The sequence below is a fragment of the Salmo trutta genome, chromosome 7 (genome assembly GCF_901001165.1).
Source record: "Salmo trutta chromosome 7, fSalTru1.1, whole genome shotgun sequence".
Taxonomy (NCBI): domain Eukaryota; kingdom Metazoa; phylum Chordata; class Actinopteri; order Salmoniformes; family Salmonidae; genus Salmo; species Salmo trutta.
The window spans coordinates 18,371,174-18,579,270 of NC_042963.1; the positions used below are offsets into that span (position 1 = coordinate 18,371,174).

At 44.2% G+C, this 208,097-nt stretch overlaps 3 protein-coding genes and 1 long non-coding RNA gene across 14 annotated transcripts in view; 2 read left to right on the plus strand and 2 right to left on the minus strand.

The window, feature by feature from the left end:
* Positions 1–59,346, plus strand: part of LOC115197048 (MOB kinase activator 2) — an 80,227-nt gene extending 20,881 nt beyond the window's left edge. The window contains exons 1-5 of one of the 5 annotated variants that reach the window (XM_029758188.1): positions 7,796–7,946; positions 49,619–49,779; positions 51,172–51,265; positions 57,064–57,188; positions 57,470–59,346. In XM_029758188.1, coding sequence (XP_029614048.1) covers positions 7,909–7,946; positions 49,619–49,779; positions 51,172–51,265; positions 57,064–57,188; positions 57,470–57,783 — 732 coding nt within the window. In that variant the 5' untranslated portion in view covers positions 7,796–7,908 and the 3' untranslated portion in view covers positions 57,784–59,346. Of the gene's footprint in view, positions 1–7,795; positions 7,947–12,039; positions 12,431–39,795; positions 40,247–45,955; positions 46,533–49,618; positions 49,780–51,171; positions 51,266–57,063; positions 57,189–57,469 lie in introns of those variants that run through there. The other 4 variants (XM_029758187.1, XM_029758185.1, XM_029758186.1 and 1 more) reach the window with 4 other exon arrangements.
* Positions 19,577–20,449, plus strand: LOC115197049 (uncharacterized). Its single transcript, XR_003878955.1, has 2 exons — positions 19,577–19,673; positions 19,780–20,449. It is a non-coding gene; the product is annotated as an uncharacterized LOC115197049 (long non-coding RNA).
* A 157-nt stretch (positions 59,347–59,503) lies between the features above and the next one.
* LOC115197050 (ATP-sensitive inward rectifier potassium channel 11) lies at positions 59,504–61,759 on the minus strand. The gene has a single exon (XM_029758191.1). It carries the CDS (start codon positions 61,410–61,412, stop codon positions 60,246–60,248), a length of 1,167 nt encoding a protein of 388 aa, XP_029614051.1. The 5' UTR covers positions 61,413–61,759; the 3' UTR covers positions 59,504–60,245.
* A 6,211-nt stretch (positions 61,760–67,970) lies between these two features.
* On the minus strand, positions 67,971–193,990 carry LOC115197051 (ATP-binding cassette sub-family C member 8-like). Of its 7 annotated transcripts, none has more exons than XM_029758192.1 (40): positions 192,026–192,101; positions 180,074–180,236; positions 173,203–173,344; positions 172,339–172,460; positions 165,860–166,026; positions 158,051–158,293; positions 147,807–147,995; positions 143,437–143,601; positions 142,366–142,521; positions 133,844–133,978; positions 132,613–132,775; positions 129,777–129,817; positions 128,887–129,032; positions 123,403–123,514; positions 122,990–123,157; positions 122,754–122,826; positions 122,512–122,617; positions 102,617–102,673; positions 98,806–98,847; positions 98,395–98,493; positions 88,798–88,882; positions 87,971–88,051; positions 87,605–87,742; positions 87,365–87,490; positions 86,065–86,161; positions 84,000–84,247; positions 80,204–80,370; positions 79,115–79,184; positions 78,775–78,932; positions 78,460–78,552; positions 78,259–78,361; positions 77,683–77,796; positions 77,326–77,446; positions 76,852–76,982; positions 76,676–76,754; positions 76,467–76,575; positions 71,935–72,038; positions 70,942–71,075; positions 70,061–70,123; positions 67,971–68,247 (listed from the first exon to the last, which is right to left on the minus strand). In XM_029758192.1, the coding sequence occupies exons 1-40, from the start codon at positions 192,047–192,049 to the stop codon at positions 68,110–68,112; spliced, it is 4,872 nt and encodes a 1,623-aa protein (XP_029614052.1). In that variant the 5' UTR covers positions 192,050–192,101; the 3' UTR covers positions 67,971–68,109. The 7 variants fall into 7 exon arrangements, with proteins under 7 accessions (XP_029614052.1, XP_029614053.1, XP_029614055.1 ...); XM_029758193.1 differs by lacking the exon at positions 192,026–192,101 and adding an exon at positions 193,620–193,990 and having other exon boundaries at positions 68,110–68,247; XM_029758195.1 differs by lacking the exon at positions 192,026–192,101 and adding an exon at positions 193,620–193,990 and having other exon boundaries at positions 68,110–68,247; positions 180,074–180,424.
* Positions 193,991–208,097: the final 14,107 nt, after the last annotated feature.

A 208,097-nucleotide genomic window follows, 5' to 3' on the forward strand; every position in this document is an offset into this window, starting at 1 on the left:
AAACACTGAGACGCACAAACACAGGAAGTGATGTTATTATTTTTTGTGTGTGTGTTTCTCATGTGCGGGTATCAGCATGAAGCAGCAGGCGTCAGCGTAACCACACGTCTCTCTCTCTCTGTCGGTCTGTCTCTCTGTCTATCTGGGGAACACCGCTTAACCACTTTCCACTGTTACACTCAGAAACAGAAGTGGAACTAAAGCGGAGGAAGGTAGATAAATTAGTCAAAGCTCAATACACTTAGAGGAGAGACACACACACAAATATGATATTGAAAGTTCGACTCCCACCAGGGAAGTAACGTTACAGTCAGCCATGAACTCTGAATATTTTATACCAGCTAATTAAACAGATCTACTGCAGAGGCTGCTAGCTGAAATCTTTCTCTGTCTCATTGGCCAGGGGGAAAGACGGAGGATTGAGGAACTTGATCAGTAGGTTCCGGTGTGTTTTGAGCAGGGCTTGAGCAAAAGCCTGCATGCCCAGCAGCGGTCTCCAGCACGTTGTCCTCCCCTGATCCAGCCAGATAATCAACAGCTGTATTTCATATGTCTGTGAACTCATTGGAGGTCACTGGACCGCACGGCGCCCAGACCGCTCCAGAAACGGCGTCAAACACGCCGACCTTCCGACAGTTACGTAAGCACAGGCAGCTACGAGTCCAGTCCAGCGGCGGCCGTGCATGTGCAGTCAATGCAGTGACCGATGTGGTCTGGCGATGAGGGCTGCCTTCCTGTGCTGTAGCTAGGCAGATTAGGAGTTATCGGAGGGGAAACATAGCACTCGCTACTTTGACAGGTTGTATAGGAATTCAGTTAGGTTTAGTTCAGGGATGGGCAACTTTGATGGCGGTGGGGGCCACAGAAAATCGGAACTCATCACAGGGTGCCACAGTGGCTTGCGGGTCCACGTACCCACAGCCGTAACCATGCATTCCATCAGAGCCGGCCCTAGCCTTTTGGGGGCCCTAAGTGGATTGTTGTTGCGAGCAAAACATTTTAGCTGCCCCCCTCTTGACAGCGGAAAGAAAAAACGTAATTTAAATTTAAACTGAAACTTAGGTTAATTTCCTGCACTTCTACACATTTTGCCATGGGGCGAAGAGAAAAGGTTTCAGTTTAAAGCAAGTTTGCTGCAATTCTACTCAATTTTGCATGTGGCAGAGAGAAAAATGTGTCGTTTCACAGGTAATTTCCTGCTATTCTACAAATTTTGCCGTAGGGTGGAGAGACATGTTTGGAGTTTTGAATATGATATCTGAGTGAGAGTGACTAACAAAATCGATGGGTGCCCCCCGTCCCCATTGTATCTGCGGGCCTACAAAAGGATGGCAGGCCACCAGTTGCCCATCCCTGCACTAGAGACGTCTTGTGACATGCCCTGTCTCTGACATTTTAGTGTTGAATTCTGGAAGGGTATCGTGCGGGACAAAACACGTGTACACACACACACCCCTCCTTGTCATGTCTCGACACATCCTGTGACCATAATGTGTTCACAAAACATGCCATCCTTCTGTGTGTGTGTTTGCGTGTGTTTGCGTGTGTGTGTGTGTGTTTGCGTGCGTCTGTGTTGTGGAGTTCCCTAGCCACTCGGGTCCTACCCGTTCAGTGTGTTGGGATCTTGGTGTCTTTGCGGTTGTTAGTGCTGTCTTAGAACACATGCCTCACAAGGTTCCGGGAAAAGTTCACTTTTGTTACCACAAAGTACACCGCCGAGAGCATCGACTTTCATTAGATTTTCTGTGTTAATGGTCCGTTAGTCAGCCCTTCATCAAAAGGGTGTATGTTCTAGTCGTGCTTCATAGCACAAAGTCTTGAATGCAGTGTCTGTCTGTCTGTCTGTCTGTCTGTCTGTCTGTCTGTCTGTCTGTCTGTCTGTCTGTCTGTCTGTCTGTCTGTCTGTCTGTCTGTCTGTCTGTCTGTCTGTCTGTCTGTCTGTCTGTCTGTCTGTCTGTCTGTCGGCCTTTTTGGTAAGTAGCTGATCGGTCGTAGCCAATTTAAGTTGATTGCAAGGGTGTATTATTGTCATTATCCCTGACTTTGCCACTAGGGGGTAGTAACACCCGGGAGACTGAGGGAAGAAGAGAGGTGGAAAGGGCTGGAGGGAGAGAGAGAGGGAGGGAGGGGGAAATGGAGAGATCCGTTGGGCGCGAAATCTGATCTCGCTGTTGCGTAGTCTTTTGCTCCCGGGCCTTCGCCCAGAGTGCACTGGTTCTCTCAGTGTTCTCCAGTGTCACGTGACTTAACTCCAGCCATCAAAACCAGTGATATCAGACAGAATACCAGCGTCATTCAGCTTCTCTTATTGCCCCTCGTTCCCTTTCCTCGTCTCCTTTCCTTCATCACTTGACTTCAATTCCAGCGCATACCAGCAATACCAGGCAGCATACTAGACAGCACGTCAGCCGGTCAATACATAGAGATCCTTTCTCTGTCTGTCTGTCTGTATTCATGTCTCTCTCTGAGCAGCCAGGCCATACCAAACAAACAGACATAAATAGCTTTTGCTCTCCTCCTCTCCTCTTCTCTACTCAGTCTCCCTCCCTGCCGTGTCATCTCCTTTCCTAACCTCATTTTCATTCCTCGTGTCCTTTCCTTGATCCCATGATAACTCCAGTACAGAACATAGCCTACAAGCCATCACAGATGCAGTACCGCTTGGAACCAATGAGTGGCGCCAGAGCACAGCGCTACCATGTCCTGCTGCAGTCTAGACCAGGGTTTCCCAAACTCTGTCCTGCCCCCCCCCCCCCCCCCCCCGGGTGCACTTTAGTTTTTTTTGCCATAGCATAACACAGCTGATTCAAATAACCAACTCACCACCGGCTTTGATTAATTTTAATCAGGTTTGCAGTGCTAGGTCCTCAGGCGACCTGCTCAATTGTCCCTCGAAGGGATTTTCCTCCAAAAGATTTGAATTGCGTTCAATTTCCTGAGCGCCTGACAGGGAATCAACATGCAAATTGACCTAAAGTCCATAGTCGTTAAAGACTATTTGAATTACATGGCTGCCCGAGGCTGATGCCCGTAACAAATCAGAACCCTCCCAAAAAAGGGTTACTGAAGGTATTGATATGGGCAGGCACCCTCTGAAAATATGACCCTCAAATATGACCTTCGGTTCTCCAGACAACCAGCACCGCTTAGTCAATTTGTTTGTCCCAAATGGCAACCTATTCCCTTTTTAGTGCACTACTTTTGACCCGAGCCCTATGGGCCCTGCGCTATATAGGGAATTAGGGTTCCGTTAGGGGACGTGCCCAAATATGTAACGTGAACCCTGGTCGGAGGCAGAAAATACAATAAAGACAGACTTGTCCAATCCGTCCCCGGGCCCAGATTGTCATATTTTTCCCCTAGACAGCGACTCAACCAACGTGAGTCGAGGTGCAGAGCGGCAGACTGGGCCTATACGAATCTATAGGTCCTTCCGTTTGCTACCCCTGTTCTGGTCTCTACTGCGCTATTTGTGTGTGTGTTTTCAGTCAGTACCACCAGGCTATCAGACTGAGTACTGTGCTGATCAACATACCTGGCACATAGTGTGCATGGTGAGACTGGGCTCTGCTCTGTGTATTCCTGGAAAGCCTGTGTGGGGGGGGGGGGGACTGGGGCTTGCGGTGTTCGAGGCTTCTCTGGGTCTTGGCTTGTCTTTCTGCTTGTAAACCTCACAGCCCAGGAACTGTCACTGAGGGAAGGAGAGAAAGAGCTGCTTTTTCTTCTGACTTCGGGGGGCCAAACTAACAGAAAGCAGGGGGCGAGCGGAGACGTGTCTGGCTAGGAATGAGGATGGATGATGGTAGTGGGAATGACGATGACGACGGTCGAAGATGTTAACCGGGGAAGAGAGCACCAACTGACTGCTTGGGTCATTAGCATGCAACCACAAGAGCACACTGTGCAGCTCTTCCAAAACACACAGCAGGAAGGAGGGAGGGATAGACGGCCGTGATGAAAAGGATGAATGACGCAAGCTGGGGATGAATGGCAAAAGAGGGAAGGCATGAAGCGAGGGATGGGGAACGTCAGGATGATTGAAGAGATGGACAGATGAATGGAGGGAGGCCTGAACAACATCAAAGACTGGAGGAATGGAGGAATGGGAGGATGGATGGAAGCAGGGAGAGGTTTGTGTTTTAGAGTTGCACAATAACGGACTGGCTAATGGTTTCTGTGGTCTGCAGTTCCTCCTTCCCCTAGTCCCAGTATTGTGTAACTCTGCAATGTGTGTGTGATTGAGCAGCAGTGTCGGTGCCAGCCAGCTCTTATGGTAATAAATGACCCACTGCAGCCAGCACTAAGAGGTCTGCAGGAGAGAAAGAGCACACACTCACACCGTACGGAGACATGCACGCGCACACACACTCTTATACATACTGACTTGCCCTGGTACACACTGCTCCACAGGAGGTGCCATTTATTACTTACACACACAATTTAATACACACACACAGTAATTTTTTACATTTTACCGTTATTTAACTAGGCAAGTCAGTTAAGAACAAAAAAGGTTAACTGCCTTGTTCAGGGGCAGAACGACAGATTTTTACCTTGTCAGCTCGGGGATTCGATTTTGCGACCTTTCAGTTACTGGCCCAACGCGCTAACCACTAGGCTACCTGCCTCCCCTATATATATATATATATATATATATATATATATATATATATATATATATATATATATATATATATATATATATATATATATATATATATATATATATATACCACACGCACGCACTTTAATACACACACACACACTGTAAAACACATACACTCTTCCACATACTGTCCCTAGTACACACTGCTCCACATGAGGTGCAATTTATTACTTACACACACACAAACAAAGTGTAATACTCACACACTACACACACGTAACGGCAGGGCCTTTGAGAGATGTGGTGAGCAGCAGAGAGCCAAAAAGATGACATCATCAACCTCAGTCTTAATGCACACCTCCATCTTTCCATTCACCAATACATTGTTCCAAACCTCTCTTCCATCCTTCCTTCTCTCTTAGCATCCTTCTCTCCATCCAGCTCAGAGAGATTCTCAGAATGAACCGGTACCAGTTCAAATACTTTACAAATACTTCCTTCCCTCTTAGCATCCTTCTCTCCATCCAGCTCAGAGAGATTCTCAGAATGAACAGGTACCAGTTCAAATACTTTACTTCCTTCCCTCTTAGCATCCTTCTCTCCATCCAGCTCAGAGAGATTCTCAGAAAGAACAGGTACCATTTCAAATACTTTACAAATACTTCCTTCCCACTGGACACATGTCTATTCCACTTTAGTTCCATGTCATTTCTTTGAAACTATGTGGGAAAAAATGTAGCTTCAGCCACTGGGAGGTTAACCCACTGGGGTTCCTTCTTTCCTTATTCTCCTTCCTTCTTTCCTTATTCTCCTTCCTTCTTTCTTCACTGATTGTACATGATTTGGGGAACATATCTAGCATAGCCTATATTCTCTGTGTTAGAACCCCACTTGTACCAATGCCAAATGTATGACATGGCAAGGCTTTAGTTGCGTTAAATACAAACCCCCCACATGATAGTCACCACTAGCCGGCCACCGCCCAGTACCCTACCTTGAACTTTAGTCACGGTCACTAGCCGGCTACCACCCGGTGGCTGCTGCCTTAGTACATAGACATGGAATCACTGATCACTTTTTAATAGTGTTTACATACTGTTTTACCCATTTTTATACACACATATTGTATTCTAGTAAATTCCTATCGTATTTAACTGTTGCTGTGCATGTACTATTCTATCCTACATATTCTTCAGATACACGACATATTCTACATTCTATCCATATGCTGTCTACATGTGGGAGAGTCATTTTTGTTCTACATAAGGCTATTTTTAGCTGAACGTTCCAAAACGTTGTGTCCTGCTGAACACGCCCGTGCTCATGAAAGGGACATGCATATCTTACACACGCACACAGTTGATGAGGAGCTGTGGGTTTAGCAGGCATTACGGGATCCTCAGCCTATTCTTGGCTCCAATCAGGCGCTGACAAGTGTTCGCTCGGAGTCTGTGCTCTGCCCTCTCAATATAGCATACAAGAGGAGAATATAGCCTGCGAGATAGGAAACGCACTTGAAACATGAGAGGGATGCTTGCGCTCCGTGTCCGTCGATGGGGAAACAGCCACGGCACTATGGATACTTTTTCATGACTGGAAAGTGGATGATGTGTTTTTGTGGGTGCATTGATTTACAAAGGAATCTATATTCGGTGGTTGAAGTTGGAAGTGCGCAAATTATCTGTGTAATGTGAGATATAGAGTGTAGTACAATTGAGAAGCTTTAAAGGCCCCGTGCAGTCAAAAACATGATTTCCCTATGTTTTAACTGTGTTTCCACACTATGAGGTTGGAATAATATTGTGAAAATGATGATGAGCACTTTTGGCGTAAGAGCCGTTTGAAAAGAACGCCTGAACGTTCTGCCTGCTTTGGTGGGAGGGAGTTTTAGCCTCCCATGGTGTCATCACCATGCGGTCATTTAGGTGCACTATGTAGAAATCTCGCCACCATTTCCTGGTTGCTAAAATTCTAATAGTTCGCCCAATTTCAGTTTATGTGACAAAACATAGTATAGTGTAGAGAATCATTGTACCGTCTAAATCGCTGTGAAATATATTTTACATAACCAAAAATATTGTTGTTTCAGCTGTTTGAAGCTGGTGTACAAAACCGAAAACAAGACGCAAAAATAAAACTTAAGAACGTTAGCATAGAAATAGCGCACATAGAACATATCTACCGCTTCTTAGGCTTGCTTTCAATGAGAATGACAGATCTATAACTCACATTTCTATGTGAATTTGGTCAGATTGCCCCAAAAGTTACATATTTGCAGCTTTCAGAACAGGAAGCATAGAAATTGTGCACGTAGATCAGATCCACCGCTTATACATGCTTTCAATTACAGATCTATAACGCACATTTCTATATGCGTTTGGTCAGGTGGCCCAAAAAGTTATATTTTGCAGCTTTTATAGAGTAATAAGAAAGAGTTCCAAAGCTCTCTGCCAGTAACAGCTAATTTTCAGTGTTCCCCCCCCCAGACAGTCCTACCAAAGTTCTTGCTTGAAAAATTCCTCTTTGCTAAAGAAGCCTTTTTTTCTTCTTTTTGACCATTTTAATTGAAAACAATCACATCAATGTACCTATTTGTTACAAAGAAATTATTTGATATTGAGATAAAAACGGCTGCATTGGACCTTTTTTAAAGTTATTTGTTTTTAGTCAGTGAGGTGTCTGAGACGGTGTCTGATTTACGTCAGGGGGCTTCTGAGGACACAATGTATGAGCAGCAGCGTCACATCTAAAGAAACATTATTGCCGCATTCAAGTAAAGTTGGAACTAGGAAATTCTGAAAAGTCTGACCTGATAACGGGTTGAACGCGGCACGTGTATAACTACAACCAGTTAGCGAGTCTGAAATGTCCGAGTTTCCTAGTTCCGACTAGTGCGTGAACGCTGCTTATCACTGCTCGGATAAAACATTTTTGACAACATCGCTGATGTATTTGCAATGACTGTATATATGAAGTGTATTTGTAGCGGTCTAAATGATAAGCTGTCGTTTTTTGTTGCGTCGAAGCATTTGTTTTGACATTCGAGGGTCCACCTATCGCCTCGTCCCTGACTTGTAAACCCTGCCCGCGGAAGCTGGGATACCGAAGGAAGGAAGGGAGGGAGGGAGGGGGGCGCGGAGGTCTGTCTGTGGAAGGAGGGGGCGATTAGAAGAGAGGTCTACACGAGAACTCAGTTTTCTATTGTTCCTGGTCTGCAGCCGACAGACAGACGTTTTTCGAGGTGCATCGAAAGCTGAACGTTATCAATTCTGGATTTCTTCATCCGATTCCTATCGTCCGGCATGAGGTTTAAAAGGAACGGCTCCTATACATTGAATAGGTAAGAAGAGGCTTCCAGTCCCTACTCAGGTTACGTTTCATATTCGCCACATCAGGGAAAGACGCAGTTGAATAATGTTTGTCTTTGATATCGTCGGTATGATCGATCGCTTGTGTCGTGATTTCGGTTCTTATTAGCATTTTTGTTGTTGAGATAAAACGTGCTTATCATATGCACGCTGCAACTGATGGAAGTAGTTGCCCCCTCGCTACCAACCTGTTAAACTGAACTCACTCATTGTTATAAGAACTACAATGTCTTCCGAATTAACGTGCATAATTGCCATGCCACGGCAAATAATTGTTTTAACAGGTTTTTGGAGTTCGTGAAAGTCTTCCTCTTGACGTGTTTGAGTTTCGAATAATGGTTTGATGGTGCCAATTCTTTGGCTCATTTTCTGGTCTCTGACCTTTGCCATTGTGATGTTTATTGTGTGGCGGGCTGGTCGAGCTGAGTAGAAACCTGAATATCAGGCTTACGGGGTGGTCTCACTTCCTTATGTTTTCTCTTCTCCATTGAGAAGAAACCTAAAACAAGTCTCAAGCTCCCTCTTCCCCCCCCTCCCTCTTCCCCCCCCTCCCTCTTCCCCCCCCTCTTCTTCTCCCTTTTTCCCCCCCTCCCTCTTTCCCTCCCCCCCCCCTCCCTCTTTCCCTCCCCCCCTCCCTCTTTCCCTCCCCCCCTCCCTCCCTCCCCCCCCTCCCTCCCTCTTTCCCTCCCCCCCTCCCTCCCTCTTTCCCTCCCCCCCTCCCTCCCCTCTCCCTCTTTCCCTCTTTCCCTCCCCCCTCCCTCCCTCTTTCCCTCTTTCCCTCCCTCTTTCCCTCCCTCTTTCCCTCCCTCTTTCCCTCTTTCCCTCCCTCTTTCCCTCCCCCCCTCCCTCTTTCCCTCTTTCCCCCCCTCCCTCTTTCCCTCTTTCCCCCCCTCCCTCTTTCCCTCTTTCCCTCCCTCCCTCTTTCCCTCTTTCCCTCCCTCCCTCTTTCCCTCCCTCCCTCCATCTTTCCCTCCCTCCCTCCATCTTTCCCTCCCTCCATCTTTCCCTCCCTCTTTCCCTCCCTCCCTCTTTCCCTCCCTCCCTCTTGCCCTCCCTCCCTCTTGCCCGCCCTCCCTCCCTCTTGCCCTCCCTCCCTCCCTCTTGCCCGCCCTCCCTCCCTCCCTCTTGCCCGCCCTCCCTCCCTCTTTCCCTCCCTCCCTCCCTCTTTCCCTCCCTCCCTCCCTCTTGCCCGCCCTCCCTCCCTCTTGCCCGCCCTCCCTCCCTCTTGCCCGCCCTCCCTCCCGCCCTCTCTCCCGCCCTCTCTCCCGCCCTCTCTCTCTCTTTCCCTCCCTCCCTCTCTCTCTCTCTTTCCCTCCCTCCCTCTCTCTCTCTTTCCCTCCCCCTCCCTCCCTCTTTCTTTCCCCCCCTCTTTCTTTCCCTCCCTCCCTCTTTCTTTCCCCCCCTCTTTCTTTCCCTCCCTCCCTCTTTTCCTCCCGCCCTCCCTCCCTCTTTTCCTCCCGCCCTCCCTGCCTCTTTTCCTCCCGCCCGCCCTCCCTCTTTTCCTCCCGCCCGCCCTCCCTCTTTTCCTCCCGCCCGCCCTCCCTCTTTTCCTCCCGCCCACCCTCCCTCTTTTCCTCCCGCCCTCCCTCTTTTCCTCCCGCCCGCCCTCCCTCTTTTCCTCCCGCCCTCCCTCTTTTCCTCCCGCCCGCCCTCCCTCTTTTCCGCCCGCCCCTCCCTGCCTCTTTTCCTCCCGCCCGCCCTCCCTGCCTCTTTTCCTCCCGCCCTCCCTCTTTTCCTCCCGCCCGCCCTCCCACCCTCTTGTCTCTCTCCATCCTCCAGAATTAAGTACCAACTGCCCCGTTCAACCACTTAGCAACTTTGGTGTGTGTGTGTGGTCACGTGGTCTGTTCTCCTCACCCACTTTCAGTTGACATGATTGCCCACTGCCCAGTAGGTCTATTCAAGTCCAGATCATTAAAATCCCAGTCACGAGTTTTATCTCTCTCTCCTCTCCTCTCCCTGGGCAGTGATTCATTCCCTCCTTCATTAGGTTATCTCCAAGTCACAAGTTTTAATGAATGGACTTGCTGTGTCTTCCTCCATCTCCAAACCAAGCAGACTTCCTGCAATTTGAACGCTTCCATCTGGCTCTCATGATCTCGTGTGGACAGACTATGTAAACATAAACGCCACCGTAGATCTGTCATGATGCAACTGGGGGTGTTTTGAGATGAGGCGCAGCATTAGTTCCGCTGCTTTTTGGGACAAATCACGATTTCGCAGGTGTTAGCGTCTTTAGAATATCTAAAAGGGAGGGGACGTTTTGGCAGAGACGGTGGATCTCTTCTTCGTTTCCGATCCTCGTTCCGTCTTTTCACACGCATGGACCCTGACCTTAATCGAGCACCTGACCAATTATGCAAGACTGTAATTTTGGGGTAACGGAGATTACGGCCCTGGTAACTATTATGCCCAGCTCCTTGTCTTCGTTTTGGGTGCTTTTGACTACACACACACACACACACACACACAGAGTTCTATTTGCTGAAAGTGAGTGTTGATGTAATGGCAGGTTCCTTCCCTTTCCTCCTGGCACCGCTTTCCTCCTGGCACCGCTTTCCTCCTGGCACCGCTTTCCTCCTGGCACCGCTTTCCTCCTGGCACCGCTTTCCTCCTGGCACCGCTTTCCTCCTGGCCTTGTTATCAGCCACAGATCCTTCCGCAGCTCGCTCGCTCATACACGTGCATCCTGGCACTTGTGTGGTGCTGAAACACAAAGGAAGCTAATGAGTGCTGTGCAGGGAGCACACACCCACTCTATCATGCAGGCACAGCGGAGAAGTGTTATCGCTGCACTCCCTCCCTCCCTGCTCAATCAGGTGGGGGCGGTGTGTGTGTGTGTGTGTGCGCAGCTCGGAGGCGTAATTAAAAGTGAGGCAGGAGAGGCCCTTGGTGACAGGCAGCCAGCCAGGGAGGGAGGGAGGGAGGGAGGAAGGAGGGATATGATGTCATGGGCTGTAAAAATGCTTTGGTTTGCTACTGCGGCTCCTCGCCTCATCTTTCATCTAAGAGAGGGAAGAGGGGGGAAAGCGGTCCTCGCGTGGCGTGTGTCTGGTGTCTGACAGGAAGAGCGTCCAGTGTCACCTCGTTGTCGGGCCTTTTGATGAGACGGTAACTCAACCACAACACAAGTCCAGGCTAATTCTAATGCGTTAGGGCCTTCTGAAGGTGAATCACTCTCTTCCATGTGCACATACACACTAGCAGTATGCGTACACCGACTCTTTGGTGCTGCTGTGATATAGTTTGCTGTGCAGTGTGACAGTGAGTTGGCGCGTGTGTGCGTGTGTGTGTGTGTGTGTGTGTGTGTGTTGCTAGGATGGAGCCCAGAGCCTGGCTGTGATCATAGATCATTAATATTGACTGTCTGTCCCATAGAGTTGTCTGCAGTCGTAGATTACTCACACACAAACACACATTTCTCACACTTGCCTAATGGGGTACTGCAGTCGGGACAGAGAGGACAGGATGATGGTGCTTTGATGGAGAGAGGGAGAGGAGGGAGAGGAGAGTCAGAGAGCGAATGAGCGAGTGAGAAACGGAAAGGGGGAGCCGGAGGGAGAGTGTCCTTCACCTTGTATGCCCGCACTGACGATCACAGAGCTCTTCTGCGATTGGCTACATTCCTGGGGGGTGTGCCCGGAGCTCTAGCCACTCTGACGCAGCCATGTGAAAGAATGACGGGTGAACCGCGTGTGTCTGTCCTTCTGGTTCATCCATGTTTGCTATTTTAGCTCTTTCTCAACACCTCATACAGTCTCTGTGTGTTATCGCAGCGGTCCGCTTTGGTTTGCAGGTTCTGCTCTGCAGTACAGGCTATGGGCCCAGCTAACAGAGGTGTTAATAATAACCAACACATCTCTCTACCAGCGAGTGTGTTTAGACCTTGTTTGGTGTATACAGATGGTATAGATTGCTGATAGGATAGAGCCCCCCCCCTTCCAAAGTCTGCCCTGTCCTACTCAGCAGTTTGTTTATGCAAGTCTGTTTGCCAACCTAATCTTCCCGCCTTTCAAGTGAGAGCCAGCCAGAGAGAGAGGGAGAGGGGGGGCGAGAGGGAAGGAGAGAGAAGCAAAGAGGCAGGCGGCAGTAGCTCTAGTGAGAAGGAGCGAGAGGAACACACTTCGAACGGGCTCTGAGTTGTTGTGATAGGTCGTTTGTAACGCACGTCCGTCGGCGCGTGTGTGTTTGCTGATTGGACCGCAAAGAGAGAGTGTGTGTGTGTGTGTGTGTGTGTGGACGCAGTTCGTGAGCAGCCAGTTACGTGACGTGTGTGTGTGTGTGTGTGTGTGACAGAACAGGCTATACTGGAGCTGTGCGGCAGGACAGAGCCCCCCCTTCACCTGTAGAAGGAGAGAGGGAAGAAGAGAGCTGTGTGGGACCCTCACAGACCTGCCGCTGTCTGTGCTGCCAGCTGGATGGGGGTTCTTGTCTGCTGCGACTGCTTCTTCTATAGGTAGCTAGCTACTTCACTCTCTCTCTCTGTGTCTGTCTCTCTTGCTCTCTGCTTGCTCGCTCTCTTTCTGAATCTCTCGCTCTCGCTCTCACTCTCTACTTGCTCGCTCTCTTTCTGAATGTCTCGTTGTTGTTTGTTTTTCCCTGCTTGTGTCGTAAATTTAAAAAAAAAAAGTTACATTTTGGTCCTGTACTTCCCTCTCCCTGCCCCTCTGTGGCTGAAAACGGCTCTCTCTTCACCCTCCCTCCCCTTCCCCTCTCGGTTTCTGCGGTGTGGTTTGGAAGAGACATTCTGAGGACAGTGCTGCTGTGGCAGCAGGGATTTTGCTGTAGTCAGACTAGGGAGGAGGGTAGCGGTTGAGGCTGGTTTGCGGAGGAATGGCACGGCGCCAGAGCCCTCTGGTGCTTGAGCCTCCTTTTTTAGTTAGGAGTCAAGGCTGGTTAGAGGAGGATTGTCACTGGGCCAGAGACTAAGATGCATGTGCACAGGGTTAAGGCTAGCTTAGAGGAAGAATGGCATGCAGCCAGCCCATCCTCTCCTCCACTGCCCTGCCGGCGTCGCTCTGACTCTTTTTGCCTTGCTGTGTTTTTGTTTGGACACTGTGTTCCTTCCCATGGCCTCTCTGTTTTCTGTTTGGTGCAGCGGAGCAGTGTTTGGGAGATAGACTTTGACCTTCGCATACGGTTACAGCAGAACTAGTTTTGGTAGGGAACAGTTGTTGTTTACTTAGTGAGCGTAACGTTAGTTAGCATAGCATGGTTACCTGGGCCATGTTAGCCAGTTTAGTTAGCATGGCATGGTTACCTGGGCCATGTTAGCCAGTTTAGTTAGCATGGCATGATTACCTGGGCCATGTTAGCCAGTTTAGTTAGCATGGCATGGTTACCTGGGCCATGTTAGCCAGTTTAGTTAGCATGGCATGGTTACCTGGGCCATGTTAGCCAGTTTAGTTAGCATGGCATGGTTACCTGGGTCACGTTAGCCAGTTTAGTTAGCATAGCATGGTTACCCGGGTCACGTTAGCTAGCTTAGTTAGCATAGCATGGTTACCCGGGTCACGTTAGCCAGTTTAGTTAGCATAGCATGGTTACCCGGGTCACGTTAGCTAGCTTAGTTAGCATAGCATGGTTACCCGGGTCACGTTAGCTAGCTTAGTTAGCATAGCATGGTTACCCGGGTCACGTTAGCTAGCTTAGTTAGCATAGCATGGTTACCCGGGTCACGTTAGCTAGCTTAGTTAGCATAGCATGGTTACCTGGGCCATGTTAGCTAGCTTAGTTAGCGTAGCATGGTTACCTGGGCCATGTTAGCTAGCTTAGTTAGCATAGCATGGTTACCTGGGCCATGTTAGCTAGCTTAGTTAGCGTAGCATGGTTACCTGGGTCACGTTCAGTAGGCATTAAGCAAACGTTGGATGCCACAGATCTAGGATCAGCGCCGCCTCTCTACATCGTAACCTGAACCATTAAGGGAGAACGCACAACTGACCTCGTAGCAGCATCTAGGAGCAACTTTACACTACTACGTGCTCTTGAGGGTTCAGAGAGTGTTGACTTAGCATCATGCTTTACAGATGGCTGTGAGTTAGTTAGATGAGCTCTTTCCCCCTTTTTGTATGTGCTTGTGGGGTTAACCAGCTTTAGCTGCACTACTGTTATATATAGAGGGTTTGATGAGGGCAAACTGCTGCGCGCACATGTGTACACATATACATACATACATACATACATACATACATACATACATACATACATACATACATACATACATACATACATACATACATACATACAGCTGCATCGGATTAGACCGTCAGGCCCTCTGTGTGATTCAGAACTGTTTACACTCCCTCCCTTTTCCTAGCTAGTGTGAAGAACAGCCAGCCCTTTGTGTGTGTGTGTTTCTGTTCATGTGTGTGTCCGAACACATGAGTGTGTGTGTGTGTGTGTGTGTGTGTGTGCGCCTATAGGTAAAACACACACAGTAGCATTGTGAACGCACGACCCAGTGCCAGGTACTGTCTTTTTTTTCTTTCTACACTTTGCAGGTCAATTATCACCAGTCCTGAGGCAGGGTGTGGCTTTATTGTCGTTTTATTGGGTCATTAAGGAAAAGGGCCGATCAATTCTATTTCTGGCACTACTTCCTGTCTACCTCAGCACCTCTGTCAGCCAATCAGGGGGGTTTGGTGTGACGCCGTCGGTTTTCGATTGATTGGGTGTTTTGTTTTGGACTCACCCACACAAGGTCCTTGTTGACCTTAGCTTCAGTCCAGTCCCAACTCTCAAACAGACATGGCTGAGAACTAAAGCAGCGTTGTGTGCTTTCTGCTCTGACCACAAGAGTTTCACTCCTCTAACTTGTTCAGCCCGCGTCAGGATGGGTCCAAATGTTGTTGTTTGGAGGACAGGCCGAGGTTACAGGTCACGTAGTGGGGCAGATGATACGCGTTGACGGTTCTACGCTCCTTTTTCTGTACACGTGTGCGACTTATCAGAATAGGGTAGGTTTAAACAGGTCCACTCAGCGAGTGAGACACTGGGAGGATCAGAGAAAGGGAATATGGGATGACCAGGTAAACTGAAGCATGGGTTTGGCTGACTTTGACAGACACAGTTCCACAAAGAAGAGTTGTCAGATTCTAAGTAAGTAGGAGACTTTTTAGTATCTTTAACCTCCAGGGTTTAGTCTGTGAGTTGTTAGAATGATCCTGAACACACACACACACACACACACACACACACACACACACATTGGAGCCTCCCGCACGTGACTGATAAAGCACTGGGTTAGTGTCAGTGGAGGAGAGGCTAGCCTAACACAGCAAACATGGTAGAATTCAATTAGTCTTCGGCCCTGCAAGCCACTGTTCCATTCATGCGTGAGTATCTGATGCCTGGTTTTGGAGCTTAGTGCCCAGTGGTTCCTCTGTCTGGCCAAGGTGTGTGTGTGTGTGTTCTCCAGCTGGAGGTCCAGAGCAGAAGGGTCTTCTCCTCTCCAAGGTTGTAGAGAGGGGACAGGCAGACGGTACTCTAAAACATTGGTTGAAGAGGCTGTGAATGCTGTTTTTTGGTTGGTATGATGTCTGTTGCTTCTCGGGATGCGCTGTGTTTTAGTTTTTGGGGCGCCGCAGAAATGTGGTGGCGTTGCCCTGTCGTCGTGTTGATGCCACAGAGGGTGACTACAGCTTGGAACATTCAGGACCCGAGGCTCCTTTCACGATAGAACAATGGCCCCTGAGAGAGAGAGAGTGTGTGTGTGTGTGTGTGTGTGTGTGTGTGTGTGTGTGTGTGTGTGTGTGTGTGTTGTGTTAGTGTGCCTTGTGTCTGTTATTAGGCTGTGTTTTGGCAGGCCTGGCCCATTCTACACTGCTGAGTGTTCCACAAGGGCTGTAATTCTCCTCCTAAAACCACCTCACTCCTTCATGCTCCATGTCTCCCGGCCCAAACCCTGTCGCTCAAACATGGCTAAATTGGACCCGGCTTGGCAAGCCTCGACACAAGTGGAAAACTTACACTTACGTAATGGGTTGACCAAAAACATTTCAAAAATCCACCATTGGGCTGAGTATGGCCTGATTCTTTTCCTATAGGCTAGTTGCTAACGGACAGTCATCTGCTGACTGACTGGACCACCGGACATAGGCTTCACTGGAGCATGCGGCACAGACACACCCTGTCTGGCTGGCCAACGGCCTGGGGGTGTGGGATGGGGACTTTGGAGCAGACTGTGGACAAAGGGTCTAGTGGCTCAACCGTTGCAGAAGGAATGGAAGGAAGGGCCTGGGTTATGACTCTGCTTCAATTGTCAGCTGTTCGTTTTCAGACTTGATTTACTCGTTTTTATTTCGTTTCAGTTTGATAGAAATGTCTTTGTCGTTTTTTTTTTAACATTATTTAGTTTACGTTTTAGTGTTAGGGAAGTAAAGGAGCCAACCGGGTCATTGGGAGGGATCAGCCAATGAAGTTGGAAGCCTCACCCAGTTGACTGAATCAAAATGACAGAAGTCCTCGATGGTGCTGCCATGCTTACCCAGTCTTTTGGCCGCTAGAGGACTCCATAGCCAGGACGTAGGTTTGGTTAGGTTTCAATTATAACGCCATCTTAATGGGACTTGGATTTAAAGGTTAAGCTCCTAGACTGGTGCAAGAAATATGGTTGGAAGGAAACTCTTGCCCGTGTTTAAACGAAGCCAATGTTTTTTTTTAACTTTAGTAGTAGATGTAAGACGAATCAATTACCTTTACCTGACAGAAAAAGAGAGGGAAAAAATGACAAATGAAGTCGTGGCACAGTTTTAGATATATTATGAAATGTAATATTAAACATGAATGACTGACTAACCTCTTCAAATAGGGTTTATAAAAACATAAGCGATACAGAACTTCACAAATCTATCAGTTCACAGCCAGGCTCTCTCTGTCTCTCTGTGTCTCTCTCTGTGTCTCTCTCTGTGTCTCTCTCTGTGTCTCTCTCTGTGTCTCTCTCTCTGTCTCTCTCTCTGTCTCTCTCTCTGTCTCTCTCTCTGTCTCTCTCTCTGTGTCTCTCTCTGTCTCTCTCTGTGTCTCTCTGTGTCTCTCTGTGTCTCTCTGTGTCTCTCTGTGTCTCTCTGTGTCTCTCTCTGTCTCTCTCTGTCTGTCTCTCTCTGTCTCTCTGTGTGTTCAACCAAACAAGATTTTCTGGTTTATCTTCAAGTGAACTCTGCGTTCCAGAGAGGTGGTCGTTCGTTTGTTTTCTCAAGCCTGATGACAGCTGTCCACAGACAAAATAATATTCTTTCCGTGAACACCACTTTTGTACTTTTTAAAAACCTTTTCGAGTGGATGCGAGAAATCCAATTGCGATTCTCCCCATGTGAATCACCGTAAACTGTCTGGTCCCCCTCTAAGGTTCAATAAACCACATGCAAGCAAAGTGATACTGTACCGGTGCTGCGCAGTCCTACTGGTCAATTCAGTTGACTGATGGACACGGTGTCCTTCTCTCCTTTCACCTGGCCTTAGCTCTGCAGTCTGCACAGGGTGGTGGCTTGACTTAGGTAACACTGAACTGCACAGGCAAGTGTGTGTGTGTGTGTGTGTGTGTGTGTGTGTGTGTGTAGCGCAGCACAGCCCTCCCTGGGTGCTGGCTCAGGCGTTGGAGAGATGGCCTTGCTGTAACCTTACCTCCGCATTTAGAATTGCACCGTCAGCGTGAACACACGCCTCCATAAAAATGCACTTGGTCTTTTTTTGTGACTGGCTAACGCTGCTGGATGATTCGACGTCATCCCTCACCTGCACAGCGGCTGTTAGACGAGACTGTCCCTCACGTCTCCTCTGGCTCCTGCAACGAGACGGTGTAGGATAGGACGGTACGGATATATACTCTCTAATATGCTAGCTAGATGACACTTTCAGCGTATTGCTGCTAATTGCTAACGCCTGTCCAGTCCTTTCAGAACAACAGACGTACGGTTAGGGGCTAGGGCAGGAACAGTAGCTGTGTGCCTATCCTAAGGGCCTCTGGGAACAGAAGGGAAGTGTCTGGGCGCCTCACTTACTTTTCTGAAGTTTTTAACCGGGGGGGGGGGGGGTTGTAGTTAGGCAAGTCCATAACGCCTCACATACCCAATGTTCTACGCCCATGATTCCTGTCTCTCTCGCTGTGCTCTTTTTCCTTCCACCTCAAACCCTCACTCTCTTGACTACTTTCTTTCTTTCCACATAACCACTGTCTCCCTCTCTCTCACACACCCCCACCCCCCCTGCCTGCATAGCTGTGTAATTGACTCTGTGCTGCAGTGCGCTCGTCAGCTGTGCCTTGTCATTTGTTTCAATTATCAGCCATCGGACATGGCGCAGCTACCACGGATGGAAGGAAGGAGAATGGAGAGGAAAGGCAAAAGTTTGAGGCAGAGGAAGCGGACTGTTGCACATACAGTCTCCATGTGTCCCACCTTCACAGTACACTGGTAACAGGACTTATGCATATGCAGGTCTGGCTATTCCAACCGCTAGAGACCCCCACGCGGTGCCGTTGAAACCAAATGAGCTCGCTCGTTAAGTTGGAGCTCATCTCCCCTGGAGTCGGCCAGGTGCTTCCGACCAGCCAGCCTGTCGCCGGCTTGTTTACACCTGGGCAGCTGGATGAGGTCATGGATGTTCTCTCCCCCCTTGGGTGTTCTAGGCCTAGCAGCTGATCTCATTGGTTCATAAAAGCAATCGGATCATATTACCAGGCCCTTCTCTCGTTACGGGGGGGGGGCATGCCCCTAGACACATTGCTGATGTGATTGGTCTACACCGTGGAACCTAGAGCTTACCATTGGTCAGTACCCATTGCTATGGGGGGGGCATGGATGTTCAGGGACTCCCACTTCTTCCTCCTTTCACCGCACGTTGGGTACTTATTGATTTTTCTATCTCACTCCTCACAGCCCTTATTTCCCTATTTGGACGTGAATGGGGGCCTCTGCCTCATCCTCCCTCGATCATTCAGCCCCCATCTACCTGGGTGGGAGATTGAACGAGAAAGGAGAGCATGTGTTTGCACTAGTGTGTGTTTGTGTGTGTCCTACATTTTCAACAGTCTGTTTTCCTAGTCTGTATGTTTTGTGTGTCTCCAGGCTGGCAGAGGGAAGTGTGTCTGGTGTACCATGTGTGTTGCGTGAGGTGGGCAGGGCGTGTCTGGTCTCTGCCATCCTAACAATGCCCTCCAGGAGGGGAAATGCTTGGCTTGGTCCTGGAATCCATCAAAACATACTCCTCTTTTTGTCTAAACACTCCCTTTCCTGTCCGTAGCCATAAATAACAGTTACACAATCTCTTATGAATAGGGCCCTGAGCTTTTCCTAAACAGTTTACACGGTGAGGAACAACTCTGGACCCTAGTTAATGTCGTCTCTCTTGCAGCACAAGCCGTCTGTTACGTAGCAGTAACTCTTGAGAAGCTTGTTCAGCTGGTTAGTGAGTTGCGCGTGGCGTTCCCTGACGAGACGGGCACGTGCTACGGTGCGGCGAGTCGTGGTCAGTCGTGGCTAACGGACAGGAACCTCAGTAGCACAGCTGCGACGTTCTTCCGACCAGAAGAAATTTGGGTCATAAGATGGACAATAGATTTTGATCGTTGTGATCAGCATCGTTGTGATCAGCATCGTTGTGATCAGCATCGTTGTGATCAGCATCGCCATTCTCAAGTAGGCGCAGAGATGTCTCTCCGTGCCCTTTTTAGCAGTTGATCCAGCCCCTTCGTTGTGTCCGAGGTCGAACCCGTGCCCTTTTTAGCAGTTGATCCAGCCCCTTCGTTGTGTCCGAGGTCGAACCCGTGCCCTTTTTAGCAGTTGATCCAGCCCCTTCGTTGTGTCCGAGGTCGAACCCGTGTTCTTTGGCTGAGAGAGCAGTGGGGCTGGGATTTGCCAGGGACCTCGCGATACAATTTCACAGTACTCAGGCGACGATGCGATGTTTCTATATGCATCACTGTGACTTTATTACTGCGAGTCGACGATCCGAACATATTGCTCACCACATGTCTGCTGCAGAGGGACAAGAGCCATGAGAAGTTTGGATCGGTCGTGGAAATAAGTGCCAAAAAACAAATTGGCTTTGTATTTAAATGGGTGGAGAACAAGCTATGAATGAGTTTTGGGGCAGGTACAGCGAATTGGCGCAAAAATAATATTGCGATTTATTGTCAGCTATACAATATAACGTGAGAAATAATATCCCCGTAGGTAGATATAAAATCACCCATCACTAGAGAGCAGTGTCATGGGTGTCAGGCTACATTATCCACACAAACAAACCCAGTGAGATGACATGCTTGGCTCTGTGTTAAAGTGAGTTTGGTCTACATATCTCTTGTGGGCCAAGAAATGATCTGGAGCGTGGACTCTCTAGGGAGGAGGGCCTTTCAACCTCTCTGTCTCTGTCTCTCTCTGTCTCTGTCTGTCTCTCTCTGTCTTTCTCTGTCTGTGTTATTGTTTTTGGTCATATGAACCATGAGAATGGTTACACAACATCCCTGGAAATGGACAAAGGGGATTTTTTGGGGGAGGAAATGTACATGTTTTTGGGCATAACACGTGACTGCGGTCAGTTGACTTCAGTGTTGTTTGAACAACATTAGCCAGAGATGGTATCAGTCCTTAAAACGGGGGGGTTGGCATATTTTAGATTAGATTAACTTGAAAATGGATCTTGACATTCGGATTCTTTTGAACTATGAGATGTTTTTAATTTCTCACACATTCTGTCCATTCTTCCTGTCATTTCTGTCAGAAAACCCCCGTTCACTCATCTACACATCCAGACTGGAATGAGGGGTATGCCCATCCGTGTGTGTGGCCCTCGTAGGAGCATAGTGTACATACTTGGCCACCTCTAGTGTGTGTGTCAAGGCTTGGAACTGCTGGGGGTTTGCGTGCACATTCCCTCTAGTGGGAATCTGTAACTAAACGGCCTGGTTTAGAAGTTAATGTGCTGGTGCAGAGCAGCCACTACAACCACCCTACACCATATTTCCCTAAATCCCTTAACCCTACTCTCGCTACCTCTAACTCTATACTCCTCACTAACTTTTCCCTGTGTCCTTCCCCCCTGGACGTAGGAGAGCTGACGTTGGTTGTCGTTTCTCTCTTATATCCCGGAGGAGCTCTGACCTGTCTGTCTGTCTGTCTGGGCTATCTCTCTAGTGTCTGCCCACCAGGTTTTCTGCTCCATGAAAAGACCACTCTGTTACCGCCCAGGCCTCCGATTTCCCGGCGGCATCGACGGACGATAGAACATGAGAGAAATAGCCTACTGGTTTTCAACGGCGTATGAGGAAGTGGTTGTAAGATAATTCCCTCGACGTTCCTATGGTCGGAATTTGGGTAGGCTACTTTAAAACAAGTTAAGACGTGCCTCGTAAAATGACAAACATCCCGGTTTTAAACAATTCCCTTTATGGTTAATTCGTTTTCAAAATGTTGACTGCCTCCGCTCAGATTGCAAGGTAGGTGATGTTTCCTTGGGCAACGGGCACTGGCCTTTCTCTCCTGTCGGGAGGAACGGGGACTGGCCTCTCTCTCCTGTCGGGAGGTACGGGGACTTGCCTCTCTCTCCTGTCGGGAGGTACGGGGACTGGCCTCTCTCTCCTGTCGGGAGGTACGGGGACTGGCCTCTCTCTCCTGTCGGGAGGTACGGGGACTGGCCTCTCTCTCCTGTCGGGAGGTACGGGGACTGGCCTCTCTCTCCTGTCGGGAGGTACGGGGACTGGCCTCTCTCTCCTGTCGGGAGGTACGGGGACTGGCCTCTCTCTCTCCTGTCGGGAGGTACGGGGACTGGCCTCTCTCTCTCCTGTCGGGAGGTACGGGGACTGGCCTCTCTCTCTCCTGTCGGGAGGTACGGGGACTGGCCTCTCTCTCTCCTGTCGGGAGGTACGGGGACTGGCCTCTCTCTCTCCTGTCGGGAGGTACGGGGACTGGCCTCTCTCTCTCCTGTCGGGAGGTACGGGGACTGGCCTCTCTCTCTCCTGTCGGGAGGTACGGGGACTGGCCTCTCTCTCTCCTGTCGGGAGGTACGGGGACTGGCCTCTCTCTCTCCTGTCGGGAGGTACGGGGACTGGCCTCTCTCTCTCCTGTCGGGAGGTACGGGGACTGGCCTCTCTCTCTCCTGTCGGGAGGTACGGGGACTGGCCTCTCTCTCTCCTGTCGGGAGGTACGGGGACTGGCCTCTCTCTCTCCTGTCGGGAGGTACGGGGACTGGCCTCTCTCTCTCCTGTCGGGAGGTACGGGGACTGGCCTCTCTCTCTCCTGTCGGGAGGTACGGGGACTGGCCTCTCTCTCTCTCCTGTCGGGAGGTACGGGGACTGGCCTCTCTCTCTCTCCTGTCGGGAGGTACGGGGACTGGCCTCTCTCTCTCTCCTGTCGGGAGGTACGGGGACTGGCCTCTCTCTCTCTCCTGTCGGGAGGTACGGGGACTGGCCTCTCTCTCTCTCCTGTCGGGAGGTACGGGGACTGGCCTCTCTCTCTCTCCTGTCGGGAGGTACGGGGACTGGCCTCTCTCTCTCTCTCCTGTCGGGAGGTACGGGGACTGGCCTCTCTCTCTCTCTCCTGTCGGGAGGTACGGGGACTGGCCTCTCTCTCTCTCCTGTCGGGAGGTACGGGGACTGGCCTCTCTCTCTCTCCTGTCGGGAGGTACGGGGACTGGCCTCTCTCTCTCTCCTGTCGGGAGGTACGGGGACTGGCCTCTCTCTCTCCTGTCGGGAGGTACGGGGACTGGCCTCTCTCTCTCTCCTGTCGGGAGGTACGGGGACTGGCCTCTCTCTCTCTCCTGTCGGGAGGTACGGGGACTGGCCTCTCTCTCTCTCCTGTCGGGAGGTACGGGGACTGGCCTCTCTCTCTCTCCTGTCGGGAGGTACGGGGACTGGCCTCTCTCTCTCTCCTGTCGGGAGGTACGGGGACTGGCCTCTCTCTCTCTCCTGTCGGGAGGTACGGGGACTGGCCCCTCTCTCTCCTGTCGGGAGGTACGGGGACTGGCCCCTCTCTCTCCTGTCGGGAGGTACGGGGACTGGCCCCTCTCTCTCCTGTCGGGAGGTACGGGGACTGGCCCCTGTCGGGAGGTACGGGGACTGGCCCCTCTCTCTCCTGTCGGGCCTTTAGACGTTAATATGAATTATCCTACATTATATTTGTCGAACATGACTAGTGTTAAGTGCCTTCGGAAAGTATTCAGACCCCTTGACTTTTTCCACATTTTGTTACGTTACAAGTTTATTCTAAAATGGATTTAAATGATTGCTTTTCCTCATCAATCTACACACAATACCCCATAATGACAAAGCAAAAACATTTTTTTTTTTAAAATGTGTGCAAATTGAATGCAAATAAAATACGGATATTACATTTATATAAGTATTCAGACCCTTTACTTAGTACTTTATTGAAGCACCTTTTGCAGCGATTACAGCCTTGAGTCTTCTTGGGTATGACACTACAAGCTTGGCACACCAGTATTTGGGGAGTTTCTCCCATTCTTCTCTACAGAGCCTCTCAAGCTCTGTCAGGTTGAATGGGGAGCGTCACTGCACAGCTATTTTCAGGTCTCTCCAGAGATGTTCGATCGGGTTCAAGTCCGGGCTTTGGCTGGGCCACTCAGGAACATTCAGAGTTGTCCCGAAGCCTCTCCTGTGTTGTCTTGGCTGTGTGCTTAGGGTCGTTGTCCTGTTGGAAGGTGAACTTTCGCCCAAGTCTGAGGTCCTGAGCAGGTTTTCATCAAGGATCTCTCAGTACTTTGCTCTGTTCATTTTCCCTCGATCCTGACTAGTCTCCCAGTCCCTGCCTCTGAAAACCATCCCCACAGCATGATGCTGCTACCACCATGCTTCACCATAGGGATTGTGCCAGATTTCCTCCAGAAGTGACGCTTTGCATTCAGGCCAAAGAGTTCAATCTTGCTTTCATCAGACCAGAGAACCCTGTTTCTCATGGTCTGAGTCCTTTAGGTGCCTTCTGGCAAACTCCAAGCAGGCTGTCGTGTCTTTTTACTGAGGAGTGGCTTCTGTCTGGCCACTCAACCATAAAGGCCTGATTGGTGCAGTGCTGCATAGATGGTTGTCCTTCTGGAAGGTTCTCCCATCTCCACAGAGGAGCTCTGTCAGAGTGACCATCAGGTTCTGGTTCAACTCCCTGACCAAGGCCCTTCTCCCCGATTGCTCATATTGGCTGAGCTGCCAGCTCTAGGAAGAGTCTTGGTGGTTCCAAACTTCTTCCATTTAAGAATGATGGAGGCCACTATGTTCTTGGGGACCTTCAATGCTGCAGAAATGTTTTTGTAGCCTTCCCCAGATCTGTGCCTCGACACAATCCTGTCTCAGAGCTCTACGGACAATTCCTTCGACCTCATGGCTTGGTTTTTGCTCTGACATGCACTGTCAACTGTGGGACCTTAGACAGATGTGTGCCTTTTTTAATGTTTCTTAAACTCACTGTACATTTACATACACTTAATAAAGGGGAATACCTAGTCAGTTGTACAACTGAAATGTGTCTTCTGCGTTTAAATCAACCCCCCTGAATCGGAGAGGTGCGGCGGGCTGCTTTAATCGACATCGTCTGAAATCTCAAAATTCCACCCTGTTCCAGCCCACTGGCCGCCTGTCCGCTGCCCTATACACACACACACTTCCTGAGCAAACATGGGCGGCGCCAGCTACCATCTCTCTCTCTCTCTCTCTCCGCCATCCCTTTCTCCCTCTGCCCTTTTCCATTACGGAGTCCTGCTTCCCTCTATTCGCCCCTCCATCTCTCCCTCTTGCACAGTCTCCCTCTGTCCCTCTGCTTTGCTGAGAAAACATTGGTGGGGACAGGGTGTGGGTGTGGGACAGCCTTCGTCTCTCCCTACTATTTCATCCTCCCTTTTCCTCCCCTTGCACAAAGTCCTTCTCTTTCCCTCAAACTCTCCCTCCCTTCCGCTCTCCATTTCTTACATAAGCCTCCTCTTCGCGCCTCCCTTCGTCACATTCCTCCCTCCTTCCCACTCTCGTTAGTTGTCCCTCTTCCTTAGCCTAACTGCTACACAGAGCCCTTCTCTTTTTCTCTCATCCAGAGGTGTAAAGTACTTAAGTAAAATACTTGAAAGTACTACTTAAGTCGTTTTTTGGGGTATCTGTACTTTACTTTGCTATTTCTATTTTTGATTTACTTTTACTTCACGACATTCCTAAAGAAAATAATGTACTTTTTATTCCGTACATTTTCCCTGGCACCCAAAAGTACTAGTTACATTTTGAATGCTTAGCAAGACAGGAAAATGCTTCTGAAGAGAACATCCCTACGGCCTCTGATCTGGCAGACTCACTAAACACATGCTTCGTTTGTAAATTGAGTGTTGGAGCGTGCCCCTGGCTATCCATACATAAAAAATAAAAACAAGAATGGTGCAGTCTGGTTTGCTTAATATAAGGAATTTGAAATTATTTATACTTTTACTTTTGATACTTAAGTATATGTAATATCAAATACTTTTAGACTTTTACTCAAGTAGTATTTTACTGGGTGACTTTCACTTTCACTTGAGTCATTTTCTCTAAAGGTATCTTTTACTTTTACTCAAGTATGACAATTGGGTACTTTTTCCACCACTGCACTCATGCTCTCTCCCTTCATGCCTCCCTCTACCTCTACAGTCTCCCTCTATCACGATTCACGTCCAATGCTCATCAGAAGCGTGATAGTGACGATTGGGGTGTGGGGATGGGGATGGTCAAACCGTGTCCTGCCGAGTTAACGTTACGCTAGTCATCTCCGGGGTCAGGAACCCGAAAGGTCGCTGGATCGAGATCCCCGAGCTGACAAGGTAAAAAATATGTCTTTCTGCGCCTGAGCGAGGCAGTTAACTCACTGTTCCCCGTCCGTCTGTCCGCCGGAGACGTGGACGTCGATTTAAGGCAGCCCTCGGCACCTCTGAATCAGAGGGGTTGGGTTAAATGCGGAAGACACCTTTCAGTTGAATGCGTTGTTGTACAACTGACTAGGTATCCCCCTTTCCCTCTGAAAGGGGAATACCTAGTCAGGTCTGTGTTCGACCTCTGGCGCCTGTCCTGATGCCCTTCTGTCTAGTGGTCTGTAGTTCAACTGCTCCAGTAGCAGCATACATGAAGCTGCTTTTAAAGGAAGTATGTCTCACTTCCTCTCTCTCTTTTAGATCAACGTTTTTTTAAATGTTTTATATATACTACTGTTCTTCACGTGGTAACAGTGACGTGAAGCCAGCATCTCCGCTCTCTGTGAACCGCAATGCTAGTGGAAACTGACTCGTTTAGTTTTTCCAGCCTTGACTGGATGCTGGAGCGTAGAGCTGCGAAAGTGGTGGGTTAGGTTCAGCTTTCAGGGAAAGATGTTCACAGTACAGACACACACATCATACAACACCCTTCAGCATCCACGCCCTCATAGGAACAGACCTGAGAATGGGGGAAAAGTTTCTGTCAGGGTCTGTGCATAGATACAAAAAAATGCTGCTTTTCTACCTGGTGGGTGGGTACCGAGACCTTATTCCATTTGACTGGAGAGGCCTCTCACCTCCTCGCCCTCTAGGAAAAGGATAAAGTAACACTTTTACCCGTAGGTTCTGATCTAAGGTCAGTTTTTGTGGGGTTTTTTTTGTTCCTTGTTCAGGTTAGGATTGGAAAGAAACTGATCCTTGGCCTGAGAGACAATTTTATATCTAGGCTACATGAGCTGACTATTGGTATTGTACTGAAATATCAACTGCAGTGGCTGGTAACCTGCCTGTAGGTGGTGCTATTGTTTTTACAATGCTCCCCTCTGAAGTGAACACTCGCGGCTCAACAAGTGCTCTCATGCTTAGTGTATAAAGTCTGCATCCCTCATGGTTGCCAAACCATGTATCTTAAGACGAGTTTCAGAATGGTACGCTCTTTTTCTGCTGAAATGATCATCTGGTTTCAGTGGTTTTTTCCCGTACAGTTTATTTAGAAAAGTTCAGTCGATGGGTGTGATATGTTTTTAGGGAGTCCGTGTGTACGTGTGTTCTGGCTCGACCCCCCCCATGGCCCTCCCCAAGTTGTTGTTACTGGCGCCCTATCATATTATTCCTGAGAGAAGAACATTCTTCTCCTTGTTGTTTCACAAGCACTTCTGAGAAATGGGAAGACTGTGGCCTTGGGGAACCTATCCCTTTCCTTCAGAACACCAGGCGTGGTGACACGCGCACACTAGAGGGGAAATAACGGTTTTGTCGATTTAAAAAAATAAAAAAAAAAATGTTAAAGAAATTTTTCAATAGCTTTCTCCCCCCCGTCACAACTCTGGGTTGCCAGATCTGCACCTCTGTCCCCTTTTCTTCTACTAATAATCGGCAGGTACTGTTAGTATGACATGACCAAACGCATTAACGCAAATTCCACAAATATTAACTTTTAGCAGGGCACACCTGTTAATTGAAATGCATTCCAGGTGACTACCTCATGAAGCTGGTTGAGAGAATGCCAAGAGTGTGAAAAGCTGTCATCAAAGCAAAGGGTGTCTACTTAGTCTCAAATATAGAATATATTTTGATTTAAAACTTAGTTTAAATAGTCCAAATAAACAAACACTGGAATGAGTAGGTGTGTCCAAACTTCTGACTGGTACTGTAGAAAGAGGGCTCACCTTTGTATCTGCCATAATGGCTGGCTACTTTAAAATGGTGGAATCCCTCAATGGCAATGTCCATGCTGAAATGGGTTCTAGCCATCCAGTGCCCTCTTTCTACCTCTATGGTCACCACCCACAGCAGAGATGAAGAATCAGTCTACCTGTCTGTCAAGTGATCATTCAGCAGACATGGCTGGCACCGTCAAGGTCAACGCAGTATTTTCCCCACAGGTGTTGTTTGACAGGAGCTATTTGGGGAGTTTTGTTATCAAAATGGCTGCCGTTGTATCACTCGGAGGTGCTACACACTGGTGGTGGGTGAGTCAGAAGTTGACCCCTAAGAGCAGATCCCCCCCCCCCCCCCCCCCCCCATTGTAAGTAACCTCCAACAATTTATCAGGAACGGAACATCTAACTGACCTTAGACCAGAGCCTTGGGTTAACTGCCAATGTCAGATATACAGGCAGGGAACCCGACGTGTTCGTTTTGGCTGGCTCTCATTGCAGAAGTCTACTCCCCTAAGTACAGCTCTAGGATCTGAACGTTCCATCCTAACCTTAACCTTCTTGACCATTTATCAAGACCATCTCATAGCTGACCATCTGACCTCAGACCAGTGTTGTGGGGTCCACTGACCCTGCAATGCTGCTCTCATTCCAGCTAGGGTTGTGACGATACCAGTATTGCAATATTTATTTTTCCCATGGCAAAAATGAAAACCCCAAACTCGTTGGTCCTTTTAAAAACCTGCTGTATGTAAAATATTGTGTCCTATAGCTTGGGGAAAAAATGTGACTCTGGATAGCAAAATGTTTGTTTTCAACATTAGGGCTGTTTTCCTAAAGAAGTCGTTTTTTATGTTTCCTTGCCACGATACTAGCGAGTATCGCGAGACTTGTATCGTCCCCGGCTCTAATTCCAACCTCTCACCTGAAATACGGCCTGGCTGCCTCCACTCGGAGTGGAGGTGGGGAGGCAGAGAGAGGGGGATGAAGATGGGTTTGCTGACGGAGAGGGGTTGGAAGAAGACAAATGGAGGGTGAAAAGAGAAGGCAAAGCGATGGGGGTAGAAGGAAAACCCAGGGAGGAAATGGAGAGTGAGAGACAGACGTATGGTTGCTGTGGTGATGGCCAGGAAGTGAGTGATGACCTGGATGTTTTGGCTGAGTGAGGCTGAAAGCAGCACGATGAGGCGTCTCCTCTCCCCGGTCTGTGGAATGTAGGGAGAGTACAGAACACTGAGCCAGGGCATGCTGTGACAACCCCCCCCTCTTTTAATCCATTCCCTCTCCTCCCTGACCCCTTCTTTAACTCTCCTCTTTTCACACTCCTTTCGATCCTCACTCTCCTTTCGCTTTGCCTCGTCCACTGCCCATCTCTTCTTTCACCTCTTTTCGCCCTCGCTCTCACCCCTGTCCTTTCTTATCTCCCCCCAACGCTCCTCTTGGCCTCGCGCTACTTCCCGTCCTCTAACCCTTCCCCCTCCCATCCCATCCCGTTACCACCTGATATCATCATAGTTAGTCCAAACTGAAACTGTAGCTATGGAGATGGAAACAGACAGACGTGAGGTCTTGTAGTTGTCATCTAGTCCGGCTCCATCTTGTCATCGTCCTCTCTCTCTCCTTCATCGGTCACAACTCCGAAACCGTTCACAAACCAAGATGGCTTCCCCTTCCTTTACCACTCTCAAACATCATCAGGTGCCCGGGCGCCACCTCTCTCCTAGAACCAGCTCCAATCCTAGAAAAATGAGCTAGCAAGAATGTTATTTGACCTTTCACAGTCTTTGTTGGTGATATTAATGGGGTTATAAATGTGGCTGTAATGAAGCAGTTGTTATTTCCATAAATGTCAGTCGTTGAATGTTGAGAGGACGTGTGCGCCCTGGGCACGTGCACCATCCAAAGTAAACGAACAAAAGTACCGACAACTTTTGCAATGTACCCTTGTTCTTAGAGTTGATATCCTGTCTCCCCCCCCCCCATTTCTCCTTCTGCGAAGGCTCCTCTTGCCCCGTCTCTGTTCTTTCTCTCTCTGTTCTGTCTTTCCTTTGTTTAGCCAGGCTGGGGAGGGATAAAACAAGGGATGACATGTCGGTGCCCGCCAGCCCTCCCCCAGCTGGAATGCAAGGCACGAGGCAGAGTAGATCAAGGCAGAGGGGGAAAATTGTAATATCTTCTGGCCCCCTAGGTGGCCACTGAAAGAAATACATACCGGGGGGGGGGGGTTGTAAGAGAAAGAAGCAAAGGTAGGAATTTACAGAGTAAACTTGCCTATGTTTTAGAAACGATACACCTGTATAGACAAACTAATGAATGACCCCATATCTTCAGTTCAAAATGTGTTGATAGCAAAGGACAGTTTGCAGTAGGCCCTCATTTAGCAGCCAACACACGGTGTATTGTAGAGGGGATGAGTTGAATGTCTGAGGTAGCGTGTCAAGCAAGTTCAGCAAACAAGGTTGACCTCTGTCAGTTTAAAGGTACACTCCCATTGACTTGCTACTTTGCTGTGTTTGCTAAGGGCAAAATGTATGCCAAACAAAAACCCATTGATTTTAAAAGTTTAACAAAATATACAACTCTATGCGCAAGGACTAATTTTAACAATTTCCACTGAAAACTAATTTAGTGAAGGACTGTGCAGATGCGAACGTTAACGAAATTACAGTAAAATCTCCCTCAGGTTTTATGCATGTTTTCCAAAAACCTGAAATACTTGCTCTGAATTAAGATGAAAATATGTCTGCAGAAAGGGGGTCAGCTATGACATGGCCCATTTGAGTTTGGTTATTGAACTACAGGAAGAGAAGTGGAGGTACATCCGGTAACAGAATTACGTCATTGGTCCCTGATCTGTACTACACAGAAATGCATTATTATGGATATGAATGTCATTCTCATGTTTCACAAATTTGGACATCACAGTGCAGTACCGTAGAGTATTGTAACACGGAGTATAGTAACATGGAGTATAGTGCAGCATAGTAACGTGGAGTATAGTACGGTGGAGTATAGTACAGTAGAGTAACGTGGAGTATAGTACAGTAGAGTAACGTGGAGTATAGTACAGTAGAGTATAGTAGAGTAACATGGAGTATAGTGCAGTAGATTATAGTGACATGGAGTACAGTAGAGTAACATGGAGTATAGTATAGTACAGTGTAGTAACATGGAGTATAGTATAGTACAGTGGAGTATAGTGACATGGAGTATAGTGACATGGAGTATAGTGCAGTAGAGTAACATGCAGTAGAGTAACATGGGGTATAGTACAGTAGTGTAGTGACATGGAGTATAGTACTGTAGAGTATAGTGACATGGAGGATAGTACAGTAGATTAACATGGAGTAGAGTATAGTGACATGGAGTATAGTGCAGTAGAGTAACATGCAGTAGAGTAACATGGAGTATAGTACAGTACAGTGTAGTAGCATGGAGTATAGTACAGATGAGTAACATGGAGTACAGTAGAGTAACATGGAGTACAGTGCAGTTGAGTAACATGGAGTATAGTGCAGTTGAGTAACATGGAGTATAGTACAGTACAGTTGAGTAACATGGAGTATAGTATAGTGACATGGAGTATAGTGCAGTAGAGTAACATGCAGTAGAGTAACATGGAGTATAGTACAGTACAGTGTAGTAACATGGAGTATAGTACAGTTGAGTAACATGGAATACAGTATAGTAACATGGAGTACAGTGCAGTTGAGTAACATGGAGTATAGTGCAGTTGAGTAACATGGAGTATAGTACAGTACAGTTGAGTAACATGGAGTATAGTACAGTTGAGTAACATGGAGTATAGTGCAGTACAGTTGAGTAACATGGAGTATAGTACAGTAGAGTAACATGGAGTATAGTACAGCACAGTAGATTAACATGGCGTATAGTGCAGTACAGTAGAGTAACATGGGGTACAGTATAGTAACATGGAGTATAGTGCAGTAGAGTATAGTGACATGGAGTATAGTACAGTAGAGTGTAGTAACGTAGAGTATAGCAGTGCTTACCAACCTGTGCGGTGCGCAGGAGCTGTCAGGCTTTCAACCTACTGTTGAAAGTTGTAATAGTAGAATGCACAAGGTGCCATTTTGAAATTGGGTAGTGGATCAGTTTTCTTCTTGGCATTGCATACCTTAGAGCTATTTATAACTTGTCAGATGTCCAAATCAACTAACCAATGTCAGTGTTTTTCAGCCCGTAGATTTTGTTGTCATGTTTTACTACCCCTTTTTCTCCCCAGTAGTTAGTCTTGTCCCATGGCTGGAACTCCTGTACGGTCGCGGGAGAGCGGAAGGTCGAGAGCCATGCGTCCCCCGAAACGCTACCTTGCCAAGCCACACGGCTTCTTGACACACTGCCCGCTTAACCCCGGAAGCCAGCCGCACCAATGTGTCGGAGGGAACACCGTACAACTGTCGACCGACGTCAGCTTGCAGGCACCCGGCCCGCCACAAGGAGTCGCTAGATCGCGATTGGACAAGGACATCCTGGTCGGCCTAACCCGGACAACGCTGGGCCAATTGTGCGCCACCTCATGACACAGCCTGGGATCTAACCCGGGTCTGTAGTGACGCCTCAAACACTGCGATGCAGTGCCTTAGACCACTGCGCCACTCAGGAGGCCTTGTTGTAATGTTTGAGTCACTCAAATATAACATGAATACACGTTAGACATGGCAAAATGTATAAAATTGCCCAAAAAATTGCTATAAAACTGCAAAATTCTCTGCACCCTATGACAGAATGTGTAGAATGGCAGTACATGAGCTTTAAACCTGTGAAATGTTCTCCCCACCAACAAGAGAAGCGTGAGCGGGCATTGCTCAGTGGGTGCGGATGCTGGTTACAGTAAATGGAAAGAGAGGGCTCATGGGTAGGTGTCAGTAAGAGCTGGGAGAGGTAACATTAACTGGAAGGGGGGGGGGGTAGTTGAAATTTGGTCAGTCCACCCTGGCCTTGATCTTACCGTCCATAGATGGATCGGACTGGACTAAATCTGAACCTATCATAGACGTATGTTTGGATAGAACAGTACCGTACCGTGAGTCGAGCACAGTGCAATTCAGGACTGAGTACGGCCCAGTCCAGTCCAATGCAATAGAGCACAGCAGGGTAGAGTTCAGTTCACTACAATAAAGTAACAGTAACAGGAGACACTATGAGCTGAACATAACAGTATGTCAGTGGAAGGGAGGACAGTAACAGGAGACACTATGAGCTGAACATAACAGTATGTCAGTGGAAGGGAGGACAGTAACAGGAGACACTATGAGCTGAACCTAACAGTATGTCAGTGGAAGGGAGGACAGTAACAGGAGACACTATGAGCTCAACATAACAGTATGTCAGTGGAAGGGAGGACAGTAACAGGAGACACTATGAGCTGAACATAACAGTATGTCAGTGGAAGGGAGGACAGTAACAGGAGACACTATGAGCTGAACCTAATAGTATGTCAGTGGAAGGGAGGACAGTAACAGGAGACACTATGAGCTCAACATAACAGTATGTCAGTGGAAGAGAGGACAGTAGCAGGAGACACTATGAGCTGAACATAACAGTATGTCAGTGGAAGAGAGGACAGTAGCAGGAGACACTATGAGCTGAACATAACAGTATGTCAGTGGAAGAGAGGACAGTAGCAGGAGACACTATGAGCTGAACATAACAGTATGTCAGTGGAAGAGAGGACAGTAACAGGAGACACTATGAGCTGAACATAACAGTATGTCAGTGGAAGAGAGGACAGTAGCAGGAGACACTATGAGCTGAACATAACAGTATGTCAGTGGAAGGGAGGACAGTAGCAGGAGACACTATGAGCTGAACATAACAGTATGTCAGTGGAAGGGAGGACAGTAGCAGGAGACACTATGAGCTGAACATGACAGTATGTCAGTGGAAGGGAGGACAGTAGCAGGAGACACTATGAGCTGAACATGACAGTATGTCAGTGGAAGAGAGGACAGTAGCAGGAGACACTATGAGCTGAACATGACAGTATGACAGTGGAAGAGAGGACAGTAGCAGGAGACACTATGAGCTGAACATGACAGTATGTCAGTGGAAGAGAGGACAGTAGCAGGAGACACTATGAGCTGAACATGACAGTATGTCAGTGGAAGAGAGGACAGTAGCAGGAGACACTATGAGCTGAACATGACAGTATGTCAGTGGAAGAGAGGACAGTAGCAGGAGACACTATGAGCTGAACATGACAGTATGTCAGTGGAAGAGAGGACAGTAGCAGGAGACACTATGAGCTGAACATGACAGTATGTCAGTGGAAGAGAGGACAGTAGCAGGAGACACTATGAGCTCAACATAACAGTATGTCAGTGGAAGAGAGGACAGTAGCAGGAGACACTATGAGCTGAACATAACAGTATGTCAGTGGAAGAGAGGACAGTAGCAGGAGACACTATGAGCTGAACATAACAGTATGTCAGTGGAAGGGAGGACAGTAACAGGAGACACTATGAGCTGAACATAACAGTATGTCAGTGGAAGGGAGGACAGTAACAGGAGACACTATGAGCTGAACATAACAGTATGTCAGTGGAAGGGAGGACAGTAGCAGGAGACACTATGAGCTGAACATAACAGTATGTGAGTGGAAGGGAGGACAGTAGCAGGAGACACTATGAGCTGAACATAACAGTATGCCAGTGGAAGAGAGGACAGTAGCAGGAGACACTATGAGCTGAACATAACAGAATGTCAGTGGAAGGGAGGACAGTAACAGGAGACACTATGAGCTGAACATAACAGTATGCCAGTGGAAGGGAGGACAGTAGCAGGAGACCCTATGAGCTGAACATAACAGTATGTCAGTGGAAGAGAGGACAGTAACAGGAGACACTATGAGCTGAACATAACAGTATGACAGTGGAAGAGAGGACAGTAACAGGAGACACTATGAGCTGAACATAACAGTATGTCAGTGGAAGGGAGGACAGTAACAGGAGACACTATGAGCTGAACATAACAGTATGTCAGTGGAAGGGAGGACAGTAGCAGGAGACACTATGAGCTGAACATAACAGTATGTCAGTGGAAGGGAGGACAGTAACAGGAGACACTATGAACTGAACATAACAGTATGTCAGTGGAAGAGAGGACAGTAACAGGAGACACTATGAGCTGAACATAACAGTATGTCAGTGGAAGAGAGGACAGTAACAGGAGACACTATGAGCTGAACATAACAGTATGACAGTGGAAGAGAGGACAGTAACAGGAGACACTATGAGCTGAACATAACAGTATGTCAGTGGAAGAGAGGACAGTAACAGGAGACACTATGAGCTGAATATAACAGTATGTCAGTGGAAGAGAGGACAGTAACAGGAGACTATGAGCTGAACATAACAGTATGTCAGTGGAAGAGAGGACAGTAACAGGAAGACACTATGAGCTGAACATAACAGCCAGTGGAAGAGAGGACAGTAACAGGAGACACTATGAGCTGAACATAACAGTATGTCAGTGGAAGGGAGGACAGTAACAGGAGACACTATGAGCTGAACATAACAGTATGCCAGTGGAAGGGAGGACAGTAACAGGAGACACTATGAGCTGAACATAACAGTCAGTGGAAGAGAGGACAGTAACAGGAGACACTATGAGCTGAACATAACAGTATGTCAGTGGAAGAGAGGACAGTAACAGGAGACACTATGAGCTGAACATAACAGTATGTCAGTGGAAGAGAGGACAGTAACAGGAGACACTATGAGCTGAACATAACAGTATGCCAGTGGAAGGGAGGACAGTAACAGGAGACACTATGAGCTGAACATAACAGTATGTCAGTGGAAGGGAGGACAGTAACAGGAGACACTATGAGCTGAACATAACAGTATGCCAGTGGAAGGGAGGACAGTAACAGGAGACACTATGAGCTGAACATAACAGTATGTCAGTGGAAGAGAGGACAGTAACAGGAGACACTATGAGCTGAACATAACAGTATGTCAGTGGAAGAGAGGACAGTAACAGGAGACACTATGAGCTCAACATAACAGTATGTCAGTGGAAGAGAGGACAGTAACAGGAGACACTATGAGCTGAACATAACAGTATGACAGTGGAAGGGAGGACAGTAGGAGTACGGCACAGTAATTTCCGGTACGGTAGTCCTGGTACCAATTTGGTAGCGGAATTACAAGCTTGAATCACTTAATTCACAAACAAAATTGATATCAGTAAAATCACTGTGTCATTGGTAGGTCTACCATTTACTTGTTACTTCTGTTGTCCGGATTTACCTTTTGTGTACACCATACACACACACACACATCTGACACATAAAGACTATACATATTGTTACATACACACACTGGCACCTTCTAGGGCACCTACAGGATTGCATTTCCCTGGTAGGTCACAGGGTTCAGTGTTTGAGTAGATCCTGGGCCTATAGGAACTCCCACAGATATTAAGACCCTCAGCCTGCACTGTTTTCACTGGCTAAGTCCTTACCTAAACACACTGCACTGCGCACTCTCACACACTACACACACAAAGACCAGAGAGTCACCCAAGTCCACTGTAGCGTGGGGTGGGGGGGGGGTGCCCAAATTCTGCCATTCCATTGGTCACTACACCAGTCATTCAAGGTAATTCTACAATGCCATTGGCTATATCATGGGGTGCAAGGGGTGGGACTGAGCTGTTGCCAGGCCTGATGCGCGTCTGCTGCTGCCGTGAAGAATCTGTGTTTTCTTTGTCTTAAAATGGTGGAATGTCTGTCCGCTGAGCAGGGGACCAGCCAGCTCGGCCAATTTTATTGAAGGGGACAAGGGTACCAGCTTTTAGTTTTGACGTCAACTACGCACATTTTGGGTGGAGATTGGAAAACACCTTTTTTTGTTAACATGAACCCCATTTCAAAACGTTTTCTCACAGTTATTTTACATAGCCTACTAATTGACCAGTCAAGTTTCGGGTTCAGTTTTGGCCAAACTTTTTGACCTTGGCTTCGTCATGTTTTCTCACGGTTGTTGTTGGTTCTATTCTGAGTGGCTGTGATTGTCACGTCCTTCATCACGGCAGAGTGAATCCTCATTTAAATGTTTTCCTTCACCGGCGTACTCGTTACCACCACACCCTTTTCTGGTCCCTGACATAGGCTTAAATATTTAAATAACATAAAACGCTGTCATTTGTCCATACCGCCGTTTTTGTTTTGCTTGCGTTGTCTCTCGAGTTGGATGATAGTGATTATAGATGGTTGATTGAGCATCAGCCATCAGCTTGACTTTACCTCACCGTCATTCCTGGAGCAGCCAGTCATAATTCCTGGTCATTGACGTCAGTGTTTCCAGCAACCACCTTACGCAACTCTTTTTTGCTATGAAGGGGATACGAGCCAGATCCTGTCAGATGGGCCTAATGTTTAGCGTTAGGGGCTAGCTAGCTACGTGCTTGTTCTACAGGATGTGATTCACGCTATGGGAGAGAACATTGAGGAAGAAGACCTTTGTTTGACGTACTGTACTGAGGTTGGTTTATATGTAATCTAGTGACATGAGATCATGTTTGTTCCACAGAATATGTTTTGTGTCCGTTGTCCTAGGTGTGCGCTTCTTCCATGGAATGGCGAGAGAGCATGAGAATTTTTAGAGTGTGAGTTAATGGTTTATGGAAGGTTTAGGGGTGAGTGTGTGTGTGTAGTACGGTTGAACCAGGTGGCACGGTGAGTGGAGCCATGTCTTGTCTCGGAAGAAGCTGCCGTCGGTGACGTCAGCAGTAGCTAAGAATCATAGTCTTCTCTCTGTCCGGTACACGAGGAATGTGTCTGACCGCAGTTTCCACCCACGTCAAATCTTAGGCTACCTGAGAACGGTGTTTATTTGTGTGAACGATTCCAACTTGTAGGCTAGGTCTGTAGTCAGGGCCTTCCAGGTAGAAATAAAACCTCTATGTTGGGTCACGTAGGAGACCATTGCTAACTACATTAGCCAACTTTTTTTGAACTGCAGAAATGACAGCAATTCATCAGTTGTAGTTATCAGCATAATTTAGACCCAAATCAGCTCATGTACAATAATGGATTAGTACTTTCCGGCAACTGAGTTGCTTTTTAACTCCAGGAACAGTACTTCGTTAAGTTGTCTTTGACCTTGAAGCCTGATTGAGCCCTCGGTCTTGAATGGAGTTCATTCTGAATGCAGAGGCTCTGGCTGTGGCCCAGTGGTCTTGAATGGCTGCCTTTCTATTTTAGGTGACTGCTGATGTAATAGCTGTAAGCAAATGGATGGAAACTTTTTTTTTTTTTTTTTCCATGACATTGTTTTTCACTTCAGTGGTCACCACCTCAGGTAGGGCCCGAAGCCGTTTAGAACTGTTCACCCATGGCCCTCTCTGTCCTCACCACCTCTTTCAATCGCTCCCCTTCCCTCTCTCCCCCTTCCTCTCTGGTCAGTATAGACCAGGCAGAGGTTATAAATAGCTCCTGAGAAAAGGCTCTGGCTTGTCCTGGCCCCTCTCTCTCTTTCTCCTCGCCACAGCAGCAGCCATTCAGAGCGATGATGCCCCCCCCCCCCCCCCCCCCCCCCCGAGTGAGCTCTGTCTTGGGGGCCAGGTGGGGAGACATGTCCCCCAAGAAGGAGCCACGCTGGCAGAGCGTGCAGATGGACCTGTACATGGCCCTCATCAGACCACCTCACTCTCAGATACTTGTAAGATGTACGTGATAGGGGTTCACAGCCACCACAGCACACAAACAAGCAGGGTCTCTCTCTCTGATGCACACAAGCATGTGAAGACTTTTCAAACGCACTGATTGACCCTGACGTACTCAGACCCTTACACACTGACTGTCTGAGATATATATATATATATACATACACACACTAGGAGTGAGCTGAGCTCCAGACCCCCCCCACCCCCCCCACCAATTAGTGTGTCTTTGTGAGCATCCATGCTACAGCAGTCCGCTGGTATGTCTCACATCTGCAGCTGCATGCCCACCGGTCCAGCCGGAGAGAAGGGGGGGCAAGGAGAGAAACCTGCGCCCATATTTATAGTGTCTCTGAGTAGGAGTGCTGATCTAGGGTCAGTTTTGACTTTTAGATCATAATGAATTACATTATATTGAGGGGGGGGTTTCTTGATCCTAGATCAGCACTCTGAGATGCTTTAGAAGAGGAAAGGAAGAGATAAAATGGAGGGGAGAATGAAAGATGGGGAAAGAAGTGTCTGAGGATAGTGGGGAGAAAGAAAGATGTATGCCTTTTTTATCCACGAGCTTTTGTAGCCTGACTTTTTTCTTCTGTCTGTCTTCACTTTCTTTTGCTGTCACAAGGCCGTAGTAGGCCTATTTCAAGATTGCTTTGTACTCGCAATGTTGAGGATCGATATCAACCAAGTCCAGATTGCGTAATGCCTCTATTCAACCCGACCTCAGACCTGCGCCGGAACGATGACGCCGCCGCCTCAGCCTTCACACTCGTTCTTAATTGGAGGCTTTCAGAGCTGGTTTACCTCACCCGTACACCGCCAGTCCTGTTGTGCCAAAGTCAAGTCGCTACATGGCCATCTACTGCCTCATCTCCCGGCCTCGTAGTGAAGTTCCAGGTGAGGTTTGAAGTCAACCACAAGAATGTGGCCTCGCCGTCTCAACATGTAGCCTATCACGAACCAACCACGTTCTGCTGTCGTCAGGCCTCTCAATGCAGCTGACCTGGCTAGTGAGATGACTCAGGCCCGTGCAACAAATATCTAGGTCATTGCTGCCATCTAATTGTACATTTTAATTGTTAGCGATTTTTTATTTTTATTTTAGGAATTGTTTTTATCCAGCTGGGTGGTACATAGTAGGGATAGCCTCAGGCTGAAGAATATTAGAGTACTTCTGTTTTAAACTGATAAGACCACTGTGTTTACAGTATGCTTTTGGTATTGTTTTAAAGTTGTTACAGTACAGTACCGACAGTTATTACTACGGTATAACAAAAGTTACAACTGTCACAGTAGATGGGGTATTCATACCACAGTGTGATCATTATTAACTCGAGTTACATTTGTAACCGTTATGGCTACTGTGTAGCACAGAATCCTGAACATGTAGCCTCCTTCAGACCCACCTGGCTCTTTTCCTCGCTACTTTGCGACAGCGCTTCAAGGAAGAACATGGCCCACGTCCACATGAGCAAGCTGTGACGTCCTTCATTTCCACGGGCGCCGATGACGTTGATGGCCATTTTAAGGCAGCTCCCCGCACCTCTCTGAATCAGATGGGGTTGGGTTAAATGCGGAAGACCCATTTCTGTTCAAATCATTCAGTTGGTCAAGTGACTAGGTATCACCCCCTTTTTCCCTTATTGTGGGGGTTCTGGTTTCGCACCTCAAGGACTCTCCTCTCCCCGGATTGGCTGCAAGTGGAGAAGGGTGGGGGGGCAGTTTGCGAGAGCCACAAATAGGTTTCTCTCTTCAGGTCTTTTGTAACGTTAGCCGGCCGTCAATTTTTTTTTGAAGTATTTCATTTTGCAGCCTCTTCGGAGAGGAACGGTGTGGCGAGAGACGTTGTTTTGAAAAGTTTTCTTTTTCTTCCACTCAGCTATGGTCGGAGATTATAGTCCCATTTCAGCAGACAATACGGATATGCACTCACAGAGGAACTCGAAAAGCGGATTAAGTTGTAAAATGGTCCTTCAGGCGGTGGGCAAAGTATTAAGGTAAAAAAAGAAAGAACCGTATTTTGGAGTTGACTGTTCCGTGCAGTTTGCTCGTTCGACGGTACGCGTGACAGCAGCATGCTTGGTTTATAGTGGAACTTTCCATGGGACAGCAGGAGGAACATCCAAATCAATGGCTGATTTTGGGGAAATACAATTTGGTTTAGGCTACATTTTATAAGACACGTCTGCTTTGCAATTTACAAAAATAAGAACGGGTTTCTTCTGAATAGAATACGCTTGTTGGTTTGTTTTAGATGTAATTCTGATTTTAGAAAAAAAAGAAATGTACCGTTTTGGATCAAATGTGAACAAAGTAGGTTCTAGACTCACTGTTAACATGATACGGACGGTAGGTGTAGAAGCAACATGGTGTGTGTGACGACCAACTCACTACCGTGTGAGAAGTATGTAACGTTAGTGTCCTTTTCATGTCGTTAAATATTCGACTCTAAATCCGTTCTTGGTTCGATGCGGTGGCAGCAGCAGCTATTGGATGCAGGAACATGTCGTTTTCTAAGGTCTGGCACTGATTATGGAAAGAGAATTTTAGAATAGAACAGGCGCTGTCAACTTTCTCACAGCAAAGTAGGCGCAACTTGCGTTCGTTTCAACATAGGCCTACTGTTCTCTCGTCGCAGTATTGTTTACAGCTCACAATTTAAAAAGGAAATTGCTGTGTGTCTTAAACTGCAATTACAGGCTTTTCGACTCTCAGGTTCCAGGTTAACAGCAATTCACTAGTCAGTGGAATTTGGTTTGGCATTCAGCGACTGCTCGACAGCTTTCCCCAGCAAGACTGAACAAGAGCAATGTGATATGTCTCCTCAACCACTAAATAATTAAAGCCCCAACTTCCGTTTTAACCAATTCAAACAAAAACATTGCTTACTTAGAGGTGTTTTGGATAGAAATATGTTTATGGTCCTACATTCTCTATATAAAACATCACGAGACACCTTTAGAAGCATTTTGAGGCCAACTGTTTCAGTGTTGCATACTACAAATGTAACTTAGACTTAAAGAATGTATGATCCAAATAGTGTTAGTATCGAATGTGTTTTGTGGGTCACGAAACAAATACAAAAAAACAATCACAGACCCACTTTCAGAATTCATCCCATGAAGAACTCTAGCACTGTGGAGAAATGTACACCACGTAACCCATGACAACACTGCCTCAGTCTGTATGTGCATGGCTGGAAGTAGACACCTTGTTTTTTTTTAAACCAGGAAACGCTCTTGACCCTTATAGCAGGAAACACTCTTTTAAACACCCAAATAGGCTACAATTCAGGCCCACCGGCTCAGAATTGTACCTTGTTAAGTCACATAGTCAGTTTAAAACTTGTTGGCCTATCCATGGGGCCTGTCAGTGTGGCTTTTCCTTGTGAAGTCTTTCGAGAAACGTAATGAGGCTAATCCTTCATGGGACAGAGTTGACAGACCGACCATGCTGGTTAGTTTCTCTTTGAAGTTTCCCTTGTCTTACCGCTACCTAAACGCTTGGAAACATTCAGTTCTAATTATGGAACCTTAGATAATAGATACCGCTATGTACAGTATTTGGATACTTCAGGATTTTGTCAATGAGGCCCTTTTTATCTACTTCCCCAGAGTCTGATGAACTCATAAATCCAATTTTTATGTTTCTGTGTCCATTATAAAGGAGGTTAGACGGATTTTCCCACGGCAATGATAATTCCTCTGACACTAGTTGTCAACTTCCTACAAACTGCACGCAGTCATAAACATGGTATCCACAAGTTCATCTGAACCTGGGGAAGCAGATAAGAGCCTCATTGCCAAAATCCTGAAGTATCTGTTTAAGAATGCCCACCATTTTCGGATTCCGTGCTGTAGGAATGAATTATTGTACAGTACAGCAGTCACAAGAATGTATTATTGTACATTACAGTAGCAGATGGCAATCTGTCAAACCTAACAGGTAACGACAAGTTCTTCTGCATGCCCCTCCTTTCAATGGCGCTAGAATGCCACAGTGATTGCAATCGGTTGATGCATGTAGCCTACACGTACTGCTTTTTAAAATGAACTTCTATCACCGTCAAGTGGATTTTCCAGTTCAGTGACCATTTGAGGAAGAATAACGAAAGGGAGACTATATGGCAGCGTTTAGACAGGCAGTCCAATTCTGATCTTGTTTTTGCAACAACAAAACATTTGCCCAGCTCTGAAAAAGATCTGTGATTGGACAAAAAAAAAAAATTATTAATGGGGAAAAAGATCAGAATTGGTTTGCCTGTGTGAACGCAGCCGATGAATGCATAGTTCTCAGTGTTGCAATGTAATTTTTTCATCACAGAAGGGACGGCATTCAATATGCTTTTTTTTTACCACCTGAAAATTGAGACGCATCAAATGATTCCTTCCGCAGCAGCAGGGGCAGTGTTGTCGCTTGGTTGTTTCATCTGATCTATAGGCTATTCATCAAAGTAGCCTATTTTGCATTGAAAACCACATATAACCTCAGCCACTGCTTCAAATAGTAAACCAAACAACAAGAATCCACCCAAAAATATGTTTTGTTTAGAAGTAATAACTAGTAATTACAGACTATTGTGAAATGGTAAAACCTACTTTAGCCAACTAGCTAGCCATGTGCTTTTTCTTCTTCTTCGTGACCAAAACATGACGTTCTATTTTTAGCTCATATGGGAATGAATACACAAGCAGCATATTCAACTCCAAGTATAAGAGTATTTACCGGGGCATATTCTTTTATTATACATTTTGATTATTTCAAATGGAGATGTGGGAAGCTAACAAGGCTAGCTTGCTATGTTTTTAGCCAGGCTGCCAGCTAGCTTCTACTAGCTAGGGAAGGCGACTCTTCCTTGGTTTCACAAAGACAAAAGAAAAACAATTTTGATATTGCTCCGCTGTGAATGGGAGAGGTACCAGCGAGGCTATCGTGTTACCAAAAGGTGTCCGCTACTCCAAAAATCCCACTACTCGCATGTAGTCAAACACCTAGATCAAAGGAGTGAAGCTTGTAAGCTTTTCTCCCCCTCACACACGTCTGTTGTGATGTTGATGCCCTTACATTAGTGTCGGCAGGGGTTCTTAATGGGTTCAGCGGGGCAGTGGGGCTCTGAATGGGGTTTAGCCCTATTGCAGCACACCGGCACGTGCTGGATGGGACCCCCAGCCTCCAACACATTGGTTTCTGTCAAGTCAAGGATCCTGTATGCCATGAAGGGAAATTGATGTGATTGTAGGAAACATGGCATGAAAACGTACATTCAACTAGGTTACAAAAAACAGACTTAACAGAATTCGCATGGCAAAAGAAGACTATCAAACCGGCTTCGGGACAGTTTGGCTTTGACTTCTAAAAGTAGAAGAAATCCGAGAAGACTGCCATTGTTGCACATTTCCCCCTAGACTAGCTGAGTATGAAATGTGTGGAGATTTCTGCCCTTACTCCTCTCTCTTTATAGCCCAGTAATGGCTGCCGTGGCTTGGTTGGCTCGGCCTGCTCCTCTGTCTGTGGTTTTTCAGGGAAAAAGAACCGTTTGAGAAGTATACTCAATTTAGACGCCTGAAATAGATGTAGGGCTGCCCCTAAATCTTAGTCGGCCAAGAGTCGTTTCTTTCGACCAATCGACTGGTGGTGAAAGTGTATTTTTCCGTAACTGCATTCGGAAACCATTCCGACTCCCTCACTTTGCCCACATTTTATGGTACAGCCTTATTCTAAAACGGATACTTTTTTTTCAATCTAAACACAATACTTCATAAAGACAAAGCAAAGACAATTTTTGTTTTGCAAATGTATTAACAATAAACATCAAATTTACATACATATTCAGACCCTTTACTCGGTGCTTTGTTGAAGCACCTTTGGCAGCGATTACAGCCTCGAGTCTTCGTGGGTATGACGCTACAAGCTTGGCACACCTGTATTTGGGGACTTTTTCCAATTCTGACTGGGCCACTCAAGGACATTCAGAGACTTGTCCCGAAGCCACTCCTGCGTTGTCTTGGCTGTGCGCTTAGGGTTGTTGTTCTGTTGGAGGGTGAACCTTTGCCCCAGTCTGAGGTCCTGAGCGCTCTAGAGCAGGTTTTCATCAAGAATCTCTCCTACTTTGCTCTGTTCATCTTTCCCTCTACTGACTAGTCTCCCAGTCCCTGCTGCTGAAAAACAGCCCCACAGCATGATGCTGCCAGCACCATGCTTCACCGTAGGGATGGTATTGGCCAGGTGATGAGCGGTGTCAGGTTTCCTTCAGACGTGACGCTTGGCATTCAGGCCAAAGAGTTCAATCTTGGTTTCATCAGACGAGAGAATCTTGTTTCTCATGGTCAGAGTCCTTGAGGTGTCTTTTAGCAAACTCCAAGCGGGCGGTCATGTGCCTTTTGCTGAGGAGTGGCTTCTGTCTGGCCACTCTACCATAAAGGCCTGATTGGTGGAGTGCTGCAGATATGGTTGTCCTTCTGGAAGGTTCTCCCATCTCCACAGAGGAACTCTGGAGCTCTGTCAGAATGACCATCGAGTTCTTCTCCCCCGATTGTTCAGTTTGGCCGGGCTCTAGGAAGAGTTTTGGTGGTTCCAAACTTCTTCCATTTTAAGAATGATGGACGCCCTTGTGTTCTAAAAACCTGTTTTCGCTTTGTCCTTTTGGGGTGTTGTGTGTAGATTCAGGCAAATTAATTTAATACATTGTTACAGCCTTACTCTAACATGTGGAAAAAGTGAAGGAGCCTGAATACTTTACCAATGCACTGTATATAGACACACCCTATGTGTGTTAATAAAATCAGCTATATGTAGGTTACTGAGCTTGTTGGATGCTTTAAGCACATTGTAATTAAATAATGTAGACACACAAATGACTCAAGGGAGCCAGAGATCAAGATGGCCTAAAACCTTTTCCCGAGCCACCACGCTGCTGGCCTTCGCAGATTATACACCCCCGAAGTTGCCAGTAATAGAATACACCAGGGGTCGGCAGCCTTTTTTTTCATTTGGAGTGCCAATTTGTCATACCATTTCTACCGATCTGCGTGCCAGTTATGATTTTCATATGCACATTTTTGTGGAACAGTTTATTTTATAATAAGATCTTCACATCTCAAAATCATTGTCATGTGATTAATACAAATTCTATCTAAATGAGAATTATACAAATCTAAAATTAACTTCTATTGCTATGCATGGCCTGTCTGCAAGGAACTTGAAACATTGTATCAACTTGGTCCAGCCTGAAGCTTGCGCTAACAAACTTGCAACATTGTTGGGGGGGGGGTAGTTTGGTCCAAATCGTATGTTGGGTAGTATATTTATTGAACATTATCTAAATCCTATAAATAAAAATTTGGGTGCAATCAATTTGCCTAATTTCTCATAGATCAAATTATATTTCAACAAAATTACTCTTTTTCAGGGATGCTAATCGTATCTGTTGCTAACTACCTCTTGACTTTCTATTGCTTCTCTTTTTGGCCTCTGACTTGTTTGGTTTGTTTCTAGGGTTGTGGTTCCGATGAAATTTTTGTTGGTCAACAAAGTACAAGAACATCATTCAGGTATCTGTTCCTTATCTGTTGTCGTCTTGTCGTCTCCTCCTCTACCCTCACCGTAGATACTGTAGGGTTGTTTCCCCACTGCTGTTCGGCTGGTATTACATTATTGAATGAAATCCAGGCGGTGAGAAAAGCAGCATGTTTCTCTGGTGTGAAGCTCACCCCCACATACCGGAGATACAGGAAGCATGCTCAGCAGTTGCTTTGCAAATCCATCATAACTACCCTTCAGAGAGAACGGGGGGAAAACTGCTCACGTTGTCTGGCACAACTTTATTAGTGCACATTCTTCTCCCCAAATCATTGTGGGGTCCATGTGTTAGTTCCTTCTGTTTAAGCTTATGGGGAGTGTAAGCCGATCCTAGATCTGCGCTCGTGTGTGCTAGAAGCCATCTTGTTTACGGTAACCGTGTTGGATGGATGCGAACGCTGTTCCCCGTCACAGATTGCATTAACCACTTGCATCTGCAAATCATTAGATGCCTCCACAGTTCACCAGGCCAATTTAAGCAAGAGTTGTTGCCCTTCACTTCACCAACATGGCTGGCACTCTGAAACCTCTGTGAACACACAGTTCAGCTGGTAGATAATCTATGGTCTTTCTCCACTTGAAGAGGGGTGCTCACAGGCACTGAATGGTCCACTCCAGAAACGAAACGATCCACATAAGTTTCCCGAAAAACGAGGATTGCACACTCTGTCCTCTTCTCGGTTTCAGTGTGACCACTTCTCTGAGGTGAGAGAAGGTCATATTTGACATATTTCATCCCTCATTTATTCTTTCTCTTACCCTTTTTCCTTCTTTACTTCTTTTAATGTAGACCTGTCTCTCCTAACCCCCTCTCACCCTATGCACAGACTCACCTGTCCAGTCAGGGTCAAGAACCTCAGGCCCTGCACTCCCCTCTCCAACCTCTTTCCTCTGGCTCTGCCCTTTCTCTTCATCTTTCTGTGCCCTCTATCTGTTCTCTTATCTCTTCATCTTTCTCACCCCGTTTCCTTTCTCCACTATTATACATTTGTAATTGCTGTCTGTCTGTCTTGTCTCCTTCCCTCGCTCTTCTCCCTCAAGGAGCAGTGAGACAGGTGTATGTGATCCATGCTTGTCAGCTACATGTTCTGTCATGTGAAACAGCTTATCGCCAGCCATTAAGGCTTCATCTACAGATATTATCAGAGTACACACGTTTTCAACGGCTTCCATAAGCCCTTCAGAAAACCGTTGTGCTTGTTCTTTCAAAAAATTACTTCAATTTGTTTCACTGAGTCATTTCCTGTCTCTCCTCCCTAATTTCGTCATTTTCCGCACCATGCCTCTGAGGTATTTTCTGGATTCATTACTTTATTTTAGGATAAAGAAAACTTCAATTTTGCCAGCATCGCTCCCCCGACACACACACACACACAGGCTGTGGCTGCTCGTGGTAAAGTTCTCCCAGGCAGAGTCTTTGCCATAAAAGGCATTGTATTCCTCCTCACCAGGCCAGGCTAGACCAGACCCGAGACCAGGGCCAGACGCGTTTCTGGGCAGGAAGTTGACATTGCCTGGTACTAGGAGGAAACCATGCATGCTGTAGACTATGTAGTCACGCTCACCAGCCAGGCGGTCTAAAGACGCTGCGTGTAGGAGAGCTTTGAAGCCTGTGACTCAAATTATAGCGTTTAGGTACCTATTCTAGCCCACAGTAATGGGTTCTTCAAGTGTCGTGTGTTTTTTGTCAAGGTCGTTGCACGTGTGGCGGTTTGAAGTCTCAGGATGATTTCCTGAGGGGAAAAAACGGACAAGACTGAACACACAAAGGGTGACGAATGCAGAGCGAGCCAGTGCAGGGGTCCTAATTCCTGTTTTTTAAATTCAATAACCAAACACGCCTCCTCAGCTCTGATTTTAAGTTCCTTGTAGGGGCCTGGAAGTTCTGGGTTCAAACCATTATCATTTTAAATGATAGGGGTGCTCTTTTCTTGAGTAGACGTGGTGCTATCGATCTATAACAGGAAGTGGGGGGCAGGGTGATGTTGAGGTCAAAACTGGAACCGTCGGCTGGCTGACCGACAGACTGGATCTCACAGCTGTTGGCTCTGTCGAACCCTTAAGTCTCCATCTTATCCCCCTTTTTGTCTCACTCTCGCCTCCTCTCTGGGAGTCTTACAGCTTGCTGTAGCTCCTCTCCCTCTCGTTGCATGACCAGCTGGACACGGCAGCTGCGTCGCCATCCTGATCCTCCAGTAACGCTGACCAGACACCAGCCCTGTCTGCTGAGGTCCGTGTGTCTTTTCACCTTTCAGATCTACAGCCGTCTAGTCCTCATGACACTTAAGTCAGACAGCAGAGGGTGGTCTTAAAAGTCCTGAACCATGACGAGTTGGCAGTTTATAGACATAGTCTGTACGCTACTTTCCTCTGTCTTTTTTTAGTTTTTAATGCATGTCTGTGTGTGGAAGGGAGAAGCTAGAGATATGCTTTGGGGGACTAAAAGGTTAAGTTTTTTTTTTTTTGCAGTGTTTCTCGGTCCAAGAAGCCTCGGGCCTCCCAGAGGTCTGTCATGTTTTGTAAATCTGTTTTAGTAGTTTCCATGGATATGTGAGGGTGTAATGTCCAAACTTTTTTTTTTTCTCTCTCTCTCCTCAGTCTTTCTCTTTCTGAAAGTACTTGATTAGGCCTGTGGGCAGCCTCTGTTTTCTCCCTCTTTGGAAACCAAACTAGCAGTCGTCTTGAGCGTTGGCTTCCCTCTGCACGGCTCCAGTTGAGAAGACTGAGTGTTTTTATGGCAGCTCTTTTTTCTCCTGATTCTGGACTGGTGTCAGTCGTCTGGGAATTAGGATCTGGGAGTGGGAAGGAAAGGCTATAGCCAAGAGCACACAGAGGGTGGGCACATTGTGTTTAGACAGAGGGTGTGGGGAGAGCTGGGGGAAGGAGGGGGGGTGGGGTAGTTTAAACGAGGGTCAACAGAGGCACAATAAATTCAGGGAGGGAAGTGGAACTCCCCTGTCCTCAAACAACCCCAAACACTAATAAGACAGCCCGAAGAGAGAGGAAGAGTGAGGGAGGGAATGAAATGAAGATGAGGGAGGGAGATGATTTAAAAAGGAGGGAGCGAGGAATTGCGCCGTTAGAACGCCGATCACGTTCTAAAGTGGGACGCTGAAACTCAGTCGAGGTTAAAGCTCTGTGAAATCCCCAAGATGTTAAAAAACTCTGACCACCAGAAAATAGTGCTGTAATCGTTATGTAAATGGAGCCAAGTCTGCGGTGTCCCCCCAGCCTAGTCTCACTAGCCTATTAACTCATTCAACCTTTAACCCCTAGATCAGTGGACTAGCTGTTTGGGTGAGGGAAGGCGGAGAGTTACGGCCCTGGAAGTGTAGTGATGGTGTGATATGACAGACTCGTGCTAAAAGTAGCGCTGGAAGTACAAGGCGCTAGCTGTGTGGTAACTGGCCCTTACGGAAGGTCAGGGGTCATGCCCTGGGTCCGGTACAGGAACAGAATTCTCTCTGTACAGATGCTGGGTGCACAGCGGGAGAGACACGGCGACCCTGGCACTGACCTGTGTGTGAGTGTGAAACAAGGTTGTCTGCTAAAGGCGGTTTACATAACACACTCAGGCCAGGGTGATACAGCTCAGTTCCACTTTCCGTTCAAGTGAATTTAATGTATACGAAACAACCCTCTGCAATGTAATGGCTACTAGCTAGATACGGTATCTACCTTTTAAAAAAAATGTTGTCAAACTGAGTAGTTGTTAAAATGTCCTCTCTGTCGTCTGTGACTGTCCCTGTGCCTCGCTCTAACCCCCCCCCTTCTCTTCCTGTCCCCTACAGGAAGTCTAAGACGAAGCCCAATGGGAAGAAGCCGCCAGCGGAAGAGAAGAAGCAGTATCTGGAGGCAGAGTTCACTAAAGTACGGGTGGTCGACTTCGACCTGAAAGAGCTGGTGATGCTGCCCAGGGAGATAGACCTCAACGAATGGCTCGCCAGCAACAGTGAGTCAGCAGCATACACGCTGAGATAACATATTTGGGGGTCGTGCTGAGCTTTCCGCTCGTCTTTCCAGACACGACAAAGCTTTCAGAAAAGCCAAACACTTGACAGATTTACTTGAAGGTTTCCTCCAGTATTCAGGCATCTGGATTTCTGCCGTACCAGAGTGCGTCTTCACTTTGACCATGCGTTCAATAAAAGCACTGCACTGCAGCTAAATCCTCAAGACATTTATCCCCAGGTGCAGCTCCTTACGCTATGGGCAATTCCAAGGTAAGAGTGACAGACTGATTTTGTACTTTAAAATGTATGTCAAACAAAAACCAATGATTTCCAAAGTTAAACAAACCATATAACTATATGCACAATGACTACTTAGCGATATCCACTGAAACTTTTACAAAAAAACACGTTTACTTTATTATGATACGGTTTGTGCTGTTTGTGCCTCGATTCTGTTACCAAACATTGCATCCGCACTGTTCTTCAAGTAAATGTAGTTTTTGTAAAATGTTCTGTGGAAATTCTTCAACATAGTCCTTGTACGAAGAGTTATATGGTTTGTTCAACTTTGCAATCATTGGTTTTAGTTTGATATACTCCGACTTTTCACGTTGAAAGGAAAATGTCACTATCTTACCTTGAAATTGCCTATGGCTCGATAAGAACAATGTTATCTCAGGCATCTCCATCTTAGACGTTTCCTCCGGAAGTGTCTGAGCCCCTGTAATGCCCTGCAGGCTGAGACAGCAGAATATTCCATCCAGACTATTGACAATCCACTGCCTGTTCTATACACATTGCCTTCTCCGCTATACAATAAACTATATTGATAGTTCAGAGGCATCTTCTCCATGGGCTTGTGAAGGCCTGTAACGCCCTGGGTTCTCGGTTGTGGGTTGTTTCATCAGGCTTCGCGTGTGGGGGACGACACAGGAGTTATTTAGTTTCTCTCAGGGCTTGTTTTGGAGACTGAGCAACCTGCCAGGTGCTCTCCAGAGGGGGAGTTTTTTTTAACGTGAAATCAGGGAGTTGCGCAACAAGGCCGACCCCCGTCCGTATCGTTCTATGCTACGTAAGGTTGGCCACAAACAAACGTGGCGAAGAAGAAGCACGAGAAACATACGAACAAGTTACCTTGGGGCTAAAATGCTGGTCATGAATGGAGCCAGCAGCACCTCCAACCTTCTGTCTGTCTCTCTCTCTGCTTACTACCTGGGGCTGAACATGTACGGTGCTGTTGGAAATGTTGTCTGTACAGATGAACATAGCTGGGGCTCTATTTGAATGAATTTGATGCGTGTAGGCTATTTAACCAAGGCTAGAGCTGGAGCAGACTTACGGAGTGTGATAATGACATTATACATGATAATATTCCTCTTCTCTCCCTTCAGCTACGACCTTCTTCAATCTTATAAACCTGCAGTACAGCACCATCTCCGAGTTCTGCACTGGGGACACCTGTCAAGCCATGACCGCCTGTAACACGTAAGTCCCCCCCCCCCCCCCCCCCCCACCATTGGTTTATTCATCAGTGCTCTGGCCTACCATTGGTTTATTCATCAGTGCTCTGGCCTACCATTGGGTTATTTATCAGAAGTCTCGCATCTATTATACAGACCCATGTCTTGATAGCAGCAGAGCTTTCTGACGCCAGGGCTGCGCTGTTACCCCTGACTTTCCATGTTGTCTTCCTTCTCTCGCGCTCTCTCTCTGTCTCTCTGTAAAGTGGAGGACTGTAGCGCTGTCTAATACTAGTGAGAGACTGTCGGAATGTAGCTTTCGCTGTGAGCGTTCTCAAATCCCATGAGCCTTTCTGAGGTGCCTCGTGTTCCTAGCTGGACTGGTGCATAGTGAGGTCTCTGTACTTAGAACACAGAGTTCCTAGATGGAGGTCCAAGATCGAATGGTTCTGAGAAGCCGATGGGAGATGTGGCCATTTTTGTTTGTGTTCCATCGCCAAGTAAACCGGAGGGGCCTATCTAGCTAATAGTTGTGGTCTCTCTCAGGAAAATCCTGTTTAATATGTAGGACTTTCCATGGGCGCCATGACACGAGTCATCACGATACCATGCATCCATCCCCTGGTGGCTTTAGCTCAGAAGTCACCAAACCGAGTCTTTAAAAAAATATCACCTTCAGCCGTAGCTGTTCATAAAGGAATGCCTCTACTCTGTACAAAGGGCTCTCTACAGCTACAGTTTGTCTACCCCCCCGTACAAAGGCAGAGCCTACACCTACAGTAGTCGGAGTCAAAGACCGTCACAACATGGAGGACTATTCATCCCTGTCTAGCAGAGGGGAGGAGGTTGACTAAGTATTCACCCAACGAGTTGCCCCTGTCAGGGCGGGGTGCCGTTTTCATGTGTGGAGCCCTTGTCTTTGGAAAGAGGCCCTCCTCGCTTGTTTATACTTACGGCTGGAAAAACCAGATCCCCCACATTTAGGCTAAACCACACTACAAATGTGTGTTTGCACGCACCCGGGCGCACACACACACACACACACACACACACACACACACACGGTGGAAAATGAAAGTGACAGAGAGAAGGCAAACAATGGAGAAGCCGTTGAGGAATGACAGGCCTGTGACAGATTTGTTGTCAGGTAGCCTGGTGGAGAACAGGAAGCCTGGGGAAGTTCATGGCAGACAAAATGGCTAAATAGGGGTGGAGACCCGGTGTAAATCGGTGACGCCTTGCAACACGTCAAACCAATCAAATGCCTTGCTTGGGCAGAACTCCAATAGTGGTCACTAGATTAGTGTTGTAGGTGCAACAGTGTGTGAGGATGGCGGAGAAATAGCCCCCCCAAAAATCACTTTTATTGTTTTATTTAAAAAAATATATATTTATTTAGTCATTTTTTTATTTCTTTTTACACATCAAAATACATGTTGATTTTTGTGTACACAAACTTAATTAGGTCTATAATCAATATCCTAACTGTTAAATTGTCCATATAGAGTGCATTCGGAATGTATTCAGACCCCTTCACTTCCACGTTTTGTTACGTTAACAGCCTTATTCTAAAACACATTAAATCGTTTTTCCCCCCCACCTCATCAATACCCCATAATGACAAATCAAAAAACTTTTTTTAGAAATGTTTGCAAACTGAAATATCAAATTTACGTTACTATTCAGACCCTTTACTCAGTAATTTGTTGAGTCATCTTTAGCAACGATTACAGTCTTGAGTCTTCTTGGGTATGAAGCTACAAGCTTGGCACCTGTATTTGGGGGAGTTTATCCCATTCTTCTCTGCAGGTCCTCTAAAGCTCTGACAGGTTGGATGGGGAGCGTCGCTGCACAGGTGTTTTGATCGGGTTCAAGTCCGGGCTCAGGGAGGGCCACTCAAGGACATTTAGAGACTTGTCCCAAATCCACTCCTGCATTGTCTTGGCTGTGTGCTTAGGGTCGTTGTCCTGTTGGAAGGTGAACCTTCTCCCCAGTCTAAGGTCCTAAGTGCTCTGGAGCAGGTTTTCATCAAGGATCTCTCTGTACTTTGCTCCGTTCATCTTTCCCTCGATCCTGACTAGTCTCCCTGCCGCTGAAAAACATCCCCACAGTATGATGCTGTTCTCCCATCTCCACAGAGGAACTCTGGAGCTCTGTCAGTGACCATTGGGTTCTTGGTCACCTCCCTGACCAAGGCCCTTCTCCCTCGATTGCTCAGTTTGGCCGTGTTCTTCCATTTAACAACGATGGAGGCCACTGTGTTCTTGGGGACCTTGAATGCTGCCTAATTCTTTTTTTTTTGTTACCCTTCCCCAGATCTGTGCCTTAACACAATCCTGTCTCAGAGCTCTACAGACAATTCCTTCAACCTCATGGTTTGTTTTTTGCTCGGACATGCACTGTCAACTGTGGGACCTTATATAGACAGGTGTGTGCTTTTCCAAATCATGTCCAATCAATTGAAATTACCACAGGTGGACTCCAAGTTGTAGAAACGTCAAGGTTATAAATGGAAACAGGATGCTCAATTTTGAGTCTCATAACAAAGGGTCTGAATACTTATGAAAAAATGTATTTTTATTTTATTTCAAACAACCTGTTCGCTTTGTCATTATAGGGTAGTGTGTGTAGATTTGAGAAAAATAAATCCTCAATTTTAGAATACGTCTGTAATGTAACAATGTGGGAAAAGTTAAGGGGTCTGAATACTTTCCGAATGCACTGTATATGGAAAAATACACATTTTAAAATATCGACCAATTGATTGGTCAAAAGAACAGATTTTTTTTCAACCAAGGTTTTCTTTTCGGGGACAGCCCTAAATATTGGAATGAAATACAATTCCAATACGCAAACCCCATGAACCCAAATGCTCCCGGTGTTTCTAACGATGATTGTGGGCTGTAACAGCTGTGGAGACGTGCAGTCCGTCAGTCTAATGGTGTGCCACAGTAACGGCACCCCGCCCTTTTCCTGCCTCCCTGGCTGGCACTCACCCACAACACACAGTCACAGTCAATTCCCCCTACCCCAGGCACTGTAAAATGTGCTATTTTAGGAGAAAACTTTCCATGAGCTATGGGAACAGGCCCACTTGATAGTCTTATGCCCATTTTATGTGGGTGGGTGAATGGGTGTGTGGGTGTTTGTTTTGTTTTTGTGGGCTTATGACGTCTGTCTTTTTTGGCATGTTTGCCGGTCTTTGTAAGGTTGTGTGTGTGTGTGTGTGTGTGTGTGTGTGTGTTATCCTAGTGAGTGTTAGTGTTGTACTCTCCTCAGTGTGGGGCCTGGCCTGGTGCTTGTCTTGTGGTCAGAAGGGCCCTCCTTCAGGGTCAGTTATCTGGACGCTCTACATTCCTCAGGATTTGTAACGTCTGCCCCACAGCCCGCCAGACTGAGACCACGCCATGCTGCTATTGTTAACACAACCGTCCCAGTTTGGAGAATTGGTTGAACTTTTCACCCCCAAAAAAATACGTCTTTTCAACGCCTCGTGCTCATGGGATTCTGCTACTCCGCTCGTTCACTCACCTCTACTGCTACAGTTTCTTGTTTTCTTTGGGTTTCAGTCAAACCTTTTTGTTCACAAGCTATTTGCCTTGTTTGTAGCTTGACCTTGGTAAATCCCACAGACCATGCCATCTCTGCTCTACGGCTCATTGGGAGCCTGCGCTGGACCCGTAACCCCTCTAGTTTTGACAGCCTATCAGCTACCATACACTACTAGCCTCATTAGCTAATGGCTATATCAAATCAAAGTTTATTTGTCACGTGCGCCGAATACAACAGGTGTAGACCTTACAGTGAAATGCTTACTTACAGGCTCTAACCAACAGTGCGGAAAAAAAGGTGTCGTGGGTAAGTAAAGAAATAAAACAACAGTAAAAAGACATTTGAAAATGTTAGTTGGGCTAATTGAGGTAGTATGTACATGTAGATATGGTTAAAGTCACTATGCATATATGATGAACAGAGAGTAGCAGTATCGTAAAAGAGGGGTTGGCGGGTGGTGGGACACAATTCGGTTAGCCAATGTGCGGGAGCACTGGTTGGTCGGCCCAATTGAGGTACTATGTACATGGATGTATAGTTAGTGACTATGCATATGCCATGCGGTAGTAGAGAGAACAGTCTATGACTGGGGTGGCTGGGGTCTTTGACAATTTTTAGGGCCTTCCTCTGACACCGCCTGGTGTGGAGGTCTTGGATGGCAGGCAGCTTAGCCCCAGTGATGTACTGAGCCGTATGCACTACCCTCTGAAGTGCCTTGCGGTCGGAGGCCGAGCAATTGCCGTACCAGGCAGTGATGCAACCGGTCAGGATGCTCTCGATGGTGCAGCTGTAGAACCTTTTGAGGATCTGAGGACCCATGCCAAATCTTTTTAGTTTCCTGAGGGGGAATAGGCTTTGTCGTGCCCTCTTCACGACTGTCTTGGTGTGTTTGGACCATTGTAGTTTGTTGTTGATGTGGACACCAAGGAATTTGAAGCTCTCAACCTGCTCCACTACAGCCCCATCGATGAGAATGGGGACGTGCTCGGTGCTCCTTTTCCTGTAGTCCACAATCATACTGCTGTTAGCTCTGTTTCCCTGTTGCTTTAGCCGTGCTAGCTTCGACCTTGCTCACTCCTAGATGGGCCTTCCCTGTGAGTTCTCTTCTTTGTGGCGCCTGGTCATGCTGATGTGTTGTGCAGTTTATGACCCCTTTTAGCTCACGTGGCCGGCTAGCCTCACTCTCGCACTGCTAGCTCCAGCGCCGGTACAGTATTCCCAGGTTGCGTGTGTCCATGCTAGCCATGCTATCTTTTTGTTTGGTGATTTCACTGACTTGCAATTTGACCTTGCTAACTCATGACCACCGTGGCTCGGGGTTGCCTTCAGTTACAGCCATCTTGTAACCGGGTCACCCATCTCCGGGAAATGTTTGACCAGTCAGAGCGACGGGGGGTGGGTCGCGTTACTCCAAGACTGCAGGGAATTCGTCCCGATCTGGAAAGGAAACGGGCAGGGGGTTCATTAAGTCCACTGGAATGGAAATATGAAAACATGTCTATGTTAGAAGGGGGTGGGGTTGGCTGGTTCCTCACTGGGCTGGAGGTCTGTCTGGCAGGTCCACACACACACACAGTTCAGTCATTCATCATGTTGGGTGAAAGGTCCCGAACAGTCACACTCTTTTAATAATTCCACCTCCTGAATCCAAGTTTTTAACCGGGGGAAGGGACCAGTAACTTTATGATCAAACTTTATCAATGTAGAAGCAACAGTCATATTTTTTTCAGACTTTGATCTGGTTTCAACCGAATAGCATCCAATGTCATGAAAAACATGATTTTGACTGTCCGTGGTCTTGTTTGGAGACGAGGAAATGCTGTGAATGTGTGGGCTTTCACATAGGGGTTTGTGTGTTTTTCATCTTTCAACATAATGACGTGAATGATTCAGCCATTTTTAGTTTCTGGAAAGCACACCTTGCAGTGTAAGGAAGCTGCCTCGCCTGGCGCACATTCTTTACCCGAGATGATTCACGGTGTGATATATAGGTAGTGATTTGAACCTATCGGGTTGTTCCTTTTCAAGATCAGGTGACTTGTCAGCGATAACGTACTAGGCGAAGTAATAATAGCCTCAATCTCGTACATTTCAAAGCACACGTGTTTATTTCCTGGGGCCACCCATACGGAGAATGTATGCACGCATGTCAGTAAGTCGCTTTGGATAAAAGCGGCTGCTAAATGGCTATTATTATTATTACTATTATTATTATTATTTCTATGGAAGTAATGGTGTAGAAAAATGACCAACTGTCTTGTTTGTGTCCAGAATATACTACTGGTATGACGAGAGGGGGAAGAAGACAAAGTGCACTGCACCTCAGTACGTCGACTTCGTCATGAGTCTGGTGCAGAAGCTGGTAACAGACGACGACATCTTTCCTACGAAATACGGTGAGTGTAAAGCTCTGGTCCACACCTGCAGCGCCACGCTGTGGTCAGTCTGCAGCACTGCAGCCTCTCCCTGGTTCTCTGACATCAAACTGAAGCTGGGACTTTGAACTGTGCCACTGCTGCCCTCTACTGTTTCCAATTAAGTCATGTGTTGAATGTTTCTTTTTGGCACTTCATAGCCATCTTGGCATTGTGATAATAGCTTCTTTTTAAGTCAGAATGGTAATGCTAGCACCAACTATCTCTAAACCTGCTCTCCTCTCCTCTGTCTCTCCGTGCAGGTAAAGAGTTCCCCAACGCGTTTGAGTCTTTGGTAAAGAAGATCTGCCGTTATCTGTTCCACGTCCTGGCTCACCTCTTTTGGGCGCACTTTAAGGAGACAGTCGCCCTGGATCTACAGGGCCACTTGAACACTCTGTACGCACATTTCATTGTTTTCGTAAGGGAATTCAACCTGGTCGATCCCAAGGAGACCTGTATCATGGACGATCTGTCCGAAATCCTCTGCGCCCCCGCGCCCCCAGCGCCCGCCGCCCCTTCCTCCCCCACCTCGGCCCCTTCCCCCTCCTCACACAACCATGTGACGGAGAGATGAGCAGGGGTTGCCGCGAGAAGCAGCCCCGGGAAGGAGGTGGTAGATGATAAAGATAGAGGAGAGAAGTGGAAACAGAACGCCTGGTCCCCTTCCTAGGCCTCTGGCTTCAGCAGCAGGACCTGGAGACCTTCCACTACCCTTATATTTCGCTATGACGCCAGCCAGCCGGAAGGATCCAGGGGGGAGGGTTTTTTGGGGGTGGGGGGTAGGGGGGGGGGTGTTGTCACGCCAACAGGAATTGGCGTCAGCATGTTCCTCCCAGGGGCAAATCCCTCCCATCTGCTCTGCAATTTAAACTAGGAACAAACTATGTGTAATGTTTTATTTGACTTTTATTATATTTTGTTTTATTTTTCTCATTTGAGGACAGTGCGTCTGTTTGCCCTTTCCTCCCTCTGTCCTCTGCCTAAAGTATAGTTCAGGATGGTGGCTCTGCTTTGCTTGAACATACTATTGTACAGTGTTGTTATTGTGTGGAGAAAAGGTGACTCTATTATCGTATTGGCTCTTTGCTCCCCCTAGTGGTGGGAAGATTGAAGGGGGACGGTCACTACGCTGGCCTATAGGGAGCCATGTAACTGCCTGGTGGGCGACACTAGCCAATCACTGTTTGGGTTGTTAATCTTGGGATGATTCAAGTGCTTCCTACTCAGGACCTGAGAGAACACAAGTCACTGCTGCCAGAGAGAAGTACTCTATTTTTCTCATTCTCTCTGTCCACAAAACTTCTCTCTCCCATAAATGTTAGTTGTCATTCTGGTATTACTCTAGTCAGGTAATCACCTGATGTACCCCTCTTTAACAGATCCATCCCAGAGGCCACCCATAGAGGGCAGTATAGACAGGGTGGCACTGCCACACAAGCAGGGAGATAGAGAAGAAGATATAAAGATTGTATATTAGATATTTAATCTGACCAGACATGTTACTACAAGACAAAGTGGTTCCCATTATTTGAGTACAGGGGAGGGTGGTGGAGAGTGGAGACCTCTTCCCCAGGGAACAGAGCTGTTTGCTGTGAGTACGGTACAGCGGCAGCCCCCCTGCCCCCTCCAGCAGCACAGGAGAAGGACAAAGACATTGGTTATGTCTGCACGCCCAAAACGAAGGGAGGAAAGGAGGAGGGAGGATACGTGTGGGGGGTGGTCTGTTTGCTGTTCTGTATTGCGGAACAAGCCCCACGGTCTCTTGACGAAACCCCCCAGACCCTTATCTTTTGGTTTTTATTTTCCCTTTCAAATGTACTTTTTTTTTTTATTATTATCAAAGATGAAACTAGTTCATGAAAAAATAATGGCATCCTTACACATGTATAGAAAAATGCACAGTCTGCTTCAACTTCACTGTACAGAGAGTGGCAAGCTGAATCCGTCAGACATAGCCTCTGTATCAAGGAGGATTTGGGTTTATAGTTCTCCTTTTTTATTTATATCTATTTTTTTTTTTTTTGCAGGGTTCTTCAGTTCTGGCTTTTATTTTGATGTATTTTAATTATTAACTAAGTTAAAAGCAATTTAAGATTTTAAACTCTGCGGATAATAATCGAATAAAAGACAAATGCCGCTCCGTCTCATGTTGTCTTCTGTCAACGTGGTGATGAGCATGAGGATGAGGACTAAGTAGATGTGTGACATGCATAGTAACTTGACAAGGAAAACGGGTCACTTTTCAAGGAAGTTCTCCTCTGCATATCATCCACACACACACACACACTGTACAGTACATGTCAACAGGAATGCCTTTATTTCCAAGTCAAGCTTTGCATAAGACAATATGACGTTTTTACTATACAAGAGCATCATTATGTAGATCAGCGCTGGTCAAGTCCTTGAGGGCCACAGTATCTGCTATTGTTTTCATGCAGGGTCAGATGAAAAGCCTGCGATGAGCCCCGGTTGTCCGGGAGGAGCGTTGGGCACCAGTCTACTACGCACACGCTGGCCTGTGCCTTCAAACCGGATAATTGCATAGCTTTTGTATAATGTTACAAATCTATCCAACTGCGTTCCATCATGCATCTGTTTTCATTGACCACCCTGAGTAAGAAGGTATTTGATAGGTGCGTTGTTCTGGGAGTGATAGAACGGCACGACGTTCAGGCCTCTAAAATCACCGAACGCTTTCAGGTAATAGTACATTTAACATTGCAGTATGTAGGGGCACATTAGGCTACAATACTTGATCCTGGTCCTGACTTAATACCCACAGGGTGTGCAGGGTTTTGTTCTAGCCCAACACTGGATTCATCTAATCATATAGTCGTTGGTTGAAGTAGGTATGTGCTGGGCTAGAGCATGCATTCACACCTTGTGGGTCCCGTTGCCCACAATAAGAACATCATTGGATGATAAACAGCATTTCTGTAAAATTACAAAAATATCCCATTAAGATATTGGTAATAACCTCAATTTCAGATACAAAATGCATTGGCACTATCCACTCGTTTTATTAAAGTTGTCTATTTAGGCTAGTGGGCTGATGGTGCTTTGACGCTTTATGCGCAGTGAGAGTTGCCGCCTTCTCACCGACGGCCGCGGGGTGGAGTGCTCGTGCAGTTTAAACCTGGCGATGCCTCCGTCCTCATCCAGTTTCTTGGCACTGCAGCTGGGTGTCGGCACTCTAATCGCGTTACCGAATTTGGAGTAGTCTACCGCGTACGCGCCCTCTTCCTCGGTTATAGTGGGCACAAAGCGCTGCCCCCACAGTATCTCCTCGGACAGGTAGGATGTCCGGGCCTGGGTGGTTATACCCGTGGTCTCCACCACCCCCTCCAGCACCACTATCACCTCGATGTCATTATTTTGTAAGTCCGCTGGTGATAGCTCATAGAGCGGGCTGTCTTTGTTGATAATGTGACATATGATAAGAGGGGCCACCAGGAAAATACCGTTGGTCCCCACGGGGTTGTCCATGTGAATATCTATCTGGTCCAGGGGGACCACCTCGCCCTCCGGAGTGGTGCTACGCCTTACCACCTGCATCCGCACGGTGGCGCTGATGATCATGCTCTTCCTCAGGTCCCCTAAACGGATCATAAAGCAGAGCCTGTTATTTCGGATGGAAATGACAGCGTGCTTGCTGAAGATCAGCGTCTCGGCGCGCCGGTTCGCCTGGGCCGTCTTCATAAATATACACCCCAGCATGATGGCGTTAATCAACAAGCCCACGATGTTCTGAATGATGAGGACCGCTATGGCGGACAAGCATTCCTCTGTGACCATGCGTCCACCGAACCCGATGGTCACCTGCACCTCTATGGAGAAAAGGAAAGCGGAGGAGAAGGAGTGGATGTCCGTTACGCAAGGGACAAAGTCGTCACCTTTTTGATCCAGGTCGCCGTGTGCAAAGGCAATGAGCCACCACACCATCGCAAACAGCAGCCAGCTGCATAGAAACGACATGGTGAAAATTATAAGTGTGTGAAGCCATTTTAGATCCACTAAAGTGGTGAAAACATCCTGTAGGAACCGTCCTTGTTCGCGAATGTTCGTGTGGGCCACATTACAAGTTCCGTTTTTGGCAACGAACCGAGCCTTCCGCGCTTTCCCCTTGAATTTAGGCTGCTGGACATCCTCAGCCAAGCGGGTCAGCAAGTAGTCGTCAGGGACCAGTCCTTTTCGGGACAACATAGTGCTCCCATAGCCTACTGTTCACCGCGGGATCACTTGCCAACGATTAAGCAGATTAGCTACCTCCTCTTGATTAAAATCTATAGGCTAATTTCCTCTTCTCATGTGCGTCTTCTAACCGAAGGCGACCGCCCGTGAAAGTTCTCTTCCGAATGACCGCAGCTGCCAGAGGAAGAGTGTTGCTCTGTCATCTAGTTTCTAGAAGTATGTGAGCTCTTCACATTGCCCCGTTCCCAGGATCAGGCAGGCGCACCACCATAGCCGCCCAGGTCCCATGAGAAGATTCCGCATTCAGCTGCCGCTGTCAGTCACGCAACTGCAACTCGATAGTAGCCTACCGTCGCAATTGACGCACTGGTCTGGCGCGCTTCGTCCCGCGATTAATGTAGATTTAATTCCTACCTATAAAACGCTAGATAAAATCGCAACAGCAGTGGTGATAAAACTACCCCATGTCCATCGTTTGGACGAGGGAGGCAGGTTTGCTCGTACAAGGAAACGAGAGCACGAGTTGGGAAGGCGTTTAGGCAGAACAAACCGTTCTTTTTTTTACACATTACTCCATCTGTAGGCTAATATGCGACATTATCTCAATGCCTGGATTATGCTGGTGGCATTTCCCTCTAAATGAACTTAATTTAGTTGAATTGTTTAACTCCAATAGTTTATTTCTGGAACGTTGTTACATAGGGTCAATTCAGGAAGAGTGGCAAATCTTTATTGGTTTATTTACTGGTCTGACAAGAGGAAGTCAAAACTATTGTTTCTAAACCTTTGCAGAGAAACCACATGATCAAAGTCACATCACTTCATTGGTGTGACATCACAGCGGGGGGGGGGGGGGGGGGGGGGCAGAGCAAGCTTCAATTAGTGATATAGTTGTTTTTCTGTTTTGGTGTTAATGTGATAAAACTGTCAGAAATAATGCACTGTGCCAAATTGTGATGCAACTGTGCATACTATGCACTGGTGCATCAAAATACTTTAAAAAAGGTTTCCAATATTTTGTTTGTTTTGTAATTCAGTAATGTTTTTTAGTTGTCCTGCTTTTACCAACCATAGCTTCCTAAAAAGCACGGAGTAGCTACAGTGGGACAGTCTTATAGGCTTTTCCAATGGAGGAAAGAGATCCAGTTTACATTAGGGAACCCTAATGTAAGGGCTCTGGTTCTTGTAGTACTACACTTAACCAACCTAAAGCTTACCTTGACTTGGAAGAGTTCCAGTGTTGTGTTGGAAAGTCATAGCCAGCTAGCTAACATAGCGTCCCTATGTTTGTGCAGGGTTTTTCAGTAGGCTAAACTAGCTAGCTGCATTTGCTAGCTAAGTAAGTACAACTGAAAGTTTAAAAAACAATAGTGACAATTTCTCTCTTGCTTCTCCATTTTGGAAGAAATTAATTTGTTAAAAACTGTTCAACTACTGTCTTTCTCTTTGAGTCAACTACTCACCACATTGTATGCAGTGCTAGCTAGCTGTAGCTTATGCTTTCAGTACTAGATTCATTCTCTGATCCTTTGATTGGGTGGACAACATGCCAGTTCATGCTGCAAGAGCTCTGATGGGTTGGAGGACGTCCTCTGGAAGTTGTCATAATTATTGTGTAAGTCTATGGAAAGGGGTGAGAACCATGAGCCTCATAGGTTTTGTATTGTAGTCCTTGTACCCAGAGGAGGACGGAAGCTAGCTGTCCTCCGGCTACACCATGGTGCTACCCTACAGAGTGCTGTTGAGGCTGCTGTAGACCTTCTTTGCAAAATAGTGTGTTTTATTTAATTATTTGGTGACGTGGTTGTATTTAGTATAGTTTTATCTAAAAAGGATAACTGGATTCATCACTCCAGAAAACACGTTTCCACTGCTCCAGAGTCCAACGGTGGCAAGCTTTACATTATCCCAGCTGACGCTTGGCATTGCGCATAGTGATCTTAGGCTTGTGTGCAGCAGCTCGGCCATGGAAACAAATTTCATGAAGCTCCTGACGAACAGTTCTTGTGTTGACGTTGCTTCCGGAGGCAGTTTGGAACTCGGTAGTGAGTGTTGTAACCGAGGAAGGACGATTTTTATGTGCTACACGCTTCAGCACTCTTCAGTCCCGTTCTGTGAGCTTGGGTGGCCTACCACATTGTGGCTGAGCTGTTGTTGCTCCTAGACGTTTCCACTTGATAATAACAGCATCTACAGTTGACTGGGGCAGGGCAGAAATTTGAAGACCTGACTTATTGGAATGGTGGCATCCTATGACGGTGCCACATTGAAAGTCACTGAGCTCCTCAGTAAGGCTGTTCTAATGCCAATTTTGGTCAATGGAGATTGCATGGCTGTGTGCTAGATTTTATACACCTGTCAGCGATGGGTGTGGCTGAAATAGCTGAATCCACTAATTTGAAGGGGTGGCTACAGACTTTTGTGTATATATAGTATACCTTTAAAAAAGGAAAGTAGGGGCATGGATCAGAAAACCAGTCAGTATCTGGTGTGACCACCACTTGCTTAATGCAGACCGACAAATCTCCTTAGCATAAAGTTGAACAGGCCTGGGGAAAGTTTTCCCACTCCTCTTCAATGGCTGTGCGAAGTTGCTGGATATTGGCGAGAACTGGAAAACGCTGTTGTACACGTCGATCCAGAGCATCCCAAACATGCTCAATGGGTAACATGTCTGGTGAGTATGCAGTCCATGGAACAACTGGGACATTTTCAGCTTCCAGGAATTGTGTACAGATCCTTGAGACATGGGGCCGTGCATTATCATTCTGAAACATGAGGTGATTGCGGCACGACAATGGGCCTCAGGATCTTGTCACAGCATCTCTGTGTATTCCAATTACAATAGATAAAATGCAATTGTGTTCGTTGTCCATAGCTTATGCCTACCCATACCATAACACCACCGCCACCATGGGGCATTCTGTTCACATTGTTGACATCAGCAAACCGCTCACCCACATGACGCCATACACGCTTGTCTGCCATCTGCCCGGTACAGTTGAAACCGGGATTCATCTGTGAAGACCACACTTCTCAAGCAGGCCAGTGGCCATCAAAGTTGAGCATTTGCCCACTGAAGTTGGTTACGACACCAAACCACAGTCAGGTCAAGACCCTGGTGAGGACGACGAGCACGCAGATCAGCTTCTTTGAGATGGTTTCTGACAGTAGGTGCAGAAAAACTTCGGTTCTGCAAACCCACAGTTTCATCAGCTGTCAGAAATTGACATTCCATTTTCTGACAACAGCTCTGGTAGACGTTCCTGCAGTCAGCATGCCAATTTCACACTCCCTTAAAACTAGCATTTTTGTGTTGTGTGACAAAACTGCACATTTTAGAATGGCCTTTTATTGTCACCAGCACAAGGTGCACCTGCGTAATGATCGTGCCGCTTAATCAGCTTCTTGATATGCCACAACTGTCAGGTGGATGGATGATCTTGGCAAAGGAGAAATGCTCACTAACAGGGATGTAAACACATTTGTGCACAACATTTGAGAGAAATAAGCTATTGTGCATATGGAACATTTCTGGGATCTTTTATTTCAGTTCATGAAACATGGGACCAACACTTCACATGTTACGTTTATATTTCTGTTCAGTATATATATATATATATATATATATATATATATATATATATATACACACACACAGTACCAGTCAAAAGTTTGGACACCTACTCATTCAAGGGATTTTGTTTATTTTTGACTATTTTCTACATTGTAGAATAATAGTGAAGACATCAAAAAAGTGTTAAACAAATCAAAATATATTGTATAAGTAGCCACCCTTTGCCTTGATAACTGCTTTGAACACTCTTGGCATTCTCTCAACCAGCTTCACCTGGAATACTTTTCCAACAGTCTTGAAGGCGTTCCAACATATGCTGAGCACTTGTTGGCTGCTTTTCCTTCACTCTTTCAGTCCAGCTCATCCCAAACCATCTCAATTGGGTTGAGGTCGGGTGATTGTGGAGGCCAGGTCATCTGATGCAGCACTCCATCACTATCCTTCTTGGTCAAATAGTTCTTACACAGCCTGGAGGTGAGTTGGGTCATTGTCCTGTTGAAAAACAAATGATAGTCCCACTAAGCGCAAACCAGATGGGATGGCGTATCGCTGCAGAATGCTGTGGTAGCCATGCTCTTGGCATTCTAAATAAATCACTGACAGTGTCACCAGCAAAGCAACCTGACAACATCACACCTCCGCCATGCTTCACGGTGGGAACAACACATGTGGAGATCATCCATTCACCTACTCTGCGTCTCACAAAGACACAGCGGTTCGAACCAAAAATCGCAAATTTGGACTCATCAGACCAAAGGACAGATTTCCACCTGTCTAATGCCCATTGCTCGTGTTTCTTGGCCCAAGCAAGTCTCTTCTTCTTATTGGTGTCCTTTCATAGTGGTTTCTTTGCAACAATTTGACCATGAAGGCCTGATTCACACAGTCTCCTCTGAACAGTTGATGTTGAGATGTGTCTGTTACTTGAACTCTGTGAAGCATTTATTTGGGCTGCAATTTCTGAGGCTGGTAACACTAATGAACTTATCCACTGCAGCAGAGGTAACTCTGGGTCTTCCTTTCCTGTGGTGGTCCTCATGAGAGCCAGTTTCATCATAGCACTTGGTGGTTTTTGCAACTGCACTTGAAAAAACTTTCAAAGTTCTTGAAATGTTCCCCATTGACTAACCTTCATGTCTTAAAGTAATGATGAACTGTAATTTCTCTTAGCTTATTTTTAACTGTTCTTGCCATAATATGGACTTGGTCTTTTACCAAATAGGGCTATCTTCTGTATACCACCCCTACCTTGTCACAACACAACTGATTGGCTCAAATGCATTAAGGAAGGAAATTCCAAAATTAACTTTTAACAAGGCACACCTGATAATTGAAATGGATTCCAGGTGACTACCTCATGAAGCTGGTTGAGAGAATGCCAAGAGTGTGCAAATATGTCATCAAGGCAAAGGGTGGCTACTTTGAACAATCTCAAATATAAAATATATTTTGATTTAACACTTTTTTGGTTACTACATGATTCCATAGTTGTGATGTCTTCACTATTATTCTACAATGTAGAAAATACGAAAAATAAAGAAAAACCCTGGAATGAGTAGGTGTGTCCAAACTTTTGACTGGTACTGTATATATTTCTCATTGTTTATTGTACAATTTCTGAGTGAATTCAGAAAAAGTGGGATACTTTTTGTATTTCTGTCTTCTGTAACCTCTTCAGACATCTATCTAACATATTAGCCCAACACATGATATCTTTCTGAAATTCTCAGATGTTTGCTAATTACACAAAATTGAATTGTCATTAGGGAACAATTAGGACTATAATAATGGTGTCCCAGTTTATCTAATCTGCTGTCCCAGTCTACCAAATGCAAACTGAAAATATGGTTGACTCAGTGTACACAAACAGGCATGTCATGCTTCCTGTGAAGATAAAACAGTTTGTGTGTGATTAGGAAACATCTTGAGGATTTCAGAAATCATGTGTTGGATTGACATGTTGGATAGATGTCTGAAGAGGTTACAGAAGATGGAAATGCATTCCCGAATTCACCCTAGAAGGTTATTCATCCATTCCCAATGATAGACAATCTTCCCAAACACTAATGACAATACATTGATAAGAACATAATTAGGCAACACGCTAAACTATTTTTATCTCGGATAGTAGGCCTAAACATACACAATCTGTCCCTCTCATGCTGTTTACAAGGCTATGATTCACGTCCTAAATTTTAGTTTCTGGCACGTTAATCTCGCAGTCAGGACACACAAAACCCATGCTGAACTGGGTTCACATTTTCAGGAAGCCCATGGGTGCTGGGGTCTCCATAACAAGCCAGGGGACTCCATACATGTTCATTATATTAACCTTGGCACTCCCATAAACATTACCAATTGCTTGGAGGAGACTGAAATGTGTGTGACCTGGGATGCGTTCAGCACTAGGCAACGTTTTGGAACGTTCGGATAGAAATATGCTATATAGAACAAACATGCATCTGACCTGTAGAATAAGGAATCACGTCGGCTCTATTCATTTCATTTCTATCTGCAACGTTCGACAATGTTTGGCTATTGAACGTGGCCCTAGAGGGTCAAAAGGGTGTCTGGCCCCCTAGCATCCAATCAGGGCTCACACGTCAGAGAGTGCGAGGCCGGTGCATGGTAGTGGTGAACGACTCCATGATTCACAAGCTTCTCAGCTACTATTGACTCGAGGTGTGTTCCTCTGCCCAGGCGTTGCTGGCGCATGCCAGAGCTTATGCCTGGATAGGTATTTTACATATCACCTAACCACATGTTATAGCAATCTGGTGCCCGACGGCACAGTTGATGATGTGGCACGCAACCATTGGTTGATGCATGCAACGTCTGAGCAGGGGAACGCAACCCATTTCTAGATCAACCCCAGAGTCAATTAGTGTCATTCTGACCCAGCCTTCCACAGCTGAATCATTGCTCTGTACAGTGTGAGGTCACACAAATCTAACTTCCTGTCACTAAACTGTATGCAAAACACTGCTGCACAATGAGTATTTATGTTGTTTTTTTATTAACAAAGAATTAATATTTTATGTACGAATATCATACAGAATTAGAAAATAAAATTATAATATATAGCCCATGGTACAATTGCACTTTGGAATGTCCTCCCCTCTTTCTCCTCTGTCACTTGTCCGCCTTGACGAAGGAGGCAAAGACACTGTCCTCTTTCTCCAGCAGCGCCTGGGGTCTGTCGTATTCTAGAATGAGCCCCCTCTTCATCACTATCACCAGGTCTGCTTTCAGGATGGTGTGGACACGATGCTGAGTAAAGAGAGAAAGAAAAGTAGACAGAAATAAACAGATTAGGTTAAGAAGAAATACAAACGTTTTCAACAACTTCCGTGGTTTGACATTCAGGGTTACATAGATTACAAATATATATGCTAGGCACACGGGGGGGGATTCCGAGCTGAGTTAAGCGTGCGTAAATTCCCTTTTCAAGCACTTTTCTCTCTACGCGTATTTATTCAGACCTAGAATTTAAGCATTAGAATAACAAACTTTATATAGTTCGCACATTTGAAGAAGTCTAAAGTATTTGGACAAATTCACCTATAGAGTATTAAATTAGTCAAAACTTCAGTATTTGGTCCTATATTCCTAGCACGCAATGATGACTAGATCAAGTGTGTGACTCTACAAACTTGCTGGATGCAGTTTGTTTCAGGTGTGTTATGTTTTGCCCAATAGGAACTGAATGGTGAATGATGACTGGAGTCATTTCCTTTCTAAGTGAGTAGATAAGATATTTCTGGACACATAAATGAATCCTGATAGTGCCATGATTCCGAAAAATCATCAATGAATCACGAATAATGATGACTGAGAAAGTTACAGAGGCTACAACAAAAGATGCTAACCTCTCACCATTACCAATAACGGGAGATTATTATTATTTTTTTGGGGGGGGATTTTTGTCCCTCTAACTTTCACATTTTTTATCATTCACAATTCATTCATGATTATCCATAATCATGGTAGAATCCACACTAATGTAGACGTGTTGAGAAACATCTTCTATTCTTACTTACAATCAAAGTGACAGAAATTACATTATTCACCATTCACTTCCTATTGGGCAAAACATAATCCGAAACAACCAAAACAAGCTGTAAATGCGTCCAACAATTTTGTAGAGTCACAAGTTTGATGCAGTCACTGGGTGTGTTTGAGCAGTAAGTCTAACGAAGACGACTGGACGAAATTCGGCGAGTGAAGTCGGGAGAGAGAGGTGCATCTGTGATAGCCGAAAGTCGGACACTAGTGGTTTTCCGACAGCAAGGCTCAGATCAACATGGCAGCGTCAACATAGCTGCTACTGTTTATAAAACTTTTCTATACCCCCATATCACACACTCAAACTGAAAATATAACGCGTGTACAATTAATTGATTCGATTTCAAATATAAATTTCATTTGTATAACCTGTAGCTTTAGAATCACGGCAAAGTTGGTTCCGGTTTCAGTCACTTTTTTGGGTGGGTCAAACCAAAACAACCTAACAACCTAACCAAATAGAGCCTCCCACAATGCAGTTGATGGCTGCATGGTGCAGTTGGTGAAAAGCGACTTGAAGGCGACGTCATCAAAAACTACATTTACAAAAATCTTGTGATTAAAAGTCAAGTTCAAGCAGTCGACATGTGATACAATTTTTAACCCACAATGCAACACACTTTGAAAGACAGTGACCAACAATGGTCACCATCTTGACAAAAGTGATCCGCTCGAACGCAACCATTGTGGGCCAGGAATATAGGACCAAATACTTTACAGTACTTTAACACACTAGAAGTGACTTTGTCCAAATACTTATGACTTCTTCCAATTGGGGGACTAAGTACATAAAGTGCTTTCATTTCTAAATGGTAAAATAGATATGTATGAAAATACACTAAAATAAAAAGGTGACATTCTGTACTGTCGCCTCGTATGGAACATTTGACCTCAAATCCAAAATGGTGGAGTATAGAGCCACATTTCACTGTCCAAAAACATACGGAGGGGAGTGCATGTCACAACCTCTCAAGCATTTGGATTACACAAGACGAAGGTCATAGCAGAAGATACTTACTGCTATAGTAACCACTGTTCTATCAGCGAAGGCAGTCATCACCACCTTCTGTAAGATGCTTTCCTGTGGGCACAATACAAACCAAACACAAAGTCAGAAGAAGAATAGGAAACGTTTACAACATGATACACATCCATGACTCTTACCCACCGAGTCCACTGTACTTAAAAAAAAAAAAAAGGTCAAATAGTTTGTGCCTTCACTATTTCATTAAAACATGGTTATATTACGTTGTGTGTGTTTAACATAAGTAATACCGGCGAGTTCACCTGATTATTAGAGTCAAGAGTTAGAGGCTCACTGTCGGTGTAATGATTCCCTAGTTAACATTATCAACAGCAGAATTTCCACCGAAACCTTTATGTCAACCCAAAACATCACTTCTCCTCCCTCTAATGCTGTCCGATCCCTCTGCTGCGCTATTATCTCCCATTTAAGATATGCTCCATTTCCCCTGGGTTACCGCTGCGCTACTGTGAGCCAGTGTAGGCCCGTCACTGTGACAGGTCATTTAAGTGTGTGTGCGTGAATGTGCTCGCGTACGTGTGTGTGTGTGTGTGCAGCCAGCGTGCTGCAGTGAAAGGAACCTATTTAGGAAGCCCCATTCCCTCCCTCCTACTTCCACTGATTCCCCTAGGGTTCTCTTATACTCCCACCCCCTTTAAATGCATACCTCTATTCTCCCCGTTCATCTTCAGAATCAATTACTGTATCCTCTCGTTTTCACTCAACATCTCCCCTCCTCCCCGTTTGCCGTTCACCCACCCACAGCCTCCTCCACGCTCGCACCCTCTCCTCTTCTCCTCTCCCAACTCACCCTCTGCCTTCCCATTCCACCTTATCTCCTCCTTTTACCAATCTGCCACACACACACGTCTCACCGTGGCCATGTCTATAGAGGCTGTGGCTTCGTCCATGATGAGGATGCTAGACTTCCTGACGAAGGCTCTGGCCAGACAGAAGAGCTGTCTCTGGCCCTGGCTGAAGTTCTCTCCTCCCTCTGTCACTGTGGCGTCTGCAACACAACAAATATTATCGCCATAATACTAGACTTACTGCACGATACATATCTTTAGCCTGAGAGAACATTTGTATTACAATGACATTACATGACCTACAAAACATCAGAAATATTGGTAGACTTGTGCTCGACCCCATGAAAATGGATTTGTCAACTCAGTCAAATGAATTGACCTTTTATCTGCCTGGTCAATGATAAATATCAAATCAAACATTTAGCAACATTCCGTCTCTACATCTCTCTGTCACTGTCCAGTGGGCATAACCACCACACACACATTCTGATATTTCTTTTTTCTTTCTTTCTTGGGATCACTTGTGTATTAGTATTGTACTGTTAGACATTTACTGCTGGAGGTAGGAACACAAGCATTTCGCTGCACCTGCTTTAACATCTGCTAATCTGGCTATGCGACAAATCCACTTTGATTTGACACACTTTCTCCGTCGTAACTTCAGTACAATTTCCTGCAGCCATTAGTCAGCGAGAGCAGAAAGAGAGAGAGAGAGAGAGTCTAAAGTTTGGAGCTAGCTGCCCTAATACCTTACAGCCACGATACAGAATGTACTCTAGGCTAGAGCTAGCTGACACAGCCAACTGATCAGACAATGGGTGAGAGGACGAGAGACTGGTCAAGGCACCACTGCTCTCAAACCACCATCTATCTTAACCAACCAGCAGGGTTGATCTGGGGTCAACTCAGAGCGGGTCCTGCACTGATATACTGCTTTCCTAATCATAAAGTATATAATGTTGTTGAGACTGATACATCTATATCTCATTAAGCGCCAGCTCTCAGCTCATATCTCTGAACGAGCTACGGTAGAACTTCAGAGCATGCACACACACTTACCCAGTCCTCCTGGTAGGGTCTTGACTACAGGTTGTAGCTGAGCGATGTCCAGAGCCTCCCACAGCATGTCATCAGTAGCCTTCCTCTCTGGGTCCAGGTTAAACCTGATGATCACACACACACTGACAGAGTCATACACCCAACAACAACAAAAAGGTTCTTGATGGGTTCTTTGTCAGGGGTGAGGGTGATGTCAGGCATATCAGGAAGAGGTTTTTAACTGCTGTGATGGTTGTGAAAAACCATCCTGTTCTTTCCCTCTCTACCACGATTTCCTTCATTCCATGAAATGCTACACTTAAAACGTTACTGCAATTTTACACCACACTACAGGCAACTGGTTGCAGTGAAAGTACGGTAAACAACAACCAGTTACTGAATGTTGTGTATTTGGGGCTGCAGGTAGCCTAGTGGTTAGAGCGTTGGACTAGTAACCGAACTGTCGTTCTGCCCCTGAACAAGGCAGTTAACCCACTGTTCCTGGGCCATCATTGAAAATAAGAATTTGTTCTTAACTGACTTGCCTAGTTAAATAAAGGACAAAATAAAACATTTGTGCCAACTGTCAGTGGAAGTGTTGTACCAGTTTAAGTGGTTGACATTTTAACAATGTCAGTTCTGTAATTATTGTAAGAGCATGTGACAATAAAGAGCTGCACTGTGAAGAGGTTACTGTGCATTACATCCCCGTAACTTAATGGCAGTTAGTTGCATGGAGGTAGCTGCAAATTTTGCATAAACTAACTGGCAACCAGCTATTTGAATATCCAGTAACTGCTAGTAACTTAGTTACAACTAGCTGCCAGTACCATCCTGTACTTTCACAGAACTTTTCTGATTACGAGCTAGCTTAACATTAGTTGACAACTACTAAGCTTTTTTTGTGGTGAGCACACTTGGGACCCAGCCTCACCTGGCCTCAATATCTTGGTTCACAGCAAACCCACTTTTCTATCACACCATCAGGTCAGTGAGCATGACATAGATCAGCACATTAAATTACTGTGAAATTTACAATAACTACTTGCTCACAGTAAATTATTGCAAAATAAACATGAACTTCCTGGTGACCAACTGCCATTAAGTTACTGGAAAATTAACAGTGCAGCTCTTGATTGTCACACACTCTTACAAAGATTGTAGAACTGGGAGTGGACAAATTAACCGTCATCAACATAACGATAAAACCACTTAAACTGGTACAACACTTCCACTAATGATTGGTACAAATACAATATATTTTAGACCATGCCCCCAAATATGCTAATTGAGGGACATGCCCCCACCTACATTTCAAAGTGCAGTAATGATTGTATGTGAATCACTTTCTATGAAACTCATATGCATAATACATTATACATGTACCCAATGCACTATGCTGCAGTAATAATGCAGTATAAGCATACTTACAGACACAGAAAGACTCATATAGACTCAATTCCGTATACCAATACTCCTAATGCATTATAAGTATAATCATAATCACTTATAATGTACAGCAACATAGTGCTTCATAATTGCTGGTCCCTTTTTCAGTTCCATCAGTGTGATGCGTTTCTAATGTTTTTTTTGTCAGTGAGCAGTCAAATCATTGTTACTGCATCAGAATCTTTTTTTATGGTGAGTTATAGCATACTATAACGTTATCTTTGATTGCTTTAGGTAAAGTGATGAAATGCCTAAGGCAGACAGATAATACACCATAAGCTGCTATGTTCATCAGAAAAAATGTAAAAATATGCACATCCAACTTATCAGGTGCAGGACAGAAGAAAGTATCGAAGGAAAAAAGGAACGTCCCGAACTCTCGTATGTTCCCACAGTGATTTAATCAGACACAATAACAACAACGTTTCGATCCGAGTTGGATCTTCGTCAGGTCATACACCATTTTGAAATAACCTCAAGAGGCATGTACTGTACAGGCGGTCAATTGGATACATATAATATATGAACCTCACCAAAAATATTACACAGTACACATACTGTACAGTACATTCAGAAAGTATTCACACCCCTTGCCTTTTTCCACATTTTGTTGTGTTACAGCCTGAATAAAATAGATACATTTTGTCCCTGGCCTACACAACACTGTCAAAGTGGAATTGAAATGAAAAGCTGAAATTTCAGGAGTTAAAATGCACATAAGTCACATAATAAGTTGCATGTACTCTCTTTGTGTGGAATAATAGTGTTTAACATGACTTTTTGAATAAAAACCTCATCTCTGTACCCCACACATACAATTATCTGTTCGGTCCCTCTGTCGAATTTCAAACACAGATTTAACCACAAAGACCAGGGAGGTTTTCCCATGCTTCGTAAAGAAGAGCACCTATTGGTTTAATGGGTAAAAAAAAGCAGACATTGAATATCCCTTTGAGCATGGTGAAGTTATTAATTACACTTTGGATGGTGTATCAATACACCCAGTCTTTCCTAACTCTTTCCTAACTCAGTTGCCGGAGAGGAAGGAAACGGTTTAGGTATTTCACCATGAAGCCAATGGTGACTTTAAAACAAACAGTTACAGAGTTTAATGGCTGTGATAGGAGAAAACTGAAGATGGATCAACAACATTGTAGTTACTCCACAAGGAAGCTTGTACAGAATACAAATATTCCAAAACATGCATTCTGTTTGTAAAAAAGGCACTAATGTAATACTGCAAAAGATTTGGCAAAGCAATTAACTTTTTGTCCTGAATACAAAGTGTTATGTTTGGGGCAAATCCAATGCAACACATTACTGAGTACCACGCTATATATTTTCAAGCATATTTGTGGTTGCGTCATGTTATGGGTATGCTTGTAATCGTTAAGGACTGGGGAGTTTTTCAGGATAAAAATAAACTGCATGGACCTAAGCACAGGCAAAATCCTAGAGAAAAGGCTGATTCAGTCTGCTCTCCACGAGACACTGGGAGATTCACATTTCAGCAGGACAATAACCTAAAACACAAAGCCAAATCTACACTGGAGTTGCTTATCAAGAAGAAAGTGAATGTTACTGAGTGGACAAGTTACAGTTTGGACTTAAATCTACTTGGAAATCTATGGCAAAGACCTGAAAATGGTTGTCTAGCAATGATCAACAACCAATTTGAAAAAGTTTGAAGGATTTTGAAAAGAATAATGGGCAAATGTTGCACAGTCCTGGTGTGGAAAGCTCATAGAGACTTACCAAGAAAGACTCATAGCTGTAATTGCTGCCAAAGGTGCTTCTACAAAGTATTGACTCAGGGGTGTGAATACTTATGTAAATTAGATATTTCTGTATTTCATTTTCATAAAAATATGTTTTCACTTTGTCATTATGGGGTATTGTGTGTAGACAGGTGAGACAAATCAAATAATTGAATCCATTTTGAATTCAGGCTGTAACACAACAAAACGGGGAATAAGTCAAGGGGTATGAATATTTTCTAAAGGCACTTTAAGTACCTAGCAGTGTGTGTCGTAAGTGTATCTGAAGTATTTTATAACTGTAGAACCTGTCATTGGTTCTACCTGTAACCAGAGGGTTCTTCATGAGAGGGTTCTCAAGGGTTTTGGCAAGTGTCTCATTCCACTCATTCCAGTGTCTGTGGGAATTTGCTTCTCCCTTGCACTTAATTGATGAATTATGGTCACTAATTAGCAAGGAACTCCCCACACCTGGTAGTCTAGGTCTTAATGGAAAGGAATAAACTAAAACCTGCAGATACATGGTTCTCCATGGAATGAGTTTGACACCTCTGCCCTACAGGGACAAAATGAAGCACCTTGTATTTTGAGGGTGTATGATTGGACGAGTAGTACTATCTCATAGCAGGACTTGATATAGTATAACCTATAGGTATACTTCAAATCACACTCATGTACAGTGTCAAACGAGTATGCATTATTTACTGTACATGCCTCACAAGGATGTTTTTCTCGTTTTATCCCATTCATTAAAAACAAAAACAAAATATCGCATTATTTTCTGTTGTCTGATTGTGTAATTTTGGGCTTCTCCTGAATTAGCTTGATAAGGGAGACAGTACTGCAGCACCCAACCCTAAATGATTCACTTTCTGTTTAGCTTGGTGCATCTGATAAGACTTTTGAGCGGTCCAAAAATAACTCACTACAGTTGAGTTTTTCCGAGAGGCATCCTGCTATCAGCCACTTCCTAAGATAACTGTGATTGAAGTTTCAACAGTTGTCCAATTCACCCAGATACAAGTGAGAGTAGCTTCCATCTCTCATTTCCTCTCCTAAAACAACTCACACTAGGCAGTGGTTTTCCGGGAGCACAGCACAAGGTGCTTTAAAACCTCTATTCTTTTGGCTCAACTACCTATGTTCGTCTCAAGGTTCTTCCCTCTTGGGGATGCAGGCTTTTGTTCCAGCCCAGCCATAAAACACCTGAATTAGCTAATCAAGGTTTTGATGATGAGTTGATTGGTTGAATCATGTGTAATGGTGCTAGACACACTGAAGACAATGTGGCCCTCCAGAACCAAGACCTCTGATCTAGATGGAACTGTAGTGTGAGGATTCTCTTACCGGATGGTTCCGCTGAATAAGATGGGGTCCTGGAGGATGATGGAGAATCGAGACCTCAGGGTCTGCAGAGGCAGCTTGGCGATGTCAATGTCATCTATGATGATACGCCCTGTTGGGAGAGTTGATCAGCTATGTCAGAGTGACCCAGTCAAGTACAGGAGCTAATCGGGAACTTTAGTTTTAGTGTCGTAACAGTAGGCAGTGTTTACCCTCAAACATGTCGACCATGCGAAAGAAGGCCAGGGAGAAAGAAGACTTCCCACTTCCTGTCCTGCCACAGATCCCCACCTGGAAACCACAGGAAGTCTGTTTCATCTTCATCACCACTACACAAGTCTACAGTCTAAATTCTCGACTCCCTTCCTTCCATTTATCTCTATGATACCTTCTGCCCAGGGCTGATGTGTGCGTTGACTTGTTTGAGGACAGGCTTCAGGGTGGTGTCGTAACGCACACTCAGGTTCTGGATCTGAATCTCCCCCTGCTGTGGCCAGCCATCCGGCACCTGAGACGCAGCTAGAGGGAGACAGGGGGAGAGGGTGAGAGACGGACAGAGAGAGGGAGAGAGCGAGGAAAAGCAGAAGAGAGAACTGCTCTGTGGCGACTAGGTACGGTGAGGTTGGGATGTCCCATGTTCCACAGGAGTAAGTCTTTACTCCAGGACTTGAGCATGCCTGGGATATACTGTAGGCAGTGGTTAAATTGAGCCAGAACTACCCAGTTTGGGCTGGAGCTAGGGTTAGGTTTAGACTTAAGGGTTCAGGTCAGTGCATGATTTAGGGTTGAACCGGGATGTGGATAGGAAACTAGGGTTAGCGCAAGGGTAGGGGCTGGACCTAAGAGGTGGTACTGTACTCACTGAGCAGTCCTTCGTAGTTCTCAGGCTCAGTCTGCAGCAGACCATTGATTCTCTTGACTGAACCCAGCTGAACCTCCATGTCTGCCAGGTTACGAACCATCCAGTTTAGGTAGTTAGACACCTGGGACACAGAGACACAGTCCGAGCAGAAAACCTCATTATAGACCTGCAGAGAGAAGGTACTGTAACGAAGGTGGAGATATTAGTTTCACTAAATTAGGGGCTTGACCTCAGTCCTTTCATCAAGAAATATGTGACTATATTAGATGTTAGACCACACACACACACACACACACACACACACACACACACACACACACACACACACACACACACACACACGAGAACGGTCCTCACCATGAGTGCATAAGTGAGTCCTAGTCCTACCAGGCCAGTGGAGAGGTGGTTATACAGAGAGTTAGTGATGGAGGCCACAGCTGCTATCAGAACCACACAGGCACCTATGTACTCCTACAGTATAGAGAAACAGCATAATAGTGAACATACAGACCCCGATGTATCCTAGTGTACAGAGCAACAGCATAATAGTGAACATACAGACCCCGATGTATCCTAGTGTACAGAGCAACAGCATAATAGTGAACATACAGACCCCGATGTATCCTAGTGTACAGAGCAACAGCATAATAGTGAACATACAGACCCCGATGTATCCTAGTGTACAGAGCAACAGCATAATAGTGAACACACACACAGATAAATACTCTGTGGAGAGATAACAAACAGTTAACACACAGGTAACCATTTAGTGCCATAGAAATAAATAAAAAATACTCAGTATCAAATCCATATCATCCTGTCATAGGGGGAAACAGTCACCCAATAAAATGTGAGAAAACATGGAACAACTTGATCAGCACGGGCCATACAAGTCAAGTAGAGTAGACTATAGTATAGAGTAGAGCTCATTACCATGCGGACCTCTAGCCAGCGATTGGCTGCTGTGAGAAAGAGGGAGGCGATGTTGTTGGCATCTGTGAACTCGAGTAACCTCTGTCTGAACTTGGGCTCATACCTGGGAGGAGAGAACCATTGAGTAATATGTGTAAGTGGAGAAACACACAAACTCCTAGCTGTCGCTGTCAAAATGGATGAGTTTAAAAAAAGATTTACTTGAAGGCCCGGATGGTGGTGAGGCCCTCCACTGTCTCTGAGAAGTGGGACAGGAGAGGGAGCTGGGTACTATCCTCCAACTGCTGGAGGTCCCTGACCGGAGAAAGAAAGAAAGAAAGAAAGAAAGAGAGAAAGAGAGAGAGAAAGAAAGAGAGAAAGAGAGAAAGAAAGAAAGAAAGAGAAAGAAGGAGAGAAAGCAGGAGATGGAGAGGGAGATACAAGATAAATAAACAGACAGACAAATGGGGGAAGATACTGTAACTATTGAATACACAGCAGCAAAACAAGTGACAAAATCCCTAACCAAGCGCTCACCTAGAAGCGACCCGGAAGTACTTCTGTATGAAGTAGCATGCGATGGCCAGAGGCACCAGAGCAATGAGGAACACAGGGGTCACGTAGGAGATGACCCCCAGGGCCGACACACACAGCAGGGTGGAGCGACTCAGACACTCCAGGGTGGCAGGGATGTGCTGGGGACACAACCACCAATGAAACATTACATTACTACCATCTACCAGGAAAAACAAGCAAAGGGTTCAAAGGCTGAAGCTACTGCCACAGCCATGAAGACAAATAGGAATTTGAAAGTTCCAAGGCATTATGGTGGTGGCTATTGCCACTTAACACACAGAGAAAGGTGGTGCTGAAATACCTGGTCTATGGTGTTGGTGTCAGAGGAGAACCTGTTGAGGATGCTGCCCAGGGGAGTGGTCTCAAACAGCCTGGAGGAGACAACCACATACTGTAGATACACCTAAGAGTTATACAACATGGTTCATATTTACAGTACATTATTATACCTGAAAGGTACAGTATGTTTTAAAGCTCATCTGTACCACCTTGAGTAGAAAAAGCTGATGACACATCAGCAATGTTTCTGTTCCAAATGTTATTCCTCTGAGGATTTTGAGGAATTGAATTTGAAAGCAAGAAGACAATGTAAGTAACTTTTCTTCTTGGCCACCACCTCATCTAAAACGGTTTGGTACAGACTAGTGTTGGATCGTTCACGAACGAGTGGCTCTTTTTGAACGGATCTTTTTGGTGAACGTCGGGAACCCGAATCGCATCGGGGAAAGAGCCGTTCATTTGGCTCCCAAATTTGCATACTGCTACCACTGCTTTTTGAGCTCAAAACAATGTTTTTCTGCAGACAAGGTAGAAAAGAATTATCTAAAAAAAAGAGGGTGAATCCTGACTGCAGAAACAATCAGTAGAGGGGGAGAGCGCGTCAATCTGGTCCGCGCTGATTCTTTCAGTGCCAAAAAATATATACCCATCTAATAACTTGGCCAGGTACACATTTATTTGAACACGTATTTCATGATTTGACATAATGGTAACCTACTTTTTGGGCTTCACATTGGAAATTAGCTTTTTTTTTATGGTTCTAGGTTGATTTCTTTGCCATTTTGAACGAAGAGCCGTTTGGGAGCCAAATGAGCCGGCTCCCAGAAACAGACTCGGAGTCATTAGCTATCGGTGATCTGACACTGCGCTGGTGTTGCCGTGGTTTCAGTGTGTGGCAGGCAGATGGGCCTCTGGGTAATGGGGCGGATCACAGTGTTTACAGTGTCTCACCAAGCAACCCAAGATGATTGATCATCACACACACACCAACGCATTATACACAGTCACACACACACACACACACTCACAACCTGCCCGCCCTAGAGTAGTAATAGGTACCATAAAATGCACATGATGCATCAAACCTGTACGCGCACACACACCCCTTTACCTCATAGGGGCCAGTATGATCTTGCTGAGCAGGTTGTGGTGTAGTTCTTTGGCCACTCTCAGGCCTGTCCACTCTACAGCCACAGAGGTGACCAGACACAGAACGATGCCCAGACAGCACAACACACTGAACACCGACAGGTACCACGAGTGGCTGAACCCACACTCCTACACAGGGAGAAGAGGGTGGGTTAGAGAGCTGTGTGTGTGTGTGTGTGTGTGTGTGTGTGTGTGTGTGTGTGTGTGTGTGTGTGTGTGTGTGTGTGTGTGTGTGTGTGTGTGTGTGTGTGTGTGTGTGTCTGACTAGACATCAGAGTATATGATAAACAGTAGCAGCACTGTATATGATGATTGTATGTGTGTGCGTGTAGAGTCAGTTTAAATGTGTGTGCATGTTATGTGTGTGTAAGCAAATTATGAAGGGTGTATGTAGTTTGAGCTTCATCACACTCTGGGGTCATTAGAGAACACGTCAAACCAAAATAACATCACACCCCTTCTCTCACGGACACTCTCTCTCACACACACAGAAAAATACTATAGTTTACTATAGAATACTGCAGTACTTACTATAGAATTCTATAGAAAATTGTAGAATACTACACTACACACTGTGGTATCCCTCAATCATGGGTAGTACTTACTATAGAATGTTGTAGTGTACTGTAAAATTACTATAGTAAATACTACAGTATTATCCGAGAAAACAAACACTGTAGTAAATACTACAGTTACGTCCACAAAAACACTACATTTAAAACAATTGGTTATGGAAAATGTGCTCTTTTAGTATTTCTTCTGTAGGTTTCCTCAAGGAGAAAGCCTCCACTTCTATGTCAAAGAAAATAAAACAAAAACACTATAGAAATGTGTGCAAAAACAATACAGTAAATACTATAGAATAAACTACAGTTATTTTACTATAGTATGTATACTATAGATACCTGTAAATACTACAGTAAATACTACATTATTCATTGTAGTGTCTTTGCTGACTTAACACTACAATGAATACTCTATGTCACTCCGTCTGTGCCCTGTCTTCTTTCCCTTCCTCTCGCCTCCTCCACTCTAATCCAGGGCAGTGATATTAAAAGATAAATGCTAAATTAACCCCTAAGGTAATCTATATAGCGATTTAATTAACACAATCAAACATTCAGAGCCAAACCCCCTCTAGCCAAGGATAATAAAGTGACTGGGGAAATGAAAAGGGATTTCTCTTACAAGTCAAATCATTTATTTATGTTTCCTTCAGATGAATTAGTCAGTCAGACAATCACTGTAAGGGCTTAACAGAATGAATGGGCTTCTAATTCAAGGTCAAAGACAATTTAAGGGTTCTGTGCAGAGGAGATTTCTTATATCCTCCCCAGAGTGTGAAAGACGGAGGGGGAAAACACTGAAGCTAATGAACACACAGAAACACCTTTGATAATCAGACATTTGGGATGTGACCCATGTGTGTGTGTGTGTGTGTGTGTGTGTGTGTGTGTGTGTGTGTGTGTGTGTGTGTGTGTGTGTGTGTGTGTGTGTGTGTGTGTGTGTGTGTGTGTGTGTGACGGGGAACAGCTGTGTTTGAGCCCCAGGGGGAGATGCAGCAGTGATTGTCAGTCATACTGTCAGTCTTTGTGTTGCCAGATTGAGGTTTGTTCGGTGCAGTGGGCACGAGGCAGTCCTCACAGCTGCAGTGTACATTGGGGCTCTGTTAGATAGCGTGACAAAGGTTTGGAGTGTCCCCACATGTCTGTGGCTAAATTGGCTCTGGTTAGAATGACAAAAGCAATAGAGCATTGTGTGTATGTGTGTGTGTGTGTGTGTGTGCTCGCGTACGGTGCGTGAGAGAGGGAGCGAGACTATGATTAGGCTAAAGTGTAAAAGCGTACGTGAAAGTGCAGACATGTCTATTTGTGTGTGTGTGTGTGTGTGTGTGTGTGTGTAACTATCTACTGTATCAGATGCTGTCCCTTGCCACCCTCTGGATGACTGTATGAAATGTGACCTGGCATTAAGCAGAGGACACAGTCTATTAATAAGAGGCTGGGTTTAGTAGCACCAGGATAACCCACACACCTGCCACGACCCTAATGTGTGGATGACACAGCTTACCCTCTCCTGTAATTATATATGTATGCTTGTGTGTGTCTACTCAATTCCTAATAAGGGTAATGACATTACACCACTCTAATTACATTACAATAGCAATGCCATTTGGAAAAAGGCTTTCTAAGTGGCCAAATATGATTGTTATATTATGAATACACAATGAGGTTGGGAGATATTGCCATGATGAGAATATCAATCCTATCTTTGTGAGAGTAACATTTATTGGAACCTAGAAACGCTTCCGGTTATAATTCACAATCAACAGAGACCATGCAACAACAAAAAATGTCTCTATAAGCTTGGCACATATTGCCACATGGAATTTTGCCCATTCTTCAAGGCAAAACTGCTCCAGCTCCTTCAAGTTTGATGGGTTCCGCTGGTGTACAGCAATCTTTAAGTCATACCACATTTAAATGTTTCCACTTAAACCACTCAAGTGTTGCTTTAGCAGTATGCTTAGGGTCATTGTCCTGCTGGAAGGTGAACCTCCGTCCCAGTCTCAAATCTCTGGAAGACTAAAGCAGGTTTCCCTCAAGGATTTCCCTGTATTTAGCGCCATCCATAATTTCTTCAATTCTGACCAGTTTCCCAGGCCCTGCTGATGAAAAACATCCCCACAGCATGATGCTGCCACCACCATGCTTCACTGTGGGGATGGTATTCTTGGGGTGATGAGGTGTTGGGTTTGCGCCAGACAGTGTTTTCCATGATGGCCAAAAAGCTACATTTTAGTCTCATCTGACCAGAGTACCTTCTTCCATATGTTTGTGGAGTCTCCCACATGCCTTTTGGCGAACACCAAATGCGTTTGCTTATTTTTTTCTTTAAGCAATGGCTTTTTTCTGGCCACTCTTCCATAAAGCCCAGCTTTGTGGAGTGTACGGCTTAAAGCGGTCCTATGGACAGATATTCCAATCTCTGCTGTGGAGCTTTGCAGCTCCTTCAGGGTTCTCTTTGGTCTCTTTGTTGCCTCTCTGATTAATGCCCTGCTTGCCTGGTCTGTGAGTTTTGGTGGGCAGGCCTCTCATGGCAGGTTTGTTATGGTGCCATATTCTTTACCTTTTTTAATAATGCATTTAATGGTGCTCCGTGGGATGTTCAAAGTTTCTGATATTTTTTTATAACCCAACCCTGATCTGTACTTCTCCACAACTTTGTCCCTGACCTGTTTGGAGAGCTCCTTGGTCTTCATGTTGCCGCTTGCTTGGTGGTACCCCTTGCTTAATGGTGTTGCAAACTCTGGGGCCTTTCAGAACAGCTGTATATATACTGAGATCATGTGAAACTTAGATTGCACACAGGTGGACTTTAACTAATTATGTGACCTGAAGGTATTTGGTTGCACCGGATCTTATTTAGGGGCCTCATAGCAAAGGGGGTGAATACATATGCACGCACCACTTTTTTCCATTTCACTTCACCAATTTGAACTACTTTGTGTATGTCCATTACATGAAATCCCCCAAAAATCCATTTAAATTACAGGTTGTAATGCAACAACCTAGGAAAAACGCCAAGGGGGTGAATACTTTTGCACGGCACTGTAAACTAACATTTCACCAGGTCCTTTAAAGTGAATACTACACTGTAAGATAAATAGTGTACTGTAGATTAAAGCGTAACCACAGTGTTTTAAAGGCACATTGCCATTTGGTTTGGTAGGACCAAATTGAAGCCTGTCACCTGACCTGAGCGACGGTACAGTTCCTCCCGGTGGCGTCCATCTTGGCATTGATGACACGGGAGGTCCAGTGGGCCAGCCAGTAGTCGATGGCAACCATGAGGGAATGTTTGAAGAGCTGTGATAGGAGGAGCAGCAGCAGGAGGAGGAGCCCTGCAGAGGACAGGTAGACACCACAGGAGTGCCAGGGAATGGTGGTGCGGTGACGCATGGCCTGGGACAGATTGTCATCCTCGTCACTGTCCACAGACTCTTCTGGAAGAACAGAGAGCTGCATGAGCGAGGGATAGACTGTGTGAGGGTGGGGGGCTGTGTGTGTGTGTGTGTCCACTATATCTCGCCTCTCTCTGCTTCTCCCCTCCTCTCTCCCCCTATATCCTGGTCTCTCTTCTTCTCCATGTCCTTATCTCTTTCTCTCGCTAATGGATACAATATGACAGGAGTATCTGTGTGGCTAGTGAGGAGCAGGAGGACAGGAAGTGAAATGGGACTCAGGAGGAAGGCTCTGTTTCAGCTACTGACTGAAAGACTGGAAGGCAGAGTGATAAGCCATTTCACAGCAGCTCAGGTGGCGAGAGAGAGAGAAACAGTTAGAGAGAGAAAATCGAGGGGGAAGAGAAAAGACAGGGGGAAGAAAAAAGACAGGGGGAAGAAAAAAGACAGGGGGAAAAGAAGGGGAAGAGAAAAGACAGGGGGAAGAGAAGGGGAAGAGAAAAGACAGAAATATAGCTACAGCTAGAGACAGAGCAGGGTCATGGCTAGAAGGGATCCAGCTTTTGTAAAATTAACGTCAAAAGTATATTTTTTTGTGGTTGTTGCATTTTAGCTTACCCTAACCCTCTTTCAAACCTTAACCAAATCTTCCTAACCTGCTACGAAAAGTCAAACCTGACGTTAATTTGACAAAAGCTGGATCCCTTCTAGCCATGACTACACGACCAACTGGTCGTTCAATCCTGTATCGATACATCGTTTGTTTCCTAATGGGAAACATCATTTGTTTCATGTGTTGGGTTAGACAGAGCACGTAGAGCAGGGACAGTAGACAGGACACATTGACCATGGGGAGCGGAGCAGTGCCGACAACTTCCCACCTATTCCCTTTATCTAAACATACATGACATGATGCAGGCAAGCCTCAGTGCTGATGGCTGAATGGGCGTGTCTACGGGACAGGCCGGAGGGAGAGATCAGGAAAGAAAGAGCGAAGGATGGAGGGAAAGAGTGAGGGAGAAAACAAGGGAATGGAAATGGCACGAAACGGAGCATGGGTAGAGTCTGCGAGCTACAAGCCTACACAGGAGCCACACGGGAAGTAGTACGGAGCGCAGTTGCAACACGATGACACAGACTGGTCGCGACTGGGAACCACTCAGTAAAACCATGCGGTCAGCCCAAACCTGCCACGTCTAAAAGAGCAGCGGCACTCTGTGCTGGGGTTGTCTCAGTCCACACCGGGGTGCCACCAGAACACAGGAGACAACACAGAACACAGAATAAAGAGCACAGTACCACTACCATATCACTGTCACCACAGCACATAGGACGCATTTGCCCTTAGATAGATACTGATCTTGAGTCAGTTTTGTGAATAAAGGTAATGATTTGGGGATGGTATGCTGATCCTAGATCTGTGCCTAAAACCAGTTGTTGGTTGATGGGAAAGGATGAAAACCAGCAGAAAATGTAGCCCCCCCCAAGGACCAGATTCCCCCCTTTTCCTTTTCAACAGATCTTAAAAGACGTCTTTTACAGATCAGTGTTGACAAAGAAAGAGAAAAGAACGCAGAGTTTGAGCTGAGGTAGTTTACTGGGACATCGCCACAGACAGACCCCACAGGATCACACACACTATTACTTCCACTATAGGTTCAAAAACAGATACTCTGCAGAGGCATCCCATTTTAGATTTTTTTTTTTTTGAACACCTAGTAAATTTAGCACCTGTCTCCACAAACAAAGCATACTGAAGTAACTATGCCCATGCTAACCCCGCTGGTTCCCATTAGCGAGTGATTGACAGCCGGTGTCCTTCAATCCCATTGGGAAGTTTGTGAACTTTGACCTCTCACCTTTGTCCTCCTCCTCAGTCTTGGCGGCCTCTTTGGAGTACATGGCTCTCCGCAGGTTCTTACGCTCCAACACCGTCATACTCTCAGGCACTGTCTCCTGGAGAACGTACACACATCAGAGTTTCAGCTGAGGTAGTTTGCTGAAATAGATTTGACCAGATGAATTTAAAAACAGAGCAGGAAAAAAGGAGCCAAAAAAGAGCAAGCCCCGTACAAACGTCTCAATTGCTCATCAGTTGTGTGACCCTGTGACGTTACGTTGTGCACATAAAAAGTTCACACATTCAATTAACACAACTGTAGCAGATGAAATGATGGAATAAAATGTTTAACTATGGCAGAATATGAAATATTACTGAAAAAGCAGGGCCCTCTGACAAATAAACATTTACACATTCACAATAGGGAATACGGTGCATTTGGAATGTGTTCAGACCCCTTCCCTTTTTCCACATTTTGTTATATTATAGCCTTATTGTAAAATTCTCATCAATCTTCACACAATACCCCATAATGACAAAGCAAAAACTGTTGTTTTTGGGGGGAAAATGTTGCTAATTTATTACAAATAAAAAAACAGAAATAGCTTATTTACATAAGTATTCAGACCCTTTGCTATGAGACTCGAAATTGAGCTCAGGTGCATCCTGTTTCCATCGATCATCCTTCAGATGTTTCTACAACTTGATTGGAGTCCACCTGTAGTATAAGTCTGTAACGTAACAAAATGTGGAAAAGGTCAAGGGGTCTGAATACTTTCCGACTGCACTGTGTCTGTATATGGTTGCGTTCACACAGGCAGCTACATTTTGGGGTGCGTTCAGTTCGCTCCAACGTTTACTACATTGCGTGACTGTTTGTACTGAATGATACGTTTCCCTAACACAGTGCTCACGGTTCTTTAACAGCCGTTGAGGTATGTTTGCTCCTGTTTGGTGGGTGTGGCAAGGTGAGGCCTGATCAATATGGGTGTAAACATTTGAAATCGCTAAAACTCCTGCAGCACACCACACAAAATCCCCACACCGTTCTTCAACTGGTTGTTCAGTATGGCACCGTTTCCGTTTAATTCAACATTACACACCGTTATTTCGTACTGAACGCAGAAGCCCTGATCTTTTTTCACTTATTAGTCTTTTGACCAATCAGGTCAGCTATTTTGACTAATAACTGGGCAAAAGATCAGAATTGGGCTGCGTGTGTAAACTCAGGCCTATGAGAAGTGAGGATGTGTCATCATCACACCCCCTTTGACCCTTTCTGTTGTGGCCATCTGGAGACACGCGGTCCGATACAGTACCTTCTCAAACTCCCCGTCCTGCCGGTGCATCAGGGTCTTCCACTGTTCAAACAGCTCCGGTTCAGAGTTCTGGATGTCTTTCAGAGTCCCCTCGGTTTGAGTGGTCCCGTTCTTCATCGCTATGATCTGACCACGGAGGGAGAGAGTGGCTGAATTAGTGACCGTCTAGATGTGAATGAAGCACGCTGCTTGTGGAACACAATACACACACGCGCGCGCGCCCGCACACTCTACTCTCACCCAGTCGGCGTGGGGTAGGTACTGTAGTTTGTGAGTGACCAGCACCACAGTTCTCTTCTCTTCTCTCAGCAGTTTGAGGATGCCCTCCTGCATCAGGTGGTCACTCAGGTGGATGTCCAGCGCTGAAAACGGGTCATCCTGAAACACACAAAGGGACAGGCCAAAGAGAGGGACATGATTCCATGGTCTCCAATCAAAGACAATGCATTGTGGCTTCATCTCAATGTTTCATGAGGTGAAAAGTGATTTGCAAAAGGGGAAAATACTGGTTACTTGAATATCAGTTCTATGTGATTCAACATGATTCTTCTGGACGAAGCTGAGGTCACCGTGTAGACCTAAGTTAGTGTAGACAGGTTCTCTCACCAGGAAGACCACGTTGGCCTGTTGGTACAGGGCTCTGGCCACACCTATACGCTGGCGCTGCCCTCCAGATAGAACTATACCCTGTGGAGAGAGAGGGACGAGGGACAGAATGAATGGAGGTACGTGGAGCGTACAGTATCAGCGTTATCAGACCACAATACAGTGTAGGTGTGTGTGTGTGTGTGTGTGTGTGTGTGTGTGTGTGTGTGTGATTGAGTGTCAGGAGCTCTCCCCAAAGGTAGACTGATGTATCTGCCCTCTTCTTCCTTTACTGCCACCAAGACTCGCTGTAGTGGAATAATCTACTATCAACTTCTGTCTCTGCATAATAGGGTCATGCCTATTCTATAGAAGTAGTAGTGCACATCAATTAACACACACACACACACACACACACACACACAGAAGTAAAATCTTGCGTATGTTCACGTAGTCTATTAATGAGAGGTTACACAAACAGCAACATTACCGAAATAAACACCGCAATATTATTAAAACACACACCTTTGTCACAGAAACACAACCAAGACCTGCTTACGTAACAGAATGATGCCTGAACAAAACAAACACGACAGTGTACTGGGCGAGCTCTGGTGAAGCTTGCTTCCTGTACATACAGTATAAACATCAGAGACAGGTGGTGACAGGACCCTCTATAGCGAAAGAGATTCTGTCTCAAACCTGAATACATCAAGATTATATAAAGATTATACTTGATTAGTACTATTATAATTTGTTCCCCTTGATTGCCATTTAGTAAGTGAGAATGACGAGACAGGTACAAGTGGTCCCAAGTGACAGAAACAGTGACGGTGCGGGTCACTGACCCTCTCTCCAATCTCCGTCTGGTCTCCCTGTGGCAGGATGTCAATATCCGGCTGCAGGGAACACGCCTCAATGACAGCCTTGTACCTGGACAACACAGAAACAGATAATCAGACGACAACCGTGACATTAAAACAAATACCCTGAAATGTCAATGGGCTGGGGAAAGCGGAACAGATTCCTAGTGATTTGTACTGTCAGAGTAACGATATCATGGTACACTGTAAAAAGAAATGTTACCATTGTTTTTACAGTAATTTACAGGCAGCCTGTTGCCTGTAAGTTACAGTAAAAGAAATGGTACAGTATGTTACCATAACCAGGTTTATGGTACCAATAGTGTTACTATAATCCATTTACGGTATCCAATACTCTTACTGTTATCTATGTACCGTAAGACAGCAACAGTATATTATTCTAAGGTTGTATTCAGGATAAACATCTCCACAGAGATGCGGTTGAACTGAAGAACATTTTAAGGGGATCAAGTGAAACAGTGAATCTCTAAATGGGTCTAACGTACGTAGATCTGCGCGCATGCACGTTCGTAGGGGGCTTGGGGGGTCAGAGACGCTTAACCAAGCAAGAGGAGCCAAGGCACTCTTTTTTTTACTCTAGCTAGCGAGGACGATTGAACTTCCGGATCCGGCGTTCTACGCTCGTGTACAAGCGCGAGCTACACGTCAGGCTAGTCTGGCGTTCTGTGTTTTACAACACTACTTTTTTTTAGCCACAGAAGCAAACATGTCTCTTTTGTCCCATGTTTCATGAGCTGAAATAAAAGATCTCAGAAATGTTCCATACTCAGAAAAAGCTTATTTCTCTCAAATTCTGTGCACAAATGTTTACATCGCTGTTAGTGAGCATTTCTCCTTTGCCAAGACAATCCATCCACCTGACAGGAGTGGCATATCAAGAAGCTGATTAAACAGCATGATCATTACACAGGTGCACCTAAAAGGCCACTCTAAAATGTGCAGATCTCACACAACACAATCAAATCAAACTGTATTTGTCACATGAGCCGGATAGACCTTACAGTGAAATGCTTACTTACAAGCCCTTAACCAACAATGCAGTTAAGAATATACCAACAAAAAAAGTAGGAGATAAGAATAACAAATAATTAAAAGAGCAGCAGTAAGTAACAATAGCGGTGTTATATATAAGGGGTACCGGTACAGAGTCAATGTGCGGAGACACCAGGTTACCAGGTGCCACAGATGTCTCAGGTACCACATATGCCTCAAGTTTTGAAGGAGCGTGCAATTGGCATGCTGACTGCATGAATGTCCACCAGAGCGGTTGCCTAGAGAACTGAATGTTCATTTCTCTACCATAAGTCACCTCCAATGTCCTTTTAGAGAACTTGTCAGTAAGTCCAACCGGCCTCACAACCGAAGACCACATGTAACCACGCCAGCCCCGGACCACCACATCCGGCTTCTTCACCTGCGGGGTCGTCTGAGACCAGCCACTTGGGCAGCTGATGAAACTGACGAGTAATTCTGTTTGTAATAAAGCCCTTGTGGCGAAAAACTCAATTCTGATTGGCTAGGCCTGTCTCCCCCAGTGGGTGGGCCTATGCCCTTCCAGGCCCACCCATGGCTGCACCCCTGCCTGCACCCCTGCCTGCACCCCTGCCTAGTCATGTTAAATCCATAGGTTAGGGTCTAATGAATTGATATCAATTGACTGATTTTCTTATATGAACAGTAACTCCGTAAAATCATTGAAATTGTTGCATGTTGCGTTTATATTTTGGTTCAGTATAGTACTATAATGACAGTCACTTCATCCTTCACACTTACCTAACCTTGTGTTGTGTAGTGGCCTTTCAATGAGTGGCCTTAGTGGCCTTTCCTGCTATAGCAAATGGGTGAGAATTGCTGTCCAGCTGTAGACAAGGCTAGACCCTCATCTACATAACACAAGGTTGTACGTGGTCATGTGTAGTGGCCTTTCAATGGAGATCATGTACAAAGCCGTACAAGTTTACCGAGTGACTGATTGAAAAGAACAATACTTTCTGCCACATGTACAAATAACCAGACAAATACATTTGCAGACCTTTTAGATATTTATTTACTATCACAAGAGGAACATAGTCCAACGTAAAACAGGTGAAAAGGGAAATAAGAGAAAACAAACTAAGTAAACACCAGTAATATGTGAACGAGGAAATAACTTTAAAAAATATTTACACCAAAAAAAAGGTAACCCACCACCCTAATGTATGAATAAGAGAGAAAAAAAGCACACAACCATTTTTGGGTTTGAGACAAACGGGAGAAGTTGATTGGCAGGAATAGACACCATCCATGGTACCATGACGTCGTAGACGTTTTTTTGCTGGATGCTGCTGCTGTTTCTGTAACTCCTGCTGCCGTTTCTTTAAGTCATCCACCCGCTGCATAATGTCAGTGTCGTATTGTCTCACCAGCTCGCACAGACGTTCCACCAAACTGGACATAATTGCGCTTTGCAAAATCTCATAAAAAGCACCAAAAAAGGAAACTTGCAAGCAGCAGACGCGAAGTATCAGAACGTCCATCTCGTCTGTGTTTATACCAGAAGGGATACTGGAAAATGTGATGTAGACACAGCGGTGGGACTTACGTTGCAAAACTCATTCAATACTGCCCCTCAGTCTTCGCAAGGAATAACACGTCAGGTCTCAATTTCCATGTAGGAAAAAAAACTGTCGAATGTTGGAGAATATTACAAGGAGCTGCCCTTTTTGTGACGAAAAACGACATTGCAACACTGCGCTACGCTCCATCGGCCCTGTTTGCGTATTGTCTGTAGACCTCAGAAGACTTGAATTATATAAAGGGATGAATGAAGCCTGTCTGGCCCTGGGGCTTTATTAAAGAGAGATGGAAAGAGAGAAAGGGTGGAGAGGGAATGAGAGGACAGATAAAAAGAGAGGAAAAAAAGAGAGAAAGGGTGGAGAGGAGAATAAAACAGGCTGTATGAAGGGAGGAATAGAGCAGCATCTGGGTACTTACAGTAAAACTTCACAATGAATGCATACAGGACTATGACATACACGTTTGGTTAAGTAGGTTGGCCATCCTCAAGTCAGCGGCTAGGAGGGTCCTGGACAAAGACAACGTCTGGACTGGGGAATGAAAATGGCCGGTCCAGTTAAAACCGGACCCAACCCCTCCCCAGCACCATCACACTGGAGAACAACACAGGTTCCGTCCACTACTACGGCATGCCCAAACTGTGCAGGAACTGTGGCCAACTAGGCCATCTGGCTACAGCCTGCAAGCCATCATCTGCAAGATCTGTAAAGACAGACTGTATATCCATACGCCCCTACAACCTGTGTGGGAAAGAGCGCCTCTTCTTCAGAACCTGCCCCAGTTCCTAAGCCAGCAGGGCAAGGGCTAACGCCACCAACCCCAACCACACTAACCCAAATCCCAACCCCCCACCCCCAGACAACAACGAAGACACAGAACCAGACCCCAGACCTTTCCACAGGCACTGCCAAATCCACCATCCAAGATGTCCCAGAAACAGCCCCCACCCCTGCCAGCCACTTCACCTCTGTTTCCCCCCCCCACCCCCCAAACCACTGGTCAAAGGGAAGCTGGTTTTGAAAGTTGCCATACAAGCGGAAGAACCCCTCGCCTCACAACTCCTTTTCTTACACGATGATGACCCAAACTGGACCAACAGACCAGACCAACAAACCAGCAACAGACCAGACCTGAAGACCCCCCCAGAACCAGACCAGACCCGAAGACCACCCCAGAACCAGACCAGACCTGAAGACCACCCCAGAACCTGACCATACCCCCTACTGCCCCGGCTCCTCCCCCTGCTCCTTAGCTACCCAGATCCACCTCTTCAGCCCTCCCTGCCCCTGATCCCACATAGCAGCAAACCAGCCAGCCTCAGTCCAGACCCCCGGGACCCTCCAATCCGCCTTCACCTTTCCCAGCATCCCCTATTCCATCACCAAGTCAGTACAGGTGGCCACCAGGAAGTCAGTGGGGAGGCACACCAAGACCTGTGAACAGCCAAGATCCACCCAACGCCACAAACGACCCGCTAGAGGCCCTCCTCCAAATCTGAAACAAAATGATCATTTGAGTTGCCTCTTCGTTAATTCTCCTGCCCCCACAAAAAAAATGTCATGTGAAAAAGTGGATTTTTATCCCGGCCTATATGCTAAGAGTTGATTGGGGAGGGGCCGGCCCGGGTTTAGCGCAACTTTGTAACCTACTGTATGTGTGAGACCAACGGGTGGCCATGGCTGTGTGAGAAGTGCGTCTGTATCTCTCCCATAACTAGAATGAGATTCACTTTCTATGATCTCTCTCCCTCTCTGCTCTGACAGACATGAACCTGCAACTTTCATCTCTCCAGCGTTGCACTTCAATACTTATTTCGTTATAGAATCATTGCCGCGCAAAGGGTTCTGAAGGAACTGCAGCACCCCTGATAAATTGAAATAAATTTGCCAAAGTTATAGAATTACTGCTCTGTTCAGAAATAAATTAAATCATTCAGAATAGCCTACTGCACCAAGAGAATGCCTATAATTTAGCCACAGAGGATAAATAGCTTCTTTTGGATTGTAGCCCAGTAACAAGGAATAGCCTACAGAAGGGAATGCGCAGCAAATCTGTCAGTGAACAAACAGCATGCAGACAAAACAGGTCTTTCACAATATTTGAAATACAATCGAGGGAAAATACAGGTTGGAAAGCAAATGGCTCCTGCTGAAAAGAGAAGACTTTAGGCTACCAAAATATTTCCAAATATTGCTTTACAAAGTAAAACGAGAGAGAGATAAGCTTTTGGCACGAGCGCACGTCATTGGGTGAAACAGTAAAACTGGAAAGCATTTTTAGGACTATAACTTCCTCATATTTTAGCCTACAATATGTGTCGACACACCTAGGCCTAGGCTATTGATGGATTCAAGACAAGGTCGTTTTTACTGATCTCAGTTTGTCAGTGTCAACGTAGCCTGCCATTTCGATCACTCGTGCTGTATTAAAAAACATTCTGCCAAAGTCTCCAGTCATGTAAAATAAAAAGGCCACATTTCTCCCAGACCCTAGGCTACTAAAATGTTTCCCAATGTGTGCAACTTCTGTAAGTGCCTCTGCTCTACGCCCCTACGCAAATGTGATGATATGCATGCAACGCTTTATTATAAAAGGTAATTTTTATTTCTTTCATGAGTTCCGGTACCTCAGAACTCCCCCACACCTCGCCCTCACTTTTTGTTCTGGCACCTCCCGAGTAATAAACGAAGCATGTAGGCATACATGTAATCCTAATGATATTGCACGTCATGTTTCTCCTTTTCTGACATTGGTCTGACATGGTTTATTTCTGCTACGCAACAAATATTAGGCTACCATTCATCCATCACTCATTCAATTGCCAAGCATGCTCAAAAGTAAAAAGACTAGTACCCTATTTAAAATATTTGACAGTACGGGTAGGCTACAGTATTGCTGTGCAATAGGAGCGCGACAGCAGCCCATTTAATCTCTGAGCCTATACCAAGGCAGGAGATATTATAATAATAATAATATTTTTTATATAGCGCTTTCATTACCAAGAGAATCTGAAAGACGCTGTAAAAACAAAAATGTAGAGATCTGGTAGGTTCTTTGGCGATGGTCTTCCGCAGCTTCAGACGATAAGGTGTTGTTCAGCCAGGCAGCTCATCAGAAAGGCTTAAGCGGAGGGAGGGTCGATGTCACAGAGAGGGGTGCCGCGTCAGTCAGTTACTTAGACAGGTCCGGAGCTCTTCGTCAGGCACCTCATTCATTGTCTCCTCTTCCTCTGTAGGCAGGCTGGATAGTCCACTACTGAAGTGTAGCGCCCACTTGGGTGATGTTTCGGCTGTTATAAGCGCCAGAAAGACCACTACACCTCAGCGGTAGTCAGGTGAAAAATAAAAAATAAAATCCAGAGCTGTATTGATGCATCCTTTAAAACGATCGCATGGCCAGCTAGCTAACTATATGGACACAATCATCTATTGATAAACAAAATATTGAACAACAATTTGTCTTTGCATATGTCGAATAGACAATCAATCGTGCAGAATGCGCGGCCAGTGTTTGGCACTTGTGGTGGCATACATTTTTTGTTTGAAAAAAAATCACAGCAAATTATGAAAACATTCTGCCCACACCTCTACAGAAATGTGATCAAATTTGCCATTGCTCTTTCTTTCAGAAACTGTCAGGGCCCAGTTCCAACACCCAGTTCCAGCAAATGAAGGTGTTTATATGGTATGGCTCTGATTTATCAACAAAAACGTGTATAATTTGAGTGCAACAGCTTGATAAATCCCAATAATTTGTTGCGCACGCAAATCCTAGAATCTCCATGTACGCCAAAATGTAGTATGACATTTACACAAGGTTGATTATTGAGGCCCCAGAGGAGCACTGAGGCTACAGAGAGAACTATCCCACTGTGCTTGGAGAGACAGAGAAACAGGGAAGAGAGAGCGAATGAGAGCGATAAAGCTGCTCAACTACTGTGATAGCAGAGAGGGAAACAACTACTGTGATAGCAGAGAGGGAAACAACTACTGTGATAGCAGAGAGGGAAACAATGGAGAGAGAAATGTAACAAGTGTGAGTAGGTAAACACTACTCCTTTATGCTTCTCCACAGCAACCGAGATAACTCAGGGTTCCATTTAATTATATTTTCTGCAGCGAGGCCATTAGGCCCAGAGAGAGGAGATAGGACCACAAACACACAGGCTACCTGCTCGTCTGGGAAAGCGTTTGTCATAAGGATAGAAAAAAGTGTGTATCACCATGCCCATCCAGTGGCAGGGGAAAACAGCATATGGTGTTGTGCCACAGGTGGGGGTTGGAGATTGGGTGGGAGGGCAGAAACAGTTAGCAATGACAAAAGAGGCAAACAGATTTAGAATGGACTGAATCAGATGTCAACTAACCCTTACGCCTGGGGGTCCCTGACATGATACAGTGTTTCGCTTTTGTTCAAATGTTTTACAAGCAGTTTACAGTGCATTCGGAAAGTATTCAGACTACTTGACTTTTTCCACATTTTGTTATGTTACAGCCTTATTCTAAAATCAGTCTTAGAGTTTATAGTGTCAGAGCAAAAACCAAGCCACGAGGTTGAAGGAATTGTCCGTAAAGATCATAGACAGGATTGTTGTCATAACTCTCGCGTGACGATCTGAAGGATCAGGTTACAGTGGGTCAGCTCTACAGCATGCTCTCTCTCGTAGAGAGGGGAGAGCGGGAAGTCGGCTGTTTTATGGTCGGTCATAAAATACGCTGCCCCTATGCTCTGTAGTGTTCGAGCTTAGAATGTAAACTGTGGAACACAGAGAGACACTTGGACATCAAAAGTTTGAATAATTAAACAATATTTCTATTTTTGAGAATGTGAGAGTGGTCCGTGGACACTTAAGGGACAGTCATGACGAGTGTGTTTCATTTGGTGATCTCATGAAGGACAGGAAACACATAACTGTATCTCTTAAAGTGTACATTTCCCAGCTGTCAGGTTTACATCTAAATATTGTGAAACGCATGTGATTAAACATGAAACTATTTGTGAAAAGATGTAATGTGATGTTCAACTTCTAAATGAGAAAATATGGGTTTTCATATAAAGTTAACCAAATCAATAGCCACGCCCACGTGAGCATAGACATTACGTCGGCGTCATGGACCACCCTTTTCTCAGAAGTGTATAAAACCCACTTCTGATGAAATTTACATTAGACAGAAAATACGGAGCTGACGCTACATGTTGAAATTGTTAAGAACTACAACTCTAAGTCATGGAGACCATACAGCTGGAAATTACGTAAGTCTAGTATGAGAATACCGACAACTGTGGAAGCATCTATTCTATGCAACAACCATCTGTACGCCTGATGTATGCATTACAACAGACACTATCCGGAACCGCTAAGAAAGCGACAACTACGAAAGACATTGTGACTTCTAGGGATGTTAATCAGAGACTCTGATTAACTGACTCTCCAGCAGATGGACCGGCGATTCCAACAGAGAAGACAACGACATACGGGCGTAAATATATACATTGCAATTATTCTCGAATGAGCGGCCGATCATTTGCAAAGGATTAGCATTTCAATGAATATAATTATCAACTGTGTGTAGTGAATCCATTTTGTCTCTCCTGCTCTTTTCCTGTCCCCACCCCTTTCCATTGTCTACCAAGCCGTCATACCGGTTTAGCCCACTAGGGACTTTGTGTTAGCATTGTGTTAGTAACCAATATCTACTGTTTGTTCGTTATGTATTTCTGTGATTATTTAGTTAGTTAGTAAGTAAATAAATAATTAAGACAATTTGTATATAGCTGATTCATCATTTAGGCTAGGGTTCATGCAGATATCCAATGTTCAGTAATGAGAACTGACGAGGTAATAATGATACATTAGTAGAAGAATAATCGCTAAGATATGAAAATATCTAAAGTGTCGATTCGGGAAATAGAGACTATAAACATTTTCATGTGGTGCCCTGACTTCCTAGTTAATTAAAGCTGACATGATTAGTTTAATCACGTAATAATACTTACACAGAGAATTGATTTGATAAAATAAGTCTTCACATTTAATGATAGTCACAGACACGACAATTGTATCGAGGCAGAGATCTGGGAAAGGGTACCGAAACATTTCTGCAGCATTGAAGGTCCCCAAGAACAGTGGCCTCCATAATTTTTAAATGGAAGATGTTTGGAACCACCAAGACTCTTCCTAGAGTTGGCCGCCCGGCCAAACTGAGCAATCGGGGGAGAAGGGCCTTGGTCAGGGAGGTGGCGAAGAACCCAATGGTCACTCTGATAGAGCATCACATCTGGAGGAAACCTGGCACAATCCCTACGGTGAAGCATGGTGGTGGCAGTTTCATGCTGTGGGGATGTTTTTCAGCAGCAGGGACTGGGAGGCTAGTCAGGATCGAGGGAAAGATGAACGGTGAAAAGTACAGAGAGATCCTTGAACACCTGCTCCAGAGTGCACTCAGGACCTTAGATTGGGGAGAAGGTTCACCTTCCAACAGGACAACAACCCTAAGCACACAGCCAAGACAACACAGGAGTCGCTTCGGGACAAGTCTCCGAAAGTCCATGAGTGGCCCAGCCAGAGCCCGGACTTGAACCCGATCGAACATCTCTGGAGAGACCTGAAAATAGTTGTGCAGCGACGCGCCCCATCCAACCTGACAGAGCTTGAGAGGATCTGCAGAGATGAATGGGATAAACTCCCCAAATACAGGTGTGCCAAGCTTGTAGCGTCATACCCAAGAAGACTAGAGGCTGCAATTGCTGCAGGTGCTTCACCAAAGTACTGAGTAAAGGGTCTGAATACTTATGTAAATGGTATATTTCTGTTTTTTATTTTGAATAAATTAGCAAACATTTCTAAAAACCTGTTTTTGCTTTGTTATTATGGGGTATTGTGTATAGATTGATGGGGGGGGGGAGATTTAATCAATTTTAGATTTAAGGCTGTAACGTAACAAAATGTGGAAAAAGTAAAGGGGTCTGAATACTTTCCGAATGCACTGTATAATCAAGTCTCACCTGGGTTTGATCATGGGCATCTCAAAGGTGATGTTCTCCACCAGCGTCGTGTTGAGCAGCCAGGGCTTCTGGGAAGCATAGGCCACAGAGCCTCTCTTCCTACCAAGATAAACACAGTGTCAAGATCAACCAACAACTCACAACTTCCTGTCTTTTCTCAATGACGCACAAAGATAAAACACACTTCATGGCAGACTAGTTTCAAATGTAAAATGGTTTTGGATTGCTTTCTGTGTTGTTCAATTACAATGGAAAACCAGGGTATTATCTTGTTTTTTTGTAATAAAGGCAGTTAACTTCACTGTACTGACTAGATACTGTTTGTATTTTTCTATTGTGGATAACAGTGTATAAGAGTAAATACAGCATCTCCATATTGACCATCTGGTGCGAGGCGTCATGTGTGCTTACTGGATATCCCCATCACCAGCTGCATCCTTGTCTGATGTGGGGCTGCAATGGCACACACACACACACAACCATTAGCACCAGCAATGTATACAGTTGGCAACACAAACCAAAACAAGGCCATCGTTGCCCTATATGAGCATGTCTATCATTAGATCTTAGTGTGTCTATAAATAAAACAAACTATTACTTCCTGTAATTTGAAGATTCTGACTCACTCTGAATACAGAAGACAAAGTTTTTGCAAAAAGCTGCATACGTTATGGCTGGATTTAATGCGGTTGTATTTCGTCTGTTATTGCGTGTCTTTTCTTGGCGTAGTTATAATTGGTGTGACATATTAGTGGGATAAATACAAGATAGAGGAAAGGGATGGACACACACACACACACACTCTGAGTTCCCCTGTGGTCTGCCAGGGGTGTCAGGAGCTCAGCTGCCGATCCTTGGCTGCTACTTGAGAGAGGGAGAAGGGGAGCGGGAGGAGTGAAAGGGATGATGAGAGGGAGAACTAGAATATTTTTGAAAGGAAAGGAAAGAGAGTTGGTTGATAAGCGTCCCAGGGTCTATCTAATGATCCTGATCACCACAGACAGGGCCAGTTGAGAGGCATGTCCCAGACAGGATGTCACAAGGCTGTACTCCAGTGATTAAACAGCGGATTAGATGAAGTGGAAACCAAGGGGGGAATTCTAACATCCACTTAAAGGTCCCAAACAGTAAATCTTGATTCCCATGTAAAATAGCCTTTTGAGTGACCAAAACATCACCCATATTATTTCTTTCCCAGATAAAAATGCTTAGAATTTAAGAAAATTGTCCTTTTTCTTTCATGTATAACTATCAGTAAGGCTTAAAAGATAGTCTGAGAGGGCGGAGAGCTAATAGGCTAAGTGGGCGGGGAGTTCACCTTGACTGACAGTTCTTTGACACAACTACGTCAAGAAACTCAGACGCAGTGCTGCATTGAAATAATCTCAAGCACATTTACAGATACATAAAGAAACGAACATCAAACGAACATTTAAATTGCAACATCCATCCCCGTCATACACTACCGGTCAAAAGTCTTAGAACACCTACTCATTCTTTTTTTTTTACTATTTTCTACATTGTAGAATAATAGTGAAGACATCAAAATTATGGAATCATGTAGTAACCAAAAAAAGTGTTAAACAAATCAAAATATATTTTATATTTGAGATTCTTCACTTGATGACTAGCAAACTAGCCAGTAACTAGCTAACACCAGATATAGATGAAAGGGAAAACCTAGAAGTATCTTTGCGATAGATTAATAGGATAAACCTGTAATTATATTTGTGGACACCCTGCAGTAGACTGGCTAGCTAGCTATGTAAACCACACCCCTCTGCAAACACAATTTATGCGATGATGGTTACTAGTCGGTACTTCTTTAGTTAAGTAAGAAAATAAGATGTTACCATTTGGTCATCCTACTTTGATCTTGTTTCATCCAAATACTGTATCATTCAATTTCATGAAAAACATGATTTGGACTGTGCAGGAGCAAAGTCAAATTGAACATTTTACTTAACTGGAAGTTAAGATTCACACCTAAAGTTGGGAGTAATAACTCAGACACACCGGTAGGAATGTCAAAGAGTGCCGGCAGTCAATTTCTTTTGTGTTCACACAGAAAAGGCCTTGAAGTCCTCAGCCACTCAGCCTTGTTAAAATACTCCAATGCAGAAGGTGGCAGTAGCTTTGTTTGGCAATGCATGTCCGTGTGTGTTACTTAGTTCATGGTCTAGATTCCAGCGTTAGCTAGCTGCGCTAATGTTGCTATTTTGTAAAAAACTCTTGTTGATACTAGCCAGATTGCCACAGCTAGATAACTCCTAGCAAGATGACAAATAAATAATTTAATTCACTCTCCATTAACCTGTACTGCCAGTGTCCCTTGCTAAATGTTTAGCTAGCTAGAATGTTCGGTAGCTAGCACAACATATCTAGCTAGCTATCTATGGACATTGCACTAACTGGGCAGCGATAATGTAAATACTAGCTACAATGGTTAGCTATCTTGAAGGAAGTATTTAGTGTTGTGTGCATTGCATCTGTGCACTTAGTATGGACAAAATGCCCTCTTAGTTCCTTTTTGTTGTCACGTTGGTGGTTCGTGCTCTCTGATTGGCTCGAAGTCAAGTTGCTGGTCACTGACGAGCATCACAATTCTACAAGTAGAAACAGCAGGATCGTCGCTACAGGGTCGGCACGCAGTAGGTACAGCTTTTGTTTCTTGCAAGAGAAGGAACGGCCTCCCACTGTGATAAGTACCTATCGGCAGTAAGATTATCGGTGCATTTCATGTTTAAGGTGTAGCAGTGAGGGAACCTGTGTCTAATAGCACTAAGTGAAGCAGACTTCTGCTGAGGTCTAAGGTGGGACACTGAGCTCAGATGGTGTAGTCTACAGTGTTGACCAGGGGTCGGCAACAGCCGTTTCATTTAGGAAATCTGTTCCTAAGTATTCCCACAAATATTACGTGATCATTTCTCAACGTAATCAAGGTATGAAATGATTGTTCTCTATTTTGGGGCTTAGTTGTGGTCAATTAGCGGTGTACAAATTATTATAATTATGTTGCGGCCCCCAGACCCCCAGCACCATAAAAAAATCAGCCCGCTGCTGAATCTAGTTGCCTACCCATGGTGGAGTCTGATTCATTATTCAACATTATGAAAATATATATGAATGATGCATGAGCTGTAAAATGACTATGGCCAAAAACATGTAATTCAAACACACAATGATAATAAGTGACACAACTTCACTTATTGATTAAGTCTCCCAGTCACTGCACAACAAAGTAAATACAAGAAGTCGTAGAAATAGTGTTAACGTATGGCTGTATACTGTATAGCAGTATGCCTCAAAGAGAAGAAATATAAGAAACAGTATCCTCTGGGATACGCACCGATTTGTGTCTTGAACTACTTTTTGCTACTGTCCTCACAGCCTCAGGTGCACACCGACTCCTCACTACCTCACACATCCCCTCAAATATCCTCCATCTCACTTTCTTACAGGGAATTGCACTAACAAGTACTCTGGGATGCAACAGAGAAACCACAGGTCAGCAGCTATAACCTTGGTGGTCTGTCTGGGAGAAAAACATGTCTTTATCCCTTTATTCCATTACTCTGATAGCCCCGGCCTGCTGAGGGATTATTACTGTTTCCAGGATTCTGTCAGTAGGTACACACACCTGTGGTATTCCTCGTATTTTTATAGTTCTCTGCATTGTCGGGAAGGGTCTGTAACTACGCATTTCACTGTTAGCTTACACCTGTTGTTTACGAAGCATGTGACAAATGGAATTCGATTTGACATACATACAGACAAACAGGCTTGCATGCACATAAGTACCACAAAAGATACACACAAACACACCTTAGCATAGTACAAAGCTTCGTGTTTTATTATGGAAAGTAGTGGAGCAGGACAGAGAGAGGGATTACCCAAAGACAACAGCCGTGTGTCTTTTTTTGTGTGTGTGTGTGTGTATTGCGCCCTGTGTGGGTCATGCTGTGAGTGACATCATTGACAGATGGAAAGTTGAGCTGTGTTGACAGCGATGTAGAGCATATTCAGTTGTACCCTGCTATGTGTGTGAAAAAGATTGTTGCCGGAGACATAAACACAAATCCGTGTATGTCCTACCAAGACGTCCTCTGTATCTCTACTGTCAATGTGCCACTCTTACATCAGTGACTCCTGCTCATATTGTGTTGACCTGGCGTATCCTAGAGCTATAGAAAGGTTCTTACGATCCAATACATGTACATACCGGTCGTCTCCTTCAGACACATACCTCTCATCGCCTTCAGAGTCCAGGTTGGGCAAACTGCAGAGAAAATAAAAAGAGTTGAGAAAACAGGAGGTCACATCAATTTAAAAAAGGTAGCATATTATTTATGGCAATATTTCTTAAATTATGAAACACTCATGTAGTTACAGTAGTACTAAACGCCCTTTAAAAAATATATACACTGCTCAAAAAAATAAAGGGAACACTTAAACACAATGTAACTCCAAGTCAATCACACTTCTGTGAAATCAAACTGTCCACTTAGGAAGCAACACTGATTGACAATAAATTGCACATGCTGTTGTGCAAATGGAATAGACAACAGGTGGAAATTATAGGCAATTAGCAAGACACTCCCAATAAAGGAGTGGTTCTGCAGGTGGGGACCACAGATCACTTCTCAGTTCCTATGCTTCCTGGCTGATGTTTTGGTCACTTTTGAATGCTGGCGGTGCTTTCACTCTAGTGGTAGCATGAGACAGAGTCTACAACCCACACAAGTGGCTCAGGTAGTGCAGCTCATCCAGGATGGCACATCAATGCGAGCTGTGGCAAGAAGGTTTGCTGTGTCTGTCAGCGTAGTGTCCAGAGCATGGAGGCGCTACCAGGAGACAGGCCAGTACATCAGGAGACGTGGAGGAGGCCGTAGGAGGGCAACAACCCAGCAGCAGGACCGCTACCTCCGCCTTTGTGCAAGGAGGAGCAGGAGAAGCACTGCCAGAGCCCTGCAAAATGACCTCCAGCAGGCCACAAATGTGCATGTGTCTGCTCAAACGGTCAGAAACAGACTCCATGAGGGTGGTATAAGGGCCCGACATCCACAGGTGGGGGTTGTGCTTATAGCCCAACACCGTGCAGGACGTTTGGCATTTGCCAGAGAACACCAAGATTGGCAAATTCGCCACTGGCGCCCTGTGCTCTTCACAGATGAAAGCAGGTTCACACTGAGCATGTGACAGACGTGACAGAGTCTGGAGACGCCGTGGAGAACGTTCTGCTGCCTGCAACATCCTCCAGCATGACCGGTTTGGCGGTGGGTCAGTCATGGTGTGGGTTGGCATTTCTTTGGGGGGCCGCACAGCCCTCCATGTGCTCGCCAGAGGTAGCCTGACTGCCATTAGGTACCGAGATGAGATCCTCAGACCCCTTGTGAGACCATATGCTTGTGCGGTTGGCCCTGGGTTCCTCCTAATGCAAGACAATGCTAGACCTCATGTGGCTGGAGTGTGTCAGCAGTTCCTGCAAGAGGAAGGCATTGATGCTATGGACTGGCCCGCCCGTTCCCCAGACCTGAATCCAATTGATCACATCTGGGACATCATGTCTCGCTCCATCCACCAACGCCACGTTGCACCACAGACTGTCCAGGAGTTGGCGGATGCTTTAGTCCAGGTCTGGGAGGAGATCCCTCAGGAGACCATCCGCCACCTCATCAGGAGCATGCCCAGGCGTTGTAGGGAGGTCTTACAGGCACGTGGAGGCCACACACACTACTGAGCCTCATTTTGACTTGTTTTAAGGACATTACATCAAAGTTGGATCAGCCTGTAGTATGGTTTTCTACTTTAATTTTGAGTGTGACTCCAAATCCAGACCTCCATGGGTTGATAAATTGGATTTCCATTGATTCTTTTTGTGTGATTTTGTTGTCAGCACATTCAACTATGTAAAGAAAAAAGTATTTAATAAGATTATTTATTTCATTCAGATCTAGGATGTGTTGTTTAAGTGTTCGCTTTATTTTTTTGAGCAGTAAATATCATCCTAATATTTGACCCAACCTCTGTGCCACTAGTACTCCCTTTCACTGTGGCAGCTGTTTGGGTACTCCTGGCTCAGGTTGAACTTCCCCAGGCCAGTAGGCACTGCTGTTGTATTTTTAGCCTTGACTAGTTGACATGTTTCCCCAGAGTTCCTGGGTCAGTGTTTCTGATGGAGTGAGTTTACAGCCAGAAAAGGTGAGAGCTGCAGATGTAGGATCCGATTACCCACCCTCAATTCCTAACCTTAACCATTAGGAGGATAGGAAACCATCTGACTCTAGGCCAGTTTCTTAGGGCATATTTTACATGCTCTGTGTTTTCACACCACCAAGCATGTAAAATGGCCCCGTCTCGAGGAGACATGACCAGGGAACACAGCTGTCAACAAATTCCGGAAGACTAATATTTAAGAATCTGACGATGTGCCACACACACACACGTACACACAGTCTGATAAAGTAAAACAAAAAAATGAAAAGAGTAGTGAGGTAGTGTGTTGAGAAGGTGTAAGGCCTGTGAGGAAAAAGGTATTTGTGACTGCAGGACAAATAACACACGGCAGAACAACTTTCACGTTAGGCCAACTAATACTGTACTGCAAGTAACTCCAGCTGTAGCATTTACACACTACTGTATGTCAGTCAATGTTAAAAACTTAGACTAAAGAAAACTGTAGAAGAAAGGGTTTGATAAAAAAAAAAAACTCAAAATCCAGAGTTGAACAGAAAATACACCCAGTCACCGGAGAGGCTAACGATGTCCCAGCTATCAGAGTGAGAGCTAATGTGCCATGTAAGAGGCTATACTTATCCTGTTCTATTGTACTTCCTTCACAAACAGGATCACCAAACTATTAGAGCTGATGACAGCCAGCTTTCATCTCTTACGGAGACTCCTCATCGTTAAGGATAATTATACTCTTCATGTCAAGACCTGCAGATAAGAGATTTTTAAAACCCCAATCCTGAGGCCAAATGTATTTAAATGACCATTGAACAGCAGGCAATATTCCAGATTGATTGTGATGTCATTCTGCAAGCGCATCAGTACATATAGAGAACTGTGATCTTAATGGGAAATATTATTAGCACCCAGCTAGGGCGTACAGCACTAATCACAACTAAAAGATAAAAGGAACAGATACTTAGCTAGGAAGAACCTAATGTCTTTCCTGGTGACCACTCCTGATAAGTGAAAATGAGACAATGATAATGAATCTTGGTGAGGAGACGCCACTTCCTCAACCAAAATGAAAGTCTCTTTCGCCCTGCTCTTTAACTCACACAAACACCCAGAAACCGGGAGGAAAACAAACTCTACCCATTTCACCAATGCTGCAGGCTTGACAAGTCATCGAAGATTAGACATATCTGATGAAAAACTGGACATGCACTGAACAACAGTCAATAACAACATTTTAGTCCACTTTTCTATTCTCGGAACCCAGAACTCATCTTGCCAACTGTTACGAGAGATTACTAGAAGTCATCATCCCAACCTCTGAGTATGTGCGGTGTCCTACTTGGAACATGAGGGGACCCCTCTACGGGGGTTCACGGGGATTACTACACAGGGGTGAGGGTAAGGTCGAAGGGGAGGGGATGTGGCATGGCGTAAAGACAGTGATGACAGTAGGGAGAAGTGCTGCCAGGTCAAAGCAAACAAACACACTGACAGAGTCCTTGTTGAAGACTAATCAATGCATTATCATAAACACCACTTTGTTAGTGCCAGTTAAAGGAAGCAACTGTCAAAACAATTCATTGGAGATAACATAGGAGGTGTCATAAGATCACAATGACAGTCTTAGCTACTGTTTTGATTTAATGGGTGTAATGGATTGGACCATACTCGCAAACTTTTGCTTACACATAGGATTAGACCTGTGGTCTAAAATGGCTAGCTGCTAGCTTTTCTCATATGCCAACCTGGCACAATTAGCCACTATGCTGAATACAACCAGCTGAGCACATAATTATATCCGGTAAAAAAAATAACGAATCAACCTAATCGGAGACATCACACTGTAGAGCCACCATCCAATCGCATTTGTTAAACAGATCAACTTGGCTACCAGTTGGAGGTTCTAAATCTTCTAGGTTAAATTTGTTACCCTTGACTTGGTCTAAAAAAAAAAATATGGTGTGCCAATACATTGGCACCGTTTCACATACAACCATGGGATTTTACGAATAAATATTTATATTCGTAACTAAAGCGTAAAAAAAGTTGATAGCGACCTTGTCAAATAGCTGTATTGTATAACAGTTACTATCACTGACTGGTGGTGCAGTCCACTAAGGCATTTAGGCCAAAGTTTGAGGGATATGATGGCAGTGAGTTTGAACCCTTCTTGGGGCAAGTACCTTTTTATTTTTTTAAAGGAAATAAAACTTCACTGCTGGGCCTCAAGTCAAATAACACATGTGTGAAGAAGATCAGTGGCATCATGAACCCCCAAAAATCTGAGGGGGCACAAAGTATGTGAGGGTGGATGGGGGTTGTTCTGGAGGGGGCTAGGCACCTCGTCCTTAAGTTTTAAATTACATTTTTAAACACCTGAAACAGCTTTTTCCTGCAATTTAGAGACAATCATTATGCTTAAATCTATGACAAATCTGTATATCTTTCTGCATATCTTTTGAGCTGTCTGTATCATCCTGACTCGTGGTTCTGTTTGTTATATAATAATGTGCAAAAATTAATGAAGGAAATGTTTATTTGCAGTGTACAAACATGACATGAACAGGAATGACATTTACTCTCACGGGTGGCTAAAATCTCTCTGAAGAGGCCTCCTGAAAATGTGTTTAACAAAGGTTATGCTGTGCTATTGCAAATTACGGTGACTGATGACGACAACGACGCTTCTGATTAAAAACATTACACATGATGATAATGACGACAAAGATGACTATTCTAGAAAACAACATCCCACAAAAAAAGATCTGACCCAACAGTTGAAAGTCAAGCTGTCCACAGGAAGCTCAGGACATTAGCCAACCCCTGATCCCCACCACAGTAACATTCCACTCTAAACATCACATTAAATCCTTTATGAAGGCTCTGCCTAAATAGCCTTTGTCTAACTCTGTTTATATGATAAGTGTGTGGGATGGCGCCAGCCGCCAGGGTGTAGGTTGGGCTCCAGTATCTGAGGACGTGCCAGCTTGTCCCTGGCATGAGGACCAGAGAGGGTGTGTTTGGCTGGCAGGGGGACAATCTAACAAGGTCTCTGATCTTTATGAAGAGACAGTAGTCTGACCATGGACAGGTGGCCAGTCACAAAGCCAAAGCCTGAGTACAAACTCAATGTAGATACTTACACATTAACAGCAAGGCTCAAGACCTTATCTATCCTTTCATTCAATCTCTCCCCTGTGCCATCTCTCTCTGGCCCACTTGGAACCCTATGTCATCCCCTTAATTCTCCCCCTTAACTCTGTCTACCTCCTTCCCTTCCTACAGTGTGGCCTTTTTTAAAAATCTTTCCTTAGATGGGAGGATCTGAGCAGAGACGGGCAGTATTTCGGTTACATGCATTTTAAATTTCGTATTTCAATTACTTTTGAGTATTTTGTCATTTGCATTTCACCAGCCTGAACTACAATTTGCATTTTGGAACAAGATACTTTCGAGACCTCTAATTTGTATTTTCATTCTTTATAGCGGTTCATTTTCTGGCCCCCTTTCATCCTGCATTGGTATCAGAAGTCTGATGGCACTATGGCGTGATAAGAGTGTCTGCTAAAGGACCAAAACGTACAGTTGAAGTAGTAAGTTTACATACACTTAGGTTGGAGTCATTAAAACTCGTTTTTCAACCACTCCACAATTTCTTGTTAACAAACTATAGTTTTGGCAAATCGGTTAGGGCATCTACTTTGTGCATGACACAAGTAATTTTTCCAACAATTTTTATAGACAGATTATTTCACTGTATCACAATTCCAGTGGGTCAGAAGTTTAGAGTAAATTGACTGTGCCTTTAAACAAGCTTGGAAAATTCCAGAAAATTATGTCATGCTTTAGAAGCTTTTGATAGGCTAATTGATATCATTTGAGTCAATTGGTGGTGTACCTGTGGATGTATTTCAAGGCCTACCTTCAAACTCAGTGCCTCTTTGCTTGGCATCATGGGAAAATCTAAAGAGATCGGTCAAGACCTCAGAAAAGAATTGTAGACCTCCACAAGTCTGGTTCATCCTTGGGAGCAATTTACAAACACCTGAAGGTACCACGTTCATCTGTACAGACAATGATAAGCAAGTATAAACACTATGCGACCACGCAGCCGTCACAGCTCTCAGGAAGGAGACGCGTTCTGTCTCCTAGAGATGAACATACTTTGGTGCAAAAAGTGCAAATCAATCCCAGAACAGCAAAGGACCTTGTGAAGATACTGGAGGAAACGGGTACAAAAGTATCTATATCCACAGTAAAACGAGTCCTATATCGACATAACCTGAAAGGCCACTAAGTAAGGAAGAAGCCACTGCTCCAAAACCGCCATAAAAAAAGCCAATCTACAGTTTGCAACTGCACATGGGGACAAAGATCATACTTTTTGGAGAAATGTCCTCTCGTCTGATGAAACAAAAATGGAACTGTTTGGCAATAATGACCATTATGTTTGGAGGAAAAAAGGGGGAGGCTTGCAAGCCGAAGAACACCATCCCAACCGTGAAGCACGGGGGTGGCAGCATCATGTTGTGTTAGTGCTTTGCTGCAGGAGGGACTGGTGCACCTCACAAAATAGATGGCATCATGAGGATGGAAAATTAGGTGGATATGTTGAAGCAACATCAAGACATCAGTCAGGAAGTTAAATCTTGGTCGCAAATGGGTCTTCCAAATGGACAATGACCCCAAGCATACTTCCAAAGTTGTGGTAAAATGGCTTAAGGACAACAGTCAAGGTATTGGAGTGGCCATCACAAAGCCCTGACCTCAATCCCATAGAACATTTGTGGGCAGAACTGAAAAGGCGTGTGCGAGCAAGGAGGCCTACAAACCTGACTCAGTTACACCAGTTCAGTCAGGAGGAATGGGCCAAAATTCACCCAACTTATTGTGGGAAGCTTGTGGAAGGCTACCCGAAACGTTTCACCCAAGTTCAACAATTTAAAGGCAATGCTACCAAATACTAATTGAGTGTATGTAAACTTCTGACCCATTGGGAATGTGATAAAATAAATAAAAGCTGAAATAAATCACTCTACTATTATTCTGAAATTTCACATTCTTAAAATAAAGTGGTGATCCTAACTGACATAAGACAGGGAATTTGTACTAGGATTAAATGTCAGGAATTGTGAAAAACTGAGTTTAAATGTATTTGGCTGTGTACGTAAACTTCCGACTTCAAATGTAAATGTAAAAATTAACACTTGCAAAGCACGCTGGGTATTTTTCCTAATGAGCTCCACCCCTGAAACAAGGCCAATAATAATATCCGGTGTGAATGGCAGACATTTTTATCCAGAGCAACTAAAAGTCACACAATAACAGAATAGATTAACCGGAATGACTTTTACTCTCACGGTGGCCAAAAATAACTATCTGAAAGCCTCGCCGCTACTAAGCCACACCTACAGTCTTCTGATCTGACCTGGTGGATTATCGCTCCATAACCCAGAATCAACAACCCAACTTAAAAAAGTTAATGGGCTGTTTGTGACCCAACTGGCTAGATCAAATACCCAATGTGTGTTCTGTCCAATAATTGGGTTGTTTTTAACCCAGCTTTTTTTCGAGTGCAGTGCATTCAACTAAGGTAGATAAACAACCACATATTACAGTCATAGCAAGTCAAACATTTTTGTTACTGAAGATGGCACCGACAGATAGGGCAGCTCTGCTTCCAGGTCCTAAGCAACTGTCGTGACATGACTCATTAATGTGATGACTGTTATTTATTGAATAATTACTTACTATGTTTAATTGTTACTGTATTCAATTAATCATGTAACAATTAACTCATTAGTGATTTGGGGCACCACGGGATAAGTAGTTTAGCGAGTTACTGTCTCCTGAATGAACTCAAGAATATATTTAGATAAGTCACTAATTCCTCATATCAGTCTCATTCTGAACATCGCAGGCTTCGTGAATCTGCACAAACCCGTGTCTTTCTAATCATTCTGTACCACACAAATGTATTTATTTACTAACAAACTAAATGATAACAGGATACACACACACACACTGTATAGGTTATTTATTAGAAACTTAATACGGGGACAACAGGTTCCTAGCGGACTAACACAATATGACACTTGTTACACAAGAGAGTTAGCGAGAGAGAGAGAGAAGCAACACATGGATATATTTGGGAACTACGCTCACAGTAGCCCTAATACCTTGCCCCGAACTGCCGCTCTTTTGGTTAAGAAGTAATGCATGTATTTACGTGTTGAAGGTCTTTATCGGGTATTTCTGTTGGGCCTTCGTGGAAAGGGTTACGCTTGGTCATAAGGGTTTGATTGGGCCTTCTTCGGATGGCCTTCTCCTTCATTCTCAGGTGTAAGTCTGATTGTCCACAAGAGGTCACAATGTCCTTCTTCTTAGTTGTCGGTTTACTTGCACTCGTTCTGGAAGAGTGGTCTTCTGAGGACGGCTAGTCAGCCTTGTCGATGAACCCCAGAGTGGTAATGAGAGCATTGTAGGCGACGATGACTTGAAGAGAGTAACCGGATGGTCCTACGTAAATTCACTTTCTTAGATACAGTACTTAGAACAGCTACTCAACCGTAGCATTGATTGGAAGTGTCATGGCTGTTTGAAGGATCGGAACAAAATGCAGCGTGTTTGTAGTTCCACATCTTTATTTATTCGTGAAACGTAATGCAATACACTAAATACTGGAACTAACAAAAACAACAAACCGTGACGCAGAGAGAAAACACACTACTCAAAATATAATCTCTCACAAAAACATCAACTTAAATATGACCTCCAATTAGAGACAACGACGACCAGCTGCCTCTAATTGGAAATCATACCAAACAAAACCAACATAGAAATACAAAACAGACAAACACCCCCTGTCACACCCTGACCTACTCTACCATAGAAAATAACCACTTACTATGGTCAGGACGTGACAGGTAGAGGCTCCTTTGTCTTCTTCAACCTCGTATTGCGTTTCAGGGTCATGACTAATGTAGACCTAGCTGCAGCTTGTGGTCCTTTTAGTCTGGTATGTTAATTATTAACTCAATCTTTTATACCCTTGGGTAGAAAGGGGGCGTTTTCGCCATGCTGAAACGCTTGCGGTTCCCTGAGGCGTGGCTAGTTACGAGGCAAAGTATCCTAATTATTATGATCTCATTAGGGAACTAAAATCACAATCCTATCATCACAAAAACATTATCTTCATCCTTGATATTTTCTACACCACGGAAAGGATGTAAACCTGACACACACCAAAGCTCCTCATGTGTAAAAGCTCCTCAGGTGACAATGTTTTCGTTATAACATCTTTATACAATTTTTAAAGTAATCAGAGAGGGCTCTGTAGACACTGATCCACTGTCCTGATCTTTGGATCCTCACAGGAGAGTCTTTATTAGTTGCTTTTATTTAGGTATTTAAAAAAAGGCATTGTTCGTTAAGGGATTGTAAGTAAACACCTGTTGTCTTCGGCGCATGTCACAAATAAAATTTGATGACAACTTTGCAGCATTTCGTTTTATTTCTTACATTATTAGCCCAGGATTTTTTTTTGTGTCATTACATAGACGGAAATAACTTTTGGATACCAGAGCAGCAGAAACTCAGCCTTACAACTGGGAATACGACTTTCCCGAAATGGATCCTTTGTACCTCCAGGGCAAATGAACTGATTCCAGAGGCTGATCCAAAACCACCACGGAGGAGAAGAGGTATTCGGAGTGGACTTCTAATCCAACTCAGGAGACGCGCACACCATCCAACGCTTCTGAGTACATTACTCCCTAATGTTCAGTCTCTGGATAATAACGTAGACGAGCTCAGGGCGAGAATCTCCTTCCATAGAGACATCAGGGATTGTAACATACTCTGTTTCACAGAAACATGGCTCTCTCGGGATATACTGTCTTTGTCCATTCAGCCAGCTGGGTTCTCAGTATATCGCGCAGACAGGAATAAAGAACTCTGGGAAGAAGAAAGGCGAGGATGTATGTTTCATGACTAACCACTCATGGTGTGATTGTGATAACATACAGAAACTCAAGTCCTTTTCTTCACCCAATCTAGAATACCTCACAATCAAATGCGGACCGTATTACCTCCCAAGAGAATTCTTCCGGGATGCCAACAATGCCCTCACCCGCCGACCCTACGACAAATCTGATAACTCCGTTTTGATCCTCCCTTCCTATGGGCAGAAACTCAAACAGGAAGTACCCGTGCTAAGGACTATGCAACGCTGGTCTGACCAATTGGAATCCACACTTCAAGATTGATCACGCAGACTGGGATATGTTCCCGGGTAGCCTACAACATCTGACGAATACACGGCTACAGTGACTGAGTTTATAAAGAAGCGTATATGAGATGTTGTACCCACTGTGACTATTAAAATCTACCCTAACCAGAAACCGTGGATAGATGGCAGAGTTCGTGCAAAACTGAAAGCACAAACCACCGCATTTAACCATGGCAAGGCGACTGGGAATATAGCCGAATACAAACAGTGTAGGTATTCCCTCCGTAAGGCAATCAAACTGGCAAAACGTCAGTATAGAGACAAAGTGGAGTCACAATTCAACAGCTCATACACAAGACGTATGTGGCATGGTCTACAGACAATCACGAACAACAAAGGGGAAACCAGCCACGTCGGACACTGACGTCTTGCTCCTGGACAAGCTAAAAACTCTCTTTGCCCACTGAGGATAACCTCTAGGGTAGGGGGCAGTATTTGCACGGCCGGATAAAAAACGTACGATTTAATCTGGTTATTACTACTGCCCAGAAACTAGAATATGCATATAATTGTTTGATTTGGATAGAAAACACCCTAAACTTTCTAAAACTGTTTGAATGGTGTCTGTGAGTATAACAGAACTCATATGGCAGGCAAAAACCTGAGAAGATTCCAAACAGGAAGTGCCCTCTGACCATTTCTTGGCCTTCGACACTCTCTTTATTGAAAACTGAGGATCTCTGCTGTAACGTGACACTTCCTACGGCTCCCATAGGCTCTCAGAAGGCGCCAGAACGTTGAATGATGACTTTGCAGGCCATGGCTGAAAAACATTAGCGCATTTGGTAAGTGGTCGATCTGAGAACAATGAGACTGGTGCGCGCGTGCACATGAAGAGTCCATTTTAGATTTTTAGTCTTTGAACGAAAACAGGGTTTCCCGGTCGGAATATTATTGCTTTTTTACGAGAAAATTCGCATAAAAATTGATTTTAAACAGCGTTTGACATGCTTCGAAGTACGGTAATGGTTCGGATAGTGTCTTGAACGCACGAACAAAACAGAGGATATTTGAACATAACTATGGATTATTTTGAACCAAACCAACATTTGTAATTGAAGTAGAAGTCCTGGGAGTGCATTCTGACGAAGAACAGCAAAGGGAATCCAATTTTTCTTATAGTAAATCTGAGTTTGGTGAGTGCCAAACTTGGTGGGTGTCAAAATAGCTAGCCCGTGATGGCGAGCTATCTACTCAGAATATTGCAAAATGTGCTTTTGCAGAAAAACTATTTTAAAATCGGACATAGCGATTGCATAAAGGAGTTCTGTATCTATAATTCTTAAAATAATTGTTATGTTTTTTGTGAACGTTTATCGTGAGTAATTTAGTAAATTCACCGGAAGTTTGCGGTGGGTATGCTAGTTCTGAACGTCACATGCTAATGTAAAAAGCTGTTTTTTGATATAAATATGAACTTGATTGAACAAAACATGCATGTATTGTATAACATAATATCCTATGAGTGCCATCTGATGAAGATCAAAGGTTAGTGCTGCATTTAGCTGTGGTTTGGGTTTATGTTTCCGGTCACAACTTGCAGACTTGTTTACGCTGTTGTGCGTTTTTGTTGCCGTTTTTACTTTGCTACCTGACGGTTTTTACTTTTTCATTACCGTATATTTTTACTTTTTCCCTCACTCAACTTTTTTTTCATTCAACTTTCCTACCCCGGAGGTTTTATCTGGACATGGTTCGTCAGGACTTCAAACAGCCGAAGCTAAGTAACATTAACATGATGCCTTCTAATTGCAGTCGTTGTACTCATAATATACAGGAGAACGATCGCCTTACGGCAAGGATAGCTGTGCTGCAAGCCCAGCTTCAGACGCAATCGTTAGGCAAGGGTCATTTCAGTGTAGGAAAGGATGAAACAGTGTCTGTGCCACCAGCAAGTACAGATAGTAACGTTAGTATAAACCCCCTCGCACGGTCCCCGCAGCCGGACATCTTTCTCATGGCTTCTGGAGGGAAACGCTGTAGGAATGCTCAACCGGTGTCGCTTATTCAGCCGACAGAAACTTTCAACCGGTTCTCCCCGTTAAGCGAGTCGGAGTCGGAGGCCGAGACTTCTCTGGTCTCTGCTCCTCCCGTTGTGGGGTCTGAGACGCCGACGGCTCCCACCATTAGCTCTGACAAATTGAAAACCCTAGTCATTGGCGACTCCATTACCCGCAGTATTAGACTTAAAACTAATCATCCAGCGATCATACACTGTTTACCAGGGGGCAGGGCTACCGACGTTAAGGCTAATCTAAAGACGGTGCTGGCTAAAGCTAAAACTGGCGAGTGTAGAGAGTATAGAGATATTGTTATCCACGTCGGCACCAACGATGTTAGGATGAAACAGTCAGAGGTCACCAAGCGCAATATAGCTTCAGCGTGTAAATCAGCTAGAAAGATGTGTCGGCATCGAGTAATTGTCTCTGGCCCCCTCCCAGTTAGGGGGAGTGATGAGCTCTACAGCAGAGTCTCACAACTCAATCGCTGGATGAAAACTGTTTTCTGCCCCTCCCAAAAGATAGAATTTGTAGATAACTGGCCCTCTTTCTGGGATTCACCCACAAACAGGACCAAGCCTGGCCTGCTGAGGAGTGACGGACTCCATCCTAGCTGGAGGGGTGCTCTCATCTTATCTACGAACATAGACAGGGCTCTAACTCCTCTAGCTCCACAATGAAATAGGGTGCAGGCCAGGCAACAGGCTGTTAGCCAGCCTGCCAGCTTAGTGGAGTCTGCCACTAGCACAGTTAGCGTAGTCAGCTCAGCTTTCCCCATTGAGACCGTGTCTGTGCCTCGATCTTGGTTGGGCAAAATTAAAAATGGCGGTGTTCGCTTCAGTAATCTTACTAGTATAAAGACCTCCTCCATTCCTGCCATTATTGAAAGAGATTGTGATACTTCACATCTCAAAATTGGGTTACTTAATGTTAGATCCCTCACTTCCAAGGCAGTTATAGTCAATGAACTAATCACTGATCATAATCTTGATGTGATTGGCCTGACTGAAACATGGCTTAAGCCTGATGAATTTACTGTGTTAAATGAGGCCTCACCCCCTGGTTACACTAGTGACCAAACCCCCCGTGCATCCGGCAAAGGCGGAGGTGTTGCTAACATTTACGATAGCAAATTTCAATTTACAAAAAAAAAAACAATGACGTTTTCGTCTTTTGAGCTTCTAGTCATGAAATCTATGCAGCCTACTCAATCACTTTTTATAGCTACTGTTTACAGGCCTCCTGGGCCATATGCAGTGTTCCTTACTGAGTTCCCTGAATTCCTATCGGATCTTGTAGTCATAGCAGATAATATTCTAATTTTTGGTGACTTTAACATTCACATGGAAAAGTCCACAGACCCACTCCAAAAGGCTTTCGGAGCCATCATCGACTCAGTGGGTTTTGTCCAACATGTCTCTGGACCTACTCACTGCCACAGTCATACTCTGGACCTAGTTTTGTCCCATGGAATAAATGTTGTGGATCTTAATGTTTTTCCTCATAATCCTGGATTATCGGACCACCATTTTATTGCGTTTACAATTGCAACAAATAATCTGCTCAGACCCCAACCAAGGAAGATTAAAAGTCGTGCTATAAATTCTCAGACAACCCAAAGATTCCTTGATGCCCTTCCAGACTCCCTCTGCCTACCCAAGGACGTCAGAGGACAAGAATCAGTTAACCACCTAACCGAGGAACTCAATTCAACCTTGCGCAATACCCTAGATGCAGTTGCACCCCTAAAAATTAAAAACATCTGTCATAAGAAACTAGCTCCCTGGTATACAGAAAATACACGAGCTCTGAAGCAAGCTTCCAGAAAATTGGAACGGAAATGGCGCCACACTAAACTGGAAGTCTTCCGACTAGCTTGGAAAGACAGTACCGAAGAGCCCTCACTGCTGCACGATCATCCTATTTTTCCAACTTAATTGAGGAAAATAAGAACAATCCGAAATTTCTTTTTGACACTGTCGCAAAGCTAACTAAAAAGCAGCATTCGCAAATGGAGGATGGCTTTCACTTCAGCAGTAATAAATTTATGAACTTTTTTGAGGAAAAGATCATGATCATTAGAAAGCAAATTACGGACTCCTCTTTAAATCTGGGTATTCCTCCAGGGCTTCATTGTCCAGAGTCTGCACAACTCTGCCAGGACCTAGGATCAAGGGAGATACTAAAGTGTTTTAGTACTATATCTCTTGACACAATGATGAAAATAATCATGGCCTCCAAACCCTCAAGCTGCATACTGGACCCTATTCCAACTAAACTACTGAAAGAGCTGCTTCCTGTGCTTGGCCCTCCTATGTTGAACATAATAAACGGCTCTCTATCCACCGGATGTGTACCAAGCTCACTAAAAGTGGCAGTAATAAAGCCTCTCTTGAAAAAGCCGAATCTTGACCCAGAAATTATAAAAAACTATCGGCCTATATCGAATCTTCCATTCCTCTCAAAAATTTTAGAAAAAGTTGTTGCGCAGCAACTCACTGCCTTCCTGAAGACAAACAATGTATACGAAACGTTTCAGTCTGGTTTTAGACCCCATCATAGCACTGAGACTGCACTTGTGAAGGTGGTAAATGACCTTTTAATGACGTCAGACCGAGGCTCTGCATCTGTCCTCATGCTCCTAGATCTTAGTGCCGCTTTTGATACCATCGATCACCACATTCTTTTGGAGAGATTGGAAACCCAAATTGGTCTACATGGACAAGTTCTGGCCTGGTTTAGATCTTATCTGTCGGAAAGATATCAGTTTGTCTCTGTGAATGGTTCGTCCTCTGACAAATCAATTGTAAATTACGGTGTTCCTCAAGGTTCCGTTCTAGGACCACTATTGTTTTCACTATATATTTTACCTCTTGGGGATGTCATTCGAAAACATAATGTTAAATTTCACTGCTATGCGGACGACACACAGCTGTACATTTCAATGAAACATGGTGAAGCCCCAAAATTGCCCTCGCTAGAAGCCTGTGTTTCAGACATAAGGAAGTGGATGGCTGCAAATTTTCTACTTTTAAACTCGGACAAAACAGAGATGCTTGTCCTAGGTCCCAAGAAACAAAGAGATCTTCTGTTGAATCTGACAATTAATCTGGATGGTTGTACAGTCGTCTCAAATAAAACTGTGAAGGACCTCGGCGTTACTCTGGACCCTGATCTCTCTTTTGAAGAACATATCAAGACTGCTTCAAGGACAGCTTTTTTCCATCTACGTAACATTGCAAAAATCAGAAACTTTCTGTCCAAAAATGACGCAGAAAAGTTGATCCATGCTTTTGTTACTTCTAGGCTCGACTACTGCAATGCTCTACTTTCCGGCTACCCGGATAAAGCACTAAACAAACTTCAGTTAGTGCTAAATACGGCTGCTAGAATCCTGACTAGAACCAAAAAATTTGATCATATTACTCCAGTGCTAGCTTCCCTACACTGGCTTCCTGTTAAGGCAAGGGCTGATTTCAAGGTTTTACTGCTAACCTACAAAGCATTACATGGGCTTGCTCCTACCTATCTTTCCGATTTGGTCCTGCCGTACATACCTACACGTACGCTACGGTCACAAGACGCAGGCCTCCTAATTGTCCCTAGAATTTCTAAGCAAACGGCTGGAGGTAGGGCTTTCTCCTATAGAGCTCCATTTTTATGGAATGGTCTGCCTACCCATGTGAGAGACGCAGACTCAGTCTCAACCTTTAAGTCTTTACTGAAGACTTATCTCTTCAGTAGGTCCTATGATTAAGTATAGTCTGGCCCAGGAGTGTGAAGGTGAACGGAAAGGCTGGAGCAACGAACCGCCCTTGCTGTCTCTGCCTTGTCGGTTCCCCTCTTCCCACTGGGATTCTCTGCCTCTAACCCTTTTACAGGGGCTGAGTCACTGACTTAATGGTGTTCTTCCATGCCGTCCATGGGAGGGGTGCGTCACTTGAGTAGGTTGAGCCACTGACGTGGTCTTCCTGTCTGGGTTGGCGCCCCCCCCTTGGGTTGTGCCGTGGCGGACATCTTTGTGGGCTATACTCGGCCTTGTCTTCGGACGGTAAGTTGGTGGTTGTAGATATCCCTCTAGTGGTGTGGGGGCTGTGCTTTGGCAAAGTGGGTGGGGTTATATCCTGCCTGTTTGGCCCTGTCCGGGGGTATCATCGGATGGGGCCACAGTGTCTTCTGATCCCTCCTGTCTCAGCCTCCAGTATTTATGCTGCAGTAGTTTATGTGTCGGGGGGCTAGGGTCAGTCTGTTACATCAGGAGTATTCTCTTGTCTTATCCGGTGTCCTGTGTGAATGTAAATATGCTCTCTCTAATTCTCTCTTTCTTTCTTTCTTTCTTTCTCTCTCTCGGAGGACCTGAGCCCTAGGACTACCTGGCATGATGACTCCTTGCTGTCCCCAGTCCACCTGGCCATGCTGCTGCTCCAGTTTCAACTGTTCTGCCTGCGGCTACGGAACCCTGACCTGTTCACCGGACGTGCTTGTTGCACCCTCGACAATTACTATGATTATTATTATTTGACCATGCTGGTCATTTACGAACATTTTAACATCTTGACCATGTTCTGTTATAATATCCACCCGGCACAGCCAGAAGAGGACTGGCCACCCCTCATAGCCTGGTTCCTCTCTAGGTTTCTTCCTAGGTTTTTGGCCTTTCTCAGGAGTTTTTCCTAGGGAGTTTTTCCCAGCCACCGTGCTTCTTTCACATGCATTGCTTGCTGTTTGGGGTTTTAGGCTGGGTTTCTGTACAGCACTTTGAGATTTCAGCTGATGTACGAAGGGCTATATAAATAAATTTGATTTGATTTTGATTTGATTTATGTGACATTATATGCTAGCTTGAAAAATGGGTGTCTGATTATTTCTGGTTGGGTACTCTGCTGACATAATCTAATGTTTTGCTTTCGTTGTAAAGCCTTTTTGAAATCGGACAGTGTGGTTAGATAAACGAGAGTCTTGTCTTTAAAATGGTGTAAAATAGTCATATGTTTGAGAAATTGAAGTAATAGCATTTCTAAGGTATTTGAATATCGCGCCACGGGATTCCACTGGCTGTTGAGTAGGTGGGACGATTTCGTCCCACATACCCTAGAGGAGGATAACACAGTGCCACCGACGCGGCCCACTACCAAGGACTGTGGGCTCTCCTTCTCTGTGGCCGACGTGAGTAAAACATTTAAGCATGTTAACCCTCGCAACGCTGTCGACCCAGACGGCATCCCTAGCCGCATCCCCAGAGCACGCGCAGACCAGCTGACTGGATTGTTTACGGGCATATTTAATCTCTTCCTATCCCAGTCTGCTGTCCCAACATGCTTCAAGATGTCCACCATTGTTCCTGTACCCAAGAAAGCAAAGGTAACTGAACTAAATGACTATCGCCCCGTAGCACTCACTTCTGTCATCATGGAGTGCTTTGAGAGGCTAGTTATGGATCATATCACCTCTACCTTACATGACATCCTAGACCCACTTCAATTTGCTTACCGCCCCAATAGATCCACAGACGATGCAATCGCCATCGCACTGCCTTATCCCATCTGGACAAGAGGAATACCTATGTAAGAATGCTGTTCATTGACTATAGCTCAGCATTCAACACCGTAGTACCCTCCAAGCTCCTCATTAAGCTCGGGGCCCTGGGTCTGAACCCAACCCTGTGCAACTGGGTCCTGGACTTCCTGACGGGCCGCCCCTAGGTAGGTGAAGGTAGGAAACAACACCTCCACTTCGCTGATCCTCAACACAGGGGCCCCACAAGGGTGCGTGCTCAGCCCCCTCCTGTACTCCCTGTTCACCCATGACTGCGTGGCCACGCACGCCTCCAACTCAATCATCAAGTTTGCAGATGACACAACAGTAGTAGGCCTGATTACCAACAATGACGAGACAGCCTACAGAGAAGAGTTGAGGGCCCTGGGAGTGTGGTGACAGGAAAATAACCTCTCACTCAATGTCGACAAAACAAAAGGAGCTGATCGTGGACTTCAGGAAACAGCAGAGGGAGCACGCCCTTATCCACAGACTGGACCGCAGTGGAGCAGGTGGAAAGCTTCAAGTTCCTCGGCATACACATCACTGACGATCTGAAATGGTCTACCCACACAGACAGTGTGGTGATGGCGCAATAGTGCCTCTTCAACCTCAGGAGGCTGAAGAAATTTAAACCCACAAACTTTTACAGATGGGCAATTGAGAGCATCCTGTCGTGCTGCATCACCGCCTTGTATGGCAACTGCACCACCTGCAACCTTACCGCAGGGCTCTCCAGAGGGTGGTGCGGTCTGCCCAACACATTACCGGGGGGCAAACTACCTGCCCTCCAGGACACCTATAGCACCCAATGTCACAGGACAACAACCACCCGAGCCACTGCCTGTTCACCCCGCTATCATCCAGAAGGCGAGGTCAGTACAGGTGCATCAAGGCTGGGACCGAGAGACTGAAAAACAGCTTCTATCTCAAGGACATCAGACTGTTAAATAGCCATCACTAGCCGGCTTCCACCCGGTTACGTAACCCTGCACCTTAGAGGCTGCTTGCATAGACTTGAAATCATTGGCCACTTTAATAATGGAACACTAGTCAATTCAAAGCAAAAATATGTAGAAGTTTTTACTCATCTCATATGTATATACTGTATTCTATTCTACTGTATTCTAGTCTATGCCACTCCAACATTGGTCATCCTAATATTGATATTCCTTAATTCCATTCTTCTACTTTTAGATTGTGTGTATTGTTGTGAATTGTTAGTAATCACTGCACTATTGATGCTAGAAACACAAGTATTTAGCTACACCCGCAATAACATCTGCATGTGACAAATAAACTTTTATTTGATTTGAACATGACATTTTATTTATTTTTTCGAAACGACAAAATACCTGTATCTTATGTAAATACAATATTTAGCTGAATTATTTTGTATTTTAGTTTGATACGTTGGTCTTCAGAGTATCTCAGTGAGGCTTGTGGGACCACATACAAATGACTGAGCAAGCATCACTCCATAAACTCCTGACTCACACATATCCCTACACCTTGGGTGAGCAACACAGATCTAGAGAGAGCCTAGTATCCATCACTTACTTCAGTTTCTCTTAAACCTACACAGCATTTGACGTGAGGAAAATTTGTGACAAAAGCTCTTTAAGCAGCCAGTAAATCAGCGAAATCCTATTAGTTGGATGACTTGAAGGAGGAGGAAGGAGCCGAGTCAGGCAGTGGTATATTGATGTTAATTAAATGGCCCTGAGAGCTGCAGTATTTATCTCCCCATCCCAAACACATTCTCTTCCCCAGACAGACTCATTACAAGAGAATTGGTGCTGTAGAGCATTTTATATAGCTGAGAGAGGTAAACAGCCAGTCTTATGTTGACTGCAGCTACCTGGCTCTCTGTGGAGTCAACACACCTTTCACCTGTAATCTTTGACCTTTGGAATTTACATCATCCAAGCTCAGGTCACACAAACCTATACTGTAATTCAATAGTCCTTTTCTTTGATTTGGATGAGAAAGATGCTTGAGAAACTGTTTAGTATGTCCATCCTACTAGTACATAGTTGTCTGTCTGTCCATCCATGTATCTGTGATATCTGCAGTGTGAGTAGTAATTTCATCCAGTCTTACCTGTTCCAGGTGACAGTCCCAGAGACTCTCTGCATCTCTCCCAGAGCTGCCAGCAGCAGGGACGACTTCCCACAACCCACCTGGCCCACGATCATAGTCAGCTGACCTGAGAGACACACACAGAGAGGACATGAGAGAGATGGAGGGATAGGAGGAGGGAGTAGTAGTGATTCCTCTAGTTATTCCTCTGACAGTGTATGAATACCATGGTATTTAACCTTCCTCCAGGATCAGAGCCTTACCAAAGGGAACCTTGATGTCTACGTTAGATAGGGTGGGAGGTCCGTCTGTCCAGGTGAAATATCCGCTGGTTATCTGGAGAGAAAAAAATACAAAAAAAAATACAAAATTATACACGCCGATCAAAGCTAATGTCAAACACTGAATGTCAAGCAGCCAGACGAGAGAAGCTCCCTGGCAGCAGACCGATGAGACTGAATGATAGATTGAACTTCTAGGTCTACTACCTCCCACTCACCCTGAAGCAGAGGTCTTGGTCCCTCTCCTGGGGGGGCGGGTCGCCTCCCTTGTGGCTGTAGTTGTTCCAGCAGTCTTCCCTGGGGGGCCTCTTCCTGTTCACCACCTTCAGGGGCTGGGAGGGGCGCAGGGAGGGAACAGGCCATGGCTTAGGCTTTTTAAAGGACAACTATGGACACCACAGAGAGTAGTGGTGGAGGTGGGTGGTGAGTGTAAGTGAGGTGGAGGAAGGAGGATAGAACATACAGAGTGAAGAGAAACAGTTAATAATTCAGTGATGTGCACTCTGCCTGTGAGTGAGTGGTTGAGTGTGTAAGAATTGCTGGGGGCAGGAAACTCTGTGGGAGCGCTGTGTACTTGCGCGCGTGGGGATACGTTCAAATGTGTTCATGTGTGTGTGTGGTCCCTACTCACCACAGCCTGGTACTTGCTGTTGTGGTTGCTGGGGCCAGCGGGCATGGTAGCGTTGGGCTCCTGCTCGTCTCCAATCTCATCACTACTGAAGAACTCACTCAGCTTCTGGGCACTGAAGAGAGGACAGGGGACGCCACAGATCCATTTCACATTCCAGAGTGGGTTACAAGAAGGAAAAGTTACCGCATTGGAGATGGGATAGGGAACAACACATTTAAAATACACAGGTAACTCTCCTGGTAGAATCATCTGATCAAAGAATGCTAAAAATGGAGAAGGGAAAAGGTTATTTCCAAAAGCAAGTCTCCAGACTATCTGAAATGAATAAAGTAAAAACGTATTCCGTTTTTATGTTCCTTCAGCTACCTGCTTCAGTACATCTGGAATAAACTAAGCCATAATGATTAGTATAAGCTTGGAATACAATACAGGCCTTGCTGTACATCTACCAGTAAATGAGGTTCAGTCAGCGGTGACATTCTCGTACACTCCAGGCTATTCAACGAGCCACACACCGCATCATTCATTTGGAGAGTTCTTATTGAACCATACACTTTGTGGAATATGACTCAGTAAGCTGAAGCTGAGGCTTGGGGTCTTTGCCTATTTTCCGGACCTTCTTTTCAGACCGCTTAATATACAGGTCCTGGATGGCAGGGAGCTCGGCCCCAGTGATGTACTGGTCTGTCTGCACAACACTCTGTAGCGCCATGCGGTCGAGGGCGATGCTATTGCCATACCAAGAAGTGATGCAGCCAGTCAATATGCTCTCAGTGTTACAGCTGTAGAACTTTTTCAACCTCCTGAGGGGGGAAGAGGCACTGTCGTACCGTCAACATGACCGTGAGTGTGTGTTTGGACCACTAAGTCTTTAGTGATTTGGACTCTGAGCAACATGAAATGGTCTACCAGCTCCACTGCCGCCCCATCGATGAGAATGGAGGCGTGCTCGAGCCCCGTTTCTTGTACTCCATGATCTGCTCCTTGGTCTTACTGACGTTGAGGGAGAGGTTGTTGTTCCGGCACCACACTACCAGGTCACTGACCTCCTCCCTGTACGCTGACACATCTTTGCCGGTGATCAGGCATGCCACCGCTGTGTCGTCAGCGTACTTGATAATGGTGTTGGAGTCGTGCGTGGCCACGCAGTTGTGGGTGAACATGGAGTACAATAGGGGACTAAGCACACACCCTTATGGGGCCCCCGTGTTAAGGGTCAGAGCAGTGGAGGTAATGTTGCCTACCATCACCACCTGGGGTCAGCCCATCAGGAAGTCCAGGATCCAGTTGCAGAGGGAGGTGTTTAGACCCAGAGTCCTAAGCTTGGTGACAAGCTCGGAGGGGATAACAGTGTTTAACGCTGAGCTGTAGTCAATGAACAGCATTCTCACATAGGTATTCCTCTTATCGAGGTCGGTGAGGGCAGTGTGGAGGGCAATTGAGAATGCATCATCTATGGATCTGTTGGGGTGGTATGCAAATTGGAGTGGGTCAAGGGTGGCTGGGATGGTGGAGTTAATGTGTGCCATAACCAGCCTCTCAAAACACTTTATGATTACAGAAGTGAGCTCTACAGGGCGGTAATCATTGTGGGATGAAGCCTTAGAGTTCTTAGGAACAGGGATGATGGTAGTCATCTTAAAAGACGTGGGGATTACAGACTGGGACAAGGAGAGGTTGAAAATGACAGTGAATACACTTAGCAGCTGTTGGGGCCGTCGGGGCCCGCGGCCTTGCAGGTGTTGACCTGATTAAAAGACCCTTTTCACCTCGGCCTCAGAGAGCGAGATCACCCAGTCCTCTGGGTCGGTGACGGCCCTCACGCCCGGCTCGATGTTGTCAAAGGATGCATAAAATGCATTGCGTTCATTTTGTAGTGAGGTATCGTTGGGCAGATCATGGTCTTCCTTTGTAATCCGTAATAGACTATATTGTGTGCGAGGATCTCTTGAACCAAAGCCAGTGCAGTAGAGTAGAGCAGGCAAGCATATGCTCCAGCTCCACTGCAGAATGGCAGCAAGCAGATGGTACTATCGACGGCTAGGTCAATACCAGGTTGTTACAGGGATCATAAGGTCATCTTGACCATAAACGGAACAGACTTAGGTTGCCCTGAGATACAGCATCACATCCAACCTGTTGTCACCATAGAGATGAATAACGATAGCATCTCTATGGCTGTGACTCAGTGTAAGTCATTGAGTAAGGAACTAGCGGTTTCAGTGGGATACAAATGGGATGTAGATTGACAATTTCTCCGTCACTGGTTCGACAGCTTTAGGATACACGTACTGCCTCCATTTACAGAGATCACCGCGACCCCATTGATTTTCTCGAGACTTCCATTCATCCTCTCAGGATGCAAAGCAAACCCCCGACTCAATCCCCCCACTCTGTATGGATGACTGGAACATGGTAATGATGCCCCTCTCCTTGACAAGACAACACTATACATGATGTAGAGCCCTACTACTTCGACTAGGCCAAGATACCATATCTAAAACATTTACATGTAGATGATGGTAAACATGTGAAAGCAGTGGCTAGAATGACAAGATGGGTGATTGCTTCCCGGTGAACACAAGACGTTGAAAAAAAACAATATTTTCAACCAAAAATACGTATTTTCAACATCTTTTTGCTCATAGGCTTGTGTGAATGACAGTACAGCACTCTGCATCGTTCACATTGTAAATAAGAATTTGTTGTTAACTGACTTGCCTAGTTAAAGAAAGGTTCAATTAAAAAAATAAGACACGCCTACTCTCGGTACAGAGCGTAATACAGCATGTACTGTACACAGTGCATTCAGAAAGTATTCAGACCCTCCATATTTTGTTACATTATAGCCTTATTTTGAAATTGATTTAAATAAAAATCCTCAATCTACACACAATACCCCATAACGACAAAGCGAAAACTGTTTTTTAGGAATTATAGCAAATTTAGAAAAAAATACAAAACAGAAATGACTTAGTTACATAAGTATTCAGACCCTTTTGCTATGAGACTCGAAATTGAGCTCAGATGCATCCTGTTTCCATTTACCATCCTTGAGATGTTTCTACAATGTGATTGGAGTCCACTTGTGGTAAATTCAATTGATTGGACATGATTTGGAAAGGCACACACCTGTCTATATAAGGTTCCACAGTTGACAGTGCATGTCAGAGCAAAAACCAAGCCATGACGTTGAAGGAATTGCCCATAGAGCTCCGAGACAGGACTGTGTCGAGGCACAGATCTGGGGAAGGCTACCAAAAAAAAATGTCTGCAGCATTGAAGGTCCCCAAGAACACAGTGGCCTCCATCAATCTTAAATGGAAGAAGTTTGGAACCACCAAGAGTCTTCCTAGAGCAGGCAACACTGAGAAATCAGGGGAGAAGGGCCTTGGTCAGGGAGGTGACCAAGAACCTGATGGTCACTATGACAGAGCTCCAGAGTTCCTCTGTGGAGCTGGGAGAACCTTCCAGACGGACAACCATCTCTGCAGCACTCCACCAACCAGGCCTTTATGGTAGAGTGGCCAGATGGAAGCCACTCCTCAGTAAAAGGCACACGACAGCCTGCTTGGAGTTTGTCAAAAGACACCTAAAGGACTTGGACCATGAGAAACAAGAGTCTCTGGTCTGATGAAACCAAGATTGAAATCTTTGGCCTGGATGTCAAGCGTCACGTCTGGAGGAAACCTGGCACCATCCCTATGGTGAAGCATGGTGGTTGCTGCATCATGCTGTGGGGATGTTTTTCAGCGGCAGGGACAGTAGTCAGGATCGAGGAAAAGAGGAATGGAGCAAAGTACAGAGATCCTTGATGAAAACCTGCTCCAGAGCGCTCAGGACCTCAGACTGGGGCAAAGGTTCACCTTCCAACAGGACAATGACCCTAAGCACACAGCCAAGACCACAGGAGTGGCTTCGGGACAAGTCTCTGAATGTCCTTGAGTGGCCCAGACAGAGCCTAGAGTTGAAACCGATTGAACATCCCTGAGAGCTCCCCTATCCAACCTGACAGAGCTTGAGAGGATCTGCATAAAGAATGGGAGAAACTCCCCAAATACAGGTGTGCCAAGCTTGTAGCGTCATACCCAAGAAGCCTTGAGGCTGTAATCCCTGACAAAGGTGATTCAACAAAGTACTAAGTAAAGGGCCCAAATACTTATGTAAATGTGATATTTCAATTTATTTATATACATACACACACACACTGTATGCACCATTTTCTAAAAACCTATTTTTGCTTTGTCATTATGGGGTAGTGTGTAGATTGATGAGGGGCGACTATTTAACCCATTTTTAGAAGAAGGCTGTAACGTTACATTCTGAATGCACTATATACGTTTCTGATGTTTGAAGCAGTCATTATGTATGATAGGATGGGTAATGAGGAATAGGGTAGAAGGGTGTCAGGTAGCTTTATGGCAACACAATTACAGCAGTTAATCAAATTGTCAATTTAGAAGAAGTCAATGTTACTGACAGAAACAGACAGGTGTTTTAGTGATTGACTTCAATTTAGCGTCACAATTACACTTTATTTTGGTAAATCTGACATGAATTCAGCTTAACTCAACATTAACGGAAAACTATAATTTATACAATCATTTTGGGTATTATCAACAGTAAAATACTGTGAAATATTTTACTGCAGAATGCTGTAAATGATGGCGCATTGTGGGAAAATTGTGTGGGCATGGAAATAATTGCTGTATTTCAAATGGTACACTGTAAATACTTAATTTAACAGTACATTACTGTAAAGAAAGCACTTTATTTTGAATGCATGGTAACATACTGTACTTTTTTTATAGTAACTTATGGCTGGCAGTATTTTTATAGTAACTTTGGCTACCAGTAAGTTACCGTAAAAACAAGTTACGTTTGTTACAGTGTATTGTAATTCCATCCCACAGAATACAGTACTGTATTTTTGAAGCACCAAAAACCTTTTGACCACTAGTGGGTGCATGGCATTGTTGTTTCTGGCTCGTTAACATATTTTGAGGCATGCCTTGTAAGAGGCTGTACTTGTTGCATCCGTTAGTGAGAGTGCTGTACCAATTTAACTGATATGTGGTAGTAGTGCCCAATCAATTCAAAGTAGGGGACAAATTGGAGAAACAGCAAGTCTTCAACCTTCAATGGTTGAACATTTTGCCATGTTCTTTTGGTCTGTTTGCCTTGTAGTCGCTGCCAGTTTGGAAACATTTGTTAAGGCTTCTAGAAGTTACCTAGTAACCATCCTGCTTGCACCTGTAATTACAGTAAAATACAAACCCCTCCCCTCAGTGAATGTCATTCATTATGTTTACAGTAGCATTACATTTTTTACAGTATAATACAGTTCATTCTATGGTATGTGTATCATTACACAGTACTTGCTTTGAGACTATTAAAATTACAGTAGGTGTACTGCAATGTGAAATACAGTAACTTACCTACCACTAGCTGCCTGTAAGTGTGTGCCCATGATACACAGCTCACCTGACCAGGGCCTTGACTGTGGATCGCACCACGCTGGAGAGCAGGAAGAGAGGAGTGACCAGGATGTGGAACAGGGATAAGGAGGCGAAGGCCACAGCAGGTGACAGGTCAGCCTCCTCAGAGATGTGCACATGGACCACAAACGTCTACAGGAAGATGACGGGAGGACAGAAAAATATTAATATCCCTCCAATAACCAGCAAAGATACTGTGAGTGAGGTCTGAATCCTGACTCAAGATGCAAGTGAGCAACTCAAACTTTTACATAAATCTTGCATTAACGTCAATGGGCGATGTGTGCTATAGTCTGACCTGTGCTCGCATCCAATACAGGATTTGGCCCTGAATGAATAAATATCCTTCAGAAAGACTGACTAATTTAAATAATTTTGCCATCCAGTCAGTTTGTGGTGAACTTGAGCATTTTCACTTTAGGGCTAAACAATGAGAGATAGATAAGCAAATTACAGTCTCCAAAACACACAATCTCTCACTCTCTCTACCATAAATATAACTGGGATTTACAGTGGCCATGTCAAAAAACCTCCAGTGTCCCTGTGAAATGTCACTGGTCATCCTTTAGAAAGCCATAACATGCCAGTCTGACTGACTGTGTTCTGAGTGATACCACTCTAGTCTGGACTGGTCTGGCTTGTGCCCTTCACTCAGGAAAAGGGATTCTGTTCTCTGTAAAAGCCCATCCACTGAAAACAATACACATACCAGTGTACAGAATGCAGCTTATTTTTAAAGGTGAAATGGTGGTTAGAACATGTTATTCTATGGTGAACAATGTGAGGGAGGACAGATATTGGGGTAGTCTGTAGACAGTATTATGCATGCCACCTATCAGATATGAATAGGCATTTATGAGTGGAATTAATACTCACAGTCAGGACAGCAGCGATAGGGATGGCTGCATTCATGAATACTGAGAAAGAGGAGACAGACACATGACAATGTGGTTCAGATACTGTACAGACAGTTTGTTCCAAAGAGTGAGAATACTTAAGACGCAGTGTCTTTCTCCAGGAACTCAGCTCAACTGAATGGTTTGAAGCCGTTGTTGTCTAGGACTAAGCTAGAGCATCAGCACTGAGATTTTGATTCATGCAGCGCGACACATCTCCTTCGCATAGAGTTGATCAGGCTGTTGATTGTGGCCTGTGGAATGTTTACCCACTCCTCTTCAATGGCTGTGGGAAGTTGGTGGATATTGGCGGGAACTGGAACAAGCTGTTGTACATATCAATCCAGAGCATCCCAAACAGGCTCAATGGGTAACATGTCTGGTGAGTGTGCAGGCCATGGAAGGACTGGGACATTTTCAGCTTCTGGGAATTGTGTACAGATCCTTGCGACATGGGGCTATTCATTATGCTGAAACATGAGATGGATGAATGACAAGACAATGGGCCTCAGGATCTCATCACGGTATCTCTGTGCATTCAAATTGCCAACGATAAAATGCAATTGTCTTCGTTGTCCGTAGCTTATGCCTTCCCATACCATAACCCCGTCGCCACCATGGGGCACCCTGTTCACAACGTTGACTTCAGAAAATCGCTCGCCCACACAACACCATACACGTGGTCTGCGGTTGTAAGGCTTATGGTAGAGAAATTAACATTTTATTTCTCTGGCAATAGCTCTGGTGGGCATTCCTGCAGTCAGCATCCCTCAAAACTTGAGACATCTGTGGCATTGTGTTGTGTGACCAAACTACACATTTTAGAATTACCTTTAATTGTACCCAGCACAAGGTGCACCAGTGTAATTATCATGCTGTTTAATCAGATTCTTCATATGCCACACCTGTCAGGTGGATGGATTATCTTAGCAAAGAAGAAATGCTCACTAACAGATGTAAAAAAAAAATGTGAGCACAAAATTTGAGAGATAAGCTGTGTGTGTATGGACAATTTCTGGGATCTTTTATTTCGGCTCATGAAACATGGGACTCAGTATACATTTTTTATTTCTATTCATTTTTAGATTTTTATTTCATATTCACTTTAGTTTAAGTTATTCTCCCGACTTGATTTACTATTTTTTATTCAGTTTTAGTTTGATAAAACATTTTTATTTAGTTTTTACATTATTTAGTTTCAGTTTAGTGTTCGTGACAGAAAGTAGCCTATGCATGGGAGGCTAGGAGCCATGTATGTATTATAAGTTCTTCCCTGTTAGCTAGTGATAGCTAGTAGTCTCCTGTTAGCTAGTGATAGCCAGTAGTCTCCTGTTAGCTAGTGATAGCCAGTAGTCTCCTGTTAGCTAGTGATAGCCAGTAGTCTCCTGTTAGCTAGTGATAGCCAGTAGTCTCCTGTTAGCTAGTGATAGCCAGTAGTCTCCTGTTAGCTAGTGATAGCCAGTAGTCTCCTGTTAGCTAGTGATAGCCAGTAGTCTCCTGTTAGCTAGTGATAGCTAGTAGTCTCCTGTTAGCTAGTGATAGCCAGTAGTCTCCTGTTAGCTAGTGATAGCTAGTGATAGCTAGTAGTCTCCTGTTAGCTAGTGATAGCTAGTAGTCTCCTGTTAGCTAGTGATAGCTAGTGATAGCTAGTAGTCTCCTGTTAGCTAGTAGTCTCCTGTTAGCTAGTGATAGCTAGTAGTCTTGGAAATCCCAGACCTAGAGCAACATCACTATGTCTGGGGAGGATGTCAGATTCTTTTGGACATTTCTTCGAAAACAAATTGTTTCGGGGAGGGTCCTCTTCAGACAAACAACTCTCCCCCCAAAAAATCCAGAGTTTGGGTAGGGGGGCCAAGCATGAAAAGTCTAACTCTTTCTGTAGCCTGTAGGCAGACATCTCAGAACGTCGGGATTCAAAACCAAAGTTTACAGGCAAAACTTTGCCGTGGTTTTAGTGAAGGTAGATGATGCAAACAAACAAAATGCACTCATTAAAAATAACCTCTGCGTTCCCCCATCTTGCTAACTAGCTAGCTACTACTTTGCGTCCGGCAGGGATGTTTACTCTAGGGCAACAAGCGGATAAGGTAGTGACGGTCTTCCCTGTTCTTAATCCTCTCTGTCCCAGGTACATGTACAGGTGTGTATGTTGCAACATTGGTACATTGTGGGAGGCACCCAGTCTGTCTAGAACAGTGTTTCCCAAAGTCAGTCCCCCCCCCTTGGTACACATTTTGTTTTTTGCCCTAACACTACACAGCTGATTCAAATCATCAAAGCTTGATGATGAGTTGGTTATTTGAATCAGCTGTGTAGTGCTAGGGCAAAAAAACAAATGTGTTGTAGACAGACGGGTTGCTTCTCACAATGTACCAATGTTCCAACATACACATCTGTACAAGTGCCTGACATTCAACTGATCGTACAGTTGAATGCGGTAATATTGCAGTGATTTCACTGTTTGTGCGGTGATTGGATATATGCAGGGAATTGTTGATTTTGCTAAATAATTTGCGATGGCAGAATCTTAAATGTAAGACGAGATGTTCTCACATTTACATATTGTAGTAGGACTGATGCAGAGTTGAGAGGGGTAACATTTTTGTGTAGGGCATTTTCCTCTCCAATGAGTGAATCAGCTTCCCTTGGTCTGCTACGTGATTGTCCACAGAGGCTAGTGAGAACTGAACAATTCTTTGTACTGCATGCTAAAAGTCCATCACCTATTTGGGTGTTGTTTAGTTGGTGGAAGGGGTAAAGTAAAGGCAAAGTGACCTACTAGATGTGGCTGTGTAGAGGGAGGTAAGGTAACCTACTAGATATGGATGTGTAGAGGGCAAAGGCCTGCAGGCTGGTGAGCTCCTTGCCCCTGGTCTCCTCCACACTGTGACAGAAGATGTGTTCCCAGGCGTACAGTTTCAGCAGCTTGATGCCCCGCAGCAGCTCATTAGTCTTCTTCAACCGCTCACTGGAGTACTCCTTTAGGATGATACACACACACACACACACATCTGAATGACTAGAGTATTTCTATATCAAAATACACGCAAACATCTGCATTGCTTGCAGTTCTGCTAAATAAATGTGATTGATTGAATGACTGGAGTATTCATGTACAGTATCATAACACAGACAAACAGAGTAGTCCTATACCATAGTACACACACGAATGTCAGAACAATATGATTGCCATGAAAGATACAGTATTTCATCTCAGACAATTAAGCCAGTGAGATACACACTGTAGCATGGTTTATAGAAATGAGCAGTGTATTTGGAAAGAGAGGCAGACAAAGCAGAAAGACATGTTACGTGTTTAATAAAGAGATTATGGTTGACAGTGATTACAGCATCAAGTCTTCTTGGGTATGATGCTATAAGCTTGGCATACCTGTATTTGGGGAGTTTCTTCCATTATTCTCAGCAGATCCTGTCAAGCTCTGTCAGGTTGGATGGGGAGCAAGGCCAGCTCTAGCAAGGCCAGCTCTAGGAAGAGTCTTGGTGGTTCCAAACTTCTTCCATTTAAGATTGATGGAGGCCACTGTGTTCTTGGGGACCTTCAATGCTGCAGACATTTTTTGGTAGCCTTCCCCAGATCTGTGCCTTGACACAATCCTGTCTCAGAGCTCTATGGGCAATTCCTTCGACCTCATGGTTTGGTTTTTGCTCTGACATGCACTGTCAACTGTGGGACCTTATATAGACAGGTGTGTGCCTTTCCAAATCATGTCCAATCAATTGAATTTACCCCAGGTAAATCCAATCTAGTTGTTGAAACATTTCAAGGATGATAAATGGAAACAGGATGCACCTGAGCTCAATTTAGAGTCTCATAGCAAAGGATCTGAATACTCATTTACATAAGGTATTTCTGTTTTTATACATTTGAAAAATAGTTTTCGCTTCATCATTATGGGGTATTGTGTGTAGATTGCTGAGGATTTTTAATTAATCCATTTTCGAACAAGGCTGTAATGTAACAAAGTTTGAGGAAAAAGTCAAGTGGTCTGAATACTTTCCTGAAATCTGTATCACTGTATCACTCACCAGGGTGCTCTTCTGTGCTTGGGACAGCTTGGTGGCCACAAAGTACTGGACAGGGGCCAGTACAGCAATGACTGTGGCCCCAATCAAAGCACTGATCCCCAGGAGGTAGTAGAGCAGAATCACCCCCACAATGATCTGGAGAATACAATAGAGAATGTTGTTTGGGCATGTTCAACCTTGGGAAATGTTGAGATCAGGGAAAATATTAGATTGCACATCTGATTGGACATGCAAATGAATGGAACATGAGTGAATCGCAGCTTCTCTCTCTCGCTCTGACTTTCACATACTCGCACACACGCAAGCGCACCCACAAACACAATATGCCATTAACCTGTCTCCCTTTGACCTTGAGAGAGAGGTAGGAGAAACTTTCCGTGTCCGAATACCCATACTAGCATACTACACTGAACAAAAATATAAATGCAACATGCAACAATTTCAACGATTTTACTGAGTTACTGTTCATATAAGGAAATCAGTCAATTGAAATAAATTCATTAGGCCCTAATTTATGGATTTCACATGACTGGGAATACAGATATGCATCTGTTGGTCACAGACACTTAAAACATCAGAAAACCAGTCAGTATCTGGTGACCACCATTTTCCTCATGCAGTGCGACATCTCCTTGGTATAGAGTTGATCAGGGTGTTGATTGTGGCCTGTGGAATGTTGTCCCACTCCTCTTCAATGGCTGTGTGAACTTGCTGCATATTGATGGGAAATGGAACACTGTCGTACACGTCGATCCAGAGCATCCCAAACATGTTCTCCGTGCATTCAAATTGCCATTGATAAAATTTAAATGTGTTCATTGTCCTTAGCTTATGCCTGCCCATTCCATAACCCCACCACCACAGGGCTCTCTGTTCACCCTCCAATTTGGCAAATCTGACCATAATTCATAATCCTCAGGATTCCTGCTTACAAGCAAAAACTAAAGCAGGAAGTACCAGTGACTCGCTCAATATGGAAGTGGTCAGATGACGCGGATACTACAGTATGCTACAGGACTGTTTTGCTAGCACAGACTGGAATATGTTCCATGATTCATCCAAAGGCATTGAGGACTATACCAACTCAGTCACCGGCTTCATCAACAAGTGCATCGGCGACGTCGTCCCCACAGTGACCGCACATACATATCTCAACCAGAAGCCATGGATTACAGGCAACATCCGCACCGAGCTAAAGGTTAGAGCTTTCAAGGAGTAGGACACTAATCCGCACGCTTTCAAGGAGTAGGACACTAATCCGCACGCTTATAAGAAATCCCGCAATGCCCTCACACGAACCGTCAATACAGGACTAAGATTGAATCCTAGTACACCAGCTCTGATGCTCGTCGGATGTGGCAGGGCTTGCAAATTATTACAGGCTACAAAGGGAAACCCAGCCACGATCTGCCCAGTGACACGAGCCTACCAGATGAGCTAAATGCCTTTTATGCTGGCTTCGAGGCAAACACTTAACCTGTTTAGGATAGGGGGCAGTATTTTCACGGCTGGATAAAAAACTTACCCGATTTAATCTGGTTATTACTCCTGCCCAGAAACTAGAATATGCATATAATTATTTGATTAGGATAGAAAACACTCTAAAGTTTCTAAAACTGTTTGAATGGTGTCTGTGAGTATAACAGAACTCATATGGCAGGCCAAAACCTGAGAAGATTCTATATGGGAAGTGCCCAGTCTGACCATTTCTTGGCCTTCTATAGCCTCTTTATCGAAAATAGAGCATCTCTGCTGTAACGTGACATTTTCTAAGGCTCCCATAGGCTCTCAGAAGGCGCCAGAACGGGGAATGATGACTCTGCAGTCCCTGGGCGAAAAACAGTAGGGGTTTTGGAAAGTGGTCGTTCTGAGAACAATGACACTGGTGCGCGCGTGCATGTGAAGACTCCATTTTCTATTTTCAGTGTTTGAACGAAAACAAGGTCTCCCGGTCTGAATATTATCGCTATTTTACGAGAAAAATCGCATAAAAATTGATTTTAAACAGCGTTTGACATGCTTCGAAGTATGGTAATGGAATATTTTGATTTTTTTTGTCACGATACGCGCCGGCGCGTCACCCTTCGGATAGTGTATTGAACACAAGAACAAAACGCAGCTATTTGGATTTAACTATGGATTATTTGGAACCAAAACATTGGGTGTTCAAGTAGAAGTTCTGGGAGTGCATTCTGACGAAGAACAGCAAAGGTAATCCAATTTATCTACTCAGAATATTGCAAAATGTGCTTTCACCGAAAAGCTATTTTAAAATCGGACACCGGGATTGCATAAAGGAGTTCTGTATCTATAATTCTTTAATTGTTATGTTTTTTGTGAACGTTTATCGTGAGTAATTTAGTAAATTCACCGGAAGTTTGCGGTGGGTATGCTAGTTCTGAACAAAACATGCTAATGTAAAAAGCTGGTTTTTGATATAAATATGAACTTGATTGAACAAAACATGCATGTATTGTATAACATAATGTCCTAGGAGTGTCACATGATGAAGATCATCAAAGGTTAGTGCTGCATTTAGCTGTGGTTTTGTTTTTTGTGACATTATATGCTAGCTTGAAAAATGGGTGTGTGATTATTTCTGGCTGGGTACTCTCCTGACATAATCTAATGTTTTGCTTTCGTTGTAAAGCCTTTTTGAAATCGGACAATGTGGTTACATAAAGGAGAGTCTTGTCTTTAAAATGGTGTAAAATAGTCATATGTTTGAAAAATTGAAGTTTTGGGATTTTTGAGGTGTTTGTAATTCGCGCCACGCTCTATCATTGGATATTGGCGAGGCGTTCCGCTAACGTCATGCATGAGAGCACAAGCTGTTTTGGACGACTGTGTTATCATGCTCGCCGTAGCCGATGTGAGAAAGACCTTTAAACAGGTCAACATTCACAAGGCCGCTGGGCCAGACGGATTACAAGGGCGTGTACTCAGAGCATGTGTGGACCAACTGGCAAGTGTCTTCACTGACATTTTCAACCTCTCCCTGACCGAGTCTGTAATACCAACATGTTTCAAGCAGACCACCATAGTCCCTGTGCCAAAGAATGCGAAGGTATCCTCCCTAAATGACTACTGCCCTGTAGCACTCATGTCGGTAGCCATGAAGCGCTTTGAAAGGCGGGTCATGGCTCACATCAACACCATCATCCCGGGAACCCTAGACCCACTACAATTCGCATACCGCCCCAACAGATCCACAGATGATGCAATCTCAATCACACTCTACACTGCCTTTTCCCACCTGGACAAAAAGAACACCTATGTGAGAGTGCTGTTCATTGACTACAGCTCAGCGTTCAACACCATAGTGCCCACAAAGCTCATTACTAAGCTAAGGACCATGGGACTAAACACCTCCTTCTGCAACTGGATCCTGGACTTCCTGATGTTCCGCCCCCAGGTGGTAGGAGTAGGCAACAACACATCTGCCACGCTAATCTCAACACCGGGGCCCCTCAGGGGTGCGTGCTTAGTCCCCTCCTGTACTCCCTGTTCCCCCACGACTGCATGGCCAAGCACGACTCCAACACCATCATTAAGTGTGTTGACGACACAACGGTGGTAGGCTTGATCACTGTTAACGATGAGACAGCCTATAGGGAGGAGGTCAGAGACCTGGCAGTGTGGTGCCAGGACAACCTCCCCCTCAATGTGAGCAAGACAAAGGAGATTTTTTTTATTTATTTTATTTTACCGTTATTTTACCAGGTAAGTTGACTGAGAACACATTCTCATTTACAGCAACGACCTGGGGAATAGTTTCAGGGGAGAGGAGGGGGATGAATGAGCCAATTGTAAGCTGGGGATGATTAGACAGCCGTGATGGTATGAGTGCCAGATTGGGAATTTAGCCAGGACACCGGGGTTAACACCCCTACTCTTACGATAAGTGCAATGGGATCTTTAATGACCTCAGAGAGTCAGGACACCCGTTTAACGTCCCATCCGAAAGACAGCACCCTACACAGGGCAGTGTCCCCAATCACTGCCCTGGGGCATTGGGATATTTTTTAGACCAGAGGAAAGAGTGCCTCCTACTGGCCCTCCAATACCACTTCCAGCAGCATCTGGTCCCCCATCCAGGGACTGACCAGGACCAACCCTGCTTAGCATCAGAAGCAAGCCAGCAGTTGGATGCAGGGTGGTATGCTGCTGGTCGTGGACTACATGAAAAGGATGGCATAACAGGCCACCATTAACATCAACAGGGCTGTAATGGAGTGGGTGGAAAGTTTCAAGTTCCTTGGTGTCCACATCATGGTCCAAACACACCAAGACAGTCGTGAAGAGGTGCTACAGTGGTGCTACAGAGGGTAGTGCATACGGCCCAATACACCACTGGGGCCAAGCTTCCTGTCATCCAGGACCTATATACTTGGCGCTGTCAGAGGAAGACCGAAAAAAAATTCTAAGACTCCAGTCACCCAAGTCATAGACTGTTCTCTCTGCTACCGCACGGCAAGTGGTACCGGAGCACCAAGTCTAGGTCCAAAAGGTTCCTTTACAACTTCTACCCCCAAGCCATTACACTGCTAAACAACTAATCAAATGGCCACCTGGACTATTTACATTGATGACCCCCCCCCCGCCCCTTTGTTTTACACTGCTTCTACTCACTGTTTATTAACTATGCATAGTCATTTTACCCCTACTTACATTGGCTCGGAACCTCGTTATTGTTATGTAATTTTATTGTGTTACTTTCCATTTTATTTTTTACTTTAGTTTATTTAGTAAATATTTTCTGAACACTATTTATTGAACTGCATTGTGGGTTAAAGGCTTGTAAGTATGCATTTCACTGTAAGGTCTACACCTGTGAAATTTAATCTGTTCACAAAGTTGACAGCAAACTGCTCACCCATACGATGCCATACCATCTGCCTGGTACAGTTGAAACCAGGATTCATCCGTGAAGAGCCATCGAAGGTGAGCATTTGCCCACTGAAGTCGGTTACGACACCAAACAACACAGATGAGCTTCCCTTAGACGGTTTCTGACAGTTTGTGCAGAAATTCTTTGATTGTGCAAACCCACAGTTTCATCAGTTGTCCGGGTGGCTGGTCTAAGATGATCCTGCTGTCACGGTTGTCGTAAGGAGAAGCGGACCAAAGTGCAGCGTGTGTGTCGTTCCACATTTTATTTATACTGTGAAACTATGCAATACATAAATAAACTGAATGACAAAAAACAACAAACCGTGACGCAGAGGTGAAACATACACTACTCAAAATTAATCTCGCACAAACCCAGGTGAGACAAACACCAACTTAAATATGACCTCCAATTAGAGCCAACGATGACCAGCGGCCTCTAATTGGAGATCATCTCAAACAAAGCCCAACATAGAAATACCAAAACTAGAACAACCCAACATATAAATACAAAACTAGAACATAACATAACAACATAGAAAAACGAAACTAGAAAACCCCCCTGTCACACCCTGACCAACTCTACCATAGAAAATTACAACTTACTATGGTCAGGATGTGACAGTACCCCCCCCCCCCGAAAGGTGCAGACTCCGAATGCAAGTAAACAACAAAAGAAAACCCAAAAAAAGGGAGGAGAGGGGAAGGGAGGGTGACAAGTGTCTATGGCGGCTCTGGTGCAGTACACAGAACCTTATTATCCAGCGGATCCTCCAGCAGAGGAGGCGGCTCCGGTTCGGGGCGTAACCCCCGCTCCGCCCGCTGATCCCTCTGTTTCTGTACCACCGGACCGTGGATCGTTGGAGGAGGAACCGGACTGTAGATCATCGCCGCTGGAGGTTCCGGGCTGCGGACCGTCGCTGAAGACTCCGGACTGGGGGACGTCGCTGAAGACTCCGGACTGGGGGACGTCGCTGAAGACTCCGGACTGGGGGCCGTCTCAGGAGGTTCCGGACTGTGGGCCGTCTCAGGAGGTTCCGGACTGTGGGCCGTCTCAGGAGGTTCCGGATTGTGGGCCGTCTAAGGAGGTTCCGGACTGTAGAACTGTCGCCGGAAGCTCCGGACTGTAGAACTGTCGCCGGAAGCTCCGGACTGTGGAACTGTTGCCGGAAGCTCCGGACTGGGAACTGTCGCCGGAAGCTCCGGACTGGGAACTGTCGCCAGAAGCTCCGGACTGGGAAATGTCGCCGGAAGCTCCGGACTGGGAAATGTCGCCAGAAGCTCCAGACTGGGAACTGTCGCCGGAAGCTCCAGACTGGGAACTGTCGCCGGAAGCCCCGGACTGGGAACTGTCACCGGAAGCTCTGGACTGGGAATGCGCACTGGAGGCCTGATGCGTGGGGCTGGCACAGGTGGCGCCAGACTAGTAACACGCACCTCAGGGCAAGTGCGGGGAGCAGGAACAAGACCCCCCTGACTGGGCAGGCACACTGGAGGCCTGATGCGTGGGGCTGGCATAGGTGGCGCCAGACCGGTAACACGCACCTCAGGGCAAGTGCGAGGAGCAGGCACAGGGCGTACCAGGCTGGATAGACTCACTGGAGGCCGGGTACGTGGGGCAGGCACAGGATATACTGGGCCGTGGAGGCGCACTGGAGGTCTCGAGCGTATAGCTGGCACAACCCGTACTGGCTGGATGCTTACTTTCGCCCGGCAAATGCCAAATTCTCTAAAACGATGTTGGAGGCGGCTTATGGTAGAGAAATGAACATTCAATTCTCTGGCAACAGCTCTGGTGGACAGTCCTGCAGTCAGCATGCCAATTGCACGGTCCCTCAAAACTTGAGACATCTGTAGCATTGCGTTGTGTGACATAACTGCACATTTTAGAGTGGCCTTTAGTTGTCCCCAGCACAATGTGCACCTGTGTAATGATTATGCTGTTTAATCAGCTTCTTGATTTGCCACACCTGTCAGGTGGATGTATTATCTTGGCAAAGGAGAAATGCTCACTACAAGGTATGTAAACAAATGTGTGCACAAAATTTGAGCGAAATAAGCTTTTTGTGCGTATGGACAATTTCTGGGATCTTCTATTTCAGCTCATGAAACATGGGACCAACACTTTACATGTTGTGTTTATATTTTTGTGTGTTTTCCCCGAACACCTTCCTATGTATAGATTTAGAGATGGGATATGAGAGATCATCCCTGCTTAACATGAATTATACATGCCATGGAGCATAAACCTGAAGGTCACACTATTCTGTTATAATATACAGTATGCCATACATTAATTTCAAATCCATAGGGCTTCTGCTGTGCTTCTTTTCTGCCCGTCTGTCTTTTCTACCCTTGTGACTCATATCCTGCCTTTGATATAGTAGATTAGACTAGAATACACTGTAATGGAAAACGGTCATTTATACTGTAATTTTGGATATTATCAACAGTAAAATACTGTGAAACATTTTATTGCAGCATACTGTAAATTATGGAACATTGTGGGAAGATTTGTGGGCGGGGAAATAATTTATATATTTCGAATGGTTCTGCAAGTCCATCCGACAGAATACAGTACCGTACTGTATTTTTAGAGTTCCAAAAACCTTTTGACCACACTGTAAATAAAATCCTGGCAGGATTCTGCTGTCAATTATGTTCTATAGGCCCACAGAATGCCTTCTCTGTAGTATATTTTGGCCCACATTTGATCTCTTCATGTTGGCCATCTTCTCATGATCTGTTTTCTATATAAAAACAATTATCATGTGCTTTCACCCATGTAATTAGCTGTTAGGGGTTCAAAGGTTAGGGGGGTGGGATGACCTGAAATATTCTGCTTTTACAAAATGTTATGCTGTTTTCAAATGAAATACAATACCTTGCTCTTGTTATAGCTTTTAGAAAAATACAGTATATTATCCTAAACTTTACAGTAATGTACTGTTAAACTAAAGTTTCTTTGGAATTTACGGAAACATACTGTACCTTGATTTACAGTAACTTACAGGTAACTGGCTGCCGGTAAGTTACTGTAAAAACAACAGATTTGATTTTGTTTTACAGTGCATTAGAGGGTGCATTAGAGGGTGCATGGTATTGTTGTTGCTGGCTCCTTAACATCATTTGAGGAGTGCCTTGTAAGAGGCTATTATTTGTTCTACTTGTTAGTGAGAGTGCTGTACCAATTGAGCTGGTATGTTATTTAAAGTGATATAATTTATTGTTGATATGCCGTAATGTGTACCTAGCAAACAACCTGCATGCACTAATCCCATGTAATTACAGTAAAATACAGTGAAATTCAAAACCCGTTAGTGAGAGTGCTGTACCAATTGAACTGGTCCATTTACTTTTTAAAGTACAATACAGTCAATTCTACAGTAGTGTACTCTGTGTCATTACAAAGTACTTGCTTTGATACTGTATTTAGGTTACAGTAGGTGTATTGCAATATGAAATATAGTAACTTATTTGCCTCTTTACTGCCTGTGAGATACTGTCAAATTTACAGCAATCCCTTTTCAGTATACTGTAGACTTGAACCAAACAGAATATACCCAGATAGAATATAATTAAATACAGCTGAATAGAACCTAACCAAGTACAGGAGAGCAGAATAGTGTTACCTGGACTGGCATGGCCCACAGGTTGGGACAGAGGAAGAAGAACCACATGAGCTGGTTGGTATCTATGGCTACCAGGTTGCAGATCTGTCCCACTGTCAGTTCTCCCATGGACATGTTGGAGGTGCACAGCCGCATGATCTTATTGTAGATCTTAGTCTGGAAGGAGAAGTCAGTCAGACACATCATAGGGAAACAGATAACAATTCCACACACAGACATGGGGGGAAACAGAGGGTTATATGCAAGACGAGTAATGAGGGAATGCAAACCAGGTGTGCGGGAAAACAAGACAAAACAAATGGAAAATTAAAGGTGGATCGGCGATGGCTAGAAGACCGCTGACATCGACCGCCGAACGCCGCCCGAACAAGGAGAGGGACCGACCTCGGCGGAAGTCGTGACAGTGGGATAAAAACAGGTGCTTCCAAACAGGTGTGGTTCCTGAGTTAATTAACATCTCATCATGCTTAGGGTCATGTATAAAAATGCCCAATTGCCCATTGTTTTGGAAAGAGGGGACTCGAAGGAGCATAGGGTGTTTAATAAAGTGTGTGTGTGTGTGTGTGTGTGTGTGTGTGTGTGTGTGTGTGTGTGTGTGTGTGTGTGTGTGTGTGTGTGTGTGTCAGTCAGTCACCAGATCTCAACCCAATTGAACACTTATGGGAGATTCTGGAGCGGCGCCTGAGACGGCGTTATCCACCACCATCAACAAAATGTCAAATTATGGAATTTCTCGTGGAAGAATGGCGTCGCATCCCTCCAGACACTGCCAATGAGCATTGGATCTGTCCTGATGGTTCGTGGTGGCCCAATGCCCTATTAAGACACTTTATGTTGATGTTTCCTTTACTTCGGCAGTTACCTGTATGTTATTGAATATATTGACAATGTATGACTGTACTCTCTATGAGCTCTGCTGCATTTCTTCCATAGACAGGCATACTGTACAAAATTGATGTATTGATACTACAGATGCTTTTGTAACACTAATCCCCTGTTTCTAAGTTATAGAGAATGAGAGATCATTTTTGCGATGCGGTCCCTACTGTATATAGGCCTACAGTACAGTACCTGTATAGCCCCTCGTAAGTTGATGCCCGTCTCGATGGCCACATAATACGAGGCCTGGAGGAAGGTTCTCTGCAGGATCAGGGCAAAGAACAGCAGCACGGCCAGCACGTATGCATTCGCCAAGAACTCTTGGGAGGAGATAAAGTAGACCCCCAGCAGCTTTATCTGAAAGCAAGCGAGAGACACAGACATTGACCCAGTCAGTCAGTACCCCCAGTCAATATCCTACTCACATAGACAGGAGCTGCCTGCAGGGAGGGCAACGGATCAAAGAAAACACATACGGTGAGTCTGACTGTGACTCTCATCACATGTTCAAAATCTCTCAAAGAGAATATGTACATCAGAGGGGAAAATGGTTTGATTTTCTATAAGGAAATTACATTCATTCCTACCACGCTGAGAAAAATAACTCCCACACATTCCTTAAGATGATCAATGAACAATCTACTTAAAAGAAATCTGCTGTATCTTTCTTATCTAACACTCTTGATCATGCCAGCTATTCTTGGCACACTCTCCCTCTTTCTGGCTGTACTGTAATGATGAAGGTTGTCTTTAGAGTCATTCAGTTCTCCCAGTGAATCACACCAAGGTTGGGGTCATACTGTATCAAATCCACTATTTTCAGGAAGTTCAATCAATGACAGAAGTCATCCTTCAGCTGCTGTCCCTAGCCTTGGATTATGCAGTCAAGGGTCTCAGGTGAGAAAGATACATTTTTTCTCATATCTCTGAGGAGCCATTAAAACTAGGACAGGTCATTCTAGCTTAGATATAATTTGGCAAGTCTCTCTCTCACACTCTCTCCCTCTTCCCCGTCTCTCCCTCTCTTTCTTGCCGTCTCTCGCTCTCTCTTTCACACGCTCACACACAGAGACATTTCACAATCTTTAATGGTATACAGTCGACTCCTGTCCTAAATGTATGTCAAATGAATGTAAATGAATACTTTGTTTGAGTACACTGCCCTTCAAGTTCCAGCTTTCCATTTTTCTCTGGACATCTGGACGCTCCATTGCACGGATTCACAACAACTTATTGAGAAGTTCCAAGCCATTGCATTTATCAATAGTTGACTACACCTCCTTTTCTTGTCAGCCTACAGTCTCATGGCATAGTTTTTAGCTTGACAGCACTCTTTAATCTCTTCCAGGGGCGACTATTTCAGTCTACCCTCAGCCCAAACACAATGACAAGATGGAGCCAGAGCCAGAAAAGAATGCTGTTTGCCTTCTATGAGTGTCTACAGACAACATGTTTCCAAATCAGCTCCTCTTTTAGATATTCAGTTTCGTAACCTCTGACAAAATCATAAAATACATTTTCTTCGGAAGAAGGCATTTACCTTATGCTTTCTACAAGTAGCTACAGAACACTTCTACTGTTACTGAGCCAAATCAGCAATATTCCATTACGCAACTCTGTGACTTTCAAACAACAAACGGAGGATCTATTATTACAGCAGGAGAGGAGATCTGACAGATGCGTCCATGTCCTGTCTGCTCTGAGTGGAATATGAGAGTTTGAGACAGACCGACAGACAGAAAGCAGCACAGTGAGGTCGCCAGTCATTAGCCTCATAAATACTTCATTGGCTTAAAATGAGGAGTTCACCTTTGAGGATAAGTGTGTCCTCCTTTTGGAGGACCTGACCTTTTAAAAAACGGGAGATGTGTGTGTTTGCGTGCATGCACCTACAGTTGAAGTTGGAAGTTTACATACACTTAGGTTGGAGTTATTAAAACTCGTTTTTCAACCACTCCACAAATTTCTTGTTAACAAACTATAGTTTTGGCAAGTCGGTTAGGACATCTACTTTGTGCATGACACAAGTAATTTTTCCAACAATTGTTTACAGACAGATTATTTCACTTATTATTCACAGTATCACAATTCCAGTGGGTCAGAAGTTTACATACACTAAGTTGACTGTGCCTTTAAACAGCTTGGAAAATTCCAGAAAATGATGTCATGGCTTTAGAAGCTTCTGATAGACTAATTGACATCATTTGAGTCAATTGGAGGTGTACCTGTGGATATATTTCGAGGCCTACCTTCAAACTCAGTGCCTCTTTGCTTGACATCATGGAAAAATCTAAAGAAATCAGCCAAGACCTCAGAAAGAAAATTGTAGACCTCCACAAGTCTGGTTCATCCTTGGGAGCAATTTCCAAATGCCTGAAGGTACCACGTTCATCTGTACAAACAATAGTACGCAAGTATAAACACCAAGTTAATGTGGGAAGCTTGTGGAAGGCTACCCGAAACGTTTGACCCAAGTTTAACAATTTAAAAGCAATGCTACCAAATACTAATTGAGTGTATGTAAACTTCTGACCCACTGGGAATGAATCATTATCTCTACTATTATTCTGACATTTCACATTCTTAAAATAAAGTGGTGATCCTAACTGACCTAAGATAGGGAATTTTTAGAAGGATTAAATGTCAGGAATTGTGAAAAACGGAGTTTAAATGTATTTGGCTAAGGTGTATGTAAACTTCCGACTTCAACTGTATGTGTGTCCTTGCCCATCAGTGTTTGCAGGGATGGGCAAAAATGACAAAATACAGATAGACAATACCATAAAGATCAATGTATCAAAATAAACTACAAAATACTTATATTTTGTAATGTAGTTAATTAAAATACATGTAGCCGGCACAAACAAAACAAGTAGCCGGCACAAACAACAACAACATTCTCACTAACGGTTACAAAAAGGTTTTACTTACTATGACCGTGATATGTTGTTGTTTAACTGCCTTAGTTGTGCAAGTAAATGACCAAAATGTAAAATTATATGTGAAAATGAATATACTGGGTGGAGCTCACTGGCATAATACTCAGCATGCTTTACAATTGTTCATTTTTAGCAGACGTTTTTTATCACACCATAGTGCTATCAGACTTGTGATACCAACACAGGGTGAAAGGGGGGCCACAAAATGTGAACCGCTATAAAAAAAATGGAATAGAAAAGTATTTTGTATTTTGAAAATACAAAATACATTGTAGTGTAGTTCAACCCAGTGTAATTGAAATTACAAAACACTCAGAAGTAATTAAAATACATATTTCAAATACACGTAACATAAATACTGCCCATCTCTAAGTATACGTGTGGGCTGTCTGTATCTAACTCCCTAGCTGTGACCAGAGATGGGCAGTATTTCTGTTACATGTATTTTAAATACGTACTTAAATGACTTTTGAGTATTTTGTCATTTGTATTTCACCAGCCTGAACCACAATCCAATGCATTTTGGAACAAGATACTTTCGAAACCTCTAATTTCTACTTTCAAAATATTTTTTTTTTATAGCGGTTCACAATTTTGTGTCCCCCTCTCACCCTTCACTGGTATTAGTCTTAACATAGTTTTGTTACCGTTATGATGTAGTGAAGGCGTGTACTTGTATTGTATTTAGAAATGTCAATATATCTGTATTTTATGTAAATACAATCATTTGCTAAAGTATTTAGTATTTTAGATTGAAACATTGGTCTTTAGACTGTCTTGTATTTGCTACAAGATACATTTGGCTGACTGAGATGCTCCCTACTCCTCCTGACCATCAATTTTGTGTCTCTCTTTCACCCTGCAATGGTATCAGAAGTCTGTTAAATTACCTAAATGTAAAAATGAACACTTGGTATTATTGTAATGTGCTCTGCCCCCGAAACAAGGCCAATAATAATAATACCTATTGTTTTTTGTAATTGTTACATTTAGGTCATTTAGCGGACACTCTTATTCAGAGCGACTTACAGTCAGTGCATTCAACCAAGGTAGATAAACAACCACATATCACAGTCATAGCAAGTAACACGTTTTTTTGTATGTTACCGTTACAGAGAATGTTGTTGTAGTGAAGGCCTGTACTTGCAACTGTATTTTGTATTTTGAAATGACAAAATACCTGTATTTAATGTAAATACAATACTTTGCAAAAGTAGTTAGTATTTTAGTTTGATACATTGGTTTTTAGAGTATCTTGTATTTGTTACAAGATACTGTACATTCTGATGGATATTTTTCCCATCTCTGGCTGTGACGGAGATGCTCTCTCCTCCTGACCTACCTACAGATTTTAACACCAGATAATGTTATTTAAACCCCCAAATTAGCCACACCTGTAACTACCAGTATAATGGTCAGATTTTGGGCGGATGAATCACATTATCTGGTGTTAGAATCTGTAGCTACCTCTGACCCATCCATCTGACTTCCGAACTTTCTTGATTAGCTAACATTGATTGATTTACTTTGTTTTCTTACATTTCTTGATGTATACACAATTCAGCTTTTAGCTGCCATGTAAACAAAAAAATAATAATATAATAATAAATAATATATTCTCACCGGGGGCTGTATGGTGTGATTCTCCTTGCTGATGTGGTGGACGATGCCAGAGATACAGAGAGGCCCAGCGAAGCCCAGCAGGTCCGCCAGGAAGCGAAAGGTGATGCTGATGATGAGGGGACGTCCAAACGCCTGGCATAGGGCCCTCCAGATCCACTTAGGGTCCTGCGGCATGGAGCCCAGAGGCCTCTGCAAGAGGAAGAACATCATGATTACAGTATATCAGGTAAAAAAGTGAAAAATCACACAGCAAATTGGCCAGTGTTAACTAGAGTTGATAGTTCAGTCTAACATTTCTTGTGTTGATTCAGGTGTTAAATGAACTGTGTAAGTGTTAAATTAACACACACTGTGTTGGTGTTAATAACCAGTGTTAAACCAAAACCACGCCCATTGTTATATTTCACAGCGTGCTCCATTGCAGGTTCATTGTTCTAACTGTTTGTTTCAATATCTATTATTTTTATGAATCTTATGCTACTCAAATATAAATAGCATAGAACATTTTGATCCAAATTGGTTACTTGGATTTATTGCACTCGTTACTGAAATGGTTGTTCCTTGTTTAGATGGTTTAGGTAGTTTCATATCTTCTTCTCCCCAATCCAGAAGTCATTCTGAATGCAGGTTGTGGGTGAATACAAATTCCAAACGTTGGATATCCCCACTCTGGTTGGATTCCAATAGGAATTACACTTCACTTTGCAAGCCATCATAATGTGACTTGCAGGCCTGAAAACCATGAGATTCAGGCCACTGTATTAGGGTAAAACTAGGCCCTCAAAATAAGGTTTTATTAACTACTTGTATTGTGTTGAAGAATACAATTTAAATCATAATGGATCTGCTTATAATCTCACTTGGTGAAGGCAACAGGTCAAAGAAAACTGAGTGCAACAACCATTTCTCTGTCACTAACAAATACAATCACGGGTGGTAACTACAATTCATCAGAAAGGCAAGGCACCCTGTGAAATATACAAATAAGGCTTTACACTAAGCAGTGTGTTAATTTAATACCGAAATGTGTGGACCCATATTGACACCGGACCAGTGTTGGATTTAACACTGGAGAATTTGCTGTGCAGGATTCATGTAAAGTGCTATCTAAGTTCCTATTAAGGAATCGGAATACATTTCTGCTGTATTGCAGCGGCTCTCACGGTCAGTTCTTTCTAAAAAAATGTCTTCCAACAGAAAAACTAGGTCATACATCAAAAGGCTGTTAACATGACATGAAAAAGTAATTGGCCGGGGGAAAAAGACAACTGCATACCCAATTTGATCAGGAGCAGTGAACCAGCCACACAAAAAAAACTACAGAACTAGGACAAGCATGGAACCCCTGCTGGCTCGCTGTTTCTGTTGCATCTTGGGATTCAGTGTTTAATGAGGGAAGAAGGAGAAGAAAGTAGTTCTAGTGCTTCTCATCTCAGTGGTTCCCTAGTAATGATGTCCTCCCAGTTCTGCCATCTCATGAGTTCAGTTTTAATCCTAGGGTACTGTGACCTCACAGAAGAGATTAGCTCAGATCCTACAACACACCAGCATTCAGGCACTTGTGTGCAGTCAAAATATTTGTCTGATCTCAATATTTTAAACAAAGGTTTTAAACCCTCCATGTATACTGTATGAAGGATAAATATTCAGAGGCCAAACATTTTGTATGTTAAACTATTTATTGTAGTTATACCCATGCCGCTGACAATGCGTTGTGTGATGTTTACACATTTAGAGTTTGTGATGATCAGAGAGAGCGTCTGGCTACTCTGGCTAGAGTAGTAAACAAGCCACAGCCTCTCGGTCTGTGTGTGCGCATGTGCAAGTGTGTGTGTCCTGGCTTTCCCACTCCTCTCTAGGGGGTGAAGGTCCTGGCTTGGAGGCAGCCTCTGGTCAAGCTTTTTGATGCAGAGAGCACAGGGGCAGATACATAAATAAACAAATAAACCAAATTTGGTTCTTCCGACTTCTGAAATTGACCTTGGTGTGTGTGACTTTCCTGTTTCATGGATACAAATGTGCACGTCACGTCCCAAGACATTCATGCGTTCTAGCTCATATAGGATTTGTCACTACACACTAACTGTCATAATCAGACCCTATGGCCATTTTCCCTTGGGCCCCATCTCAGCCAAATCCAAATATGTATTTATGCATATGGTTTCTAGTTTGACAGCAACGAACAGATGTTCTGTTCATACCCTAGTGCTGTACTGTAGTGTAAATACACATATGCTTGTTTTAACCCTACACTTGTTTCAACCCACCCCAGAGTGCATTCATCTTAAGATAGCTAGGTGAGACAACACATCACAATAGTATAAAATACATTTTCCATCAACAAAGTAAGAGACCAGAGGTGGTGAGACCAGAGGTGGTGGAACGGAGTGCTCTGGATGGGATTTTGGGTTTGAGCATAACCTGAAGGTAAGAAGGTGCAGAGTAGCAGGGTGACATGGGAGAACTTGGGAAGTTTGAACACCAGGCGGGCTGCGGCATTCTGGATAAACTGCAGGGGTATGATGGCACAAGCGGGGAGCCCAGCCAACAGAGTGTTGCAGTAGTCTAGACGGGAGATTACAAGTGCCTGGATTAGGACCTGTGCCGTATCTTGTGTGAGGAAAGGTCGTCCTCTACGGATGTTGTAGGGCATGAACCTGCAGGAGCGAGTCACTGATGTTTGCAGAGAACGACAGGGTGTTGTCCAGCGTCACACCAAGGTTCTTGAACTCTGGAAGAGGGACAATGTGGGGTTGTTAACCATGATGGAGAGGTCTTGAAGCGGGCAGGCATTTCCCGGGAGGAAGAGCAGCTCCGTTTTATCGAGGTTGAGGTGGTGGGTCAACATCCAAGTGGAGATGTCCGACAGCCATGCAGAGATGTGTGTCACCACCTGGGTGTCAGAAGGGGGTAATAAGAAAAGTAGAAGAGTGTCATCCGCATAGCAATGATAGGAGAGACCATGTGAGGATACGACAGAACCGAGCAACTTTGTGTGAAAAGAGAAAAGAGGAGAGGGCCTAGAACAGAGCCCTGTGGGACACCAGTAGTAAGAGCACATCGTGCAGACAGATTCTCTCCACGCCACCTGGTAGGAGCGACTTGCCAGGTAGGATGCAATCCAGGAGTGTGGAGAGGAGGATCTGATGGTTCACAGCGTCAAAGGCAGCAGATAGATCTAGGAGGATGAGAATAAAGGGGTGCGAGTCAGCTGTGGCAGAGTGGAGAACCTCTGTGACACAGATAAGAGCGGTCTCAGTTGAGTGAGTCGCTGTGAAGCCTGACTGGTTAGGGTCAAGAAGATGGTTCTGAGAGAGATAACGAGAGAATTGGTCAGACGTTGGTTCTTTCAGTGAGACACAACACGTGGCAGGGGACAGGGGTCAAGGATCAAAGGTCACAACAGGGTCAGGGTTTTCCCGTGCACACTGGACTCTGCGGTCAATGAGACAGTCTCGGCTGCTTGTGAATCCGAACCACACTTCCTTCCAGGAGGAGAGAAGGATTAGAGATGAAGGAGGGGAAAAGAAGACTAAAAGATTAAGAGGAGCAAGGTCATTATCATTCTACTGTGAACACTGCGACTTTTTGACCCCTCACAGGGTGAAAGAACTCGACATTTCATGGGAAGAAAGTGGGAAGAGTGTGTGTGTGTCTGTGTGTGTGGTGACTGGGTTTGTCCCTCTGCTACTCTGTGTGATGATTAAAGTCTCACGTTTCACATATTCCGGTTGTTTCAAATCAACATATAAGCAAAATAAGATTATTTAGCCTGCAGAGTTACCAGATATGGCTTGGGATGTTACATGACCTTATTTCCTGTGAAACTGGACAGTAAGGGAACTGGAACGTTGGATGTGTGTGAGTGTGTGGTGGGATATATATATCAGTTCAGTGTTAACTAGAGAAGACAATCATCTATTTGGAAATCCATCTTTGTTTTACGGATGCATGTAGTCAAATCACCACAGGCCATTGGAGAACAGCGTTTAATTGTTTAGAGAACAAGTAAAATCAATGCTTTTTAGTTATTCCTATTGACATTTTATTTAAACAATCCAACTGGGCAAGCTGCATTGACGCAAGCTAACAAAATGCAATCCAAACAGAGTATGTCATGCTTCAAAAGAAAGATCCATATCAACCAAAACATACTGTGCAATCTGTTCTTATATAAACACTTAATACTGTCTTTATTTGTCACTGTGTGGAACATCCAAGCTAATCTCTGCACTGTAAAAAAATATATATATTGTAATATATACTGTAATATTTGGTACCGTTGTTTTACGGTAACTAACAGGGAACTGGCTGCCAGTAATTACTGTAATATCCGAGCAATGACAAACAGTACATTACTGTAACATTTACTGTATAACACTGTAAAAGTAAATTAAACTGTAATTGTAATTAATTAATTAATTCAATTCATTGAGGGGAGGTGGGGTTTGCATTTTACAGTATTTTACTGTAACTACATGGGAATGGTGTAAGCAGGTTGACTGCTAGGTAACGTATTTTCATATTACAGCAAATCAAATATATACAGTGGGGGAGAAAGTATTTGATCCCCTGCTGATTTTGTACGTTTGCCCACTTACAAAGAAATTATCAGTCTATAATTTTAATGGTAGGTTTATATGAACAGTGAGAGACAGAATAACAACAAAAAATCCAGAACAACGCATGTCAAAAATGTTAGAAATTGATTTGCATTTTAATGAGGGAAATAAGTATTTGACCCCTCTGCAAAACATGACTTAGTACTTGGTGGCAAAACCCTTGTTGGCAATTACAGAGGTCAGATGTTTCTTGTAGTTGGCCACCAAGTTTGCACACATCTCAGGAGGGATTTTGTCCCACTCCTCTTTGCAGATCTTCTCCAAGTCATTAAGGTTTCGAGGCTGACGTTTGGCAACTTGAACCTTCAGCTCCCTCCACAGATTTTCTATGGGATTAAGGTCTGGAGACTGGCTAGGCCACTCCAGGACCTTAATGTGCTTCTTCTTGAGCCACTCCTTTGTTGCCTCGGCCGTGTGTTTTGGGTCATTGTTATGCTGGAATACCCATCCACGACCCATTTTCAATTCCCTGGCTGAGGGAAGGAGGTTCTCACCCAAGATTTGACAGTACATGGCCCCGTCAAATGATGCGGTGAAGTTGTCCTGTCCCCTTATCAGAAAAACACCCCCAAAGCATAATGTTTCCACCTCCATGTTTGACGGTGGGGATGGTGTTCTTGGGGTCATAGGCAGCATTCCTCCTCCTCCAAACACGGCGAGTTGAGTTGATGTCAAAGAGCTCCATTTTTGTCTCATCTGACCACAACACTTTCACCGAGTTGTCCTCTGAATCATTCAGATGTTCATTGGCAAACTTCAGACGGGCATGTATATGTATTCTTGAGCAGGGGGACCTTGCGGGCGCTGCAGGATTTCAGTCCTTCACAGCGTAGTGTGTTACCAATTGTTTTCTTGGTGACTATGGTCCCAGCTGCCTTTGAGATCATTGCCAAGATCCTCCCGTGTAGTTCTGGGCTGATTCCTCACCCTTCTCATGATCATTGCAACCCCACGAGGTGAGATCTAGCATGGAGCCCCAGGCCGAGGGAGATTGACAGTTCTTTCGTGTTTCTTCCATTTGCGAATAATCGCACCAAATGTTGTCACCTTCTCACCAAGCTGCTTGGCGATGGTCTTGTAGCCCATTCCAGCCGTGTGTAGGTCTACAATCTTGTCCCTGGCATCCTTGGAGAGCTCTTTGATCTTGGCCATGGTGGAGAGTTTGGAATCTGATTGATTGCTTCTGTGGACAGGTGTCTTTTATACAGGTAACAAGCTGCGGTTAGGAGCACACACTTTAAGAGTGTGCTCCTAATCTCAGCTCGTTACCTGTATAAAAGACACCTGGGAGCCAGAAATCTTTCTGATTGAGAGGGGGTCAAATACTTATTTCCCTCATTAAAATGCAAATCAATTTATAACATTTTTGACATAAGTTTTTCTCAATATTTTTGTTGTTATTCTGTCTCTCACTGTTCAAATAAACATACCATTAAAATTATAGACTGATCATTTCTTTGCCAGTGGGTAAACGTACAAAATCAGCAGGGGATCAAATACTTTTTTCCCCCACTGTACACTAAATCAAATCAAATCAAATGTATTTATATAGCCCTTCGTACATCAGCTGATATCTCAAAGTGCTGTACAGAAACCCAGCCTAAAACCCCAAACAGCAAGCAATGCATGTGAAAGAAGCACGGTGGCTAGGAAAAACTCCCTAGAAAGGCCAAAAACCTAGGAAGAAACCTAGAGAGGAACCAGGCTATGAGGGGTGGCCAGTCCTCTTCTGGCTGTGCCGGGTGGATATTATAACAGAACATGGTCAAGATGTTAAAATGTTCATAAATGACCAGCATGGTGAAATAATAATCATAGTAGTTGTCGAGGGTGCAACAAGCACGTCCGGTGAACAGGTCAGGGTTCCATAGCCGCAGGCAGAACAGTTGAAACTGGAGCAGCAGCACGGCCAGGTGGACTGGGAACAGCAAGGAGTCATCATGCCAGGTAGTCCTGAGGCATGGTCCTAGGACTACCGTTCAAAAGATTGGGGTCACTTAGAAATGTCCTTGTTTTTGAAAGATAAGCAATTTTTTGTCCATTAAAATAACAAAATTGATCAAAAATACAGTGTAGACATTGTTAATGTTGTAAATTACTATTGTAGCTGGAGACGGCAGATTTTTTATGGAATATCTACATAGGCATACAGAGGCCCATTATCAGCAACCATCACTCCTGTGTTCCAATGGCACGTTGTGTTAGCTAATCCAAGTTTATCATTTTAAAAGGCTAACTGATCATTAGAAAACCATTTTGCAATTATGTTAGCACAGCTGAAAACTGTTGTCTTGATTAAAGAAGCAATAAAACTGGCCTTTAGACTAGTTGAGTATCAGGAGATTCAGCATTTATGGGTTCGAATACAGGCTCAAAATGGCCAGAAACAAAGACCTTTCTTCTGAAACTTGTCAGTCTATACTTGTTCTGAAAAATGAAGGCTATTCCATGTGAGAAATTGTCAAGAAACTGAAGATCTGGTACAACGCTGTGCACTACTCCCTTCACAGAACAGCGCAAACTGGCTCTAACCAGAATAGAAAGAGTGGCAGGCCCCGGTGCACAACTGAGCAAGAGGACAAGTACATTAGTGTCTAGTTTGAAAAACAGACGCCTCACAAGTCCTCAACTGGCAGCTTCATTAAATAGTACCCGCAAAACACCAGTCTCAACGTCAACAGTGAAGAGGCAACTCCAGGATGCTGGCAATATCTCAGACTAGGCCAATGAAAAGAAAATATGGGCAAAAGAACACAGAGGAACTCTGCCTAGAAGGCCAGCATCCCAGAGTCGCCTCTTCACTGTTGACGTTGAGACTGGTGTTTTGCGGGTACCATTCAATGTCTGCTTTTATTTTTACCCATCTACCAGTAGGTGTCCTTCTTTGCAAGGCATTGGAAAACCTCCCTGGTCTTTGTGGTTGAATCTGTGTTCAAAATTCACTGCTCGACTACAGATAATTGTATGTGTGGGGTACAGAGATGAGGTAGTCATTAACAAATCAAGTTAAACACAATTATTGCACACAGAGTCCACGCAACTTATTATGTGACTAGTTAGGCACATATTTACTCCTGAACATATTTAGGTTTGCCATAACAAAGGGGTTGAATACTTGATTCAAGACATTTCAGCTTTCCATTTTTAATTCATTTGTAAAAATGTCAAAAAACATAATTCCACTTTGACATTATGGGGTATTGTGTGTAGGCCAGTGACCAAAAAAATCTACATTTAATCCATTTGAAAATTTAGGCTGTAACACAACAAAATGTGGGGGAAAAAAGTCTGAATACCTTCTGAATGTTTTCTACATTTTGTTATGTTACAGCCTTATTCTAAAATCGATTATATTATTTTTTCCACCTCATCAAGCTACACACAATACCCCATAATGACAAAGCAAAAACAGATTTTTAGAAATGTTTGCTAATTTCTCACCGACCGGCTCGATTAAGCTTTAGCCCCACTCATCTCTTTAAGGATTCACATGTGAGGCTATATACTAAACAACCAAAGATTTCAAGACTAAAGACTGGTTTATACTACGGGTGTGTTCTGGAGTGCCAGAGTGCACTTTGGGTGTTCGTAAATTCAGAGCATTATCAGATTGTCCGTTCGTAATTTCAGAGCGGTTCACTCTCGGAGCGTTCAGAGGTCACACTGGACGCTCTGGCCGAGGAGTAGGGTTGATCTGAGCATTCTGACGTAACAACAGCAGTCAAGCACCCAAGCTAACTGGCTAACGTTGGCTAGCTACTTCCAGACACAAATGAGAGAACAGCTCACTCTGACCATTTTACTCGCCCTAGCAGAGCTGATTAGGCTGTTTTCATGTTATCCAGAGCATTGGTGACTGTAACTGTGCTGCTGGCAACAATTGAATTACACTTTTTTGACAACATTTACTGACACCGGCCATATTCAACGTGTGTTGAGCGTTCGCAAATTCGTCAGTTATTCTGCCACACCCAGACGAGAGAGCTCTGAAATCAGAGTAGATAGCTTGAGCGAATTGACCAGCTACGTCTATCCACAGTTGTTGCAGTGACATCATGAACATTCTATTGAAATTAGTTTGTGCTCTGACATGCACTGTCAACTGTGGGACCTTATATAGACACGTGTGTGCCTTTCCAAATCATGTCCAATCAATTTAATTTACCACAGGTGGACTCCAATCAAGTTGGAGAAACATCTCAAGGATGATCAATGGAAACAGGATGCACCTGAGCTGAATTTCGGGTCTCATAGCAAAGGGTCTGAATACTTAGAGTAAAAGACAAAAGTTTAGACACACCAACTCATTCAAGGGTTTTTATTTATTTTTACTATTTTCTACATTGTAGAATAATAGTGAAGACATAAACTATGAAATTACACATATGGAATAATGTAGTAACCAAAAAAAATATGAAACAACTAAAAATATATTTTAGATTCCTCAAAGTAGCCACCCTTTGCCTTGATGACAGCTTTGCACACTCTTGGTATTCTCTCAAACAGCTTCATCTGGAATGCTTTTCCAACAGTCTTGAAGGAGTTCCCACATATGCTGAGCACTTGTTGGCTACTTTTCCTGTTGGCTGCTTTTTCTGCGGTCCAACTCATCCCAAACCATTTCAATTGGGTTGAGGTCGGGTGACTGTGGAAACCAGGTCATCTGATGCAGGACTCCATCACTCTCCTTCTTGGTCAAATAGCCCCCACACAGCCTGGAGGTGTGTTGGGCATTGTCCTGTTGAAAAACAAAATTATAGTCCCACTAAGCCCAAACCAGATGGGATGGTGTATCGCTGCATAATGCTGTGGTAGCCATGCCTTGAATTCAAAATAAATCACTGACAGTGTCACCAGCAAAGGACCCACACACCATCACACCTCCTCCATGCTTTATGGTGGGAACCACAAATGCGGAGATCATCCGTTCACCTACTCTGCGTCTCACAAAGACACGGCGGTTGGAACCAGAAATCTAAAAATTTGGACTCATCAGACCAAAGGACAAATTTCCACTGGTCTAATGTCCATTGCTCGTGTTTCTTGACTCAAGCAAGTCTCTTCTTCTTATTGGTGTCCTTTCATAGTGGTTTCTTTGCAGAAATTCTACCATGAAGGCCTGATTCACGCAGTCTCCTCTGAACAGTTGATGTTGAGATGTGTCTGTTACTTGAACTCTGTGAAGCATTTATTTGGGCTGCAATTTCTGAGGCTGATAACTCTAATGAACTTATCCTCTGCAGCAGAGGTAACTCTGGGTCTTCCTTATGGCAGTCCTCATGAGAGCCAGTTTCATCATAGAGCTTGATGGTTTTTGAGACTGCACTTGAAGAAACTTTTAAAGTTATTGAAATTTTGCGCATTGACTGACCTTCATGTCTTAAAGTAATGATGGACTGTCGTTTCTCTTTCCTTATTTGAGCCGTAAAAAAAGGTACGGTATATTACCATACCGTATTTTACAGTATCCAATACTATTACTGTAATCTTTTTTGACCATTGTTTTTACGGAAACTTACAGCCCACTGGCTGCCATCTCACTCATTTACTCGCTCGCTCACTCACTCACTCACTCACTCACTCACTCACTCACTCACTCACTCACTCACTCACTCCCTTTACCCTCTGACTCTCGAAAGCCTTGCGGAGCTTCAGATAGTTGGTGAGGGCTCGCATGGCGATGGGCAGCTTGCCGATGACCTTGAGGTCGATGGGGCGGCGGTGGGCTGCCGTGATGAAGGTGTTCATCCACCAGTAGGTGGCCTTGGACAGCAGGTTGACGAAGGGCTGCAGGAACCTCACCCCCAGGTCCTGCAGGTCCTCTGGGGGTTTCACCTCCGTAGCCTCAGTGAAACACAGGTAGCGCTGTGGGGAGGGACAGAGGGAGAGAGGGGTTATCAAGTGGGAAGAGAGAATAAGACAGATGGAGAATTCACTAAAAAAGAAAGAGCCTAAATCATGAATATATTCAGAACTTAGAATACAAATGGGAACAACAAAACGAACTACGCAACTATTCACTAACGTATATAGAGTTTCGGCAACGCAAACTTAACCCTGCCAAGTTTTTGAGAGATAATGATTATCTTGTTGGCCCTGTGAACAACTGGATATGACAGATAGTGTCTGATAATTATGTGTGATGTAGAGTATCTGACAGGGAAGCTTGCTCTGTTGCGTATTAAGTTATGGGTTGCCTGGTCGCGTCTTCGCGAATGCATCAATGCCTTGGCAAAGCCTCCCTGTATCACACACTGAAATAAGAAACCCTAAACTGTGTTCACTTGAGCTATTCAGCTTTAGAGCTTTGTCGAAGAGAAGTATTATGGCCTGCACTAGGTCTAAGAACGAGGCACACTCCTGGTACCCCGAGCGCTGAAACTGGACGACAGAGTGAAACACTAATGGAACAGAGTCAGTTCAGTTCAGCAGCGAGAGTCTCAGCTTGGGGGAAACTAGGTTACTGAAGAATTACAGCACAGACACATAACTTCCAAACACTTACAGAGAATACGCCCACCAGATAAAACAAAAACGTAAAAAAGAAAATGTTTCTTAAAGTTGGAATCTGTAGTGGTGAAACTGCCACGTCCATTTGTGATATTACAACAACAGAGACGTTACTTCAAATAACGAACACCATTTTTTCCCCCCCGGACATCATTGCACACGCAATAGAACAGTAGAGTATGTACAACAATGTTTTTTTTTTTACCAGGAAGCTGGAGCTCCTTTTCTCCGTTTAACAAACAAAACAAAAAGAATAACAAATACGCCTGGAGCTGCTAGTGGCGTTGTTTCCCCTAATGCGGATCTCAGCTTTAAACTCAGTTATTTTCTAAAAGTCTAACCAAAACCTTTTCAGGACGTGGCAATCATTACTGCATCTTGTCAGTACATCTGAGGGTATAGTTTCACACTGTTTAATTTATATCTGCAGAAATAATTCCCACTTTCTAAAGGGCATCACTAGCTAGGTTTCCAACCAATTGGCGACAGATTTTCATGCAGATATTCAAAAATCTGCATAAATAAAAGATGCGCATTTTAGACATGGAATGCGACGCAATGTGCTTTACAGGAAAAAACAACACATGAAAATAAAAGCTGAAATACTTACTACAGACTACTTCCAACCCTCTAACACAGAAACGTACTATCTGCACAACAACAAAGACCTCTTCCAGTATGATAAAGAGTGATTTTTTGTCTTCTCACAGTTACCAAGTTAGGCAAGCTTGCATACACTATACAGTTGAAGTCGGAAGTTTACATACACTTAGGTTGGAGTCATTAAAACTCGTTTTTCAACCACTCCACACATTTCTTGTTAACAAACTATAGTTTTGGCAAGTCGGTGAGGACATCTACTTTGTGCATGACACAAGTCATTTTTCCAACAATTGTTTACAGACAGATTATTTCACTTAGAATTCACTATATCACAATTCCAGTGGGTCAGAAGTTTACATGCACTAAGTTGACTGTGCCTTTAAACAGCTTGGAAAATTCCAGAATATTATGTCATGGCTTTAGAAGCTTCTGATTGACATCATTTGAGTCAATTGGAGGTGTACCTGTGAATGTATTTCAAGGCCTACCTTCAAACTCAGTGCCTCTTTGCTCGACATCATGGGAAAATCAAAAGAAATCAGCCAAGACCTCAGAAAAAAAGACCTCTGCAAGCGTGGTTCATCCTTGGGAGCAATTTCCAAACACCTGAAGTTACCACATTCATCTGTACAAACAATAGTACGCAAGTATAAACACCATGGGACCACGCAGCCGTCATACCGCTCAGGAAGGAGACGCGTTCTGTCTCCTAGAGATGAACATACTTTGGTGCGAAAAGTGCAAATCAATCCCAGAACAACAGCAAAGGACCTTGCGAAGATGCTGGAGGAAACGGGTACAAAAGTATCTATATTCACAGTAAAATGAGTCCTATATCGACATAACCTAAAAGGCCACTCAGCAAGGAAGAAGCCACTGCTCCAAACCACCATAAAAAAGCCAGACTACGGTTTGCAACTGCACATGGGGACAAAGATCATACTTTTTGGAGAAATGTCCTCTGGTCTGATGAAACAAAAATAGAACTGTTTGGCCATAATGACCATCGTTATGTTTGGAGGAAAAAGAGGGAGGCTTGCAAGCCGAAGAACAGCATCCCAACCATGAAGCACAGTGGTGGCAGCATCATGTTGTGGGGGTGCTTTGCTGCAGGAGAGACTGGTGCACTTCACAAAATAGATGGCATCATAAGGTAGGAAAATGATGTGGATATATTGAAGCAACATCTCAAGACATCAGTCAGGAAGTTAAAGCTTGGTCGCAAATGGGTCTTCCAAATGGACAATGACCCCAAGCATACTTGCAAAGTTGTGGCAAAATGGCTTAAGGACAACAAAGTCAAAGTATTGGAGTGGCCATCACAAAGCCCTGACCTCAATCCCATAAAAAAGATGTGGGCAGAACTGAAAAAGCGTGTGCGAGCAAGGAGGCCTACAAACCTGATTCAGTTACACCAGCTCTGTCAGGAGAGAAATGGGCCAAAATTCACCCAACTTATTATGGGAAGCTTGTGGAAGGCTGCCCGAAACATTTGACCCAAGTTAAACAATTTAAACGCAATGCTACCTAAATACTAATTGAGTGTATGTAAACTTCTGACCCACTGGGAATGTGATGAAAGAAATCAAATCTGAAATAAATCATTATCTCTACTATTATTCTGATATTTCACATTCTTAAAATAAAGTGGTGATCCTAACTGACCTAAGACAGGGAATTTGTACTAGGATTAAATGTCAGGAATTGTGAAAAACTGAGTTTAAATGTATTTGGCTAAGGTATATGTAAACTTTCGACTTCAACTGTATATACACAAAAGTATGTGGAAACCCCTTCAAATTAGTGGAGTTGGTCATGTCAGCCACACCAGTTGCTGGCAGGTGTATAAAATCGAGCACACAGCCATGCAATCTCCATACACAAACATTGGCAGTAGAATGGCATTACTGAAGACCTCAGTGACTTTCAACGTGGCACCATCATAGGATGCCACTTTTCAAACAAGTCAGTTCGGCTCATTTCTGCCCTGCTAGAGCTGCCCCGGTCAACTGTAAACGCTGGTATTGTGAAATAGAAACGTCTAGGAGCAACAACAGCTCAGGCGCGAAGTGGTAGGACACACAAGCTCACAGTTGCAACACACAAACTACCTAGTTCCAAACTGCCTCTGGAAGCAACTTCAGCACAAGAACTGTTCGTCGGGAGCTTCATGAAATGGGTTTCCATGGCCAAGCAGCTGCATACTAGCCTAAGATCAGCATGCGCAATGCCGAGCTTCGGCTGGAGTGATGTAAAGCTTGCCACCATTCAACTCTGGAGCAGTGGAAACACGTTCTCTGGGGTGATGAATCATGCTTCATCATATGCCAGTCCAACGGACAAATCTGGGTTTGGCGGATGCCAGTAGAACCCTACCTACCCTACTTGTATAGTGCCAACTGTAAAGTTTGGTGGAGGAGGAATAATGGTCTGGTGCTGTTTTCATGGTTCGGGCTACGCCCCTTTGTTCCAGTGAAGGGAATTCTTAACTCTACAGCATACAATGACATTCTAGATAATTCTGTGCTTCCAACTTTGTAACAACGGTTTGGGGAAGGCCCTTTCCTGTTTCAGCATGACAATGCCCCCGTGCACAAAGCAAGGTCCATACAGAAATGGTTTGTCGAGGTTGGTGTGGAAGAATTTGTACTAGGATTAAATGGCCTGCACAGAGCCCTGACCTCAACCCCATCTAACACCTTTCAAAATTAATTGGAACTCCGACTGCGAGCCAGGCCTAATCGCCCAACATCAGTGCCCGACCTCCCTAACGCACTTGTGGCTGAATGGAAGCAAGTGCTCACAGCAATGTTCCAACATCTAGTGGAAAGCCTTCCCAGAAGAGTGGAGCCTGTTATAGCAGCAAAGGGGGGACCAACTCCATATTAATGCCCATGATTTTGGAATGAGATGTTCGACGACCGGGTGTCCACATACTTTTCGGTCATGTAGTGTATATGTGTAGAGTTAGTCAGTGTACATTGGTACTCAGAGGACTCTTCCACAACAGATGTGTCTTTCCTGACTGTAGATGTTGCCAATGCAACATACAACACTCTCTCTATACACAGTCTTTTATCAAAACAGGAATGTATGTATAGACTACTCTGTGTTTGATGGCTCTGGTAGAAGCCCGAGGCATCATGAAGGCATTGAAAAAATTGCCCATTAGTGATCATGAAAAGAAAATGTAATGAGAATAAGTGCTGAGATAGTCCAGTGGCGGTCAGTGCCGTTTATGATGAGGGAGGACATTTTTTTCCCCCTCCATGAGCATGGCCTTATTCTATTACAGCATGTTGGATGACTGTCATTCATATTCCATTCATTCAGTTCATCATCACAGACAGGTTTAGGCTACTAGATGATACAAAAAATTTCCCTACACCGTAGCCTCTGAATGAAAGTTTACAACCTAGGTGCACACAGGACTTGCACACTCTTGCCTGCAGCTAGCTTATCCTCTAGGGGCTAGGGGGCAGTATTTTCACGGCCGGATGAAAAACGTACCCAATTTAAACAGGTTACTACTCCGGCCCAGAAAATAGAATATGCATATTATTAGTAGATTTGGATAGAAAACACTCTGAAGTTTCTAAAACTGTTTGAATGGTGTCTCTAAGTATAACAGAACTCATATGGCAGGCAAAAACCTGAGAAAAAATACAAGCAGGAAATGAAAATTTTGTGGCTGTACTATTTTCAAGTCATTGGCAATAAAACACACAGTGACAAAGGATTCATTTTGCACTTCCTATGGCTTCCACTAGATGTCAACGATCTTTATAAAGTTGTTTGAAGCGTCTATGATGAACAGAGACCGAATGAGAAGGAAGGGAAGTTGACGTCCCTGGGAGGTCGTCACTTCATTATTGCGCACATGCGCGTTCATGTGAGGCGAGACATTTCAAGACACAGGAGAGGTCGGGTTGAAGGAAGGGAAGTTGACGTCCCTGGGAGGTCGTCACTTCATTATTGCGCACATGCGCGTTCATGTGAGGCGAGACGTTTCAAGACACAGGAGAGGTCGGGTTGAAATATTACTGATGTTTCAAGTTAAAAATGGACCAAAAGATTGATGCTAAACAACGTTTGACATGTTTGAACGAACGTAAATAGATTTTTTTTTTTACTTTTCGTTGTGACTTTTCCCTCCCATTTTGAGTAGCCTACCGAACGCGCTAACAACACGGAACAGCATGGAGTTATTTGGACATAAATTATGAACTTCATCAAAAAAAAACATTTGTTGTGGACCTGAGATTCCTGGAAGTCCCTTCTGATGAAGATTATTAAAGTTAAGGGAATATTGCTAATGTTATTTATGGTTTTAGATGATTCCAACATAGCGGCTAGCTGTATAGCTTAGTGTATTTTTCTGACCAGAGTACTCACATTATTGCAAAGTATGCTTTCCCAGTAAAGTTATTTTGAAATCTGTCAATGCGGTTGCATTCAGAATGCAACCAATATTCTTTGATTAACAGTTTAATACTTTAACCAAGTTTTTAAAATGAGTCTTTTTTGTAAATTCACAGGCATTTTTGGAGGAGACACATTTTCTCCACGACACGCGCCGATGTAAAATGCTGTTTTTGGATATAAATATGAACTTGATAGAACAAAAATGCATGTATTGTCTAACATAATGTCCTAGGAGTGTCATCTGATGAAGATTGTCAAAGGTTAGTGCATAATTTTAGCTGGTTTTCTGCTTTTGGTGACGCCTGTCCTTGAATTGAAAATGGATGTGTGTACTTTTTTGGCTATGTACTCTCCTAACATAATCTAACTTTATGCTTTCGCAGTAAAGCCTCTTTGAAAGTCGGACAATGTGGTTCGATTAAGGAGATGTTTATCTTTTAAATGGTGTAAAATAGTTGATTGTTTGAGAAATTGAAATTATTAGATTTTTGATGTTTTGAATTTCCCGCCTTGCTTGCAATCCCGTCAGTGGGATTAAGTTACCCTCGATCCCCAAGAGGATTGTAGTCATTAGTCCAAAAGTTTAAAACAAGAGTTTCTATTGGACAAATTCAGGTATTTTCATCCCTGTTTTGTTTGCTTCCATTTAAGAAATATTTTTCAATGAAATCGGCAGTATGAATACAACCCTGATCATAGCAGCAACGTAGTATTCATTCTAGCCTCTATGCACTCTCCTCTCAGCTTTTCCCTTCGTTCGTGGACTTCAATGAACAACATATCAGCTGTATGTGACCAGGCGAAAAAGCCTTTCCAAACAAAACCATATCATAACCGCTACACACAGCCTACATCGTTGTCCCCATATTAGCTAAAGTAACATTCTAGTCAACATAGCTAATAGAACTAATGCGTTGGTAAATCCGCTAAAATAAGTAACGTTACACTGTAGAGTGCTGTTGAGGCTACTGTAGACCTTCATTGCAAAACAATGTGTATTAATCAATTATTTGGTGACGTAAATATGTTTTAGTCTAGTTTTTCAATGTTTTGTTTTAAGAAATTCACTGAGAAGGATGGTCCTCCCCTTTCCTACTCTGAAGAGCCTCCGCTGGATTAGTCCCAATCTTAACCAATACAAACCAATGAAGAATGCAAATGTTTGCCAAGTGCCCAAGAGCCTGATTGCTCTCAAACACGAGATGGGATGCTAAAGGGGAACAAATGGACCAGGTGGGATAGTGCCAGGAGGAGAGGCGATTGCTGTGAATGGGAAGATCCTGACTGACGCCTCACAACATGAACATGAATCCACCTGCATGCGCACACACTTGTATGAATACCATTCTCACGTCGAGTATATGTCGTTGCACACAAAAAAAAGCTTGAAATCCTGATCACCATAATAGCAAGTCATCCTCCATTCTTTCAGAAGAAAATCTCCAGACAGAACTCCCACGGATGAAAATGATGAATCATTCAAACATCCAGGCAAACAAGTCCATCATAAACATCCTATTATAATTAGAGACAAGTAGCGGGTGTCATACAGGGGAGTCATGCAGAAATCTGGAGGTAACACGTGCCCTTGTGCCCCCTTTGGGCATGACGCCTCTGTATGACTCACAACAACCTAGCACATTCTGCCTTCTATCTACTTCAGAAACAGGCCTGTAGGAAGCAATACTTAACATCCAATATACAGGAGCATACAAACATGCTAGACCGAAAGAGGGGAGAGCTGATTGAAGCAGAGGAAAAGACAGGATAGAGACGTTCAGACATACTGAGGAAAACAGATGCCCTCTCACACAAAACACACTAGGATGACATACACACACACAAATACATGCACACGCACACCATCCCCCTCTCACACACACTGCTGCTCACCCTGCCCAGTATGACGTTGATTTCCACAGCCAGTAGTAGTCCGTAGAGCAGGGCCAGTAGTCCTGTGATGCCGTAGCGGAGTTGTCTCAGGCCGATGCCGTGCTCCGTGTACTTGGCAAACTTTATGGTTTTCATCAGAAAGGCCAAGACCCAGTAGAACAGTAGGGCTTCAGAGAGGATCAGAGAGAAACATTTGAATATCTCAGGACTCATAAAGGGAATCGTCAGTCATCTCAAGTCAACTCCTCATGAATGCAGTTGGGTTAGGAATGTCCTATACATTCCCAACAGATTATGCAGATATCCAGAGCAAGTAAAAGGAATTTTGTTTCTGGTGAACTGTATGCACTGCATCAGGAGTGAACTGTATATCTACAAAGTGAATATCATACATATAATTTAGAATCCATCTCATTCATTTTCTAATTCATTTTCCCCATCTTTCCTCTGCTTTTGTCAGTTTTGTTTACATTTTGTGTCATGGCAATTCTGACAGAACTGCTCGTGTTCAAAACTCAGTGACAATAGGGAATGAACAGCTGTATTATAACTGTCAGAATTACTGTGCCTACCCATCCATTCTAAATCCACAAGACACATCCTAAACGACCTGACCGATGTCATTTTTTTACACCTTTTTAGATGTTTTATAGGAGAGAAACCATGGTAACAGAGTCTCCTAGGAGTATGCTAAACATTCTGGGATTTGGGATCTTTTTCCTCTGCAGATGTTCATAACAGAAGCGTGGCCTGCATCTCAAACACTAACTCATGTTCTCTCCCCACCCCCTCCACCCGCTCCCTCCCTCCTTGCTCTCTTCTCCCCCCTTTCTTTCTTCCTTCCTCCCTCCCCTCCTCTCTCGCCTTGGCTTTCCAGTTGTTTAGTGATGTATGTCCATGGTTGTTAAGCTCAATATCCATAGAAACAGAGTGAAAAGAATGGACTCAGTATTGAAAACCATGGTCGATTCAGATCCTGTTGTAGCAGGTTGCCAATGTGAGTCACAGTCAACGAATCAACAATCCTTTCTATAGGGGTGGTGCAACAATATTAGGAAGGTTGTTCTTAATGTTTCGTACACTCAGTGTAAGTCCTTTCAGTGTGTTTGTTGTGGCTGTTTTGAAGGTCAATGACTTACAGTATTTGTCAGGCCTGCAGTTGTACTGTAAATCTCTAAATGGAAGGCAGAGTCAATAAGAAGCCTATGGAAAAGGTGATCGATGGAAGGACGGTTGTGAAGGAAAGTGAAGAGTGAGTACTACTGATTAGAGTTGTGGGTTTGATTCCCGCAAAGGCCTTATACACTGAACATTTAAAAAGATCCCGTAAGAAGAGAGAATGGATAACGGCGTTTGACATATGGCCATATTAGCATATCCCTTCTATGTTCTCCGTGTCTATGGCTATCCATCCCTCCAGCCCCAGCTGTAATCAGAGATTAAAGTCTGTCCGAGAAATACCGCCTGTCGGGTCACTCCCTCGACCGACACCGATTGGCCACGCAGCGAGGTTGAGGCTCAAGCACTGACGTGAATGAGGGAACTGGAGGAAGTGTGAACGAACATGGGCCGAACGCGGATGAGTTAATGACGCGGGAGGAGGAGGAGGAGGAGAAGAGAAGTATGTGATCAGACGAAGAGGAGGAACATGGCAACTGAGGGGATGATTAAAGAAGTCAACATTGACGATGAGAGAACCGTGAAACAACAAAGACCACCTAGTAAGCACAAGACATTGAAAATACATAATTTCAACCAAAAAAAAGACTCAAATTAGTGTCTTGTGCTCATAGGGCAATGGACTGAGCTGGGACATGGCATTTATTGATAGGATCTATAAAATCCTCTCTGATTCAGAGAATATTGGCTATCAAATTATAATAACCAGAAGAGATTAGTGTTGATGCTTGACGATGTCTCGATGATGCAACAAAAATATTTATTTGGTAATTACCACACAGGAAATTGGCATGTGTTACCTAGTGTTGATTTTTCAGTGTAACATTGTTGTAAAAGAACCCAAGTGTTGGTCTTAACCAGAGTTAAACCATATCTATGGTTTTGCATGTACATTGATTGATTCATTAATCTTATCCTACTCAAATATAAATCTTTTTTTTTTTTTTAACTAATCCAATCTGCTACTTGGACTTATTGCACCGGTTTCTGAAATGGTTGTTCCTTGTCTCATATCTTTGTCTCCCCATCCCAGCAGTCAGCCTGAATTCAGGTTGCGGGTGAATAAACATTTCAAATGTTGAATATCCCCACTCTGGCTGGATTCCAATAGGAATTACACATCACTTTGCAAGCCATCATAATGTGACTTGCAGGCCTGAAAACCATGAGTTTCAGGCCACTGTATTAGGGTACAACTAGGCCCTCAAAATAAGGCTTTATTAACTACTTTGATCGGGTTGAAGAATTACATTTTTATGATAAAGTATTCACTTAGAATCTCACTTAATGAAAGCCACAGGACAAAAAAAGTATTACTGCAAAAGCCATGTCTCTGTCACCCCGCTACCATCTAGAAGGCGGAGACAGTACAGATGCATCAAATCTGGGACCGAGAGACTGAGAAAAAAACAGCTTCTATCTCCAGGCCATCAGACTGTTAAACAGTCATCACTAGCCGGCTTCCGCCCAGTACCCTGCCCGTGAACCTCGGACACTGTTACTAGCCGGCTACCACCCGGTACTTTACCTTGCACCTTAGTGACCGCTGCCCTATGTCCAGAACATAGTCATTGAACACTGGTCACTGTAATGGTGTTTACATACTGTATTACCCACTTTATATGTATATACTGTATTCTAGTCTTGGCTTATCCTATATACTGTAACTACCGCTATACACACACCTTTTCTTTTCACATACTGTCCATACGGTCTATACACAACATTCACATTTGTATATATTATTTAGATTCAGGACTCAGGGCCAGAAGCTCATTTCCTGCAGTTCTATCCATTTTGCTATGGGGTTTTGTACTGTTTATTTATTCTGTATTATCGACATAGCTCATTCTATTATTTCTACTACTGTACATTGCATTTTAGTTACTGTTTATACACACCACATATTACGTATATACTGGATTCTTGACAAAATCACTCTAATATACACTATATATACAAAATATGTGGACACCCCTTCAAATTAGTGGATTTGGCTATATCAGCCAAACCCGTCGCTAACAGGTGTTTAAAATTGAGCATGCAGCCATGCAATCTCCATAGACAAATATTGGCAGTAAAATGGCCTTACTGAAGAGCTCAGTGACTTTCAACTGCATGCCACCTTTCCAACAACTCAGTTCGTCAAATTTCTGCCCTATTAGAACTGCCCTGGTCAATTGAAAGTGCTGTTATTGTGAAGTGGAAACGTCTAGGAGCAACAACGGCTTAGCCGCCACACAAGCTCACAGAATGGGGCCGCCGAGTGCTGAAGCACGCAGCGTGTAAAAAAGTGGAAACACGTTCTCTGGAGTGACGCTTGAACATCTGGCAGGAGAACGCTATCTGCCCCAAAGTATAGTGCCAACTGTAAAGTTAGGAATAATGGTCTGGGGCTGTTTTTCATGGTTCGGCCTTCATTGAAGGGAAATCTTAACGCTACAGCAAACAGTGACATTCTAGACGATTCTGTGCTCCCAACTATGTGGCAACAGTTTGGTGAAGGCCCTTTCCTGTTTCAGCCTGACAATTCCCCGTGCACAAAGCAAGGTCCATGCAGAAATGTTTTGTCGAGATCGATTTGGAAGAACTTGACTGGCTTGCACAGAACTCCATCGGACACATTTGGGATGATTTGGAACACTGACTGCAAGCTAGGTCTAATCGCCCAGCATCAGTGCCCGACCTCACTAATGCTCTTATGGCTGAATGGAAGCAAGTCCCTGCAGCAATTTTCCAAGATCTAGTGGAAAGCCTTCCCAGAAGAGCGGAGGCTGTTATAGCAGCAAAGGGGGGACCACCTCCATTTTAATGATCATGATTTTGGAATGAGATGTTCAAAGAGCAGGTGTCCACATACTTTTGATCATCAGTGTAAGTTGATGTTGGGGTGGTGCATAAGAAGTTGATATAATTGTAAAATTTCCCTTTAAGGGTTTACTAAAAAACACCCATAAATCTAGTTGTTTCAACTAATTATTATTAATTAACTTCTTCCACAGCCTTACTTTTCGGTCCAATTGTTACAACAACAACAAAAAAGAATCCTAAATAATAATTTATAGTATGAGACAAGTTGAGCAAACATAATTTTCAATTGACTGAGTTTTTGCCAAAGTTCTCTCAAGTTTGAGCTAAGTTTGGGCCAACTAAAAGTTCAGGTAACACTGGGACCAAAACATTTTGTAAACAAAAAAAAAATGGCTGTGGAAGCAGTTACTTAATAATAATTATTCGAAACAACTAGATTTTCTTTACAATGTTGTGCGTATGACTTTATCGATGGTGGGAATGGGTGGTCTCATCTTTCAACGTCAATTTGCCCGACGGTTTTGATATCCGTTCATCCTGATCCATTACACCTCAAAGCGCAACAAGCTGCTTAATATGAACCGTTTCACTCGTGAGCTCCAAATATCTCTAACCGTCACCCCTGCGCGAGTTTTTTCATGCGCACGATGTCAGAATGTTCTCACTGTTCTAAAATGTGATTGTTACGCAACAGGACAGTTACCCGCGATACCCTCAAACCAAGGCACGCTGCCTGCTAATTATCTATAGGCTATGTTTCAACTTGTCAATTTCAAATTATTTTCTAACAAGTTTTATTTTCTAACAGTTGGAATTTCATTTCACTGTTGTGGATAATTTATGTTTGAGGCTTTACTGAGCTGGACAAGCACTTCCCTAGAGTTTCCCAAGATCAAGTATGAAGACATTGCTCATCTCTAGTCAGAATAGGCCTTGCACAAATGTTTTCCCCCAGCACATTTTGTGGCTGGTATGCTGGTCCTCCACTTCATCTCGGGCCTAACAATACCTGTGCCAATATATCCTCCAAACACCGGCTTCTCGGGCATTATCACTTAATTAGAATTTTTAATAGTCATGCTTTTTGAGCACATAAAAAATGAAGTAAGGTATTTGAATATTGAAGCAGAACCAGAAGCCTGCATTTTTATGTGAAACTCATAGATTTTGGAGGGTAATATTTACTAAGTCCCTAAATACGTTTTTACAGTGTATAGACGCTGGATCGGTATAGTACCATGTCATGAAAGCATCCTTTTTAAGTACAGTGCATCTTAATATTCTCAGCTGACATTTGTATCACTACTTAAAATGTCATTAATTAGTGCCCCTCTTCACTTTATTTCTATTTATAAAAAAAAGTTGTACTGAAAAATTGCAAGATTATAGTCCTCATTCGCTTCCAGTAAAGAGACACAACAACTTCATTTTGAGTTATGGCTGAACTACACCTATTTTAACCTCCCCAAGAGGCAAACATCTTTTGATTACTGAACCAAGGTCGATATTGCATTTTTTAACTCGTTCGCCTCACTTTAAAAAAAAATTCAATATGTTCAACATTAAATAGAATTTTATGGCCTTATTTAATCTAACTGATTTATGAGGATAACAACAATACAACGTTTTTTTTTTTTTAACTATCCCCTTTCAACCTAATATCGGTATGGAATACACAAGAATAGAATCATTACACAAAGCAGATCTCTGACTCCTGCTTGACGGACACACATTGAATATTCTATTACTTTGGTTTCTGCCTCGAACTGCAGTAGAATTGATATCCATCCAATCAGAATAACGCAATTACACTTTAATGATATTGCCTACAACCTTTAGAGTCCTCAAACTCAACTCTGACCCTCGAAGCCAGCTCCACTGCATTTTTAAACTTGTTTCCCTGTAATCAGGGACTGATTTAGACCTGGGAGACCAGCTGTGTGCAATTAATTAACAGGTAGAACAGAAAACCAGCAGGCTCCGGACCTCGTAGGGTAAGAGTTGAATACCCCTGCTTTAGAGCAAAAAACCATCAGATCTGAATATAAATGAACCATGCATCTGGATTTAACATGACATTATTAATGCCTGTGGTTTAGACAAAACCCCATACTGTACAAAAGACTTCCTTACATTTGAATTGTATTGATTTGGGCTTAGAAGACACTAGGGGCCAGAAAGCCTGCAAGTGAGTCATGGTTTATCCACCATTCAGTAAAGCCCAGCAAGAGGTTGCTCTCACACGCACAGTAATTGGGGACATCTTCTACAGCCGGAGGCATCTTTGCGCTACAGGGAGGCAGACTTCAGCAGTTGAAGTTGGAGGCTTGGATGTTTAACATTAGAGCGAGGTGAGCTGTGCACTGAAGTGCGGTGGCCATCCTGGCATAATTTGCACGGTACGGACGTGCACTCGCGCCCTCGCACAAACACACTGTATGCATACACACACTCTGCAAAGTGCTTGGAAAACTATGAAGGAGCCATACCTAGCAGTAACTTGGGGAAGTTGGAGGTCTCGATGTTGTGGTAGTAGATGATGGAGGTGATCCCCGCCATGAAGGCCAGGCCTGCAGGCATGTACAGGTGCAGGTGGAGGGACTGGGTGAACCTGGGAGAACACACACAGGACAGAAGGGGTTTAATGCACACACAGATGCACACAAACATGCACAGCTGCAAACACACACACACACACACATATGCACAGCTGCACACACACGAGCACACACACACACACACACATCCCAAATGGATAAGTTAAAATCATTCTATACACACACTCAATGCCGTATAAAAGCTGCAAGCAGACATTGTGTTATAGTGAATGGTATTCTAGGGTGAAAGTGCATGAGGAGAGCTCTTCCAATCAATTCACAAACACATAGGAGATGCTCTCAGCGTCGACAGGCAATCCTACAGTAATCATGTGTAGGGGACTATAGGGGACACGTGTGGGCAATCAATGTGAGAGGAGGAGAACATACAAGGACAGAAGAGAAAGCAAAGAGGTGAAAGCCAGAGAGAGAGAGAGAGAGACACACACACACAAGACGAGATGAGAGAGAAAGACAGAGCGAGAGAAAGAGTGAAAGAGAGATAGAGAGAGAGAGACAGACAGAGGCAAAGGAATGGCTCTGATTGATTTCAATTATGAAAAGAGTACAGTCTACAGCAGAAGCAGTCATTGAGAGGAGCAGAGGAGTTGAGAAGTCTGATGACACTGCTAGCTTTGCTAAAGATTCACTCTTGTTCAATGTTATGGAGGTGTATGGTCGTTGTAATGTACTGGGGGTCGGTGATGTCAAACATGGGGCATGATTCCAGTGGAAGAGCAGGGGGAATAGACTCACCCATCGGAGACGACGCCCTCTGCGATCTCACAGACCAGGACGAAGAGGAGGACGAAGGTGAGGAGCCAGCGCAGGTTGTGACCAGGGAAGTGCAGCCAGGTGCTGTGGTGGATGTGCACCTTGGAGCTCTGGCTGCCCCAGCCTATCAGAACACAGCAAACACAACAATGACACAGGAAGTTAGCTTCAGAGAGCAGCGTGACATTTATCTGCTCTGTTGGGCAGGTGAGAGTCAATTCCCAACTAAGCATCCGCAATAATATAATACATTTTACTTGTCTACGGCCGGGATTCAATCCGATCAAGCTCTTTCAACTATGCTCATTCTAAAGGCAATGTTTCAGAGTTCGCATCGACCTCATTCATGGTAAACACTACATATGTTGGCTCAATCAAAATGTACATTTAATTGTCAATTGTGCAATAAGGTGGATCTACCGCGGATCAGATAAAATACCGGCCTAAAAGAAGACATCCCAGGAGGTTGGTGGCACCTTTAATTGGGGAGGACGGGCTCGTGGTAATGGCTGGAGCGGAATAGTGTCAAATACATCAGAAACATGGGTTCCATGTGTTCGATGCCATTCCATTCGCTCCTTACCAGACATTATTATGAGCCGTCCTCCCCTCAGCAGCCTCCGCTGGAAGACAATTCAGACTATTGATTCCCGTAGAGACTATGGAGGGGACACACAAAGTCACCTTCGGGTGTATTTCTCCGGATATACAATTCATGACCTTGGCTTAACAACAGATAGGATCAATTCCACTGACTCCCGGTACAACCTTGATAAAACTGTGCGCCTAACAAGAAAGTTGTCCCTGCGAGTCACAGGAGTAGGACTAGATTACAAGGTAATCAAAGGGGAGTCAGTGGCGAGTCTGTCAAGGTCTTCACTGTGAGGTGGGTCACCCTCCGGGGGCCTGCGGCTCGGCGTGTCTAGATAGAGAGAGAGAACAAAAAGCTACTGGCCCGAGACCGCCATTCCAATTAGCTCTTAAAAGCGATTATGAAGTAAATTTACTCACGAACCTTACGCGCTGCTAGGTGCACGGAGAACAATGTAGCTTGATAAAAAAAGAAACTCCAGCACATTGGTGATCTAGATGTTTCCGACATTTAATGGATCTTATTTACCAACGTTTCGGTCAAACAACCTGCTTCAGAAGGCATCTAGACCACCGGTGTTGTTGGAGTATTTTTATTACAGTGAGCTACTAAAACCTAACACCTTGGACTTTCGCTCAATGGGCTACTGTGGTGTTGAGCCAGGCAGTACCCGCCGGTCAGTTACATCTGCTTTTAAAAGGAGCATAACAGCTTATTTTGCTGTACCTCCGGGTTATTAAACACAACACCTGGTCCTAACTGACCTGATGCTTATATCATTAAACTGACATAATAATGAAATTGCGATGGGTTTCCTTAGCAATGCATCCAACTGCTGCTCCCAACAACACCTCCCTACTAATTACATTATAATATCTGTTGGGAGGTAAGTTAATCAGTCAGCACTGCTGGCATGCATGCGCACGCACACACACACACACACACACACACACACACACACACACACACACACACACACACACACACACACACACACACACACACATTAGTATTCTGTGTGTGTAACTGAAGCTCTGCAAACATTACGACGTCCATGGCTGAGCGGGAGATTAATCTCTCAGGGTCACTAGGCACCTTCCCTCTGACCTTCTCGTCCAATTGGTTTTGAGGAGATGAGAGGGTGCAAAGGGATCAAGGAAATGCAATTGAGATTCTCCCACAGGCTCAAAGTGACAGGGAGGATGAATGAGTGAGAGGGAGAGAGAGGAGGAGGATTTTCTCTTTTAGTCGTCATTTGGACTAATCCAAAAGTCCTTAAACATTAAAACACAATTTCTAATACAATCACATTTTCACATAATAACACTGTTACAAACAGGCTGACACTGACATATTGACCAGATAAATACTCTAACAGTCTAAAAAGAGATTGAAAAAGAGATTCCTTCATCTACCATTGTCCTGCACAACCTTCCAATTTATTATATTTAAATGGTTCTAAAGTACTGTTTGAATTTATATATTGAAATATTTCTGGTTTGCTCAGGAAAATTATTCCATTTCTTTATTGCTCTAAATCAAAATGTTATTTTGCCTATTTCTCTTTTCTGTCTGGATAACACATAGATGGTGGACAATCTATTCCTAGTATTTACTGAATGTCTATCTCTTACCAACTGAATACTGTTGTGAACAGAGTTTGGCCGTTTTAAATGGTGTACATTGTGAAATAAAATAAGCATGTTTTTTTTCAATTATCTTGTTGAGCATAACTACAACAGAATAACCATATCTCCACCTTAAAACAGTCCTTGCTGCTTTATTCTGTGCAATCTGCAGCCTCCTAATTTAACATGCTAATGCATTTCCCCAGACCACAGAACAGTAGTTTACCCGACTCTCAATTAATGTTTGGGTTGTTTGCTTAAGAATCTTTCCTGGTAAATATTTAGCTATCCTTCTGATCATGCCATGCTATAGATTATTTTTAATTTTTTTACATAGATGATTTATTTGAGACGACCATGATAAGCAGGTGTCTAGCTGCACTCCTAGTCGTGTGGTTTCTGCCACTTCCTCAATTTGTACTCCCCCCCATACTTAATTGTATCCCATGCTGTGTTGGCCTTTTCCTGGTGGAACAGACCAACAAACCTTGGTTTTCTTGGTGTTCGAAACAAGTTGGTTCAGACAAACCCACTCCTTGATATTTCCCAGATCTACTTGTAGAGCTTGCTGTACCTATTGAACCGATTGTCTTGCGGTATAAATTGTAGTATCATCCGCAAATATAGTAGCTTGAGTTTCAGATGAGGCCTAATGAAGGTCGTTGGTATATATTAAGTAAAGAAGTGGCCAAAGGCAGCTACCCTGCGGTATTCCACAGTTTAACGCATGAGGGGAAGAAAACGACCCATTGATATAGGTAGACTGTTTCCTGTCAGTTAGATATGACTGTACCCAATTCAATGCTGCCTCCTTCAAAAAAAATATTTAATGATCCATTAAATCAAATGCTGCAGCAAAATCTAAAAATAGTACACCCACAACCACTATCAATAGCATGGAGCCACTGGTCAGTCATGTCAACCAATGCAGTGGTAGTGGAATGCTTTTTGCGATAAGCATGCTGATTGGCTGTGATAAGATCATTATTTTCCATTTACTCCCATATTTGTCTACTCATAATACTCTCCAATATCCTACTGAGTGAAGGGAGTAGACTTATTTGTCGACTATTGGCAGGAGTAATGGGTTCTTTGCTGTCTTGGATTGGACACAGTTTAGCATGCTTCCATACATTTGCAAATGTCCCCTTTTCCAGTGACCAATTAAATATGTATTTCAGTGGAGCTGCAATCTGGGGAGCATAACGAAGTAAAAAATTGTCCATAAGATCATAACCTGTAGATTTACCATCGGGTAATGACTTCAATAGGTTTAACACCTCGTCTACTGACACCATTTGCAGACTAAAAGAGCAGTTTTTTTCACTCATATTATGATCATCAATCCATTGGACAATAGCTTGTTTGGAAGAATGGGTATTTACACTATCGCTCAGTAAATAAATGTTCTTGGTAAAAAAAAAATATATATATATGGAAAATGATTGGCAATATCACTTGGTTTTGTTATTGTTCTCCCGCCAACCTCCACACTAGATGAGCATGTTGAAATAGATGTACCAAGTAAGCCCTTAACTGTATTCCATACCTTTTTACAATCAATAAAATACATTTTTTTCTTATGATTTAATTTAACTGCATAATTACCCAGTGTTCTATTATTCTGTTAATCAATTTGTAGTTTAGATTTGGCTGCTAAGACTTTTGCCATATTTCTTTGAGAAAAAGCCTCACCCAAGTCCTATCCCCAACTGTACTCTTTCTTACTGGGGCATGATGGTCCATTACCTCAGTGAGCAAATCAATAAAACATTCTGTAGCATGATTTAAATCAGCTCCCAGGGTACAGCAGCCAAATCATTTTGAAAAAGCTCATGATATAAAAATATATATAAAATGATCTTGACCACAATCCTTGAAGGTTTCTTTGGAACCATGAACATGGTTAGGGTCACAATATTAATGGCATTGATCTGTCTTTTAAGCATTGCAATGGTATACTACAGGAGATCAGATCAATGCACATGGCCGAACGGTGACCTAACTTCATTGATGATCTAGTAGTATCATTAAGCATTTGTTTCAAACCCCAGCTCTCGGCATATCTCATTAATTAAGTAATATTTGAATTATTATGATCCTTCCAATTTATATTAAAATCACCCAAGATAATTACATCTCTGTTACTATTTGTGGCCTGGTCAAACCCAGATAGGACACCTTAGAGCTAGGAGGTCTATACACACATCCTACCAATATGGCTGCCTAGTGAGGGAGATGTACTTGAGCCTCTATTTGACATACATTAAGGTCATCCCTCCTCTTAAAAGGTATATGATTCTGAATGTACAGTGCTACACCCGCACCATTCCTATTCCTGACTTTTCTAAGTAGACTATATCCATGAATGTTCATTTGCCCATCATTTACAGCTAGCTAAAATATGACTATTATTTATGTTGACCAAGTTAAAAAAACTCATGTATTTTGTTAGGAAGGCTACATACATTAACCTGAGCTATATGCAACCCTTTCCTTGTCAAGTGAGATCAATAGAGTTGAATATAGTTGAAGTTGTCATGATACACTACAACAAACACAAACTCAGATTTGAACATTGAATTAAAATAGCCAGGGAGTTACTCTCGAGTCCCGATACAGTTGCCCGTTGTTGTAAAGTTTATCCATCACCAAAGAGACTCGTTGATTCAGGCAACACTTTTCCTTCATGATGGGATACAGTTTCTTTTCTCCTTTCATTGATCTTCGTGGGGAAGTGATCATTCATTCCAAAATCTCGCCATTTACTTTTGCTGAAAATGTTGAAAACATGCAATAATAGCCAGTGGCCTATTCCCAGAGGCCTTACCCATTCTATGGACTCTGGAGAAAGAGACATTACGCACGACATCAGTGGGCAGTTTCAGTTGAGTTGACATAAAGTCTCGGACAGTGTCCTCACAGCCTCTGCTGTTGTCATTCTCCGGTATCCCTGAAAAGATTAGATTGTCCCGCATTGATCGACATTGTACATCAAGCAAGGTATTTTATGTTGTTTGTTCTCCCTTTGTACCACCTCCACCTTGCTATGAATAGAGTCTACAGTACCTTTCAGCTCCGTGTTCTCTTTCCTTAGATCATCAATCTGACGTTGGCTGAATTCTAGACTGGCACATAATGCATTGATGTCCTCTCGTAATATAACCAAGATATCAAGTTTGGCAAGCGTTTCATTGATGGATTTCAACAAGTCAACATCCATACCCATAAACCTCTACCCCCTCTCCACTCACGCCCTGTTGCTTGGGGATGGTTTGATGCCATCGTTGATACCGCTTGGCCAACTTGGCTTTGCTATGTTTTGTTGATTGGGTTTGTTATCCTTAACAGTGCTCGAATCCTCCGAAACCAGCGACATGTTTCCTTGATCTCGTAATTATCTCTCGTCAATGAATCATTCAAGCTCTTTCTCATCTCCCCCCTCTTTATATATATCTTTCTCTCTCTCTCTCTTTGTACTAGCTCCATCTTTTATCTTCCTTCTAGCTAATGGGTTTATCCTTAATAGTTTTGAGGTAAATCTGGTATGGTAGCCTATTAACTGTAGAATGCATGTATTTTTTCCAGAGCCAGTGGAGCACTGTAAAGGGTATAGGGTTGAATTTCAGATGTAATGTAGCCTCACTCTAACAGTATCACAGAGACACAGACTTGGTCAGTCACACACTGATGACACATACCCAAGCACGTAAGAGTCACTTTACCAGCAGTCACAGGGACACAAAATGGGTCTAGGAATGATAACAGCTGAAGAATGTCACAGCACAATACAATAACTTTAACAACTGGGACGGGGGACACAGTGAACTTGTCACACATTGATGACGCAGAGGTGGCCGGCCGGTCACACAGTGATGATGACACCAGTGGAATTGGAGGGGGTAGCCAGGTGGAACAGACTGGCAGGCGAGCAGGGATGTGCAACCCGACCCTACAGTAGATTATGGTTCCAGCTCCTGCTAACTTGGTCTAAATTCCAGCAGAAAGGTCACATTTGTTTGTCAAAAATAAAAATGCTTCCCACAACGAGGGGTTTCTTGGAATATGTCCCAACCAGCCTCCCGCCACCACCATGCTTCACCTAGGGTCATGTTCCCATTAGAATGTTAATGGTTTTATCATTGGGGACACACTGTATACTTTATGTATGGCTCAGTTAGTTGATGATGGTGCTTGCAAAGCCAGGATTATGGGTTCGAATCCCGGGGCCACCAATACGTAAAATGTATGCACACTTTGTCACTTTGGATAAAAAGCGTCTGCTAAATGGCATTTATTATAAACTGTACCGTGGACTATATATTCCTATGCAAAATGAATTAATGCATAGTTACTTAAACAAAACAAAAAAAATACAGCTCGGTACACTCCCTCTAGCATATGCTGACACCATCACCACCACCATTACTGATTACCACTGATTACATATCATTTCATTGCAACATAAGCACCCAGTAACGGAGTGAATGGCTCAGTAACGAGCTACCATAGGACAGTTATGCTTGAGCGCGCGTGTGCGTTCGTGCGTGCATCCGTCAACATACTTTCCCGCCCTTGTGCTTGCTGTATGTGTGGTGAGGCCGTGTGGCTCTCACCTCGTGGTAACACTCACCGATGAAGAGGATGGGGAAGGTGATGAAGAGCAGGAAGATGTGCGGCACCACGTTGAGCGCGTCCAGGAAGCAGCCGTTGTTGAGAACGCCGCTGTCCACGTTGTACGCCAACGAGTTGTTCTCGTTCCCACAGAACGCCAAGGACATGTTGGAACCGGGACTCTATGGAGGAACTCACCACAGGAAAGGAGGAAAAAAGGGAAAAAGAGGAGGAGGAGGACAACAAGAAAAAAGGAGAGAGAATCTCTCAGAGCATGTTGTTTCTTTGTAGGACACTGATGTATTTCCAGCAGCAGGTCTCGATGAGTTAGAATGTGACCTCCACTCTCTTAGTTGCTGTCTTTCACATCCTGGCTCCCAATACCAGATCCAGAGAGAAAGAAGGGAGAGGGAGAAGAAAGGACAGAGAGGAGGAGGGTAATTACAGTCCAGTTAAAGGGAAAAAGCTGCACTCTTCGAGTTCCTAAGAAGCAGCATTGCCAGCAGAAAGCTCGCTGGTAACAAATTCCTGCATCCTGTTCCCCTGCGGTCTCCAAAACACATCCTTGACACCCATGTCTGATTGCCAGGCCGGCTTTGTCTGTTCGCTCTAACGTGCAAAACGCTGCACAGCTCCTCTGGAACACACACCACAAAGACACAAAATACACACCGGCGCCTCACACACACACACACACACACACACACATACACACACGAGAGCGGAGTCCTTCTGCGGTGCACCTGCTATTCCTATCTCTGTAAATGAGATTTCAAAGTCAACCTTGCAAGATGACAACGGAGGTTGAACGTGAGACAGTTTGTCCGTACAGAGTAGACGACCTGCTAGAGGTGGCACGGAGAAAGGGAGTGAGAGAGAGAGAGAGATAATTGGAAGGAGAGGGAGAGCGAGAGAGATAGAGAAAGGTGAGGGGTGAACAAGACAGAGGAAAGAGAGAGGGGGGTAATCAAAGAAGAGGAGGGGTGAACATGAATGAAATAGAGAAACACAGAGAGAGAGAGAGAGAGAGAGAGCGAGACAGACAGACAGACAGACAGACAGACAGACAGACAGACAGACAGACAGACAGACAGACAGACAGACAGACAGACAGAGACAGAGCGAGAGGTACCAATGCTGAAGTCACAGAGGAGAGTTAGACTACATGAGAAGCATCTGGAAGCTTGCAAAATCCCAAACCCAATTATTTCCAGGAATTACATAATGATATCCCTCCATTTATTCATTGGCTTTCTACATGTGTTCAGCTGTGTTCAAGCACTCAGGGACAGAAAGAACACAATGGTGACAGAATAACTAGGTTGCTGTAGTGGCACATACATGCAGTACCAGTCAAAAGTTTGGACACACCTACTCATTCAAGGGTTTTTCTTTATTTGTAAGACATCAAAACTATGAAATAACACATATGGAATCATGTAGCAACCAAATAAAAGTGTTATACAAATCAAAATATATTTTATTTTTGAGATTCTTTAAAGTAGCCACCCCTTTGCCTTGACAGCTTTGCCATGTTAAAAGTTAATTTTAGATTTTTGGTTCCAACCGCCGTGTCTTTGTGAGACGCAGAGTAGGTGAACAGATGATCTACACATTTGTGGTTCCCACCTTGAAGCATGGAGGAGGTGTGATGGTGCTTTGCTGGTGACACTCAATGATTTATTTAGAATTCAAGGCATACTTAACTAGCATGGCTACCACAGCATTCTGCAGTGATATGCCACCCAATCTGGTTTGCGCTTAGTGGGACTATCATTTATTTTCAACAGGACAATGACCCAACACACTTCCAGGCTGTGTAAGGGCTAGTTGACCAAGAAGGAGAGTGATGGAGTGCTGCATCAGATGACCTGGCCTCCACAATCACCCGACCTCAACCAAATTGAGATGGTTTGGGATGAGTTGGACCGCAGAGTGAAGGAAAAGCAGCCAACAAGTGCTCAACATATGTGGGAACTCCTTCAAGACTGTTGGAAAAGTATACCTTATGAAGCTGGTTGAGAGAATGCCAAGAGTGTGCAAAGCTGTCATCAAGGCAAAGGGTGGCTACTTTGAAGAATCTAAAATATATTTTGATTTGTTGAATACTTTTTTGCTTACTACATTATTCCATATGTGTTATTTCATAGTTTTGATGTCGCCACTATTATTCTACAATGTAGAAAATAGTAAAAATAAAGAAAAACCCTTGAATGAGAAGGTGTCCAAACTTTTGACTGGTACTGTATATACTGTTGTAACGAGTACGCTAGGAGTCGGGAGTGAATTTAATAATAAATGAAACATGGAACAAAACAAGAAACACGAGTAGCGTACAGACATATAACACAGGAACAGAATCAATATCGCCTGGGGAAAGAACCAAAGGGACTGACAGATATACTGTAGGGGAGGTAATCAGGAAGGTGATGAAGCGCAGGTGTGCGTAACGATGGTGGCAGGTGTGCGTAATAATGAACAAACTGGCGACAAACGAGCGCCAGAGAGGGGGAGCGGGAGTAGACGTGACAACTGTCTAAAACACAGGAACATAAAATATGAATGGCATCTTAAAAAAAAAAAGAATACCGTATGTTATGCTGTTTTGTTATCAGGATTATACTCTATGGATCCCAATGACATTCCGCTCATTCACGAAGGTCATCAGCCCAAGGTACAGAATGCACGGAGTAAATTCACACGTGTTTTTATAATTGATGTGTAGATCAAATACAGTAATCTGGACGATGCCCAGCTCAGGTGTCAGGGGTGAGAGGTGACAACTGGGCCGCGTTCAATTGCAAAACGTTCTCGAACGCTCCAAATAGAAATACCATGAATAGAGCCGACGCGATTCCTTATTCTACATGTCAGACAGGCATGTTGGTTCCACATAGCATATTTCTAGCTGAACGTTCAAAAACAGCGCGCTCTACTGAACGTACCCCTGATGCCAGAGGGAGGTGCAGGGAGGGAGGGGCACAGAGTGAAGATGCACAGCTGGTCATCTAGACACGATACCTGATACCTCCCTCGACACCCTCGCCGTGTTCAGCAGGATGCAACGTTTTGGAACATGCAGATAGAAATATGCTATGTAGAACAAAACATGCCTTTCCGACGTAGAAGGAATCACGTCAGCTCTATTCATGGGATTTCTATCTGCAACGTTCTAGAACATTTTGAAACTGAACGTGGCCCCAGGGGAATGCAAAATCTGTAACTCTGTACCCTCACTTCCTGTCCTGCACCAAAATACCTCCCCACGTGGGAACGAATAAGTTGGCATGAGGGAGATATCCAGTAGCTTCCACAAACATCTCTAGGAAGAACTTTTAAATACATATACACTAAATTTAGATATTTTCTATCTTTTCTATATACATTTTATTGACATGTGCAACAGACATGTTGAATTTGAGCGTTTTCTTTAGCCTCTCTGGAGTGTCACGTGGCCAGGGTTTTGACTTTTCTGACTTTTCTATTCGTTACGTAGCAACAGGCAAGCTCAATCAAGCACTGATAAAGTATTTGAAATAATTTCAAGAGCATTTGAACCTAGGTCTGATCTGCAACAATCAACAATCTCCAACCTACTTGTGTTTTTTTATTTCTCCTCAGCATTCACGTGTGTGGCCAGCTTTAGCTGTGTTAAACTGTCGTGTCCTCAATTTGAGATTACCACCATCCATTGTGGGATTATATTCCCCAGGGAGAGTTTTAAACGTCAACTGGCAGAATTTAAAGGGGAGAGGCAGAACAGATGCTTTAACAGCGGCTCAGAGGAACATTTTGATCCTCTCATGTGGAATGTTCCAGAATGGAAGTCACGTCGGAAGCTCTTGTAACCTTCAGTAAATCACTGACCAGTGGCTAAAGAGACCACTGAGTGACTGACTTTCCTACCTTTCAGCTGCTCCAGTTGTGCATAGGTATGTAATTGGTTTCAAATCTCTATTGGCAGCCTTTCAGGACCGGAACTAAAGCATTACGACTAATGGCCAGGTGGCCAAAGAGACAGACAGACTTACTCACTGACAGACAACCGTCTCAGCTGTTTACAGTAGTCCACTGCTATGTATTTATTGTACTCGCTGTGAACCTAGAGGTCTCTGAACATTCATCAGGACCTTTTGAAGAATATCTGACCCCAATGGGTGTATCCTGCCAATTCCAGAAGAAGAGAGTAACCTAGGTTTAGCAGTTCTTCTTCTGGGTTACTATGGTTCAACACAACATGAGAGAGATATAGATAGCCTACCTGTGCAGCTAGGGGAGAGCTCTACAACTGGGAAACAACAGTTCGTTCTGAGTCATTCTCTCACTTAAAATATTGAGATCTGGTGGATAATAGAGAGAGATCCAAATTGAGCAGCAGCTGCTGGAAAAATGTACTCCTACAAATATCGAAATTTACATGGTTTTAGAGTGAAGTACATTGGAAAAAACAAACGAAAAACTGCAAGACTGAACGGGAGACAAAACAAGCAGCAAACGATGAAGATGAGCTTGTGTAAAAGTATATTTTTATAAAATGGTGCAGTTAGCTTAGCTAGCTGGATTGTTTACCAGTTGTTAGGGACTCTCCTAAAAGAAGCTAGCTAACAAAACATAGCTAGTTAACAACACAACAGAAAGACAAAAAGACAAAAGACAAAGGATATCAAAGTAAAACAGTTCTCTAAAGACACTGGGGACAATAATGCAAGAAACAACGATGTTTTGGAAAAGGTAGGCTTCTATTGCAATATTGTAGTCAACATCACCAGCATTGTAATGGAAATTGTTTACCCACCAGACATCTAGATGGGGAAAACTAAGAAAATGTTCAAAGGTTTGATGGGAAAGCAGACCCCAACAGCCTCTGTGACACAGCAAGAAGCTTTCTGTGTCACTCTACCTACCTCACCTGCAGCAGACAGAGCCAAGGACATGCCTACAACACCAAGAACACCTAATATGCAACGTTTCCACAACACCCTCTCCCTAGTTGAAGCAGAGGTCATAGAACTCAGAGAGAACAAGCTTCAAGAGGATGACACTGTTCAGCAACTAAAAGGAGAGATGAAACAGTTCAGGGAGGAGAGCAGAGCATCTATTGCTAAATTAGAAAGCAGAATGGACAAACTGAGTCAGACAAATGATGACCTCAGAGACCATCTGAGCACAACAAGAGAGAAGCTAGAGCAGAGAGAGAGGTACATTGACACCCTCAACCAACAGCTAGTCATTATGTCCTCTGCATCTAGACAACATGTCCACCAGCTTGGTACAACACAGGCAGAACCTGAGACCAGCATAACCAGCATGGCATCCACCACACAGCCTGATGACACTGCACCAGGTCAACCTACTGGCCTCCCAGTCTGCTCCAGCCCAGGTGAACCTACCGGCCTCCCAATCCAGCCCAGGTGAACCTACCGGCCTCCCAGTCTGCTCCAGCCCAGGTCAGCCTACCAGTCTGCTCCAGCCCAGGTCAGCCTACCAGCCTCCCAGTCTGCTCCAGCCCAGGTGAACCTACCAGCCTCCCAGTCTGCTCAAGCCCAGGTCAGCCTACCAGTCTGCTCCAGCCCAGGTCAGCCTACCAGCCTCCCAGTCTGCTCCAGCCCAGGTGAACCTACCAGCCTCTCAGTCTGCTCCAGCCCAGGTGAACCTACCGGCCTCCCAGTCTGCTCCAGCCCAGGTCAGCCTACCAGTCTGCTCCAGCCCAGGTCAGCCTACCAGCCTCCCAGTCTGCTCCAGCCCAGGTGAACCTACCGGTCTCCCAGTCTGCTCAAGCCCAGGTCAGCCTACCAGTCTGCTCCAGCCCAGGTCAGTCTACCAGCCTCCCAGTCTGCTCAAGCCCAGGTGAACCTACCAGCCTCCCAGTCTGCTCAAGCCCAGGTCAGCCTACCAGTCTGCTCCAGCCCAGGTCAGCCTACCAGCCTCCCAGTCTGCTCCAGCCCAGGTGAACCTACCGGCCTCCCAGTCTGCTCAAGCCCAGGTCAGCCTACCAGTCTGCTCCAGCCCAGGTCAGCCTACCAGCCTCCCAGTCTGCTCCAGCCCAGGTGAACCTACCGGCCTACCAGTCTGCTCCAGCCCAGGTCAACCTATCAGCCTCCTAGTTTGCTCCACCCATACAACCACCCACAACTGCAGTCCTTATCAATTCAAATGGGAAGTTCTTGGTCCAGGAAAGATTACTCCCTTGACACCAGGTGTATAACTTCTGTATAAGATTGACATCCCCAAGAAATTACATTCGTGCCAAAGGTGAAAATGTATCTGGGGCAGTGAGAAGAGTGGCAGAGCGTTCCCAACAATCAATATAGTTGTGTCCATCCTCCTACCAAGAAAATACTTCCCGGGACAGTTGATCGACAAAATAAAGCAGATCACTGTGGACTGTGCCTCACTGCTCAATGTCATAATGGCTCACCATTCCACTCTGACATGCGAACACTTACAATGCCTTCGGAATGTATTCAGACCCCTTTACTTTTTTCTACATTTTGTTACGTTACAGCCTTAAATCTAAAATTGATTAAATCGTTCCCCCCCCTCAATCTACAAACAATACCACATAATGACAAAAAAAAAAAAACAGGTTTATACATTTTTGCAAATTTTTGCTAACATACAGTGGTTCTTCCTTTAAAAGTTTTGAGCTTATGCCGCGACCGTTTGTGGTAGATGGTGGCAGATTGTGGTAAATTGCGTCATTCTGGCAACAATGGCGGACACTTAAATAATGTGCCATAGAATTCTGTGGCATCCCACAAACTGTGCTGCAGTTCGCCTCAACTTTTAAAGTAAGAACCACTGTAAGCATTCAGACTCTTTACTCAGTACTTTGTTGAAGCACCGTTGGCAGCGATTACAGCATTGAGTCTGCTTGGACATGACGCTACCCGTTTTCGCCTTGTCAGTATGGGTAATTATGTGTAGATTGCTGAGGGAAATGTTTTATTTAATCCATTTAATCCAGAATATGGCTGTAACGTAACAAAATGTGGAAAAAGTCAAGGGGTCTGAATACTTTGCGAAGGCACTGTATACTATAATGTACACCTTGATCAGGACAGTGTCGGAACCTTTGCTAAGGACCTAAAGGATGCAACACTTCACCCCAGCAGCAAAGGCCCCACCATCCCCAGGAGAGAAAAGCCAGACACGGATTATTACAGCACAGCTCTACAAACATAGCAATGATTTACCAGACCAGACCCCCCCCCCCCCCCCTCATGACAGCACGACCAAACCTGGCCCATCACAACACAGCACTACTAGACCCGGCCTATCACAACACAGCACTACTAGACCCGGCCCATCACAGCACAGTACTGACCACTACTCTAGGGTCGGGCAGAGCACTGTCCTTCAGAGAAGTGCACCACATGATGCAGTCCACATCATGTATAATTCAGATCATCAGCCTACAGACACAGAGTAGGTGAACAGATGATCTCCGCATGTGTGGTTCCCACCTTGAAGCATGGAGGTGGTGTGATGGTGCTTTGCTGGTGACACTCAATGATTTATTTAGAATTCAAGGCATACTTAACTAGCATGGCTACCACAGCATTCTGCAGTGATATGCCACCCAATCTGGTTTGCGCTTAGTGGGACTATCATTTATTTTCAACAGGACAATGACCCAACACACCTCCAGGCTGTGTAATGGCTATTTGACCAAGAAGGAGAGTGATGGAGTGCTGCATCAGATGACCTGGCCTCCACAATCACCCGACCTTAACCCAATTGAGATGATTTGGGATGAGTTGGACTGCAGAGTGAAGGAAAAGCAGCCAACAAGTGCTCAGCATATGTGGCAACTCCTTCAAGACTGTTGGAAAAGCATTCCAGGTGAACCTGGTTGAGAGAATGCCAAGAGTGTGCAAAGCCGTCATCAAGGCAAAGGGTGGCTACTTTGAAGAATCTCAAAACCAAAATGTATTTTGGTTACTACATTTTTTTGGTTACTACATGACTCCATATGTGTTATTTCATAGTTTTGATGTCTTCACTGTTATTCTACAATGTAGAAAATAGTAAAAATGAAGAAAACCCCTTGAATGAGTTGGTGTAGATAAGGGCAGGTTAAAATAAAAACATTACAGTCAGTGTATGAATCAGATGGATTTTTTTTATTTAACCTTTATTTAACATATGAATGTAGTGGAAATTAGCTGACTTTGTGTGTCCAAACGTTTGACCTGCTGGTCCGTAATTGTCTGTGTCAGCACGTGGTCCTGTGTATCGACAAATGTAGTAGTCATATTTGATCACTATTTAATTAAATATCGATTTGTAGCAAACTTTAAAATAATTAACTGTGGGAATCGAACTTGATCATAATAAGCACAATTTAAAGTGCAAATATGCACAATTTAGAGCCCAAAATGGCTGACAAAAAAAGTTTGGCTGTTCTGGCAATCATACATAGGCTTTCTAGGGAAGACCAGGGCTTATGGCACCGCTAGGTTGCTACGAGGTAGCCGACCAGTAGAGCTCATGACTTTATGCTCCAGACCAGACATTGGGGGCCTGGTTATGGCAAATCTGTTAGTCGATGACTTGGCAAACAACCACTGGTTGATGCTTGCAACATCTGAGCAGGGGAATGCTACAATGGTGCATTCAAGACAACTGGGAACTGAAAAATACGAGGTCAAATCATGATATCAGTGATCTTCAGGTCGGAAAGTCAGAGCTCTAGAAAGAGACACGAGTTCCTGAGTTGGAATTCCGAGTTGGATGACCGTTCAAAACGATTTTTGCCAGTCGGAGATAGTTTTTTTTCTGAGTTCCTAGTTGTCTTGTATGCACTGAAGTCAGAGATTTCGGAGTTCCGAGTTATTTTGAATGCGGTATTGGCGCCTGGCTACACAGGCGTCTGTTGGTGGGAGCAAGCAGTGTGGATTCCTCTCTAAGGACGGTATTTGATGGTGACAACCTGCTGCTTCAGAGGACCAAAAAGAGAACACTTTCTTTACCATATATTTGTCTTTATATAATAGTTAAAATAGGAAGAAATAATTTAAGCTGTTTTTAGATTGACGTTGTGTCACAACTTCCGCCGAAATCGGTCCCTCTCCTTGTTCGGGCGGCGTTCAGCGGTCGACGTCACCGGCCTTCTAGCCATCGCCGATCCATTTTTCATTTTCCAATTGTTTTGTCTTTGTTTTACACACCTGGTTTCAATTCCCCAATTACCAGTTCATTATTTAACCCTCTGTTTTCCCCATGGTTTTTGTGCGTGATTGTTTTATGTATGTTCGGTCCGTTATTGTGGGCTCAGTATTACGACATGTTATTGGAATATTTCAGTAAAGTTACTTGTGTTACTCATCTCTGCTGTCCTGCGCCTGACTCTGCACCACTACAGAATCCCGCACCTCAAAAATGGAGTCAGCAGGAGCAGACAACCCTCCTTTGGCGATCGAGGAGTGCGTCCAGCAGCAGGCGACCATGTTGCAACGTTTTGGCACCGCCATGGATCGCGTGCTGCAGACGATGGCCTGATGGGAGACAGGAAAGAGTTCTTCCAGCGCCTCCACCAGCACCACTACAACAGGCACCACTGTTCACCCCTCCTTCACCCGGTCCCAGTGGGATTCGGCTCGCGCTCCCGAGGGAGTATGATGGGACGGCTCCCGGATGCCAGGGGTTCCTACTCCAGCTGGAACTCTACCTGGTGACCATCCACCCGGCTCCTTCGGGACGTGAGAGCGTGTCCGCCCTCGTCTCCTGTCTCCCAGGGAAAGCCCTGGAGTGGGCCAACGCCGTATGGGGGGAAGGAGAAGCGCTGTTGGACCATTACGCGGAGTTCACCCGCCGCTTTCGGGCAGTTTTCGACCACCCGCCTGAGGGTAGAGCGGTGGGTGAACGTATGTTCCACCTGAGGCAGGGGACGAGGAGCACACAGGAGTTTGCCTTGGACTTCCGGACCCTGGCCGCCAGCGCGGGATGAAACGACAGGGCCCTGATCGATCACTACCGGTGCAGTCTGCGTGAGGACGTCCGTCGGGAGTTGGCCTGCAGGGACACCACTCTCACGTTTGACCAGCTGGTGGACCTTTCCATCCGGCTGGATACCCTGCTGGCTACCCGCGGACGTCCGGATCAGGGCCTGTCAGTTCCATTCCCCAGCACCTCCGCTCCGACGCCCATGGAGCTGGGAGGTGCTGCACTTAGGGCGACCGGAGGAGGGGCCGTTCCCTGTACCATCTGTGGCCGCAGAGGGCACACTGCTGGTCGGTGCTGAGGAGGTTCCTCTGGGAGTCGAGGCAGCAGGCAGGGCACTCTCGTGTCACCCCATGTGAGTCGGCACCAGGCTCACTCAGAGCCCCCTGTTGCTCACAGAGTTTTCCCCGCATTCCCAGCATAAGGCGCTTGTAGATTCAGGTGCAGCTGGGAATTTTATTGACAGATCATTTGCCCATAGTTTAGGGATCCCCCTTGTTCCTGTGGATATGCCCTTCCCTGTGCACGCCCTAGATAGTCGACCATTAGGGTCAGGGATAATTAGGTAGGCCACCGCTCCACTGGGCATGGTTACGCAGGGGGGTCACAAGGAGAGAATTTGTTTTTTCCTTATTGATTCTCCTGCATTTCCCGTGGTGCTGGGCCTAGCAACTGAGGGCTTTCTAGGGGTGGTCACGAAAGTGCTCGGGGAGGTGTTTACAGGTTTCCGTCGGTGCTACTACGGTGGAAAGTCCAGACCAGGTCTCCACCGTGCACATCCCCTCTGAATATGCCAATTTGGCTCTCGCCTTCTGTAAGAAGAGGGCGACTCAATTACCACCCCATCGACGGGGCGATAGTGCGATAAATCTCCTGGTAGACGCAGCACTTCCCAGGAGTCACGTGTATCCCCTGTAACTGTCACGACACCTAAGGAGGGTGGCGCCCCTCCTCGCCCGGGTGGCGCTCGGCGTCGCCGGCCTACTAGCTGCCACTGATCTATGTTTCACGTTCTGTTAGTTAGGTCTAGGTTAGTTACGCACCTGTTTTGTATTAGTTGTTAGTGGGGAGGGGTATTTAGGCTAGCTAGTTAGGTTTGTGGGTTGTGCGGGATTGTTTGTTGTCAGGGTTACGTTGCTGATGAGGGTTTGTGTTTTTCTTCTCGAGGAATTATATTTGGGCTGCGTCCCTGGTTTTCTTTTATAGAGGGTGGTGCCTTTTATTTTGCACACCCTGCACTCCGTTCTTGTTATTTTTCCGTGCGAATATTTATTAAAGTTTATTCCCGGAATCATCTGTCTCCTGCGCCTGACTCCACCTCTCCTGATTCCTCAAGCCACCCATTGTGACAATAACGTACTTTCAGACCACTGAAACACCACCTGATGTGGTGGAAGTTGTCGAACCAGATCAGAACGCCTTCGAGGACCACCTTCAGGCACGGTTTTGACCAGGTAAAAATGATTGTCCTCTGTTCATATATTTTCTGGCCCTCCAAGAGATATGTAAGAAATGTATTTGTAATATGAAATATAAATTGTATTTATTCCTGTTATCAATCAAGGTGAGACTGAACATCGACAAGGCGCAGGAGAAACAGAAGGACAGCTCCTGGAACAGAATCAAGAAGGGGACCAAGTGCTACGATATCCGGGCGAATTACTTGGTTTGGAAGAAGGATGAAAGGAAGGTGAGACCTGGGAAACGTTGCTGCTCTTTTGCTTCTAGCTTGGGTCACCATCTGTTAAGGTGAATATTAAAAAAAATCTCAGAACTATTTGCATTTGCACACAAAATAACCTGAAGCTAGTTTTAGTTTCCCTAACACTGATATTTTTCTGTCTTCGTAGGGCTACCTCGATGGAAGCTCACAATCTTCTCCAGTTGGACGGTCGACCACAAAGCCCTGACACCCTACACTTCGGTGAAGCCCAATAGACAAAGTATGTTAAGCTTTGGTTGACATTTGAGAAAGCAAGAAATGGCAGTTAGGCTGAGCTTATAAAAATGTACCTCTACAATTTACCTCTCTAAATGACTTTAGGACCATCGACTGTCCAAGACCCCAGGAGGTATCCCATCCACCAGAACCAGTGAGTTCGGATCAGTCTGATTCGCTGTGCTCTGAGTCGGAGGGGGACCAGCTTGAGGTAGGCTATACCTTCCAAAAGTACATATCTCCCATTTATAACACAGTAATAATCCATCACATTTTCTCACAGTAAAGTGTATCCTGTGTGTTTGCTTGTTTACGTCTCTGTCTCCTACCCTGTTCCCTTTAACTCTGCTCCTGTTCTCCAGGACCTAGAGTTTCTGCCCAACACCCGACGGGGATCCACCTGATTCCTTATTTCATATACTGTTATTGTTATTGTCATGATCTGCTAAGAAGGTTTTCTATCATACTGGGTACAAAATATGTGAGATACACAGACTAACTAAAACACTAGCACTGCAAACACTCAGAACAAAGAGAGCAGCAGTGCCTGGATTTTGCAGTCTCCCTCTTCAAGTCCCCCTTCCAAGACTGGCTGCCTGTTGAGAACAAGTGACAGGCAGAACCTCCCACCCACACAGCAACCACACACCATAATTCAGTATTTTAGTCTGATTGCCATGTGAGTGTACAAAAATAAACAATCTGTGAAAATAAATTAATGACACAACTGTACCAAAAAATATCACACTTTTTGCCCACAAGGAGACGGGGAACATTATTTGGCATGACAGCTCAGATGTCTTTTTTTGTTGTTGTTACCCGAGCTACAGATATCTGTCCACTAATACAGGACTAGTAAAGGCCCAGTGCACTACTTTTGTGATTTTTCAGGGGGTGCTGCAGCAACCTCAGCACCCCTACTTCCCACGGATATGCAAGGAATCCTTTTATATCCTATTGCCCCGGTGATTGGCTGTGTAGGCTATTGTACCACTTAGATTATAGGACCTGGGACAGGTCTCTAAGGTAACATGAGATGTGGGAGGATGAAGAGAGTAAGATGACGTTGGGACAATGACCTAGGGTCATTTTTTGCATTTGATTTTGCCAGAGGACTACCAGGTGCTGAATGTAAAGGGATGCCTGGCTCTGGCTTAAATTTACTTACTGAGACATTAATAGGCCCATAGTTTTAGCAAGATGGTCACGTTTTTCCATTACTTTCTGACTTAAACAATAAATAATCCACTGGGCAAAAACGCAATGAATCAACGTTATTTGTACGTCATTTCAACCCAAAATAATATATGTGATGACGCTGAAGTAATGTGGAAAACGGATTGGATTTGGAAAAAAAAGTCCGTATTTTTTTCTGTAACTTTCAACTTAAATCCAACGACATGGTGACATTGTTTGTTAATTTCACGTTAGTTGACAACTCAACCAACTGTAAATCATAACTGGACGTTGAACTGACATATGTGCCCAGTGGAAAACAATCGAATAATAAACTTCTTTGAAAGACAAAAAAAAATCGATGGTGAGTAATGTTGAGCGAAATATAAAAAACGCATACCTTTTCACTGGAGTTTTTATTTCACCAATTGTGCGCACGAGATAACTGTTTCGACAAACCCATTCAACAACCAAGCAGTAGCATCCACACATGCAAAACACTTACCGGTTTGTATCGTGAGATCATCACTTTCCAAGAGCGACGGTTGTGGACTCCAGTCCTCGAGTGCAACAAAAAGCCAACATAAACAGATGATTTTCAATCAAGAAGTAGGTTAGTTATTTTAGTGGACCACAAAATAATCTCAGGTACTATGCATCTTCTCTCTTGTTCATCTTGTCTTGACTGAGCATCCAACCAACTAAAAAAAGAAAAACATTCGGAAAGAAACAAACAATTAGTCACGTCTGTTCTGGTTTTAAACGCAGCTAGAGTCCATCACGTCCACAAACAAAGGGAACTTGGTTAAACTGACAGAAACGATTGATGGATGCCGTGACCGTCTGGGCAAAGACAGTACACTATAAAGATAGGCAGAAACTGCTTCTCCAATAGAAAATCCCGATCACGCTTGTAGGCGATGTCATAGCGACGTTGGCTAATTAAGCTCATGCGCAGAAAACGTCGTGCGAATTGCGCATGTGCATGCCGTCAAATTAATGGCACTTCTTCGATATAACGTTGCTTTTGACGATAAAGAAAACGAGTCAGTTTGTCACTTTCACGAGGTTGGAGTAACAACATGTTCACCTACTTAAGACATTGGCTCGAATCTAGGTTGTGGCTTTTCGATTTCGAGAAAATTAACAACTAAGGAAGAATGTTTCACTTCTCTTATTGACTTCTCTAACCGCAAATCCCAGCCTGGTCTGCTTCGCAAGCGTTCACCCAAGTCTCTCGATGTTGCGCCTCTGGGTTTAGAAACTCTGTGATTTGGGAGTCAGACACTTCTTTTGCCGGGATCTGGCCAGTGGCCACATTCCTGAAACTGTGTACAGAGGAGGCAGCGCGAGACACCATTTCAAGGCTACCTTCTGCTTTAGTATGAGCCGTCGACTACTGTACAAAAAACGGTCGATCTGATGCATACACACAAAAGGCTCTGTAGTTACGTAGCCTATGCCAGCCCACCACATTTTAAAATGAACTGAACGTCATTGCCTGAGCGTTGCTATTACATCACCGCCTGGTGAGCAAGCATGCAATCCTACATGAACTACTTAATTTACAGAAGCAATTAATTGTAGAAGCGATTTCATATAGGCTACAATAATAATGATTAATGTCTTATTAATCAAAATCAGTGGATGATTGAACATTTACTCATACAATATTTTAACTAAACTACACAGGCTGAATAGACAGATTGAATTAGGTTTAGGCAAGGGTTTGTGTGCTCCCGCATTGTAAATGGCACAAGACAAGTGTTCAGTTAACCCATTGAGGGAGACCGTAACAATTAGGCCGACTGTGATTCAATAATGTCAGAAGAGACGAGAAGACCCTCGCCACGGAACTGGGTCGACCCCGCCTACCACAGGTTTTCCAGACAGACAAGCGATGGGCAGAGCGGGGTTTGTATAGGCTTTAGCTCAGTGGGTTCACCTGGACGTGTCCAGTACAAAAACGTTTGGAACGTTGCAGATAGAAATGCCATGAATAGAAATGCCATGATTCCTTAAAATCGGAGAAGCATGTTTGTTCTACATAATCAGTGGCGATTTTAGCATGTAAATCTTGGTGGGGCAAATTATTTTTTTTTGCTGATGCATGGCAGCAAAGCCACTACACAACATAATTCACAAAACAATACATTAATTGTAGTATAACGGTGACCACAAACTGTTACAGGCTGACTACACCGCTCGTTAGCGAGCGTTGCAAAATAAATTTAGAAATCCATATTATTAAATTATTGCACCCACACTACTCGCGCCCGCCAACGAGCATCTGTGTTGCCAAGGGCTAAAATAGAAGTCAGTTCTATTTCTGACGCAGATCGCGCTGCAAGTCCTGCCTCTCCCATCTCCTCATTGGTTTATAGAAGCAGGTACACACGTGCCATCTCCTCATTGGTTATACCCACGTGGATGACTGAAAGACGAACGAGGTCGGTGGCGGTAAAGCACCTAATTTATGAAAGTTGCCAATTGCAATATAAAGTCAAGAGAAAAAAAAAGCCTGGAAGGAGGAGAGATGACTAGAAACAATTCGGTTGACCGTTTTATGTGTGGATTAATTGGCGGAGTAGAGGACCTTGTGCATTTCAGGTAAAATAACAACTCAATGTTTATATCCCAGGACACATTAGCTAGCAACAGCAAGCTAGCTAAATAGGACAAATTAGCTAGCAAGTGCAAGCTAACTAGCTAAATTGCCATAAATGTTTAATGCTTTTCGACCTGTCCCCAAATTAATATAATTGTTTCAGAGTTTGTTTTGATGTTTTAACGTGCGTGTCGTGATCGCGTTTGGTGTGGGGGGACAAAATCAATTTATGCACGATGGCGCACGCGCGCAGCCGGTTTGGGTTCCGTGTAGGACCTATACAAAGCTGTCCCAACAACAGAGCTTTCTTTTCAACACCATGGAGTGAATCCTTACCGCTGCTGCACCTGGCAATCAGTGCAACCTTGTCTGGCAACATTGCTCATATGGCTGACTTGCTTAAACAAATCTCGTTTTGACTGACAATTGGGATGTACAAACTATGGCATAAGGGGACGACGAGCATATAAGAGGCAATCCGTAATCTCGATAAGACATTAATGAGCGAGCTAGGACGGACGTAGTCAATATAACTATTTTTCAGCACTTTTGAAATGTACAGCGACAGAATTCTGAACATGGGCCGTTCTTACAGTATTCTCCCGGTACACCAAGTCAGAACCGTAGGATAAATAAAGGGGGCATATAAGCAGACAATGAAAGCTCTTACAATAGTCAATGATTACATTTCTCTAAAACAGACTTTAGGCTACATGCTCACCACCATGTCAGAACAGTAGGCTAAGTTATGAGGGAGAAAGGGACCAAATTATTAGGGTGACGCACAAGGGCTACTAAAATCTTACAACACAACATACACTTAGTATTACTTTCTTAGCTACAGTATACATATCTCCCCGGCATATTACATCATTTATGCAGCAGCATACAATACATTTTTGGACTCACCTTGTTGTGCTGTGCTCACTTGAACAGGAAGGTGGCGCGGCGGTCCTAGTGGGCAAATTTTGTCATCAAAGTCTGGCAGTCTCTGGATTTATGGTGCTTTCAAGACAACTGGGAATTCAGAAAAAAACAAGGTTGAATCATGACGTCAGTGATCTTCAGGTCAGAGCTCTAGAAAGAGGCCGAGTTCCTGACTTGGAACTCTGAGTTGGATGACTATTCAAAACGTATTTTCCCAATCTGAGCTGTTTTTTTCATGAGTTCCCAGTTGTATTGGACTCACTGAAGTCTGGGATTTCCCAGTTCCGAGTCTCCAGTTGTTTTGAACATGGCAAAAGTCATGCTGGATTGACAGCATGGCCAATGTATTCAACCTTTTCTGGCCCACTGTGTTGAATGTTTTTCCTTTTAAACTGGGAATAGAGACCCTTAAACCCAGACCTGGACCACACACCCACTCCACTGAATAGCAGGCTAGTGATTGCTTTGCAACGCTTGCAGTTAGCCACTGTTTTCTTCCAAACCACTCATTGTTGAATTTGCGATTTGCAACTTGCTGTGTAATGTTTATGCCCAATGGCCAATGAGTACCGCTATGTTTTATCTATAATTGCTCTTCATATGACAATGATTGAAAAGGATTTTCCAGTAGATTGTTGACGTGATTGATGATGATGACAGCTTGTCTATTTAAAAAATAAAATTCACCTTTATTTAACTAGGCAAGTCAGTTAAGAACAAATTCTTATTTACAATGACAGCCTTCCACCAGCCAAACCTGGACGACGCTGGGCCAATTTTGCACTGCCCTATGGGACTCCCAATCACGGCTGGTTGTGATACAGACTGGATTCAAACCAGGGTGTCTGTAGTGACACCTCAAGCACTGAGATGCAGTGCCTTAGACCGCTGCGCCACTCGGGAGCCTAGCTTGCTAGCTAATATTTTGAAAGTATGATGTTGACATGATCAGTCCAATCAAAGCTACGGTCGATATAACGTGATTTGACATTTTATCTGCGGCCAATGACCTTGAGCCTTCTTGGATGGGCACTTCTAATGTAACTCTATGGCAGCACCCAAGGGGCTTGAATTTTTGAGCTCTCAGAACACTGAACCAATCACGGCGCAACTAAAGAATATTACCAACCCCTACGCTCCGTATTTTCCACTAGCTGCCCCACCACCACAGAAAGCACTGAGCTAGGCTGAAACACCTGCATTTTGGAGATGCCTTACTCAAGAAAGCAAAAAAGAGACCATGTTTGTATGCGGCTTTATTAACTCAATTCTATATAAAAAAAAAAATTACGTTGTTTGCAAACTGATATGTGACACGTATTAATGTCAAAATAACATGCAAAACAGGCACACCTGTTTTTTAGCTAAACAGGTGGGGCTCTTATTAACTAGTTAACTAGTTAACCAATGTCTAGTCCTAGCTGATGGAGCTCGGACACACACACACACACACACACACACACACACACACACACACACACACGCTGGTCCTCCATTGTGACCCTTCTTCCCAAGCACCTCTGTGCTGTGAGACTGTTCGATTATTCTGTGCCACCAGGACCACAATAATTTGCCCCCTCTCTGATTGTCCGAGTGTGACCGCCTTCCCATAGTGTACTGCAGCCAGTGTTGCCAGAACTGCCACTACCTGGAATTCCCACCGGCTAGGTACGAGGTCGTCAAGGTTCTCATTAGTAGCTTTGAGAAAATTCTTGTATATTATGTTCTCCCAAGGGGCTTTGCCTTTGTTGGACCAACCTTGCCAGGCAGGCTCATACTCTTGAGGGGGTGGTTCTGCTTCAGTGTGTCTCTAACCGTGTTCATCTTTCTGTCTTGGCTGCGTAGGCTACTTGCAGTAGGCCTATAAAACAGGTGGGAAGGTCGATCAGATGGTTGTCTAGGATATAGGGTTGGGCACTGTTCCATGATGATAGGATAATAAATGAATAAACTAAATATTTGTAATTTATTTTAAAATGTATATCCCATATCTGAGCAAAAGTGAAGACTCTCACAACTCCTGCTCGCAGACACACATTTGCATCATTTTTATTGCTCAGTCACTTAACTAACACATTTCCAATCACACAAACACATGGACACCCCATCTTCCAACACACCTGCACTACCCACATATATACCTGCACATACCCACTTACTGTGGCTTCTATGTCCTCTGTAGAGTTTTTATTTTACCTTGTTGATTTCTGTGTCATTTCAGACATTCGAGTACTTTTGTGTTCCAGTTCCCTTTATTTGGGGATTTATTATTTCATTAGTTGTCCCTTCTAATGCTATCTTTTATATATTTACAAATACTATAAACAAAAAATAAAATACACATTTCACAACATTCAAATCAAATCAAATTTTATTGGTCACATATATACTGCTCAAAAAAATAAAGGGAACACTTAAACAACACATCCTAGATCTGAATGAAAGAAATAATCTTATTAAATACTTTTTTATTTACATAGTTGAATGTGCTGACAACAAAATCACACAAAAATAATCAATGGAAATCCAATTTATCAACCCATGGAGGTCTGGATTTGGAGTCACACTCAAAATTAAAGTGGAAAACCACACTACAGGCTGATCCAACTTTGATGTAATGTCCTTAAAACAAGTCAAAATGAGGCTCAGTAGTGTGTGTGGCCTCCACGTGCCTGTATGACCTCCCTACAACGCCTGGGCATGCTCCTGATGAGGTGGCGGATGGTCTTCTGAGGGATCTCCTCCCAGACCTGGACTAAAGCATCCGCCAACTCCTGGACAGTCTGTGGTGCAACGTGGCGTTGGTGGATGGAGCGAGACATGATGTCCCAGATGTGCTCAATTGGATTCAGGTCTGGGGAACGGGCGGGCCAGTCCATAGCATCAATGCCTTCCTCTTTCCACAACAGCATGTGAAATTTATTGTCAATCAGTGTTGCTTCCTAAGTGGACAGTTTGATTTCACAGAAGTGTGATTGACTTGGAGTTACATTGTGTTGTTTAAGTGTTCCCTTTATTTTTTTGAGCAGTGTACATGGTTAGCAGATGTTAATGCGAGTGTAGTGAAATGCTTGCGCTTCTAGTTCCAACAGTGCAGTAATATCTAACAATTCCCAACTACCTAATACACACAAATCTAACAAGTAATCTAACAATTCCCCAACAACTACCTAATACACACAAATCTAATGGAGTAAATGAGAATATGTACATATAAGTATATGGATTAGCGATGGCCGAGCGGCATAGGCAAGGTGCAGTAGATGGTATAAAATACAGTATATACATGTGATATGAGTAATTAAAGGTATGTAAACATTATTAAAGTGGCATTATTTAAAGTGGCATTGTTTAAAGTGACTAGTGATCCATTTATTAAAGTGTCCAATGATTGGGTCTCAATACAGTATATACTCATGTGATGAGTAATGTGAGATATGTAAACATTATTAAAGTGCCATTATTTAGAGTGGCATTGTTTAAAGTGACTAGTGATCCATTTATTAAAGGGTCTCAATGTGGGCAGCAGCCCCTCTGAGTTAGTGATTGCTGTTTAGCAGTCTGATGGCCTTGAGATAGAAGCTGTTTCTAAATCTCTTGGTCCCAGCTTTGATGCACCTGTACTGACCTCGCCTTCTGGATGATAGCGGTGTGAACAGGCAGTGGCTCGGGTGGTTGTTGTCCTTGATGATCTTTTTGGCCTTCCTGTGACATCGGGTGCTGTAGGTGTCACATTCTACTTGAATGGTATATTTTAGTTAATTTCTTTATCAATTGTTGTATGTTATTATTTTACTTTTTTTTTATTACAATCACTACCATGGATAGTGTTGGGTGTTCCATTATTCACACCTTCTATGGGAACTTTCTATTATTTAGAATAGCCATGGAGTAGTGTCTTAGTGTCTCTGAACAGATGGTTATCAATGTACAGCATCTAACTGCTTTCATGAAGTGGCAGCTGCATTCATGTACAGTGAGGAGAAAACGTATTTGATCCCCTGCTGATTTTGTACGTTTGCCCACTGACAAAGAAATGATCAGTCTATAATTTTAATGGTAGGTTTATTTGTGAGAGACAGAATAACAACAAAAAATCCAGAAAAATGAGTTGCATTTTAATGAGGGAAATAAGTATTTGACCCCTCTGCAAAACATGACTTAGTACTTGGTGGCAAAACTCTTGTTGGCAATCACAGAAGTCAGACGTTTCTTGTAGTTGGCCACCAGGTTGCACACATCTCAGGGTTTTTTTGTCCCACTCCTCTTTGCAGATCTTCTCCAGGTCATTAAGGTTTCGAGGCTGACGTTTGGCAACTCGAAACTTCAGCTTCCTCCACAGATTTTCTATGGGATTAAGGTCTGGAGACTGGCTAGGCCACTCCAGGACCTTAATGTGCTTCTTCTTGAGCCACTCCTTTGTTGCCTTGGCCGTGTGTATTGGGTCATTGTCATGCTGGAATACCCATCCACAACCCATTTTCAATGCCCTGGCTGAGGGAAGGAGGTTCTCACCCAAGATTTGACGGTACATGGCCGCGTCCATCGTCCCTTTGATGCGGTGAAGTTGTCCTGTCCCCTTAGCAGAAAAACACCCCCAAAGCATAATGTTTCCACCTCCATGTTTGACGGTGGGGATGGTGTTCTTGGGGTCACAGGCAGCATTAGTCCTCCTCCAAACACGGCGAGTTGAGTTGATTCCAAAGAGCTCCATTTTGGTCTCATCTGACCACAACACTTTCACCCAGTTGTCCTCTGAATCATTCAGATGTTCATTGGCAAACTTCAGACGGGCATGTATATGTGCTTTCTTGAGCAGGGGGACCTTGCGTGCGCTGCAGGATTTCAGTCCTTCACAGCGTAGTGTGTTACCAATTGTTTTCTTGGTGACTATGGTCCCAGCTGCCTTGAGATCATTGACAAGATCCTCCCGTGTAGTTCTGGGCTGATTCCTCACCGTTCTCATGATCATTGCAACTCCACGAGGTGAGATCTTGCATGGAGCCCCAGGCCGAGGGAGATTGACAGTTCTTTTGTGTTTCTTCCATTTGCGAATAATCGCACCAACTGTTGTCACCTTCTCACCAAGCTGCTTGGCGATGGTCTTGTAGCCCATTCCAGCCTTGTGTAGGTCTACAATCTTGTCCCTGACATCCTTGGAGAGCTCTTTGGTCTTGGCCATGGTGGAGAGTTTGGAATCTGATTGATTGATTGCTTCTGTGGACAGGTGTCTTTTATACAGGTAACAAACTGAGATTAGGAGCACTCCCTTTAAGAGTGTGCTCCTAATCTCAGCTCGTAACCTGTATAAAAGACACCTGGGAGCCAGAAATCTTTCTGATTAAGAGGGGGTCAAATACTAATTTCCCTCATTAAAATGCTAATCAATTTATAACATATTTGACATGCGTTTTTCTGGATTTTTTTGTTGATTGTTCAAATAAACCTTTGTCAGTGGGCAAACGTACAAAATCAGCAGGGGATCAAATACTTTTTTCCCTCACTGTAGATGATGTCGCCATAGTCTAGGACTGATAGGAACACCGAGTGAATAATCTGCTTTCTACTTTAGCGAGAGGCAGGACCTATTTCTATAGAAGAAGCCCATTTTTATTTTCAGTTTATTAACTAACTCAAAAAACTTCAACTTAAAAAGACAGCATTTCATCTATCTAGAATCCCAGATATTTGTAAGCAGGGACACGATAAATATGGACACCATCCAAAGTACATATGCTTAAATCATCAGAGTTATTTTTATGCGCTCTAGAGAACAACATATACTTTGTTTTACCTGCAATCAATACTAATTTCACTTCTATAAAGTTTTTCTGTAATACCATGAAGGCAGACTGTAGTTCAGAAGGAGCCTGGTCAACCGTGGGGGTAATAGCATACACAATAGTATCATCGGCATACAAGTGCAGGTTACAACTTCTTAGGGCTAGGCGTCCCGCCAGCGGGACACCTGTCGACAACTTCCGGTGAAATTGGAGGGCGCGCAATTCAAATAAATAATCATAAAAATGATGGGTATTAAACATTTAGATACATACAATTGTCTTATATCGGTTAAAAGCCTAAATTCTTGTTAATCTAACTGCACTGTCCGATTTACAATAGGTTTTACACGAAAGCATGCCATGCAATTGTTTGAGGATGGCGCCCCACATCAGCATATTTTTCCACTGGCACAGACTTCATAAAATCACAAATAGCAATTAAATATTCACTTACTTTTTGAAAATCTTCCTCTGATTTGCAATCCAAAGGGTCCCAGGTACAACATGTAGTGTCGTTTTGTTGGAGAAAAACATTCTTTATATCCCAAAAAGTCAGTTTAGTTGGCGCCATAGATTTGAGTAATCCACTCGTTCAACACGCAGAGAAAGGAATCCAAAAAGCTACCGCTAAACTTTGTTAACCTCTCTAGGGCAGGCGGGACGAAATCGTCCCACCTACGTAACAGCCAGTTGAATCCTGTGGCGCGATTTTCAAATACCTTAGAAATGCTATTACTTCAATTTCTCAAACATATGACTATTTTACAGCTATTTAAAGATAAGACTCTCGTTAATCTAACCACACTGTCCGATTTCAAAAAGGCTTTACAACGAAAGCAAAACATTAGATTATGTCAGCAGAGTACCCAGCCAGAAATAATCAGACACCCATTTTTCAAGCTAGCATATAATGTCACAAAAACCCAGAAGACAGCTAAATGCAGCACTAACCTTTGATGATCTTCATCAGATGACACACCTAGGACATTATGTTATACAATACATGCATGTTTTGTTCAATCAAGTTCATATTTATATCAAAAACCAGCTTTTTACATTAGCATGTGACGTTCAGAACTAGCATACCCCCGCAAACTTCCGATGAATTTACTAACAATTTACTAAATTACTCACGATAAACGTTCACAAAAAGCATAACAATTATTTTAAGAATTATAGATACAGAACTCCTCTATGCACTCGATATGTCCGATTTTAAAATAGCTTTTCGGTGAAAGCACATTTTGCAATATTCTAAGTAGATAGCCCGGCATCACAGGGCTAGCTATTTAGACACCCAGCAAGATTAGCACTCACCAAAGTCAGATTTACTATTAGAAAAGTTTGATTACCTTTCCTGTTCTTCGTCAGAATGCACTCCCAGGACTTCTACTTCAATAACAAATGTAGGTTTGGTCCAAAATAATCCATAGTTATGTTCCAACAGCGACGTTTTGTTCGTGCGTTCAAGACACTATCCCAATGGTAAATAACGGTCATGCGCACGGCGCATTTTGTGACAAAAGATTTCGAAATATTTCATTACCGTACTTCGAAGCATGTCAACCGCTGTTTAAAATCAATTTTTATGCCATTTTTCTTGTAAAAAAGCGATAATATTCCGACCGGGAATCTGCAATTAGGTAAACAGCCGAAAGAAAATACAGCACGGGGTCGAATCGGGCATGCGCCTAATTCCTTTGTCCTCTGATCGGCCACTTGGCAAAGGCGATTATGTGTTTCAGCCAGAGGCTGCCTCGTCATCGTTCAACTTTTTCCCGGGCTCTGAGAGCCTATGGAAGCCGTAGGAAGTGTCACGTTACAGCTAAGATCCCCACTCTTCAATAAACAGAGACAAGAAGAACGACTCCTTGTCAGACAGGCCACTTCCTGCATGAAACCTTCTCAGGTTTTTGCCTGCCATATGAGTTCTGTTATACTCACAGACACCATTCAAACAGTTTTAGAAACTTTAGGGTGTTTTCTATCCAAATAATTATATGCATATTCTAGTTACTGGGCAGGAGTAGTAACCAGAATAAATCGGGTACGTTTTTTATCCGGCCGTGTAAATACTGCCCCCTACCCCCAACAGGTTAAAAGAAGTCAAAATACATTTCTATTAAATCCTCAGGTACCCTAAAATGTAATTAAACTATAATATTTCATACGGAAAGAAGTATGTTCAATAGGAAAACAATATTAGCAGGTGCACGCACAGACTGATTTCCAACTCTGAGTCCCAGTACTAAAACCCATAATTCTTCCTCGTTTTGGAAGAAACAAGCCTGAAACCTTGAACAAAGACTGTTGACATCTAGTGGAAGCCATAGGAATTGCAATCTGGGACCTGGATTTGGATATGCCCCTATACTTTTCATTGTAAGAGCATGGGCTCTCAAAAAGAAAACATTTCTGGTTGGTTTTCCTTTGGATTGTCTCCTACCATATCTATTGTGTTATAGTCTCATACATTATTTTAACATTTCTACAAACATCAAAGTGTTTTCTATCCAATGGTACCAATCATATGCATATCCTGGCTTCTGGGCCTGAGTAACAGGCAGTTTACTTTGGGCACGTCAGTCAGACAGGAAGTGCAGAAAAATGGACTCTAGCCTGATTAACAGATAAGTCGATATTGTTAATGTAAACAGTAAAAAGTACAGGACCCAGACTCGACCCCTGCAGGACACCTTTCGTAATATCCAGGAAACCTGATTTAACACCATCAGTACAGTGGTTCCTCCTTTAAAAGTTGCAAGCTTGCACCGCGGGACTTAGAGATACCCAGCGTCATGGCTTCATTGCTCCAGACCACCACAAGGGGGAGTTAGAGCACTCATTATGCATTTGGGTCCCAAGGTTTTTATATGACCAATCATATCGAGTGGTTCCAATGACGAATTTTGATGCTAGCCACCCTTGCCTTGTGGCATTCTTCAAGAAAGATGGCTGACAAAACATTACGGCGGAACCAAATGTAAGTTGTTATTATGTCATAATGAGTCAAGCAAAAAATGTACAATTGAGAGGAATATGTTAATGTAGAGACAAACGTTTGTGCATATGTTTTTGTCATAAAGTTAATTTACAAAAATCGCTATTTAGCAAGTTATCTGACTAGCTAACATTAGCCAGCTAGCAAGTGTTAGGAGATTTAATTTGTAATTTGTGTTGTTTAATGTTTTAGGGACTCCTGAGAAAACCAGCAAACCAGACTGTCGTCTTGTGAAACAATGGATGTAAAGAACCTAGCTAGCTAAAGCATTTACTGCAAATTGGATGTACAATTGTGTAAGCTTGGCTTGCAATGCAGCTGAAGTAACGTAGTTAGCTAACTATTTACTTGCTTATTGTGTAGTGGAGGATAAAATAACTGTATGCCCATGGATGTGTAGCTAGCTACAATATGTAGCCAATCTGTGTATGGACCCTAAAACGTTAGGTTCTGAACTAATATTCATACCAATCTATGAACCTCAGCTATCATAGTTGTATCAACTTCAAGTCTGAATGAAATGTTTTTATTATTTAATTTTTACCTTTATTTTACTGGGCAAGTCAGTTAAGAACAAATTCTTACTTTCAATGACGGCCTAGAAACAGTGGGTTAACTGCCTTGTTCAGGGGCAGAACGACAGATTTCTACCTTGTCAGCTCAGGGATTCAATCTTGCAATCTTCCAGTTACTAGTCCAACGCTCTAACCACTCGGCTACCTGCTAGGCTAACCACTAGGCTTAATTAATGAAGCTCATGGATGGAGTAGAATATAATAACTTTATTGTGCCAAAGATGCAAGTCCTATATACACATGTACTGTAGTTATTACCATGCATGAGATTCCCACATTGTAGCCTGTACATTGAATATGTTCACTGATCATGTACTCATCCTTGGAAAATAAAGGTGCGGTTCAGGTATGAATCTTTGAGACATTCTTTTTCAGTCATATCAAACTCCATTTTTTGAATGATGTTGTGTCTGCATATACAGTCGTGGCTAAAAGTTTTGAGAATGACACAAATATTAATTTCCACAAAGTTTGCTGCTTCAGTGTCTTCAGATATTTTTGTCAGATGTTACTATGGAATACTGAAGTATAATTACAAGCATTTCATAAGTGTCAAAGACTTTTATTGACAATTACATGAAGTTGATGCAAAGAGTCAATATTTGCAGTGCTGACCCTTTTTTTTCAAGACCTCTGCAATCCGCCCTGGCATGCTGTCAATTAACTTCTGGGCCACATCCTGACTGATGGCAGCCCATTCTTGCATAATCAATGCTTGGAGTTTGTCAGAAATTGTGGGTTTTTGTTTGTCCACCCGCCTCTTGAGGATTGACCACAAGTTCTCAATGGGATTAAGGTCTGGGGAGTTTCCTGGCCATGGACCCAAAATATCAATGTTTTGTTCCCCGAGCCACTTTTGCCTTATGGCAAGGTGCTCCATCATGCTGGAAAAGGCATTGTTCGTCACCAAACTGTGCCTGTTTGGTTGGGAGAAGTTGCTCTCGGAGGATGTGTTGGTACCATTCTTAATTCATGAAAATTAATATTTGTGTCATTCTCAAAACTTTTGGCCATGACTGTATGTATTACAATTATACACTTCAACAGTGTTTACTGCTCCTGGGACATCAATGATTACACAATGTAACTATGCAATAGACTAGAAACATGATTGATTTGTTATTCATATATACAGGAAAAAAGCTATGCATATCTAACTCCCTTCATCTGCATTAATCTGAGGACACAGGATAGTATTTCAATAAGATACTTCATTTCAACCAGTGGAGAATGTGAAACGCTTTATTGAAAGAAGTTCATTATTCAGGTGTTATAAATACATAAATGCATTATAATTATGATAATTGTAATATTATAAATACAAGTTCAATCTGTACTTCAATGCACATATGGTGTGGCATATGGCATTATAAAGCGAGGAAGAAAGACAAGGTGGGGAGAGAGGTGTAGAAGACAGAAAGGGAAAGAGGTAAGAACAGTGGCAGACAGCAAATGATTCATGAATTACAGTGTTACTATTCTCTCAGTTCATCACAATTGCGGTGTCTTCTAACCAGCCTTGGGCCCCCAGTTGGCCCGAAGGTTATCTTAAAACGTATTGGAACGAGAGTACCCAAACATGCACTCGCGCGCCAGAGTCGTATCGGCCATCCGCTTATGACCAAAGTTCCAAGTCTCTTGTTCGGTCAGTTTTCACAGTAGAAGACTCAAACCACTTTGTAAAGACTGCTGACATCTAGTGGAAGCCATAGGAAGTGCTCAATGATTAATACGTCCCTGTGTGTTTCAATGGCATAGGCTTAAAAGTAATTCAACACATCAGATACACACTTCCTGTTAGAAATTGTCTCAGGGTTTTGACTGCCATATGAGTTCTGTTATACTTACAGACACCATTCAAACAGTTTTAGAAAATTCAGAGTGTTTTCTATCCAAATATGTTAATAATATGCATATCCTAGCTTCTGAGTTGGTGTAGGAGGCAGTTAAAAATGGGCACATATTTTTTTCTAAATTCTCAATACTGCCCCCTATCCCCAACAGGTTTTAAGGGTTTTTTAATTAATGCATGTGAGACAGGTTCCATGTACTTGGTTTCTCAAATGACTGCCTCGCCTCGTTCACCAAC

Bases quoted from the DNA above. Each gene is read 5' to 3' on its own strand.
- LOC115197050 (XM_029758191.1), bottom strand. From the start codon at position 61,412: ATGTTGTCCCGAAAAGGACTGGTCCCTGACGACTACTTGCTGACCCGC.
- LOC115197051 (XM_029758192.1), bottom strand. From the start codon at position 192,049: ATGGTCCTAAAGTCATTTAGAGAG. The intron at 158,294-165,859 runs GTGAGCAGCAGT...CCCTCCCCACAG, and splicing joins TCAACGTCATACTGGGCAGG to CGCTACCTGTGTTTCACTGA. The intron at 78,362-78,459 runs GTAAATCTTTTT...CTCTCCTCCCAG, and splicing joins ACCACCATCCGGGCCTTCAA to GTATGAGCCCAAGTTCAGAC.